This window comes from Pongo abelii, chromosome 18 (genome assembly GCF_028885655.2).
Source record: "Pongo abelii isolate AG06213 chromosome 18, NHGRI_mPonAbe1-v2.0_pri, whole genome shotgun sequence".
In the NCBI taxonomy this organism is placed as follows: Eukaryota; Metazoa; Chordata; class Mammalia; order Primates; family Hominidae; genus Pongo; species Pongo abelii.
In genome coordinates this window covers 77,154,510-77,442,867 of record NC_072003.2, presented here as the reverse complement: position 1 = coordinate 77,442,867, position 288,358 = coordinate 77,154,510, and the positions used below count along the sequence as shown (strand labels likewise).

The following is a 288,358-nucleotide window of genomic DNA, read 5'->3' as shown; positions in this document are numbered from 1 at the left end:
GTCTAAACTTTTAAATTTAATATTAAGCAACGAAGTTATTTTGTACAATGTAGTTAAACAAGCAGAATAGCACTTGGCAGAATAAAAAATTGCATAGATGTGTGCAATTTTCCAAGATAGCATTCTTTAAATTCAGTTTTCAGCTTCCAAAGATTGGTTGCCCATAATAGACTTAAATATATAATGATGGCTAAAAGAAATTAAGTATACAAAAATGTAAAAAAGGAAACGTAAGTCCACTCTCAATCTCATAAAAGGTGAGAGTAAGGATGCTAAAGCAAAATAAATGTAGGTTCTTTTTTTCTATTTCCCTTTATCATGCAATCTGCTTCTTTGATCTGCCTTAGGATTACCCATTTAAGTTAGAGGTTGTAATGCAATGATGGGAATGAAAAATTGATCAAATATACACCCTGTCATTTCCTTTCAAATTGCGGCTGGAAACTTCCAAAAAAGGGGTAGGCATGAAGAAAAAAAAAAAAATCAGAACCTCTTCAGGGATTTGTGTTCTGATATGGCAGACAAGATACAAGTCCCACCAGAAGATGGAGCAATCCAAAAAAAGGGTAATGGGCTAACAAGGTATTATTGCCAGCATGGGACAGAATGAGCAACAGGCTGAAAAGTTTTTGGATTACATAGCACCTAGAGTCTCTGATTTAGGGAATTCTTGTTAATCAAATATATGCTAAACTTCCAAGGGAAAATCTTTCAGGTAGCCTAAGCTTGCTTTTCTGGAGTGATGAGATGCATTGCTAATGCGATTTTTTGAAAACAGACTGGGTTTATACAAGTGAGAAAGACTAGAGAGAGATTTTAGTCTGTTTAGCAGAAGCCATTTTATGTGCGTGCACATGGATCAATATTTCTGATCCCCTATACCCCAGGAAGGGCAAAATCCCAAAGAAATGTATTAGCAAAATTGGCTGACGCTGTCATATTGCTATGGACATTGCCCCTGTGTTGCAATTTTTTAATAAGTAAAAATTACAATTTTTACTTGTCCTTAGAGATCATCAACCTATAAGTTATGATGAATCTTGCTTGGAGGACACATTGGAGAAAGGCCTATTGAGGGATGGTGAACTCGCATATGTACCTCTTGCTGCTGCGACAGGCCTCATCACTCCACTTGCCCTGAGCTGATTGGGAGAACAGGACACAGTTTTCCCGCTTGCCACCGTTAGGCTGTGCACGGTCCCAGTTGAGGAAGGAGATAGCGATTCCGTTGACATCAACAAACTTGCCTTCCGTGACCATGTCATTGATGCCCAGCCAAAAGTCATTGACACCTGGCAGGCTCCTTTTACCATAGTCTTGGAGGGCGTTGATTTCGTCGGAGTTCCTGGGGATAACCAGGATTCCTCCTTTGGAAATGCAGTCTTCATTGGCCTCATGGAAATGCTTCAAGCCTTCTGAAGCAAGGTAGCATTTCTTGTGAACTTTAGTGCCTCGGAGACAGACTGGGAAGATGTGAAATTTAACATATTAAGATGCATTTTGAGTGTATTATGACTAGGGCTGGACCTGGCAAATAGCAGTAAGTATTTGTGGAATGAAGTATGATAATGATGAGACAACAATTACAATTTTCTATGTGCCAGACAACATGCTACACACTTTACATAAATTAAGTCACATAATCTTGACAACTCCATGAAGTTATATTTTATTACCCCTATTTTTACATATCAGGATATTTAGGCTTAGAGAAGTTGTTGCTCGTAACACCTTAGCTTTTTTTTTTTTTTTTTTTGAGATGGAGTCTCCCTCTGTCGCCCAGGCTGGAGTGCAGTGGAGTGATCTCGGCTCACTGCAAGCTCCACCTCCTGGGTTCACGCCATTCTCCTCCCTCAGCCTCCCGAGTAGCTGGGACTACAGGTGCCCACCACCACGCCTGGCTAATTTTTTGTATTTTTAGTAGAGACAAGGTTTCACTGTGTTAGCCAGGATGGTCTCGATCTCCTGACCTCATGATCCGCCCGCCTCAGCCTCCCAAAGTGCTGGGATTACAGGCCTGAGCCACTGCGCCCAGCCACATTTTTTTAAAAGAAGTAATTTTTGCAGCATTTGACATCACAGCTACCCAAATGCAGGTCTGCCCTATCCCAAGACACGGCCTTAAACCTCATGCTGTTCTGGTATATACCTGCTTGCTACACTGTGTAGCTCCATTTATGTGCTGGATTTCTTTGGGAGTTTTGGAACTAACTGATATTTAATATTTATTTTTTTAAAAATGCTGGGCATGGTGGCTCACGCCTATAATCCCAGCACTTTGGGAGGCAGAGGCGGGCGGATCACAAGGTCAAGAGTTCAAGACCAGTCTGGCCAACATAGTGAAACCCCGTCTGTATTAAAAATACGAAAAATTAGCTGGATGTGGTGGTGTGTGCCTATAATCCCAGCTACTCAGGAGGCTGAGGCAGGAGAATCATGCGAACCTGGGAGGCAGAGGTTGCAGTGAGCTGAGGTTGCGCCATTGTACTCCAGCCTGGGTGACAGTGCGAGACTCTCTCAAAAACAAATAAATTAATTAATTAATTAAATTCTAGTTTTGCATGTGGAGAGACAGTGGTTTTCTTTTTTGTTTGTTTTTAATTTTATTATTATTATACTTTAAGTTTTAGGGTACATGTATGCAACGTGCAGGTTTGTTACGTATGTATACATGTGCCATGTTGGTGTGCTGCACCCATTAACTCGCCATTTAACATTAGGTATATTTCCTAATGCTATCCCTCTCCGCTCCCCCCACCCCACAACAGGCCCTGGTATGTGATGTTCCCCTTCCTGTGTCCACGTGTCCTCATTGTTCAATTCCCACCTATGAGTGAGAACATGTGGTGTTTGGTTTGTCCTTGCGATAGTATGCTGAGAATGATGGTTTCCAGCTTCATCCATGTCCCTACAAAGGACATGAACTCATCATTTTTTATGGCTGCATAGTATTCCATGATGTATATGTGCCACATTTTCTTAATCCAGTCTATCATTGCTGGACATTTGGGTTGGTTCCAAGTCTTTGCTATTGTGAACAGCACTGCAATAAACATATGTGTGCATGTGTCTTTATAGCAGCATGATTTATAATCCTTTGGGTATATACCCAGTAATGGGATGGCTGGGTCAAATGGTATTTCTAGCTCTAGATCCCTGAAGAATCGCCACACTGACTTCCACAATGGTTGAACTAGTTTACAGTCCCACCAACAGTGTAAAAGTGTTCCTATTTCTCCACATCCTCTCCAGCACCTGTTTCCTGACTTTCTAATGATCCCCATTCTAACTGGTGTGAGATGGTATCTCATTGTGGTTTTGATTTGCATTTCTCTAACAACCCCATCAAAAAGTGGGCGAAGGACATGAACAGACACTTCTCAAAAGAAGACATTTATGCAGCCAAAAGACAGTGGTTTTCTTAAGCAGATAACTGAGCCTTGGTAATATTGTTTACATTATTCAGGATAAACCGAACATAAAGATAGTTTTAGGCCATAGCATTGGAGAGTCAGGCCTCAGAGCCCATAGTGCCTGGGTTTAGGTCTCATCTCTGACATTTAACTAGCTGTGTATTATCTTGAACAAATTACTTACCTTCTTTGTGCCTCATTTTCCTCAGCTGTAAAATTAGGATCATAATAGCTTAAGTTGCTGGAGGATTAATGGATTTGTGTTTATAAAGAATTTCTAGTACCTGACTGTGGGTAAAGGATGAACAAAACTCACCTTCTGCATAAGCATTTGACTGTCTTTTAACTTTCTACTTCTATTCCCCTGGAAACCTGATAAAGGGAGTATATCACCCTTGTTACTAGGCAACATTGCTTGTGGTAAAAATGACCCCAGGTTGGTAACATTCATCTGGCCTGGGAGTTATATATACTTGATGGAAAGCCATAACTTCAGTCTTCTCTGAAGGCAGTAACTTGTAATGAGACAAGTCTCTTGTGAGGACCTTCAACACCCTGCTTTTGAAATTGCTACAAACGATATTAGCTCCTGGGGGGATGAGCCTTGTAAACCAGGGCTGTTCCCAAACCTGCCCAGCATGACTCACTTCCTCACCCCTTGGAGAACAGCTCTTGGGCAGTAACGCATGTGGCTGCATAACAGTGGGGAGGAACACTGGCCCTGACCTGTTGGCAAGCTGCGGTTCTAACCCATGTCTTCCATCATCTTAGGCTGGGTGTGGCCTGAGTGAGTCCTGGCGGCCTGATAGACACTTAGGTATCATCCAATAAATGCTAATCATTTTAGTCATTTCATACTTGCTTCATTCTGTTTCACTACTCTTTAGAGAATAAGTATGAACTAACTTTTCAAATGTATTCCTGAACTACTTATTTTTATTTCTATGCCACCCATATATAGGAGAATGGGGTTGTAAACGAAGCTGATTTCCTAAAACAATCATCTCCCAGCATTGGGGCCCTCTTATTGGCCACATTGTTGATTTGTCAATGTTTCTTTTAAAAAGACGTCTCCCAGAAATTGACCCAGAAATTTTCCTGTCTCCTTTGGGACAAGGCACTGAGAAGGTCTGCACCTTACCTGTCTGCAGGGCTTGCATTTCCTTCAAGGCATTGACTTCTGTCCAGAGCTTTTCAATTTGAGTCTTCAGATCTCCATCCTTGTCTGGGGAAAATTTTAGGGTGGGATGGGGTAGGTGGATGAAAAGCATTTGATTAAAATAAAATCAAGCTTTGGAATGTAGGACCCAAGGCAATAGTGGTTTTGGTGAACCTGAGCCCACTGTATACAAAAAATAATGCATGAAAATAACTTGGGGCTGGCGAAGTGGCTCACGCCTGTAATCCCAGCACTTTGGGAGGCCAAGGCGGGTGGAACACTTGAGGCCAGGAGTTCGCGACCAGCCTGGCCAACATAGCAAAACCCTGTCTCTACTAAAAATATAAAAATTGGCTGGGCATGGTGTTGAATGCCTGTAATTCCAGCTATTTGGGAAGCTGAGGCATGAGAATTGCTTCAACTTGGGAGGCAGAGGTTGCAGTGAGCAGAGATCGCGCCACTGCACTCCAGCCTTGGTGAGGGAGTGAAACTCCGTCTGAAAAAAAACCAACCAAACAAACAAAAAAACGATGAAAGAAGGAAAGGAGGAAAGAAAAAAAGAAAAAGAAAATAACTTGGACAAGAAGATTCCTAAGAGCTTCATGGCGATCATAATACTAGAAGGTCGTTCTGTGAGATGAGGCTCCTTCTATCTCTCCAGGCCCATCCTGTGACTTTAGGCTTGTTGATTTTCAGGGGGCTGAGAATGAGCTCGATCTCATCATTCCTGTGTGTTCCTTCTGCTAGGATCACTCTTGCTCCAGCTTTCCTGTATTCTTAGCAAGCTTAAATATCTCCTCTTCTGAGAAGGCTTTCCTGATTACCCTATAATTTAGTATCCCTTCTGCTAATCTTTCTTTGAAACTTATTTTTCTTCATTCTCTAGTCTCAGTTCACATTTTATTTTATTCCATATTTTATAGAGTATTCTCTATATTTTCTATTCTTTATTTTACTTTATTTCATCTGCCTTATTATTCTTGGTGCTTCTGATGTTTAACATGATGCTTGGCACCTAACAGTTGTTCATAATATTGTCTAGTGAATACACACTTTATGGTATAGAAAATTGTTTTCACTTGTTCTTCAAACACAGCTATGAAGGGAGAAAAATTGGATTCCCATTGAAGAATCCAATTCTTCATGGGACAAGTCCAATGAGAGTGTCTCGAAAGATACATGGCAGAATTCATACTCTGACTGATTTGGGTCCCCAAGTCCCCTGTCCCCAGTGTTCCTACTCAACCCATGCCTCAGGTATGGTGGCTACTAGCATGGTTAAGTGCTAAAGGCTCATATAGAAATACGTCTATATTAGGTATTAGCAACTAAAGTCTTGCATGTTCCTGGATGAGGCTAAAGGATCTTTACAGCTGTCCTTGACCAATCTTGGCTATAAGTAAGTGGCAGAAAACAAGCAATCTTGGCTAAATTGGAATTTCAGGCGTAATAAGGATTCTTTTAGAGATTGACAGCTTGTGAGGTCTTCAAAAGCAGGAATTATAAATCATAATAAAAATTATTAAAAGCCTCCACATATTGTTAGTCAGAGATCAATTCTTTCAGTAGTGTTTTGTGAGAGACACTATCATTGTCTCCATTCTGCAGAAGAAATAGAGTCCCAGAAAGCTGAATTCACCTGCTGAAGGTCACCCAGCTAGTAAAGTGCAGAATCGGAATTTAAATTTGCCCAGCTCCAGGCCTGTTGTCTTTTCATCCCTCTTACCTGCTTCTGCACAATGATTCCCTCTACCTTCTTGGTCCTGAGCACATGGCCCCAGATAGAGAAGATACTTAAAGCTTGATATGAACTGTCCCCAGCTGCTTCTTTGTGGGGATACCATGGAGGAAGTCTATGTTCCATATTGGATTTTTCAGGACAGTGTAAAATTCACAGGTGCTAATTCACTTTCCCCTTAAACATGTGCTTCATAAGTCAGGTGTTTCCTCATTTGGGTTAGGAAGCTGTCTTCTGGAATATCCAGGGGGGGCCCCTGCCTCTGTTTTACTTAATGCTACACATCAGTTCTCAAAGCATCCCACAGCTCAGCTCAGAAATACTATAACCGAAAGATTTTTATGTATGCGACCATTTAATCCAGAAAAAATGTAAGGACGCATTCAGAATGCAAATTCATCAGCTGGTCGGGGCCGAGCTTGCGAAGACTACTGAAGACTTGCTTCCAAGGTATAAGCTGTCACCTCTAAAAATGTCATCCCCCATCCCTCTAAGCTTCCTGCTCCATTCTCCTTAAATAAGTGGTCTCCACTGGGAGATTGTAAACAGTGTAATTAACATGAAGACACATGAATTGATATTAGGCTCCTGGGAGATGGTTATGAAATTCATTATCCAGGGACTGGGCTGTAGCTTCCATCCTTTGTAGCTGATGTAGATGTCTTTTGTATACAACAAACAAAGGGAATATGTGGAACAACTACTGAGCTGTGAAAGTCATATTTTATTCATGAATGCAACACATAAATTGAGACCTATGAAGCAAGTACCAGAGAGATCTTGTGTTTGAAGCTAAATTCTGAAGTTGCTATTTTGAGTCCCCCAGAAGGCTCCCTTTCATTTTATTGTTGCTCTCCAGAGGTAGACACAGTGTAGAAACACAAAAGTCATTCCCAGAAGACATGGCCAGTAAAACCATTATATGATGTTGGGTTATCGAAGTATATGAGAATGGGCACTCCCATACACAGAAGATGGGAAGACAGATTGGTGTTATCATTTGGAGGGACAATTAGAAAGTATAATTAATCTGTAATTTTACTTCTGGAAATGTCTCATAACATCCTAACATGGGGAGCAATATGTATGCAAAGCAGTTACTTGGGGCTATTGAATCAAAAAGAGATGTATTGGGAGAGATCAGATTAAGTGATGACCCATCCAAACAATGGAATATTATGCAGCTGTTAAAATGAATAAAGTATTGCTTACACTGGTAACTATCCAAGGTTTAATAGATGAAATAAATTTATTTGCCTAGGCAAATATTCTGCATAGCCAATTCTTATTTTGTTAAAAATACGTATTTTAATTGTGCATTTTAAAAATTCTGGGAATAGGCCGGGTATGATGGCTCATGCCTGCAATCCCATCACCTGAGGTCAGGAGTTTGAGACTAGCCTGGCCAACATGGTGAAACCCCATCTATACTAAAAAATATGTATATACAAAAATTAGCTGGGCGTGGTGGCGAGCACCTGTAGTCCCAGCTACTTGAGAGGCTGAGGCACTAGAATTGTTTGAACCTGGCAGGTAGAGGTTGCAGTGAGCCGAGATCACACCACTGCACTCCAGCCTGGGTGACAGAGTGAGACTCTGTCTGAAAACAAACAACCCTACAAAAAACAAAGCACAAGACTTCTGGGAATAGTATTACCTGATAGTTAATTGTGGATAATTTTGTGGTGAGGATTGGGAGAGAGAAGATGGCTTTCACTTTTGATCTCGCAAACACTGGTATTATTATATTTCAAGGTACTTAAACTATTTTAAAAGTATATGGATGGGTGGGGATATAATTGCTTGACCGGTTTAGGTTTATTGCTTCACCTACTGTAGAATCTACTTTCTTGGACCTAATGGCAAAAAGTAGCAAAAACTATACTGAGGGAATGACATTTAAGAGGTATGTAGCCAGTCAGTTTTGTTTTTGTTTTTTTTTTTAAAGCCTGTGCATGCACCTGTGGTTATGAGGGAGGGAGTGGGTAAGAAGGAGGTAAAGAAGTGGGAAAGAAGGTGGGGAGAGAGAAGAGAGTGGGAGGAGGAAGGGGAGGGAGGCCCCTGGATAACCTGGATGTGACCTAAGCTGCGATTACTTCAGAAACACCCACACAGCACCCACATGCACACGCAGTCACGTTCAGACCCTCTTCACACATTCCTACTGGGTGATCACCACTCTCACGAGGAGTGCCACTCCATCCAGGGGTGAAGAAACGCTGGCTACAGAAATGTGCCACATCACCCAGTATCTTCTCTCTCCCCTCTCCTTTTGATATCATCTTCAGCAATATGTTTCATCTACTCATGAGAAATATTTTAATCTTTCACTGAAAGAAGTATAGTATTTCGTAAGGAAAAAAGATTCCACTTAAGAAACCTTGCACTAGCCGGGCGCGGTGGCTCACGCCTATAATCCCAGCACTTTGGGAGGCTGAGGCTGATGAATCACGAGGTCAGGAGATTTAGAGCATCCTGGCTAACACGGTGAAACCTCGTCTCTACTAAAAATACAAAAAATTAGCTGAGCGTGGTGGCAGGCGCCTGTAGTCCCAGCTATTTGGGAGGCTGAGGCAGGAGAATGGCGTGAACCCAGGAGGTGGAGCTTGCAGTGAGCCAAGATTGTGCCACTGCCCTCCAGCCTGGGTGGTAGAGCGAGACTCTGTCTCAGAAAAAAAAAAAAAAGAAACCTTGCACCAGACCTAAATTTTGTAAATAAATGTCCCTGAAAAATGGTACTTTATAATCATTAAAGCACAAGATCCCTTTTTACCCACCAGCCATCTGTCATGTCAAATAGACTTTAACCTTGTTGAAATTTGTGTATGTGTGTGTTGTTACTAATGAAGTGAAAATAAGGAAATAAAGTCATAATCTGAAATATCCTGAAATGAAAATGATGCAGATGATGTGATAAAACATGACCCTGTGTCTTGTATTTTTCTTTTGCTTAGGTTTCAACATATTGCAAACACCTCGCTGTCATCATTGCTCTTTTCAATTTCTTTAACCTGTTAACCCAATTCAAGTCACTCAAAATTTGAGTTTGCCGGGAGATTCAATTTTGCATCACAATGCCTTCAAATACTAGATGACTTTGCATATTGACTTTTTTACGTTGGAGAGATTCAATGTCTCTGACATGAAAAAGTTTAAATACATGGTATAGGTTGTCCTTATGCTGCCAAGGATATGGAAATACAGCTAATGATAACTAATGACAAAACAGGAAGTCACAATTACCAAAAGCTCTATCCTCTGCTACACATTGAATAAGATTATAGTTATCTTAAAATATAACTGAATTGAGTTACTCAATATCTACTAGTGAAACAGTGTGCTCTGTTAATACATTCCTCTTGCCCCATATTAATAACACCAGATGTTCAGATATCCAGGTGAGCTTCCTCTGAAGCACATTCTATTTAAGCCTACTTAACAAAAAATATACAATACAGAATTCTTATCAAATTTTTTCCCTGTTTTTTTTTTTTTAAACCCAGCAGCCTGGTTTCTTTAAAATAAAGTATCCCAGACAATTAAAAGGTCACTAAATCCCCTGAAATGCCATATAGGGATGATGGCATGGTGCCATCACCAAAGACAGTCTCCTGGAGGAGTTTGGAAATTAACATTGTCCAGCACCTCGCCACACTGTCTAAGCCTAGAATTTTGCTTGACTGAGAAGCCCCATTACCTCTCACTCGACGTTTGCTGTGCTTCCGGGCTTTTAATCTGGACGCGTGGCTGGTGGTCTGGTCCAGGAGTAAGGTGATCACCAGGATGCAAATTACAAGTCCATTCTTTGCCATGGCTCTGGGGCAAGCCTGCTGAGCCACGTTGCCAGCCCCCCTAAAGCAGCTATGGAGAGGTAGACTACACAGCTACATCTTGCTCTGGGATGCCTGGGGCTGGCTTATAAAAGTGAGTTTCGGAGGTTGGCTGGAATCCTGCTGACGAAATGTTTGAATGCCTCTGCTGGCCACAGTATAAGGTGGCCTCTTGTTCTTGTGCCTCATGTTAGGCTTTCTATTTATTTAATTTCTGCTGCATTTCCTAGTGATTTGCCTTTTTGGAGTGTGTCAAAGTTAACTACAGGTTTTGCCTGCTTTCTTTTTTTAAATTTAAACTCTGAGAAGCTTGGGGTCTTTGTTGAAAAATTCTTTGATTTGGAACTCTGAAACTCACTAAATGTTCTGGAAAATGGATTCAATTTAGTTTTCAGGGCAAAAAAAAAATTGCAGAAAAAGGAAAGTTACTGCATGTGTGTGTGTGTGTGTGATGCCACAGCACCATTCATTTAAGCCAGCGTGTCTACTCACACTCATGTGTCTGCACAGCTCAAGTGTAGCTTGGAAGTAGTTTTCTCAGTGGGATTTATGGAAATTGCGGAAATAGATACTCGACGATAAAATATAGGGCTTTCCTCCCTTAGGATTTTGTGGACTCATCGAGAATTACTTCCTTGGGGCTGGGTATGGTGGCTCACACCTATAGTCCCAGTGGGAGGCCGAAGTGGGTGGATCCCTTGAGGTCAGGAGTTCGAGACCAGCCCGGGCAACATGGCGAAACACCGTCTCTACAAAAAATAAAAAAAATTCATCAGGCATGGTGGCACACACTTGTAGTGCCAGCTACCTGGGAGGTTGAGGTGTGAGAATCACCTGAATCCCAGGAGTTCGAGATCACTGCACTCCAGCCTGGGCAAATTACTTTCTTGGGAAAATGTACCTTAGAGTGAAAAGAAAATTTTAAAAAGTGAATTATTTCCATTAGAATAAGAATTAATGTAATATATCAATAGCTATTTTTTCAGGTCCTCACCAGCCATTTTTCCTTGAACACATTAAACAACACTTTCAAGTACATGATGTAATAACAGAGAAACCTAGTGAGAGACTTACTGGGCGTGGTGGCTCACGCCTGTAATCCCAGCACTTTGGGATGCTGAGGTGGGTGGATCACTTGAGGTCAAGAGTTTGAGACCAGCCTGGCCAATATGGTGAAACCCCATCTCTACTAAAAAACGCAAAAAAGTTAGTTGGGCACGGAGGCAGGAGTCTGTAGTTCCAGCTACTCTGGAGGCTGAGGCAGGAGAATTGCTTGAACTCAGAGGGCAGAAGTTGCAATGAGCTGGGATTTTGTCACACCACTCCAGCCTGGGTGACAGAGCCAGACTCCTTCTCAAATAAAAAATAAAAATAAAATAATGTAATGAGAAACTCAATTATTCCTACCTTTAACCATAGGCTTTAAGGGCAAGTTTTGGGGACCTGATAGGCTTTCACATCAAAAGCAATGGACTTGCATTTGCATTACAGGAATAGCCAAGAGGGAGGAATTTAGACCCAGGGAAAGGCCTTCCTGCATTCCACATGGTTATTTGGCAGACCAGGTGCAGATGGAGGGCAGTGGTTGCAGATTTGGAAGGTCTGAAGGACCAAGCTCATTTTGTCTTTGTTTTTTCTTTGAGAGAATACAGAAAGAATGAAGGAATGAGTGCTTCCTTCTGAATCTTAATGCGAAAAACAACTGTCTGTTTCATCTTCATTTCCTCCAAGTTAAAGCCATTTTGTAACTTACCAATATAGTAACACCATAGTAAGACCACCGACGTAGGAAAGTCTGACATGATTCAGCAAAGTAACTGTACAATTAAAGATTTGACCTCCAGTGTTGACTCTTTGTACTAACATGGGCAGTTTATGCGTGGGCATTTAAGAACATTGTGAAGACAGGGCTGAGCTCAGTTCACAACCTACCGCTTAGCTGTGTGATCTCAGGCAAGTCAATAAACCTCTATAAGGCTTCTTTCATCTTAACAATGGGGGCTAGGAATGCTTATTTTATAGGGCTGTTGGAAAGATTAAATGAGATAATGGCTATGAAGCACTTAGTGCAATGTCCAGTATTTAATAATAAGATCCTTACCATTAATTACAATGGTACATACAATTTATGGAATGCCATCTTTTTAGTCTTCACAGCAAGCCTGTGGAATAAGTAATAATATTATCTCCATTTTAAAGGTGATTGAGCCTCAAAAGTTAAGTGGTTTTTGTCTAACATCACTAAGATGTCAAGGAACTGAGTAGAAATTACAATCTAGTTTTGTTTAACTCCAGAAGACCTGGGCTGTGAAAATGTGCTTTGGTTTGAACAGGGGAAAAGATCAATGATTTACAACTGATCTTACAATTGATCAAAAATTTTCTTTGCCATCTTCCTAAATCCTTTAAGAAAAATTTCAAGTTATGGGCCAGGTGTGGTGGCTCGTGCCTATAATCTTAGCGCTTTGGGAGGCTGAGGCAGGAGGAGTGCTTGAGCCCAGGACTTTGAGACCAGCCTGGACAATATGATGAGATCCTATCTCTACAAAAAACAAAAAAAATTAGCTGGGTGTGGTGGCACGTGCTCATGGTCCCAGCTTGCTTAGGAGGCTGAAGTAGGAGGATGACTTGAGCCCAGGAAGTTGAGGCTACTGTAGCCTCAACTGTGGTGACCCATGTTTGCACAACTACACTCCAGCTTGGGCAACAAATTAAGACTTTGTCTCAAAACAACAAAATATCTTGAATTAATGTTGTTATATTTGTCACAACTGCTGAATGAATACTGATGTTAGTATTAACTGAAGTCCACAGGTTACATTAGGATTCATTTTGGTAGTATTCGTCCTGTGGGTTTGGACAAATGTATAATGTCGTACAGAACAGTTTCACTGAAACTATTAGCTATTAACTATTCACTGGGATATTTAACCCATGCTTTTTGTTCTAATTAAATATTTGAGAATTTACCTCTTCCTCACTTCCAGTGCCTGGTGCTCCTCAGAACTCTCCTCTGGTTGCTCTAATTCCCCTATACTCTCTCTCTAGAAGACCTTAATTCTTCTCATGGCTTCAGAGTGCTGTCTGTGGCTCCCGCATCAGCCTCCCCAACCTGGATCTCCTCTCTTCAGTCTCATATTTCTAGTTGTCCGTGTGACACTTAGAGTTCAATGTCTCAGACATTTCAAACCCATGATAGTCAAATATTGAATTCTAGCTGCTTCTCCCACTAATGACCTATGAACTTAAGTCTCATTCCTCCAGAGTCTTCCTTGTCATAGTTAATGTCTCCACCCACTCAATGGGCCAATTCAGAAACATGGGAGGCATTTATGAGGCCCCTGTCCTTGCCCTCAACACCCTTCCCCATGACCTTGTCAGCAGCGAGTGCCCCCACATACATGTTGATTCATAACCTTTGTTCTTCACTCCTGCCATCATCATCCCATTCCAAGTGAAGAGCTCTCGTCCTAACCCATCCCAACTCAGCCCCTTTCCAATTCAAATGGATGCACCATGCATCACTAATGAAATTGTCACTCACCTACTTGAAACCCTCCAAAATTTTCCACTGCATTTAAAATGAAACCCACATTGCTTATCATGATTGCTGAGGCCCTTTTACCTGGTTCTTCCTGGTAACTTGCTCCAGTTGTGAAGACCTTTTGCCATTTCTAAATCCTATCTAAGTCTCTTCCCACACCCCCACTGTGCTTTCTCTCATGGGTTTTCTGTCAGTCCACTCCATGCCTTCCCAAACTTGATATCTCGGTGTGTGCTGTTTTGTATACGGCCAACTCCACCTTGTCCTTCAGGTCTGAACTCACATGCTACCTCCACAGAGATGCCTTCTCAACGTGCATAATCTAGAAAGGTCCTGCTCTGTGGTTCTCCATCAAAGTACCCTGCTTCCTTGATAGCCTTCATCACAATTTGGTTCTCATTTAAAGACTTATCTACTTAATTGATTTACTTGCTGGATGCTGGTCTGTAAACTCCTGCAGGGCAGGGGCTATGTCAGGTTAGTTCAACCATGCATGTGATATGACACACGGCACACAGTAATTGCTCAATAATTATTTATGAATGTGTGGCTGAACAGCTTTGCTTTTGCTTCCTTCCCTTCCCACCGCCTCTCTGAGGCAACAAGGCATTTGGCCAACCAAGGAAAACAGCAACACAACCCATGGAAGAGTAAAAGGACTGAGACCCATCTGTTGTACCAACACTTGGAGTCACACTAAGAAATCATCACACTCAGCGCTGGGGAAGCTCTGCTTGTCTTGTGGATTCTTGGCCCTGAGACCAGACAGGGACGGAAGCTGTCCTTTAACTTGTCTTCCTCCTGTAGGAATTCCAACTCCAGCTTATCCCTCTTCAGGGAAAAAGCAGAGAAAATGAAATAAACTAAATGGCTGACAGGATTGGCTAGAAGAGGAAGTGGGATGAGGGTCTGTGGATAGCGATGGACCTCAGAACATTCTCAAGTGAAGGTTTTTTTCCCTGTCACAAATGCTGATGGACATCAGACATGGCCTTCCCATTTAGGTGAGCCTCTTCCCCTGATATCTTATCAGGAAATGCACATGGGATGGCAGTGACCTGAAAAAAAATCACATCAAAAAAAAAAAAGAAATCACACACATCAAAGATAACAGGGTGGGGTGACCCCTGCCCCACCTTGTCCTTGGGGAAGGCAGGTCTCACTGTTTTATTGGAGGCTGAACAATTCCTTTTTTGTACAGCAGGATGATGTCACCAGCTTGTCTCCTGGGCTGGACCTGGGCTTCTGAAAGGACTATTTAAGAAGAAACACCACATTTATAGCCAGGGATAGACACTATAAAAATATTGCTTTTAGACAAAAAGCGTTTTGATGATGATTTTAAAACTGTCACCAGGGTTTCATTTTCTTTAATAAATGGCTGTTTGCAACACATACACTGACCACCCTGTGCCATTGGTGTGTTTATTCCACTGGTTGCTATTTTAAAATTGCTCTAAGCTGTTTTCCAGAGTCTTGAATTCTAATAAACAAATCTATCCGGCCTCATGATTATTTCTCCATGAATACTCAAGACCAAGCGTGTATAAAGGTTGTGTTCAAAGGTTCCAGGGTAGCATTTAAAGGAAGCGATAGGACTGGACTTGGATATAGCACAAGCAAGGCTGAAATGCTTATAGGAAAGATCAGTTTCTGTATATGTGCAAAGCTGCCTTTGGCTTTCTACTTCCGTTTCTACTCTGGCTATTACTTGTAGCTGTGGCTGCCAAAAGTGTTAAAGAATTTACAGAAAGGGATGGTGACAGGTTTTAGGGAAGAGGATTAAGAGGCTGCTAAATTGGAGCAGTGCCGCATACAGGCCAAGAATAAGAACTCTGATAGTTTGGGATTAAAGTCTCAGATCTGTTGTTTATTGCTTTTGCCTCAGGGGTTGGACTTCCTCATGTCTCTGAACCTTGATGTTCCGATCAATTTTTGCAGACAGTTGAGGAAGCCAGAGCATGTGTCTACGAGAGAGCCGCATCTCATTACAGTAGGTGAACAATCAAAGGGTGTCTGGGTTTCCTTCACTACCATCATACAGGTACACAACCCATCATACTTGCATAAGGTTCTCAGACTTGCCACTGCCCTGGCCCCAATCTCACAGATTTGGTTCCATGTGCACCCATGTTAAACACACTTGTACTAGAGAACTTCTAAAACATGCAGTTATTTTATATTACCCCCCACCCTTAGCCAAATATTTGGCCTTAGACATGCACATTGTCTTATTCTCTTCTGATTTTCTAGGCCAGTGCTGTACAATAGAATTACTGGATGACCACATGCGGCCAGCGGCTAGCATACTTGATAGCATAGTTCTAGTGTCTAGCAAATGGACTAATGCTTAGGGGGGCATTTTGTAAATGGGTATTATATAAAATTGTTCAACCAAGAGGTTTTACAGTCAATAGATAGGTGACTTAGATTCAGTTCGTCTTATCCTAGGCACTGTGCTAGATTTTAAATGTAAATCTAGTAAGGAAGATATTAATATCCTTGTCTTATAGAAGATGAGACCTAAGCTTAGTGAATTTTCTTAGACTTCTCAACTTCTAAGAGTTGGTCAGACTTGAGTCTCCCATACTGGGGCTTGGCTGGGGGTGCAGCCCACCTGGTGGTGAAGGGATATAGGGCTTCTTGGGCTTACCTAGGAGGTCATTGTGAAATTTCTGGTAAAGCCAGGGCAGCAAGATTAGAACAACAGAATCTCAAGTTAAGGAAAGACTTGCAGTCATCAAGTTCGCATTGATACTTGCATCCCTGATGGCAACAACAGCTGGCAAGTCTCTGAACATTGCCCATGATGGAAAATTGACTACCCAGCAACAAGGCTGCTAGTTTTACTGCTAGAACATTGTGTCTTACCCAGAAGGCATTCCTCCTTCTCTTCTGCCTCCTTTACTGTCTTATTATGACCAGCCTTCTCTCTTGAAAACCTGTAAGGAAAGATACAGCCCCCAATTTAATTCACGAAGTTCCCCTGACATTGCTGTGCTTGACTTGCTCTGTTTCCACCACTTCCACAATTACTGTAAGCTCTTTGGGTTCTCGATGCTTAGGTTACAGCTGCCTCTGCCTGGTTCTCTCTGGTTCTACTCTGTGCACATGGTTGTCACCTCTCTGAGCTGGTGTCTAATGTGTGATTTCATCTTAAACCAGCTCCCTTCCCTCTTCTAGGACCCAGTGTTCTCCTGGCTCCTTCCCATCAGACATGATGCTGAGGCCACTGTACCCTTGGCTCCACACAACCAGATACCTCACTTCTATACTTCCCAAAGCAACATGTAGTCATGGAAAAATGCACAAATGACATCTCACAGACCTGGAGTTGAACTCTGGTGCTCTTGTTTGCCAGCTCTGTGATTTGGGCAAGCTCACTAACCTCTCTGAGCCTCACAGTCCTCTATATTGGGGATCATAAAGACTATTTACCAGCAACGGTAGGGAGATTAAACAGATGCCCTGAGAACAGTTAGGATAATGGCTGATATCCATTAGAGATATTTAATATGTGGAATTACTACTAATCATTATCATAGTTAAAATAATATCTTAGTTCTTACCAACTTCACCCTGAAGTCCATTCCTCTCCATGCATCCAGCCTGTCCCCATCTGGTTGTCCCCTCTACCCTGTCCTCCAGCACTCACTGCAGTGAACAGTCCATTTTTAAAGGAAGGCAAGCATTTGGTTGATCTGTTTTTCCTAGGTGTACTGACATATAAAATTTATTGTGAATTTTGCCTGATCCTGCTGCCAGATACTCCAAGAATACAAAAAAAGCCAGTATTCCTCTCCCTTTCACCAAGAGGAAGGGCAGCCCACAGTGGAAAAACCTTCCTAATTCCTCTCTGTGGCCCTCCCAAGTTTAGACTTGGTAGAAACAGTTTTTGGCCTTCAGGTGACAACAACAGGGTTCTTGTTCTTCCTCAGAATTCAGAGGCTTGCTGACTCTAACTGTGCTTGAAGCAAGATGACTGCAGGTTGCACAGTGAAACATTGGGAAAGTTTGCCTTTTTGGGGATGAACTGATTTTCCAACCCTGATGCTGGCGGAAATTGAGTGATGGAACTAAGGTCATCTGGTGCTCTCCTTGAGCTGCTTAATAAACAGTAAAGCTATTCCTTTCTATTTAATGGCATAAAAAGGGATTGATTTTTAGTCACCTTTCCAGGAAGTGCTTCCTGAACCTGAAAACCTGCATGGAGAAATTGAACAAATTGTTCTTAAAGGGTAAACCAAGGAAATTGTGTCCAAGATCCCTGTTTCTCACAAAGAATAGGAAAAGGAACCAGGTAGTTAGATGTATGGTTGGTACAAGGCATTATGTACACTTCTTTTGGTTCTGAGGTTAATAAAGACAAAGAAGAGAAAAAGGCCAGGCACGGTGGCTCATGCCTGTAATCCCAGCACTATGGGAGGCCACTTTGAGGCCAGGGGTTCAAGACCAGTCATGGCCAACATGGCAAAACCCCATCTCTATTAAAAATACAAAAATTAGCCAGCCGTGGTGGTGTGCACCTGTAATCCCAGCTCCTCAGGAAGCTGAGACACGAGAATTGCTTGCACCTGGGAGGTGGAGGTTGCAGTGAGCCGAGGTTGTGCCACTGTACTCCAGCCTGGGTGACACAGCAAGACTGCTTCCAAAAGAAAAAGGAGGGCAACAGATGGGAAGAAGGATGGAAGGATGGAAAAATTTGGTATTGCACAAGTTGATCTTAAGGATTTCATGGGACATGCAGCTGGATTCGTTTAGTTGATGATTGGAAATGTTGGGTATGTGAATGAGGTACAAAGAGTTGCATTGGGTAATCAAGTATTTGTTAATAGAGGATTAATATACTAATAGTGGCAACCTTGATCATGGATATGAAGCCAGGACACATGTGGAGAAATAAAGTAGGCTCAGAGACAAATCTCTGGGGATTCAGATATTTGAGAGGTGAGTAAAAGCAGCCAGAAAAGATTTAGTGGTCAGGAAAACTAGAGAAAAACTGCATTTCCCTCTATTGACTCAAGAAACAGTTTTTTTGAACATAAGATGAAAGTTTTTACGGTGGATAGAGGAGACGGAACTGGCAAATATATCAAAGAAATAAAATAGAAAAAAAATAAACCTTGGTTTTGGGACTTAGAAAATGCCTTCCAATAACTTCTCTAGTGCATTAGATATGAAAGCCAGATTGCACTGAGGAAAATAGCAAGTAGATATTAAAGAGTTGACTTTAAAATGATAAAGCTATGATACCGGAAAATATCTTTATGACATAGGGGTAGAGAAGACTTTGTGAAACAACCTATGAAGAGGAAAACCCATAAAAGAAAAACAGAAATTTCACCATATCAAAATTAAAATGCTTGACATGACAGAAGTTTTTATAAAGTTAAAACCAAAAAAAGAAAATCCATAGGAGAAAATATTAGCAATGTAACATAAAAGGAATTATTATTCAGACTATATAAGGAACTCTTTTTTTTTTTTTTTTTTTTTCGAGACAGAGTCTCACTCTGTCACCCAGGCTGTAGTGCAGTGGCACGATCTTGGCTCACGGCAACCTCCGCCTCCTGGGTTCACGCCATTCTCCTTCCTCAGCCTCCTGAGTAGCTGGGACTACAGGCGCCCATCACTGCGCCTGGCTAATTTTTTGTATTTTTAGTAGTGACAGGGCTTCACCGTGTTAGCCAGGATGGTCTCAGTCTCCTGACTTCATGATCTGCCTGCCTCGGCCTCCCAAAGTGCTGGGATTACAGGCGTGAGCCACTGTGCCCGGCCAGGACAGGATTTTTTTTTTTTTTTAATGGGCAAGAATATAAATAGGCAATACACAAAAGACAGTATCAAAATGCGTTTAAAAAAATCTATGGTAAGATCTTGATAACAAGCAGGAAATGTGTGTTAAAACAGTAGCTCCATAATTTTGTCTCAGTCTTATGGTGGTGATGATTGTGGTGAGTTTGATTACATTGAGTACTGAGGACATAGGACAACCATTTTCATCCATGTTAGGGCAAATGTAAATTAGTGTGGCTACTTTGAAGTCTAACAATAAAACCAAAAAATGTGTATGCTTATCCTCTACTATGTCTATCTAGGTGTCTCTGGTAGAGAAACATTTGCACATGCACACATACAAAAAGGCATGTTTAAGGGTGATTATTGCAACATGGATTAAAATATGAAGAAGCTGGAAACAACTTACATATCCATCAGTAGGGAATGGCTCAATATCCGTTGGTATTTTCCTACTGTGGAAAACTCTGACGCCATTACAAAGAAGTGGGAAGATCTAGATGTTCCAACATGACCTAGGTGGAGTGACGAGCACCTATAATCCTAGCAACCTAGGAGGCTGAGGCAGGCGGATCACTTGAAGCTAGGAGTTCAAGACCAGCTTGGGCAGCATAGCAAGACCACACCTCTCAAAAAAATATTTGTAATTAGCTGAGTAATGTGGTGAGTGTCTGTAGTCCTAACTACAGACCCAGGAGGCTGATGTTGGAGGATCACTTGAGTCTAATAGTTGGAGGCTACAGTGAGCTGTCATAGTGCCACTGTAATTCAGCCTGGGTGACAGTGAAAGCCCATCTCTAAAAATATAAAGTAAATAGATGTTCTACCATGCATAGACCTGTAAGACACACTATAGAGTAAAAATAACATCAGATAATAAAATACAATGTCTAGTATCATCCATGTAAGGCACACACAAATACTTGGTTCTTTCTGTGGATGTCTCTGTTCAGGGAGGTCTGCTTGTATTTTGGGAGCAGATGGGAAGGGTGTGTGGTGGGTAGAATTGGTGCTTTTGGAATCTCCAGCCCCAGTTCCCACCACTAACCCATTCCCTACATAATCCCATCTCCGGACTCACAATCTTGCATGTACCTCACTCTCCAAGCCGGAAATGTGCTGCCCACAGGGCCACACACATCCATGCCCACAGGCAGGCAGGCAGAAGGTGGCTCTCACCACAGGCTGTGCTGGAATCGCTGTGTGGGGTGGTAGTTAAGTTGCAGACCCTGTAGCCAGATGAGCATGGTTTGAATCCTGGCTTTCCCACTTCTCAGCTGTGTGCTGTTGCCATGCCTCCTATCTCATAGGAAGAGAGGATAGTAACTGTAACTACCTGCCAGGTAGAGATTAAATTCATGAATATACACGAAATTTCTTGGAACAATGCCTGCCCCATAAAAAGTGCTAACAATGTTCATTAAATTGTTGGGAGTGTTGAATGGTTTTCATCCTGGTTTGAAGTTTTTGTCAAGAGTGGGGATAACTGTCTATTTAGTGAGTTCTCCTAGAGGCTCTGCTGGAAACCCTGCCTCCTGATTCTCTCCTAATGTTATTGGGGTGGTAGGAAGCTGGCTGAAGGCTGACAGGAACCCTACTCTCTGGATTATACATAAGCTTTCAGTTGATGAGCAGTAGCTACAGGTTTACAACTGTTAGTCTGCTGACAATGCAGGTAATTGCACATCATTTTAATGGATGTATATTTCATGTACTTTACTTAACTTTCTCCAGTGTTTAATTCCTAATTTTTCTTCTATTGTAAATGATGAGATGAATATTGTTGTGTGTCAATATTTTTTCTATATTCTAGGTAATTTGCTTAGGACACATGATACATGAAGTAGATTAATTGAAAGGCAGCATAGTCTAATAATTAACTCAGACTGGAGCTGGATCATCTTGGATCAAATCTAGGCTCCCCATTTGCTCTTGCATCAAGTTTTCCCATCTATCAAATAGGGGCAATAGTAGGATTTAAAGTATAGGGCTATTGGGGGCTTAAATATAATGATGCTTATAAAGTACCTACTCAGAACAATGTCTAGCCCGTATCAAGCATGAGTAAGTAATAATTACTGGGCCAATAGAAGTGAATATTGCCAATTTTATGTTTGATGGGAAAGAGGAGGTCTTAGCCTGTCTCCTTCCCAAGAGGAAGGGATACTGATTGGATTAGGTCAATTTTTAGGATAGTGATTGGGCCATATGGATCAGCAGGGGGAGTCACTGGCTCTTAAAAGGGCTCTGCTGGGAACAGCCACCTCTTCCTCTTTGGGCATTCCTTCTGATCTCTCTGTTTGTCTGTGACACGCAACTGAATGGATGGTGATAAGGTCCTGAAATACAGGTTTAGACTTAGATGCAGAGGCTCCTAAATTTGGGGAGATACTCTGTTCCAGCCCAGCACACACTGCAGAGTTCTCTGCAGTGGGGTTTGGGGCACAAACTCTGTACTAGCATAGCTGGTCTGTGTGTCCATTCAGCATTGTCCCTGTGCATGGAGGAAGAGGGTTAGATGGGCCAAGGTAGGGTTTAGGGACTTTTGTGTTCCCTGATACATTTTATTATTATCGTTATTATTATTTATTTATTTATTTATTTATTTTCAAGATGGAGTCTCACTCTGTCGCCCAGGCTGGAGTGCAGTGGTGCGATCTTGGCTCATTGCAACCTCCGCCTCCAAGGTTCTAGCAATTCTCCTGCCTCAGCTTCCCGAGTAGCTGGGATTACAGGCATGTACCACCACACCCAGCTAATCTTTTTTTTTTTTAATTTTTAGTAGAGATGGGGTTTCGCCTTGTTGGCCAGGCTGGTCTCAAACTCCTGACCTCAAGTGATCTGTCCATCTCAGCTTCCCAAAATGCTGGAATTATAGGCATGAGCCACAGTGCCCAGCCTGTGCTCCCTGATATAATTGAATAATGCCCCAAATGTCACCATCATACGTAACTGTATTTTAAAAAGGGAAATGCCAATTTTCCCACCAGGAAAAAAAATGTAAGAGGTAGATTTCAATTTTATATTTCCTCTCAGATGTGTTGAGAGGTCCTTGCAGGCTAAGGAGGAAGATGGCAGGCTTAATGGAGAGTTACTGGTATCTGGAAAACATTGCTTTTTCTCAGAGGCGAGAGCTTGTAGGGGTTCAGAATATGAGACAACTTTTCTTTCCTTTCAGGAAACCACCAGCACATCCATTTTGAATGTCTGGTAAACAGCTAAGGAGTCAGTGTTTTATTAGTGTCTCGTTTTCATCTCAGGAGTTTTTTTTCAGCTTTCACTTTTCCCTGATCAGCAGAGGGACTGTCCAATTTGCACTGGATGCTGTTTTTCGCTAAAGGGTTTCTTCAAATGGAAACCAGACATGAAACACTCGCAGAGCCTGGCCAGTTAGGTGTGGAGACAGCAAGTCCAGGAGTCAGGCTGATGTCCCTGAAAGACCCACATTCACCATGCCTGGCTTCTTTATATAATTTATTTCTGCCCAAGGAGACTAGGCCACCCTCCAAAATATATACCAGATAGCTCGGATTGTTGTTGAAAAACCTAGTACTTGCCTTGAGTGTCCCTTATTGAAAATAAAGAAGCAAACACAGCCTCTGGCCTGGCTTTATTCATGGTAGTTTAGCAGGAACCAGAAAAAGAACTATTTCTTTTTTTTGAGATGGAGTCTTGCTCTTGTTGCCCAGGCTAGAGTGCAGTGGCATGATCTCAGCTCACTGCAACCTCTGCCTCCTGGGTTCAAGTGATTCTCTGTCTGAGCCTCCCAAGTAGCTGGGATTACAGGCGCCCGCCACCATGCCCGGCTAATTTTTATGTATTTTTAGTAGAGACGGGGTTTCACCATCTTGGCCAGGCTGGTGTTGAACTCTCCTGATCTCGTGATCCACCTGCCTCGGTCTCCCAAAGTGCTGGGATTACAGGCTTGAGCCACCGTGCCCAGCTCAGAAAAAGAATTATTTCTAACCAAAAATTAAGAGGGTATTACTCAAAGGGGATTAATATATTGGACTTTTAAGCCATCATTAAAATTCTGCTATAAAAGAACATTAACACAGAAAATGCCCATGGAATATTTCCAAAGGGGAAAAGCAGTTTATATAAAAGAATGCAGGGGCTGGACGTGGTGGCTCACGCCTGTAATCACAGCCCTTTGGGAGGCCAAGGTGGGTGGATCAGCTGAGGGCAGGAGTTCTTCGAGACCAGCCTGACCAATATGGTGAAACCCGGTCTCTACTAAAAACACAAAATAATTAGGTGGGTGTGGTGGCCTGTACCTGTTAGTCCCAGCTACTCTGGAAACTGAGATAGGAGAATTGCTTGAACCTGGGAGGGCAGAGGTTGCAGTGAGCTGATAGCGTGATTGCACTCCAGCCTGGGCCACAGAGCAAGACTCTGTCTCAAGAAAAAAAAAGAAAAAAAGAAAATGCAGGCGGTAGAGAGCCATGGGTAGAGATATGTGTGCACATGAGTATCTGTATAGTAGGGATAGGTCAAAATAATAGTGGTTCCTTTGAGAGGCTGAGATTGTAGGGTTTTTTTTTCTCTTTGTTTTTCTTTTCTTTTTTTTTTTTTTTTTTTTTTGAGAAGAAGTCTCACTCTGTCACCCAGGCTGGAGTGCAGTGGCGCGATCTCGGCTCACTGCAAGTTCTGCCTCCCGGGTTCACACCATTCTCCTGCCTCAGCCTCCTGATTAGCTGGGACTACAGGCACCCGCCACTACGCCTGGCTAAATTTTTTTTGCAATTTTTTAGTAGAGTCGGGGTTTCACCGTGCTAGCCAGGATGGTCTCGATCTCCTGACCTCGTGATCTGCCAGCCTCAGCCTTCCAAAGTGCTGGGATTACAGGCATGATGAGCCACCGCGCCAGGCCTTCTCTTTGTTTTTCTAAGTCTTCTGCATAAAACATATCAATGTTTTAAATAGATGTTTTATCGAAATATAAACAGAAACATTCCCAAATTGGAAGCATATCACTTTCTGATTTTTCATAACATAAATAGGAATGTGCTCTAGACCTAGCTATAAAGCAAGCCGGACACTGGCAGCACTCCAGACGTGTCTTTGTGCCTGTCCCAGCCACGACTCTACAAAGGGTAAACATCTTCAGTGGCTTTGGAAAGTGTCACTTGGCGAGGCTCAGCTGTGTCCCAGACTTCCCTGTGTGTGTCCAGTTAAGGTGAGCCACTAGCTTTCCTTGCAAGCTACCAAAGCAGGATGCTGTGAGAGGTGCCCATCTTCATGGCTGGCCCTATGGACCCCAAGTGCCAGCATTAGAGCTTCATAGATAGCAGTTTATAGACTGATTAGCCAGTATGCACAATTACACAAGGTCAAATCCCTGTAATAAACCCTTTAAAGTGTGTATGTGTGTGTGTGTGCTCGGCACACCTTCAATTCCAGCACTTTCGGAAGTCAAGGCGGGTGGATTGCCTGAGCCGAGGAGTTGGAGACCAGCCTGGGAAACATGGCAAAACCCTGTCTCTACTAAAAACATAAAAAAATTAGTCGTGGTGGTGTGCGACTGTAATCCCAGCTACTCTGGTGGCTGAGGCATGAGAATCACTTGAACTGGGGAGGCGGAGGTTGCAGGGAGCTGACCAAGATCATGCCACTGTATTCCAGTCTGGGCAACAGAGTGGGACTCTGTCTCAAAAAATAAAATGGAGTTTAAAAAATAAAGTGTGTGTGTGTGTGTATACACACATGTGTATCTCCTGATGGGCTTTGTTTCCCTGAGTCCTGTGTGACACAGCATTAGAGGGTAGGTGGTGGTGACCCACCTCCAGACGTTTCCCAATGACTGGTCCTTACTTCTTGATATTCATTCATACTTACATAGTCTCCTCTTAACAGTGAACAGGGACGACCTGTGTAATGGATAGGATATTGTGGAAATGGGAGTATGTGACCTCCAAGATAAGGTCATAAAAAGTATTGCAACTTCCGCTTGTCTCTCTTGGATTGCTTGCCCTGGGGGAAGCCAGCGGACATTCAGCCAGAACTACCCAGCTAAACCACTCCCAAATTCCTGACTCTTAGAAGACACTAAATGTTGATCATTATTTTGAGTTGCCAAAGTTGGGAATAATTTTGTTTGTTTGTTTTTTTAGAGACATGGTCTCATTCTGTTTTCCAGGCTGAAGTGTAGTGGTGCGATCATAGCTCACTGCAACCTTTAGCTGCTGGGCTCACACGATCCTCTCCTGCAGCCTCCAAAGTAGCTAGGACTACAAGTGTCCACCATCAGGCCTGGCTAATTTTTTTTTTTTTAAGTTTTTTGTTAGAACCGTGGTCTCCCTATGTTACCCAGGCTGCTCTCGATCTCTTGGCCTCAAACAATCGTTCCCCCTCAGCCTCCCAAAGCACTGGGATTACAGGTATGAGACTCCGCACTTGGCCTAGGGGTAATTGTTACATAGCATTAGACCACAAAATTGTGAACAAATTATTGTATTTTTGGCTCTGAATTTTAGGCTGGTTTGTTAACTAACAATAGATATAAAACTCATTCCTAAAATCCTGACAGTCATGCTACAAATCTGAATCGGTTAGATGTATGTACTGCTGTAAATAACAGAAAATCCAGGCCGGGGCGGTGGCTCATGCCTGTAATCCCAGCACTTTGACAAGCTGAGGTGGGTGGATCACTTGAGGTCAGGAGCTCGAGACCAGCCTGGCCAACATGGTAAAACCCTGTCTCTACTAAAAACACAAAAATTGGCCGAGCATGGTGGTGGGTACCTGTAATCCCAGCCACTCAGGAGGCTGAGGCACAAGAATTGCTTAAACCCAGGAGGCGGAGGTTGTAGTGAGCCAAGATTGCACCACTGCACTCCAGCCTGGGCGACAGAGAAAGACTCCATTTCAAAAAAAAAAAAAAAAAAAAAAAAAAATCCAGTTAACACCATGTTGAACAAATGGGGGTATATTTTTCTCATGTAAGAAGATATTTAGAGAGAGGGTAGTTCATTCTAGTGTGGGCCCAGTGGCTTTACATTTGGGTATTGAATTAGTATCTTTGCAATTCCTGTTGCTCCCCCATCAGTCACAAGATGGCTGCAGCACCTCCAAGCGTCACGTCTTCACAGCATCACTTTGAAACGAGGGAGCAGGGGGTATTACCGGATGGAAAGATGGTGCTCACCTACCTCCCTCTTATTAGAGAGGGAACTTGCTCTCAGGTGCCCCCTAGCAGATTTCCCCTTAATGTTTCATTGGTCAAAACTGGGCCACAGGGTCATTCCTAGACTGGGGCCAGGAGAACATTTTCTGAGCTCAAAAAAATACCAGATACTTGAACAAAACAGATGTTCTGGGCCCGGCGCCCATGGCTCATGCCTGTAATCCCAATACTTTGGGAAACCGAGGCAGGCAGATTACCTGAGGTCAGGAGTTCAAGACCAGCCTGGTCAACATGACGAAACACCATCTCTACTGAAAACACACAAAAAATTAGCCAGGCATGGGGGCGGGCGCCTGTAATCCCAGCTACTCGGGAGGCTGAAGCAACAGAATTGCTTGGACCCCGGAAATGGAGGTAGCAGTGAGCCAGGATCACACTGCTGCACCCCAGCCTGGGCTACAAGAGTGAAACTCCATCTCAAAAAACAAACAAACAAACAAAAACACCAAGTTTTCTGTTAACAAGAGAATCAGCAGGGGCAGCTTTTAGATAGGTAGTCAGTAAGCTTTGCCATAGAGTCTTTACCAGACAAAATCCATTAGATTTCAACCTTTTCAGGAAGGACTCTGCTGACTGTCAGAACTTTCTTATAAACTTCAGGCGGACGTGGAGTACTGGATACTTTCTCTTTGAAACACTAAGTCCTGTACTTTGTGTAATTTGTAATTTAACAGTGCCTGTATTTTTTACTAGACCACACCTTTCAGAAATGGGATCTGATATCAGAGTGGGTCTGATTCATGGCTGAGGATATGGCATCTGGCACACATGACTCCAAGTTCATTCTCCTCCTCCACTCTCCCTCTCTTGCTGTTTTTTGTTACTTCTAGTCAATAGGAACCATTGTGAGAAAGTCAAATTCTGGTTTTCCACTAATTTTTTTTTGAAACAGGATCTTGCTCTAATCCAGGTTGGAGTGCAGTGGCGCAATCATAACTCCCTGTAGCCTCAACCTCTGGCCTCAAGCAATCCTCCCACCTCAGCCTCTTGAGTAGCTGGGACTACAGGGATGTGACACCATGCCTGGCTAATCCAAAAAAAAATTTTTTTTTTTTTAATAGACATGAGGTCTCACTTTTTTGCCCAGGCTCCAAACTCCTGGCTTCAAATGACCCTTCTGTCTTGGCCTCCAAAAGTGCTGAGATTACAGGTGTGAGCCACTGAGCTCGGTGTATTTGTAAATGCGTCCTACAGATGTTGAATGGACTTGTTGAGCACAACTGTCTAATAAAGCAAGGTATTGGCTGTTTAGCAAATGAAATGTTCCACTCTGAATGGAAGTCCAAAGATGAGAATTGGGTTTCTCCTTTACTTTATAGACCTGACAATGCTTGGTTAAATATTAACCAGACACTCCTGGAGATGGGGCCTGACTATGGCGATATAATTGTGGCTCACAGTCACCATTTAGGACTCATACTGCTTCCTGCTTCCTCTGCAATAATGCCATTTCCCTCAAGGCTTGTCAAGTTGACAGTAGGTAGGTAGAGGTGACAGGAAGACACTCGATGAGACCTGGTTTGCTGGGCAATGAGTAGAGAGGACCCTGATTAGTTTTAGATTTGTTTATCTGTTAAATATCAGTTGTTTGTTTATCATTTGTTTATCTGTTAAATATCCACCCTCTTTTAGATTTGTTTATCTGTTAAATATCAGTTGGCCCCACTATGTGCCAGAAGGTGTCCTAGGTGCAAGGATACAAGAGTAAACCTGACTGACAAATATCCCTGCCCTCATAGAGCTTGTATTGTAATGTTTACTGACATCTACTCTCTTGAGAGCTATTCCATGAATTTTTAATTAATGCCCACTAGTATCTGAGATCAAATTTATTTTCACCCAAGGAAGATCATACAGCTTTTTTTCTGCCCAGCATTTTTTTCTTCCACCTAGATACAAAACCTGAGTTGTGAGAAATGCATTCTTAGTGGTTTGGGTGGAGATGAACAGCTCCTGTTCCAGTGTTCTACAGGCAGACAAGTGAACCACATATGAACACCCAGAGAAGCTTACTTATCTCTGGGCCAGAGGCTTCTCTGGGGCTTAAGCATCAGAACTATCAATAGGACTTTATTTCCTCCCTGCTGAGCTTGCTAAAGAGACAGTCACTGGTGCTGAAGGTTCATATCCTATCTCACCCCGACAGAGAGGGTGAAACAGTGTTACATCTTTCAACTTCCTGAGTTCATTGGCGCTAAAATCAAATACCTTACAGAATGGACCCACGTACTTACTGTTTTTCTGCTGCCATTTCCCTCACTTTCTACTTTCCCTCTTTCATCTCTCTCGTTTTCAGTATTTATTGAATTTTTTTTTTTAGTTTCCTATTTGTGTAACAAATGACCACAAACTCTGAGGCTTGTTTATGATATGATCATATTTATGATGAGTTTCTACAGGTCAAGAGTCTGGGCTTACCTTGTCCCCTGCTCAGTTTCGCTCAGTTGTCCAGGCTGGAGTGCAGTGGCATGATCTCAGCTCACTGGAACCTCTGCCTCCCAGAGTCAAGTGATTCTCGTGCCTCAGCCTCCCGAGTAGCTGAGACTACAGGCATGCACCACCACGCCTGGCTAATTTTTGCATTTTTAGTAGAGACGGGGTTACACCATGTTGGCCAGGCTGGCCTCGAACTCCTGGCCTCAAGCAGTCCTCCTGCTTTGGGCTCCCAAAGGGCTGGGATTACAGGAGTGACCCACTGCGCCTGGCTGAGAAAAGGATATTTTAAGCGAGTTATCAGAGTTGTTGCCGAACCCTGTGTCAGCCATACTCCCTGCCTCCAGGCCTCAGTTTCACCATTGGGAATGATTTAACTAATGCCAGCACATTCCTTTCAGGGCTATAAGAGGAAGTCGTTGTTACCTCCAGAGCCCAGCAAATTGCCTGGCAACATTACAGGAGCTGGACCAATGTCCGCTGGATCAACCAATGAGAGTGGAGTGGAGATTAAGATAAATTAGCGGTGTGTCCCGGACTGACCACTAGGTGGCAGGAGGCTGACACCAAGTCCAAGCTTGGTACCTGGTTGCTGGCTGGCTGGGAGCCTTCTGGGAGGAGCCTTGAATGTCCTTCTAGGCTGGGGCTTGTCATGGAGGCGGAAGTGGGGGAAGGGAGGGAGGCAGAAGGTGAGGAGGTCTCTTTCACAAAAGGTCTGACACTTAGACTTTCCCCTTTATCCTCAAATGAATTTATTTTCATTGTCATAGAAATTCACAGATAGGACTGAAAAAAAGCTTTTCATGCAACTGTAGATCTGTATATTTTTATAAATTTAGCATCTAATTTTTAAAAATTTATTGGAAAATCTTAGTTGCAAGCTCTTCCTCCCCTTCACATGAGCCATCCTACACTCCTGACCTACAGACCCAGGTATAGAACAGGGCCTCCCCTGTCATGGTGAGATGACACTGGGCTGTGCAGCCTCAGATCATTTCCATCACAGGAGAGGCCTGGCTCCTAACCAGCACTTTTCAAAATGCAGCAGAATCGTCTGGGGCTGCTGTACATAAAAATGCAGGTTCCTAGGCATTGGCAGTCTCCCTAGATCATAATCTCTGGGAGGGCTTTAGTCTGCAATTGTGTTGGCTTTTCACAAGTCTCCTAGGATTCTGAGGTACAATTGAAGTTTGAGAAATACTCCCTTAGGCTTTCTTGGGAGCCTTTCTGGGGCTCTCATCAGCCCTCTTGGAGGTCCAGAGATGCTCCAGCTACCTCCAGCTTCTCTCTCTGTCTCTCTCTCTCTCACACACACACACACACACACGTGCATATGTACATACACATACATACTTTTTTTTTTGTTTTCTGGATTACGAGCACAATGATGCATGTGCATTTTACAAATCCATAGATTATAAAAGCAAATAATGTAGGAAATAGAAATCCTTTATGATATTGTAGACTGGACAGAGCTGCTGTTGGTAATTGCTATTTTTACTGCCTCCAATCCTCATGCATCCCCCATTTAGGTACTAAAAATGTAGCAGATTTTTTTCTCCCAGGAAAGCTTCATAAAAGCAAAACAGGGTGCCCACCCTCATCTAACAAATAACTCATGGCTTCTTTATGACCAAATACGTTTTTTTTTCCCCTCCTGGAGAAATCAAATGTCAGTGTGGACCTGTAGCACTATGGCGTCAAATTCTCTACTCCTGAAGGTGAAGGGCAGGGCTCCTGTACTTGTTTGAGGATTTTTAAGGAGGTGCAACAGGATTTGCAATGCAGGCTCAGTGACTTAGGTATCACATTAGCATGTGTTACTGGGAAACAGTCCAGAGTCCAAGTTCAAGGATTTCTTACAACTTTTGTTTTTACTTTATAGTGAAGTTTAAAGTTTTTGAAATATGTACTTGTCACTGTAATCTTTTGAGACTTCCTTTTCTTACTGAGGTTAAAATTGTCCAGTTATGCTAATGAGTTGATGGTATGTGAGCTCTATGAGCCAAACACTAAGCTAAATGCTTTATGTATATGATCTTAATTCTCTTGATAGCCCAACAGACTGATGGCTATTATCCTCACTCTATTTATAAGGAAAGTGGTGTGGTTACATGAGGTTATGACAAGCCTGCCCGAGGACCCACAGATCGTAAATCAGCAGTAAGGCCAGAATTTATGAAATCCTTGCAGTTTGACTATAGAGCCATGTCCTTAATTGCTATCATATACTGGCCATTCAACTTTTTCCGTGACTTGGCCATGAAGAATCATGGTAAATATTTGCTGTTCTTCCTAATGGAGAATTGGCATTTTTGCTCATTCTATAGGATTTCTTATTTTATTCTCTTGACAATATTGCAAGGTGGGTTAAGCTCCTCCCATTTTGCTGTTTTACAAAATGCAAAGAAAATGAGAAAAACCTCCACTGGACTAGATGATCCTAGGTCAGGGTTCCCCAGAGTGTGTTCCCCAGAATTCTGATAAAAGCCTCCATGGGAACTGAGTATTAGAACTCATCTCAGAAGGTCACAGGGCAGCTACTAGTGAGGAAAGGCTCTAAGAAGGTCTGTCATTAAAAGAAAATATTTGGTACCATTAACAGTACTATTACCATGAACAATATCAAAGTACCATTAAAGGAACAGATACTTACAGAGTATGATAGGCAGAACTTGAAGTTGATTACCTTGCCCTCCCACCCCCTAGTATCTACATCTGTATTATTTTTCACACTGCTGATAAAGACATACCCAAGTCTTAAGAAAGAGGATTAATTGGACTTGCAGTTTCATGTGGCTGGGAAGCCTCACCATCATGGTGGGAAACAAGGAGGAGCAAGTCATATCTTACATGGATGGCAGTGTGTCCAGAGTTGGTTCCTTCTGGTGGGTTTGTGGTCTCGCTGACTTCAAAGAATGAAGCTGCAGACTTTCGCGGTGAGTGTTACAGCTCTTAAAAGTGGCGTGGACCCAAAGAGTGAGCAGCAGCAAGATTTATCCTGAAGAGTGAAAGAACAAAACTTCCATGGCGTGGAAGGGGACCTTGAGCGGGTTGCCGCTGCTGGCTAAGAGATGGCCAGCTTTTATTCCCTTATTTGTCCCCACCCATGTCCTGCTGATTGGTCCATTTTACAAACCTCTAGTTAGCTACAGAGTGCTGATTGGTGCGTTTTTACAGAGCACTGATTGGTGCATTTTACAAACCTCTAGCTAGCTACAGAGAGCTGATTGGTGTGTTTTACCATCCTAGCTACAGAGTGCTGATTGGTGCATTTTACAGTCCTCTTGTAAGACAGAAAAGTTCTCCAAGTCCCCACTCAACCCAGGATGTCCAGCTGGCTTCACCTCTCAGCAGCAAGCAAAATAAGAGAACTTGTGCAGTGGAACTCCTCTTTTTAAAACCATCAGATCTCGTGATACTCATTCCCTGTCAGGAGAACAGTGCAGGAAAGACCCGCCCCCATAATTCAATCACCTCTCACCAGGTTCGTCTTACAACATGTGGCAATTGTGGGAGTTACAATTCAAGATGAGATTTGGGTGGGGACACAGGTGAACTGTATCAACACCCTTATAGAATCTCCTTCCCTTGAGTTTGCATGGAACCTGTGATTTGCTTCAAACCAGTAAAATATGACAAGGTGAAGGGATTGATTCTGCATATACAATTAAGGTCCCAAATTTGTTGGCTTTGAGTTCACAGATGATCCTGTATGGCCCTAGCCTAATCCTGTGTGCCCTTTATAAGAGGGTCCTGACCTTCCATGAAGGGAGAAGTATGCTGCCATGCTGTGAGATGGCCTGTGAGCACGGAAGAGGACTCTGAGATTCAGCAGGGAATAGAGCCTGCTGACAAAAGGATTGCAGGATTGTGAGACCCCAGGCAAACAGCACAGCCAAGGGATGTTCAGATTGCTGACCCATGGAAACTATGAGATAGTAAATGTACGTTGTCTTAAGCCCCAAAGTTTGTGGTAACTTATTATGCAGTAATAAAAAAATCCAGAGACCTTCTGTAAATGACCCAAGGTCATTTCACACAGCTAAGCAGCAGAAACTCTACTCATAGCTCCAGAGAAATTGAGGCATATACCCAACCATGCCCATACTTAGTGATACGGGAGGGGGGCAGGGAAATGCTAGGTAGAGAAGGTCTGGGTCCCTGGTGAGGGCTCCACCCTTGGGCTTGTGTCCATGGACCTGCGTGAGAACAGGCACTCCTGTTTTTGCACCAAAATGTTGCATTTTCCAAGACCACTCTGGCCTGCCACAATCCAACCTGTGCCCATAAAAACCTGAGACCCTAGTGTGCACAGATACAAGCAGCTAAATATGAAGAGAGAGCAGAAGAACACACTGACATACAGTAGCAGACACCGGCAGACCATCGAGGCAGGACGAGATATAGAATTTAGTCGGGACAGGCCAGGCGCGGTGGCTCACGCCTGTAATCCCAGCATTTTGGGAGGCCGAGGCCGGCGGATCACAAGGTCAGGAGATCCAGACCATCCTGGCTAACACGGTGAAACCCCATCTCTACTAAAAAAAACAAAAAATTAGCCGGGCGTGGTGGCAGGCGCCTGTAGTCCCAGCTACTCAGGAGGCTGAGGCAGGAGAATGGCGTGAACTCGGGAGGCGGAGGTTGCGGTGAGCCGAGATCGTGCCACTGCACTGCAGCCTAGGCAACAAAGCAAGACTCTGTCTCAAAAAAAAAAAAAAAAAAAAAAAGAATTTAGTCAGGACAGTCAAAGGAGAGTCCAGCTGGTGGGCGGCCTGACTCCCGGGGAAGATCACCTTCCCACTCCATCCCCCTTCTGGCTGCCCACCCACTTCACTGAGAGCCACCTCCACCACTCAGTAAAATCTTGCACCCATCCTCTAAGCCCATGCATGATCCAATTTTTCTGGTACCCTTAGGGCAAGCACCCGGGATACAGAAAGGCCTCTGTATTAGTTTGTTCCTTACGGTAAGATAGAAGGTCTAATTGAGCAATTAATACAAGCTGCCTGCAGACGGCAAAACTGACAGAGTGCACTGTAATACACACCCACTGGGGCTTTGGGAGCTGTAAACATTCAACCCCAGACACTGCTGTGGGGTGGGAGCCCAAAAACACTCCTTATAACCTGCCTGTCTGTATGCTTCCCCTAGGGGTTTGAGCAGCAGGGCACCAAAGAAGTGAGCCACACCCCTGTTGCACGCCCTGCAGGAGGAATAAGGGAAAACTCCTCCCGCTTCATTAGTCTAGTGCCTGTCACGTCGCTGGAGCACAATCAAAACGTGTTGAACAAATGAAGGCAGGGTTTGAACCCAGGTCTGTCCCTTTCATCACACCATATTTTCCTCTTCTACTCTAACATCCTGGGTCATGCTCTACGCTGGAGCTGTGTGTCTGTGAAGCAAGCACACCTTACCTTTGAACTTAATCTTCAGTTCATCAACATATCTGCAAATATTTACTAAGTGTGGCTAAATTCTCTGCCTGACTTGGGAAAACACAAGAATAAGATGTAACTCTTGCCATGAAGTAGATAAGTTTTTTTGAAAAAAGAGGAGTTAAATGACCATGAAGCGGTCGTGATTACAGGAGGCAGATATATTTACGTGAGTCAGTGTCTGTGCAGACCACTTCCCCAGCTGAAGGCTGTGATGCAAGGGGCCCTCTAATCCATATGTGAATTGCAGAGATTGACTGTGAATTTGAGGAAACAGCATCTCACATGGACGTCCACCTCTAAATGGTTGTTTCATAGATACTTAGGTCAGGTGTTCTTTAGGGTGAAAGTAAGTGTAGCAATATCTGGGCCAAAGATTTTCTCTTTTTTATCAACAGACCTTCCCAGAGTAGCTGCCCTACGACATTCTGGGATGAACTCTATTATTATTATTATTTGGGGGAGGGGGGTGGTGGGTGGATGGAGTCTTGCTCTTGTCACCCAGGCTGGAGGGTAATGGCGCAATCTCGGCTCACTCCAAACTCCACCACCCGGGTTCAAATGATTCTCTTGCCTCACCTTCCTGAGTAGCTGGGTTTACAGGTGCGCACCACCAGACCCAGCTAATTTTTGTACTTTTAGTAGAGATGGGGTTTCACCATGTTCACCAGGCTGGTCTCAAACTCCTGACCTCAGGTGATTTGCCCGCCTCGACCTCACAAAGTGCTGGGATTACAGGCGTGAGCCACCATACCTGGCCATGGGATGAACTCTAATACTCAGTTCTTATGGAGGATTTTGGCAGTGAATTCTGGGGAACACATTCTGGGGACCCCTGATCTAGGATCATCTAGTTGAGTGATTTTTTTTCCCATTACCATTTTAAACTCATTATTATACTTAAAAATTAAGGGAGGCTGAGGCAGGTGGATCACTTGAGGTCTGGAGTTTGAGACCGAGCCTGGACAACATGGCGAAACCTCATCTCTACTAAAAATTCAAAAATTAACCAGGCATGGTGGCCCACACCTATAATCCCAGCTACTCGGGAGGCTGAGACACGAGAGTTGCTTGAACCTGGGAGGCAGAGGTTGCAGAGTCAAGATTGTGCCACTGCACTCCAGCCTAGGTGACAGAGTGAGATTCCATCTCAAAAATAAATAAATAAATAAATAAAAATTAAGATGTAATTCAACTATCATAAAATTAACCATTTCAAAGTGTACAAGTCAGTATTTTTTTTTTTTTTTTTAGTATCTTCATGAGTTGTGCAACAATCACTACTATCAAATTCCGGGACATTTTCATTTCCTTAAAAGGAAACTCATACCTATCAGTCACTCCTCATTCCTCCTCCCTGTATCCCGGATCTGCCCATTTTTTGTATAGACTAATTGAATCTGGATACTTCATATTAATGGAATTATAGAATATGTGAACTTCTGTCTTTGGCATCTTTCAATTAGCAACTACTTTTCGAGACTGATTGGTCCAGATGGTTTTAAACTTCAGGATACATCAGAACCTCTTGGGAATCTTATTAAAGTGCAGTTTTTCTGGCTCCTCTAAAATTGTTGGTGTGGTTTGTCTGGGGTGGGAATCAAGAATCTATCTGTTTGGGCTGGGTGCTGTGGCTCACACCTGTACTCCTAGCACTTTGGGAGGCCAAAGTGGGAGGATCACTTGAGGTCAGGAGTTCGAGACCAGCCTGGCCAAGATGGCGAAACCCTGTCTCTACTAAAAATACAAAAATTAGGTGGGTGTAGTGGCATACACCTGTAGTCCCAGCTACTTAGGAGGCTGAGGCAGGAGAATTGCTTGAACCTGGGAGGCAGAGGTTGCAGTGAGCCAAGATGGTGCCACTGCACTCCAGCCTGGGCAACCAAGAGGAACTCCATCTCAAAAAAAAAAAAAAAGACCGAATCTACCTGTTTGACAAGTTCTCTGGGTGACTCTGTTGCAGGCAGACCAGGGACCAACGTTGAGATCCTCCAGCCTAGTTCAATGCTTTCCTTTTGCATAGGAGGAGGTTGAGGCTCAAAGAGGAAAAGTGGTGTCATGGAGGTCACACAGCTGACAACACTCCATCCAGGGCTTGTCCTGGGTTTGAGATGTGAGGCTCAGGCTTCTGTCTCTCACTCTTTGGACTCAGTACTATAGTGATTTAAGAGCTAACAAGAAATTACTTAGATAGTGAGGCTATGGAAGTCTGTTAGAAACGAGCTCAGAATTGAAAGGAAAATGAGCACTCAAAGGATTTCTCAGCAAGGCAAATTTACTTCTGAAGAAGGGTGCTGCTAACACTTCTGGCAGCTGCAAGAGCACACCAAACAAAGGAGAGGAGTTTTTATCCCTAACGCAGTCCCTATCCCTGTGTCCTTCCCCTATTGGCTAGGGTTAGACTGCACAATCTAAGCTGACCCTGGCTGACTAAGACTTAAACTTTTCCAAATAGGGTAAATGCGTGATTCACAAGGGAGGGAGGGGGTAGGAGTGGTCCCTCTATTATAGCACAAAGCATGTTCAGACGTGTCCGGGCAAGTCAGGGCACAACAAGAGCCGGAGGGCTGCTCTCAGGCTAGAAACAAAGTACAAGGAGATGAGGCCTCCAAACCAAGGACAAGGACATTACACAATTAAACCCTTTGAAGAGGAATTCATCATCTCTGGCAAAGTCCTTGGTAAGGTTTTCCTTTTAATGTAAAGCAGCCCCTAAATCATTTTCCTTTCTAACAAAGAACATCCTGTAAAATCAAGCTGCAGACATAAGCAAGCTGGAAGCTTGCATGGGTGAATGCCCGCAGTTGTGCCCATAGGAATATACTACCTGGGAATAGGCATGTTCAGAATGGCAGCTCCATCTTCTTTTTTTGCCAGCCATGTGTGGAAGTAAGGAGCAGACAAGATGGCCCAGGCCAAGTGGAAAGTCCATTTGCATAATAAGATTACATTGGGGTGACCAGCCTTTTCCCCACACTATGTAAACATCACACGTGGTCAAACCGATCTGTGAGCCCTATGTAAATCAGACACTGCCTCCTCAAGCCTGCCTATAAAATCTGCTGCGGTCCACACCTTTCCCCCACTTTTTTTTCCCTAATGCCTCCCTCACAAGGAACTGCTCTCATCTCTCCTTTCTTTTGCCTGTGAAACTTTCCACTCCTTAACCTATCCACATGTGTCTGTGTCCTTAATTTTCTTGGAGTGAGATGACAAACCCTGGTTTTTACCTCAGACAACGATGCTGCTTCAGTAGGTTTTTCTCACAGATATCCCTGTTCGTTCTATATAATAATTGCTTGTGGGATTCTCTGGCATCTTGCTATAACTCATGTACCACCATCCCACCAATGCCCCAAAATTAAAAAATGACCTGATGGTTATTAGGCACGTAGACATTTGGGAAGGTTTACAGAAGACCTGGATTCCGAAGCTGTAGTTGCATCTTGTGGCCTAATAGTTTTAAGCCACATGTCTTCTGAGCTAGGGGTTGCATAGGTTTGGTTCCACCTGCTATAAGGTTTCCAGATTTAAAAATACGGGTTGGATGGATGCCCAGTTACATTGAAATTTCAGATAAACAGTAACTTTTGTGGTATAAGTATGTATCATGTTATATTTGGAACATAATTATACTAAAAAATTATTCCCCCATTGTTTGTATGAAATTCCACTATAACTGCATATTCTGTTTTTCAGTTGTCAACCCACCAGCCAGGTGCCTCTTTTACTTTCCTTGGGGCAGCCCAGCTTAGTGGTTGATAGTGGCCAAGAACATAGTTTCTGGAGGCATACAGCTTGGATCTGAATCCTGGTACCATGTAGCTGGCTGTAGAACCAGGGTGAGTTGGTTAACTTTTCTTAGCCTCAGTTTCTTCATCTATGAAGCAAAAGCACAGTCTCATGTGGTGATGTCTCCAGAAAGGGGTCCTGATCCAGACCCCAAGAGAGGGTTCTTGGACCCCATGCAAGAAAGAATTCAGGGTGAGTCCATAGTACAAAGCAAAAGCAAGCTTATTAAAAAAGTAAAGTGGTGAAAGTACAGCTACTCCATAGACAGTTTAGGGAATGCCCTACTCTAAGGAGGAACGCATCCAGCTAGGTACAATACTTACGTGTGTATGAGTATGTGTATATATATATGAGATAAGAAAAGATCGTGGGAGGCCGGGTGCGGTGGCTCACGCCTGTAATCCGAGCACTTTGGGAGGCCGAGGCGGGCAGATCACGAGGTCAGCAGATTGAGACCATCCTGGCTAATATGGTGAAAACCCGTCTCTACTAAAAATACAAAAAATTAGCCAGGTATGGTGGCGGGTGCCTGTAGTCCCAGCTACTTGGGAGACTGAGGCAGGAGAATGGCGTGAACCCAGGAGGCAGAACTTGCAGTGAGCTGAGATCTCGCCACTGCACTCCAGCCTGGGTGACAGAGCAAGACTCCTCCGTCTCAAAAAAAAAAAAGAAAAAGAAAAAAAAAAGAAAAGATCATGGGGAGATATGCTCTGCTACAATGGTTTGTGATAAAGGATTAATTTTCTTAATTACTATATTTTGCAAGAATCAATATTATCTTTCAAGCAAAATTAGGAATGCTTCTCTTCTCAAGTTATGGGGATATCAGGACCCTCCCAAGTCTGGGTCTGTTTAGTAAACACTATTAATCGGCTCCTTTAACCATAAACATCTAGAGGCTAGGAATACCTCACTTTCTGGGAATGCAGCCCAGCAAGTCTCGGCCTCATTTTCCTAGCCCTCACTCAGAACGGAGTTGCTCTGGTTCAAACTCCTCTGACAGTGAGGGGATTAAATGAAATAATCCATCAAGATTGCTTAGCAGGGATTCTTCCTGGTGGTAACAGATAAATAAATATGACTGGGGATTCCCAGTACTCTCTCAGTACCACACTAAAAATTCAATGGGGGTTGCTTTGGTAGTTGGTGGCACTGAAGCTTAGCCCTTTTAAAGTACTGGGACCATTTTGGGGGGCCATTTCAGGGAGTTCTATCTCAATTGTGGGACTGCAGATGCTTGGCAGCTGGAAATAGACTACAGGATTGGTGGGCAGATGGTTTCTCTTTCCATCTGGGTCTCCTGATGTGGGGAAAACAGAACTTCTCTCCTGATGACTCATTGTTGAAGCTGGGTTTAGCCAGCATTTAAATAGAAACGCCTGGCTGCAGACAATATTGTCACCACCCAAAAGTGAGATCTGTTTTAAAACTGTTGTGAGCAAAGTGGATTTCTAACAGGCAAAACCAGTGTATTAAATTTAACGTACTGGCACATCTTCTCAGCCAAGAGCTGTGCAAAAAAGTCAGGCTGCTCTGGCCTACTGACTTCCCTGGTTTTAGCCGCTCAATGGATCAAAGTTTCTGCAAGCCTCATTTGCTTCAGAGAAGGTTTCCCCAGGTTGAGTGCTCTTACCACGGGCGCACATACATTAAAGAGCTTTGGATCACACTGGGGGAAATGTTTTTTCTTTTCCAATGCTCTCCAAACCTTGATTATAGTATCAAGGAGGTAGTTTTTATGTTGATGTTGGTATGCCTTTTAAAATCTTTCTAAAATGTGCCTATTTCTTTTTTATTAAAAAAATGGATCTCCAGCATTAGAGACTTTGATGGGCAATAGTTTTTAACTTGCCTCTGGGAATTAAGCTCTGATTTTTTTTTTTTTCTTATCTTGCCCAAATATCTAAGGGGTCTGGGAAGTCCTGCCCTGCAAACCATAAATTATTAGATGGGTTTTATTGAACCCTATATATCATGACTTACGTTCCAATCTGACTCTGGCATAACATTATGTGACAAAGAAGAAAATCAAAATATTTTACCCCAAAACATGTTTCTTTGCCATCTCTTGAAATGGCCCTGCAATGCCGTCCTTTGTGTGGGAAAATTGACATCTGTGAAGAATCTCTTAACATAGCTACGTCTTTTTCTTTCAAGCCCTCCCAATCCCAAAGAGATTAACTGAGAGTCTAGCACCTTTTAAAGATCTTGAGTAGGAAACATTTGTCATCTATTGTCTCTAAGGGCAGCCACTATTAGACTTCAAAAGAACCTTGGTCTCCACAGTCTTTTATCTTAACTTGAACTTTTCCTTTCTATTGATTCCAGGTCTTTAGACAAACTTGACCAATTGTCAACCAGAAAATGTTTAAATTTACCTACAGCCTGAAAGCCCCCTCACTTTGTACAGCCTTTCTTGGACCAAACAAATGTATTCCTCAAATATATTTGATTGATGTCTCGTGCCTCCCTAAAATATATAAAACCAAGCTGCACCCCAACCACCTTGGACATATGGACCTCCTGACAGTTGTGTCTTGGGTCATGGTCACTCATATTTGGCTCAGATTAAATCTCTTCAAATATTTTACAAAGCGTTAGAAACAAGAGCTTGGAGTGGGAAGGAAACCAGCAGTCAAAGGATTTCTCAGCAAGCCAAATTTACTTCTGCAGAAGGGTGCTGCTTGCACTTCTGGCTGCTGGGAGAGCATACCGAACAAAGTAGGCAAGGGGTTCTTATCACTAATTTGGTTAGTCCCTCCTTCTGTGTCCTGTCCCCATGGGTTGGAGTTGGACTGCACAATCTAAACTGACCCGATTGGCTACAGTTTAAAATTGAATATGGCTAATTAGGTGGGAAGGGAGAGGCTGTCCGTTATGGTACAAGGCATGTTTGGGCATGTCAGGGCACGGCAAAGGCGGGAAGAGCTGTTTAGGCAGGAGGGGCAGTTCACAGAATCAGTAACCAGGAGCAAAGAGGACTCTTTCCAAACAAGGAAGAGATGTGAGTTACAGATTGGGACTGGCGAGAGGTGTTTACAGAGCAGGTAGCTTAGGAGAAGGGAAAAGGAAAAGTTGATCTTGAGAACAAAGAACAAGGAGGTCAAAAACTAAACCTTTGAAGCAGATCTCACTGTATCTGACAAAAGTTTGATTTTTTTCATCGACAACTCTAATAACATGTTTTGTTATATTAATTTTGTTAGTAATTTTTGGTAACTTTTTATTATGATTTCTAGCTTATTGAAAAGTTGCAAAAATTATATAAGGAATTTTTTTATCCTATATAGAGATTCACCTGACTACATTTTGCCCCATTTGTTTTATAGTCTTCATTCTGTCTCTTGATGCGTATTTATTTTGGAACCCTGAGAAAATGAATGTTGTCTTCAACATTCAACATCAGTCTCCTTTACACCTAAGTACCCAAGTGTGTGCTTCCTAAGAAGTTCTCTCATATAGACACAATGCAATCATCAAAATCAGGAAACATGATATTGATGCAACGCTACACTCTAATCTAGTGCATATTCAAATTTCATCAATTGTCCTGATAATGTTCTGTATAGTTCCTCCCCACCACTACTGCCTCAGTCCAGAATTCAGTCCAGGATCACACATTGTATTTAGCTGTCTTGTCTATTATTTGGACTCTTTAAATTTGTAACAGTTCTTTAGCCTTTTTTTGGCCCTTTTGATTTTGCCATGTTTGAAGAGTACAGGCCATTTTGGGGGATTATTTTCTTAGAATGTTCCTCAGATTGGGTTTGCCTGATATTTTTTCCCGAATAAATTTAGTTGTGCATATTTTGGCATGGATATTAAGGAAGTGATGTTGTGTCCCTCTCAGTGCATCCTATTAGGCAGCAAGTCGTGTCGGCTGGTCCACATTGGTGGTGTCGCCTTTGATCCCTTGGTTAGGATGTTGTCTGCTGGGCTTCTCAACAATAAAGTTATCAGTTTTCACTTTGTAATTAATCGGTAATTTGTGGGGAAGCATTTGAGGCAAGGAAAACCTGCTACTCATTAAACTTTCACCAACTACTTGATTTTCTAAGTCCATTTTTTTTGTATTTATTTGTTGGCATTTGACTATAATTGCACATTAGTTATTGCTGGGCTCATGGGTTTTTATTTTATTCATGGGTTATGGTCTACTATTTATTTATTTTATGCTGAAATTGACCCATATTTGACCAGTGGGACTCCCTAACCTTGCTCCATGGTATTAATGCTTATAATTGCTTTCTATTCATGGACAGTGGTATTTGTTTTCCATTTATGGTAGTAATATAATTTTAAAATACATTTATATGACTTTAAAAGTAGGTGGATTTAAAGAGAAGCATTAATGATATAATGGGGTATGTGTTGAGGGGGAGGTGTGTATATGTGTATGTGTGTATATATATCTACATATATAATATTAAAAAATATTAGTGATACCTGGTATGGCAAAAATCACAAAGTGGTACACAAAAAATTGAAATCTGGCAAATACTGCTCTTGATCCATGAATATGTTGGCTGTATTTTTTTGTACTTCAAATATTTGACCATTACGTCTTAATGAAAAATCTGGACTGTTTCAGGAATTACTATAGTTTGGCATTCATACTCTCTTATGCTGCTCTTGTCACTGATGTGCAATAAAAATCCTTTGCCAGCTATGTGTTATGTGTCCTGATCTTTTTAAAATAAACGTGCTTTTTATATGGATATAACCAGGAAGTGGAACCATCTGAGTTATAACCCTAGCACATGATTCAAGACCCAGTTCAAAGGCTGTCTTTTTATCAGATAGGGTTCTTTGGATGCATGTAACAGAAATCAGGTCTGGCTAACTTAAGCTCACAGAATCCAATTCTAAACATCTGGTCTCAGAAAAAAATAGAAACTCAAGCAGCTTTGGGGATCTGGGTATCAGGAATTCACGGAGAGTATCTTTAGGGCACTGTCTTTTTTTTTTTTTTTTTTTTTTTTGAGACAAAGTCTCACTCTTGTCCCCGAGGCTGGAGTGCAATGGTGCGATCTCAGCTCACTGCAACTCCCACCTCCCGGGTTCAAGCGATTTTCCTGCCTCAGCCTCCCAAGTAGCTGGGATTACAGGCGCCTGCCACCACACCCGGCTAATTTTTGTATTTTTAGTAGAGATGGGGTTTCACCATGTTGGCCATGCTGGTCCTAAACTCCTGACCTCAGGTAATCCATCCACCTCGGCCTCCCAAAGTGTTGGGATTACAGGTGTGAGCCACCGCGCCCGGCCAAGGGCACTGTCTTTAGAATGAATGAGCTCTATCCATTTGTCTGTGTTTGCATCTCTCTTATTAAACTTCAAATTACTAGAACATTCATTTGACCTTCCCTGGGTCATGAGCCTCATTTGAATAAACAAGGGCTAGGCACCTTGATTTACAGAAACCCCAACACAATATATAAAGGGTGGGTCTTTCCCCAAAGGAAAATCAGGGGCAATGGACAAAACACATTGCAATTACAATTGCTTATGTACCAGGCACTCACATAAGCATCTTACACCTATTGACTCATTTAACATACACCATAACCTGATAACATTTTAGTGTCATACCCTTCTACAGAGGAGCCAACAAAGGTCCAGAGATCAAATAACTTGGTCAAGGGCATCCAGCTGGTAACTATAGAGCTCGTCAGGATTCAAACCCAGCCCATCTGTCTTCAGAGTCTCTGTTTTTGACCACGGAACTATAAGCCAAATTTGGCAGGCAAAACCAAGAGTGTCCATACCACCTCCATTCCATAGAGCTTCTTTATCCTCTATCCAAACACCACCTCTTCCACTGTTGTACCCCCGAACCCCATGCATCTCTTCTCTTTATGCTTCTAGCTTTTTCCTGTGATTGATGTCCCTGTCTCACGCCATCTTCCCAACCATGGACTTTTTTTTTGAGACAGAGTCTCGCTCTGTTGCCCAGGCTGGAGTGCAGTGGCGCGATCTTGGCTCACTGCAAGCTCCACCTCCCGGGTTCATGCCATTCTCCTGCCTCAGCCTCCCAAGTAGCTGGGACTACAGGCACCCACCACCACACTCAGCTAATTTGTTTTATTTTTAGTAGAGACGGGGTTTCACCGCGTTAGCCAGGATGATCTCGATCTTCTGACCTCGTGATCTGCCCTCCTCGGCCTCGCAAAGTGCTGGGATTACAGGCGTGAGCCACCACGCCCGGCCCAACCATGGGCTTTTTGCCAGCAGTGGCCAGGCTGTGTTTAACTTCTTCACAACATGCACAACAGGGCCATGCACATAGCCAAGGCTTAGTAATATTTGTAGAACTGAATCGAGTCTCTTTCATAATATTAACATTAGGAGGGAGAGTGAGAGAGAGAATGAGAGAGAGGTCCTGAGTAACAATGGGAGTTTTAAAAATACACTCTGAATTTATCTATTTAATAATTAAATTATCTAAGTACAATTTAATGATAGACTGACTTCCTTCATTGCTAGTTGATTAATCTCAAAGGACCATTGAGATAATCAAACTTCTGCCTCCAAACAAAGACAGGCAGAACCGCTCTTAACATCCGCGGTCAGCCTGAGCAGCAGCGTGGGCTCAGTAAATTGATATTTTGTTTGTTTTAGCAAAGGGTGAAGAGACCAAATGTATTGTGATTCTTGGGGCTGGTCTGATTCCCTTTTTCCCAGCATAGTCCATTAACTCATCACTGCTGCTGGGTCCTCTCCCGTTGGCCTTGGATAGAGTTCTCCAGGATCAGGAAAACAGCAATAATCCCTTCTCACTCCCTGGGCAGGCTTTTGAAAGACTGAGAAGGGCTGGTCCCAGAAGTCAATTTAATTATGACACTAGCTTAGCTTTTGAATATTTTTTTCCAGCTTAAGCTGTAATGTATGTTTTCAGTGACTTGGACATTAGAGAGAACTTGGCTTGGTTTCTAGGCCCCAATTCTGGAAACTCAGTTGCTAGCTGTGTAGTTTTGGGCACTTTATTTTACTTTTCTGTGCTTCATTTTGTCATCAGTTAAATGGAAATAGCATCACTTACTTTATAGGGTGTTTTTGGGTGTAGTTGGCAAGTTAAGACATGTAAAATGCTTTTACTTGGGTTCCACAGTAGTACCCCTCAAGACAAGGACTTGGGTGGAAATGGTTTATTGGGAATGTGATCTCAGAAAGCAGGAGCAGGAGTGGGAGAATGACACAAGGAAGGAAGAAAAGCCAGTAAGGGGCGTGCTGTTGACTGAGTTGCCATTGTGGGAAATTTGCGTTTCATCCTGCCAAGGGGCCCTTTGAGCTACTGTGTGGAACACACCTTCAAATCATGAGACTAGAAGGTGGGAAATCTTGGCATTTATCCACTGGCTGCCATCTTCCACTGGTTGAAGCTATGCCTTGCCTCCCACCACAGTAACTCTGGGTTACCCCCATGCATTTGTCTCCTGTGATGTTGGAGGAAGCCTGCAGGCACAGAAGAAAGACCAGTGCAGGTGCTTGATGTGGAAAGCTGTCCCCATGCCAGGAACTATCTATAGCCGCAGGTGAACTCTGGTGCACCAAGACAATATGTGGTGGGTGTCAGTGGTGATTTCTTCAGGGACTTCAAACAGTGTCTGGTACACAATGAGTATTCCATATACTGTAGCTGTAGTAGACATAGGTTTAACCATACAGCATCACTTCCTATAAGGATCCTTCTGCAGCTTGACATGGTCCTGATTGGCTTATCAATCAGGTTGCTGGAACCTACAGGTGTGGGTACGTGACCCAGGCTGACCAATCAATAGCCATCCCTCTGCTTCAGTGACTGTTTTACAGGCTGGCATGTGACCAAAGATGGGCTAATCGGAGCCTTCCTGAGAGCACCTTGGTTCACACTAGAGCTAGTGAAGAGAAAGTTCTTTTTCTTTGCCAGGAGGTCATTGGAATGCCTGGCCTCCATCTTCTCCCAGCTATTAAGAGAAGTCGTTCTGTCATATGGAGCCCTGGGTTCTAGACTGGACACCTCTGCTTTCTGACTGAGTGTACATGGGCAGGCCACCTAACCTCTCTGAAATCCAGGGTCCTTATCTGTAAGTGAGGATGATGCCTGATTTTCCAGGCATTACCGCTATTCAGGGAGGGTATGTGTCAAATGCCTGGCAAGTAGCAAGTCCTCAGCAAATGTTAGTTTCATTTCCATGGTTGGTCTTGATTCAATTCCACTCTATGGACATCTGTCAGCTCTGAGCTGGGGCACATTTTTGAAAGCGATTCCAATCTTTGAGTGTCAATATTTGTGAATATGCCACATGGGTCACTTGCACTAGTTTCGACTCCCATGAATGGTGATTTACTTTCTGGGAGCTTCTACTTCTATGGAGAAGATGCCCCATATCCCCAGAAAGACAGAACAACAGCCCCTCCTTGTCTCACAACTCCTGAAATGGAGAGGAGTTCTTTTGTTCCCATTCATGCCAATTCCATGGGCACCTTATCTCATGACTACATAGACAATGGGTGGATGCTGGGAGACTGGCCAAAGAACGGTTATTTCAATATGGCACTTTCATCTGTTCCACCTCCCACAGCTGAACCAAGTGAAATAGTAAAGCTCATTCTGGGAAGACTTCCCATGGTCTTCTCTTACTTGAGACACTCTGTAGCAATCCCTTGATTCGTCCCTCAGTGAATTATTCTGCTTTTAGTACAAAATCCAAAACCTTTGAAGTTAAATCCATGAATTTCCATAATCCAGTCGTATTGACTTTCTATTTTTCCTCTTGATGTATGCAGTGGTTAAGTGGACCATTCCATGAACCTACTCTGGGCTTCCTCACTGATGTACCTAATGATAGTTACTTCTCCTAGATGGCTCTCTTTGCCTGCTCCTGATAGATATTTCTCATCAATTACAGCCTCTTTGCCACTCGGCCCACATAAATGCCCAGTACCAAGGCAGTCTCCACAAACAAATTGCCATTTGCACAATAAATAACTTATTTATTACCACATCATTAAACTGAGTTCCTGAATGGCAGGGGCTATGCACTTATTTTTGCAGCTAAGACACTAAAAATAATATGTCGGGAACGTACTAGGCATTTGATCAGTGTTTTAATGAGTGGAGAAACCTGGTTTTGGAGGCATTTGTTATCTGGCTTTTGGACTAGAATTGTGGGTCATGATTTCAGCTGGGTTACACCTACACTGTTACATTTGATCTTCTAGAATATATACAACATGATCTTCTCCATTTTAATAGGAGAAAGGTCAGACCCCAAGCAAATTCCCCAAGTTCGACCCCTGGTTTGAAAGATTCTAAGGCTTATGCTCTTGCACAGTTGTTTGTGAGTGTGCACTCCTGTGCTGTGTTGATGTTTCAGCTGCTCTTGTCTGAGTTTCTTCTTTGTATGGGTGTTTGGGTGCCAATTTGAATAACATACTTCCCAGCATTTTTGCTTGGCTGGCAATAGAAGCTCTGCTGATGGCAGAGAATACCAAAACATTTATTTTATTTTCTCCCACAAACAAATCTGGAAGCAAAATATTGAGATCTATATAGTCTCTGTTGTTTAAAAAAAAAAAAAAAGTAGAAAAAAGAAGCTAGGCCGGGCACAGTGGCTCATGCCTGTAATCCCCACACTTTGGGAGGCTGAGGTGGGCAGATCACTTGAGGTCAGCAGTTCAAGATCAGCCTGGCCAACATGGTGAAACCCTGTCTCTACTAAAAATACAAAAAAACTAGCTGGCCGTGGTGGCACACACCTGTAATCCCAGCTACTCGGAAGGCTGAGGCAGGAGAATCGCTTGAACCCGGGAGGTGGAGGTTGCAGTGAGCGGAGATCACGCCACTGCACTCTAGCCTGAGTGACATAGTGAGACGCTATCTCAAAAAAAAAAAAGAAAGAAAATTTAAAAAAAGCTACTGAGTCTTTCCCAAGCATCCCAGTCTTCCCAGCATTGACAAGTGGAGGTAGGAAAGAGAACTAATGTTTACTGAGTGCTTGCTGTGTGCCAGGCCCTATCCTGTGTGCTTTAAGTACCTTATTCTCATGGATGACATGTGCTCATCTTTCATTACTTCACTCAAGCATCACCCCTCTGTGTCTGCTTTCCTTGCCATTCCCTCCGTACTTTGCATCTTCATTATGCCTCCTCCCATTGCATCTTTAAAGCTATGTTTATATCTTACAGTTCATTCCTGCCCTTCCTCTACACCTGCCTCTCCAAAATGGTAGCCATTGGTCACAGGTGCTTCTGAACGTTTAAAGTGTGTCTAGTCAAAGTTGAGATGTGCTGTAAGCATAAAATACATACCAGGGCCAAGTGTGGTGGCTTATCCCTGTAATCTCAGCACTTTGGGTGCCTAAGGCATCACTTGAGCCCAGGAGTTTGAGGCTACAATGAGTTATGATCATGCCACTGTATTCCAGCCTGGGCAAAAGAGCGAGACCCTGTCTTTAAAATAAATGAAATACACACCAGATTTTGGAGTGTTAGTATGAAAAATGAACATAAACTATCTCAATCTTTCTGTTGATTACACGTTGAAATAACATTCTGTAAACATTGGACTAAATTATGTTAAAATCACTTGTTTCTCCTTACTCATCTAATGTGAGTACTAGAAAATTTAACTTTGTGGCTCACATTATATTTCTATTGGATAACACAGCTCTATACTGAATTTCTTGAGGCAGAATCTGTCTTACTTGCTTTCTATTTCTATGACCTGGAACAAGGTCTTGCATTTAGTAAATGCTCATTTAAAATGTGTTGAACAAACACATGGAATTGTATAATAGAGAGCCCAGATTTTTCTGGTCCCAGTGAAGAAGAGACCTACAATTTGACCGGAAGATCCTAATGAAGTAACACATCCTGATGAGATGGCAAGGCATTTTGGCTATCTCCTCTGAGCAGAAACTCTATTCTCCAAGTGAAGAGACCAGTTGACAGAACCAAATGTAAAAAAAGAAGGGGTGGTGTGAGGTAATGGGATATAGCTGGAGTGGTTACTAAGACTGAAATATAGTTTGTGGAAAGCCTCAAAATCTCCCCCATTAACTTCAGAATATAAAGTAAGTTCTTGAGACAAGTTACAGTAGGAGCTGTGGGAACTGCTTCCTTATCTCCTAGCAGTTCCCATACAGACCAAGGGCTTCGTGTGGCTTTCCGAGACCTGTGTCTGGCCACAGCAATATGCTTGGTTCATACAGGGGGCAAGATGGGAAGGGAATTAACACCCTTGTTAAGAGTAGTCCCCAACCAACAGTGCATGGGAATTTATGGGTAATCATGATTGCCTCCTTACCCTTCAATGGGACCATTCTGATCATGCCTACAGTCTCTTGTAGTGGTACCTGCTCACCAACATAGCCTGAATGGGCTTCTTTCCTCTTCTGTCCTACTTCCCCTACCTCCTGCCCTCTGTACTTCTTGGTGTCACCTCCCCAACACGACTTACATTCAAATGCTTGTTTCAGTGTCTGATTCTGGAAGACCCAAACTAAAGCAAGAGGAGTCAAGGCATCTGACATCTGGCTCCTGGCCACCTATTGGCTCTTCTTCTTTCTCCTCTCATGAAACCCAGCACCTACCCTCAGAAATCGCCTCCCAAGCTTTTACATCACACCATTCATTGCATGACTTGTTCCTTAACATTTAAGATTCCCAGCTTGGCATTCAATGGCCCCCAGACCTGGTGCTGCCTTCCCATAGTGCCTGTCTCCCGCTCCACTCCCTCCCCACAATCTTGTATTTCAGCTACACTGTTCTATTCTCTGCTCCTCAAATTTCTCTCCTCCTTGCTTATACACAAATGTTTCCTATGCCCCAAATGGCTTTTGAAATGTTAATACCCTAACCTCCTTCAAACCTTTAAAGATTAATTTGGGCTGGGCAGGGTGGCTCACATCTGTAATCCTAGCACTTTGGGAGGCTAAGGTGGGAGGATCGCTTGAGCCCAGGAGTTCCAGAGCAGCCTGGGCAATATAGTGAGACCTCATCTCCACAAAAAATTAAAGTTAGCTGGGTGTGGTGGCACACACCTGTAATCCTAGCTACTGGGGAAGCTGAGGTGGGAGGATTGCTCAAGCCTAGGAGGTGGAGGCTGCAGTGAGTGGAGATCATGCCACTGTACTCTCCCTGGGTGACAGAGCGAGACCTTGTCTCAAAAGAAAAAAAAAATTATTTCCAACTCCTAGTAGACCCCTTTCCCATTTCCAGTTACAAGTGAACATGTGGATTTAGTTTCAGTTTTTGTAGGTGAGCCATTTTTAAATGTGACAGTGCACCAACACTGGCTGGATGTAGCTATGAGATTCGTACAGAGAATGTGAGCATTAAATAAGAACATACAGCACTTTGGGAGGCTGAGGCAGGTGGATCAACTGAGGTCAGGGGTTCGAGACCAGCCTGGCCAACATGGTGAAACCCCATCTCCACTAAAAATATAAGAATTAGCTGGCCATGGTGGTGTGCACTTGTAATCCCAGCTACTCGGGAGGCTGAGTCAGGAGAATCACTTGAACCTAGGAGGCGGAGGTTGCAGTGAGCTGAGATCACGCCACTGCACTCCAGCCTGGGTGACAGTGAGATTCAGTCTCAAAAAAAAAAAAAAAAAAAAAAGTATACAACAAAGGTCAAATGCAGTGGCTCATGCCTGTAAATGCCTGTAATCCCAGCACTTTAGGAAACCAAGGCGGGAGGATCGCTTGAGCCCAGGAGTATGAGACCAGCCTGGGCAACATAGGGACACCCTTGTCTTTACAAAAAATAAAAAAGCTAGCTGGGTGTGGTGGCATGTACCTGTGGTCGCAGCTACTTGGAAGGCTGAGGTGGGAGGATTGCCTGAAGCCAGGAGGCTGAGGCTGCAGTGAGGTGTGATTGTGCCACTGCACTCCAGCTTGGGCAATGGGGCAAGACCCAGTCTCAAAAACAGACAAACAAAACAAACAAAAACCCACAAATAAAACCAGGAAACTTAGTAGTGTGTGACTTCCTAAGAATTTTGCCAACAGCATGACTTTCTGCTTTGTCAATTCTGGTTTATATATGTGATGTTTTACTGACATAGGCCTGACTGTTTTGTTGGCTTCCTGCTGAGAAAGACGGTAAAGCACAATACACCCTCCCCAGCCATGAATTCCTCTTTTGTGAAACCCTAGCTGGTGGATATTTACTTTTTAGTATCTCTTTGGTAACCCTGAGGATTTAAGATCATGAAAATGAAAGCTGTTGATGAGACATGTGAGTTTCAAAATCAGTATGTCACCAAACACTTGTATGGAAGGTAAGAAAAATAAATATGCTTCTGGACATGCATATTATTTGCTACCAAGCAAGACAAATTTACAAGCATATCCTTGAAATCAGAGAAAACCAAATCCCTAATGGGTTTCAAGTGAACAAGGGATCGCTAATTTGAAATGTGTTATATTTTACCCTTATTTAAGGTTCAAGGTAGCATGAGCAGGTGGTTAAGAGCATGAATTCTGGTGGCAAAAGTATGGCTGGAAATTGGTGAGTTGTAGCTTTCACTTAGTAGCGTGTGATCTTAGGAAAGGGCACAGGCTCCCTGTGTTTCAATCTTGTCACCTGTATGCGGACAAAATGATAGACCTTACCTCTTAGGGCTGTGGGGAAGGCATGTGAATTAATATGTGGACGGTTTTTAGCAACATATAGTAGGTTGCCTTATAAATGTTTGGCATTATCATTGTTATTCTATTCTTCTTCTTTTTTTTTTTTTTGAGACAGAGTCTCGCTCTGTCACCCGGGCTGGAATGCAGTGGCACGATCTTGGCTCACTGCAAGTTCCGCCTCCTGGGTTCACGCCATTCTCCTGCCTCAGCCTCCCCAATAGCTGGGACTACAGGCGCCTGCCACCACACCCAGCTAATTTTGTGTATTTTTAATACAGACGGGGTTTCACCGTGTTAGCTAGGATGGTCTTGATCTCCTGACCTCATGATCCGCCTGCCTTGGCCTCCCGAAGGGCTGGGATTACAGGCATGAGCCACCACGCCCGGCCTATTGTTATTCTATTATCGTTATCTGCATCATCACTGTCATCATGATCATATGATAGTTTTTTTTGGTTTTGTTTTGTTTCTGAGACTGAGTCTCGTTCTGTCACCCAGGCTGGAGTGCAGTGGGTGATCTCAACTCACTGCAACCTCTGCCTTTTGGGTTCAAATGATTCTCCTACCTCAGCCTCCTGAGTAGCTGGGATTACAGGCAAATACCACCATACCCAGCTACTTTTTGTATTTTTAGTAGAGATGAGGTTTCACCATGTTGGCCAGGTTTTCTCAAACTCCTGACCTCAAGTGATCCACAGGGTCGGCTTCCCAAAGTGCTGGGACTACAGGTGTGAGCCACCGCGCCCAGCCCATAGGATGTTATATATATATATATATTTTTTCCTAATGGTTTTACTTTCTAGTTTGAGGGAACCTGAAAGTGGTTTTAAAGGCTTTTCTCCTCTTAACCCCTATTTTCTCCATGTGGTCTTTAGTTTATCCTCTGGAGATGCTCCCATTAGGTTTTCAACCTTTCCTGTTTCAGTTCCCCATTCATTGCATATTTAATAGCGCGACTGCTTATCCAGCAATGATTTATGTGGAATAGCAGATGCCAGGTGAGGTTTTGCTATGCTGAATACTTTATTGGTATTTTTATGTAAACATAATTGGCTTTGTAGGCACAATATAACAAAAGCTCTAAAGCCACGAAGACATTGGACAATGTTTCAGTTCACTTCAATCAAGCTTAAATTACAGAGAAGCCTTCACAGTTCCTTTAAGGCAGACTGAGACATTCTTTACACTTCCTTCAGAAAAAAACAATCAAGAGACAGGAAAGAAGGTGCTTAAAATGAGAGTACGTTAAACAATTACCTTGCGTCCCCCCGTTCTTCATGGCAGAAATTGGTCTTATTGGTCAAACTCTAGTTTTCTCGTTCTGTATTCTGAAAGGGTTTTCTTTAACCATCTGGCGTAATTTCTGATTACTGGATTAACTTTGCTAGTTAAACAAAACCAAACCAAACCCAGATTTGGCAGGGGTGGTGGGGGAGAGTGCTTTTTTATGCCTCTCCTCTGGACATAACAAAGGCGATATGAATTCTGAATGTGGCTGAGTTCCCACTCCCCTGGGGAAGGAGAGCCCTAGTATGGCCAAGGGCTCTTCACTTCTTCAGCTCTGGAAAATGTCATTTCTGCCCGACTTACTAGGAATGCCACTTGGATGACAGTTCTCCCTAAGACCCCCTTTTCAGCATGGTTACGGGAGAAACAGCCAATAATATAGCACTTAGCAAAGGTAATAGGGGAATAAATGCCCCATTATCTCTCTAAATGGCCCAGAACTGGAATATTGGTGAGTCCTGGAGTAGGAAGAAAAGATGATATTGGTGTCCTCCTTTGGGATACTCTCACCCCTTGGTTCCTCAGATGAAAGCACCCTTTCTTGTGTTCATATTTTACATACACACTCACAATGAGGAGAAACTCTTCAGATAAATATTTGGCATACATAACTCATCATCATAAGCTTAGGTTAGGAAAAAAGAACACGAATGAGGTGACATTTGCTACAAAAGGACTTTGGAAATCAGGTAATTGCTAAGATGCATTCATTCCTACCACCTGCGGAAAGGGTTGGGTCCACCCTAAGGCTTTTTGGTGGAGAAACTGGGCAATGTAAAATCCCTCTGATGTTTTTCAGAACACAAAGTTGGGGTACTAATCCCATGAGCTCCTGTTATCTCCAGATTGGTTTGTGAGTGATAGTTAAGCATTTTAGCCAAAAGGACTGGAAGGACGGAGTGAGGAGCTCCCTCCCTTTCTCGAAGGTAACTGTATTCACCTCTCAAGAGCAGTCAAATTGCATGGGGGTGGGGTTCCTTAGGAGCTGAAAAATTGAACAAGGTGTGTGAGCAGGTGGCTTGTTCCTTGGTTTCCAAAGAGCAGGGCGCTGCAGATTCTACACCGGGGTTTATATATGGGAGGGGAGGAACTGTTCATCTGGCATCAGATGCTGAATATAAACCTTTTGTATCCCTAGAGTTTGTTACATGTTGGGACATGCTTTGGCAAGGAAGGAGATGCTCCTTGACTTTTCCACCTATGGTCTGCAAGGGAACTCTTCTTTGGGAAATCCATGGTCAAAGTGGTGACTTTCCACCAGGAATTGAAATTTACAGCATTGGTAATGCAGGTGGCAAGTGTGCAAACACCAGCAATGCTCAGGAATGACTTCTGAATGTGTCTCGTATGTGGTGTTTTCTTAGAATTAAAACAGATATGGAGCAGGAAGAATCCTGCTCATGAGATGTGTTTTGGAGGAGAAATCTTCACAGCAGGTCCTCAAACTCATGCTGTTGACCCATTGTCTACTGTGAAAAATCCATACCTGCCTCCCTGTGTTTATGGATAAGAACCAGTGAAAGGGTCAAACACTGAAGGGGTAGAAGAGAATGGCTCAAACTTTTGACCTTAGTTGTCTCTTAAATGGAGAGAGAAAAAGTACTACTAGGAGAGTTTCTAAATTTGTGGGCTCATGAAAACATCTGGCCTACTCTCTTTCTGCCGGCCAAATTGGCAGGTGTTCTCATCAGAGGCACGGGTGGCCAGCAGCAAAAAAGTGTCACTGGCCTGAAGAATTCTAGGAGCTGGACAGGGCTCTGTGATAACACCTTTCGATTCAAACTTGTCTTTGCCCACGTCTGGTCTCTTAGGCATTGGGCCTGGGGCTTGTATTAATTTGCAAGGCTGTTCTAGAACTGTCAAGAAGAACCCACAGATGGATGGTTTTGATACAGGGGAGAGGGGAATGTGTAATACACAGATAGGAGAGGGACATAATACTGCATGGCATGGGATTGGCACTTCAAAGAACAACAGTGATCAACAGCTTTTTAGCTCCGCTGACTGCAGACAAACACGACACGCACTGGACTACAGCATTTGTTCACTGGGGCACAGAAGAGTTTTCTCAGCCGGGTCTTCGTCTTCCAAACCATCCTTCACATTCTCCCACCTGGGTCCTGGGTTACTGGATAAAGGGCATCCGTTCCTTGTTCTCGCTGTCTCCCTCGTGGTCCTCCTCCTCTTCCCCTGCTTCACTGGTCTCTGTGCTGTCATTGGCCATCTGTAATTCAAAAGAGGATGTTATTGAGGGCTGTGCAACCCAGCCCCGTCATCTGAGCATCTGACAGAGTCCCATGGGAGGACTTCTTGGGGGCTGGGAGCTAGGGTTGCTTGTTTCCCTGGAAGGCAGTGCAGGATTAGCTGTCATATGTTGGGCACCCCGAGAGATGGTGCTGAGATAAGGATTTGAATGCCAGTATCTGGAATTTGGGAGATGATCCCAGGAAGCACTAGCAGGGGAGTGAAGAAATGAGACCAAAAAGGGGAAGAATCCAATGCAGTGTATGTTAGTAAGTTGGTTCCTGTGTGGGCAGTGGGACTTAGTTCTGCTGGGGACCTCTGAGAGACCCTGGGGGGCACATCTTAGAGCTCTCCCTTCTGAGGGAGGAGGAAGCCACGTTATGGCTAAGGGCTGCTCTCAGGGGAGGTGAGTTATCTCCCTGCACCCTACGCAGGTTCTGTGCAAAACTCAAGCATGCTCTGGTGACGAGAGTTACCTCTCAGGCACAGAGGGGAAGGTGCCTACAAGAGGAAGCCCCTGGAGTGCGGGGGACCCGAGTGCCAAGGGGAGATGGGATGGGTATTGAGAGCATCAGCTGCACAGAGCCCCCAGGATTGAAGTCTTGATGCTGTCACTTACGAAGAGCAGATACAACAACCAGAGAACAAAGGTGTATTGATCTGCTTTTTGGTCTCTGTTCCCCCACTGGAATATAGTTTCTGGGAAGACAGGGATTTTGCCTGACTCCTTTTCTTTTGTTCATCACTGGTACCTAGCATAGTTATGATTACCCCTCTGGGCCTTCATTTCCTCCATCATTATAGTGGCGATAAATCCACCTGCCTTATAAATTTGTTTTAAGAACCAGGTGAAAGAAAATGGAGTAATGTATCTAAAGAGTCTAGCAAAGGGCTGAGCACGTGACAGAGGCTCAGAACAAATTAGTTCTGTCCATTAACATCCCCCTCCATGATCTGTGACTCAGATTTTTTTTCTGTTCTTATCCCCGATCTAGATTGGGCCCCAGATCTCCCAAACTTGAGTCTCTGACTGCGTCACGGCTTATCCTGACAAACAGGAATTTGGCCCCTGAATCTCAGCTCACCCCATGTTGTCTCACCTGAAGCTGGGTTTTCCCCCTTGGCCACACCATGTGCAGTGCCTTCTTCCTGGAATGTCATTCCTCCACCCCCTCTGCCCAGTTCATCCAGTTCATACCTACGTTTCCTTTAGGGCTCATCCTGCTTCCTTAAGGAAGACTTTGCAGAATCCTCTAACTGGAACAATCTCCCTATTATGAGCTTTCATGGACCAAATACCTCTTCTTTGTAGCACTGATCAAGAGTTGCAATGTCTCACTTATATGAATGGCTCATTGGCCAATGTCCATCTGCCCCTGCCGAACCGTAGACACCACAGGAGAGGACCAGGTCTCTGCAGTTTTCTTCCCTACAACTAGGTACATACGCAACAAGTGCTTTAGGATAATGAAGAACTAACCAACTAAGCTGTCCCTTAGTAGTGTATATTATAATACATAGTCACCAATATGCCAATTGGCTCACAGACACTGGTTCTTTTAATCTTCTCTACAACTCTATGAAGTATTAACAATAGTAGTAGTTATTGTTGTTAGTTCTGTTCTACAGCAGTGGAAAGGGAGACCCTGAGGTGATGTGAACACAGAAGCTGTAAGGGCAGCAGAGGTCAGTAGCCTTCAGGAAAGGCCACCTCTGTTCTCTGGGACACTGGTCAGATGGCCAGGACTGGGGCAGGGCTGCCTGCTGGTACTGTGAGGTCTGGAGGCAGCAGTTCTGCCTCTACTCTGATCTCATGACACATCATAGGATGAGTTTCAACTTTGCTTTGGTCCAGCCTCATCAAGAGGAGGCTTTCAGCAGGAGAGACTCCACTCTTAGTGCTTCCCAGGAAATTCACTTCTGGAGCCGCCAATAGCAATTGACTTCCCCTGCCTGGGTGCTGCCCACACGCCTTACAGCCCAGACTATTCTAGAGGAGCAGTGTGTGTCCTGCAGCATGCTGGCTGGGCAGATTCGGGGCTGAGTGAGGGCTGAGAGTGGTCATGGCCGGGCGCGGTGGCTCACGCCTATAATCCCAGCACTTTGGGAGGCGAAGGCGGGCAGATCACCTGAAGTTAGGATTTCAAGACCAACCTGGCCAACATGGTGAAACCCCATCTCTACTAAAAATGCAAAAATTAGCCGGGCATGGTGTGGTGTGCACCTGCAATCCCAGCTACTCTGGAGGCTGCGGCATGAGAATCACTTGAACCCAGGAGGCGAAGGTTGCAGTGAGCTGAGATCACACCACTGCACTCCAGCCTGGGCAACAGAGCGAGACTCCATCTCAAAAACAAAAACAAAACAAAGCGAAAAATCAAACCAAAACAAAAAGGTGGTTATTCTAGTAGGAGAAAGCACCTCTGCAGGCGCCTCTGTCCCCTCCTCCAACACTTGCTGAGTGGACAGCGACACATCCTGCGGAGCCTGGAGCTTGAGTTGTTTCCTCTTCCGTCAGGTGCTAACCCTAAAATGACCTCACTGGATCCCTCCTGCATCTCCATGTCTTTTGTTTAACCTCACAACATGCTCCCTTTCCTTCAAGTCTGCTTTTCCATCTAGATAGACCGTGGCCTCTTTTCTGCCACGTGGTTGCTCCGAATACCCACTCTCTACTGTCTTTTTGTTTCTTTAGGTTCCAGGGATAAAAGCCTTCAGGAGGGCTGGGTACAGTGTCTCATGTCTATAATCCCAGCTCTTTGGGAGGCCAAGGCAGGTGGATCACTTGGGGTCAGGAGTTCAAAACCAGCCTGGCCAACATGGTGAAACCCTGTCTCTACTAAAAATTAAAAAAAAAAAAAAAAAAATTAGCTGGGTGTGGTGGCATGTGCCTGTAATTCCAGCTACTCAGGAGGCTGAGGTGGGAGGATCGCTTGAACCCAGGAGGCAGAGGTTGCAGTGAGCCGAGATCGTGCCATTGCCCTCAAGCGTGGGTGACAGAGTGAGACTGCATTTCAAAAAAGAAGCCTTCAGGAGGTTCAGAAACAAGGACAATGACATTGTGTGTGGCACAGGCAGATCCTGTGCTTTTACCCTGAAAGGTGGATTTTTCAGCATCTGCTCCGGTAAGAATCCTCACTCGGTAAGACAGGCCTTCCTATCAGCCCGGGGACTTGGCAGCAACTCATGTGTGATAGACACAGGAGCATCCTGGGGTGGGAAATTGGTGCCAACTATTTTGCTTGAAAGCCATAAGCTTCCAGGATGGGCCTAGAGCCTGTCTGCCTTCTCCAAATGGGACTGAAATAGACTTGGTCATATGTTTAAAGACTACAAAGAGGTGTACAGGAGACTCAGGATCCAAGTCACTCCCTCCCCTCCCTAACCTTGCCCTCTCATCTGCTTGGAACAGCCCTGGAACTTATAAGTATTTAATAAGCTATATCCATGTTGTATCAGTCACTTAACAAGAGGGCGTTTTACAATGTTGAAGTTGTCCTTCATTGAATGAAATGACGGTCATACCCAAATTACATTATGGTTTCAAGTCAAGGAAATACTTTTAAAAATACACACTCCTGGCCGGGTGAGGTGGCTCACGCCTATCCCAGCGCTTTGGGAGACCGAGGTGGGCGGATCACGAAGTCAGGAGATCCTGGCTAACATGGTGAAACCCCGTCTGTACTAAAAATACAAAAAAATTAGCCGAGCATGGTGGCGGCGCCTCTAGTCCCAGCTACCTGGGAGGCTAAGGAGGTAGAATGGCGTGAACCTGGGAGGTGGAGCTTGCAGTGAGCCGAGATCCTGCCACTGCACTCCAGCCTGGGCGACAGAGCGAGACCCCATCTCAAAAACAAAACAAAACAAAACAAAAAACCACTTTATAGGATAATATGCAAGAAATTTTAGTTTTTTTTTTTTTTAAAGAACTGATGCAGCTTCAAGAATCAATGTGTATGTAAACAAAGAAACAAGAAACCCTTCCCAAATATTTTCTCTATTAAAGATGACCTGGGGGCCAGGCACGGTGGCTTACGCCTGTAATCCCAACACTTTGGGAGGCTGAGGCGGGCAGATCATGAGGTCAGGAGTTTGAGACCAGCCTGACCCACAGGGTAAAACCCCATCTCTACTAAAAATACAAAAATTAACCGGGTGTGGTGGCGGGCCCCTGTAATCCCAGCTACTCGGGAGGCTGAGGCAGGAGAATCGCTTGAACCCGGGAGGCGGAGGTTGCAGTGAGCCGAGATCATGCCACTGCACTCCAGCCTGGGCGATAAAGTGAGACTCCATCTCAAAAAAAGATGACCTGGAACTTAGTACATATCAGACAATGCTTTATGAATGCTATTCTAACTGGGAACTTTTCAATCTCCACTTTACAGACAGGGGATCAAAGCTGAGTAGTCAAGTAACTTGCCCAGGTCATAAACAGGGGCTCAGGGTTTTGAATCCATGCAGTCGGATGGTCTGTGCACTGACCACACCACTACATAGTCCCTCCTCAAGAGGCCCTGGGGAGAATAGGTGGGATGTGAGTTTGACATGCTACACTCCTGGTGGTATCCCTGGGATATAAGGGTTTTGCCCTGGTAAAAGAAAAAAAAAATCACAGCTGGGTGTGGTAGCTCACACCTATAATCCCAGCACTTTCGGAGGCCGAGATAGGCAGATTGCTTGAGCTCAGGAGCTCGAGACCAGCCTAGGCAACATGGTGAGATCCTGTCTCTAAAAATAATATAAATAATATTTTAATTATATTTTTATTATTTATATTTTACATTATTATTATTTTATATTATCATTATTATTATTATTTTTGAGACAAAGTCTCACTCTAGTCCCCCAGGCTGGAGTGCAATGACGCAATCACGGCTCACTGCAATTTCTGCCTCCCAGGTTCAAGCGATTCTCCTGCCTCAGCCTCCCCAGTAGCTGGGATTACAGGCACCTGCCACCACACCCGGCTAATTTTTTTATTTTTAATAGAGACAGGGTTTCACCATCTTGGCCAGGCTGATCTCAAATTCCTGACCTCAGATGATCCACCCACCTCTGCCTCCCAAAGTGCTGGGATTACAGGCGTGAGCCACCTCACCCGGCCAATAAAATTATAATTAGCTGGGCATGGTGGTGCTCTCCTGTAGTCTCAGCTGCTCAAGAGGCTGAGGTGGGAGGATCACTTGAGTCCAGGAGGCGGGGGCTGCAGTGAGTTGAGATAGTGCTCCTGCACTCCAGCCTGGGTGACAGAGTGAGACACTCTCTCTCTGAAAGGGAAAAAAAAAAATTGGTGGAACCATCAGGGAACATCTCGGAAGCAGCTGGCATCATTCTGTTAGGAACATGAATGTGAAATTATTGAAATTTTCCAGGAATTTCTCCCAAGAGCTAGCAGCTGTAATAGACAGGTCTGCTGTTGCTATGCTTTCCTGCCTATGCCTTCAGATTGCTTTTGATGTGCTCTCACTGAAGCACTGGCCTTTCCTTTTCAGCATTCATCTCAGTTTGTCATGAATCCCTCATGTGTGAAATCATTTGATTACCCCTGGTCTCCTCCACTAGCCCACAGGCTACCTGTACTTCCTTCTACGCCACCCGTGTCTGCATCTGATTGACCCGTGGTGCTCTCTCACGTGGAACTGAACAGACTCCTCTGCTTTTCACTCACCAGTGGAGTTGGGGTCTTTTCTACATCCAGAATTAACTTGCCAATGTTCCCTCGGTCGTGAATCCGCTGCATGGCCTCCTTCACCTGCGAGAAAAGGTGAGAAACAGAGGTGCTGGTTAGGCGAGATGTTGCCCAGTTAAAAAGGGGGCCTGGAAAACTCAAACTGTCAAGTGACCACCAGAGGGCGCTGCGGCTCAAGCTTAGTGGCTAAGAGGTGGATGTTGGACGTTGGGGTGCAGCTACATTCTGGTTGTGCCATTCACACACACTGATCTTGTGCAAGCATCTTCTGAGTCGAAAAAGTGAGGGTGACAGCTCTTGAAATAAGTACATGAACATTTCTTTAAAGGGTGGGGGAAGGTTCTCTGGAGTTCTCAGAATTACATGCTGCAGGGTGGCAGGGTGCATTAGTCAGATTACATTTTGACCAATAAAGATATTTTCTGAAGGTCATCTGTGCCCTGCTTACTTCAGTGTTATTTAACTCTGACTCACAGTTGGGCTAAACTGACCCATTACTCAAGGCTGAACTGAACTCAGGAAAATTCTCACGATTCTGGTTACTGGGAGGAAATGTTGTCTCTATCTAAGTGGAGTTTGCCCTCAACACTATAGTATTCTCCCCAGGAAAGAGGGCTTCCTGTTTCTTTTCAAATGTTGGGGGCTTGCCAGGCCAACAGGTGTCTCCTGGGACCCTCTGAAACAGCAAGTTTGCAGCAGAATCCAATTTGCATTTTGAGCATTTCATTCTGTTGCCATGTGGAATTCCAACTGTTGAGGTGGGGTTGGGGAGGGAGGCATGAGAGTTAAATGAAATCCAGAAAGGGCAACATGGAGCTTGGTGCTTGGTACAGGCCCATGCTCCACATCTCAGTGAAATCTGCATGGAAATGCAACATCTCTTGATTAAGAAAAAAAATTTTAATAGATCTAGCTGAAATATTTTTCCTGAAGTCTCAAATATTTAAAATTTGTGTTCATTCGGTCCAAAAATATTCATTAAATGTTGCTTCTAGCCTAGATGCTATGGTTAAACAAAATTAAAAAGTAAGATACAGTGCCTGCCTTTGAGGAACTCACCCTGTGGCTGATTGATAGAACAGTGTTTGCTTGTATGAAAACCGAAGCCTTCTACACATTTGGATAACAACTTGACACAGCTATTAAAATGTTTGTATTCTAATTGCTTTTCTGGAACTTTATCCTAAAGACATAATTTAAATTATGGGGAAAAAAACTTATTACACAAAAGATACTTAATTACAGTATTGCTTTTTATGGCAAAACATTGAAGCAACTTATACGTCCCAGAGTTAAGGGGATGGCTAAGTAAACAATGACTCTCACATGTATCTACTGAAAGGAAATGATATGTGGCTGTTAAGATAAAGATATATACAGCTAATTACAAAGACTACACAGCAGAATTAAATGTTGTAATATTGCTAAATGAGAACTGACATGCATATTTAAAATGTTTTAATCTCTGTCTCCATAAAAACACACATATACTAAAAGAACTAGAAAGGGCTATGGATATATGATAAAACATCACGTAGAAGAAATGGATGCCTTTTAACTTCAGTGTCTGTCTGGTAACATATTATCAAATCAGTATTTAATATAACTGCATTTTTAAATGCAGTCTTTGGACAACCTGGCAGTGATCAGAGTCAGTCCATTTTTGGGGGGACAAGGTCTTGCTCTGTTGCCCTGGCTGCAGTAAAGTGGTACAATCACAGATCACTGCAGGTTTGACCTCCTGGTCTCAAGCAATCCTGCCACCTCAGCCTCCCAAGTAGCTAGGATTACAGGCAAGTGTCACCACGTGCTCAGCTAATTTTTTGCTTTTTTTGTTGTTGTTGTTGTTAGTAGAGATGTGGCTTTGCCATGTTGCCCAGGCTGCTCATGAACTCTTGGCCTCAGGTGATCCTCCCCTGTTGGCTTCCCCTAAGTGCTGAGATGACAAGCATGAGCCACTGTGCCCGGCCCTGATCTCTGACTAATAGTGTCATATGATTGTTAAATGTCTTGACCCTAATACATAATCCAGTAGATTCCTTTTATTTTTCTAGTGAGCTCTGCTTTTCAAAGGGTTTTCACATTTGTTCATTATAGCTACTACCCACCGGGAAGCTTCATATATTGTAGCAGACACCTTCTAAAATGGTTGTCAGTCATCCCCATTGCCTGGTACTCATCCCCTCCCCGTGAATGTAGGCTAGACCTAGTGACTTGCTTCTAAGCAACAGAATAGAGCAAAAGTGATGATATATCGCTTCCAAAATTAGGTAATAAAGGACCGTGACTTCCATCTTGCAGTCCCTCTTTCTCTAACTCTTGATGCTTCCTTGTTCTGATGACTCAAACTGCCATGTTGTGAGCTGCCCTATGGAGAGGTCCACATGGCAAGAAACTGAAGGCAGACCCCAGCCGACAGTCAGTGAGGAAGCAGATACCCTCAGTCCAAATGCCGGTGAAGAACTGAATCCCGCCAACAACCACAGAGAGCTTGGAAGCAGACCCTTCCCCATTTGAGACCACAGCCCCAGCTGACACCTTTGTCAGAGGCATTTGAACCAGAGCAACTCTGTCCTGAGTGATGAGGCTGGGACTTGCTGGGCTGCATCCCCAGAGAGTTAGGTATTCCTAGCTTCTAGATGCTCACGGTTAAGGGAACAGATTGATAATGTTGACTAAACAGACCCAGACTTGGGAGTGTCCTGATAACGATATCTCGATATCTTGAGAACAGAAGCATTCCTAATTTTGCTTTAAAGATAATAATATCAGGTCAGGTACAGTGGCTCACGTTTATAATCCCAGCACTTTGGGAGGCCAGGGCGGGCAGATCACTTGAGGTTAGGAGTTCAAGACCAACCTGGCCAACATGGGAAAACCCCATCTCTACTAAAAATACAAAAATTAATTGGGCGTGGTGGTGGGTGCTTGTAATCCCAGCTGCTTGGGAGGCTGAGGCAGGAGAATTGCTTGAACCCGGGAGGTGGAGGTTGCAGTGAGCTGAAATCGCGCCACTGTGCTCCTGCCTGGGCAACAGAGCGAGACTGTCTTTAAAAAAAAAAAAAAAAAAAAAAAAGAATTGATTCTTGCAAAATACAGTAATTAAGAAAATTAATCCTTTATCACAAACCCTTGTAGCAGAGCCCATCCCCTTGCTCTTTTTTTTTTTTTTTTTTTTTTGAGATGCAGTCTCACTCTGTTGCCCATGCTGGAGTGCAGTGGCATGATCTTGGCTTACTGCAAGCTCCGCCTTGTTAGCTAGGATGATCTTGATCTCCTGACTTTGTGATCTGCCTGCCTTGGCCTCCCAAAGTGCTGGGATTACAGGCGTGAGCCACCACGCCCGGCCCATGCTCTTTTTTTATCCTACATTTAAACAATCATTGTACCCAGGGTGAACGTGTTCCTCCTCTTACTTTCAGGAACGCCCTACTCTGTCTATGGCGTAGCTATTGTTTTACCACTTGACTTTCTTAAACTTGTTTTTGCTTTGCACTGTGGACTCGCCCTGAATTCTCTCCTGTGTGAGACCCAAGAGCCCTATCTTGGGATCTGGATTAGGACCCCTTTCCTGTAACACCCCGATTGCAGCCTTGTGAGAATCAAAGGACCAGCTAAGCTGTGCCCAGATTCCCCACTCACAGAAACTGGGAGATCATAAGTGCCTCTAAGTTTGTTGCGGGGGGCGGGGGGAGTTAAATGCAATAATAGATAATATATTCTTATCTCACATACATAATTATTACCTTGCAAAATTATCCCCATTTTACAGATAATGTACGCTGATGCTCAAAAATAGAAGCAATTTACCCAAAGATTACGTAGTTAATTGTGACAGAATTGTGGCTGGCACTCAGGGCTGCCAGACTTCAAAACCAGAGCTCTTTCCCAGTTCTGCCTAGTCCGTACTGCTTTGTTTGACTCTCTCTCAAAGGCAGAGGAATGAGGTAGGTAGTGTCTCACGTCATGGCTCTTCAGCATTCAGTTATTTATCACCCTGGCAAGTTATTAGCATCTGAAAACTCCTTGGAGACTAGGAACAACTTTTAAGCTGCCTCTCAGTAAGACAGAGCCCAGAGAAACTGAAAAGCTGTTTTCTCACCAGTTAAAGCTTATTGTGATGCTAGGAGAAAAAGCTCCCTGCAGGGCTGCCTCTAATCTGCATGCTTTTTGGATATTTCTTTCTGAAATGAACGGACTCCTTGAAGTCCCTTACGGAAAGGATGGATAAAGGATCAGCAGTATTTCCAAGAGGCATTTAAGTAGCCTGACCTCCTATTCACGCTGTGTGCATTTCTATCCTCTTGTTAGGCTGCTCTTGGAGCCTTTCTGATGACAATGTTGAAGGAAAGAAACGATACTGTTCTTGATTAATTCTTTCTTAGGCCACCATATGAGACCCTTTGCATAAGTTGCTTCCTTTTATCCACACACACCAAGCCTCTTAGAAGTGTCTGCATCAGTTTCACAGAGGAGAAACCCGATGATAAGCAGAGTTAAGCATCACAATGATTAGCTGAGTTAAGCACCACAGTTTCACAGATGAAAACCCCAATAATTAAAACATCCAAGGTTCTTGCCTCTGGTGCCCATCTGAAAGGTGGTGAGAACCATGGGGGATCTGAGAGGGCAGCTTCCCCTTCCTCTGTTGTCAACACCCAAACTGCTCTCAAATAACACCTTGGCAAAGCAAAGTCTGCACAAAAGAGACATTGCTCCCAAATTACCGTTTATAAGTGGAAGCACCCCGGCGGGGGTGACAGTGCCCAGAAGATAGTGGTGATGGGCTCCAGAAAGCTCAGTAGCACGTGGGAGACTTGTCTTCTCCGTTGGGACCACCAGAGGTGTTTTTTTAAATTTTTTTCTTTTAAAGTACTCTCCTGGTTAAAACCCTTCCCCATTGTATTCAAGAGAACTGTCTAGTAGACCTGCATTGCCTAGTACTATAGTCACTAGTCATTGTGGCAAGTGAGCATTTGAAATTTGGCTAGTAAAAATTGCCATGTGCTGTCAGTGTAAAATTCACACCAGACTTCACAGACTTAATCATCATAAAAAAGAATCCAAACCATTTCAGTAAGAGTTGGTGACATTTATTACATGTTGAAATAACAATTATTAAAATTTGTTTTTTGTAGTTTTGAAAATACGTCTAGAAACTAGAAAATTTAAAACTTTACATGTTGTTCACATAATTCTGCTGAACAGCACTGGACTGCACGTTTCTGGAGCTGGTAGCTGTTGCCTTTTCTGGCTTTATTGCTTTTCTTCACCTCTTATCACACCCTCATGTCTACCACTTATGATGTATCTGAAGTTTACTGGGCTCTCTGCACTGTGTCTCTGTACGTCCGGGTCCCTTCCTGGAGTGCCCTGGTCCTGAGCTACCTTGGATTTGTCTTGCTGTTGTTGACTTGGATGTGAGCTCTTCTAAGTATTTGCCCTCCACACCCAACCTCACAGTCTCACCCAAGCACTTCTCCCTTCACACCTCAGTTGGCTAGTGATGCCAACCCTACCCCAGCCTTGTAAGTTACACATCAGCCTCTCCTCTCCATTGCAAATCAATAGAACAGTGCCATCTAAAAGAAATATAAAGCGAACCACAAATGTGGCTAAAATTTTTCTAATTAACCACGTCAAGAAATGTAAAAAGAAACTGGTGAAATTAATTTTAAGATATTTTCTTTAACCAAATATATCCAACATGTTATTTCAATATATACTCAATATAATGAAGTAATAATTTACACTTTTTTGGGGGAGACTGTTTGGAATCTAGGGTGTATTTTACACTGAGAGTAAATCTCAATTCAGATGAGCCACACTTGAAGTCCTCATTGGCCTCCCATAGCTCATAGCTACCATACTGGGGATTGCAGCTCTATACGGGCAGGACAATGGTGTCTACCTCAGAGTCCATAGTGCAAAAGGACATCTGTCACACAGTAGCTTCTAGGATGAATGAATGAATGGAAAAGTGGATATGTGGAGAAAGTGAGACGTCATGTGGCTGAGCCTCACCTAGAGGTCTTTGTCCTGCCTACCCCACATCCTAGAGCCCCTGGCCTGGGCAGCTATCTCTTGGTGGCCTGCTCAGTGCAGCCTGGGTGGCCCAGCAGAGTCTGTTCATAATCAGGACCATGGTCCCACACCCAGTCTGGGACGCCACTGCCAGCTGCGTGGCTGGCCATATCTGGTCTCGACAGCTGGATTTTCCAGGGCTGGGATTCTGGATTTACTCAGGCCATCTCCAACAGAGCTGGTTTCCCATCCAGACAGTGGAGGGAGGAAATCTGAGTCATGTCATTCAAGCACCTCAAGATGCCAACATTCTAAGCTCAAAGGACATCTGGACTTTCTCTGACACTTCTGGTGTCTGGGAGGCCAATTTGACAGCATCCCAAGTGTATTGTGGCAGGAGGCAGTAGGAACATTCCAGGGCTGAATCCTGGCTCTGCTTTGAGTTGGTAACATCATTCCAACAACTGGCTTCCTCTCTCTGCATCTCATCTTATGTGAATGATAATAGCTATACTACTCATTCGTTCACTTATTCATTCATTCATTTATTCATTTGTTCAGTCATTCAACAGAACCAAAGCCCTGGGCCAGGAGCTGGCTGAAACAGATGTTCTCCGTCTGTCCTGGGGGAATCACAGTTTCCCATATAAAATAGGCTTATCATAATCATTAAAAAAATGTGGTACAGCAGGGCAGGGTGGCTCACGCCTGTAATCCCAGCACTTTGGGAGGCCCAGGTGGGCGAATCACCTGAGGTTTGGAGTTCAAGGCCAGCCTGACCAACATGGAGAAACCCTGTCTCTACTAAAAATACAAAATTAGCCAGGCGTGGTGGTGCATGCCTGTAATCCCAGCTACTCGGGAGGCTGAGGCAGAAGAAACGCTTGAACCGGGGAGGCAGAGGTTGTGGTGAGCTGAGATAACGCCATTGCACTCCAGCCTGGGCAACAAGGGCGAAACTCCATCTCAAAAAAAAAAAAAAAAAGTGCTACAAAGGGAGTGAGTAGTGTTCCATGATGGAGAATAGATGGTGAGGGGTTGGGGGAGAGTGACCTATTTAAACAAGATTCCTGGGGAAAGCAGACAGAATGACCTCACGCTCCCAAGCCATCCATTCCCTCATCTCCAGAACCTGAGGATATATTTGTTACCTGACATGGCAAATGGACTTTGTAGAAGTGACTAAGCTAAAAATCTGAGATGGGGGATTATCCTGGATTATCTGGGGGCTCCCATGGAACCACAATGATTCTTGCAAGAGGGAGGCAGGAGAGTTTGGGTCAGAGAGGAGGTGATGGGACAAGGGAAGCAGAGTGCGGAGTGATGCCCTTGCTGGAGGGACCGTGAAGCAAGAAAAACGCACATGGCCTCTGGAAGCTAAAGAAGGGAAGGAAATAAATTCTCCCCTAGAGGCTCCATGAGGAACACAGCCCTGCTGACACCTTGAGTTTTGGGCTTTCAGAACTGTAAGATAATACTTCTATGTTATTTAAGCCACTACGTTTGTGGTCATTTGAACAGCAGCTTACAGGACACTAATATAGGTGGGTTTAAGGAGGTGATGGGTGAGACCTGAAGAGCAGGAAGGAGTGAGCCATGGAAAGAGCTGAGCAATAGGGATTCAGGGAGAGGGGGAGCATATGCTTTGGCTCCAGGTGGATCTGAATCCCACATGGGATTCTCTAAGAGGAGGCCAGAGTGGTGGAGAAAAATACAAGGGCAGGTGGAGAGGAAGTCTGGAAGTGGAGAGTGTGGCAGATCTTGAAGTCCCTAACCAGCCACTATTTGCACCATGGAAGGCCCTTTTGTAAGACTTTCGGTTTTGTTCTGAAGGTCTTCATGTATTGCGAAGACTTCCTCTTTGCTAGTGAGACAGCTCGTCTCTGATTGCTTCAAATGATTTCTGTGCTGGGAAGTATCACAGAGAAGTGAACATCACCTTCCCATGGCTTCCCCAGTATTCCCGTTTACCAAATGCATACGCCTTTCCTGTGAGGACCCCAGCCTGTACTGTGGAGCCATGGAGTCTCAGGAGGGATCCAGGCTCCTGCATTCTCTGACTGTGTGACTTCGGGCAGTTCCCCCAGCCTCTGTGACACTGTGGGATTTTTCCCCCTTTATTTTCTACAAAGTGGAGGTAAGGTTTTGTATCAGTTTCCTATTATTACTGTAACAGATGACCACCAACAGTGACTTGAAGCACAAATTTATTATCTTACCGTTCTGGAGGTCAAAAGTTTGAAATGGGTTTTACAGGGTTAACATCAAGGCTCCGGCAGGGCTGCATTCCTTCCTGCATTTGTTTCCAGGGAGGAATTCATTTCCTTGACTTTCCTATCTTTAGAAGAAGCTCTTGCATTTCTTTGCTTGCATTTCCCTCCCACCCTCTTCAAAGCCCGCAGGGTAGACCTTCAAATCTCTCTGACTCTCGCCCTCATCCTGCCTCCCTCTTTGAAAGACCCAGGAGGATCTCCCCATCCCCAAATCCCTAACTTAATCTCATCTGTAAAGTCCATTTTTCCATGTGAGGTACCAGATTCACAGGTTCTGGGGATGAGGATGTGGGCATGTTTGCGTGGTATTATTCTGCTCGGCCCAGGTTCTCACCCACCTAATAGAACTGCCGTGAAGATTGAGGCCCAATGTCTGTTAAGCATCTGACACAATTACTGGCTCCAGTAGAAGCTTCTTTAGGAGAAAACTTGAGGATCTAACGCCCTCTACTGGATTTCTGAAAGTCATCTATGTCCTCCTCACCCAGAACCCTAAGATTGTTTCTTTCTTGTTTTGTTTTTGAGGCAGGATCACTATCTGTTGTCCAGACTGGAGTGCGGTGGCATGATCACAACCCACTGCAGCCTCCACCTCCTAGGCTTAAGCAATCCTGCCTCAGCCTCCCAAGTAGCTGAGAGGCACGAGCCACCATGCCTAGCTATTTTTTCTGTTTTTCTTTTTCTTTTTCTTTTTTCTTTCTTTTTTTTTTTTAAGTAGAAACAAGGTTTTGCTACGTTGGCCAGGCTGGTCTTAAACTCCTGGATTGAAGCCATCCTCCTGCCTTGGCCTCCCGATGTGCTGGGATTACAGGCATCAGCCACTACTCCCGGCCTATTTCTTTCTTTATAGGATGGTCCCGCCTACAATATACTCAAGGCCACCTAATAAAAGGTAGTATCCAACTGGGTTCTGTTTGACTCCCAAGTCCAGAGGAGAGATTCTACTCTGAGACCTGGGCCCCACTTAGAGGGGCCTACCCTGGCCTTCCTCTGCCTGCATCCCTACCTATGCCTGCACCCCTACTTATGGCTCCCTTTGGTTGGAGCCAAAGGGACAGCCATGCAAAGCAAACAGTCTCCCCCAACACATACACTTCTAGACCATGCTTTGGGTTCCTGGCCTTCCAGAATTCTATTCTCAAATGGCCCCAAGACCACATGGGGACTTTTTCCCACTATGTGGGCAGGACCCCTCCTGTTGGTGTGGGTGGGACTCTGGGGTGGAGACAGAAGGGGGCTGACCATGGGCTGGGATCCTCCATTTGCACTCTTGCCCAGGGCCCTGCAGATGTGAGGGTGGGTTTGGCTACAGGACACAGTGATTACGTGGCATGACTGGCAGGTTCTGGAAATGAAGATATGGGTATGACATAGAGACTGAGGAGAGAAAGAATTAGAGATAACTCACAGCTGACCAGGAGGACTATGATGCTCTAGACACACTAGTCAGAATGGGGCACCCAGTGAGGCATTTATCACAATGCAATGATGATAATGACAAAAATGATGACAACAATATTCATATCTGTATAGCATTCCCATCTTTCCTGAGCTTCATTTTGGAACAATAAACCTTAGGTTCGAGATGCTAAGTGTTTCACCTAAGGTGACACAGCTGATAGTGTAGGAGCTGGGAGTAAGGTCAGAAGACAGGAGGCCAAGCCCAGGCTTTCCAATTAGACCTGCTTTCCCCTCCAAGGAGAAGAGGCTGCATTCACATCTAGTGTTGTGTTTGAGAGCACTGTGTTTGAGATGTGCTGGGCATCCGGGGAAAATGGCAGGAAATGCCTGGGTACAGGGCTTAGGAGAGAGAATGAGGTTGAGGAGGCCAATCTGGGATCATCCTAAGTTGAAAAAATATGCGTGGTGCCACCTAGATGTTGTAAGTCATGGACTGATCCAGTCCCTGATGAGAAGAGGGCCACGGAAACCTTGGAGAACGCTGGTTTCTTCTCCCACCCCCACCTCTAAAATGTAAATCAGAGACTGGAACAGGCCCAGGAATCTAAGAGCCAGGAGTAAGGCAAGGTGAGGGAACAAGAAGGTGAACAGATCCAAGGGAGGAAGGAGAAAGACTGGCAGGAGGCCCTTGAACCCGGGTCATGGTGATTTAGAGAGGGCTGACTCAGTAAAGCGGAGTGGGCAGGAGCTAGATCACAGTGCACGGAGGAGAACCCCCCCTTGGTGACAGCCTGGAACTCCTGTCTCCAACTTTTTTGCTTCTCTGTGAATAGACACGCAGCCAACAAAGACTCTTGTTCCTCAAGCCCATCCTTTTTGAAAACTGCCCCATCTGCTTCCCTCAAGGTTAAAGACAGACAGCAGCACAGAAGCTGCAGTATCCTGATAGATGCTCTCAGAAAAATTTATTTAAAAATATTTCACTCTGGCCAGGCCGGTGGCTCATGCCTGTAATCCCAGCACTTTGGGAGGCCAAGGCGGGCAGATCACGAGGTCAGGAGATTGAGACCATCTTGGCTAACACGGTGAAACCCCGTCTCTACTAAAAAAATACAAAAAATTAGCCGGGCTTGGTGGCGGGCACCTATAGTCCCAGCTACTCGGGAGGCTGAGGCAGGAGAATGGCAGGAACCTGGGAGGCGGAGCTTGCAGTGAGCAGAGATCGCACCACTGCACTCCAGCCTGGGCAACGGAGTGAGACTCCATTAAAAAAAAATTTTCACTCTGTGTAGCTAGACTTATTAATGCAGAATTCCTGATTATTTAACCCCAGTGGATTGCAACCCACTGGAGTTGAACTCATGCCATCGGTTCATGCTCTCAATGAAGTCGGCTGGTGTTCAATACTCAGCGCGTGACCCATGGGGAAAATTTAATTGGCTCACCCCATGCAAGCAGAGGAGCAGTAGTCACAGTCATTTCTCGGCAGTAGTTATAGTCATTTCTGTCTGCAATGAAATTAGGAGAGATGGGGTGGCTGGAAGCCTCAATTAGGGCTGAGGAGGGCTCCTGGGCTGCAACCTTGGGGTCTTGGTTATCATTAGAGGGTTCCTCCACTCATCCATTCTCTGGCCCCTGTTCATTCCCCCATTGACTGTATCTACTGGGCTCCTTGTCCCATGGCTTCCAGTTGGCTTTGGCCAATGAGAGATCCTGGTAGATCAGAAAACAGGAGGAAGGAGAATGAAGATATTTCCCTCTTCATTCCTGCCTTGTGATGGGTCTCTGGAAGTAGCTATGCCTCTTCACAACTACAGCTCCTGCAAAGTCCTAGCTTTCTCTCCGCAATCTGGTAACGCCTTTCCTTCCTCATGCCCCTTCAGGCCCAGGATGGGTAATATCTTCCTACTGTGGCTAGTTTCTGGGCATCTCAACATCCCTGTTGAGTTGGTTTCCTTAACTCTGATACCTTTAGAACCCCAGCTAAGTGTGCTGCTTGCTTCCTGCCAGGGTACTGACTGATATATTTGGCTCTAAGCTTTTTTATTCAACAAATACACTGAGTGTGTACTAACTGTTAAGCCCTGGGAAGACAATGGCAAGCAAGCCAACCCCCTACAAGACCCCCTGAGCTGGTGAGGCTTTTACAGTCTCATGGAGCCAAGGGCTTCATCCAAGAATGACTCAAACAAATGTAACATTACCACTTGGTAAGATGGTGTTATGAGGATGTGGATGGGGATTTGACCTGGTTGGGAAGATCAGGGAATGCTTTCTCTGAAGAAGTGATAATTGAGCTAGGATTTAAAGGATGGATGGATTTAGCTGTGGCAAGAGGAGAGAGAGAAGACAATTCCAAGCAGAGGAAGTAGAATGTGACAGGAGAGACTGAAAAAAGCCAGTGGCCTTGAGGACAAAAGAGCAAAAGTCAAGGTGGGGCAAAATTCTGGAAAGTAGTTGGGGACTTTGGTTACTACATTCCAAAGAGTTTCCATGAATGTGGTTGCAAATCTAGAACCTCCTATCTCCCCTCACCTACCTGAGTGGTTAATTCCTTCACACTTGGGCCACGAGGGTTAATAATCCTCAATCTTTGTTTGGGGCTTCATTTAGTGCTTCATAATAGCCAACTTCCTTTTCAATGGTGTGAAAGGCACAAAATCATTAGGGTACAAATGACACCACTTAATAACCATAGCACTTGGCTTGTGCTATGAATGATAATAAGCATAGCCATGTAAAAAGGGGGAAAAATCAAGAGGGGCGTAATTCCATGGATCACTACGCCTGTTAGATGATAAAAGCTTTGAAAAAGAAGAAATGAGTAATACTATAATTAAGAAACACATCTACCAAAGTCATCTCTGAGATATTCCTCATATTAACAATATCTATCTTTGGGAGGGATTGATGATTATCTAAAACACAAAGTGGGTATTTAAATGTAACACATTCATTGCAAGTAGGCTTGAGATCTGGAATTTCTGGCTTCTGCCAAGTAGCTTCTGGAGTCTAAAGTGCGTGAGCCCCAAGATTCTGACCCAGATGGAAGAGTGACTGGAAAAGTAGAATGTCAGGAACCATGAATTAATCCACTGGAAGGGTAGAGAAAGGATTCAAACACTCAACTCCCTCCTTTTTAGAGCAGCTGCATATTGGGTCTTTGCAATAATGCAGGGCATAGACTAGGCTGGGACCAAGGAGGTGACTGGGGTGCAAAATTTAAGGAGGTGTCCCTTGTCTGAGTCACACAAGTGCAGGATCAGCACCTGAAAGTGAGCACTGCCTTATATTTTATACCCTAGCTGTCTCTGTTGACTAATCATTGTCTTGGTCCTGCAAGGATGGTTATTATTTTTAAAGGAATGGGAGAAACATTCAACCAGCTATTATAAGGGAAGTACCTACTTGGCAACAGGTTAACTAATGGGATTCTTCAAGAGGATTTTTAAAGGGGCTATTAGTAGGAACACTGGCTTACAAGAGGCAGAATGTTCTTCGAAGGAGAAGAAGAGAAAGCAAAAAGCAAGGCAGTGTAATCTGGATGAAGCAACTGTTCCTTTTGTCCTGCGTCCTTGGATGGTACTTATTCTCTTGATCCAATATACATCATGGTCATAAGGGGTTCATATGAATTAAACATTGAACCAAGAGCCAGAATGTTCTGCAGAAATCGAACTCATAATGAAACCAAACTATATATTCTTGTCTTATTGTGTTTTGAACTAAAGCAGAGGAAAAAAAAAATTTGGTGAATTCCCTCCAATGTTTGTGTTAGTTAACAACGCTCCACAGTGCTGGATTTGGGTGGTTGAATAGAAATGAAGTGGACACTCAGGGGATGCTGATTCCTGCATGGGAGTGAGACCTGGGGAAGAGGATAAAAGACATGTGAGGTACTTTCACTTCTGGAGATGTTCAGTCTCTCAGAAAGACCTGCGGAAAAATATCTGTTGTGCAGTGTGTAAGAGAGATGCTTGAGGTGTGATGGGCACAGAAGAGGAAGCAATTTATTTGTTATGGGAGAAGGATGAAAACCAGAGGAAGCTGCTGAGAGGAAGTAACTTGAGTAGAAGTTGGTCACTCAGCCAAATGGAGGGACATATAAATAACCCAAGAAGGCCAGGCATGGTGGCTCATGCCTGTAATCCCAGCACTTTGGGAGGCTGGGCAGGTTGATGACTTCTGCCCAGGAGTTTGAGGCCAGCCTGGCCAACACGGCAAACGCTCATCTCTACAAAAAATAAAAAAATTAGCCAGGACTGGTAGCACATGCCTGTAGTCCCAGCTACTTGGAAGGCAGAAGAAGGAGAATCACTTGAACCTGGTGGGCAGAGATTGCAGTGAGCTGAGAGCACGCCATTGTACTCCAGGCTGGGTGACAGAGCAAGCCCCTGTCTCAAAAATAAATGCATTAATAACCCAAGGAAATATTGCTCTACTAAGAGAATGAGGGGTTAAAGTAACAACCCGAGCTCCCACCACTCCTGCAATTCCACACAACAATGGTAGAACTATAATTATTTTATAATTATTATAATTATACATTTTATATTAATATAATTATAATTATAGTAATTATATATAATTATTTTATTTATTTTATTTTTTTGAGACAGAGTCTCGCTCTGTCGCCCGGCTGGACTGTAGTGGCCCAATCTCAGCTTACTGCAACCTCCGCCTCCCGGGTTCAAGTGATTCTCCTGCCTCAGCCTCCCGAGTAGCTGGGATTACAGGCACATGCCTCCACACTCAGCTAAGTTTTGTATTTTTAGTAGAGACAGGGTTTCACCATGTTGGCCCGGATGGTCTCGATCTCTTGACCTTGTGATCCACCCGCCTTGGCCACCCAAAGTGCTGGGATTATAGGCGTGAGCCACTGCTCCTGGCTAAAAAGTATATTTTAAACTTTCTTTTGGCTTTGAATCTTTCAGCAAAACCCTCAGCTCAGGGAGAAAGATGCTATATTTCTGCATGGAGGACTCTAGTTCTTTACTAATGATGTAATTGCCTTGCTTCCAGGTAACACTGGTTTTATTTACTGACAGATTGGTAGCTATGTCATTCTATAATGTCTGAAGGTTTTTACCCGGAATTGTCAAACATGAGAATTCATGGAAAAGGGCTAAAAATTTAAGGAGTCCAAAGACCCTTCAAAGCCTTAAAAGTTCTCAAGTGGGGAGCTATCTTTGAAAGGGATGACAGCCAGACCTAATAGCATTTGGGAAAGTACCATTTATTAAGTTGGTGCAAGGGAATTGTGATTTTTGCCCTTATTTTCAATGGCAAAATCCACAATTACTTTAATAGAAGTCAGAGGTGATCATTTCTTAGGCTTGGAGAAAAAGGGCTGGTTTGCAGGAATAGGTGGTGTTTTTAGTACCTAAGGAAACTGAGATACGTTGACTCTATAATCCATATATAACTGTTGTCTAGAAAAATGCTAGGGTTCCTAGGCTGCAAAATTAGAGTCAGCCAACAGAGACAGAGCCCAAGCCTGGGATAAAGAGTCTGGGGAACAGACTAAAGTATAGAGTGGAAATAAAAGAGCGATTCTATTTGCAAAAGCATTGCCAACCAAAGTGTTCTTATCAAAAGCCGGTTCTCCCCAACTTTGTCTAAAGTGAGGTATATACTGGATCCTTCCACGAGGAAGGATAGGAGGAGCAAACTGTAGGCTCTGAACCTAAGAACGTAATAATATGAGAGTCACCAGATGCCCATGGGTTGTAATGGGAGAAGATAAGTCTCAAGGAACGAGATGAACCCCAAATTGGGTAAATGTAAAGGACAAGGCAGAGGTGGTAAATCTATGGGGTGGTTAGAGGCCGTTGCGCGTGATCATTGAGGCAGCTGACATATGACAAGTGCTTACCAGGTGGTGTCACTGAGCAAAGCACCTCATATGCATGACCTCATTTCATTGCATCAACCCAATGAGGTAAGTGGGAGTTTGTCAGGCTGTCAATCAGGGGTACATAAAAATAGGCCCCCTTTTCTTCCTGAGTCTCTGTTGTTCAAGGAGGAGAGTCGAGATGAGAATGAGGTTCAGGAAGGTTAAAGGCTTGACCAAGATTATTTTTTCTTTTTAATTAAAATTTTTAAAAATTTTTAATCTTTGTGGGTACATGGTAGGTATATATATTTATGGGATGCATGAGATGTTTTGATATAGGCATGCAATACATAGTAATCACATCATGGAGAATGGGCTATCCATCCCCTCAGGCATTATCTCTTTGTGTTGCAAACAATCCAATTATACTCTTTTCGTTATTTTAAAGTGTATAATTAAATTACTGTTGACTATAGTCACCCCATTGTGCTATCAAATAGGTCTTACCCATTGTTTTTGCCTAAGGTTAAATAGTGGAATACAGAGAAACCAGGCTTAAGACCCCACTCCATACAACCACAGGCTTGATGCACTGTTGCCAGGTATGAGACAGTGGGTTGGAAGTAATGGAGAGCGAAGAAGGAAGGAAGGATGTAGGACACTGGGTATCGTAGTGCAGGACCAGGAATGGTTTATTTCCTTTGTACTTCTATATGCATCTTGATTGTCCCTGGGTCATTTCACTCATTCCATTCTCTCTCTTTTTTTTTTTTTTTTTTTTTTTTTGGTGGGGGAGATGGAGCCTCTGTCACCCAGGCTGGAGTGTAGTGGTGCGATCTCAGCTCACTGCAACCTCCACTTCCCAGATTCAAGTGATTCTCCCACCTCAGCCTCCTGAGTAGCTGGGGTTACAGACGAGTGCCATCACCCCTGGCTAATTTTTGTATTTTTAGTGGAGACAGGGTTTCATCACGTTGGCCAGGGTGGTCTTCAACACCTGATCTCAAGTCATCTTCCTGCCTTGGCCTCCCAAAGTGCTGGGATTACAGGTGTGAGCCACCACACCCGGCCCCATTCTCTGTTGAAGAGTTCCTCAATCTAGTAGCTATTGGCATTTTGGCCCAGATAACTCTTTGTTTTGGGGGCTGTCCTGGGCACCGCAGGATGTTCATCAGCATCGTTGGCCTCTGCTCACTAGATGTCAGTAGCGCTACCCCGTTGTGACAAACAAAAATGCTTCCAGGCATTGCCAGATGTCCCTTAGGGAGGCAAAAGCACCTCCAGTTGAGAATCACAGTGTTATAAAAATTTTCTCTATATTTCTACCCTCCCATTGCTCTACGGGCTCTTGAAGAGCATGCACCTGCCCCATCTCAGTATCCACATAACACCTTGCACACAGGGGATTTGGTTCTACTCTTTCCCAAGAACTAGGAAGAGTGTGTGGTACACAGCTCAATAGGTGCTCATGAACAGAACACAATATGGTCTCTGATTTCAAAACACTCAAGTGGTTACATTAGCTTTTCTTAAAAATAGAAATTAAAGACTGCCTGCATTAAAATCACGTGTGTTTCCTATCGCTGGAGTTGATCTTAAAAAAAAAATAAAAAATCGCATATGTTGCTTTTAAAAAGCGATGTATTGGCCTCACCCTAGGCCTCTTTTTCTAAGACTGGACAGGTAGTCCACTCCTGGTGATTCTGGAGCTCTGATGTTTTAGAACCTTTTAATTCAAAAGTGCTTTATTTAACAAATATTGACTGCCTACTGTGAGAAGGCATCATGCTTGGGTGACACATACAAGGAACAAGAAAGACAGGTCCCCTGCTTGGCTAAGGTGCCCCTGAGAGGGGGAGATGATGTTTGTTTGTTTGTTTATTTATTTATTTATTTATTTTTGAGACGGACTCGCTCTGTTGTCCAGGCTGGAGGGCAGTGGCACGATCTCGGCTCACTGCAACCTCTGCCTCCCGGGTTCAAGCGATTCTCCTGCCTCAGCCTCTCGAGTAGCTGGGATTACAGGCATGCGCTACCATGCCCGGCTAATTTTTATATTTTTAATAGAGACTGGGTTTCACCATGTTGGTCAGGCTGGTCTCGAACTCCTGACCTTGTGATCCGCCCGCCTGGGCTTCCCAAAGTGCTGGGATTACAGGCATGAGCCACCACGCCCGGCCTGACATTCCACTTTTTAATATCTGGATAGAGCCTAGTTTAACACTTGACTTAAATATCCTGGCATGTTGGAAAGCAGTAGAGAGCCGTGACTACAACCCTTTTCACTCCAGGGCAACAGAGAAGAAATCGGATCTCAGCGTTGGTTCTGCGCAAGTATCAAACAACTTGATTTCTGCTCCGTGCATGAAGAAACCTTCAGGATATTGTTTTTCTGTTAATTATACCTATTCATTGTCTCCATGTGGCCCCTCAAGAGACCCAGCAGCTGAGTTTCATCTGCTGATGGTTTGAGGGACAAATCTCAGTGGTGGTGGGGTCATAGGATGTGTGTGAGAAGTTAGAATCAGCAGGTTACGAGAGCAACCCACAGTTTATGGTCTAATGAGCCAGATCTTAGTGCAACATGAAAGAAAACTCAGAAGCAAAGTTGTATGCTGGAAATGCAGTAGGTGGGCTTGTTTCTTTTCAAGGAAGGAAACATCAGGATCTAGTTTGAACCAATGCCTAGTAGAGATACATGCGCTCGAATTAAGAAATGCAAATCAGGCTGGGCAAGATGGCTCACGCCTGTAATCTCAACACTTCGGGAGGTCGAGGTGGGAGGATTGCTTGAGTCCAGGAGTTCCAGACCAGCTTGGGCAACGAAAAGACAGTTGGATGTGGTGGCACCCACCTGTAATCCTAGCTACTTGGGAGTCTGAGCCCCCAGGAGTTCGAGGCTGCAGTGAGCCGTGGTTGCACCACTGCGCTCCAGCCTGGGTGACAGACTGAGACCTTTTATCAAAAAAAAGCAAAATAAAACCAAACAAAAAGAAATGTAAATAGGTGTCCTGTCAAATGAAAAAAATTCCAGAAATAAAACTGTATTGGGCTATAACTTCAACCAAGTAAACAATTGTTTGCATACAGACAAGGACTAGAAATAATGCTTTAACAAATCATACCCAGTCTTCAGCTAAACTAATCATTCTTTTCATTAAAATTAGGAACACATGGTAATGTTCGGGTAGTATATTAGTTTCCTAGGGTTGCTGTCGAAGTACCACAAACCAGGTGGCTTAAAACAACAGAAATTTATTTTCTCACAGTTCTGAGGCTCAGTCTGAAATCAAAATGTCAGCAGGATTTGTTCCTACTGGAGGTTCTGAGAATCTTTTCCATTATTTTCTCCTAGCTTCTGGTGGTTGCTGGCATCTTTGGTGGCCCTTGGCTTGGAGACACATCACTCCTGTCTCTGCCTCCATCATCATATGGCATTCTCTCTCTCTCTCTTTTTTTCCTTCTTACAAGTACAGCATATTGGATTAAGAGTCCACCCTACTCTGATATGACCTCGTGTTAAATATCTGCAATGTTGTTGCAATACATCGGCAACAACCCTATTTCCAAATAAAGTCACATTCTGAGGTTCAGGGAGAAACATGGATTTAGGGGGACATTCTCCAACACAATATAGTTAGTAACGGCTTTTTTTTTTTTTAATTAAGAAATGCAATTTAATTGGCTTATGGTTTTTTTTTTTTTGAGATGGAGTCTCTGTCGCCCAGGCTAGAATGCAGTGGTACCATCTTGGCTCACTGCAACCTCTGCCTCCCAAGTCAAACGATTCTCCTGCCTCAGCCTCCTGAGTAGCTGGGACTACAGGCATGCGCCACCACGCCTGGCTAATTTTTGTATTTTTTAGTAGATACAGGGTTTTGCCATGTTGACCAGGCTGGTCTTAAACTCCTGACCTCGGGATCTGCCTGCCTCGGCCTCCCAAAGTGCTGAGATTACAGGCGTGAGTCGCCAGGGGCTCATGGTTCTGCAGGCTTTATGGGAAGCATAGTGCTGGCGTACGCTCAGCTTCTAGGGAGGTCTCAAAGGGGGAGCAGGCATGTCACATGGCAAAAGCAGATGCAGGCGAGGGGTGGTGGTGGGGGTCACAGGGAGGAGGGGCCCCACAATTTTAAACTACCAGGTCTGGTGTGAACTCTGAGCGAGAGCCATTCATGAGGGATTTGCTCCCCTGATCCGAACACCTCCACCAGGCCCCATCTCCAACGTTGGGGATTACATTTCACAATGAGATTTGGGTTGGGACACAGATCCATACTGTATCAACAGGTTTCTTCCTGACTGTAGGTCCCTAATCCTCCCTTAGAGCATTTACTTTAGAAAACTTGATACTGTAAATTATTTTTGCTCTTTTAAGGTGTAAATCTTCTACAACCCAGGAATGTCTTTCTCAAGGACTTGGGAACCATTCCTTCAAAATGTAATCAAGAAAGATAGCATCCCTGTCTCCCAGTCTCTGGGAAGAATAAGAGCCTAACTTCCATAAGCACCAATTAGCAAACACAAATGGCCTGATGGCTTCAGCTCACCTGCCTTCTTCCTGAAACGTCCTCCAGGACTTCGCCACTATCTCCCCCTAAGTGCTCAAAAATTCTCTACCTTTTGTTTAAAAGGAATTGAGTTCAATCTCTCTGCCCTGTTGAAATAATCTTGCCTAGTAACAGCTTTCAAAGTTTGTTTTTTCGTGTTTTTTTTTTTTTAATTTTAAACTTTTAAAAATTGTAAAACATAGATACAGAAAACTACACAAAACCAATACATCAAAGTAGAACTTTGTCAGCCACCCCCAAGTCCTTTCTGTGTCCCTTGTGCTAATCTCACCTCCTTCCCCTCCCTCAAATGTCACCGGCTCAATCCTGACTTTTAGAGTAATCACTTCCTTAAATTTCCTTAATTTCACCCAATTCTGCATCCCAGGCATCATAGTTTTGTTTTGCTCATTAAAAGAATATAAATGCACTCATACTTTTAAGTCCTTATTTATTTATTTATTTTTGAGACGGAGTCTCACTCCATTGCCCTGGCTGGAGTGCAGTGGCGCAATCTTGGCTCACTGCAACCCCTACTTCCTGGGTTCAAGTGATTCTCCTGCTTCAGCCTCCCGAGTAGCTGGGATTACAGGCTCCCGCCACCACACCTGGCTAATTTTTGTATTTTTAGCAAAGACGAGGTTTCACCATATTGCCCAGCCTGGTCTCAAGCTTCTGACCTCAAGTGATCTGCCGGCCTCAGCCTCCCAAAGTGCTGGGATTACAGGTGTGAGCCACCACACCCGGCCCTTAAGTCATTTTAAAACTACAAGTTACCCTTCCATTTTGCTGCTGTTCCCTGCAAGTTGTACCGAAGAGCTCCGATTGTTGAGCTTTGTGGAGTTGCATACCGTCTGGACTTCACAGATTTTGAACAGCCAGTGCAGCCAGCGTATCTCTCCACTCTCTGTATTTCCTTAAGGTGGCTGGAAGCTTTGATCAGGTTAATATATTTTCTTTGCCAAGACCTCTGGCGCTGCTGTGTCTTTTCTCCAGAACCTATACAATGGCTGGCTGGCTCTCTTTCCAGGATACTAGCTTAATGCCTAGATCCAGTAATTTACCGGAGGATAAATACAGTCATGTTCATTTATTAGCTGCCATAATTTTATAAGGAGACATTTCCCTTCATCCATTATTTGATTACCAGTGATAAACAGTTTATATAGGAAAGGCAGGAAAAATAATGGATTCTTTCCTTATGTTTGCCAGTAGAAACAGTCTTTTAAAAGGAGAAAAATTAAAGAAATGGAATAAAGCCGTATAACATTCACTAATTTAACAGTTACTATATGTTATTCAATATTTAAAAGCAAAAAACTGGAGCAAAATGTCCATCAGGCTTAGGATGGTTAAGAGCAACACAGAACGTCCCTGAAGATCACTGCTTCCTATTTCTCATTAACATGATAAGATCATGCTGAACATACAATTTCTTATTCTGCTTATCTATGTAAAATATATATTAATGCAAATTATAGGTTGTATCAACCTCACAACCTTGGCTATATCTCAGTAATAGGGTTAGGGCTAGTTTTCATTTTCTCCATTATAATTGTGTGTGTATGTATGTGTGTGTGTGTGTGTGTGTGTTTAGATGGAATCTTGCTCTGTCGCCCAGCCTGGAGTGCACTGGCGTGATCTCAGCTCACTGCAACCTCTGCCTCGCAGGTTCAAGCGATTCTTCTGTGTCAGCCTCCTGAGTAGCTGGGATTTACAGGCACCCACCAACACACCTGGCTAATTTTTGTATTTTTAGTAGAGACAGGGTTTCTCCATGTTGGCCAGGCTGGTTTTGAACTCCTGACCTCAAGTGATCCACCTGTCTTGGCCTCCCAAAATGCTGGGATTACAGGCGTGAGCCACTGCACCCTGACCCATGTTTTTGTGTTTTAAAAAATGAACACAATGAGCACATGTTCATTGGATAATGAGTTATTAAAAGTGATTATGAGGCAACCACCAGCTCACCTTGATCACCACAGCAGTGAAACGAGGCTACAGAGCCATGGCTGAGGGAAAGCTTAAGGGTAGAGTCGTCTGGAAACTTTCATTAGAAGCTGTGTAAGTAACACCAAAATGTAACTGACAACCAGCCGTCTAGGAAGAGCCACGTGCTTCACAAAGGGCAGGACAAGCATTGCCGTGTCATAATCGGCAGCCTCACCTGCTATATTAGTCCCTTTGTGTTGCTATAAAAGAATACCTGAAGCTGGGTAATTTTGAAAGAAAAAATAGTTATTTGGTCCATGACTGTGGAGGCTGGAAGACTGAGCATCTGGTGGAAGCCCCAGGCTGTTTCTGCTCATGGCGGAAGGTGCAGGGGAGCTGGCACGTGCAGAGATCACACAGTGAGAGAGGAAGCAAGACAGAGAGGTGAGGCACTAGGCTCTTTTAAGCAACCAGCTCTGGCAGGAACTACTAGAATGAGAATTCACTCTCCATTCCTGCAGGGAAGGCATTAATCTATTCATGTGGAATCCACTCCTATGACCCAAACACCTCTCATTAGTCCCCACCTCCAACACTGGGATCAAATTTCCACATGAGGTTTGGGGAACAAACATCCAAACTCTTAGCACATTGCCTACCCTTTTTTCTCATCATAGGATGCCCTGTCAGTACCCCAGAGACCATGATCCTAGGAAGAAGAAACTCATTGTCTGCCATTGCCTCCACCTCCCTTGACTTACTCGCTTCAGGCCACCGGAACCTAGACTTGACCTTTAATTGCAGAAGGACATCTCCCTGCTGCAGCCAGTGAATCAGAGGTCTTGGCTGTAATCTCCCGGCGTGTATTGTCTCCACTCTATCACTGCGTCATTCAAGATCTCATCATCTCCCTACAGTATTCTTTTTCTAGCCTCCTATTTGTTCTCTGAAGGCCCCAGCTTCTACATGCTCCAATCTGCCCCCATCCTGCTGCCACAGACATGATTACTGATAGATACAGATTACTGATAGATCTTATGTCTTTCATGTCCCAAGGGCTTGATGCTGTGCTGTAAATTCAGTAATGATAAGTGACAGTGATTTTGATGGCTAACACTGACCCCTTAGTGCATGAGCTGAGTGCATGCTAAGTGTCAAATGCTTTTCATAGAATAGTCCCTTCACTCCTCATTATAACCCTATGAGGAATGTACCATAATTATCCTCATTTTACATATGTAGAAGATGAACATTAGGGATGTTAATTAACCTGCCTAAGCTCATAGACATAGTATGTCAAAGAGCTAGGATTTTAACTTAGAATGTTTATGAAATATTTACAGATGAAATAATATTATGTCTTGGATTTACTTTAAAATACTCCAGAAAAAATAGCAAGAAAGGGAAGGCAATGAAGGAAAAAATCAACCAATTACTAATCATTGTGGAAACTGGGTAACAGGGAAGGAGTATGGGGGCAGGGGGTGTCAGTATCCTATAATTGGGGCTTTGAAATGTTTGAAATTTTCCAAAAAGTTTACAAAATGTGAACTTTGAGCTTTCTTCCCCAAATGACAACTATAATGACAGTTCCAGCACTCAAATGCTCAACTGTGACACCATATTGCTAAGGACCCAGCATATGTTTGAGGATGGTGTTGCAAATGAGGGGTTTGGATTTCCTAGGAGTTAGGTGTTGGAGAAGTTCAATGTGTTATTCTCACTTCCCAGCTAGACAAGTGTGCCCTTTCAATCAAATGGCCTGTGTTTGTGGGGTAATAACCTCCACCTCCTATGTGCCAGGCAACATGCAGAGATGAGCACATGCAGCCTCTGCCCTTGAAGCCAGAAGAAGAGGGAAGGTGTCCATGGAGACAGTCAATTCCAACAGAGTGTGGGAAGAACTATATCCTAGCTATGAATGAAGAGGCATGTGAGTCCAGTGGAGGAAATGACTCAGTTTAGAGAAAAACTACTTTTCCACTGGGTTTTAAGAGGGAGATAGGGCCGGACGTGGTGGCTCACGCCTGTAATCCCAGCACTTCGGGAGGCCCAGGCGGGCGGATCACCTGAGGTCGGGAGTTCGAGACTAGCCTGACCAACATGGAGAAACCCCGTCTCTACTAAAAATACAAAATTAGCTGGGCGTGGTGGCGCATGCCTGTAATCCCAGCTATTTGGGAGGCTGAGGCAGAAGAATCGCTAGAACCCGGGAGGCAGAGGTTGTGGTGAGCCGAGATGGTGCCATTGCACTCTAGCCTGGGCAACAAGAGCAAAACTCCGTCTCAAAAACACAGGGAGGTAGGCATTTTTCAGGAAGAGAAACTGTGTACACTCAGGCAAGAGAACAGAGTCCTGAAAGGAATGCATTGGTCATTCAGGGGACTAAGAGTGAGTGACGGTGGCACTGGGTGTCCTGGGGATGTTGTGTGCTGGGCAAGGTCAGCTGGCCCCTCTTATGTGAGCAGGAGGGAGCTGGGCATAGTCTTCACTTGGACACAACCAGAAGTATGTTTCAGGAAGATAACCCCGAGAGTAATATTGGCCAGTGGGCCCTGGATGGGGAGAAACGGGGAGACCAATGACAACTGGGAATTAGGGAGGCTGGCGAGGTGAGACCAACAAGAATTGAGGTAGGATGCTGACGCATGCTGTTAAAACCCACTTGATCTTTACGATTGTTTCAGGTTTTTTAGAAGCCAGGTAATTCCCCAAAGGGTGAAAAGAGTCCCTAAAATGACCTATGCTTTCAGAGATTCTTCATCAAGGAGAGATGAGATCTGGGGTAATTTGATTTATCTTCATCCACTTTAATTAGCACTAGAAGCAGATGGTCTTGTGAGCCCTGGAATCCTCCTTATGTTCCCTCCATCAGTGTCAGTGTGACTTTAAAATCTAATTTTTAATTATCTCTGCCTATTTGCAGAGGCACGGAAGGGAAACAGAAAAGGGCTCACCTTTTCTTTCCTGTGTCCTTCCCACTTGCCTATCAGCTGAGTGTTTTCCTCTAAGTGGCAAGGAATATCTATCAGCTTTGAGGCTGTGTTGCCATGGTAACGAGACAAAAACAGGCTCAATAGACAGGGAATTAAAGTAAGCGGTTGAGGGAGGTGTTGTCTTCCAGCAACTTTGCATTCCTGCTCAGAGGCCAACTAGGGATGGATAGCCAGACTTCAGCCACTCTTGTTTCAGCCTGGGCTTCACTGGGATCTCAAATGGGACTGATCCCAGAGGGGTGGCTATGAACAGTAGTCAGGTCCTCTAGAGTTACAAGGAAGGGTGAATCTAAGAAGTCTGCATAACCAAGAGTTTGGTAAGTTGGGGAGGTAGCTGGCAATTCTAAGAATAAATTGAAGTCACATCCTCCCAAAGTGACGTGTTCATTTTTGTTGGTATAGCTACAACAAACATTTTAGATATAAATACTTTTTAAATAAAATTCCAATTAGAGGTTTATTTCTTTAAGATACATTCTCAGGCTGGGCGTTGTGGCTCAGGCCTGTAATCCCAGCACTTTGGGAGGCTGAGGCGGGCAGGTCACGAAGTCAGGAGATCGAGATCATCCTGGCTAACACAGTGAAACCCCGTCTCTACTTAAAATACAAAAATTAGCCAGCCGTGGTGGCGGGTGCCTGTAGTCCCAGCTACTCGGGAGGCTAAGGCAGGAGAATGGTGTGAACCTGGGAGGCGGAGCTTGCAGTGAGCTGAGATCTCGCCACTGCACTCCAGCCTGGGCAACAGAGCGAGACTCCATCTCAAAAAAAATAAAAAAAAAAGAACAAGTAACCTAGGTGTCCAGAACAGGGGAGTGGTTGAGTAAACTCTGTTAGAGCCATTTGTTAGAATATTACGCAGCCATTATAGTTTAAAATGCTTATGAGTGTACAAGAGGGAAAAAAAAGGCAGTCTACAAATTTTTTTTGTACAATGTGATAATGTCTAAAAAATGACAAGCCCTGGCCAGGCGCAGTGGCTCACGCCTGTAATCCTAGCACTTTGGGAGGCCAAGATGGGCAGATCATGAGGTCAGGAGTTCGAGACCAGCCTGACCAACATGGTGAAACCCCGTCTCTACTAAAAATACAAAAATTAGGTGGTCGTGGTGGTGCATGCCTGTAGTCCCAGCTACTCCATAGGCTGAGGCAGGAGAATCGCTTGAACCAGGAAGCAGAGGGGGGCAGTGAGTTGAGATCGCGCCACTGCACTCCAGCCTGGGCGACAGAGCGAGACTTTGTCTCAAAAAAAAAAAAAAAATAAATAAATAAATAAAGTCAAGCCATTAAAGAAAACAAAAGCAAGAACAAATCCTCCTATGTCCAAAAAGGAAATACTGAAAGAAAAGACAACTCATACACAAGGGTTATTGTTGGTAATGGGAGCATGATTTTTCTTGCTTTGAAGGGACATGGTTTTAAATGTCTCAGTTGAATATGTGCTACTTTTCTTACCAGGAAAAAAATAACAATTGAAAAAAGTTCCGGCCAGGTGTGGTGGCTAACACCTGTAATCCCAGTGCTTTAGGAGGCTGAGGAAGGAAAATCGCTTGAGGCCAGGAATTCGAGACCAGCTTTGGCAACATAGCAAGAGCCTGTCTCAAAAACTATATATATAAAAATTACATGGGCATGATGGTGAGTGCCTGTAATCGCAGTTACTCAGGAGGCTGAGGTGGTAAGATCACTTGAGCCTAGGAGTTTGAGGCTGTGGTGAGCTATGACTGCATCACTGTACTCCAGCATAAACGACAGAGTGAGACACACATTCTCTCTCTCGCAAAAAAAAAAAAGTTCTACAATCTGGAATTGGCCATTCTAAGTGAGTCAGTGGCCTCACTAAGCACAGATACCACAAGCCATGTTTTCTGTGCTCTTCTATGTGCCAGAACAGTTCTTGGGTTTGTGCAAACTATAAAACCAAATGATACAGCATCTTTGCCCCCACAGATTTGACAGACTAGGTCTGATAGCTTCTGGATGGTTCTGAAATTGAACACTCTGAATGGCCTGTGACTCAAGCTGGATAATCTGTATGAACATACAGCCAACAGGCTTTTGTACCATGGTAAGTCTATAATTAGCCTCATCATTCTTCATTACCTGGGATTCCATGCAGGCTTTAAAGAAATTATCCCATGGATGAAGACAGCTTGGAAGAGTGTTTAGTTTCTGTGTGTGTGTGGTGGGGGGTGGACTAGGAGAAACCTGCCCCATGAAGGTTCCATCTGTTTGGACTCTTTTCCTTTCTTGCTGTTCACCACTCTGCAGAGTCTTGGCATAGGGAAGAGACAGGTACTTGTGCCTCTCAGCCACCCACAACTGTTTAAGGAACGAAAATAGACCTAAAATAATAATAATGATGAAAATAGCTATTTGAGCTCTGACTACTGTAGGCAGTATAATAGCAAGAGTAATGATGATAATGATTATGTTTGTTGAGAACATAACAATATACCAGCAGTAACTGGCTAACTGGCTTACAGGCATTATCTCCTTTAATCTTCACAACAATTTTATACAAGACAGGTGCATTATTTCTGTTTTTACAGTTGAAGAAATTGAGGATCCTAGCACTTACTACGCTTATGGTCACAGAGCTAAAAAAGTGGAAGAGCTAGGATTTAATGATGGGAATCAGACTGTTAAAAATCTATTCTGTCATGCCCATTACCCTTCATTCATTTATTGCTTTAACAAGTCGGAGACATCTTTGTACCTCTGCCTGGGGAGTGTAAAATTTAGTTACAATCTTTAAGGGCTATGCTACTCCTTCTTAGAATGGTAGCCTAAGGAATTTCTATGGTATTCCAGTAGAGTAAACACATCTTTTAGAGGGACCAACCTCACTTAATCCTCAGAGCAGGGTTTTTTATTCTTGGCATGGTGATATTTGGGGCTGGATAATTCTTTGTTGCAGGGGGCTATCCTGTGTATCATGAGCTGTTTAGCACCATCCCTGGCCTCCATTCGCTAGATCGCAGTCATACTTTTCCAGTTGTGAGAATCAAAAATGTCTCCAGACATTGACAACTGCCCCTCAAAGGACAAAAATGCTCCCAGCTAAGCACAGCCTTTGATGTAGCATTAGAAATGGGAGGTTGGAGGGGAGCCAGGTCTGTAGCCAAGCAACAGGTAGGCAAAGGCAGGTGGCATCAAGCTCTAAAGATACATCATCTTTGAAGCTCTCCTTTAAACAATGCTCACGTGCCCTGGTTCTACACCTGTGGGTGTGGAGGAAAGAAATGGTGATGCTAATTGCATCCTAATAACTGCCATATGCTATGTGAGAGCCCTATGCTCTTGTGCTCCTAGAAATTTCATTGCTTAGAGGCTAAGTGACTTGCCTGAGACCACACAACTAGTGAATGCTAGGGCTACTTTAGGTATACAGGGTGGGTCGGGCGCAGTGGCTCACGCCTGTAATCCCAGCACTTTGGGAGGCCGAGACAGGAGGATCACGAGGTCAGGAGATCGAGACCATCCTGGCTAACATGGTGAAACCCCATCTCTACTAAAAATACAAAAAGAAATTAGCCGGGCATGGTGGTGGGCGCCTGTAGTCCCAGCTACTAGGGAGGCTTAGGCAGGAGAATGGCATGAACCCGGGAGGCGGAGCTTGCAGTGAGCTGAGATGGTGCTGCTGCACTCCAGCCTGGGAGACTGCAGTCCAGTCCAGCCTGGGAGACAGAGCGAGACTCTGTCTCCAAAAAAAAAAAAAAAAAAAAAAATTGGCCAAGTACAGTGGTTCATGCCTGTAATCTGTAATCCCAGCACTTTGGGAGGCTGAGGCGGGTGGATCACCTGAGGTCAGGAGCTTAAGACCAGCCTGACCAACATGATGAAACCCCATCTCTACTAAAAATACAAAAATTAGCTGGGCGTGGTGGTGAGTGCCTGTAATCCCAGCTACTCAGGAGGCTGAGGCAGGAGAATCGCTTGAACCCGGGAGGCGGAGTTTGCAGTGAGCAGAGATCGAGCCACTGCACTCCAGCCTGGGAAACAGAGGCAGACTCCATCTCAAAAAAACAAACAAACAAAAAAGAATACAGAGTGGGCTGGGCACAGTGGCTCACACCTGTAATCCCAGCACTTTGGGAGGCCGAGGCGGGCGGATCACTTGAGGTCAGGAGTTTGAAACCAGCCTGAACAACATGATGAAACCCTGTCTCTACTAAAAGTACAAAAATTAGCTGGATGTGATGGTGGGTGCCTGTAATCCCAGCTACTTGGGAGGCTGAGGTGAGATAATTGCTTGAACCCGGGAGGCGGAGGTTGCAGTGAGCTCAGATTGTGCCACTGCACTCCAGCCTGGGTGACAGAGTGAGACTCTGTCTCAAAAAAACAAAAACAAAAAACAAAAAACAACAACAACAAAAAACAGAGTGGTTACTGAATTCAAATCACTGCTCTGTCTGCACATGTAAGTGACCCTGTGGCCTCCCTCAACTCGATCCTTCTATGTTGGGAGAGTCAGTAATTGAAAAAGAGAAATGAGGCAACTATGGATGCAAGATTTCTGTTTCTCCAAAGGCAGTGTGGCAATTTCTCAAAGAGCTAAAAACAGAACTACCATTTGACCCAGTAGTCCCATTACTGTGTATATATCCAAAGAATTCTCCTCTCTTCACAGCTGTATGAGCATATGGAAAAAAAAGCTCAACATCACTGATTGATATGGTGCGGCTGTGTCCCCACCCAAATCTCATCTTGAATTGCAGTTCCCACAATTTCCATATCGTGGGAGGGAACCAGGGAGAGGTAACTAAATCATGGGGGAGGGTCTTTCATGTGCTGTTTGCGTGATAGTGAATAAGTCTCATGAGATCTGATGGTTTTATAAAGGGGAGTTTCCCTGCACAAGTTATCTCTTGCCTGCCTCCATGTAAGACATGCCTTTCATCTTCCACCATGATTGTGAGACCTCCCCCGCCACGTGGAACTGTGAGTCCATTAAACTTCTTTTTTCTTTATAAATTACCCAGTTTCAGGTATGTATTTATCAGCAGTGTGAAAATGGACTAATACACTGATCATTAGAGAAATGCACATCAAAACCACAATGAGATATCATCTCAAACCAGTCAGAATGGCTATTATTAAAAAGTAAAAAAAATAACATGCTGGCAAGGTTGCAGAGAAAAAGGAACACTTATACACTGTTGGGGGCAGTGTAAATTAGTTCAACCATTTTGCAAAGCAGTGTGGCAGGCTGGGCGTGGTGGCTCATTCCTGTAATCTGGGCACTCTGGGAGGCCGAGGCAGTTGGATCACCTGAGGTCAGGAGTTCGAGACCAGCCTGGCCAACATGGTGAAACCCTGTCTCTACCAAAAATACAAAAAAATCAGCCAGGCCTGGTGGCATGGTGCCTGTAATCCCAGCTACTCATGTAGCTGAGGCAGGAGAATAGCTTGAACCCAGGAGCTGGAGGTTGCAGTGAGCCAAGATCACGCCATTGCACTCCAGCCTGGGTGACAAGAGCAAGACTCTCAAAAAAAAAAAAAAAAAAAAAGGCAGTGTGGCAATTTCTCAAAGAGCTAAAAACAAAACTACCATTTGACCCAGCAGTCCCATTGAGAGGTGACACCGTGCTGGCAGTCCTCACAGCCCTCGCTCGCTCTTGGCGCCTCCTCTGCCTGGGCTTCCATTTTGGCGGCACTTGAGGAGGCCTTCAGCCCACCGCTGCACTGTAGGAGCCCCTTTCTGGGCTGGCCAAGGCCGGAGCCCACTCCCTCGGCTTGCAGGGAGGTGTGGAGGGAGAGGCGCGAGCAGGAACCGGGGTTGTGTGCGGCGCTTGCGGGCCAGCTGGAGTTCTGGGTGGGCGTGAGCTTGGCGGGCCCCGCACTTGGAGCAGCCGGCCGGCCCTGCCGGCCCCGGGCAATGAGGAACTTAGCACCCGGGCCAGCAGCTGTGGAGGGTATACTGGGTCCCCCAGCAGTGCCAGCCCACCGGTGCTGTGCTCGATTTCTCGCCGGGCCTTAGCTGCTTTCCCGCGGGGCAGGCCTGGGGACTGCAGCCTGCCATGCCTGAGCCTTCCCCCGCCTCCGTGGGTTCCTGTGCAGCCCGAGCCTCCCCAACGAGCGCTGCCCCCTGCTCCATGGCGCCCAGTCCCATCGACCACCCAAGGGCTGAGGAGTGCTAGCACATGGCGCAGGACTGGCAGGCAGCTCCACCTGCAGCCCCGGTGTGGGATCCACTAGGTGAAGCCAGCTGGGCTCCTGAGTCTGGTGAGGACCTGGAGAGTCTTTATATCTAGCTCAGGGATTGTAAACACACCAATCGGCACTCTGTATTTAGCTGAAGGTCTGTGAGTGCACCAGTTGACACTCTGTAGCTAGCTGCTCTGGTGGGGCCTTGGAGAACCTTTATGTCTAGCTCAGGGATTGTAAACACACCAATTGGCACTCTGTATCTAGCTCAAGGTTTGTAAACACACCAATCAGCACCCTGTGTTTAGCTCAAGGTTTGTGAGTGCACCAATCGATACTCTGTATCTAGCTGCTCTGGTGGGGCCTTGGAGAACCTGTGTGTGGAAACTCTGTAGCTAGCTAATCTGATGGGGACACGGAGAACCTTTGTATCTAGCTCAGGGATTGTAAACGCACCAATCAGCACCCTGTCAAATCAGGCCACTCAGCTCTACCAATCAGCAGGATGTGGGTGGGGCCAGATAAGAGAATAAAAGCAGGCTGCCCGAACCAGCATTGGCAACCTGCTCGGGTCCCCTTCCACACTGTGGAAGCTTTGTTCTTTCGCTCTTTGCAATAAATCTTGGTACTGCTCACTCTTTGGGTCTACGCTGCTTTTATGAGCTGTAACACTCACCGCGAAGATCTGCAGCTTCACTCCTGAACCCAGCGAGACCACGAGCCCACCAGGAGGAACGAACAACTCCAGACGCGCTGCCTTAAGAGCTGTAACACTCACCACAAAGGTCTGCAGCTTCACTCCTGAGCCAGCGAGACTACGAACCCACCAGAAGGAAGAAACTCTTAACACATCCGAACATCAGAAGGAACAAACTGCAGACGCACCACCTTAAGAGCTGTAACACTCACCGCGAGGGTCTGCGGCTTCATTCTTGAAGTCAGTGAGACCAAGAACCCACCAATTCCGGACACACCATTACTGTGTATATATCCAAATGAATATAAATCATTCTGTCATAAAGATACATGCGTGCATATGTTCATTGTCTGGTTGATAGCTTGAAATCAGCCATGGTGGGAAGATTTACACCATGGAAATTGGCAATGGATACAAGTGAGCAACTGCTGATACAAATCAGCATATGACAGCACATCATAACTTGAATCAAAATCTGTTTCAGTGAGTAGGATGAATGGCAGCAGGAGATTCTAAAGGTAGAGGGTTATTGCTAATACAACAAGCTGCCATTGGGTATTTCTGCCTCCAAAAGGCCCCACTAGCACTCCCCACAAGAAGCTGGGCCTTATCTTCTGAGAAGCAAGTGACTTTTGCTTATTCCAGCTACCTCCTTAGTACAAGAAACATATTAACTGACATACTAATAACATACTTAAAGGAAAATCCCACTCTGCATCCATAAATGGAAAAAAAAATCAGTATTTTTGCCATAGACAGCTGAACATAATAAGCAAAATGAAAAGAAACAATTCTAATACATTCTAGCTTGACACTGTTGCCAGCCTGAAGACTCTGAACTTGAAGCCTGCTCCCTCTTTGTTGAAAAGGGAGAGGGATAAGTGTTCAAGAGGTGTTAAAGCAGATTAGTACCCCACTGAGACTTTAATCTTAATATAATTGGGAAGATTGAGAGGGAGAAATGCAAAGGAAACAATGTAAGGCTATTCCATGTCCCAGCCCCCCACCAATTCATCTCACGTAAGAGTAGAACTGTCTTTGGGAAACATACATTAGGTGATGCTGGAAAATTTGAAGACAGACAGAAAACCACTATTATCTTTAAATTAATTATGGATGTATCATTGAGCTGGGTGCAAAGTTCTTATTAACTTTTGAGCTAAAGACAGTGGTGTGGGGCTGGGTGCAATGGCTCATGCCTGTAATCCCAGCACTTTGGGAGGCTGAGGCGGGTGGATCACGAGGTCAGGAGTTTAAGACCAGCATGACCAACATGGTGAAACCCCATCTCTACTAAAAAATACAAAAATTACCCAGGCATGGTAGCCTGTAATCCCAGCTACTCAGGAGGCTGAGGCAGGAGAATTGCTTGAACCTGGGAGGCAGAGGTTGCAGTGAGCCAAGATTGTGCCACTGCAATTCAGCCTGGGAGACAGAGCGAGACTCTGTCTCCCCTCCAAAAAAAAAAAAAAAAAAAAAAAAAGACCAAGTGGTGTGTTAGACCTGGCTTGTACTAGCTCATGAGAATCAATAGTTAAATTTTCAGGAATACAGTAAGTCAGTTGACAGCACATTTGTAGCTTGAAATTGGCCATGGTGGAAATCTTGATGCGATGGAAGTTGGCAAATGCTGTAAATCAGAGTTCCCCACCCCTAAGATTTGGTTGTTAAAACATTCACTAGCGTATCACTGGCCAAAGCTTTCTTGACATTTTGAGCTTGTTGAGACTCTTTAAACCATAGTCTTAGGCATCTGGAATGTCCATTTTCTTTTTCCTGCCTTGGAAAATTTCTGTGGAAAACCTTGATGCACTGAATAACTTCCTTAAGTCTGATGATCTCATTTCTATTACTGCATCTTAAAGAAGAGTGATAGAAACTACTGCTGAGAAATTTGCTGTAATTGATCATTGTATATAAAGTAGACTAACAAGCCTTCTTTCCAACCCACACTCTTTAATGAGCTATTTTAGTGCTAACCCTGCTAAATGTTTTAAATTTATAATGCCCTGGAAACTCATCAGTTTCTGAGGGTGTAATGATTATTAGGAAAAATAAACCTCAAGATATAAGACAATAAATTGAGTGCAGGAATTTTTCACCCTTTGTATTCCTTCAAGTCACTACTGTCTATTTTATTCCAAGCCTCTCTGTGTATCTTTTTGGTCTAGAATCTCAAACCCTTCGGTAGCAATAGGGTTTGAGATTTCCTTGTACCCAGGAAGCAAGAGAAGAGCCAAACCCAGGTTACTGGATTTAGGGAGAGAGCTTTGGAGTTATGTTCTTCTGGGGCTATTTCTAGCACATAACTGTTACCACTGATGTGATGGTCAATATGTAACAACAGATCTCTAGAGGGAGCCCTGATTTGTAGCACTTGCTGAGTTATCACAGTCCTCAGTGTAACTATCAGTGTAACTACTCGCACCGTCCCCACCCCGCCCGCCTCCGGCCCCCACTGGTTTGAGCTGTGATATAACACCACTGATGCCTAGCTGGAAAAAACATGCACACATTTGGCTCTTAGGAGCTCGTGCACACTGGCTCTAGCACCCCACAGAGTGATGCTCAAATATATCTCCAGTCTTTCTGGTGTTTCAAAGAATTGGTAAGTGTTTAGTCCTACAGGGAGGTATAAACAAGCATTTTTCCACAGTTAGCCTGGAGAGGTGGTCACAAATTCTATTTAGCTAGCAGAGAAAGGTTACTCCCATGCACTGTGGGTGGAGCACCTAGGAACTAGCAGGGCAACAGAGCACTCAGAGCAGGAGGCAGGTAGAAGTGGGAAGCCCAGATCTGAGCAGTCCAGGTTGATGCAGGCAGGAAAGGTTTAAAGCCTCACTCCTGGAGTAGACAGAAGATCCAGGGTCACACCAGCCAACCCACTCCTCTCTCCCATCCCCACACTCCTGTTTCCCCTTTTATCTGCCTCTTCTTTAAAAAAAGCAATGATGATCTTTTAATATAAAGTAAAAAGTGATTTGTTATATTTATTGCTTATTATTTTCCTTACTCACCTATTTTTGCTATATTAGTCTGTTCTCACACTGCTATAAAGAAATACCTGAGACTGGGTAATTTATAAAGAAAAGAGGTTTAATTGGCTCGTGGTTCCACAGCCTGTACAGGAAGCATGAGGCTGGCATCTGCTTGGCTTCTGGGGAGGCCTCAGGAAACTTACCATCATGGCGGAAGGTGAAGGGGAAGCAGGCACGTCTTTACATGGCCAGAGCAGAAGCAACAGAGAGAATAAGGGGGGAGGTGCCACACACTTTTAAACAACCAGATCTCATGAGAACTTGCTGTACAGTACCAAGGGGGGATGGTGCTAAACCATTCATGAAAACTTCATCCCCATGATCCAGCCACCTCCCACCCAGCCCCTCCTCCAACACTGGGGACTGCAATTCAACATGAGATTTGATGAGGACACATATTTAAACAATGTCACCCACACAGTAGAATGTAAGCTCTAGAAAACAGCTTTTTTTTTGACACAGCGTTCAGTTTTGTTTATAGGTATATCCCAAGTGCATAAAACACAGCCAGCTAAATAGTTGGAATTCAATAAATATCTGCTGAATCAGGATCCAGCAGGCAAGGGAGACATAAGACAAATTTAGAAGAGTGATTTCCAATTCATCTGTGCATTAGGGCCACTATGGTAGCATATTAAAACAGAAAACTCTGGGGCCCATCTCTAATAACTTCTGATTCATTAGGTCCAAAGTGGAGCTCAGGAACTGGTCCCGAGTGGTCCACATTTAGACGCAGTCTCTGCAGTCAGGAGGTATGAGCAACAGTAACCAGTCCTCATAAAAAGAAGGGTTTTGCCCTTTACGCTCTTAGAGTCATTCTTTCCAAACAGTAGCAGGAAACACGTTTTCCCAATTCTTAAAAATTCAGTGACTTAGCATATTCTTTCAGAGCACTGTGATTCTATCTTAAGTATTTGGGCAAGTTTCCTTCGGTAGTTTTCAACTCTTTAAGTCTCTTCTGAATTCCCAACTCGTGGGCTTCACTGTGAGTTTAAGGCTCAGGTTGTCTCCTCCCTTTATGTAATTCTAGGGATCCAACTCGCCTTTTCAAGGAGGTCCTTCTCCCGGTCTGAGAAGTTGTGAGACAGTCAGGTGGGAAGGGCTCCCTGGCAAAACTCCAACTGACCCATTCACTGGGAGGAGTGCATACTGGGATGTGACAGAGCAGGGGCACCATCATCTCGGACAAGCACCACCACTTTAAGTTCCAGCTCCCTTTCTAGCCTCAAGCATTACAAGGAAATCACTTCTCTTCTAACTATAAGCAGCCAGAAAGAGCAAACGGTAAAACACAAATAAAACAGCTCGGCCACAAAGGGAGGTAGGGGGGAAAGTCTCTTGGGTAACTGTCAAGCCACCCTTCGTGTTTCTCTCCTCTTTCTTTAATTCTTACATTTGGTGCCGAAACCTGGAACGGGTGTTGGGAGCACAGGCTCTCTTGCAACTCAGGAAGCAGTGGGCAACAGCGGCTCACTGTGAGTTAACCCCTGGATCCTGAACGTCTCTGGCCACCCACCCATCTTTTCTCTCACTTCATTTTCAAGCGATTTGCGTGAGGAGGACGATGAACCTGAAGGAAACTTTGAGGCTCAGGCTGGGGCTACTCCCAGGTGTGCTCTCAAAACCCTCAGGTTGGGCAGGGCACGGTGGCTCACACCTGTAATCCCTGCACTTTGGGAGGCTGACACGGGCAGATCACGAGGCCAAGAGATGGAGACCATCCTGACCAACATGGTGAAACCCCATCTCTACAGAAAATAAAAAGTTAGCCGGGCGTGGTGGTATGCACCTGTAATCCCAGCTACTTGGGAGGCTGAGGCAGGAGAATCACTTGAACCCGGTAGGTGGAGGATGCAGTGAGCCAAGAATGTGCCACTGCACTCCAGCCTGGTGGCAGAGCGAGACTCTGTCTCAAAAACAAACAAACAAAAAAACCAAACAAACCCTCAGGTCTTAGGAATCCACCCCGATCACTCGCAAGTGAGATTTTGCTCCCTAATCCTTGCTGCCTCTTCCTCTTCTTCCTCTCCTCTTTCTTCAATCCTTACAGGATGGAGCCACAGAAATTAATGCTGTTTGCAGCAGGGAGGAGCCTGGCCCCTCCTCTTCCTGTGTGGAACCTGAGCTTCAAACTGTGAGGCAGGAAGTGCACAGGTAGGAAGCACATTCTCCTGCTTCACTAAGAGTCTCTGTTTCCCCCTTTTTTCCCAATAGATCCCATTTTTCTCACCCCTCGAATCGTCTGCAAGCCTACATGTTCGTGGCCATGTGACAAGGACCCATCTTTAGTTGACTTAAGGAGAAGTCCCCCAGCATTTGGGTCGTTTTCTTTGATGTTGGCTTTCACATAAAGGTGGGCTCCAGGTTCAGTGAGACAGAAAGAGCTGCCTGTGTGGTGACTTGAGGAGACTGAGGCTCCTTTTACTCACTGTAGTAATCCTGGGCAAGTCAGAAAGCCACTCCCAGCCTCAGTTTCTTTAGCTCTAAAGTGGAAAATTGTCCCAGAGAGTTTAAGTGAGGAGGAAATATAGCTGAAGATGGACAAGTGTTTCGCAGCCTTAAGTCCCAGTATAGTAAGATAACCAGGAACGTCCAGCTTGCTATTCCAGGCCATGGCTCCCCCTGCACCTACCAGGTCTTTCCCCAGCCAGTCCTGGGAAGTTGTAAGAAAAGTCAGTGGTGCAATAGTCTCCCTACAACCTTATCATGCCTCCCCATTTCTTCCCACCTCCTTTCTTTTCTCCCCGGGTATGTATCACTGATTCTCAAAAGAGGAAGATTAAGGAGTGTCAAAAAGAGAACGACAGAGAGGCAGGATGCTCTGGAGAATGAAATGAGTATTTATTAGGCATCTACCATGTTTTAGACAATGCCAGGTACTTTAGATACATGATCACACCGGAATTCCCAATAGCCCTGCAAACAGGTATTATTTCTCCAATTTAATGAATGAAAAAAAACTGAAGCTCATAGGGTTTAGATATTTTGTCTCTGGTCACACAGGTAGTTTATGCCAGAGATGAGCTTTAAATTCTGGCCAACTTAACATTACATCCAGTGCTGGTCTACTGTGCAACCCTGCGGTCAGCAATCTCTGCAGACACGATCCAACCAGTCTGAACCTCTTTCCCACATTTTCCCCTTCTCTGTCTCTCTCTTTCTCTCTCTGTATCTCTCTCTCTTCCCCTCACTCATCCCTCTCCCTCTCTGTCCGCCTCACTCCTTTCCTCTCCTTTTCTCCCTTCCCCACCACCGCCCCCATCTCTCTCTGCCTCTTAAATTTGGAATAAGGGTAGTTGTTGGTTTTTTTTTTTTTAATAAACCATCATTGAATGGCGAGTGGAAGAAATAATGAGCACAAGGCTTGTGCTAATTGGAAGGTATTTGAAAAAAAATTCTGGTGCCCAAAGAAGCTGCTCACCTCGTATTTTCCAAAGAGTTGTAATTCTGTAGAATATGAGTTCTCTTACCCGCACTACCAATTTATTTCATTTTCTGTAATTAACAGTAATGACATTTCTTAACTGCACTCCATAAAAAAGTCTCAATTATCACTTTAAAATTGTATCATATCAGATGAGTGAAGAGATATCTCCTACAACCTAAAAGAGATTTCACTCTTCCAATGAATCTTTTACTATTTTTTTCAGAGATGCCATACATTCTGTAAATCATTTTGCTGGTTTCAATAGAAAGTCCAGACCAAGTGGAATAAAGCGCATTTTGTGGGTCAGATGTAAGACAGAAGAGACCTGCCCGAAGAAACGTTCCGTGGTACCAGAGGAAATCGAGCACCAAGAGGCCTTTTTTTCCCCCTGTACTCAAAGATGAAAACTAGACTAGGGTCCCTTTTCGAGGTAAAATGACAGGCAGGTCCATTAAGCTGCTGTGAAATTGTTCCCCATCCTGCAAATTCATCCACCAGACTGGGCCCTGCATCTTACTCATCCTCATGTCTCCATTGTCTGATATAAGACCTGGCACAAATTGGTACTTCCTGCTTGTTAGTGAAACTCAATATATCACACAATTAAGTACTTCTCCATGTTAAGGTTGAACAATAAACCTACCGTGTCTCCCTCTGTTCTCTGCTCTAACTCCTAGTTTCCTGTGGTGATCACCCTTTAGTGTCTTAACAGGATTCAAAACACTGTTCACATCCCACTAAATTAGTTCCCTCCGGTTCCTATAACAAATTACTACAGACTTAATGGCTTAAACCAACAGGGGTTAATTATGTTATAGTTCTAGAGGTCAGAAATCCAAAATGGTTTTCACTGGCCTAAAATCAAGGTGTCAGCTGGGCCGTGTTCCTTCTGGAGGCTCTAGGGAAGAATCCATTTTTTGTTTGTTTGTTTTTTGGATTCTGTTTTCATTCCTTGGCTCAAATCTCCCCAGCTCAAGCCTCTTAACTTAATCACACCTGTAAAATCCTTTTGGTCATGTAAAGTAATATATTGACAGGTCCAAGGGATTAGAACAGGGTCATCTTTGGGGGATGGGAAGCATCATTCTGTCTACCACAACCACAAAACCACAGTTCTTCAGGCCAAAAACCTAGGGGTTTTTCATGATTCTCTTCTTCCCCTCAATCTTTACATCCAATCTGCCAATAAATCTGGTTGGCTCAACATCCAGAATATATCCTGAATCTAATGACTTTTCATCTCCTCTTTTGAAGAGTCTTATCCAAGCTACCATCAATTTTTGCTTGAATGACTTCAGTAGCTCCCTAATTATTCTTCTTACTTCTATTCTTACTCCTCCCTCTACCAGAACAGTCTATTCCACAGAAATAATAATAGAAAAGGAACCTTAAGAAAAAGAACACAGGCCACGTCATTCCATCGCCCGAAGCACTCCAGTGGGTTTCTTCCCATCATGGCTAGAAAATTTCCAGATTCTTGATTGTGCCTCCCTCTCCCGGATTATGCACCATCTGCTTACTTCTCTGACCTAGGCTATGTGCCGTCTGACTACTACTCTGACCTCATTTCCTGTTGTCTCCTTCACTTCCTTGCTCCAGTTGTATTTGCCTTATCGTTGTTGTTTTTTAAATGTACCCAGCCCACTGTGACCTCAGGGCCTTTGCACTTGTTAATCCCCCTCCCTCCAGCTCTGCTTAAGACCTCTCCTCCTTTGCTTCAGCCTCTTCTCCTCAGATCACTTCTTCAGGCTTTGCCTGACTCCCCTATCCAAAATATCTGCCTTCCCCATCCCTTTTACTCCATTCCTTTAGTTTATTTTTCTTCCCGGAATTTTTCCATTGTTGAAATTATTTGGCCATTTTTCTTTTTTGTTATTTTATCCTCATACAGTTTTAAATTCTAGGAGAGCAGTGTCTGCCAAATTCTCTACATACTGACTAGTAAATGGTTCATGTATGTGTTTAATGAATATTCAAATGAATGAATGGATTTCTGATTTAATCAGTCCTCACAACAGCTGTGTAAGGTAAATACAGTTTTTGGAGTCAGGAAGATATGGGTTTGAGTCTGGCTTTTTCACTTAGTAGCTAAAGGAACCTTGGACAAGTTACTCTACCATGCTGAACTATTGTTTTCTTAGGCAACAATGGGAACTAAGATAGGGGTTTACTATAAGTCCAAATGAGAGAGAGTGATGAAACTTCAAGGAGTGATAGTTGAAGTACTCCATCACATTAATTTCTTCTGACACTGCAATGACTAAGAACTTAGGGTCTTGAGGTGGAAAGATTTGTACTTTTCCATATCTGGTTCTCCTTTTCCTAAACACTCAGGAAGACTTCACTTCCCAGCCTCCTTGGAGTCAGGTGGGGCCATGTGATCAGTGCTAGCCAATGAAATGTGTGGAGGAGAATAGTTGCTAGCCAATGAAATGTGTGGGGGAGAATTGTCCCCAAGTGCTTGGAATCATACCAATGTCCCTCTGTTTCTGTAGAGTTCTAACATGCTTGAATCCTACCATTCATTCTCCTGTGAGCTATCTCAGCACTCCTGGTAAAGAAAGACCTCCTTTGTTTTTTCCCTTTGGATTTCTGTGAATCCAGGAGGCAGGCAGGAATGCAGGTTTGTGGGCAGAACAGAGAGGAAGAGGAGCTTGGAGGTACTGTGGCCAGCACAAATGAGTGGATCTCAGGGATTGCTGAATTGGTAGGAGGTGGCATTCCTTTCACGAGACACTCTGTTTCTACTGCAGGTACCAAATCATAAAGGACTGTCCTGCTTTTCTCTCAAGTGTAAGATATTGCATTGCTACGATTTGATAATCTGATGGGATATAGGATGGGAAACCAAAATCTTGTGAAATTGAGATATAAAGAAAAGAGTTTCCACAGTCAAATAAGTAGGAAAATGCTGTATACTCTGTCAACAAGAAGTCCTGCAGGAAAGAAACCTATCTAACTTAGTTTAATCTGGCATTTAAAAAATTTACTGTATTTTGGTTGGGAGTGGTGGCTTACGCCTGTAATCCCAGCACTTTTGGAGGCCAAGGCGGGAGGATCACCAGGTCAGGAGATGGAGACCATCCTGGCTAACACAGTGAAACCCCGTCTCTACTAAAAAATACCAAAAAATTAGTGGTGGCGGGTGCCTGTAGTCCCAGCTACTTGGGAGGCTAAGGCAGGAGAATGGCCTGAACCCAGGAGGCAGAGCTTGCAATGATCCGAGATCGCACCACTGCACTCCAGCCTGGGTGACAGAGCGAGACTCCATCTCAAAAAAAAAAAAAAAAAAAAAAAAAAAAAATTACTGTATTTCAAGCTTATATAATTGTATTTCCTTCCTTGCAATGAAAGAATAAGAATCCAAACATTCCCATGAACTAAATGCTCAGGCGTGGATGGATGAATGCAAACCCAAGGCAAAATAATACATGTCTACTCCCTTAGTGGTAAAACAGGCAATCCCAAAACATAGCAGTAAAGATACAATGTTTTCACAGTACATCAAAGTTTTTCTATGAAAAATTAGCAAGTCAAAGTTCACATAGTTGCTTAGGTGATTTTCCCCTAACACTTTGAACTTAAATATAATTACTACTAACCCTACTAACTCTAGCACGTGCTAGCATTTAGTAAGATCAATATATTTTTTCCAGCTGTGTGATTTTCATATTGCCCCCTGCCTAGGGGCTTATAAGATGTCACTACATATTCAGACTTAATTATTTCCTACTAGGATTCCAGTGTACAACAATCCACATTTACATAAATAATTTTCCATTATAAAATCACTTTTTAAAAAGTATGATGAAAAGTAATCTTGCATAGAATTTCTTTATAAAATTGGGTGACGTCTTATATAGCTGGTGAATTTTACACATCAGAAAATATAGTATTTCACCCTAGAACCCTTCCTTCTCCCTTCCCTGAGCTATTTTTAATACCTCACAGACCTTACTCCTCCATGAAACACATTTTGGAATATCTGATGTAAAAGTTATTTCTATGTAGGCTGCTTTTGTTTCCCAGAGGTAAAATTTGTGATCTTGGCTGAGTTATTTCTTCGTGGGTCTCAGTTTCCTTATTTAAAAGGAGCTACTAATACAGTTAAAGCCTAGAGCCTTTCATTTCCAACATTCTGTCATTCTGAGGGTGCTGACATCATTTTATATAAAGCTAGGCTGCCTAATGCCCACCCACGTCATTCAATGAAAGGAAGTTTATTAAAACTTCTTCTGAGAGTCATAATTCTGATCTAGGAGGCAATCTAATAAGAGCATTAAGACATTGGCTCTGGAGTAGAATAACCTGGGTGTGAATTGCAAGTCCACCACTAACTGACTGGCTGTGTACTCTTGAACAAGTGATTACTTTTGAGCTAAATCTATAAAATGAGGACAGTTCCATTATCCACCTTTAGAGTTTTGAAGTTTAAATGAGATCGAATTTAAGATTCTTAGTACAGTGCCTGGAACATCCTAGCTACTCAATGAATTATGTTGAATGTTGTGTCTTAGATTAAATTAGTGTAAAGCCAGAAAGAATGCAGTGTCAAGAGAACAGCCTACTTTTCTCTACCTGCTCTTTCCAGAATGACAAACACACTGGGTAGGAGAGAGAACAGTGTTCTCTGCATGCCCCCTTGAACAACTCTGCATGTTGGAGCAGGCCAAGAGGAGATGTCCATTTCCTGGGAACAAGACTGAAGGTCTTCTTAACAGTGGGGGCTTTCAACACCCTGAGATTAGGATTATCCAAGCACCAAATGATGATCCATGCCTTGCAGAGGGTTTTATTGAGTGCTACAGAACTTACCTTGAGATGTAAGCGAGGCAAGGGCCCTGGAACCTCTCAAGAACGTTGAGTCAGGATTGAGAGTCTCTTCGAGTTTGATTCAGCGAGGGGTTATCTACATGATACCTCCTTCCGAACCAGTCTCACCTGCCACTGCAGAGAGCCATTCAAGGGACAGGGCCAGACTAAACTCCTGTGGGCCCTTCTCCCCGAGGTAAGGTATAGGATCAATGGATGGGGTAGGTGGAACTGGCCATTGTTTGGAAACAGCTGAGTCATGTCCCCCAAAGAACATCAGTAATGATAACCATGGGAGAGACCTAGTGGCTTTCACTGAGGCCATGCATGACCAGGAAAGACAGACAATACAGGCTAGGGGTGGAATTCAGTGGTTCTTCTCAAGAACAATAAGGAATATGTGTTGGGGGTGGGTGCTGGTGGTTCATTCCAAGGAAGACATGGAATATGGGCTGGAAAGAGGGGTGTGGGTGGTTTGTTTCAAGAAGGATAAGAAGTTTGGGCTGGAAGGTAGGTCTTTCTAAAAGGGATAAGGAGTACGGGCTATGGGTATTGGTTGGAGGTTCATTTGGAAATAAGATGTCTTTTCTGGAAAGGCATACAGGAAGAAAAATATATCATGTTGAAGAGGACAGTGGCTTGGAGAACTCCCTGTGTTGCCCAGGCTAGTCTCAAACTCCTCCACTCAAGTAATCCTCCTGCTGAGGCCTCCCAAAGTGCTGGGATTACACACCCAGCCAGAGGGCAGTTTTCGAGTTACTGTGCTAACTTCAAATACCAGTTCTTCCACTTATTATCTGGGTCTCCTCGGACAGTTTGCTTAACCTGCAAATGTTTCATCGAATATAAAATGGGGATAATTCCAACACCTACCACATGTCACCTTGTGAGTATTTAAGCATGTAGTGAGAGGGAGAGTGGACTTTGTTTCTTTCTGTGAGGGCTCTCTATCTCACCAAAGCATTCCCATCTGACTCCCTATCTGTCACCCTCTCCATCCTGAAAATGTTAGTGTCTTGAGATATGTTGACTATTTGGAAAAATGGGGCTCTTTTCTTCCACTTGAAATTACATTTATATTTTAAATGTTCTCTGGAATACATCCATGATTTGCTGGAGCTGAGAATTACTATTAAGGCTTTATTTATGAAGTATTAAACACTGAAGGAAATTCAGCTTCTCTTGGAACTCCTTAGGGCCTAATACAAATACACGTACTTAAAAACACATGCACAGAGGGCTCATATAACTCCTCTTTCTACCAATGTTGAGGAAATGTTGCCAGTCTTTCTCTCACTAATGATCCCTGCCTGGAAGAGAGTATCCCATTGTTCAGGCAGTACTAAGTCTAGAGACTCATTATTGAAGGAGAGGGGGAATTTCTAGAGACAAAGAAAAATGTCGCATTCCATCAATCTAGAGAATGCAGAGCTCAAATAAAAAGCATTCAAAGTACATCAGTATCACACAGCATAAAAAAGAGCGGCCGGGCGCGGTGGCTCACGCCTATAATCCTAGCACTTTGGCAGGCCAAGGGGGGTGGATCACGAGGTCAAGATATCGAGACCATCCTGGCCAACATGGTGAAACCCCATCTCTACTAAAAATACAAGAACTTTTAGCAGGGCGTGGTAGTGCGCACCTGTAGTCCCAGCTGCTCGGGAGGCTGAGGCAGGATCGCTTGAACCCAGAAAGGGGAGGTTGCAGTGAGCTGAGATTGCACCACTGCACTCCAGCCTGGTGACAGAGTGAGACTCCGTCTCAAAAACAAACAAACGAAAACAGAGCATACTGGCACACTGACCTAGAAGACTTCAACAGTCATTTAAAAAAAAAAAATTCTTACTTTCCTGACACCCCCATCAATTTAAGACATTTTGTCGAATTGTTTTTATTACTGATTTTGGTGAGTAATATGAAACATATCATTTAGGAGGGGCTTGCTTTCAAATCTTATTTCCTTGATTATAGAAATTTCTTTAAATATCACTATGGTCAGGGGGAGGGGTACAAATGCCTTATTTAAGAGGAAATGTTGGTTGTTACATCACATCCAAGATAGAGGTTTCTGAGATGACAGTTATGGAACATTCAACTATGACTTTTGTCTCTCACAGGATAGTGTTATGAAAAATCTCAATACTTGATCTTTTAAAAGATGAGTGACCATCTCCCTCCATCCCTGAATTCTGCCCCAACCATGATGGAATAATCATAAGAGAGAAATAATAGCAGTCACAATAGCAGGATTAGCAAACAGCTGAGTTTTTACAAGTGTGTTAAGCAATTATGTAATTTTTCTCATTTAGCGTTCTCCACACACACATTTGCTAGAGGGAAGCCTGGTGACCACAGAGATGTCGGCTTCCCTGGGATTTCTCAGGTCACAAATGAATCAGAGCCAGGTCTTGCTGTCCTCACATCTTTACAAAAGGAGGCCAGCTCTGGGGTCTTTGATTGAACTAAACAATATTAAAATGACTTTGTCAATAAGGTCTGCTGTGAAAATGGCCCACTTGAACCCACTAGACACTAAAGATACTGCATTGTTTTATTATTCTGATATTGTATGGAAGAGGCATCCCATCCTAATGGGAAGGATTGAATTAGAGGTCAAATGACTTTTGATTTCCATGAAGAAAGAGAGTCAGAACTGTAGATCAGGGATACTAGTGGTAAGAATTTTCAAAGGAAATTGAAAAGTTTATTTATTTATTTATTTATTTATATTTATTTATTTATTTTGAGATGGAGTCTCTGTCGCCCAGGCTGGAGTATGGTGGCGCGATCTCGGTTCACTGCAACCTCCACCTCCCGGGTTCAAGCGATTCTCCTGCCTCAGCCTCCCAAGTAGCTGGGACTACAGGCGTATGCCACCATGTCCGGCTAATTTTTTAGTAAAGACAGAGTTTCACTGTGTTAGCCAGGATGGTCTCGGACTCCTGACCTGGTGATCCGCCCACCTCAGCCTCCCAAAGTGGTGGGATTACAGGCGTGAGCCACCGCGCCCGGCCCCGACTCCTATTTTTTAATGACAGATTATCAGCAGTAAAGGATCGAATGCATACATGCCATTGATCACTCAAGGACCCAATAAAGCATCTAGGCAGCCTCATGGTCAAGGACTTTCAAAGCCAGAAGCACGGGGAGGTGGGGGGGGGAGGGGGCGGGAATTAAAGGAAGATGAAGATGAAGCTTCTGGCTTTTTATGTTGTTTGATAGATTTCTCAAAAGGCACTGTTCTGTAACCCAGCAACAACTCTGCAACCCAGCAACAACTCTGCAGGATCACCATCTATTTTATTCTTTCAATTTCCTGTAGTCTCGCTAGATTTTACGTCATCTGCAGAACCAGGGAAAAGCAAAATTGATTTTAGGAAGGGAAACTGTGAAAAACAGTTCTGGGCTAGCTAGTCTCATCTCCTGCTGAGTTCATTTTATTAAATGAAGCAGTGAAAACGCTATAACCTGGAAAGCTGAAATAATCTTTTGTTCTTATATTGACTCTGGGCAGAGAAAAGCATATTGATTGAAGCGCTATTGCATATATGGACATCTTTAATCCCCCGAAACAACCCTTTCCACTAAGGGGTATTATTAGCTTGATTTTGTAAATAGTGGGCTAAAACTCAAGCCACTTGATCGAGGTCAAATTAGTGACTATTTGGTAAAGCTGGGATCAAATTCACATTTGTCAGATTCAGATAACCAGAAAGGGTAGATGGTTTGGTCAATTCTGCAACCAGGGCCAGGACTAGGCAAGAGAAAGACCGGGGGGTGTAAAATTTAAGGAGGCCCTCACTCTCCAGGCTGCACGTGAACCTGAGAGTGAGTGCTTCCTTAAATTGTGTACACTAGGTACCTTGCTTGCCTTACTGTAGTCTGCCCTGGCAGTAACCATTGCTTGGTGGTAGGGAAGGCAAAAGCTACTAACTTTGAGGACTACCTATGAGCTGAACATTCCATGAGGAGCTTGACATAATGGACCACCCATATTCTCAAAAGCCTTGTGGGTGAGTATTCTTACCTTTAATGCACACACTATTAGACAGAGATAGTTTTACATATCTTAATTCTTATGGGAAGGGCCATGTATTTGGAAAGAAATCCTTTAGTAAAATGAAAAGGTACAGAGACTTAGCTGGCTATCTCTCTACCCAGGGCTTGGGTAATTTATTTGCTGATATTCTTCAGGGTCTTAAGAGAAAGGAAGACACTACCCTGCTAGACAGAGGGGGGAAAAATTGAAGGTCTAGAGTCTGGGTTGAGGGGATATGAAAATAAGGGTAAGTGGGCCAGGTGTGGTGGCTCACGCCTGTAATCCCAGCACTTTGGGAGGCCAAGGCAGGAGGATCACTTGCCAGGAGTTCAAGACCAGCCTGGCCAACATGGTGAAACCCCGTCTCTACTAAAAATACAAAATTAGGTGGGTGTGGTGGCATATGTATGTAATCCCAGCTACTCGGGAGGCTGAGGCAGGAGAATCGCTTGAATCTGGGAGGCAGAGGTTGCAGTGAGCCGAGATTGTGTCACTGCACTCCAGCCTGGATGACAGAGCAAGACTCTGTCTCAGGAAAAAAAAAAAAAAAAAAAAAAGGTAGGGGGGAAGGAAAAAAAAATAAGAAGTGGGTGGAAGCTTGGAGAAGCCTGGGAGTTTGTGCATTTTGATGTGCTCGTTGCCGGCTCTCATACACTAAAGCTTAAAAAGCTTGATATGTGTGCCAGGGAGGGGCATCTTATGGGACCCAGCGAAGGGGCTGAGCTTGATGCTGGGGTGGTCCTGCATGAAAAAGAGATCCTGCCTGCAGTCATGAGGAAAACCTCCAGATCATAAGCCCTAGAAAATAGCAAATACTGAAGGAAGAGTTTCAGACTTTCAAAGACCACAACATTGACTCGGGGGTGTCTGAGTCAATATAGCTTCTCCGGGAGAAAGGGGGATGCCAGCTGACATCTGTATTATGTACACATGGAGACAAGAAGGTTCAGAGATGTTGAGTCAGTTGCTCAGTGTCTCACAACCGGTAAGAAACAGTGGGGATGCAACTTTTGGTGTGTCTAGTTTCAGAGCTGCATAGATTTCCTCGTCTTTACTGGGGGAAGGGAGGGTGGGATGGCAGACCCCAAACCATGAGGGAGAAACCCAGGCTTGTGGAGAGATGGTCAGCTTGACAAATGGGTCCTGTACACACCAGTGTGCGGGCTGCTAAGCTCATATGAGCTGTCCTGGGATGGTTTTCACAGCAGCTTTTGTTTTGTTTTGTTTTTGTTTTTGTTTTCCTCTCTCCCCAGTGAAGTGAAGGCACTTTGTTTTCAAAAACTGTGTGAAACCAGCTTGGGTACAAACTTTGAGAAAGAAGCAGGCTTGGGAGAAGCCTTTGTCCATCTCCCTCGTTTTACAGATGGGGAAACTGAGGCCCGGAGGAGAAAGCTATGTGACTAGGCAGGAGGCTGGCTTCTGAAAAATGCCAAAGAAATTCTACAGAAGTCCAACAGAGAGTAGAAAAAACCTGATAGGTGAGGATGCTGGCTTAATTTTGTTAACATCAATCTTTCCAGGGACCAAGATTTCAAGACCTGATTCTGGGCCCCTGAGGTTATTCCATTCATTCATTCATTCATTCATTCATTCATTCATTCATTCATGACAGAGTTTTGCTCTGTCTCCCAGGCTAGGGTGCAGTGGCATGATCTTGGCTCACTGCAACCTCTGCCTCTAGGGTTCAAGCTATTCTCCTGCCTCAGCCTCGTGAGTAGCTGGGACTACAGGTGCGCGGCACCATGCCCAGCTAATTTTTTGTATTTTTGGTAGATACGGGGTTTCACCATGTTAGTCAGGATAGTCTCGATCTCCTGACCTCACGATCCGCCCACCTTGGCCTCTCAACATGCTGCAATTACAGGCGTGAGCCACCGCGCCCGGCCAAGGTTATTCCTTTTAACGGATGTTCAGAATTGTCCTCCAGAAGCCGAGGTTCGGGGGGTCACACAGGTTGCAGGGTCTCCTGCTGAAGGAGGAATTGAGAGCTGGGAGAACTCTCCAAAGCCCACCACTGTGGCAAGGAACTGCTGACTTTTAACAGGCTGCAAGATACAGTGGTGGCTCTCAAGATTTAGTGCTTGTAGACGTCAACCAAGATTGAACAAACAGGTCTGGGTTGAGGTCCCGGAATCTGCATTATAAAGCTCCCCAGGAATTCCGACTCAGGTGGTTCACAGTGCACACTTTGAGGGCCACTGGCACAGTGAGAGTGGCATGGGTTGGAAAGTCAGGCAAACTTAGTTTTAAATCCTGGCTCCATGGGGAAGAGGTTTCAGCCCTCTGTTCCTCACCGTTTTTATCCATCAAATGGGAAGCGTTTGGGAGCATGCAAGCTTAAAGGGAGTTTCTAAAAAGTGCCTAAAACAGTGCCAGGCACATAGCGTGGCATTCACTTTAATACCGTCCTCTCCCTTTGCCCTATTTTCGAGGCTGTTTCCCTGCTTCTCCACTGTGTAAGTCCTGTCCTTGCTGGCACATGTCACAGCACTTCTCTCTTCATCACATGCCCAGCTGTGACAAGCCGCTGGCAGCTGCCTGTCTTTTCATTGTTAAGAATTAATCTCCTTGCATTCTGAAGCCAAGGCAGGAAAAGAATGTTCCTTTGCAGCCATTAATAAGCAGCACATTTCTAACAATGGCTTAGGCTCCCTTTGTCTGTTCAGTTGAAACATGTGTGACTCTGCTGCCTTGATGGAACTGGCCTTGGTAATTGCTGTAGTTCTGTGGCTCTGAGAAGCTCAGCTTGAACACAGTACCTTTAATTCCAAGACCACATGGATGTTATACATGCATTTGTACACGCAGACATAGACACAGATACACAGAGACACATACAGACACTGCCCCTCCACCCCCGCCTGCCATCCCAGACTCACACAGGGAGAGATTCTTCATTTATGAACTAAAATATTCCACATGCTTAAATTTTCCAGATGGTAACAACTTGTCTCAGTAGGTGCTAACCTGAAAAAAAAGGTTTTTGTAAAGTATATGTGGCTAGAATGCAGTGGCTCACGCCTGAAATTCTAACAATTTGGGAAGCTGAGGCAGGAGGATTGCTTGAGCCCAGGGCTTCAAGACCAGCCTGGGCAACATAGTGAGACCCTGTCACCACAAAAAAAATTATAAAAATTACCCAGGTGTGGTGGTATGCACCTGTAGTCCCAGCTACTCGGGAGGCTGAGGTGGGAGGATTGCTTGAGCCTGGGAGGTAGAGGGTGCAATGAGCTGTGATTGTGCCACTGCACTCCAGCCTGGCCAACAGAGCGAGATCCTGTCTCAAAAAGAAAAAAAGGGTACACGTTTCCTTGATTGTTACTTATTCAAGTAGGATTTGAGGTGACTTAGAAAGTACAAGTGCCTGAAAGTCACAAATAAAGTGACCAAATTAGGACAAAAGGAAAATATTAATAGAGACATAAAATTAAGTCACGGGTAAGAGGAACAGATAAAATAGATACGAAAGGTCCTGCATAGGTTTACAGGAGAGTGCATATCAGACTTCCACAGCTGATGCAAAAAGAGGAATGTAACTAATTAAAGGATCTGTGGTCCCCAGAAGATCAGAGCAAACACATTTCTCAAGAGAAACAGTTTTCTCTCCCACTGGATGTATTTCTTCCATGCGTTCTCATAAAGGAGAGTCACTTCCGTGGATAAAGTTATCAAGCACCCCTATGAGATACACAATAGAGATTCTTCTTATTGCATCACATCTCAGTGCAAAGACAGGGAAATGTCAACATATTGTTCAGTAAAAGCAATTCCATGAGGAGTCAGAGGAATAGTCCTGATTTACAGTGTTCTTGGGCTATGCCTTATTCCAGCTGGAAAGAAAGACTGGCTTGCTTCCTTGCTCAGCCCCATGATGCTATTCCTATCAGTAATGGCCCTTCTTACCATTATGACAGGACTTGGCATCAGAGTCCTTGTGCAAACAGATTTCGAGGTAGTCCCGGTCAAGCCATTAAAACTGGCAAATGAGATAAAGCTGATTTGCTACTGCTGATCTAGTGAAATGGATATTTGTGTTAACTTCTGATGAATTCTCTACATGTATGTATATATGTATCTGTGTGTATATATGCACATACACACTACACACACATTACACACACACACACAGTCATATGTCACCTAATGATGAGGATACATTCTGAGAAATGCATGGTTAGAGGGTGTTGTTATTGTGTGAACATCATAGAGTGTACTTACACAAACCTAGAGGGTATAGCCTACCATACACCTAGGTTGTATGGTATAGTTTATTGCTCCTAGACCACAAATCTGTACAGCATGTTACTGGACTGAATCTACAAATCTGTACAGCATGTTACTGGACTGAATACTGTTAAGCAATTGTAACCCAATGGTAAGTGTGTATCTAAACACATCAACATACAAAAGGCACAGTAAAAATATGGTATTAGAATTTTATGGGATCACTGTCTTAAGCAAACGTCTGTTGACTGAAATGTCATTATACAGAGCATGACTATATACACACATTTATATATTACATACATTCATATACATATATTGACATATGAACACACATACATATTTCGATATTCAGTCTTCTAATTCATGAGGTGTTTTCAAATGCTGATGAGGTGTATGGAGTTGTTTCGTTCCTATTAAAAAGGGCAGCTATATTTTGGTGAGTCCTTGAGAGGGCATTTTAGAGGTCTAATCTGCTTCCTTCTCCTGCATTGCTGGGATACAGGCTATGGCTTCTGGCAGTTTTAAATGGACCTGCCTCTATCAGTTTCCTCCACCTTTTAAACATTCATAACTCACACCAGATCAGATTAGACACAGCCAAGATTTGCAATGGCCACACTTGCATGAAAAGCAAAAGTTCCCAGGGACTGACTAGGTCCTGCTTGAATGGATGAATGCTTGGCAGCTCTGTGCAATCCTTACAGCAATCACTTTGCCTTTCCTTCTGGAATTTTGTTTGTATCTGGATACGGTTTGATTTTTTTTTTTTTTTTTTTTTTTTTTTTTTTTTTTTTTGGACAGAGTCTTTGTAGCCCAGGCTGGAGTGCAGGGGCACCATCTCGGCTCACTGCAATCTCTGCCTCCCAGGTTCAAGCAATTCTGGTACGTCAGCCTCTCAAGAGGCTGGGATTACAGGCACCCGCCACCATACTCGGCTATTTATTTATTTAGTAGAGATGGGGTTTCACCATGTTAGCCAGGCTGGTCTCAAACTCCTGACCGCAAGTGATCTGCCCGCCTCGGCCTCCCAAAGTGCTGGGATTTCAGGTGTGAGCTACCACGCCCGGCCAAGGTTTATTTTTTAGATAAATGAGATATACTGAACCTTTGTTAATAGTAATAGGTATCTGTTGCTCTCTGAATTCTCACTTTCTGAATTCTTGCTCTGCAAACTCAGGAGCTAAGGACATTTAGAAAGCGAGGGATATTTTGTAATTTCTTTGTCTTTCTCTATCACAGTCATCTCTCCTCTATTTCACACATTGACTCGCTCATCTGCATGAGAGCCACCGATTGAAAAAATGGGATCAGAGAAGGCAGTTCAGACTCGCTCAGGAACGCTTGCAAATTCCCACATCCTATTCATCCTACCCCAGCTCTCTTAAGCTGGGAAGGGGGTGGTGTTTTTCAGTTCCATGTATCTCTACCTCTAATTAATTTTAAACAGGCTGCCTGGCAACACTGTTGCTGAACACTTCACATTCCAGCTCCAGCTTCTATTTCTGTTAATTGGAGAATGTTTTGTTTCAACTAATCAGTCCAGCATCCTTTCCAATCAAAACAGCATCCTGGTCTAGGCACAACACCTGTCAATGAAAGGCACCGGTCTGGTTTGCAAATCAGGAAGCACAAGGGGCTCTCTGTTTTCCCCTGGACACCTAGGTTGCAGAGAAAGCTCCTGAAACACACACACACACACATATGCGTGCACACACATGCACGCACACACATGCACACACACACCCCCTCAAAACTCCAGAAGGACTTTCAGCCTTTCATTAGCGGCTAGTTGGATTCAATGCCCTTCCTCTCCCTGATTGGCACAGCCTCTGCTGCAGAATGCCTCAGCACTGTTTACATAGCCACGACTCTCTTGAATAAATAAGAAGCTAGATAGGAAGGAATGATGGATAGTGCCTGCTTCCTGAGCAACTTAATTTTAACTAATAGCCATGGTAAGGTCACGAGAGAGAACTTATTCCACTGAACAAACATTTACTGGGAGCCTATCTTGGGCTGGGTATTCTGCTATGCATTCTGAACCTTGAGATGAATAAGGGAAGGCTCCTTCCTCCAGGGAGCTCAGAGTTGGAAGGAGGAGAAAAATGGACAAAGTAAGATTTAGGAATGATCAGCTTGGGAGGGCTGATGCATTCATTGCCTTCCCATATTAAACCTACAGTTTCCGGGATGGAGCTGGATATTGAGAAGCAATTGGAAGATGATATTTTTCCATCCTCCTTACAGCACAGATCAGCCAAATGCATCATGGGTCGCACACCCCCAGCAGACACTGGGGCCTGACATTCTAGTGTTGGTCACAGCGACATGAGGAGAGCAAGGGTTGAGGAAGGGGACAAGGAGGGAGGGAGACAGGTGGCCAGTGAAGGAGTCTAATGGCAGGATGATGGTGGGTGGAATTACAGCAGGCCCTGTGGAATGAAGAGAAAGGACTAGATTCAAGAGACATTTGGGGGGAAGAAGGAAAGATATATGTGTTTGAATATGTGCCTGCTGAGGAGAACTTTCTACCTTGGTTTCCTGCATGGGTGGTAGCACCATTAATTGGGATGTAACAAGAAAAATGTTTCTAAATCTTTGAATCAGTACTTAGCTTATTGGGCTCACTGTATCACCTATTGCTGGCCTCTGAGACACCACAGAATAAACAGCTTGCTGGGCCAGCTGGTGAGTGTCAGTGAGAGAAACTTCCAGTTTCTTGAGCCAGTTAGCAAGTTCCTTAATGCCTTTAATTTGCATCCCGACACCTCCCCATTCACACATTTATTGGATATGAAATTCTTCAAACTGTTTCTTTTTGATAGAAAAGATTCAGGCTGCGTCTCTGCTCTTTCTTTCCCTATTTCCCTGCCTAGTTGAGTGATGAATAATGGATGGTTTCCTAGGGTGAAGAGAAGGGGCAGCCCAGACCTAGAGAGTCTTGCATATACAGAACTTCAGTGCCTGGCTTCAACTGATTTCCATCTCTGGGGCTCCCCTAAGCAAAGACCAGGGAGGTCTGGGGATTCAGAATCCTTCCAAATCATGTATCTTCCCCTCAAAGGCAGAAGAAATCATACACTGTCCTTATTCCTCTTTAGTGTACTTTGGTAATAATCTCTCCTACATTCTCCAGAATTTACTGGAACCAGAAAGGCAAGGCAGCAGAGTGGAGGGAACCTTAGATTATTCAGATAGAATCTTAGTCTCTACTCTATCCTCTACCAGTTCTTTCGAGTCTCCGTTTTCTTATCTGTAGCCCTGTAAACTGGCTTTTAATGGCAGCTACAAACAAAACATAAAGAAACTATGGTTTATTCTCTGAGCTGAATGAAAAAGTGCTTTCTTAATTGCAATGATTTGAAGTTGAACAGGGATCATTGGGACTGAATTAGGATGAATTTAATTATCTCTGTTATATTTGCACTGAAACCTGAGTTCCTTTAGCAATTTTTATTTTTCAGTATTAAAGGTAATGTGGTTAAAGGCAGTACTTTAATAAAAGGTAATTTCCGGGAAATTATGGAGCACAGCTATGCCTTTCCACATAATGGCTACATCTTAGAGCTCAGGATGGCTTGCCCCTTCCTTTTTCGTTGCTTCCAATTTTTCTCCTCTTCTGGTCCTACCTCCTGTCTCTCATCTTACTGCTAACTGGGAAGATGAGCTTAGATTTCTTCTGACCTTTCCTTTTCTCCCCTTTTATCATCTCTCTAGATTGGTCTTCAATTAATGAAGTGAGGCTTTCATGGTGACTCTGAGAATCTAGCTTATATTTCAGAGGCACCATTAGGCCAAGGGACAAATTACTCAACAATTATCTCTTATCTAAATCCTTCAAGTGCTGGTGGATGAATAATAAACTTTGATAACCGAAGTAATACACAAAGACGAGTTTTTTAAAAGTCAAAGCAATGTCTATTAGAACTCCCAACTGGCATGGCTGTTGCTGTGAAAATGACTAATATTACCATGAGTGCAATCGCTACTAATCAGAGGGCACTCTGCCAACAACAAAGTGGGAGAATGACAGAGGTTGCTACGAAGATGTGTCTGACTTAGAAAAAAAAAAAAAAAGAGCAAAGCTCAGTGTAGCATAAGAAGGCTCCCTGTAGGAGTAGATTTAAAAAGCAACGACAAAAGACGATTCCAGCATAGATTCTTTTGAGAACCTCATTCTTTCTTTGACATTCTATAGGTGATAAAAATAACAAAATAACAATTTACAGAACACTCTTATGTATATTTTTAATACTCAGAACAACTTAATGGGAGGAAAGCACAGTGTTGCAAGCCTGTAGTCCCAGCAAACGGGGAGAATTTCTTGAGGCCAAGAGTTTGAGACCAGCCTGGTCAACATATCATGAGTCCATCTCTAAAACAACAAATAAACAAAAATTAAAAACAAAAAACCCAGTGGAGAGAGAGTAGTAATATTCCTGTTTTACAAAAGCAGAGAAGACAAGAGCTTCACAACGACACAGCTACGTAGTGGCTCAGGTAGGGCCTGAATTCTGATCTTCTGAACCTGAGCCCCTTGCGCCATACCATGTTGTAAGGACGCTGTCGCAGGGAGAGTTCTAGAGGAGGCAGCATTTCCAAGGATACTTCTTTGCTCAAGAACACACAGTGAGTCCCCACTTTTGAGTGCACGAAACCCAAACTGACTTCCAGGAATTACAGCAGATGTTGTGATTTCCCTGCCCTTGGCCCCCTTTCGTACAGACCCTACCGTGCTACTAACCCCATTTCTTTGTCTGAAGGCTTTCTCTTGCTGATGCTGCCTGCACAGCAGGCCAGAAGTGCCAGGAAATTAATGTTCTGCATTCCCAGAACAGCTCTCAATGAATGACTATTGGGAGTTGATGCTTAAGTATGCCAGCTCCTCATCCGAGCTGGGTGTTGTGCACTGCTTCTCATAGTGCCCCAGTAGGATTAGCCTCCATTTACCCACAGGAGTAGCAGGCTTGACAGTGCACCTGGCAGAAGTTGCCTTCACTTCCTTGTCTAACTTTCCCACCTCTTCCACCAGTGTGTTCTGGGGTCCCATATACACATCCTGTACATGATTCTCTGTCTCAGGGTCAGCTGCTGCTTTGTGAGACCCTCTATCTGGCTCCATCTTCTAGCCAACCTCACTTGCCATTAGTTCTCCATTGGTTCATTCATTCCCATAGGCTTGGTCTTACAATTGATGTAGTGATGGAACACCAACAACAGGGCCTCTTGCCTCTAGGCCTTTTCTTATGCGGTTTTAACCCATGCACTTCCTTCAAGGTTTTGCTCAAGTCCCACTCCTCTGGGGAAGACTTCTCAGTGACTCACACGTAGGTAGACCAACTCACAGGCCCTTTTGCACTAAACAATGTCATATACTGCCTTGTCCTCTAATTCTTATTTTATCCATACCATTTGTTTCCCCCCAAATGGACTTTAAACATCTGTGTATCAAGATCATGCTCACAGCCAGTGGTGTGCTGATAAATGTTTAATAACTGACTCTCTGAAAAAATCCATATATGCACATACATATATTTATGATCATTTTTTACTGACATACAGGATGTGTAGTACACAATTTACAAATGGTAATAAAAATATACAGTGCTCTTTACTGTAAAGTCTGTGTAGTCTATTTGTTTCCAGAGAATGCTTTTGTTGAGTTTTGCCAATCTATGGTCATGATTCAATCTTAATTTGACAAACTGAGTTGCATTCCAATCCAACAACTCTTTTTTTTTGAGACGGAATTTCACTCGTCACCCAGGCTGGAGTGCAATGGCACAATCTCGGCTCACCACAACCTCTGCCTCCCGGGTTCAAGCGATTCTCCTGCCTCAGCCTCCCAAGTAGCTGGGATTACAGGCATGTGCTACCATGCCCGGCTAATTTTGTATTTTTAGTAGAGACAGGGTTTCTCCATGTTGGTCAGGCTGGTCTCGAACTCCCGACCTCAGGTGATCTGCCCACCTTAGTCTCCCAAAGTGCTGAGATTACAGGCGTGAGCCACCATGTCCGGCCCATCAACTCTTAACCCAATCAATTTGGTGTTATTAAATCTGATATGTGACTGATATCTGATCTATGATAATACTATTTCTTACCATCATACAAATTTCATTCAATGAATTGTAACCTCTTTCAACTTCACTAACCGGCCCAACAACTCTTTACCCAATCAATTTGGTGTTATTAAATCTGACACGTGACTGATAACTGATCTATGGTAACACTCTTTCTTACATCATACAAATTTCATTCAATGAACTGTAACCTCTTTCAGCTTCAGTAATACATGTGATATATTTTCAAGTTTAATTTGCATTATTTATATTTTTTTCCGTTACTTTCTTTCATCTACACAATAAACCAAGTGATAAATCAAGCCCTGACTGTAGCGTTTGCTGATTTTTTTGGTGTGAATGCTCCCACCCACCATGGCTGATTTTCAAGTTACCAAAATGACATAAGTGAAAGTGGGGTTGGGACACAATGCATGGTAACACTATTTTATAGTACTCCACCATACAGGTACAATGAACGCATACAACCTCAAAAGCATAGGTAGTCAAATGAAAAATAACTAAAAAGTTGTAAGTTATAAATGATTATTCCATTTATTTTTAATACATATTTTAAATCATTAGTTTATATAATTTAATAACTATAATAGTTTTGTTGAATGACTGGCTCACAAAATTCTCGAATATTTAACAATTGGCTCTTGTGAGCTGGTATGAGCCAGCTCCAGCATATGCTGCATCTATTTTGTAATTCAGATTGTCTAATGTGATTCTGGGCTGCAGTAAAAGCTCTCTGAATACTTGCTGTGTGAGTGAGTGGCTTTGGTTTTCAAAAGAACAGATGACCAAAGAGCTTGAGAAAATAAGGCAGCCTTCAGGCATTTTTTCAGTCAATGTTGTTGCTGAATAAGAGCCTCTCTACCAAGAGGGAGCCCTCCATATCCTCATGAGGTTCGTAGAGTTGGTCCTGGCTCTTTCACCTCCCCTAACTTACATCCCCAAATTTATTGTATTTTTATGTCCTAATTCTATGTCTGACTAGGATCTTAAACTTACTGTTTATATCTGATGTCCAATATTGTCTTAGGCAACTCCTGGCCTTTGTTACAATACACATTTATGCATAGACTGTCTCCCTCCAACCATGTCAAAGAATAACCTGGCCCATTCCAGGTGCCAACATGTCCCAGAGTTGAGTCCCAAGGACGGAGCCCTGGGACATTGCAAGATGAAGCAGTCAAGGAGAAGATCCAACAATGGAGACTAACAAGCAAGGAAGGGTGTCCTAGAAGCCAACTGAAGGAAGCATCGTGGTAGAGGGAGGGCGTCTCTGTATCAAGATGATGAGGATCGAGAGCTGATCACTGGATTTAACTGTGTCGGGGGAGGGGGGGTCCCTGTTGACTTTGACAAGAGTGGGTTTGGTAGAATGTAGGGGCAGGAGTTCGCTTGGACTAAATTTAAATGAGAATAGAAGGAAAGAATTAGAGACAAAAAGCATAGACAACTCCAAGGGGTATAGAGTTTTAGAGTTGCAAGACAAAAACGTTACAGAGGTGTTATATAACATTGTGTATATAGTTAACACTGTGCTATACACTTAAAAATTTAAGAGAGTACGTTTATGTGTTTTTGCCACAATAAAAATATTACTTTCAAATGAAATTAAAATTAAATAATTTAATCCAAATAAAGCATAGACAACTGTTTTTAAACGTTTTGTAGCAAAGGGAATCAGAGAAACAGCAAAAGCTGCTATAGACTGAATGCCTACGACCCCACCCCCACAAATGCATATGTTGAAGCCGTAACACCTGATGTGATGGTATTAGGGGGCGAGGCCTTTGGGAGGGCGTTAAGTTTAGATAAAGTAATGAGGATGAAGCCTTCGAGATGGGATTGATGCCCTTAGAAGAAGAAGAAGAAAAACCATAACTTCCTGTCTCTGCCATATGAGGATGCAGTGAGAAGGCAGCCGTCTACAAGCCAAGAAGAGAGCCCTCACCAAGTACAAAATCTGCTAGTACCTTGATCTTGAACTTCCAAGCCTCCAGAACTGTGGGAAAGAAACATCTGCTGTTTAAGCACACCGTCTTTTTTTTTTTGTTCTAGCATCCTGAGCAGACTAAGACAATAGCTATCAGGTGGGGTGAGGTCAAGAGATACTTTACAATAGGAGAAATAGCAACATGTTTGCCTTGCCAGTGAGAATAATCCAGTTGAAATTGGATACTATGTTTAATTTTTAAAATTTCATTCTATTGTAAAAAAAAAAATTAAACATAAAGTAGACTTTGGGAGGCCAAGGAGGGAGGACCACTTGAGCCTGGGAGGTTGAGGCTGCAGTGAGCTGTGATCGTGCCACTGCACTGCAGCCTGTGTGCAGGAAAAAAACAAGGTAGACTGAAAAAAACAAGGTAGACTTGTACAATGAACCACTTTGTCCCCATTCACTCAGCCTCAACAATTATTAACATTTTGCAATTTTTGTTGTGTTTTCCATCATGTTATTTTGTTTATTGAACACATGTTATATGAAAGACTCAATCCCAGGCACTTTACTTATGTTAACTTCACCCCTACCTTGCTGGTATCTTGCAGAGGGTGATCAACCCCACTTTACTGATAAGGAAACTGATGTTGAAAACAACTAAAGAGAACTCACTTATGCTGGGAAGTGGTAGAGTCAGGACTTTAACTCAGGCTTAACTCTTTCTAGGCAGCTCATGGTAAAATGTAGGCATTCTGTAAATGTGTACTGAATGTTTGTCTTTCTACTATGTCACACTGCCTTAGAGGAACTGAAGAGGTATGGTGGGCCCACCCCTTATATTGTGGGGTCCAAGATGAGACTACAAAGAGTACAAATGTGGGCCCATGTGTCATATGTCTAAATATTCAGTGGACATAAATCAACCTAACATACCATTAGTTTGTTTTAAGTGAACTATTTCTATCCTCCTCCCTTGACAAATACACCATCATCAAGCCCAGGAGGACCAGGTTCCCATTTAGAATTCTCATCCTCCTGAGTTCCATGCCAGAGGTGGGGAGTGCAGACAGCTGACCCCACCCATGGGGAGTCCCTTTCTTCCTATCTCAGCCCCGTCCATCCCCTTGGGGTGCCTTGTGCACACTCATGTGGACCTCCAGCCTGCACGTGCAAGCTCCTTCCCCACCTCCCACAAACAGCCACTCCTCAGGCTTTGGTAAGTGCAATCTGGTGGCACATTTGACCCACAGGAGGATGGGCTAGAAAAGAAGCTTGTGAAGACACTGCAAGAGGACTCAGGGCCATTTGGTCAGGGGATGCTTAAGTCTTGGATAGGCCTATATCCTCTTGGCCTTGTAGAACAGCAAGGGTGAGGCCGAGGGAGGGTCCATATAGGGTCCTATGAAGCCCAGGGCCTTGGGCAGGGGCCTGTTTTTATGAATTTAAGGGAAGTACTGAATCCTCAGTACCATACAGGGCACTACGCCACAGGATGAGAAGGTCTGGTCTCCTCCGGGCTGATAGTGGGGGAAATGATCAAGTAATTAAAGCCACCAATCACCTCATTGTTTTGCTGCTCCCTTATCATAACCAAGGACCTTGGCTGTTTACAATGTGTATTTTCCTTTTTCTTCCCAACTGGGACACTGGGGTAACCAATGATATTGCACTTCTGAGATGGAGGTTATGTTTTTCATTGTGAATCAGCTAGGATTCTGGTTTGAACACTGGTCTTACTGGGTGGTACAGTTGGTGTACACTGGCAGGTTACTGCAAACCAGTTCCGGGTCCCTGCCTATGGGATGATAGTAAATGTTTACATATAGTGGTTACAAGCAAGGCTGCGTGGGTTCAGATCCCTGCTGTGCCACTTACTAGCAATGTGACTCTGGGAAAGTTATTTAATTTCTCTATTCTTTGGCTTCATCTATTAAAATGGGGATAGAAGTTGCATCTTACAGGGTTGTTTAAAGATGTAATATCGTAATGCTCTTAGCACAATGCCTGGCATATAGCACATATTGAACTAATGTCTAATAATAATGATGATGCACTGACAATTTTGAGAAGTAGTAGCTTGACTAATGTCAATGAGATTTCTTTAATGCAGGGCTTCTCAGAGTCTTTTAAATGTTTTGATGCCTAGTGTATTCTTTTCTTTTCTTTTTTTTTTTTTTGAGAAGGAGTCTCGCTCTGGCTCACTGCAAGCTCTACCTCCCGGGTTCACGCAATACTCCTGCCTCAGCCTCCCGAGTAGCTAGGACTACAGGCGGCCGCCACCATGCCCTGCTAATATTTTTTGTATTTTTAGTAGAGACGGGGTTTCACTGTGTTAGCCAGGATGGTCTTGATCTCCTGACCTTGTGATTCGCCTGCCTTGGCCTCCCAAAGTGCTGGGATTACAGGCGTGAGCCACCACGCCCCGCCGCCTAGTGTATTCTTAGGAAGTGATACTGTATTAATGAATTTCCAAACTACTAGGATTCATGTTTGTGAAACATACCCCGAGAGGCTTGTTTTTTACCTTTAACTGGACATCTGTGAAATGTCCCTTCATGAGAAAAAGAGCAGCTGCCATTTCCCAAGTTTTCATTTTCTCTTTTCTTAAAGCAGACATGCTATCCATGCTTACACATCAGGTTCTGGGACCCTAGCCAGAGTCTTAGGGAATCAAGTAGCACTTCAGGGATGCCTTTTTCCCTTATGAGAATAATTTGTATGTTTGCAAATAATATTCCAACTCTAACTGAATTTCACCTTAAAGGGCATTCTTGTTTTCTAAAAAGAAATGAGAAGTTTCCTAAAACTGCCCTCTCTAGCAATTTGGCTGTTGTCACATTCTTGAAAAGTGGTTTCAAACTGAATTCTTCTACAGGCCTGTGGTGTTCCCACAGGAGCCATTCTTAGGAGGCAAGAAGGGAGGGCGAGCAGGCTGGACTGGGTTGAAGGGCAGGAATGTATGCAGGCATGGAAAAATTCAGAGCCCCAGTGATGTCGGTTCAAATCCCAGGTCCTCCACTGAGCAGATATGTGATCTTGGACAAGCTCCTGAACCTCTTTGAACCCTTGCCCCCTTACCTACCAAAGTTTGATTGCTTGTGGGTGGATTGCACGAGAAGATACAGGCAGAGTGCTGAGCACTCAGTAGCTCAAGAGAAGTCTTTTTTTTTTTTTTTTTTTTGAGACAGAGTCTCCCTCTGTCACCCAGGCTGGAGTGCAGTGTTGTGAGCTCAGCTCACTGCAACCTCTGCCTCCTGGATTCAAGTGATTCTCCTGCCTCAGCCTCCCAAGTAGCTGGGATTAGAGGCACACACCACCACGCCTGGCTACTTTTTGTATTTTTAGTAGAGACAGGGTTTCACCATGTTGGCCAGGCTGGTCTCGAACTCCTGACCTCAAGGTATCTGGCTGCCTAGGCCTCCCAACATGCTGGGATTACAGGCATGAGCTACTGCACCTGCCAAGAAATCTTTACAATCCTTACTGCAGAGAGGCAAGGAAAAGAAGTGCAGAGGAGGTAAGATTTAGAAGAAATATACAGCTTATGACGAATATCATCATCTAATTTTCAAAAACTGTTTAAATATAAGTTTTTGTCTTTCATGTCTTACTCTGTGACTTCAGGCAAGCGACTTTACTCCTCTGTGCCTCATTTTCTTTTGTAATCCATAGGGATAAATAATAACATCTACAACTTATGGTTATTGTGAGGATTAAATGAAATAGTCCTTATAAAATGTTTAGGACGGTGTCCAGTACATGGTCAGTGCTCAATGTGTGTTGATTATTATCATCATTGCTGTATGTTATTGTCATATTATTATCATCCTTTGTCCACATCCTGCTGCTTCTCTCTTTCCTCCTACTCAATTCCACTCTCCTTTTCCTGTCTTTTTTTGTTTTTGTTTTTGAGATGGGGTCTTGCTCTGTTGCCCAGGCTGGAGTGCAGTGGCGCCATCTCGGCTCACTGCAAGCTCCGCCTCCCTGGTTCATGCCATTCTCCTGCCTCAGCCTCCCGAGTAGCTGGGACTACAGGCGCCCGCCACCACGCCTGGCTAATTTTTTATGTTTTTAGTAGAGATTGGTTTCACTGTGTTAGCCAGGATGGTCTCAATCTCCTGACCTCGTGATCCGCCCATCTCGGCCTCCCAAAGAGCTGGGATTACAGGCGTGAGCCACCGCGCCCGGCCTCCTTTTCCTGTCTTGAGCCACTGAGAGGTCATGGTGATCAGACAATGAGCACCTCTTCTGCAGGTTCAGGAAGTGTTCTTGGCTTTTTCTAAACTCCAACAGGGCCTATTATCTGCAATCATGAAGAGCCTTGTGATGGCTTTTTTTTTTTTTTTTTTTTTTGAGACAGAACCTCACTCTTATTCCCCAGGCTGGAGGGCAGTGGCGTTATCTCGGCTCACTGCAACCTCTGCCTCCTGAGTTCAAGCAAGATTCTCCTGCCTCAGCCTCCCAAGTAGCAGGGATTACAGGCACTCACCACTACATGTGGCTATTTTTTTTTGTAATTCTCATAGAGATGGAGTTTCACAATGTCAGTCAGGCTGGTCTTGAACTTGTTCTTTTTTTTTTGAGACGGAGTCTCTGTCTGTCGCCCAGGCTGGAGTGCAGTGGGCGCCATGTCGGCTCACTGCAAGCTCCACCTCCTGGGTTCACACCATTCTCTTGCCTCACCCTCCCGAGTAGCTGGGAGTACAGGCACCCGCCGCCACACCCAGCTGATTTTTGTATTTTTAGTAGAGACGGGGTTTCACCGTGTTAGCCAGGATGGTCTCAATCTCCTGACCTGGTGATCCACCCGCCTCGGCCTCCCAAAGTGCTGGGATTACAGGCGTGAGACCCCGTGTCCAGCCCTTGTGATGGCTTTTCTATCATTGCCTGAAGTGGATATTTCAATCTTTCACTGCTACTCTCTGCTTTTATTATGATTCTCTCTAAACAGGCACTAAAATGATGGATGGTGAGAAATATAGCTAAGGGCTTGTGCTTTTAATAGACCACAACTGCCTAGCTCAGGGGCAAATCTAGCACTTGGCACCACTCCTCGCTGAAGGATAGGGGAGGAGGAGAACTATGAAGTTTTGGGTACTGAGCTTATAAATTAACTGTTGGGGATATAAAACTGAACATGATGTCTACACCTGCTTCTAGGAAGCTTATAGCTTTATGGAAAATATGGACAATAAAAAAAAATTATATCTTTGTGTCGGAAGTAATAGAGTGCTGGGGGTACACAGGAGGGACTTGAGCTGGGCATGGGGTGTCCAAGAAGTGAGAGCAAAACAGAGACCTAAAGGATTATGCAGCAATGGACCTAAGGCAGGCCTGGTGCCTAGGGCTGCTGAAAGAGGTTCTGCCTGGGTATTGATTTCTTTATATAGCCTCACAGCAAAAATTCTGAATGTTCTGAGATTTTCCCTAGTTATCTTGTACCAGGTTGTCAAACACAGACATAGCCAGGGTTTCTGCACACAGGAGACCAGCAAAAGTGAGCTCTATGCCTGGTGGAATCTGCCCTTCAGGCCATCGTATTGTCAGCCAACTCTGTGGAACTGGAGTCCAGGGAATACGTATGGGGCACTCACTCCGAGAGCTGATTGTGCACATCTCTTCCCAATTCTGTATTCAGTGACGTCATGTTGATAACTTGTTATTGGTCAAGATGGGAGCATTTACAGCATGGAAACTGGCAAATGCTACACAGCAGGGCTTTTTTTTTTCTCCCCTAGGGCTGGTTGTTAAAATATTTACCAGCATTTCACTGTGTAGACCTCCAATTGGGAGTTTTCTCTGCTGCCCTGCAAGATGTAACCAACTTCATAGGTCCCTATATTTTATCCCATGAAAGAAATTGAATCCACTGTATCGAACACCTCTTCTACATCACTTTAAATCTTCTGGGCCCCCTTATACCCTAGCTGCTGTTGCCAGGGCCAGTTCCACAGACTTTGATCAACTTCATGCATGTGGAAGATGGCAGTTCCTTGGGCCCTGCCTTTAGCTCTGCTTCACCCTGAGGTATCTCTGATGTGAGAGAGGGCAGCCCACTCACGTGCATGCACAACCCTAAAATACTGGGAGTTGGTGCTTTGAGGCCACCCTTGACTAATGGGAAGTGACCATCAATGACAAATGCTTCCCCCCTTAGTTTTTCAGGAAGATAGTTTTGAGTTGCATTTCCTTAGTTTTCCCAGGGATTGGGATCAAACACCAGTCACTCACAGCAGTAGCTGCCTTTGATAACCCATCCTTCCTTCATTTTCCAAACGCTCTTCTCACTTTTTCTCTCTGGGATCATTTCTCAATAAGTTCCTGCACATAAGTCTGTATCCCAGGCTCTGATTTGGGGCGATTCCAAGCTAAGTGTTGATATCTGTCCATCAATCTTATGACTGTCCTGTTGTGCAAGTCACAGTGAAAAATGGTAAGTATGCTGGTGATGGAGAACCAGGTTAAGCACAACATCGTCTTTGAAGCCTTGCCTGGTTTTCCCCAGACCTGGTGATGTTTTGCTTCCAAAGGAGCTCTGAAAGCAGTCTCCACGTTGCACTGTAATTATCAAATGAGTTTAAACATCAAATCTCTCTCCCTCCAGGCTCTCAACATTAAGACAAAGGGGCTTTGCTGTCCTCACCTTACAACATCCCCTAGCACAGAGTAGGTGACAAACTTTTTGATGAGTGAATAAAGAAGGTACTTTAAAGAACTTTTAAGCACATCTGGGAAGAACCATTAATTCAACACTCATTACTGGGGGGGACAATGGTGAAATGAGTTCCTGATGTGAGCCAAGGCCTTCCAAAATTCATGAGTGATGGTGAGGGGAACCTCAAACATCAAAGAAGGTTTGGGTAAAGAAACCTAAAAAAATTAGTCAAGGAAAAGTAAAAAATTAAGTCTGCAGTAAATATAAGCCTAAACCTCCTAGATCTGATAGAACGCTTGGAATGTCAGGGAGAGATGCAGTAGCTATTGACTCTTTTTAGTGACTATTTTTTAGAACCATGTTTCTCAACACTGCAGGCCTATGATAAGCTTATAAACACTTCAGAGGACGCACAAACATAGCTGATGAAAGTTAGAGACAGTGAGTCATATTTGCAAAGCAAATAACGTATGATGCTGTAACACAACAAACCTACATTGCAGCTAATGATACAAAAAGAATAATGATGCAGGGAAGGCTGCCAACCTAGAAAATGAAACGAGGAACATCAACCTGTGAATAATGGTACAACAGAGGACACTTAAAAACAGCAGCTAGGTGGAAACCAGAAGCAGGAAAACAATCACATAAAAATGGATCTGAACAGAAAAATGATCTCAGCAGGGGTGGCAAGGCTACTCTATGTTTGCACTCAGAAGCTACCTTCAGGGAACTTCTGAAAAAACCTCCTTGTCAAATTTTTAAGTGTAAAAAGTAAGGTTGGAATCTCGACAAACAGAAAAGGTCAGCGAGAATAACTTCAGGCATCTCCTCTCAGCTATTGCTTTTCCTTTCTTGATTTTGCTTCAAATTCTTTTTTCCTCTGAAGACAATCAAGTTATGCCAACAAATTTAATATGCTTCAAATTCTTTTCTTCTTTAAGGAAAAGCCATGCCAACAAACGTAATGTTTTCATTTTTCTTTTAGCCATAGGAATTATTGTAAGATTTGGTGCATCTAAAACATTCCATTTTCTTTACAGGTTGCCAACAAGAGGCATACAAATAATGCCCAATATATTGATAGGTAGAGGATGTTTTATAAGGGTCTTTCATAACCACATTAGGCAGATTTGAATTCCTCTTACTTGACACCAGTATTTCCTAGGAATCTCTCTCCTTGTTGAGCTTGGAACACTGTATTTTAATCATTGGTTTACATTTCTCCTTTACCACCAGTTGTTTTTTTCCTTGAGGTATTTTGATTTTCTAACTCTTCAGGACCTTGTCCCAGGCTTGGTAAGTAGTAGGTGTTCAATGAAGACAATTAGGCATACAAATGAATGAAAACAATGAAGTGAAACATGTGTAAATTGAAAAAAAATTTTTCTTACATAAAAATACGGGTCAAGGAAGGAATCCATATGCTGCCCAAACAATATTTAAAGCATATTTCTTGGCCCAAAGTTCTTATATTAGTTAGAAAAGAAAGAATGCTCTAAATCTCTCCCTAGGGAATATAGGAAGTGTCATAGATTGAACGATTGTTCTCCCTAATTTCATATGTTTAAGCCCTGACCCCCAATGCAATGGTTAGAGTATTTGGAGATGGAGCCTTTGGGATGCACTTAGGGATTAGATGAGGTCATAACGGCCAGCCCCCATGATAGGATTAGTGCCCTTATAAGAAGAGACCCCACAGAGTGGGGACCATGTGAGGACACAGTGAGACGGTGGCTGTCCACAAGCCAGAGACAGCCCTTACCAGGAACCAAATTAGCTGACACCTTGATCTTGAAATTCCCAGTCTCCAAAACTAAGAAGCAAATTTCTATTGTTTAAGCCACTCAGTCTATGATATTTTGTTATGGCAGCCTGGAAAGACTAATAGAGGATGGAAATAAAGCAATAAACAAAAAATCCTGTTAAAATTAAAAGCCGTTGTAAAAAAAGCAGGATATAAATGAAACCTCAGAACAGACAAACCACATGGATACACCAATGGTGCCTTTAATGGAAAAAAAAAAAAGAAAAAAAAAGCAAATCAATAACACCAGGAATAAGATAGAGTGGTGTAAAATAATACAGAAGCGTTTCTCTTTTAATGGGGGAATATGGTTATTCCTTTTGGGTTATTAGGCTGGTGCCAAAGTCATTGCAGTTTTTGCCGTTAAAAGTAATGACAGAGGGCTGGGCGCAGTGGCTCACGCCTGTAATCCCAGAACTTTGGGTGGCCGAGGCGAGCGGATCACAAGGTCATGAGATCAAGACCATCCTTGCTAACATGGTGAAACCCTGTCTTTACTAAAAATACAAAAAATTAGCTGGGCGTGGTGGCAGGCACCTGTAGTCCCAGCTACTCGGGAGGCTGAGGCCGGAGAATGGCATGAACCTGGGAGGCGGAGCTTGCAGTGAGCCGAGATGGCGCCACTGCACTCCAGCCTGGGTGACAGAATAAGACTCTGTCTCAAAAAAAAAAAAAAAAAAAAAGTAATGAGAGAAACCGCAATTACTTTGGCACCAACCTAATAATTTTAAAATCAAGTGGCATTGAATGATTATTTCTAAAAATAGAAAACACCCAAGGCGATCTCCAAATCAGAATTTCCAAGTCTAGATAGGGTGGTTGTACCCAATTTCTCTGCAAGATATTTGGGCCTGTGATTTTTCCATTTTTGTATACCCTGGTCCAGTCCAATGCTTGGCTTAGAATAAGTCGTCAGTAACTAGTAGTGGTATTATTATTTTTAGTATCTATTATAGGTGTTATGTATATTAATTTTCACCCTCAGAAACTAAGGATCAGGAAGACTGTATTATATGTACTAACTACCTATTGCAAAGTCTATTTCCAAAATTATTTCAAGAAGCAAATGCATTTTTAAGCCTTGGACTCCAAATGAAAAAGAACAACCAAAAGCAAATCAGAGGTAGAGCTTACATAGCAGGGGGGAATATCATATTTTCTGTGTGCTTGTCATATGCTGTATCTATTGTAATTCATCCCAAATTTACAGGTGAGAAAACTCCAGTTCAGTGAGGGTAAGTTTCTTGGCGAATTCTCATTTACTAAATGAGATCTGAGACTAAACCCAGGAGATGTCTATTAAAAATAAAGATGGACTATTAAAAACAAAGATGGACTATTCTCAAGGAAATTTTTAAGAAAGGGAATGCTGCACATTAAAAGCATTATCTACTATGAGAGTATAAGGTATAATCTTTTTATTCCTTTGTTTCTTTTTTTCTTTTTTCTTTTTTTTTTTTTTTCAGACAGAGTCTCCCTCTGTCGCCCAGGCTGGAGTGCAGTGGCTCCATCTTGACTCACTGAAATCTCAGCCTCCCGGGTTCAAGTGGTTCTCCTGCCTCAGCCTCCCGAGTAGCTGGGATTACAGGAGTGGACAACCGTTCCCAGCTAGGTTTTTGTGGTATTTTTAGTAGAGATGGGGTTTCACCACGTTGGCCAGGCTAGTCTCGAACTCCTGACCTCAGGTGATCCACCCCCCCGCCCCCCCATCGACCTCCCAAAGTGCTGGGATTACAGGCATCAGCCACCATGCTCGGCCTTTTTATTTCATTGATTGACTGATTGATTGATCGATTTTCTTTTTAGCACTTCTTCTGGTAGGGGCCATCCTTGTCTTGTACAGCTTCTGAGGGTCTTACATTGTTTTACCCAATATAATATTGTTTGGCACTTAAATTCCCTTTTAAAGTATTTAAATTGGTTTTGATTTTAATTCTATTTTAAAGCATTTATTGGGTTAAGAAAAAAACTTAGTGACTGAATAAAAAATAGCTGCTGAATTTCATCAAATGCCTTGGCATCTACCAAGATAACTACTCAATGTTTTTATGGTAATGTGATAAATTATATAAAAAACCCCATTCACTATTGTCCCCTGACATATACAGGTGAGGTTAATTACTCAGAAATGAATATTACCATGCATTTCTTATTCCATCCATGGCCTTCTGCTCGTTTTTGACTGATTAGAACCAAGGATAAAGAAAGGAATAAGATGAGCTCATCAACCAGTAATGTCTAGGGCTGTGTATGCTTTTTTGTTTTCTAATAGAATTTTAGTAAATTATACATAAAGCCAAAAAGTTTAGATTTTTAAAATACAGCACATTGGAAGACCTGAAATAACTGGTGTTTATATTATGTGAAAACACTGCCACAAACAAATCAGAGTTAGGAAAATGGTGAATGACTTTGGGCTGAAAAACTGTGGCTGATAGCTTCTCTAAAATGCCTGTTAAGACAGCCACTTCCTCGGCAAACCATAAATGAGGTGAAAATTATCCTGAGAAATAGCAAGAACAAGACCACCAGTGACAGCTCTTCTTGAAATTGGTATCTCTTCTTGTTCTGCCCACTTTGGTTGTGCTGGACATTGTTTAGGTTATTTCAGGTTGGGGGTGAGGGTGACCCACAGTGGTTCATTTAATGTAACTTCTCTGATTGAGTGGGAATGGGATGTTGTGCTGAGCGAGATCTGATGCCAAGTGGGATTGATTAGCGATGTCTGCCATGGGGTGTAGAAGGAAGTGCTGATGGCCTGCAAACCTGGGAGTTAGAACCACATTGTGTCTAAAGAGAAATGTATTCCACCTGCTCTGATAGGAGAATAAGTAAGAGGCACTTGATAGGACCCAGGTAACGATTCTTTTGAATGATTCTGTGACTATGGAGGAAAACCAGCAAAAAATGCATTAAATACTAACTAAAAGGTAAACTATGGGCCGGGCGCAGTGGCTCACGCCTGTAATCCCAGCACTTTGGGAAGCCGAGGTTCTGGGCCTCGAGGTGCTTGGGAGGCTGAGGCGGGCGGATCACAAGGTCAGGAGATCAAGACCATCCTGGCTAACACGGTGAAACCCCATCTCTACTAAAAAATACAAAAAATTAGCTGGGCGTGGTGGCGGGCGCCTGTAGTCCCAGCTAGTCAGGAGGCTGAGGCAGGAGAATGGCATGAACCCAGGAGGCGGGGCTTGCAGTGAGCTGAGATAGCGCCACTGCACTCCAGCCTGGGCGACAGAGCAAGACTCCGTCTCAAAGGAAAAAAAAAAAAAAAAAAAGGTAAACTACTGGTCACACACCTACCACCATCTTGTTTGTATATCTCACCATCAGCCCCACCTCTCGGCCCTCTGGCCATCACTTGCCGTGTCTTCTCCCATTCCAGTCCTCATTTACCCTTTGAACTTGATGCTTGCCAGGCATGAACTTCCTCACCCTTGCTCTGTCAACAATGCTGACCCAAAGCAAATGCCTCTTGCATTTTGCTGTGACTCTGTGTCTCTGCTTAGAAAAGCATCATAACATGCCCTTAATTTGCTCATAAAAGCTCATGAGCAGACTTGGGCCGTTTATAATGACAACTGGTTGCAGGGGGAGTGGGGGTCAGAAAGGGAAAAGATGTATGGGAGTAAAGCCAGGAATGGGGTACAGTCTGACAATAACAATGGTTTTGTTTAGGGTGGCACAATTATGGGCAATATTTTTGCTTTTTTTTCTATTTTCTTTCTTTTTTCTTTTTTTTTTTTTTTTGAGACAGAGTCTCACTCTGCCGCTGAGGCTGGAGTGCAGTGGCACGATTTCAGCTCACTGCAACCCCTGCCTCCCGGGTTCAAGCGATTCTCGTGCCTCAGCCTCCTAAGTAGCTGGGACTACAGGCACCTACCACCGCGCCCAGCTAATTTTTGTATTTTTAGTAGAAATGGGGTTTCACCATGTTGCCCAGGCTGGTCTCAAACTGCTGACCTAAACTGATCCGCCCACCTTGGCCTCCCAAAATGCTGGGATTATAGACGTGAGCCAACTTGCCCAGCCCTTTCTTCCTATTTTCTAAATGTTGTATATTGTAGTTATATATTTATATAACTTATTTTAATTGCAAGAAAAAATTATGCTGGGAGAAAAGGGCAGAATAAGCACATAAGCAAAGCTCACAAATACACAGATATATGCAAACACACAAATACTCATATGATCTCCGGAATAAGGATGTGGCTTGGATTCCCAGCTCTACTACCTTGTGCAAATTACCTTACTCAGTCTATGTTTATAACACACACATATCTGTGTAATGAACATAACACCTGTCCTGCCTGTCTGTGTGGGTTTACTATGGGGCTTCATCCCCACAAAGGCAAGTAAATGCTGTGCAAATAGAAGGTGTAGAGTCAGGTATAACCTCTTTGAATTGTCACCTCTGCACTTCCCAGCACAGCCTTGCATATGGTGTAGCTTGGGAGGTAAACATGCTCATGTGGAGTATGTCCAACTGCCAAACAATAAAAATGCAATGAAATTGGAGCCTAACTAGTTGGTAATTTGTAGCCATTTGGGTGAGGCTGAAAGGGAGGTGGTGAGGCTCAAGTACTGGCCTTAAAGTCAAGGGAATCTGTGCTACTATTTAGTAGAGTTGTGTGTCTTGGAGAACGCATCCGCTCTCTGCATCTCAGTCTTCTTATCAACCCTGGAAAGGTTGGGTGAGCATCACGTGGTTTTCAGCTCCTGGTCATGGGAACAGAGCTCAATCACCACATCCCCATCCTCACTCAGTTGGCATCTGTTGAGCAAACTCACTGAATGATAACACGTGTGAATGTGCTAGGGAAGCTATGAAAATGACACACATTTTGGAAGGGGAGTGGAAAGGAAGAAACAAGCTCAAGTTGTATCAAGCACCCACTCTGTGGCATTTCCATACACAGCATGCAGTTTACAGCTTACACACTGCTTGCAGTAGACTTCGAAACAGGCAGGAAGAGCAAGGGTTACAGATGCAGAAAGGTTTGAGATGCAGTGTCACCTGTCTAATCACAGAAGGTAGGAACGGATGAACTAGGGTGTTCAAGCCAATCTCTCCACTGCAAATCAGGATGCCTGACGGGGCAACGAAGTTGAAGAGCTCAGGACAAAGTCATTGCCCACTCCTGGAGGGGGTTGAGGCCTTGGTGACAAGCACAGCTTCAGGAGAGAGCCAGTCTGGGAGGTGAGTTTTGGCTCCACCACTTTTTGTCTGTGTAACCTTGACCAGGTCACTTAATACTCTAAGCCTCAGTGCCCTCATCTGTAAAATGGGGGCAATAATAGTTCTTTCCCTACAGGATTGCCATGAGTCTAGATGACCTAATGCATGTAAAGTGCTCAGCACAGTGCCTGGCTCTGGGCAGATATCACACTTTAGCCATGATTGCTACTTTGTCATTTGTCCATGGCTCTGCAGGCAGCTGCTCACTTAGAGTTTATTAAATGACTAACTGGAGCGTGGCACTTTCCTGGCAGAACCTCCCAAAACAAGCTAACAGTTTAGTAATCAGAGACTAGATGGTTGGAGGGTAAGAGGAATGCAAACACCAGCATGTATTTATCATTTGTGCCGTTCAGAGCTTCTGTTCCATAAAGCAGCTCCCACAGTATTCTTTGGAAATGAGTACAAGCATGAGGAAAGGGCACTGGTAAGCCTGTTTGCACCACAGCAGTAACACATCAGGGAGGAAACCAGCTCTGGGAGGTTTGACTGCAAGGCGATGGAAAGGCAGGGCCCCAACCAACCCACCCCTTCTGATCTGGTAACAGAGGCTGGCTCGTACTGGGTGCCAGGGCATGCCTTAAGCTCTGCACGCACAGCCTCATGATGCTTTCACAGCAACTCCACAGAGGAGGCCCTGCTATCATCCTCATTTCACAGATAGCAAAAGCAAGGCTTAGGAAAGAAGTGAAGCTACTCTCCCAAGAAATCACAGCTATAACTGGAGGAGGGGGGACTTGAACTTAATCTGGAGTTTGCCCTTTTAACCCTCATGCAAAATTTTATCTCTTTAGCCCTTTATAATTTGCAAGGCATCTCCCGTTTTTGATCATATGTGACTCGCAATTTGTTATGGATATAACTGTGTCCCTCCCCTCTTTCCCAAATATTTATATGTTGAAATCCTAACTCCCAGCAACTCCACCGTAACCTTATTTAGAAATGGAGATTTTGGAGATGCAATTAGTTAAGATGAGATTATACTGAAGTAGGATGGGCCCTAATCCAATACTAGTGTTCTTGTAAAGTGGGGGAATTTTGGAGATAGATGCCCACAGAGGGAATGCCTTGTGAAGATGAAGGCAGAGATAGAGATGATGTGTCTATAAGCCAAAGAACGCCAAAGATTGCCAGACCTAAGAGAGATGCATGGAACAGGTTCCTTCGTGACCCTCAGAAGGCACGGACCCTGCAGACACTTTGATCTTTACACTTCCAGCCTCCAGAACGGTGAGACAACACACTTCTGTTGTGTAAGCCCCTTGGCTTGTGGTACTTTGTTACAACAGCCCTAGCAAACTCATACACAACTGTTTTGGGAAATAAAGTCAGCTGTTCCTATTTTATAGGGGAGGAAAAGGAGGAAGAGAAAAATGAAGTGCTACAGGACAAACTGCTAGGAAGTGGAAGGGTTAAGAAACCCAGTTTGGGCTGGGCGCAGTGGCTCACACCTGGAATCCCAGCACCTGGGGAGGCCGAGGCCGGTGGATCACCTGAGCTCAGGAGTTCGAGACCAGCCTGGCCAACATGGCGAAACCCCGTCTCTGCTAAAAAATACAAAAATTAGCTGGGCATGGTGGCTGGCGTCGCCTGAACCCCAGCTACTCGGGAGGCTGAGACAGGATCATTGCTTGAACCTGGGAGGCAGAGGTTGCAGAGAGCTGAGATTACACCATTGCACTCCAGCCTGAGTGACAAGAGTGAAACTCTGTCTCAAACACAAAACAAAACAAAAAACAAAACCAGTTTTTTGGACCAAGTATTTGCCCCATCCAATCAGAGCTGCTTCTGCACATTATAATATGCCTTGTGTCAGCAGAGTGGTTTACAGTGTACAAGAGTTCACCACATATGGACTTAACTGATTGCACAATAACCATAAATCCTATGCAGTAACAAGGAACATGGTAGTATCCCCATTTCTAATGGAGGAAACTGATGCTCAGACCAGAGTGTGGATTCCAGAGGTGGCAGTAGTGGTAATATCCACAGCATGTTTATCTGCCAGGATGTGACCTTTTACTCATGCATTATCTGATTTAAATGTATGTTCCAAGATTCATGAATCTTGGTCTGCAGCACAGTTATCTATTTAGTCTAGCAAATAAAGAATCTGTGATTAACATATCAGTACAGATATCTTGGAAAAATCCTGAAATTGGTCCTCTGTTGCCTTTCTGCAAATAAGATATATAAAGAAATTTCTCCATCAACCTCAAAGGCAAATAGAAACTTTCCAGTCTTTGGAAACAGCAGAATCCTGGTCTGTGTCTTTTAAAACACAGCCAAGGGCAGTGTGAGTTGACTCTGTCCCTGGCTCACAAGGAAATCCAGTTTTGTGAAGTATTTTCATCTGAATGACAGGCGTAAAGGCAAGGACGAGCTTTTTCTTTGTAACAGGAATGTATTCAGAGCTGAGCTCCCAGACTCCTAACAAGGAGTGCTGAGCTGTGAATAAGCCTAATTCTGCAACACGCTGGTCTCCTGGTATAGATGAAGTTGTCTGCTTAGAACCTTGATGGGAGGTGCTGCACCAGGCTGATGAAAATGCATGCCCTGAGGCCCCAGAAATCTTTTGCAGGGCATATCCTGTGTTCTTCTCCCTTGGCACCTTGCCAAAGAGTCCCTGACCTCAAATATCTCCACTCTCTTGGGGAAATGCATTTGCAATGCCCTGTAATGACAGCTAACGTTGAGCACTTACTCTCTGTCAGTCATTAAGCTAAGTACCTTTTGTACATTAGGTCATTTAATCCCTCTAAATAGAAACCGAAGGAAGGTAGCATTATTATCTCCATTTTTCACAGGAAATTGCCCATGAACATGTCAATGAGGGAGGCAAGCCCATGGGATCTAAAAGCAGTACCTCCTAACTCAGGGTTGGGATAATGGCAAGAGGGAGGAATGGTTTTGCGGAAGAGTCAACGCCAGGGCTGAGTCTTAAAAGGTGACCAGGAATTTTGCAGGAGGATAAGGATGAGGGAAGGGCATGCAGGTCAAGTTAACAACTGGAACAAAGGCAGGGAGGCCCAGAGACTCAGGTTTCTGAAAATCACAGTGGTCCAGTAAGGCCAGAGTGATGGGTATATTCTGGCAGTTGGCGGGAGTTCCTCCTATCCCGTTTCCTCTCCCCTCCATTCAAGGTCAGCCTCCCCATCACTCTGTGCTCAGCCTGATGAACCTTTTTTCTGTCCTTGAATGTGCCAACCTCCATCTCTCTCTCCAACTTCCAGGCCTTTGCCCAGGCTGTGGCACAGGCCTGGGTCTTACCCCTGCCCAGCTCTCTTCCTCCAGGCTTCATTTCCTGCTTATATAATTGTCTGTCCACTTTCACCATCCTGGCTGCCCCTGAGCATAGGCCCAGGCTTCCTCACTTGCAACTGTGTTTGCAAAGCCCGGCCCGGTGCTTGGCGTGCAGCAGGCAGGCACTCTGTAAGCATTTGTTGAGTGGCATTAGTGGTATGTATTAGTTTCCAGTTGTTGCTACAATAAATTACCTCAAATTTAGGTAAAACTACAAAAATTTATTCCCTTACAGTTCTGCAAATCAGAAGCCTGAAATTGTTTCTTTAGGGCTAACATCAATGTGTCAGCAGGGCTGGCTCCTTAATTTTTGTGCCTTTTCTGGCTTCTACAGGCTCTTCCCATTCGCAGTATCACATCACCCTTCTTCCTCTGCTTCTGCCATTGAATCTGCTCCTCTGACTCCAACCCTCCTGCCTCTCTCTTACATAGGCCCTTGTGATTGTACTAGGTCCATCTGCATGATCCAGGGTAGTCTCCTTGTCTCAGAATCTTTCATTTAGTCACACCTGCACGGTCCCTTTTGCCATATGAGGTAACATGTTCAAATATTCTAGGGATTAGGATGTGGACATCTTTAGGGGGCCATTATTCAGCCTGTCACAGATGAATACACTGAGGCAGAGCTGTGCCTTAATTTCTTTGGTCTGTTGGGCAGCTCAGAGCAGAGCTGGGTGCAAGGGCATGGCAGGGCCTGGGGGCGTGATAGTGCTGGTAAGTTTGAGCTGCAGAAAACACATGAGGCCAGCTGGGAGAATGTGCGTGGAAATTGGAAGTGTGTGTGTGTGTGTGTGTGGGCAAGTGGCTGGGGTGATTATGTTGAACTGAAAAATTTACAATTCCACTTAAGGGAAAGAAGTCACTCAGGAAGGAAAAAATGAAGGGTAGAGACCTACAGCAAACACAGCAATTGCTTCTGGAGCCCCATTTTGCTCATCTGAAAACTGGGAGAATGGACCAGGTGGGATGGTTTTCTGAGGCCACACAGCTAGGATATTAATAAGGATTGAGGCCAGGGATCCAGAGATTCTAAGGCTGTGCCTCTTCCCCATCTCCCAAGTTCCCCTGATCCCAGCATTAAACAGCCCTTCAATCTCTCCCTCTCTCATGTGTAATATACGTGTATACTAGCATATCTATGATATCTCTATATTGGCTTTATATATAATTCATATGCCATACAATTCACCCACTTAAAATATATGATTCCATTTTGTTAGCATATTCAGAGTTGTGAAATTATCACTATCATTAATTTTAGAACATTTTTATCTCTCCAAAAAGAAATGCCATGCCCATCAGCAGTTCCTCTCCATTCTCTCCAAGTCCCCCAGACCTAGGCAACCACAAGTTGGCTTTCTAAATAGCCCTCCTCTGACCTCTGTTCCTCCTGGCTGGGTTCCGGGCATTTGTCCTGTTCAGCGCCAGGTGGGAGGCTTGTGCCGGCTGTTGGCCTGTCCTCCCTGCACCTTCCCTTCAACAACCTCTGCATTCAGACATCTGCCCCCATCTTTCTACTGACACTGCTTTCTGAAAGGTCAACAATGAGCCTGGGCCAAACCCAAAGGCTGTTTCTCTATGGACTTCTTGGCTTGTCAGCAGCAGCCGACACTAATGACCTGTCAGATGGCCGTGGTGGTTCCTTTACTGCTGCCTTTCTGTGGATGCCTCATCCTCTGCCCAAGGATGAAGGATTCACAGACACGCAGGAATAAAGCAGGGGTGGTAGGGTTCTGGTCTTTCCCACCATAGTGGAGACGCTAATGTCCGTAGCAGGGACTCGAGAGCCAAACTGCCTAGGTCTCAAAGCTGGTTTTGCCATGTATTGGCCGTGTGACCTTGGGCAACGTATTCCTCTCTGTATGCCTTCATTCCCTCATTTGTATCATAATGCGAGTAACAATTATCACCACTGGGGGTAATCATGAGGATTTAATGAGTTAATAAATGCAAGGTACTTGGCACATATAAACGTGCTATGCTAAGCATTTCCTAGTAGAATTATTTTGCTCATTCTTTTGTTCAATGAGTTTATTCATTATCCCTTTCCAAAAACTTCTATACATCAGACTTTCCTGGGGTTCAAATTTCGATCAAATTCAATGGTAAGCACGGATTATGGGTAAGTATAATCTCTCTAGAGCCTCATTTTTGCGATCTGTAAGATGGGGATAATAATACCTGGATACTATTGTGATGTTGGGAAGTTTAGATCAGTTAATACATAAAGCACTTAGAACAATGCCTAGTACTTAGCGAATCCTCTAGAAATGTTGTACTGTAGTAGCAGCAGTAGTAATAGTAGTAGCAGTCGTAGTAGTAATTATCCAGTCTTCTCTCACCTGAATGTGGTTGAGGATTTGACTTGTCTGTGGACAGCTCCACCTTCATGTCCTACTATGACTTTAAACCAAACTCACATCTAAGCTCATCAACTTTTTCACACCAGTGTCTATCCCTGCTAACTTTTAAAATGCCATTGCTGGCTTCCCTGTTCCTGACCTCCCAGCTTAAAAGACCCTTGGTCATTTCTGACTCTTGCTTCCTCTTTGTCCTTTATTTCTGATTTCCTTTCTGTCAATGGCTGAGATGGGTTTATTCTCTCCCATCCCACACCTCCACTTTGGTTGGTGGCTTACGTATATTCATGCCCCCAAAATTGCCATGGCCTCCCAGCCAGACCAGCTGCCACTAGTTCACCCTCCAAACCACTGTGTACCTGACACAACACACACAGCCTGCTTTTGGGAGAGGCTTTTTGTTGTTGTTGTTATTTAGTTTTTATTTCATAATCATAAACTTCACTCTGCAATCCAGCCAGGCATGGAAGGGAACAAGGAAAACATGGAACCCAAAGGGAACTGCAGTGAGGGCACAAAGATGATAGGATACTGCGAGCAAATGGGATGGAGGGTACTCTCCTGAGCTACAGATAGAATGGTCTGGAGGTTAAGATAAAACACAAGTCAAACTAATTAGAGTTGTCAGCAGTCAGCAATGATGACCTGCTTGCTGGTCTTGCCATTCCTGGACCCAAAGCACTCCATGGCCTCCAGAATATTCATGCCTTCTTTCACCTTGTCAAAGACCACGTGCTTGCCATCCAACCACTCAGTCTCGGCAGTGCAGATGAAAAACTGGAAACCATTTGTGTTGGGTCCAGCATTTGCCATGGAAAAGATGCCAGGACCTATGTGCTTTAGGATGAAGTTCTCATCATCTAATTTCTCTCCATAGATGGAGTTGCCACCAGTGCCATTATGGTGTGTGAAGTCACCACCTTGACACATAAACCCTGGAATAATTCTGTGAAAGCATGAACCCTTATAACCAAATCCTTTCTCTCCAGTGCTTAGAGCACGAAATGTTTCTGCTGTCTTTGGAAACTTGTCTGCAAACAGCTCAAAGGAGACACGGCCCAAGGGCCAACCATCAACCGCACTGTCAACCCCAACATAGTGGGATTGACCATGGTGCAGCAGCAGTGTCTGCAAAGCCAGGAGATATTTTAAATCCTCGCCTCACACTGTGCTCAGTGCCTCAGAAGGAGCTCCTAAATCTTTAAAGAGGGTCCATGCCAGCTAGTTGAAATCTGCCATAGTTAAGTTGGACTTTCCACAATTTCTCCTTGAGTCTTTGCCTCCTAGTTTGGGGTGTGGTATCTGTTTTGGATGCTTGGCCTCATTTATCCTCTCTGTCCCCTTCCCAGTCTGGTGCTGGAGTTGAAGTTTCTTCAGAACTGACAATCACATCGCTGCACAGCCTTGACTCGGGCCATTCCACCCTCTCTGTCCTTGGTGTCTCACATTAATCTTTTTTCTTTGAGACGGAGTCTCATTCTGTCACCCAGGCTGGAGTGCAGTGGCGCGATCTCAGCTCACTCCAACCTCCGCCTCCCGGGTTCAAGCGATTCTCCTGCCTCAGCCTCCCGAGTAGCTAGGACTACAGGTACGTGCCACCATGCCAGGCTAATTTTTTGTATTCTGAGTGGAGATAGGGTTTCACTGTGTTAGCCAGGGTGGTCTCGATCTCCTGACCTCGTGATCCACCCGCCTCGCCCTCCCAAAGTGCTGGGATTATAGGCGTGAGCCACCGCGCCAAGCCTAATCATTTTATCAAGTTACCCTGTTGTCCTCGGACAGATAAAGGTCCCTATCAAGCTCAGCATCACATTTTCTTCCTTCATTTATTCTTTCGGGCCAGTCTATCTCTGTACAGGTTTAGTGACAGCTTAGAATGAAAAACACAAATCTAATTAAACCATAGTCATTAACATGGAGGTAAAAATGCAGAAGACTCAGCGAGACTGAGGACACTTACATCCAATAAATGACTGCATTTGGGCAGCAATCTTCACTACAGCCAAAGTGAGGAAGACAAAGTTTTTCCTACCTCCCAAAAAAAGGATGATACCGTCTCATAGACTAGCTTCAAAAGAATTTTCTGCAGCGATGGAACTGTTCTCCTACAGCTGTGCTGCTCTGGGCACTTGAAATGTGCATAGGTGAAATGAGGAACAGAATTTTTTTTTTTTAAATGGAGTCTTGCTCTGTCGCCCAGGCTGGAGTGCAGTGGTGCGATCTCGGCTCACTGCAAGCTCCGCCTCCCGGGTTCACACCATTCTCCTGCCTCAGCCTCCCGAGTAGCTGGGACTACAGGCGCCTGCCATCATGCCCGGCTAATTTTTTGTATTTTTAGTAGAGATGGGGTTTCACCGTGTTAGCCAGGATGGTCTCGATCTCCTGACCTCGTGATCCGCCCGCCTCGGCCTCCCAAAGTGCTGGGATTACAGGCATGAGCCACCGCGCCCAGCCGAGGAACTGAATTTTTAATTTGACCTAATTTAAATTAGCTTAAATTTAAATACCCATATGTGACCAGTGGTACCATACTGGAGAGTGTAGCCATAGACTTTTATATAAATCATGTAAAATAGTAAAGATAATGTCTTATTTTTTTTTTTGACAGGGTCTTCCTGTGTCACCCAGGCTGGAGTGCAGTAGTACGATCTCAGCTCACTGCAACCTCCACCCCCAAGACTCAAGTCATCCTCCCACCTCAGCCTCCTGAGTACCTGGGACCACAGGTGTGTGCCACCACGCCTGGCTAATATTTTGTAGTTTTAGTAGAGATGGGGTCTCACCATGTTGCTCAGGCTGGTCTCGAACTCCTGGGCTCAAGCCATCTGCCCACCTTGGCCTCCCAAAGTGCTGGGATAACAGGTGTGAGCCACCATGCCTGGCCCAGATCATGTCTTCAATAGAACATTTAAAAAATTGTTGAGATCTCTGTTCAGCCATCTGTGTACTATGAAGTGGCAGATAGGGGAAGGCAATTTTAATCAGAGACCACAGCTGTATCTAAGTGTGAATCTTTACAGTGATCATACTTGAGGCCAGGGTGGGCCTTAGGGAAAGGAGAAGATGAAATGATGTCATGCTTCTTAGGCCCCATACTCTCCAACAGCAATCCCCCTACCCAGGATGTAAGCTCAAACTCCTCTGCCTGGCAGCAAAGGGGACCATGATTTGACTCCATTGACCAAACAAATCTTACTTCCTCTCCTCTGCAGCCAGCAACCTCCGCTTTGTTTAGCCCAGACTTTTCTCTCTACCCCACCCACTCCATACTCACTCCGACTTCTGTGATGTTGTTCACGCTGTCCCTCCTGCTTGTCACATCTATTTTTGGTAACTCCAGTATCATCCAAATCATTCCTATCCTTTCCTATCCTTCCTATACCAAGCAAACCCCACCTCATCTGTAAAATCCATCTCTCAACATTCTCTCTCTCTCTCCTTTTTTTTTTTTTTTTTGGTGAAACAGAGTCTCGCTCTGTTGCCCATGCTGGAGTGCAGTGGCACGATCTTGGCACGCTACAACCTCCACCTCCCAGGTTCAAGCGATTCTCCTGCCTCAGCCTCCCAAGTAGCTGGGACTACAGGCGTTGCCACCATGCCTGGCTAATTTTTTGTATTTTTAGTACAGATGGGGTTTCACCCTGTTGGCCAGGCTGGTCTCGAACTCCCGACCTCAAGCGAACTGCTTGCCTCAGCCTCCCAAAGTGCTGGGATTACAGGCGTAAGCCACTGTGCCTGGCTAACATTCACTCTTAACATTGTTCTCTCTTGTTTTCAAATCCAGTTGGAGTTGAAATTAATACTGTGTGATTGCATACTAAATTATTGTCTAATTGTTTTATAGATTTTATTTTTGTCTCAGACATTAAATTATAAACTCAAGGGCAGGAAACACGTTGTCTATGACTTCTGTAGATTTTACTTTCTAAAACAGGATTGTCATATAGCACATAGTAGGTGCTCAGCAATGTTACTGCTGCTTGGTTGACAAATGCAAGTATTAACATGTTGTCTATGACTTCTGTAGACTCGATATCCTAAAAGAGTATTAGCACACAGCACACAGTAGGCTCTCGACACTATTGCTGCTGCTTGGTTGAAAAATGCAAGTATTTTTTATTTCTTTTCCATCTCTAAACTGTTTGGTGAGATTAACTTTCTTCCAACTTAATGTACAGCTGCACATTTAGTATCTGGAAGCAAACCCGAGGCTGCAGTAGACCCACTCTGCTTTGTGAATTAAATTTACAATAAAGTCAAAGACAGATGGCTAAGAGGAAACTTTAATCGTCTCTGATATTATTAAATCTTCTAGTCTGAGGCTCAGAGAGCCCAAGAAAATTTTCTTTGAATCCCTGTGGGCTTTATATTCCATAGATGAAGTTATAGGGCTGGCTTGAGAAGCAATTTTGTGCATTTACCAAACGGGAGGGGAAAAATCGTTACAGTCCTTCAGAGGTTTGCAAGTAATAAGCATGTTACACTCTCCTCAAGCCCAGAAGAGCTGTGTGGGCTTGATAAATAGCCACGTTTGGTCCGACTGCAGCTCCAAACAGATGTCTGTAAATATTGCAGAAAGCCAGCAGAAAGGTGGTGGGTGTTCTTGATGAGTGGCTGTGGGTGCTGTTGTTGGCAAACAGGCTACAGCTGTCTCTCTCCTTTCTATGGAGGACTATCTTGCTACAGGAACCTAGAATTCCTTTATCTTGCTGGTGACTGTCTTTGCCATCATGGCTTCTTTTAAAAGCAGTGTTTCTCAAGTAGGAGTGGTTTTGCCCCTACTCTTGTTCCACCCAGGAGACATTTGGCAATGTCTGGGAACATTTTCTACTGCCACCGCTGGCGGTACGGGAGTAGAGGCCTGAGATGCTGCTCACCATTCTACAGTGCGCAGGGCAGTCCCTCCCTACCCAGCAAAAAAATTATTCAGCCCAAAATCTCAATCATGCCCAGGCTGAGAAACCCTGTCTTTTATTTATGTATTTACTTATTTTGAGAAACCTTGTCTTAACATAATCTTTTAAAATTATACCGTGTTCATTCATTCATTCATTCATTCATTCATTCATCTATTCATTAATTCACTCAATCAATACATATTTATTGTTAAACATAGAAAATGTCCAACTAGTCCTCTTTCTCTGTATTGGTGGATTGTTCCGTTCACACAGTAAGTATGTATTGAGCACCTATTCCATGCCAGGCACTGGGGTCTGGAATAATATAGTCTAGGTCTTCCCTCATGTAGGGTTTAAATTCTAGTGGAAGGGAGGCAAGAGTCTAAACAAGTTGACAAATAAAAGAACAGGATCATTTCAACTGGCAGTAAATACAATGGAGAGTATCAAATGGAGTAAAGGGAGAGAGAATGGCCTGGCCTGCAGTGGCTGTGCAAGGGGCTACTTTCAAGAGTGGGGCTGGGGAAGGCTTCTCTGTACGGGTCATACTGAGGCTGAGACCTGAAGGAAGCAGACTCAAAAATTGGGAAGAGGAGTGTTCAAAATAGAAGGAGCAACACGTTCAAAGGCTCAAGACAGGGAAGGCCTGGGTGGGCTCAAGGACTAGAAACATGAATGCTGCTGAAGCTTGGGTGGAGGAGGTGAGGTTGAAGGAGGAGGAGGTAAGGGTAATAGATGGGCAGGAGTCAGACAGTGCAGGGCCTTACAGACCTCAACGAGGAATTTAGACTGCATTTCAGGTATAGCAGGAAGCCATGGAAGGATTTGAAGCAAGGTTGGACATGATCTGGTTTAGGTATTTCTTGAGTCCACCCAGCTTAGACGACAGTGCTAAGAATAAAGATGGAAGAAGTATGTTCAAGGTAAAGTCCCAGACTTGCCTGCATATGATCCATGACTCAGTCAAGCAAGCTGCCAGCCTTGGCTTTCTCATCTCTCATTAGTGCTGGTCCTGAGTACCTTTGCTCTGCGTCCTTAGTGGACTCAGTCTTTGAGCTAGTGCTGACAACCCCAGCACGCATGGAGCACCGTTTCCCCCAGCACTGAGGGTTGGAGATGAGCCTTGCTGCCTCACGTGCACCATCTGTGCCTGGTCAGACCCTCCTTACTGCTAGCTGAGCTTCTCCATTGGGAGGCTTCCTGGTCTGTAGTTAGCATGCTTTTCCTATTCCTTAGCTGGATTGAGATCTTCCTTGCATATCAGACTTCTGTAGTTGCCTAGTTGCCCAGGATCCTGCCTGGCAATTTCAGCTTCTGTCCTGATGGATAACACCCTTGGAACCAGGATGTGGCACCTCCTGACTCTGAACCTATAGCAGCCCCCATGCTGCTTAGAGTAAAACCCAAATTTCCATCCAGTCCTTGCTAACCTACTCAGAGTCTGCTTGTACCATTCCCTCCTTGGCTCACAATAATCCCCCTTTGGGATTTACCAAAATCTTTTGTTCCTCACCCCTTTGTTTTTAGGGATCTCCTTTTGTTGAATTCTCTCCCTTTAGTTTCTTGCCTCTTTCATGTTCCAGCTCAGATGATACCTATTCAGAGAAACCTTCCCTCTTCAAAGTTTCTCTACAGCATGCATTCTCAATAAGCATGATATCACCCCAGTGGGATGAACATTGGCTCTTGGAAGATAAAATAAAGTTACTCTTTTAATATATAAAATACAGATATACATACAGGACATAAACACACACGTATGTGTACATACACATACATGTATGGTAGTAAAACTTCACGAGTTTATTAGGCAAAATAGTATCTAGAAAGTCTCTTTAGAGGAGCAACAATGAAAAATAAGTTAGGCAACATCGCTCTATGGAAATTAAGTCTCCCCCCTCCACTCACCAACATATATCCAAATTTATCTCTTTCCAAGAACTTATTACGACAGGCAACTACCTTGCTTATTATTGTTTATTTCAGTATTTTCTATCTCCTCCTACTCCTCTGAATGAAAACTCCATGAAGTCTTGGGATCTTGGCCATTTGTTCATCATTGTAGCTCCAGCATTTGCCCAGTACTGGGCACAAAGTAGTTGTTCAATAAATGGTGATTCAATTACCATTGTAACCAAGGGGTGATTTCAAATACTAGAACAAGAACCCACCGGACCAAGTGGACTCCTCTTGGATTTCATTTCTCACTTAAATGCTACCAGATTTGTTGGGTCCTTTTGGGCACTGAGTTCAAGTGTAAGTCACCTTCTCTGGCCCACGGACAAGTATATCTCTTAGCTTTTTTCTTGATGATTCCCAGTTTTCTCTCCTTCCTGACCATTGAGAACCCAGTAACCAGGTAGCCCAGCCCTTTCCCTGTTCCAATGAGATACGATAGTGAATACCATATGGGTGTCTGACTCACTGAATTAAAAACATTTAAAGAAAATTATAGCAATAGGCTAGCTGTTCTCTGGCCCACAGACAAGTATATCTCTTAGCTTTTTTCTTGATGATTCCGTTTTCTCTCCTTCCTGACCATTGAGAACCCAGTAACCAGGTAGCCCAGCCCTTTCCCTGTTCCAATGAGATACGATAGTGAATACCATATGGGTGTCTGACTCACTGAATTAAAAACATTTAAAGAAAATTATAGCAATAGGCTAGCTGTACTGGCAATTACACAGCAGAAGGCATGCACAATTATCTGATATGATTTAGCACTAAATTGAATCACGGTGAGCATCTGCAATAGAAAAAAGACTGGAAGGAAGCAAACCGAAATGTTAACAATGTTATCCTTCTCTGGAATGTGGACTTGCAGTTTATTTTCTCCTTATGTTTTTGGTTAATTTAGGAATTTCTGTAATGAGTATTTATTTTGTCATAAGAAACAAAGTTTTTGGTGGCTAAAGGTTTTAAGCCCATCCATGACACTGCAGTATTAGAGAGAGATAAAGGCACATTCCTGCTCCATTGATCTAGGACGAGTTGTATTTGAATATACAGTGACCCCCAAAGAGCCTTTCTAGTGGTATTTCTGTGCTTAGAGAAGCCATTGGATTTGGGCCAATGTAATCGTTCAGGCAAACAGACACAGCCTTCTTGCCAGAAGCACACCCACTAGAACTTTTGTACTTGTTATTTTTTTAAAAAGTATTTGTGACTTGCAAAAGTACAACAAAGTACTTGTACCATAAGGCACTTCCCTCATGCAAAATGCAAAACAATTAAAAAAAAAAAAAACATTCTCACATATTTTAAAATATTTTTCAGGGGCGTCATGGCTCCCTGAAGCCAAGGTTAAAAAATCTTGACTTAGGTTTCTTAGTAAAACACCTCTTAAAATCCAGGCCACATCTCTTCATTTCTTCTACAAGTAGCTACCATTAACTGACTTCCCAAATGCCCAAACCTTCCCCTTACTTGAAGGATTTTCTAGACCCTGCCTTCTCCTAGCAAGGGCCATGTGAACCAATACAACCAGTTCATGCTTCAGTATCCTTCAAGGCTCCATTAGGGGTTTTTAATGTTCTTGTGATCAAGGAATGCTTCCAAATACTATAACTTTTGGAAGATCAACTAACAAAAAGACTCAATCCAACATTAGACCCAACAATTCAGCAGTAATTCCAAAGTCCATCGTGATAGCTAATGTCTCATCGGAGCTCAAGGCATCCAGCTGAGCACACAAATCATTTTAGCTCAGAGCCACTGTCTGCTCTGACACTGATCTCTTATATACTCACAAGGTGACAATATACATGATGCCTCAACAATGTACACACGCTCTTGTAACCACAACGAATTGTAGACATCGATCAAAATTTGGTGGCCTTACCTGGGAAGGGTTTACGGCACAAATGGTGTGATGATGAACGTGGTTTGCAAATCACCAAAGAGCTTAAAGTATTTCTTATATCCAAAGTGCTATTCTATGGTTCAGGTGACTTTTAGGACCCTCATTTAAAACAAACCCATCTGGGAAAAAAATCATTTAGTAGAAGACTGTATTTGGCTGCCCAAACCTTCCTGAGTTAAAAAGAGGAGTTTATTTGCAGAGGAAAAGCACCATTCTTACCTCCTCCAGAGCCCACAAGGAGTCCACCACAGGCTTAATCTTCTTCTGGTTGTAGAGCCCTATGAGTTTTTCCACCACTCCCCGAATGAGGCCCGCCCGGCCTTGTTTGAAGAGCAGATTTAAAAGGGAAAACCCCGCGATGACTTTGTTCTCCTCATACAGCTTGATGGGGTTCACCTTCTCCACCTGCCACCACTGCAAAGAGAGGCAGTGTCAGGTTATAGGAACTCAATACCCGGGTTAAGCCTACATTTGCAGCATCGCTGATGTCATCAGCTACTACAGGGGGAGCATGGGGCTGCAGCTCAGCAGATTCCAGCTGGCCAAGAGGTTGCTCTTGGTGGTGTATTTTTTTATTTTTATTTTTTGAGATGGAGTCTCGCTCTGTAGCCCAGGCTGGAGTGCAGTGGCATGATCTCAGCTTACTGCAACCTCTGCCTCCCGGATTCAAGCAATTCTCTGCCTCAGCCTCCTGAGTAGCTGAGATTACAGGCACCCACCACCATGCCCAGCTAATTTTTGTATTTTTAGTACAGATGGGGTTTCACCATCTTGACCAGGCTGGTGATGAACTCCTGACCTCATGATCCACCCGCCTTGGACAGTGGTGTATTTTTTTAAAGCATCTATTTTGCTAGGCACTGTTGCAAGTGCATGGGAAGAAATAGATAGTGATGCTTATGAGACGCTCAGGTCTAAGTGGGAGAGAGAGCCCAAAAGTAACTACAAGGCCTCATGTAGTTGAAACATTAAGTACATGGTCAGGATCATCAGCTCTGGAGTTGAATCGTGGCTCTACAATGTTCTCTGTTATTAAGTGTAAAGCACTTGGCTCAGTGAATGGTGGTGGTGATGATGGGGTTGTTAAAGGAAGTAGGATGGCAGAGAAGTTTACACAATGTGGTGGGGAACATGATGGAGGTGGCCACTCTGACTGCAGAAGCAGCTTTCCTGGGGGAGTGGTTATGATAAGGCTAAATCTGGGGAGGTGGGTAGGGATCCATCGGATGAAGAAGAGGGAGGAGGGTTGATTTAGGAAGAAGGGACAGCATGAAGAAATGATGAGGCCAAATTGTTGGGACTGAATCAGTGGTTCTGAACTGGGGGTAGTTTTGTCCCCCAGAGGGCATTTGATATTGTTTGGGGATTTTTGTTTGTTTGTGATGACTGAAGCAGGAGGCGGTGCTACTGGCATCTAGTGGGTGGAAGCCAGGGATGCAGCTAAACATCCCACAGTGCTCAGGACAAAGAATATTCACAGCAAAGAATAATCCACAACAAAGAATTACCCAGCCCCAAATATCCATAGCATTAAAGCCAAGATGCCCTGGACTAAACTTCTGGGTGAAATACCTACAAACTATTGAATGTGGCCATCTCTTTTCCAGTCTGTCATTTCCTCCCTTCATATCAAAATAAGTAAATAATCCACTAGAAACCTAGAGAAATGGGGATCCAACTGCTTTGTTGTGATTTAATTGCTTTTCCTTTGGTGCTGGTTATAGGTTAGAAATCCAAACGTCCAGTTTCTGGAGGATTCTAGGAGATAAGATGTTCAATATCATTTCAATACAGGATGCAAAGAGGAACGTGATGGGCATTTGGAAACATTGATAACATTTGTGTTATCATTGAGCTCATTTATATCCTCTTTCCAAAAAGAATTAAGGAGACTAACTAAAGTGAAAATTTTTTATTTTTTTAAATGGGGAAGCTCGTGTCACTAGGAGAATAAGCATGGAAAAGACAGGTTGAAAACAATGATGAGGTTCATATACAAAATTATTTACAAAAGCACATTCAGAGAGGGCCGGGGGACCAATAAGAGCCACGCATTTGACCTTAGGTTTCTTGGCTTCCAGTTTTGATGGTCTTACCTGGCAAAGGTTCATGGCACAGATGGTGTGGTGAGGCAAGTGGTTTGGAAACCACTAAATAACTTAAAGTATTCCTTACATCCAAAATACTATTCTATGGGACAGTGATTTTTAGGACCCTCATTTAAAACAAACCAACTTGGGAAATACAGCAAATATAGAGAAATAATAACTTGATTCACAGTGTATCTGCAATGCCTCAGTGAATGTTTGTGGAATGAATGCTTGCTGCAAATGTACAATTGCTGCACAGTTGCGGTTAAGGTTATAGAGCTGAATGTCTAGTTTTGAATCTCAGCTTTGTCACTTACTAGCTGTGTGACTTTAGGCAAATCTCTTAACTTCTCTGTGCTCAGTTTCCTCACTGTTCCTCATGGGGTGGTTATGAGGAGTAAATGTGTTAATGCATATCAAGTGCTTAGCAGAGTGTCTGCCACGTATGAGGTGCTCTATAAACATACACCACTTTTATTATCTTAATTTGAACAAGATGTTTTTGGTTTAGTGAATAAGAGCTCCAAATCTGGAGTCAGATTGCTCTGTAAATGTTAACTTCCTCTATTAGTATCATCATCGTTATGGTGTGAAAGAAAATGGCATGCTTGACAAATAGTGAGGCACAAACTCTGCAGCGATTTTAAGATGCAACATCATTAAGATAACTGAGTGGGAAATTCCTGTATAATTCCAGTCGACCTTTAATTTCTAAGCCTCTCTTGAATACATTGAAAATTTTTTTTTCTAGAACTTTTCAGAGCAAAGTTCCACCTCTTCATAGGCCCTCTCTTCAGTTTTCTTCCAAAAGACCCTCAGTGTTTGAGCAGGCCTCTGAAAGAAAACATCCTCATTCTTGACCTCCAGGTACAAAGCGTCGTGGTAATAGGAACCCCTGCTTTGGGCAGAGGAATCTCCATCTCCATCCTGGCTGTGCATTTATGCATGCCTTCATTGAGCATGGGCACGCTGCAATTATTTCATTAACACTGTGTGTTGGGATTGTGCATTTAGAGGAGAAAGGGAAAACACTTCTTACAATGGTATGTAATTTGGGACCAGTGTGGTTACCCACAGCAGTCTGTCAACATCATGTTAATTACAGCCACAGCAACATAGCAGCTGTGCATGGCACAAAGCCTGTCTTCAGGGGACACACTCCAGACAGCATCCTTCATTACACTCTATTCTTGCTCCTCCTGTAGGTTCTGTAGTCAGGATGATCCTTGACCCATATTTTAAAGCCCAAATGCAAAGAGAGGACCTTTGATTTGAATCTCACAAGTGCAGGGAGTATTATCCATTCCAGAATGTTTGGGGCTGATGTTTCTGGCAGCCGATGTTGGCACTTTGAGGGCATATAAATACCACATAGTGCCATACTTAGAATGAATTCCAAACTCCTTACCATACTTTTCCCAGACCACTTTGTTTTAATTGCCTCCACCCACCCTGCTATTTTCTATTTTAGCACTCGATTTTTATCCCCTTCAGAGGTTTAATAGCCATTTATAATCATGTTATTAACATATCTTGCTTATTTTGGGTTTGTCTCCCTCATTAGTATACAAGAACCAAAAAGGCCCGAAGTGCACCTATCTTATTTACTGTGATAGCCCGGTGCTTGGCACAATACCACAAACAGCAGGTGCTCAGAAAATGCTTGTCAAGTGAGTTGATCAATTGATGCTGCACTGGCACATAGAAGTCCAAAAGTAGAGGGGGCAAAAATAAATCCTGTGAAAAGCAGCAATCCCCTGTTGGGGAGGGGTAAAAATAAAAGTTCCTACCATTTGACCCAGCAGTCTCATTACTGGGTATATATCCAAAAGAAAGTAAATCGTTCTATCAAAAGGACACATGCTCTCGTATGTTCATTGCCATTCTATTCACAGTAGCAAACACATGGAATCTACCTAGGGGTGCCCATCAATGGTGGACTGAATAAATAAAATGTGAGACATATACACCATGGAATACTATGCAGTCATAAAAAAGAATGGAATCATGTCCTTTGCAGCAACATGGATGCAGCTGGAGCTCATTTTCCTAATCAAATTAATGCAGAAACATAAAAACAAATACTGCATGTTCTCTCGTAAGTGGGAGCTGGGTACTCATGGACATAAATATGGAAACAGTTAACACTGCAGACCACTGAAGGGGACTGGGAGGGGGACCGGGGTTGAAAAACTAACTATTGGGTACTATGCTCAGTATCTGAATGAGAGGATCATTTGTACCTCAAACTTCAGCATCATACAATATACCCGGGCAAAAAACCTGCACATGTACCTCCTGAATCTAAAAAGTTGAAATTACTAAAAAAAAAAAAAAAAAAAAAAAATACCCTGGAACGTGCAAAGAAAAAAAAAAAAAGCAATATGGGCTGGTGCTGGTGTACTGGTGGTTCATTTCAAAGAAGAGAAGGAATTTGGGCTGGGGAAGGGGTGTTGAAATGATATTTAAAAAACTAAGTTTGGCCGGGTACGATGGCTCACACCTGTAATCCCAGCACTTTGGGAGGCTGAGGCAAGCAGATTGCTTGAGCCCAGGAATTCAAAACCAGCCTGGGTAACAGGGTGAAACCTTGTCTCTACCAAAATAAATACATAAATTAGCCGGGTATGGTGGCACGCACCTGTAATCCCAGCTACTTGGGAGGCTGAAGCAGGAGGGTTGCTAGAGCCCAGGAGGTGGAGGTTGCAGTGAGCCGAGATCATGCCACAGCACTCCAACCTGGATGACAGAGCTAGACTCTGTCTCAAAAAAGTTCAAGCCAACATCCGTATAATTCTAGCAAGTATAGCTCCAGATAGGAAGATAGATCAGAGTCAATTTGTAGTGAGGTGAATGCCCAGGGATGTCGCTTTGCAATGGCTGACAAACTAACCACCATATTTAAAGCATGATCACCCCAGAGAGTGGTTTATGAGCTTGTCTGAGTCTACAAGTCACCTCAGAATCTTGTTGAGGTCGTAGGGTCCTCATTTCTATCGCCAATTCAAGAGGATGGGGACACAGAGAAATCTCAAGTGCCCCCAGAGACCTGGTCAGAAAATAGCAAAGTGAAAGGCTGGCCACTCTATGGAGCAAAGAAAATGCACTAATGCTAAGTTCATTTTTGACCAATGATTAAAGACACCAACACTTAAGCAATTTTGACTGAAATAAAGCTGTAGCTTTCTTGAGTTTCACTGACACTCCCACCTCTCTGTTTTATTTAGACAAAAGTAGTCTAAATTCTGGTCCTGTCCATTTGCAGGGAACAGGGCAGGAGTGCAGGTTTTATGGGAAATGAATGAGGAAAATGAAAGACAAGATTAAGTCAATGCTTTATGATAGAAGAGCTCACAGCTGGGTGTGGTGGCTCACGCCTGTAATCCCAGCACTTTGGGAGGTTGAAGTGGGCAGATCACGAGGTCAGATTGAGACCAGCCTGGCCAACATGGTGAAACCCCGTCTCTACTACAAATACAAAAATTAGCTGGGTGTGGTGGCGCATGCCTGTAATCCTAGCTACTAGAGAGGCTGAGGCAGGAGAATTGCTTGAACCAGGGAGTTGGAGGTTGCCGTGAGCCGAGATCGTGCCATTGCACTCCAGCCTGGTGACAGGATGAGATTCCATCTCAAAACAAACAAAAAAACAAACAAAAACAAAGCTCACAACATGTGAATCAACATGCCACCACAGTACATCAGATGTGCCTGGATACTTACTGATTTTGCAAAGCTGAAGAAGCTCTTAGTCTCTCCAGTTACCATGTTGGATGAGCCTGAAAATGAAAGATTCCCACATTAAGCAATTGCTAATGAAAATTGACATCTCTTGTTATGCATGAAAAAAATGGCAATTGTTTGGTCCGGAACTGGAAAAATCTTGAAAACAAATCTAATTAAGCCTTGGCAAAGTGAGGGGAATGAGAATGAAGCATCAAGTTGGCTATTTTAGCTGAGTGTCCCTGATCAAAGAGAAAGTGACATTTCTCATGGTGACCGTTTCATTACTTTGAAAAATTGGGCATGTAGCAAAAATATGATGTAGGCCAACATTTGAATAAGATGATGAGTTGCTGAAATGTCTTTTTTTAGGTCTGTTCTTTGAGACTGAGAAGGGAACTCCTTAGTGAATCTACTTTGTGATTCTGAATTTGATTCCCCAGCAAGTGAGGGGCTTGGGGCTCTGACCTGGGCTGGGTACCTAACTGGTGGGAGAGGTGGAGCAGTGTTAGACTATAGATGGATTGGAAAAAATGGGTATAGAAGCTCACAGGTGAGAATGAAAAGAGGCCCAGGGACCAAAGAAATGGTGTGACCCATGTGTCAGCTCCAAAGAGGTCTGAGACAAGTGGTATGAGAAACTGAGTTTTGCCAATTGGACAAGCAATATTCAGAGGGCAGATAGGGGGTGGAGTTGGGAAAGATTCCCTAAGATTCTCATATGGAGAGAAAAGACCCTTTACAGGGTTTGTGGGCAGAGGAGGGGGCAGTGAGAGAGCTCTTAACAGTATGGGGAACATTCAAATACCATACAGGTGCTTTTTCAACGACTTTCCTGCCTTGTCTCCAAAGATTTGGGAGTAAGTTCTTCTCAGAGAGGAGTTACTTAATAAAATAATCATGTGTATTTTAAACTATTTAGCCTGGGTAAACTAGTAGCCAGTTAATAAGTTGGTGCAAAAGTAACTGTGGTTTTTGTCATTACTTCTAATGCCAAAGACCGCAATTATCCTTCCACCAGCATAATAGTGAACCATTGCTTCTGTTTTTATGGGGTGAGTATCATGGGCATCACAGTACTAGACCAAGTGATCAATGTAATGAATTAGATAATTGTGAACTACTCACATTGAATAATTAAGTTGAATTTCACCAAAATGACATCAAGAAACTGGGACAAAAATAGAATTATTGGTAAATGATAAGTAAAGATGACTACATCGTCCATCTGCATTTGACTCACATGTTAGTCATATCCAATATCCTTGCAATGTGCAGGGACTCTCATTGATAATAATAAACTACACGTCCACTTCAAAGGAAATACATGGCCGTGATTGAAATTACTGGAACACTCCAGCAATGGGATGTTTACCTGCCTCTGGTGAGTTCAGCCTTCTTTCTGTTACAATGGTCTGAAGATGACAAAAAGATGCTTGCATATTTATACCTCTCAAATATTTATTTTATAAGCTCTTCAGGAAATAGCAGGGAAATAAGTGTTTTTTTTTCTGAGTTACCCAGAATTAAGACTCAGTTTTCTATTGTACCTACAGGGGACAAAGGTACCAGGAATCTTAAACATTGGATAAACCCATTATTATTTTGCTTCAGCGTATGCCATCTAGCTTCAAATACTCCTCTATTTTAGCTTGTGGAGAGTAATGTTTAAATTAGTTTGCATGCCTATGACAGAAAAGAAGAACAAAGGAAGCCCTGGAGCCTCATTTTGCTGGAGAAAATCTTCTCCCAGTTGTTTTTCATACATCTCTTCCACTCCTAAGAGCATAGAAGTGAACGTAGAAAGAGATGGAAACAGACATCAGCTCCATCTATCCAGAGCTTCTGTCTTGAGTGGGATGCTCAGGAGTAGTTTAGGGGAAGAAGAGTGTGTACTTCACAACTTCCTCTCGAACAGTGAAGATCCTCCCTTAAAACCCGCATATCCTAGTCACTCTTCCCCATCCTACTGTGGGTCCTTCATGCCTTCTTTATTTCTGAACTTCCTTTGAAGTCATTCATTTTTTCCACCTGTGCTACCTTCTATGGGCGATGTCCCTTAATGGTTCTACTCATATCAATGACCACATTGGCTTGGTCTTGCTTCATCCCATTTGAAATAATAGGATATAGGACAGTAGGCACATGTTATCTGATCATTGAAAATAACTCACAGTAATAGAAACATTATAGGAAACACTAAAACATGAAACACCCCCATCCCACTACCCCAACATATCAGCACAATTCACTTTTCAGAGCCTTTGCAGGCACATATGCAGAGGTACCTATTGCTGACCACGTCCCTGCTGCTGTTTTGCACTCACCATATAAAATGTAGGTTCCCAAGGGTTTGAGAAGACTGAGACCTTTTCCAGTGTTGTCACCACAGAGGCAGTCCAAAACAATGTCCACACCTTCAGCAGAGATTCTAAATGGTGAGAAGGCAAAGCAGAATTCTGTGACCTGTCAGGAGCCAGACTGTCAATCCCTTTCCTTTCCTGTGTTATATTGTTTGACTCCCAGAATAAGGAACCCTGAAAGCTCCAGGAGTAGCAATAAATAGGGCAGAAGCCCAGGAAGTGGATTTATCTTCCCAGATCCAGTGATAAAAATTTCACAAAACTGGAGGCAGCTAAGAGTCTGGCTGGTAGCTGGCACTGGGACCCAGCCTGGGCTGGAGGAATGAACTTGGGGTCATTGGGTCTGAGTTTGTATCTAGCTCCTTTACTCAAATTCTCTAGCTTCAGCTTTCTCCTTTGTAAAGTGGAGCTAGTATGTTTCTTTGTGGTAAGAATGAAATGAGGTGACAAAAGGGGAGGCTCAGGCAACTCCTATGTGTAGAGCAAGGGTTAGTTGCCTGGCTCTGTTCAAGGTGCTGGAGACGGAGTGAACCAAACCAGTATGCTCCTTGTCTTCATGGGGCTGCTTCTCTGGCAGGGACTGGCCTTCCTCCCTCCTAACCTCCCTTTACAGTGAAAACATAAAGCACATTAATCTAACTTGTAAACTTCTCTTCCTGCAATGTCCAGGTCCAACCTAAAACTGACTCTAAGAGGAAGAGGGTTAAATACAGATGAACTTCCTCCAGCAATGGGAGGTTGCGGAGTAGAAAGAAGCCATATTTGTATTGCATTAGACAAAGCATTTGTTGATCTCTTCTTCTATTCATTTCTTTATACATTCATTGATTCACTCACTCACTCATTAATGCATGTAAGCAACTTTTACTCGGCTCCCACTGTTAGAAGATATACAGGAGGGGGCTATAGAACAGGAAGGCTCTGGAGATTGTGGGGAAGATGTTCATGCCCACAGAGATCCCTATTCTGGCAGATCCCTGCTCTGTTCAGACAAGAATGGCGTTCCTTGTATTTGCAAGTTTGCAGGATTAACTTGTCTTAGCAAATATCTCAATTTTTCTACCCCCAAGTTCACCCTAGCAAAATTTAGGCATTGCAGCATGTGTTAACAGCTGGGTCCTGTGTCCGTAGTGTCACTAACTAGGAAACTGCATGTACATCTCCTGAGTGCAGAGACTAAGTCAGCTTCCCTATGCAGCTGAGTCTTTATGTGACTATGCCCTTCAAAAGCCCTCAAATCATGTCCAAAATCCAGCCCACTACCAAGGCTCATCCAAAATGATCAGCTTAGTTTCCTGCCTAATAGAGCTCTTATCTGCACAGGGGTGTCCTCTTAAGTCTCACCTGAAAGTTCAAAACAAAGTAATTAGGACAGTGGATCTCAAACCTAAGTGTGCATTGTAATAACCTGCAGCGTTTATTAAAACAAAGATTGCAATCCTTCCTTTCTTTGATCTTGTAGGTCTGTGATGGGGATTTGCATTTCTAACGTTTCCAGGTGCTGCTGCTGCTGCTAATTCCAGCTCCACGCTCTGAGAATTACTGATCTAAACCAGTTACTTAGGAGCCAAACTGGCATTTTTTTTTTAACAAATGAATTTGTTCATTAAATATTCAGCACTGGGCACTGTACTAGGCACTGGAGGATGTAGTGTATTGCTTTCTCCTCTTTTTGGAGCGTATAAGAGGCAGATATTCACCAATAATTACACAAATAAATGTTAAGTTGAAATGTGGTCTCATGCCACTAAGGGGCTATAGAATTGTGTAAATGGAGAATTTTCCCAATCAGGGCTATCAGAGAGGCATCCCTGGGGAAGGGAAGGAGTTAAGTAGGTAAAGAGTGAAGGGAGTAGTGTCTTAGGCCGCAGGAATAGCATGTGCAAAGGCCCTGTGGTTGAGGAAGACTGGGAAGCCGCCAATGTGGCTGGAGTATGAAAACAAAGGAGTGCTTGCTTCGAGGTTGGGCTGGAGAGGCAGGCGGGAGTTGGACCTCATGGACTTTTGGTTGGTGGGCTTCAGGTTGGTGGTCAGGTCTTCACCTTGCATTATGGGCTGGGTAATTGTGCTCCTGTCTCCCTCACTTCTGCCCAGTCTGTTTTCTGCTAAGTTTGCTCACTCTTGCGAGAGTGGGGTCCTGGTCTGCTTTTACTAGCCCGCCCTCCTGAGCCACCAAGTCATCTCAGTGAACTGCACTTCTCCAAGACCTCTCCCCTTGCCTGCAGGATGCCCACCTGTGGTCAGAAGCAGCCTCACCAATATTAGGCCATGCATACCTCCTGCTGTACCCATGATGGGTCTGCCCAGCCTTGAATTTTTGTCCTCTGATGCCCCTCACATCTGCATTCTACGTGGCGGGCCACATTCTCTCCCACAAACTGCCAGTCATATCTCCTTATATTAGTCTCACCTTGACCTGTTGCTCTGTCCGCTGGACTCTGGTTCTGCAGAAAAGCAGGGCATGTCCATAGCCAACAGTGGCCTATAAACTCTTGTGCACTTCCCCATTTTCACCTCCCACCCACAGCTCAAGGCATTTGGCCTTTTGATTGTCCCTAGAACTTTCTGACCTCAGGGCCTTTGCATGTGCTGTCATCTCTGCCTGGACAGCCTATCCCCTGCTCTCCTTAGAGCTGGCTCCTTCTCATCCTTCAGACCTCACTCACATACAATCTTTCCAGAGGAGCTGTAACTAATCACTCCACCTAAAACAGATCTCCATTTTAGTTTCCTTTATGCTTTAATGTCTACACTGGAGATACTTTTTAGTACCTATCATAGGTTATAATTATTTATTGACTTTCTCTTCCACCAAAATTTAAGCCCCTTGGACCATGTTTGTGCTGCTTATGATAATATCTATGGCCCTTCTCTTCCTGTTGGATATAGTGTTGCTTCTCAAGAAATAGTGATTGACCAGAGGAATGCACAAGTGTTTCAATGAATGGGTAACTGAATGAATGAAAGATGATGAAGAAAACAGTTTAAGACTGCTATTCTGTGTCTCTATATGTGTGCTTCCTCGGAAAGGAAACTCGTATTTCAGAGCTCTCCTATATAACAGCTATTTCATAATTAACCCTCACAAAAAGCCTATGAGGCAGGCATTTTAACTCCACTTTAAAAAAAATGAAATCGAGGCTTACAGATGCAGCAATCTTGCCCAAGCTTACGTAACTAGCACAGCTGAAATTCAATTCTAGGTCTAGTTTAACTCCAAAGATGATGGCCTTTTCACCAGTCTGAGTTTAAGACTTAATAAATGTTCAAGCCAGTATTAAGTATGGAAGCATCACTTTAGCAAGCAGCTCTGAGAAGCAGCCAATTTAATTTAGTCTTTGAAGAATTCAGGCTTAAATTTTGTCTTGAAATAAAAATACATACATTCAGAGTCTGATTACATTTGACCAAAGTTTGGCCTAGGTCAAACATCTAGACAAAAAGATTTCTGTTTTTAAGCTGGTTTCCCCCCAGAGTTTATAGGAAAGACCCAGGTTCAGAGTCCCACAAATTTACCCTTAATTTCCAGCCACTGGATAACCATTTGGTGAGTGTTTACTACATGCTAGGCACTGTGCATGCTGAGTTGGGAATACACAGAGAAGGTGGAAGTTTGCCCTGACCATCCAGGAGCTCATGGTCTACAAGGACAGACATCTATAAATGAACCAAACACAGAGTGATCAATGCTCCAACAGAGCAACTTACGAGCATTGGAAGATGACCCTCTGTTGAGGGTTGGCTGCAGAGGGAACCAGAGGGAACAGGATGTGCAAAGGCCCTATGGTGGGAGGAAGACTGGGAAACAGCCAGTGTGGCTGGAGTATGAAAACAAAGGGCCCCTTGCTTTGAGGTTGGGCTGGAGAGGCAGGCGGGAGTTGGACCTCATGGACTCTTGGTTGGTGGACTTCAGGTTTGTGGTCAGGTCTTCACCTTGCATTATGGGCTGGGTAATTGTGTTCCTGTCTCCCTCACTTCTGCCCAGGTCTGTTTTCACAGTAGAAACTGGCCAGGTGAAAAAGGGAAGGCACTTCTCAGAGAATAGTATAACAACTTGACCTAGGACAGTGAGAAGGCTTTGGGACACCAACCATGGCAATCAGGAGGCCTGGCCACTGACTCCTTGTAGAAGGACCCTAGGAATGGCTATCACAATCAACAGCTAACATGGAGGTGGGTAGGCAGGGGAGAGGGGTGGCTCAAGGGCAACACAGTACTGGGCTTAGGAATATATATTTTATTTCAGTGTTAAGCATTCAGTTCTGCTGCTTACATGCTGTGTGACCTAAGGTGAGTTACTTAGCAGCTCTGTGCCTCAGTTTCCCCCCAACTGTGGAAGGGGATGATGGTGCTAACACCTACATTTTCTTTATGAAGCTTGAATGAATTGATGCAAATGGAACACAGAGCCCAGTTCATGGTAAGCTCTGGGTCCATGGTAGCTTTGATTGATTACCATTTTTCAAAATGCCCCAACTTCAAGTCTTTTGGTTGGGAAAAGGGCATGAAAAGAAAAGAGTATGCAAAACCTCTCCAACTCAACCTTCAGGGTGGGTGGAGACACCAGCCCAGAAATTACTGGAGCTGAGGCTTTGTGCTCTTGACCTTCCAAAGAGAGTGTGTCACACTCTTGAGCAATTACTATGTCCCAAGTAGAATGCTAAGAACTTCGTAAGTGTTTAATCATTGTGACTGGGTCTTGCTCTGTTGCCCAGGCTACATTTATGCCTCATGCCAATCCTCTGACTCTGGGGCCATCATTATCCCCATTTGATGGACAAGGAAAATAAGGCTCAGTGAGGTCAGGTGACTCACCCCGGGGCCTACTGCATAGAATGGGAAGACCTTAGTTTGTTCCATCACATCTAGAAACCAGGCAAGGGCATCACAGGCGAAGTAGGGTTTCGTAGGGTAAGTAGCGGCCAACCCCGAGGCGACCACCACTGTCACTTCTATGCCATGCAGGTACCTAGCAGGGATGAGAAAAGCTGGGGGGTGCTTCCTTGGGCTTAACACTAGAAGGAGACACTTGTGGGTCTCCTTCACATTCAGGCCACCTGCATCCGTCCATGCCTCTCTCTCGGCATTCCTACAGTTGAATAACATGCATGTCTGGGGGTCAACAGAACCACAAATCCTCTCCTTCCTGCCGTCATTGCATCCTTTTGAAGGTCAGTGGTTGGGTGCAGGGTGGAGAAGTTGGGCAGAGGCAGATATCATTCTCAGCACCTGAGGGTGAGGATGCTTTTGCTCTTTCTGTCAAACCATTCCAGCAGCTATTGCTCAGTGAGTCACCTGACCTCACTGAGCCTTATTTTCCTTGTCCATCAAGGGCAGAAATGTTCCTTCAGGTAAGAATTTCAAAATTGAAAAGTGCTCCATCTCTGTTGAGTCATGACAAACCCCATAAAAGGATTGTACTGAACTGGCCTCAGTTGGGTCTATTTAGAATGTTCCTGGTCCCATAAGCAGCCTTGGGACTGGGCCTGTCTCAATTACACTCACATTGAAAAGCGCTGCAGTAGCCCTTTTAATGAAATAATCATGAAAATCACAAGTGGAGCTGGAAGGCTCATCAGAGGAACAAGGACCATCCTCATCATTTCTGTGCCCCCCGACTCCGGTTTCTGGGGGTGTTCACCACTACCTGCATATGTATGATTATTACATGAAAGCAAAGAAGCTGTGGCAGAAGGCCAAATGCAGCAATTCCTTTGTGTGCTTTTTCCTGCTGCCATAAATCTCTGCGGATTTAAAAAGCAAACACAAATAGCCCCAGCTTGGGGATTATATGAGCCAAATTCAGCGGTAAGATATTTCAGAGTTGCTGATCCAAGACCTTCATGTCTGTCCTTCCTGTGTCCCCAGCCCCGGCCCCTGGATGGTGAATGCTGCCTCTTTCCTTCTTGCCCACACAGATCAGGGAAGAATTTCCCTTGAGTGGCGGTAGGTTCCAACAGAGCCGGTACTGGGAGAGAAACCCTTTGACCTTGCCAAGGAAAGAATTCCCCTTTATGGTGACTTTGCTCTCCAGCTGGGTCTTTGGCTCTCCACTCTGTTTTCTCTTTCTGAATCCCTTTTTTTGAGAACTCATCTGTGCCACAGCTTTAACCATCACAGGATGAGACTATTTCCGAGTGTCTGGCATTTAGTAGGCTTTGCACAGGGTGCCAAGCACCGTGCCTGGTACACAACAGGCTTCTTATAGAGGACTGGACACAATGCCTACTCCACCGTAGGCTTCTTACAGAGTGCCAAGCACAGCACCCAGCACGTGACAGGTTTCTCACAGGGGGCCAAGCCCAGTGCTGATGTGTGGTAGGCTTCTCGGTAAGTGTTTACTATTAGTAGTTCCCATATGTACTTAGCAATACTACCTCCAGGAATGCCTTCTAGATCCCTTTGTCCCTATTCTTTCCAGGTGATTAGACTCTTATTAATTTCCACCAGTTTTAAAATAAGCTCCTATTATGTGCCAGGCATTACTCTAGAAGTGCAGGAGTTCGGTCTGATCTCTGCCTTTTCTGAGCTTATACCCCTTGGCTTCACGTATGACTGGAATCTGCAAGATTCAAGTCATTTGAACAATTAGCTGCTCCCCCTCGATCGGGAGTTTGATTCCTTCTTTCCTTCTTCTGTGGGCTTTGTGCTCCTTTGGCTAGAGATTGTGCTTTATCTCAGTTTCCTAACTTCCAGAGCCAGCTCATGTCAGTCACTTGGAAAATGCTCGAAGTGGGTGGTTTTTTTAAATCATTGAGACTGGGTCTTGTTCTGTTGCCCAGGCTGCAGTGCAGTGGCATGCTCACAGCTCACTGCAGCCTCAAACTCCTAGGCTCAAGAGATCCTCCTGTCTCAGCCTCCCAAGTAGCTGGGACTACAGGTGTACACCACCCAGCTAATTGTTTTTTAGAGATGAGAGTCTCATTATGTTGCCCAGGTTAGTCTCAAACTCCTGGCCTCAAGCTATCCTCCTGCCTTGGCCTCCTAAAGTACAGGGATTATAGGTGTGAATTACCACATCCAGCCTAAGGGAGTGGCTTTGTACTCAATGGAGCTCCAGTCCCACTTTCCCTGGCCTGTTATGCAGGCCCCCTGGAGTTCTCACTCTCACACTGTATTTATCTTGTCTAAAGGAAGTCATTACAGCTTCCATTGTTCATTGTCTAACAACAACAAAAAGGAAAAGAAGTCTTGGTCTCATCTTGCAGTATTTTCCCTAGTCATAGGTCATTCTGTCTTGTTCTCCTTCAAAATCTCTATAGGCACTGCCTCTCCCTTCCCCCTTCTGCTACTCATTCTCCTGACTTTGGAGATCTCTTCTCTCACCATTCCTGTACATGGCAGCCAGATCAGTTTTTTTTTTTTTTGTAGATTCGCCTTCCAAAACAGTGCTTAACTGCTTCAAATCTGCAAAGAACTCTACATTTCTGACATAATGCAATGTTTACTCCATTTAAGAGCTTTCAAGAGCCTCATCAATCTAGCCCAGTTCTCCACCAGGGTCTGGAGTCGTTTCATATTTTCATGACTTGAAGGGCAGGGGGGTGCTACTGGCATCTAATGGGTAAAGACCAGGGATGCTGCTCAACATCTACAATGCACAAGGCAGTGCCCCCCAATAGCAGAATGATCCCGCCCCAAATGTCCACAGTGCTGAGGTTGGAAGCTCTGATCTAACCCCATCCTACCATCCAAGCACCTCACAAAACCACATACTTTAATACAGGCAATCTGGCTTCCTCCCTGGCTGAGGAACAAGCCACCCTCACTTCCTTTGTGAGAGTGAGTGTGGGTGCTAGAAAGATCACAAGCTCTGGAACTACAGACACCTGGAACTGAGTCCCGTCACATCTATTTGTGTGACATTTACTTAACCAGGCTTGCCTTGCCTCCCTCTGAAAAATAAGCACAGTATTTACTTCATAAGATGTGTAAGACCCAAAAGAGAGCTCCCACATGTTCTTCAGGCTTCCATTTAGGCATTGCTCACCTGTGCCCCCACAGTGCTCTGTACTTCCCTATCAGCTGCCAACCCCATTGTCTTGCATGGGGATTTGCTTGTTTTACTCACCATTGTATCTTCATAGTCTGTTTGTAGGCCTCACTAATATAGATGGTACTCCATTTACAATGGTCTCACTTTATAATTTTTCAACTTTGAGATGTACCCATACAACTGTTCAGTTTCTCACTTTCAGTACGGTATTTAGTAAGCATTAAGAATCCTGAGTTGTGTATACCTGACTGCACACAACTCGAGGTTTTCAACACTTTATTGTAAAATATGCTTTGTGTTAGGTTATTTTGCCCAACTGTAGGCTAACGTAAATTTAGGGTAGGCTAAGATAAGCTATGACATTCAGTAGGTTAGGTGTATTAAATACATTTTTGACTCATGATATTTTAAACTTATGATGAGTTTACAAGGATGTAACTCCACTGTAAGTTGAGAAGCATCTGTACAGGAATAAATGAAAAAACAAAAGGTCTGAAATAATATTGTGTACCCATTTCCCATCCAATGAAGTTTTGAAATGTTGTGTTTTGTGGGTTTTCTTTCTTTTTTTTTTTTTTTTAAAGATAGTCTTGCTCTGTCGCCCAGGCTGGAGTGCAATGGCCTAATCTCGGCTCACTGCAACCTCCACCTCCTGGGTTCAAGCAATTCTCCTGCCTCAGCCACCTGAGTAGCTGGGATTACAGGTGTGCACCACCTCATCTGGCTAAGTTTTGTATTTTTAGTAGAGATGGGGTTTCACCATGTTGGCCAGGCTGGTCTTGAACTCCTGACCTCAAATGATCCTCCTGCCTCGGCCTCCCTAAAGTCCTGGATTTACAGGCATGAGCCACCAAAGCCTGGCCTTAAATATATTTTTGACTCATGATATTTTAAGCTTCTGATGGGTTTACAGGGATGTAACTCCATTGTAAGTTGAGAAGCATCTCTACATGAATGAATGAATGAATGAATGAATGAATGAACAAACAAAAGGTCTGAAATGATATTGTGTACCCCTTTCCACCCAATGAAGTTTTAAAATGTTGTTTGATTTTTTTAAAGGCAGGTTTTTTAAATAGCTTTATTGAGATATAACTGACAGTAAACTGTACATATTTAAAGTGTACAATTTGGTGAGAGATTAAATATGTTCACACCTGTGAAACCCTCACCATCATCCACGTAATGAACATATCCTTCACGCCTAAAAGTTTCCTCGAGTCCTCTTGTAAACCAAGAGGAGTTTTGCAGAATAGAAAGCTGACAGACACACACACTTCCAAGGCCAAATCTGTTCCTACCTCTCAATTTCCTTATCTGTAAAATGAGGAATGTTCACCTTGCAGGATTGTCTCAGGTGCACATAAAATGGTCTAATTGAACTTGTAGCAGGATGGCAGGAGATCAACAAAGCGTGGCTATTATTATCTGCCCTATTCTGTCCAAGATTCCCTTGTGTGGATTCTCTCACACTTCCCTCCACCTACTGAAATTGATCGCAACCTTCAAGTGCACCTGAGGGGCTGTCCATCTTGACGGGCTCTCTCTGATCTTTCTCTTTTCCTTATTTCTAAAGCCCTTGCAGTTAGGTACACACAACTCAAGGTTTCTAATGCTTTGGCTTGGTTTCACTCATAATCATCTCTCTCCTCCTAAAGACAGAGAAAGTAACTGATGTAAAGGTTAGGTCTGTGTCATAAATATGTTTTTTTTCCTATTCCCTTTACAACACCTGCCTCAAGGCTGAGAATGTGTTCAAAGGAGGCTTCCCGATTGACTGGCTTATAAAAGAGTTTTCATCTCAAGAAATTTAATCTTTTTATTTTTTTCTGGTTCATTGTACACATAATAGTGTAACAATATCTGTGATCAAAAAATAAAGAGAAATCACTCTGCATTCCACTCCTATTGCATGTTAGAGGTTTGATATTTTCCCTTTCCTTTCATTTTATGTCTACATGCACCAAGAATTTGTACAAAGCTGTGATCACAGAGTAGATGGAATTTGGCATTCTGCTTTTTTCACTCAATGTGCTACCATGGGCGTTTTTTTCATTTTGTGGCTGTCTTCATAATTATCATTTTTTAAGGGACTGCACAATACTCAAGTATGTGGGTGTAGCATAATCGACTGAACTGTTTCCCTTCTGTTGATGGTAGGGGCTGGTTCTGACTTTTCACTATTGCAGACAATGCTATAATTCACTCTGTCAACATGTGCTGAGCACTTACAATGAAGCAGAAGCAGTGTTTGGCTCTGCAACAGGCAGCCTTGTTCCTGTAGCTTTGCTCTTCTTATTTCCTGAGGGTAGGTTTGCTGGGATGGAGGGTCATGTAAACGTATCTGTAACTTCCTGGGCATTCTGAGTGTAATCCCAAGGTCTCTATTTAAAAACACAATGAACTGTGGGAAGTCACCTTTGAAGGAAGGTGAGGGTGAGGTGGGTCTCAAATGTCTTCTGTTCTTCTGACATCAGCAGACACCAGTGATTTGGGGGCTAAGAGAGTAGATCTAGGGTAGTGGGAAGATGAGAGGATGGGAAGGATGCTGAGGAAATGGGGCAGGCAGGAGTTCTCTGGTTATGGGCTATTACTTTTTCAGAAGAGATGCCATCTCCCTTCTTTTCCCACTCCCCACATCCTGCCAGCTGCACTGGCCTCCTTTCAGGTTCATAAGTTCAGCAAACTTTTCCCGACGTGGGATCCTAGCCCATGGCATCCCTGCTAGTCAGAAATGCTCTTCCTTTGGCCAACTTCTCATCCCTCAACTCTCAGCCAAAATCCCACTCTGTGATTGACAGTGTTTCTGATTTCTCCATCAGTAAGTATTGGATAGCATCTTGCATTTCACTACCAGAGCACATGTCGAAAATGTGAATCAGTTATTTCTCTTTATAGTTTCATTTTTTGTCCCCTCTCCCTCCGTTAAGACTCTATATTCCACAAGGACAGTGACTCTCAAGATGGCATTGCTGGATCTCTGGCCCTGGCACAGTCTCCACGCCATCACAGACACAAAGCACAGATGTATTAAGCAATTGTATTCATGCATACATGAAAGAATGCTTGCAAAAATACACGTAAGGAAGTCAAAGAAAAAATGACTGAAGGGACAATGATAGTTCATTTTCCAGACCACGGCTTAAGAGACTCAAGTTAAAGATAGGAAGAACTGACCGGGGGCAGTCACACCTGTAATCCCAGTACTTTGGGAGGCCGAGACGGGCGGATCATGAGGTCAGGAGATCAAGACCATCCTGGCTAACATGGTGAAACCCCGTCTCTACTAAAAATACAAAAAATTAGCTGGGCATGGTGGCGGGCGCCTGTAGTCCCAGCTGCTGGGGAGGCTGAGGCAGAAGAATGGCGTGAACCCGGGAGGCAGAGCTTGCAGTGAGCCGAGATCGCGCCACTGCACTCCAGCCTGGGCAACAGAGCGAGACTCCGTCTCAAAAAAAAAAAAAAAAAAAAAAGGATAAGAAGAATTACCTGAGAGCTATGGAACTGGGCAAATGGATGTCCTCAAAATTAGCCTGCAGCCTCTAGACATCTGAGAGACATCTGAGAAACAGAGGGTCAACTTCTAACATCTAGCTTTAAACTTTCCTTTCCCATCCTGCTGGAACTATTGGGACAACCTTAAATTATATGCAATGCTCTGCATTCAAAATTTAAAAATAAATCTGAAAACTCAGACCATCAGAACCCCCTCCTTTTCAAGAAACTTCCTAAGTTTCACCAAATCTGTTCTAAAACTATCACCTCAAATAACCAGCTCTCCCATCCACTTGTCCTTCAGTTTTCCCATCTTAATCTGTGATTTGAAGAAAATTGTTTCCCTTTTGAGACAGGCTCTTGCTGTCTGTCACCCATGCTGGAGTGCAGTGGCATGATCTCAGCTCACTGCAACCTCTACCTCCCGGGATCAAGCGATCCACCCACCTCAGCCTTCTGAATAGCTGAGACTACAGGCATGCATCACCATCCTCAGCTACGTTTTGTATTTTTGGTGGGGGGTGTGCAGGTAGAGATGGAGCTTCACTGTGTTGGCCAGGGTGGTCTCAAACTCCTGGGCTCAAGTGATCTGCCCTCCTTGGCCTCCCACAGTGCTGGAATTATAGGCATGAACCACTGTGCCCAGCCTTGTTTCTTTATTATGATTCTATCTGGACAACATAATACCTTTGTATGTAACAATTTTGTGTTGGAAAATGAGAATGCTGAAACAATGGCTCTGGCTGAAATCTGAATCCTCTCAGAAGCTGTGAGTGGCATGGACCCGGACAACAAGCCTGGAGCTCAGAGCAATAGCCAGAGTGAGACACACAAAATCACCTGAAACCATGATGGCAGCTGGGTTTCCATCTGCTTCCCTGTGTTGACACACATGTGGCCATGATCAATAACTTCAGAATCACAGGTTATAAACCATCATTCCCCCAGGTGACTGCAACAGCCAGCAAATGATCTTGCGGCCCCAGCCTCCCTCCTCCCATCCATCCCCTCTGCACCACCAGTGATTGTTCAAAACTCAAATCAATCATAGCCCCATTTTAGTCTGTCACTGGCTCTTGGTCACACCCAGGTTGGAGTCCACATTTGCTGGATTGGTGTACGTGGTCTTTATGTGCATCTGATACCCGTCTCCTTGCTCAGCCTCACCTCATGCCCTTTCTTCCCTTTCCCCCCAGGTGTCCCTTTGCCAATACCTATAATTAGATGAGATAACAAGACATCCCTGGACTTGCACCCCAGTAAGCCTTCTTGTAGTTCTCCCAGCCTCTGAGGCTCTTGCTTTCCTCAGTATGCATGCACAAGACTTTCCTTTCCCAGCGCAGCCCCCTCCCTGCCCCTTTCTTCCTATGGATAATTCTGGCTCATGCTTCACTGTTCAGAGAGGTGCTATCTGTACAGGAAAATCACGGGTACCAAAGTTGAAATGCCTGGCTTGACTCCAGGCTCCACCCTTTACTGCCAGTGCCAGGCCTTTCTGGGTGCACACAATGACAAGGTTTCTCAGTTTGCTTTCAGTAAGGCGTAGCCAACGACCTGAGCAGTAGTGCTAGACTATGAGAAGGGTGTGTGTTCTTTCTGGGACTGGCCCATAAAACCTCCTATTCACGACCCTTTGGTGCTCTCTGCCTATCTGTTGGCTAGAAGCAAAGGACCTTAAGACCCAAGACAATAGTGGAACCATAAGATGAAAAGAGCTTGGGTCTCCGAATGCTCTTACAGAAGATCATCCACCAAATATCCACCTTAAGCTGTCATGTGAATGAATGAGAAATAAACTTCTATGTGTTAAGATGGTCAAATAGGAGCTAGCATAACTTTAATACATTAACTTTCCAAGTTAGCCGATTCGTTCCTTGGTGATAATAGTGGGGTTAAGAGGATTAAATGAACTAATGCATGTGAAGTATTTGGCACAGAGCTAATAATACTAAGCCCCCAATATATGTTTGCTACATATTATTATTATCCCTCCTTTAAATAAGTGCTACTGCTCTTTGAGAGCAGAGCAAGGGCCAGCCTGGTGCTTTTTCAAAAGCAAACATCTTACCTTTTAACTTCTTGCACGTAGTCTGCATTTCTGTCAAAGAGGTGGGTCACAGAGTCTTTGATTGCTTCATGCTTGAAAGTAGAGGCTGTTCCAAAGACAGTCACGTTGGGGACAGTGGAACACAGCTGAGCCACAGCTTGACCCTGGAAGGAAAAGACAATAGCTATGTCACACATAGGACCCACCAGATCATAGCCAGTCTTGCTGGGTGTAGAGCAAGATTTCTCCATCGGCACTATTGACTTTTTTTTTTTTTTTTTTTTTTTTAAGAGATGGAGTCTCACTCTGTCACTCAGGCTGGAGTGCAGTGTGCAGTGGTACGATCTTGCCTCACTGCAACCTCTACCTCCCGGGTTCTAGTGATTCTCCTGCCTCAGCCTCCCAGGTAGCTGGGACTACAGGTGCATGCTGCCATGCCCAGCTAATTTTTTGTATTTTTCATAGAGATGGGGTTTCACCGTGTTGCCCAGGCTGGTCTCGAACTCCTGAGCTCAGGAAATCCACCCGCCTCAGCCTCTCAAAGTGCTAGGATTACAGGAGCGAGCCACCGTGCCCAAGGGGCCTTTTTAAGGTTGGATTAGTCTTTGTGGTAGGAGACTGTACTATGCGTTGTCAGATGGTTAGCTCTCCTGGCCTCTACCTACTACATGCCAGTAGCATCCTCTCAGTTGTGACAACCACAAATGTATCCAGACATTGCAAAGTGTCGCCTGGGTGGAATGAGAAAATGTTCCGTGGTTAAGAATCACTGGCATAAAGAAAAGTCAATGGGAATCGGACGAATCCAAGCACCAAGACTTAAAAACTGATATCTTACAATGCCATCTACTTCACAGGGCTCTTGCAGATGTCTTAGTTTGGGTACCCCAGAAGCCGACCCTGACATAACGATTTGGATGTAGGTATTTTTACCTGGGCAATGATCTCAGGAAGTAATAAGGTATTAAGACAGTAAAAGAAGGCAGCCAATAAAAGATGTGTTATCAAGGCCATATCTACCATGTATAACTGGAGCTCAATCCCTCTGGGGAACCCTGTGAGCAAGTGTAGAATACGCCTCTGAGTTATCCCAACCATGAGCAAGGAAGCTGGAGTATTTATCCAGCACATTTCCATCTGATACTTGTTGAGGGCTGCTTCTGCAATAGTAATTCTTGTGCCTATCTGGCTTGTTCTGGTCAAGTGGGCTCCCACAGCAGACAGAAGTCCTAAGCAACCTTCGGCATGTTAAGTGCAGAAAAGATAGGATGTGGCTGACAGCATCTTCTACAGGGAAGTGTAAATAAGGTATTTTGCAACACAGGTCAAAGACCTGGCACAAAATGTGACACTTAGATAATAAATCCTAATTACCTTTCCCCCTTAGGGGCTTATTATATCCATTGCCGAGATGTCCAGGCATGTAGAGAAAAGGTCAACACAAGTTTTAAATATTAAGTGGTCCAGGGGAAATCTCAAATGCAGTTAGGAGCAGGTTTACTTTTCCATATCATTTTTCAATATGGTCAAAATGGAAGTCATTGGACAAAATATTGTGGTCATGTACATTCAGACATTTTCTAGTAAAACCAGGTTTTCTGGTAACTAAGGTACATTCTAAAGTCAAGTGTTGTCTCTTTCTGGTGTTTCATCTGCCATTTTAAGGAGGGAAACTATTCTACCAGCGTCATCTGTGATGTTAATTTCTGCCTATCATCTTATTTTCATATCTTCGTGCTGGTGGACTAAATCAGGTTGGCAGGTCAATTTATGGAAATGTCATCTTATCACCCATTGCAATTAAAGGCAACATTGAGAGAATCACAGAATGTCAGAGTTGGAAGATCATCCAATTACCCCCTCCCCATGACTGCTCTATAGATAAAGGAAAAGACATTCAGAAAGGTTAAGGTTACCCACTTTTTCAGAGGCAAATCTGGGATTCAAAGTAAAGTCTCCTGGTTTCCAATTATTACCACTTTCCATTGTTATGCTGTCTACTTATTCTGACATTTTAAGCTAAGCAGGCTTTAAAGTTGCTGCCTAAAATAGACATGTTGCTGGCACACTCCCTTGGAGGTCAACATTTCAGAATATGGGCATGAACCTGAGACTCTGGACAGGCTATAGTTTTCTGTCCTAAGAATACCACTGATACTTGTTTAATTCTCCTGCCTTCTAGATTTTATAAAACAAACAGAGGACTATCTTTTCTAGGGAGGGTAAATATCAGTAACCAATGCAGCAATTCTCTAAAATTTGCTGGCCTCAGATATGTCATAGTTATAGCTCCTTATGGACAAGGCTTGAGATAACCTTCTTACTACTGGGATGGAAAATTACAATTAGTTCCAGTCTCCCTGTATTCCCTTCTGCCCTCTGTCCTTAGGCAAATAGGACATTCATTTATTCATTCAACTATTTTTCAAATTTCTATTCTGTACTGCTTGCACTGTGCTATGGATGCCAGAGTGTCCAAAATGATTGGCATGTGTTAATCTCCAGTCCCAAGCTGCCCACTGAGTCCTGGACTTGCATCTCTATCGTTTTGGCATTTGTCTCCACCTGGCTGTCCCAAAAGCAACATATCACACTCAGCTGATCCAAAACCTAACTCGTGGCCATCTCTGAATGAGTTACTCCCTAAGTCAGTTTCCTAGTGCTGCTGTAACAAAGTTCTACAGACCCAGTGGCTTAAACATCAGAAATTCCTTTTCTCACGGTTCTGGAGCCTCAAAGTCTAAAATCAAGGTGTTGGCAGGGTTGGTTCCTTCTTTTTTTTTTTTTTTTTTCTTTTATTATTATTATTATTATACTTTAGGTTTTATGGTACATGTGCACAATGTGCAGGTAAGTTACATATGTATACATGTGCCATGCTGGTGCGCTGCACCCACCAACTCGTCATCTAGCATTAGGTATATCTCCCAATGCTATCCCTCCCCCCTCCCCCCACCCCACAACAGTCCCCAGAGTGTGATGTTCCCCTTCCTGTGTCCATGTGTTCTCATTGTTCAATTCCCACCTATGAGTGAGAATATGCGGTGTTTGGTTTTTTGTTCTTGCGATAGTTTACTGAGAATGATGATTTCCAATTTCATCCATGTCCCTACAAAGGACGTGAACTCATCATTTTTTATGGCTGCATAGTATTCCATGGTGTATATGTGCCACATTTTCTTAATCCAGTCTATCATTGTTGGACATTTGGGTTGGTTCCAAGTCTTTGCTATTGTGAATAATGCGGCAATAAACATACGTGTGCATGTGTCTTTATAGCAGCATGATTTATAGTCCTTTGGGTATATACCCAGTAATGGGATGGCTGGGTCGAATGGAATTTCTAGTTCTAGATCCCTGAGGAATCGCCACACTGACTTCCACAAGGGTTGAACTAGTTTACAGTCCCACCAACAGTGTAAAAGTGTTCCTATTTCTCCACCTCCTCTCCAGCACCTGTTGTTTCCTGACTTTTTAATGATTGCCATTCTAACTGGTGTGAGATGGTATCTCATTGTGGTTTTGATTTGCATTTCTCTGATAGCCAGTGATGGTGAGCATTTTTTCATGTGTTTTTTGGCTGCATCAATGTCTTCTTTTGAGAAGTGTCTGTTCATGTCCTTTGCCCACTTTTTGATGGGGTTGTTTGTTTTTTTCTTGTAAATTTGTTGGAGTTCATTGTAGATTCTGGATATTAGCCCTTTGTCAGATGAGTAGGTTGCGAAAATTTTCTCCCATTTTGTAGGTTGCCTGTTCACTCTGATGGTAGTTTCTTTTGCTGTGCAGAAGCTCTTGAGTTTAATTAGATCCCATTTGTCAATTTTGGCTTTTGTTGCCATTGCTTTTGGTGTTTTAGACATGAAGTCCTTGCCCATGCCTATGTCCTGAATGGTAATGCCTAGGTTTTCTTCTAGGGTTTTTATGGTTTTAGGTCTAACATTTAAGTCTTTAATCCATCTTGAATTGATTTTTGTATAAGGTGTAAGGAAGGGATCCAGTTTCAGCTTTCTACATATGGCTAGCCAGTTTTCCCAGCACCATTTATTAAATAGGGAATCCTTTCCCCATTTCTTGTTTTTGTCAGGTTTGTCAAAGATCAGATACTTGTAGATATGTGGCATTATTTCTGACGGCTCTGTTCTGTTCCATTGATCTATATCTCTGTTTTGGTACCAGTACCATGCTGTTTTGGTTACTGTAGCCTTGTAGTATAGTTTGAAGTCAGGTAGTGTGATGCCTCCAGCTTTGTTCTTTTGGCTTAGGATTGACTTGGCGATGCGGGCTCTTTTTTGGTTCCATATGAACTTTAAAGTAGTTTTTTCCAATTCTGTGAAGAAAGTCATTGGTAGTTTGATGGGGATGGCATTGAATCTGTAAATTACCTTGGGAAGGATGGCCATTTTCATGATATTGATTCTTCCTACCCATGAGCATGGAATGTTCTTCCATTTGTTTGTATCCTCTTTTATTTCCTTGAGCAGTGGTTTGTAGTTCTCCTTGAAGAGGTCCTTCACATCCCTTGTAAGTTGGATTCCTAGGTATTTTATTCTCTTTGAAGCAATTGTGAATGGGAGTTCACTCATGATTTGGCTCTCTGTTTGTCTGTTATTGATGTATAAGAACGCTTGTGATTTTTGCACATTGATTTTGTATCCTGAGACTTTGCTGAAGTTGCTTATCAGCTTAAGGAGATTTTGGGCTGAGACAATGGGGTTTTCTAGATATACTATCATGTCATCTGCAAACAGGGACAATTTGACTTCCTCTTTTCCTAATTGAATACCCTTGATTTCCTTCTCCTGCCTAATTGCCCTGGCCAGAACTTCCAACACTATGTTGAATAGAAGTGGTGAGAGAGGGCATCCCTGTCTTGTGCCAGTTTTCAAAGGGAATGCTTCCAGTTTTTGCCCATTCAGTATGATATTGGCTGTGGGTTTGTCATAAATAGCTCTTATTATTTTGAGATACGTCCCATCAATTCCTAATTTATTGAGAGTTTTTAGCATGAAGGGTTGTTGAATTTTGTCAAAGGCCTTTTCTGCATCTATTGAGATAATCATGTGGTTTTTGTCTTTCGTTCTGTTTATATGCTGGATTACATTTATTGATTTGCGTATATTGAACCAGCCTTGCATCCCAGGGATGAAGCCCACTTGATCATGGTGGATAAGCTTTTTGATGTGCTGCTGGATTCGATTTGCCAGTATTTTATTGAGGATTTTTGCATCAATGTTCATCAAGGATATTGGTCTAAAATTCTCTTTTTTTGTTGTGTCTTTGCCAGGCTTTGGTATCAGGATGATGCTGGCCTCATAAAATGAGTTAGGGAGGATTCCCTCTTTTTCTATTGATTGGAATAGTTTCAGAAGGAATGGTACCAGCTCCTCCTTGTACCTCTGGTAGAATTCGGCTGTGAATCCATCTGGACCTGGACTTTTTTTGGTTGGTAAGCTATTGATTATTGCCCCAATTTCAGCTCCTGTTATTGGTCTATTCAGAGATTCAACTTCTTCCTGGTTTAGTCTTGGGAGGGTGTATGTGTTGAGGAATTTATCCATTTCTTCTAGATTTTCTAGTTTATTTGCATAGAGGTGTTTGTAATATTCTCTGATGGTAGTTTGTATTTCTGTGGGATCGGTGGTGATATCCCCTTTATCATTTTTTATTGCATCTATTTGATTCTTCTCTCTTTTTTTCTTTATTAATCTTGCTAGCGGTCTATCAATTTTGTTGATCCTTTCAAAAAACCAGCTCCTGGATTCATTTATTTTTTGAAGGGTTTTTTGTGTCTCTATTTCCTTCAGTTCTGCTCTGATTTTAGTTATTTCTTGCCTTCTGCTAGCTTTTGAATGTGTTTGCTCTTGCTTTTCTAGTTCTTTTAATTGTGATGTTAGGGTGTCAATTTTGGATCTTTCCTGCTTTCTCTTGTGGGCATTTAGTGCTATAAATTTCCCTCTACACACTGCTTTGAATGCATCCCAGAGATTCTGGTATGTTGTGTCTTTGTTCTCGTTGGTTTCAAATAACATCTTTATTTCTGCCTTCATTTCGTTATGTACCCAGTAGTCATTCAGGAGCAGGTTGTTCAGTTTCCACGTAGTTGAGCGGTTTTGAGTGAGATTCTTAATCCTGAGTTCTAGCTTGATTGCACTGTGATCGGAGAGACAGTTTGTTACAATTTCTGTTCTTTTACATTTATTGAGGAGAGCTTTACTTCCAAGTATATGGTCAATTTTGGAATAGGTGTGGTGTGGTGCTGAAAAAAATGTATATTCTGTTGATTTGGGGTGGAGAGTTCTGTAGATGTCTATTAGGTCTGCTTGGTGCAGAGCTGAGTTCAATTCCTGGGTATCCTTGTTGACTTTCTGTCTCGTTGATCTGTCTAATGTTGATAGTGGGGTGTTAAAGTCTCCCATTATTAATGTGTGGGAGTCTAAGTCTCTTTGTAGGTCACTCAGGACTTGCTTTATGAATCTGGGTGCTCCTGTATTGGGTGCATATATATTTAGGATAGTTAGCTCTTCTTGTTGAATTAATCCCTTTACCATTATGTAATGGCCTTCTTTGTCTCTTTTGATCTTTGTTGGTTTAAAGTCTGTTTTATCAGAGACTAGGATTGCAACCCCTGCCTTTTTTTGTTTTCCATTTGCTTGGTAGATCTTCCTCCATCCTTTTATTTTGAGCCTATGTGTGTCTCTGCACGTGAGATGGGTTTCCTGAATACAGCACACTGATGGGTCTTGAGTCTTTATCCAGTTTGCCAGTCTGTGTCTTTTAATTGGAGCATTTAGTCCATTTACATTTAAAGTTAATATTGTTATGTGTGAATTTGATCCTGTCATTATGATGTTAGCTGGATATTTTTCTCGTTAGTTGATGCAGTCTCTTCCTAGTCTCGATGTTCTTTACATTTCGGTATGATTTTGCAGTGGCTGGTACCGGTTGTGCCTTTCCATGTTTAGCGCTTCCTTCAGGAGCTCTTTTAGGGCAGGCCTGGTGGTGACAAAATCTCTCAGCATTTGCTTGTCTGTAAAGTATTTTATTTCTCCTTCACTTATGAAGCTTAGTTTGGCAGGATATGAAATTCTGGGTTGAAAATTCTTTTCTTTAAGAATGTTGAATATTGGCCCCCACTCTCTTCTGGCTTGTAGGGTTTCTGCCGAGAGATCCGCTGTTAGTCTGATGGGCTTCCCTTTGATGGTAACCCGACCTTTCTCTCTGGCTGCCCTTAACATTTTTTCCTTCATTTCAACTTTGGTGAATCTGACAATTATGTGTCTTGGAGTTGCTCTTCTCGAGGAGTATCTTTGTGGCGTTCTCTGTATTTCCTGAATCTGAATGTTGGCCTGCCTTGCTAGATTGGGGAAGTTCTCCTGGATAATATCCTGCAGAGTGTTTTCCAACTTGGTTCCATTCTCCCCGTCACTTTCAGGTACACCAATCAGACGTAGATTTGGTCTTTTCACATAGTCCCACATTTCTTGGAGGCTTTGCTCATTTCTTTTTATTCTTTTTTCTCTAAACTTCCCTTCTCGCTTCATTTCATTCATTTCATCTTCCAGGGCTGATACCCTTTCTTCCATTTGATCGCATCGGCTCCTGAGGCTTCTGCATTCTTCACGTAGTTCTCGAGCCTTGGTTTTCAGCTCCATCAGCTCCTTTAAGCACTTCTCTGTATTGGTTATTCTAGTTATACATTCTTCTAAATTTTTTTCAAAGTTTTCAACTTCTTTGCCTTTGGTTTGAATATCCTCCCGTAGCTCGGAGTAATTTGATCGTCTGAAGCCTTCTTCTCTCAGCTCGTCAAAGTCATTCTCCGTCCAGCTTTGTTCCGTTGCTGGTGAGGAACTGCGTTCCTTTGGAGGAGGAGAGGTACTCTGGTTTTTAGAGTTTCCAGTTTTTCTGCTCTGTTTTTTCCCCATCTTTGTGGGTTTATCTACTTTTGGTCGTTGATGATGGTGATGTACAGATGGGTTTTTGGTGTGGATGTCCTTTCTGTTAGTTTTCCTTCTAACAGACAGAACCCTCAGCTGCAGGTCTGTTGGAGTACCTGTCCGGCCGTGTGAGGTGTCAGTCTGCCCCTGCTGGGGGGTGCCTCCCAGTTAGGCTGCTCGGGGGTCAGGGGTCAGGGACCCACTTGAGGAGGCAGTCAGCCCGTTCTCAGATCTCCAGCTGCGTGCTGGGAGAACCACTGCTCTCCTCACAGCTGTCAGACAGGGACATTTAAGTCTGCAGAGGTTACTGCTGTCTTTTTGTTTGTCTGTGTCCTGCCCCCAGAGGTGGAGCCTACAGAGGCAGGCAGGCCTCCTTGAGCTGTGGTGGGCTCCACCCAGTTCAAGCTTCCAGGCTGCTTTGTTTACCTAAGCGAGCCTGGGCAATGGCGGGCGCCCCTCCCCCAGCCTCGCTGCCGACTTGCTGTTTGATCTCAGACTGCTGTGCTAGCAATCAGCGAGACTCCGTGGGCGTAGGACCCTCTGAGCCAGGTGAGGGCTATACTCTCCTGGGGCACCATTTCCTAAGCCCGTCGGAAAAGCACAGTATTCGGGTGGGGGTGGCCCGATTTTCCAGGTGCCGTCTGTCACCCCTGGAAGGGGAACTCCCTGACCCCTTGCGCTTCCCGAGTGAGGCAATGCCTCGCCCCTGCTTCGGCTGGCGCACGGTGCGCTCACCCACTGACCTGCGCCCACTGTCTGGCACTCCCTAGTGAGATGAACACGGTACCTCAGATGGAAATGCAGAAATCACCCGTCTTCTGCGTCGCTCGCGCTGGGAGCTGTAGACCGGAGCTGTTCCTATTCGGCCATCTTGGCTCCTCCGCCCGGGTTGGTTCCTTCTGAGGGATGTGAGTGAAAGATCTATTCCAGGCCTTTTTCCTCGGCTTGTAGATGTGCCTCTTCTCCCTGCGTCTCTCCACGCCGTCTTCCCTCTATGACACTCTGTGTCTGAATTTCCCCTTCTCATAAGGACACCAACCATATTGGATGAGGGCCCATTCCAGTGACCTCGGTTTAACTCGATTGCCTTTGTAAAGACCCTATCTCCAAATAAAGTGACGTTCTGAGGTACTGGGGGTTAGGGCTTCAACATATGAATTTGGAGTGGTGGGGGTGGGATGCAATTTAACACTCCTCTTACTGTGTTTCCTGCTTCAGTGGATGGACTGCACCATTCCCCAGCACTAAAGCCAGGAATCTGGGCAGCATCTTGGCCTCCTCTTCCTCCCTCACCCCCACATCCCTATATTCAGCAACTGCGTTATCTCTTTGTCCTTGACAGCTCTTATAACTGTCTCTTCTTAGTCTAGATCATTACATTTCTCATCCTGGACTATGACAACACTCCTCCACCTGACCTCGCTGTTTCCAAAAGTCCTTCTGTGGTGAAAGTGACATTTCTCAAACACAACACTGAACATGTCACTATTTATTTTGGACTTCCCAATGTCCATCACAGCTTTCAGAATAAAATGCACACCACCTAGTTTATCACACAAGACTGGCCCCTATTATCTGACCCAGTCTCCCTCATTCACTTATTTCCTCCACTTTTCCAATCTCTACTCCCTAACACACACAGAACTTCAGCCACCACGATTAGCATTTGCCACGAGCATGGCATTATGCAGCCCTCAACCCTGGCATTCTCAGAATGACCTTTCATCTTACTTTTGTTTGTTATTAGAGACAGGGTCTCACTCTGTCACCCAAGTTGGAGTGTAGTGGCTCAATCATGGCTCACTACAACCTTGAACTCCTAGGCTCAAGTGATCCTCCTGCGTCAGTCTCCCCGGTAGCTGGGACTACAGGTACATGCCACCACACCCAAATAGTTTTTTTTTTTAGACGGAATTTCGCTCTTGTTGCCCAGGCTGGAGTGCAGTGGCTCGATCTAGGCTCACTGCAACCTCCGCCTCCTGGGTTCAAGCGATTCTTCTGCCTCAGGCTCCAGAGTAGCTGGGATTACAGGCATGTGCCACTATGCCTGGCTAATTTTGTATTTTTAGTAGAGACGGGGTTTCTCCATGTTGGTCAGGCTGGTCTCGAACTCCTGACCTCAGGTGACCCGCCCGCCTCGGCCTCCCAAAGTGCTGGGATTACCGGTGTGAGCCACTGCGCCCAGCCTTTTAAAAAATTTTTTTTGTAAAGATGGGGTCTCACTATGTTACCCAGGCTGGTCTAGAATTCCTGGCCTCAAGTAATCCATCTATCTTGGCTTCCGAAAGCACTAGGATTACAGGCATGAGCCACTGTGCCCAGCCTCACCTTATTTTACGGAGGAAGAAGCTGAGGTTTACAGAGGTTACGTGTCTGCTCCAGCACCACTAGAGTAACAGCTTGATCTGCTTCACTCCTGGCTGCCACACATACCAGCTGAGCAACGTATTGGCACCTCTGTTCACTCGTCTAAAATATTTGGATAGCAATACTCTACACAGTCTAGGTTTACTGTGAGATTACGTGATATAATGCATCAAAGTGCCTAGAACAATCAATGCTCAATACATACTTGCTATCACTACTCCTAAGTCCTCTCTTACTACTTTTCTTGGTCTTATTACATTCGCAGTAGCGGCATATCCACTATCCTGCCATCAGATCCTGCATGACTATGCTATTTTGGCATCAACGGCAGTTTCCCCACATGCTTTCCCCCTTCTCATTATGCCCTCCCTTCCTCTTTATTCTTCCAATCAGGGCTATTCCCACTCAGGCATCTCCATCCCCAGGAATCCTTTCCAGCATCCCAGATAGAGTTGGTTGCCCCCTTTTGTGCCCCTTTGACTTGCGGTTCTTTTCTCCCGAAGTGTGGCCACCACGGCCTCTGTGGCTTCTGCCTGCCCCATCTGAGAGCTCTGTGGGGGAAGGGACTGTGTCTCCACCGGCCCTCTACTCCTGTGCCCAGTGCAGAACCTGGCACATAGTAAATGTCTGGTAAAACTTGGTGGACGGATGCATGAGAAACTGGAAGAGTTGAGTGTATGGGGGCAGCCCTTCCCAATCATTTTGCAGCCTTCATGTCCTTTAGTGTTGTAGAGTTGGAATAAAGCGTGGATTTAATTAACCTATGTAGGTTCTGACTGAAGCAGAACTTCACTATTTCTATTTTAAAGAAAAACATGCACATGGTAAAAAAAAAAAAAAAAAAAAGAGAGAGATAATATAGGTAATCCAGATCACTTATGTACTTATATTACTATATAACATATAATATGTGAGTATTAGATAATAGATAAATATATAATATGACTTATAACTAGAATAATGTACAATTAATATATATAGCCATGATGTGTGTATGTATAATTATATATACATAATATATACTATCTGTTTAGTAAGTAATATAGAAATGGAATTACTAATAACACAATTAAGATTAGCATGCTATATAAGTATTATGTATAATATATAATAATCTATACTATTATATAAAGATTAATGGATGGAAAACACAAATTCATCACATATCCACTTGCAGCCTTTCTGTTCCCCATCACCTGTCTTAGGCAATGAGAGGCCCTGATAACATCTTCAATAAATTTTAAATAATGCTCAGCATTCTGTATTTAAGCAGAAAAGTGCCTTCCCACACATTTATAGAAAATCCGCATTCTCCCTTCTCCAACTCCTGAGGTGAATGCAGGATCAGCAGCTCATTTATCCTCATTTCTCCTACGTGCCTAGTAAATAGCATGGACTCAATAAACATTTGTGGAAGACAGAATGAACTTTCAATAAAAAGGACCTTGCAGTTTACCTCCAGAACCAGAACATAGAATGAACATGACAATGTATTCTCCTAGTCACTGCAGTAAATGACGATTTGCATGCGCTTGTTTTTAATGGATTTTCCTTCCTTCTTTTGAACGTAAGAATTCTCCACCACATCTGCCCTTCTCTTCCCTTTGGCTAACAATACAGCATTAATAGCAGCTGCGGCTTCTTTTGTCCCACCATGAGGCAGATACTGTACTAAAGTGCTTCGTTAAATCCTTAAACCACCTTTAGTGTAAGTATTTTTGTCTTCTTTTCATACCTAAACATGGGGATTCAGAGAGAAAAAGAAAGTTCCCAAAGTTACCTGGCATGTGAATGATAAAGCTGGAAGTCAAATCCAGGTATCCCTGACTCCAAGGCCACTCTGCTATTAATCTTTTCATCTGTGCAGCTAAGCCCTCGAGTTGCCATCTTAGAGACAACCGCGGGTCTTTGCCATCAATTACTCTTTGGATGGCTTTGTCTCAGGTTCATATGGGCAAAGAGATTTTCAACCAGATGTTAATCAACTCAATCCTTATTGCAGAGCTGCTGGAGTCTCCTTAATCAGAGCACAGGCAGCAGGGAATCCAGGGACTGTGGTAACAAGGGAGCTGATTTAGGTCCCTGAAATATATGACCCTGATCGACAGACTGGCAGTTTAAAGCAAGATCATATTCCAGCATGTAAACGAATGATTAGAGGAGTGAATTCATCTCTTTAAAGGCTTACTACACTGCCTGGTACATATTAAGTACTGAGTAAGGAGCAGTTTTTAGCTATAACAGTTTTGAGATTGGGATGGGGCCCAGTTGAAATTCTTTTTACCCATTAAGTGGGAATTTAGGCTAGATGATCCTACCAGTGCACTGAGATTCAGGATTTAGCATCAGAAACTCAACTAAGTAAGGACAGAGAATGGATGGCTTAGGAAAATCTCTATAATGTAAATACTGTCTACTCCTCCAGCCTTGTTCTTCACCGTATTCCAGAACTCTACCTTAACCACAAGGAAAAATAGTCAGTTCTTCCTAAGTGCCACCCTCTCTTTCACTGTAGGATCTTTGCACATACAATCCCCACTGCTTGGAATCCTCTTTCCTGTCTTTTCTCCCAGTTTATTCCTTGTATCCTTTGAATCTCAGCCTCTCTGTTACTTCATTGAGTTGTTCATTCCATCACTACATTGTTTTTTTTTTTTTTGACGGAGTCTTCCTCTGTTGCCAGGCTGGAGAGCAGTGGCTTGATCAGCTCACTGAAACCTCCACCTCCCGGGTTCAAGCAATTCTCCTGCCTCAACCTCCCGAGCAGCTGGGACTACAGGTGCCCGCCACCATGCCCGGCTAATTTTTGTATTTTTATTAGAGATGGGGTTTCACCATGTTGGCCAGGATGGTCTCAATTTCTTGACCTCGTGATCCACCTGCCTTGGCTTCCCAAAGTGCTGGGATTACAGGAGTGACTACAGTGCTATTTAATGAGCATCTCTACTGGATCAAACATTATCAGAGATGCCAGAAATATAAACAAGTTATTTATATATATGGTCCCTGTCTTAGAACTTGCATTGTAATGAAGATGACAGAGATTAATAAAATAAATAAACCATTAAAGTACAATTATATACCTAAACCGTGAGAATGAGAGCACCAATTCCACTGAACCACTAGCAAAAGACTGCATTGGTGCACTATGTTTTTGGACATATGCAGACAATGAAGGGCATGCATTAAAGTGGAGTGTGTGGGCATGTCGGGGAAGATAGATAAGGAAAAAGAAAGGACTCACCTGTGGTCAAGTTTCTCAAATGGGTTGTGTGACTAGGGGCAAGCTCATGTCTCTGTGCCTTGATTTCAGTTTGTTTTTTCTGAGACGGAGTCTCGCTTTGTTGCCCAGGCTGGAGTGCAGTGGCACGATCTCGGCTCACTGTAACCTCTGCTTCCCAGGTTCGAGCAATTCTCCTGCCTCAGCCTCCTGAGTAGCTGGGACTGCAGGCACGCGGCACCATGCCCAGCTAATTTTTGTATTTTTAGTAGAGACAGAGTTTCACCATATTGGCCAGGCTGATCTCAAACTCCTGACCTCGTGATCTGCCTGTTTCGGCCTCCCAAAGTGCTGGGATTACAGGCGTGAGACAGCACACCCAGCCGGTTTCACATTTTTAAAATGGGAACTTGAACTTAACGATCTCTGTGGTCCCTTCAGTTCTAAGATTTCTTGATCACATTGACTAGTTATTTAGCTGGGCCAAAAACAGCGTATTTGGAGAAATCTCCCAAAAAGTATGAAAGTTGAGTCCGTATCCCAAGTTTGATGAAAATGGAACTTTCTATTACTAACTTGACCATTTTCAAGATCATCTTACAAAAAGCATTTTGTATATCTCTTCTAAAAGTTGTTTTCACTGTTAAACAGCTCGTGAAAACCACAGATCATTAATGTAGTCAAAGAATGGAAATGAATTAGCAGAATGAGCTTGTGAATGTTTGGAGAAGAGACCTGGAGGAGATGGTGGGGTAAGATTTTCTTCTTCCAAAGATTGTCAGTTTATTTTTGCATCTTCATCGAAGCACAGAGGTACTTAGATGAGCAAAAATAACTGAAAATTGTCACAAAATCAAGTACATTGGATGCATGAGCCATACTTACGTTTTTCTTACGACAATACAAGCTCCCACATTGAGGTTTGGACACAGTGTCAGAAACATTTTTTTCAGATCACGCTGTCATTTGTCTGCTCAACAATTCAGTGACTCAGTTGTTGTAAGAAGAGGAAATTCAAACTCCACTGTGTGGGCTGATCCATGTGACCTGCCACCAAAGGCAGCAAAGACTATTCTATGTTCTCACCTACAATGCTTCAAGCATCAGTCAGTTTTTCTTTTTCTTTGTTTGTCACTGCAAAGCTGTTGACCTACATGTGACATGCGCTGTGACACACAGGCGCTGAGAATTTCAATGGCAGGAAGTTACAGGGGTGCACGGCTGAGATAGGAGACAGGGAAGAAAAATGGAAAAGAGTGGGACAGGCATTTTTCAATTGCTCAAAATATAAGTATGGACAATTTTTTTTTTTTTTTTTTTTTTTTTTTTTGAGACAGAGTCTCACTCTGTTGCCCAGGCTGGAGTGCAGGGGTGTGATCTTGGCTCACTGCAACCTCCACCTCCCGGGTTCAAGAGATTTTCCTGCCTCAGCTGCTCAAGTAGCTGGGACTACAGGTGTGTGCCACCACGCCTGGCTAATTTTTGTATTTTTAGTAAAGATGGGGTTTCACCATGCTGGCCAGGCTGGCCTCGAAATCCTGAACTCATGATCTGCCCTCCTTGGCCTCCCAAAGTGCTAGGATTACAGGTATGAGTCACGGCGCCTGGCCTAATTTTTTTTTAATCCCCAAAAGAAGTAGACATGTTCTTTAGGAAGACTTGGTGGACAGTGTCTTGTTTTTTTCTCTTTTATTCATTGTATGGATCCGTGCTTCTCAGTGTGTGGTGGCAGAGAAAGCAGCCTCAACATCACCTGGGGACTTGCTGTAATGCAGATTCCCAGGCTCCACCCCAGACTTATGGAATCAGAAACTCCCAGGATGGGGCCCTGCAGCCTGAGTTTGAACAGGCCCTCTAGGGGATTCTGATGCAGCTCAAGCTGAGAACCACTGACGTAAATCATCATGGTAAATCACTGGCACATTCCGTGTGATTTAGAGGAGAAAGGCCCCATGATGCTCAGAATATCTGATAATCAGATATTTTATTTAAAACCTGGATGTGGCCTGACTATTCGTATATAATTATACATTCTCTGGAGAATTCTAATGTGCTGACGGCGCTGAGATCCACTGCTCTATAAAGGCATCCTTCTTCTAATTTGCTCAATTATGGCATTGTAACAATCCACTTCCTCTTTTCCTACTTGAGGCTGACATCAGAGTCCATGGGTTTAGTGTGTGGGATCCTGTAGATCAGGGCATGACCAACACAGTCTTCTGTGATCAGAGAAGCCGGAAGAGAAAGTAAGCCCCCATCCCCATTAGCAGGGTCTGAGGCTCTTGCTTGGCCATGGTGCACTGGGTTTTCCTAGCCTGTCACAGCTCTGCTCTAGCAAGTGACTGGGTAGATGAAATTTAAACCTTTTCTTCTACTTAGACTGCTCTGAGCTCATTGCAAAGGTCCTGGATTAAGAAGCAAGTGAGGCAAAGTGGTGAAGCATAAAGGTTGATTCATTCAACTCCAGCTGCACAGAGCTTACTGTGTACCTGGCAGGGCTCAACATACCCTATAAATAATAGCTCATTTGATCCTCATCACAACCTTTATGAGGTAGGTACTAGTTCATCCTCATTTCCCAGATAGAAGAACTGAAGCACAAAGAAGTTAGGTAACAGCCTAAAGTCACACAGCAATACCAGGGAGAAGATCTGAATCCAAGTAGTCTGGCTCCAGCTTCCACAATTTAACCACTGCCTTATGCTACAGGACAGTTGTGGGTCTTTAGGCCAAAAGGAGAGAAGGAAGGGGAACCACCTCTTTCTGGTAAGTTACTCTTTGTCAAGCACTATGCTGGGTACTTTACACACATCTCGTTCTATCCACCCAACATCATATTGTCATCTGGAAGAAAGGCTTAGAAAGAGTAAGGGAACTTACTCAGAGTAATCTTGCCAGAATCATTGGAAACTGAGGCTCAGAAAGTCTAAGTGCTAGCAACTGGAAGTGGTGAGGTTTAAATGCAAGCTTCCTTATTGCTAAGCCTAAGTTCTTTGTGCTTTGTTACCGACATCCAAGGCAATGAAACAGAAAATGCGACGATGCAGAGGTTGCACAATGAGGTAAAGCTCCTGGCTCTCATACCTGAGTCAGTCCTGGGCTCTCACTACCTGGTCGATCTCAGGCAAAATGAGCCTGAGATCGACCAGGTAGATTCCTCCTCTTTAGATCGAGGATGATAATGGCTACTCCACAAGGCTAGGTGTGGGTCAAGGTGGGTAACACATGTGATGTGTTCACCCAGGGATGGTCCAGAGCAGTTTGCTCAATAAGCTGGTTTCATCCCCTTTGTCCTCCAATACCATCTCTTCTGGGAAGCTTTCCCAGAGTTCCCCAGAAGAGTTAATCTCTTTCTGCTTTGCCCCAGACTCACTCATGTCACCACCCAACCAACCTTTGCTCTGTACCCTGATTCTCCTCTCCTGCTTGCTTCTCTTCTCTAGTTTTTTTTTTTGCCCTCTCCTCTCCTCCCTTTCTTCTCTTCCTTTCTCTTCTCTGTCTCTCTCTTCTTTAAAAATTTCTTTTTTATCTCCCATTAGGCTGTAAACTCCCTGTATTAGTCTGTTCTCATGCTCCTAATAAAGACATACCCAAGACTGGGTAATTTATAAAGGAAAGAGGTTTAATTGACTCACAGTTCTACATGGCTGGGGAGGTCTCACAATCATGGCGGAAGGCGAAGGAGGAGCAAAGGCACATCTTACATGGCAGCAGGCAAGACAGTGTGGGCAGGGGACCTCCCTTATATAAAACCATCAGCTCTCGTGAGACTTATTCACTATCACGAGAACAGTGTGGGAAAGACCCACCCCCATGATTCAATTACTTCCCACTGGGTCCCTCCCATGACACGTGGGGATTATGGGAGCTACAATTCAAGATGAGATTTGGGTGTGTACACAGCCAAACCATTACTCCTTCAGGAAAGGACCGCATTTTACTGACTTTATATCCACAGCATTTGGCTACTGCATAGGTCTCAGTAAGTGCAGGAGAATGGAGGAAACAACAGAAGAGTCAGAAGTTTGAGCAAAGGCAAAGGCAATCAAAAGGACCCACAATGTAGGTCAGAGGGCAACTGAGGGCTGGGGTGGAGGATGTGTGTCCTTTCTTGGAAAGTGGAGGCTTGGAAGGAAGGTTCCGTGGCTGCACGGTCGCCTCCCTTCCTTTATCCCTTGGTTGGAGGTGGACGAGGTCTGCCCACTGAGATACAACCTGTTGGTAGCACGGTTACAACTTTACATCAGTGGTGGGGGAAATTTATGTGCCTGCCAAGGGCAAGTATTTTGTTATTTTCTTTTCAACCACGCACATGGAGTGGGGAGAAGGGCAAGATGAGGGTGACAATGGAGGGAGAAACATAGGAAGAATGTTAGGATAAAACAGATATGCATGTACAAATACATTCCACAAAGAGCCACCAGAGCTGAATTGTAGCACTGGCTCTCCCTAGGGCAGTTTGCAGATGCTTCCTAAGCTGGACTGAGTGAACCTGGACCTGTCCCTCCCTTTGCTGCTCCCACCCCATGCCCAGCTGCAAGCGGAAGCCTGCTTCCAAGGTCACCTGTGGGGACAGGACATGTTCATGAAGGGATTTGGCAACAATGACGCCCACTCCCCACATAAACTCAGCTGCCAGCCAGTGCCCGAGACGCCTGATCGGATCCCCCTCAGCTGGGTTTCCTGACACCCCATCCTCACGGAGCACAGCAGGCAGCTTCAGGATCAAGGGTGGGAGGGAGGTGACTTTTGCTTTCCCAAAGCTTCTCCTAGGAGGTGGGTCCATGAGCCCGGGCCTATGGGATGACACACCAGTGACAGCCCCTCCTCTGCTCTAGTCGAGAGAGAGAGGTCAGTCCACTTTCACCTCGTGGTGTGTTTGAGGGTCAAGGCAGCACCGAATTTTGTTGTTTGAGCAACAAGAACGGGCAGCCCCGAGATAGGGAGTGGGAGAGGAGCACTATCATGGCCCTGGAGGGAAGAGACTGTGGGAGATCCCCGCTTTCAGAACAAGACCCAAAGCAAGCTAGCTCTGAAGGGAGCCTTGAACACGCAGGAGCAGAAAACCTGAGTTCTGATCCTGCTTTTGCCATTTCAGGGCTTTGTAGCTTACGCCCCTCAAATGTACAGGAAGGACAGGAGCAGAGTCTCCGAGGGTTCTATGTGATGGTAGCTCAGCACTGGGGAAACAGGACAACATGGACTTTGGAGTCAGGCAAACCCGAGTTTGCAACCTAGCTATGGCACTGACAGGCTGTGTTACTCTGGAAAGCTACTTTGTCTCTCTGAGCCTCAGCAAACTCACATGCAAACAGGTTAGCATACTTAGTACAGTGCCAAGCATAGCGGATGCTTGGAAGATTTTAGGGCCCTGCGCTCTCTCTCTATTATTATTATTTTTTAAATACAGGTTTTCAATCTGTTGCCCAGGCTGATGTACAGTGGCATGATCATAGCTCGCAGTAAACTCAAACTCTTGGTCTCAAGCAGTCCTCCCACCTCAGCCTCTCATATAGCTGGGACTACAGGCACTTGCCACCATGTCTGGGTAATTTAAAACAATTTTTTTTTTTTTTTTTTTTTTTGTAGAGACAGGGTCTCACTATGTTGCCCAGGCTGGTCTCGAGCTCCTGGCTTCAAGCAATCCTTTCACCTCGGCTTTCCAAAGCACTGGGATTACAGACATAAGCCACCGTGCCTGGCCAGCTCTGCTCTTCTTACTCTAAAGACTGTATCATTCCGTGTTACGGTCTTCGGTCTACTAATTCCAGGTTAAATAGCTTTTTTCAGGCCCTCTGGGATTTCTGATTGTCAATGGCAGGGCAGGGTTGGAAAGTTTCAATCTGTAACCACAGCTGCCCCTGCTCTACCCTACCACAGTTTTGTGTGAATTAGAAAGACAGGCTAGTATCTGTTGCCAGGCAGACCTGTGAGCCCTAGCAACTAGAGTGTGGCCATCTCTTGCTTCCCCACAGTTTGGTGCTTCTGTGCAGTGTACAGCCTGTCCAACTGCACATGGTAACTCTGCTAATCAACCCTTGTAGAGACCATAGCAAGGCTTGTGTCTGTCATCAGCAGTACTATCCAAGTGAGGGGCACCATGCATGGCCACAGGACAACCCATAGCCCACAGACTGACACACTGCTTGAGAGTTGGACTCCAGCAACCGTGGAGCAGTCCAGTCCACCAGATGGCAAAGTCCCCTTCACAGGGCTCTAAATCAAGGAGTGCAGGAGTATTAGAGTCACTTCCAGGCTGGCTGCCTTCCATGTAGTGCATTTGGATACATTTCCTGGATGATTGTATTTGCATGGTGGGATGCCGGATTCTCATTTCCAGCCAAATTACAATTTGCACCCACAGTTTGAAGTTGTTTTGATAAATGCATCTCTTTCAACCAAAACAAAACAAAAACAAACAAACAAAAAACCAAACGACTCAAACTACTATTGTGCAGGGTGACCATATAATTTATTATCTAAATTGGGACTCTTTTTGAGAATGAAAGGGGATGCTATTATTAATTCCCCTTGATCAACAGGCATAAACTGTGTCTTAGGCAAATTGGGTCATATAGTCATCCTAATATTAAGTCAAGGAAAATAATTAATAGGGTGGCCAGGAGAGAAGGGCAGAGGGGCAGCATCAGTGGGACTCGGATTCTGATCCTTGGATCTACTGCTAAGCACTTGAGGGAACTTGACCTGGTTACTCTGAACTGATAGCCTTAGCTATAAAGTTGGGATGATATTACCTACCTCACCAGGTTACCATGAGTGTATAACAGACAAGTGTGCATACAGCCTTGCACGGAATCAAACACAAAGTGGGGACTTAGTAAGCTCATGTCCCCTACTCCTGTCTTTACCCATCTCCTACAATGCCTGTACCCTACACACAGGGATTTGTACGCCAGCATGCAGCAGTGCCTGGCAGAAAGCAAATGTGTTTACTTGGGACGATCGTTTTCACAGCTCAGCCGCCTGCCTTCCTGCCTGGCACGGGTGTCCATGTTTGCTGAAGGTACCTCATTAACAAGGCCTCTCAACAGGAACGGGAGCCTGACCTTGGTTTCAGAACCTTCTGATGTGATCAACAATTCCATTTCAAAGTACCTGCCCTGAACATGAATGACTCAAATGCTCAAATCATTGCTCCGTTTCTGCCAGTCCTCAGAGATCAGACATCGGGACTCTTTCTGTGACTTCAGATCCTGCGGCTGAGGTTCTGTTCCGGGCGGGACAGGACCCATCACAGCTGGAAGGTGACATCGGAGGCTTCTGGATCAGAGTACGTTTTAACTGTCAGTCTTGTAGGGAACTGGAATGCAGTGGCCAGGTCTCCAGATAGAAATTCCTACTGGGATGTTTAGTTCTATTCATTTCACCTTTGCCACCTTTCCATTCTCAGACCTGCCTTCTTTGTAGGACAGGACCCTTTTCAAAGCTCTATATCCTGCTGTTTCCCATCAATGACAAACTTTCAAAGTTAACTGGCTTTCTTTGGGAGTGTAGTAAGAGTAAAATTATTTCACTGTTAATATTGTTTACCAAGCCATCCCCCTTGCTCAAAGACTGGCATCACCAGGACCACTGCTGTCGTCAGTCACCTCTTATCTGGAGCCCCTGGTACACAGCTAGGCACGTAGAATTTGTTCATAAAAACATGGAGATGAATGAATGAATGGATGACCGAATGATGATTTCTTCACATTTTCCCCTCCTTTGACATCTTAGTAATGCAACGCCCTGTTCCTTTCATGGTATGCTCTCCGTCTCATAAATTTTGCATGTTTGTTTCTTGTTTCATTCAGTGGACATTTATGTGCCATGTACCTAAGTGCCATGCACTGTGCACCTACTTTTTTTTGTTATTATATTTTAAGTTCTGGGATACATGTGCAGAATGTGCAGGTTTGTTACATAGGCATACACATGCCATGGTGGTTTGCTGCAGCCATCAACCCGTCATCTACATTAGGTATTTCTCCTAATGCTATCCCTCCCCTAGTCCGCCACCCCCTGACAGGCCCTGGTGTGTGATGTTCCCCTCCCTGTATCCATGTGTTCTCATTGTTCACCACCCACTTATGAGTGAGAACATGTGGTGTTGGGTTTTCTGTTCCTGTGTTAGTTTGCTGAGAATGATGGTTTCCAGCTTCATCCATGTCCCTGCAAAGGACATGAACTCATCCTTTTTTATAGCTGCATGGTATTCCATGGCATATATGTGCCACATTTTATTTATCCAGTCTATCATTGATGGGCATTTGGGTGGGTTCCAAGTCTTTGCTACTGTGAACAGTGCCCTATACTGGGTAGGTTCTGGGAACACGAGGTGGCATGTTCTAGAGGCAGACCACCTGCGGAAGTACCCCAATCACATTTACTAGATAGCTGGCACTGGGCAAATCACGTAAACATTCAGAACTTGTTTTTGTTGTTTTTGCCCCTGTGCATGGTAATGGTGTCTCCTGAAGCTGGGTGTAAGGAGTAAAGGAGATGACCCCAGTAAGGGCTTAACACCCTGCCTGGTACCAGCTAATATTAATGGTAAAGACTTCAGCTCCTTACCTGTCTCTCCAGCAAGATCATGGACCAGGCATAGTCCCACATTGGGCAATCCCACATGGGGGGCCAAGACAGAGGCAACATGAAGAGCATTGAAAACACAGCTCTGGAGACTCTTAGGACCTAAAATGTCCTTGAGTCATCCACTCCAACCTCCTACCTGGTGCAGGAGGAGCTTCCTGACTCAGCTTCCTCCTATAATATTTCCAGGATGAAAACTAATGAGGTGGAAATGGAGCACTAATTGCCTCTCTAGTCAGCCTGTTCTATTTTGAGGCACCTCTAATTGTTAGAAGATCTTATTTATAATATGCTATCTACAGCCTTCCTGTAAATTTTGCTCTTAGGAAGCATGACACACAAAACTATAGGTTTGCATGTCTCATATCCCTTCTTACTCCCTGTTGATATTTCCACAATGCTCCTGCATCGTGGATCTTCTCTTTTCCAATCTGAGCATGTTTAATCCCTTTAACTCTTCTCTTTGGCAAATGGCACTACATCTGGGGGACGGTGGCCTGGAAGGTGATAACCCTCTTAAACGTGGCACAGCAGAACCATCTCCTTCCACTTGAACATCAGCAGTTCTTGATATTTCTTTGTTGACAGCCTACTTTTGTATAACACAATTTTGGGTAGCACACTTGACTGATAAAAATTCAAATAACACTAAAAATGTAGGCGAGATTACATTGCCATTCACAACCACAGCATAACAACATCTCACAGTCTCTACAATGACACTTACTGTCACTGACACTTAGTTCTGCCATTTCACTTTAGAACTTCTTAATGGTCTGACCTGGCTCTTTTGATGCATGTGCACAAGACGAATTTCTTACATGGTCCAGTAAAAGGGTGATCTTCCTCGGGCAACAGCCTCAATTTAGTACTCACAGCAAGTGGTATTATATGTCACACTGCATCTTTGAGCTCTATCATGTCCACACTCTGATGGACAGGCAGGACGTGCATACTCAGTTGTGCCAAAAATGAAATGTACCAATGGGTTAAAATATGGTGGTCCACTTTGCCGAAGTTTTGAAGTGCACAGCTAGTACAGGATGAGGGCAACACGTTTCCACGACCACAGGTTTATACGTCAGAAGCACGGGAAGACTGGGGGAGAGGTGATTGGTTTGGTTTCTGTCTCCCTTCCTCCTCTCATACACCTACTGCTTTTGGCCACTATTTAGTGGTTGCAGGTCACAATCAACAAAAGAAGTAAAAGCACATCAGTCACAGTTTAAGAGTTTTTTATAGTAAATGATTAACTAAATTATGGGACTACCTCTAACTAAAGATATATGCTGCTATTAAAACACTATTTTTCCAATAATAATAATAATAATAAAAAGAAAAAAAAACAAAAAAAACACTATTTTTCCGTAAAATTGTTAACATGGGAAAATGTTCATGACATGTTAATTTTGTTTTAAAAAGCCAACTGTGTATTCATTACAATCTCAATTACATAAAATACATACAATTACAAATATATGTGTATGTAAAGGACTACAGATTGTAGAAAACACAATAAAATATTAACTTTAAAAAAAAAAAAGAGTTTTTTTTCTCCCTGCTTTCTCTTTCCCAAAAAGCTCTTGGCATGACTGAAAGCAATTACTTCTCCAAGAGCAGCAAAAACTCTGAACATTTTAGTAAGTTCTCCTGGTACACTTAAACATCAGAGAATGAAATGCTGCATTTTGCAGAAGGACCTATTCTCACCTCTACTAAGCTCTTTATAAAAAGTATTATTATGAAAGCAACATGTTTATGCCATTGTAAATCACGAAATCTGGAAAATACAGAAAACTATAAAAATGTCAACTACAATGCCGTATCTCAGAGATACTCTAAATAATTTGGCTTATTCTGTTACAGTAGTTTTCTAATATGTATTATCAATAATTTTTTTTAATCCACAGAATTGGAATCACACTGAATACACCACTAGGTACCCTGGTAATCTTTTTCTTTCTAAGTTTACATTGTGAGCATTATTGTGGGTCATGACACATTACGTTAACACCCCATTTTGAATGGCTATGGACTATTCTATTATATAGATATACCATAATTCCTTTTAACCAACTATCTTACAAGAAATTTTGGTGTTATACTATTATAAACTGTATTTCAGTGAACATTTTTGTATTAGTATCTTTGATTCTAAGTTTCAGAAGACAGGGTCTAAGCCCATCTTACCTGTGACTGTATACTTTGCGTCTAGCTCATTGTTGGAAGGACTGCTGATGCTCAGTGTTTGCATAGAGACTGGCTGGCTGTTTGACTAACTCTCTGGTTATATCTTTAGAAGATATTGACGGTAGTGAAGGTTGCATCCTGGCTGTTTGACTAACTCTCTGGTTATCTCTTTAGAAGATACTGCCAGTAGTGAAGGTTGCATCCTGTCTTTTATTAGCAGACGGCAGACCTACCAGTATGAAATCGTGAGGTCAAAGCGTTCAGTAAAATTCTAAAGAAAATATTTGGGGCAGCAAAGCAAGAATTTCTGTCATTGTGGTTCATGGAGGGATCAAGCGGAACCTGCTGGGGGCTGTTTCTGCTTTGGTATTGGGAAATCAAACACAGTCACTGGCATAATGGCTTACAAGCTGTTTTCAGTAATGAAACTGTGTCTACATGTAGCTCACATGTTGATGATAATGTACTCACTTATTAATTCTACATACTAATGTATCCTCTGCCTGTGTAATTAAGAACCTCATTATCATTACATAGGATAGGTAAAGTTCATCCATTTAATTTGATCCAACACTTGCCAAGCACCCACTCCATTCCAGACCCTGTGATATGTGGTGGAAGCACAGAGATGCTAAGGCCCATTCTGATTTCAAGAAGACCCCTCTAGCACAGGAAGACCTGGGATAATTGCACACATTAGTGCCTGGGATATAGAGGCAGTTAATGCATAGCTGCTGGATGGATGGACAGACAGATGGACGAATGGACAGATGGATGGATGCACAGATAGATGAATCTAATAAGGGTAATATTAGAAAGATAATGTAGAGGGCATAGAGGCAGAAGAGCGGGAGGGGCTTCCAAGAGGAAGTGACGTTTAAATGGTGAATAGAAACTTGCCAGGCAGAGGAACAAGGGGAGCTAGCCTGGCTCTCAGGGTAGAAGGTTGGACAGTGCAGAATTACATGGAGAGGATGAGCGGACAGGCTGGGCTGGAGAGAAAGCGACTGGGGAAGGGGGTGATGAGGAGAGGTGTTTGTGTTCATCTTGGCTGATCATCAAAGACTTGTTTAAAGGATTTGAATTTCCCCAAAAGTGGACCCTAGGGTACAAATGTGGGTGCATGTAGTTTAGTTGGAATGGGTCTCAGGAAGTAAGATGAACGAGTTAGGGTGGTGAGGCAGGGAAGGGAGGAAAGCCTACAAAGTGGCTTACCCCTGGGAACAACAAAGCTCTATTCTAGTGCGGCCCCTCTGAGAGGTGACATAGAACACAACTCCTAACTCTCCCATGGAGGGGGAGCATGCTCAGGAATGTATCGCCACACTCTTATCCCGCACCTGCTGAGGGATGCTCCTGCGGCATTAACTCAGGGCTCTTGCCACTTGCCTGAGCATGGGCCAAACTGCAAACCAGGAAACAACCTCAGGCAGAGCTGCGGGCATCTGCCTGTGTGAATGGGGACTGTCAACGCCGACCTCAGGGATGGGGATATGGCTGTGTCTGCTACACAGCCCAATGGCCAGCAGGCTAGATCTTAGCAAGCAAGCTCTGTGACTAGGAAGAAAATCCTCTTCCAATGACTTAATCTTGATGGCAAGTCCTGCCTGGGATGTTTGCAATTTCCAAAAGCTTTGCAAAGTGCTTTCTTCCTGCTTTTCACATAACTGCCTCCTTATCTCTGCTTAAATGTCACCCACTCAGTGAAGACATCTTTGATGATTTAATGTGCAGTAGGTCTCTCTGCCTGATATTCTCTATGATAGCATCTTGATCCTTTCATATATATATATACACACGCACACACACACATACTTACCGTGTGTGTATATGTATATATGTTTGTGTGTATATATAGCCATCCCCAGTATCCTCGTGCGATTGGTTCCAGGAGCCCTCTGTAGATACCAAATCTCCAGGTGTTCAAGTCTCTCATATAAACTGGTAGTGCAGATGTGGTGGCTCACGCCTGTAATCCCAGCACTTTCAGAGGCTAAGACGGCTGGATCACCTGAGGTCAGGAGTTCGAGACCAGCCTGGCCAACACGGGGAAACCTCGTTTCTAATAAAAATACAAAAAGTAGCCAGAGGTGGTGGTGGGCACTTGTAGTCCCAGCTACTCGGGAGGCTAAGGTGGGGGAATCACTTGAACCTGGGAGGTGGAGGTTGCAGGAAGCTGGGATAGCGCCACTGCACTCCAGTCTGGGCGACAGAGCAAGACTCCATCTCAGAAAAAATAAAAAAAATAAAAAATAAACTGGTGTAATATTTACATATAACCTATGCACATCTTCCTGTATACTTTAAATCATCTCTAGATTACTTATAATACTTGGCACAATGTAAATGCTATGTACACAAGCTGTTATACTATATTGTTTAGGGAATAATGACAAGGAAAAAGTCTGTACCTGTTTAGTACAGATGCAACTATCCATTTTCAAAAAATATTTTCAACCTGTGGTTAGTTGTATCCACAGATACGAAACCCATGATATAAGCGCTGGCTTTATCTTATTTACACACACATACTATGTGTATAATATGTATGTGTGTGTGTGTGTATATATTTGTCTGCTGTATAGCTATGTGCCTTTCTCCCTTACAGATGGTCCTTGAGGACAGTGACTATTTTGTTTGCCATCGCATTCCAGATACCTAGCATGCCACCTGGCACATAGTACATGCTCAATAAAGATCTGCTGGGTGATCCAATAAGGTCCACCACCTGTCTCCTGCTCTCCCTGGCAGAGGAAGGCAGAGGCAGGTTGGTCTCTCTGCTGGTCCTCCTCCACAAGCCCAGACCTCTGGGTCTAATTGTCTCCCCATGCTGTGGGGTCGCATGGCTGGGGAGGGACCCTGAGTGAGCATAGGTTGTATGCAAATATTAGACCAGTTTTTATCAGGGACCGGTTTATATCAGGGACAGGGAGTAGACTGGCCTCTGTTTGGCCCTGTGAAGGGGGGTCCAGGTCCACACTGAATACAGCCTTTTTCTCATTGTGGGGATGGGCTCTAGAGAACAGGGCTCCTTTTAGCTGCTGCTCTTGAGGCTTAAAATATTTCCTGTTCTTAATGCATTCCTGACTGGACGTGTCTCCTAATCAACTCAAATCCTGGATTTCAGCCTCACTGGTGTAATTAATTCCCTGGAATGTTTAGAACTTTCTGTAGGAGAACTCAGGGGTTCCTGGGAAGTAAGGTTTGCCAGATAAAATTTGTATTTGCTAAATCCAGCATCTCTCCTGGGGGGTCAACCTTCTGTTGGGGCTCTAGAGATCTGGGAGTAATGTGGCCACCTCTTTAAGCTGGGTCGTCTTGGTGCATCCTCACCACCCTGCCAGCACCATGAGCTTCACTTCTGCCCTCCCACTGCCCAGCTGGCTTCTCAGAGGCCAACATGACCCTATAAACTATTGAAAAAGACAGCCCATATAGCAAGGTCACCTTGATGCTCCCACAATAGTTGAGTGGGCAGAGGCAATGAGCAGATGGGTAGACCCGTACCTGCTGTCTCCTTTCTCATTTCCTGACCTATCTTTGTGGCTTAAAACACAGGATTTGAGAAGGACCTATTTGAGTGAGAATTGTACCTCTGTCTTTGCCAATCATGTGACTTTGGGTGACTGGCTTTATTTCAGTAAGTTCTGAGTTCTTAAATCTCAAAATGAGTTGATGAGAATACGCTATACCTCACAGAGTTGTGAGAAGAAATAAAATAACGAATACAAGGCACTGAGTAGCATGCTTGTCAAAAATGGAATGGGGAAAAATACATTTCCTTGCTTCATTTTACATATATATTATGCATACAAATTTACATGGTAAAATTTGAAAAATTGCTAGTTGGTATTATCTTGGAATTCACTCATCCATCAATTTATCCATCCAAGGAGTTATGAATAAAACTCAATTAGTGGGGCTGGGAGTAGAGAGAGTAGAGGTTTTCTAGGAAACCTGCCCGGCCGTGTTGTTGCCTATTCTTAAAACACTGTATTCTTTCCCCCTTCATTCCCTTCACCTCTCATTCCCTCCCCCTCCTTCAGACATCAGTCCTCAGTTTAGTCCCTGAGCACAGTAATCTTGGGTCCTCTAGACCAGGCGCTTACGTCCTCATGTTCTGCGGCAGCTTTTACTCCTCCCTCTACTACCAATTACCACTGCCATCGATGACTAATGTGCCTCTTTGTAAGTCTATATCATATCCGCAGGATTGCAGGCTTTAGGAATATGGGATGAGACCTGAGTTTGCTCACTATGGAATACCCAGAGACCAACACAGTTACCCCCAGGGCTTGTACTTGACAGATGCTGAAAGAAAGAGATGGGGGTGGGGGGTGGAGAGAAAGAATAAAGGGAAGAAAGAGAACGAGGAAGGGAGGAAGGAGAGAAAGAGAGAAGGAAAAGAAGAAGGAAAGAAATAAGAGAGAGAAAAAGAAGAAAGGAAGGAAGGAGAGAAGGAAACGGAAAAGAGAGGAAGGGAGACAGGAAAAGAGTGAAAAAAAAAGGGAGAGAGAGATGGAAATGGACAGAAAGACAAAGGAACAGAGAGGCAGGGATGGAAAGGAGGAGGGAAAGGGAAGGAGACAGGAAGTATAGATCAGTTTGTTGGGGTGGGGTGGGGAGAGGGACATAGCTTGTGGAAAGGGCAGCAGGGAGTGCTCAAATTTCATCTCTCTATCCTGTCCCGGAGTCATGGAGTCGGACGCCCAGGCATGTTGAGAGCAGGGGGGTGAGTGCAAGGAAAAGGGAAACCGCCAAATTTGCCATGACATGAGCTGCAAAATGAACACAATCAGAGTGACCAGTGGCCAGCTTGGGTGATGGGGGCCACGACAGCCTGATGGGTGTCGGTGAGAACAGAGACCATGCGCCTCAAAGGCAATGAGGCTGCTTCTTGCTACACACCTCCCTTTCCCAACTGAACTGATTTTTCTTCTTAATAAAGGCAATAATAATCTGAAAAGCAACTGTGGCCTTTTGGGTATGTCACTGGGAAAGTGGATAGGTCCCCAGAGTCATATAAACCCAGCCAAGAGTAGTCCCTGTGTTTGGAGTTCTCAGCATGTATCCAAGGGGCCAGAACTATAGAGCTAAATTTTCCCTAAAGTCTAATTATTTCATACGTGGTCAACGAAAGCGATGTTTGGAAAGGGGCTTGAGACAGTCTCTCCAGTTCATGAAAGCATGGAGCAGCAGCTGTCAGGGAAGATAGACCAAGGGAGCTGAGATCGGCTTTCTTTGCCCCTCACTCTAGGTTTCAACCGTCAACGTAACCTGTTTGCTTCTGGCTGTAAATGCCAAAGTATCGCTGGGTAATATTGTCTAATGAGACAATGATAATAATGATATAATAGGAATAATAGCAGCTAACATTTGAATTTTCTATGTGCCAGGGAGCATCTAAGTCCATTACAAGACCCCCTTTTTAAAATGCCATATAATAAGGATACAATACGTATTAGACGTGTTCTTTACAGATGAAGAAACAAAGTCCAAGGAAGTTAAAGTACTTGCTCAAGCTCTCTTACCTGGAAACCAGAGAAGCTGGCATGAAAACCAGCTCTGACTCCAGAATCTGGACCCTTAAGTTTCATACCATTTTTATAATGTCCATACTGCTGGTTTTGGCCCTTTTCTGTCTTCTTTCCCTTGATTCTTTCATTTCTTCTACAAATATTTCTGAAGCAGCACCAATGTGCTGGGTACTGAGATCAGTGGTTGGGATACAGGGGATGAAGGGTTCACACCATCCCTGCCTTCACGAACACAACAGCCTGAGGTTTAATTTCATGGACACAGGAGCCTGAGGTTTAATTTCATAGATGCAGCAGCCTGAGGTTTAATTTATGGACACAGCAGCCTGAGATTTAATTTCATGGACACAGGAGCCTGAGGTTTAATTTCATAGATGCAGCACCTTGAAGTTTAATTTATGGACACAGCAGCCTGAGGTTTAATTTACGAACATGGGAGCCTGGGGTTTAATTTCAGCAAGATAGTTAACACCAAGGTAGCTCCAAGCACCAAATCTGCCTGACCCCTTGAGAAATCAGCTGTGTCAACTAAAGATCCTCCCCTCTTCCTCACCTCCTGGGAAACCCCAGGTGATCCTCAACTCATGGAGGGAAAGTCCACAAACAAAACCAGTGGAGTGAAATCCATTCCATCTCACTCTAGGCAGAGGCACGGCTTCTTTCAGCACTGCCTACCTGTCAGCCCAGCCTAGCACTTAAACACATGGGCTCTGTATTCAAAGAGAGTGCACATGCCAGCTCTTCCTCTCTATAGCTGTGTGACCTGGAATAAGTTACTTAACCTCTCTGTGTCTCAGTTTCCTCTGTTAAAATGAGGTGTGATAGTATCTTATAGACAATGTATGGATATTATTGAGCTCAATCTACTTTAGCTCTTCTGTCTTCCTGAGGTTATATACTTATTCAACTAATATTGCATAAATAAATCTGTCACAGAGGCCAAATTCACCTATACAATATCTATAATAAAGTTAGTTCATTTGAGTCAATCATGATTTATGGTCAAGGAGATAAAAACAATTAAAATAAAGAATGAGTGATGCTTTTTCAGCAATAGACATGGATTGGAAGAGGTGTTTTTAGAGCTGTATATTTATATATTTTTAACCTAAGGCATTTTGCTGCTATGAGGAATCCAGTCATGTGCTGTTGGCATTAGAGATTTCTGGGAGCAGGGAGGTGGGGCCCTCGTTCCACAACATATCTCAGAAATGTCTCTGACATTTTGGAAGGCAAAGGCCTGTTTCCCAGGGTCAGCAGTTAGGGAAAGAGGATCTTAATCATTCCACTGAGTCCCCAGCCATAGCCCTTCCTGCTGATGTGCAGATGCAGTTAATCCTCATTGCTTTGATTATTCATGAAAGACATGATAAAGCCATTTAGTTCTCTTTAAATTTTCAGGGGTTCCGTTTCCCATTATTGCAGTACCCTGGGGACCAGGTATCTGGCTATAGTGAAATCTCCCTTATCCTGGGACTCACGGTGGGACAGGCAGAAGAAATGAGGGAGGTGCAGGTGTTTCTGAGGCCACTGTGTGGTGTAGTGTCAAGAGCACTGAATCGGGAGTCTCTAGCTCTCCATATTTGAGTTCAAATTGGATCCTCTGACTAATGAACATTATAGCCTAGAAAATAACACTGAAAATCTTAATCTCTGAAATCAGTGGGTGTTTATCCATGTGCCAAACACTGCCCCAAGTTCGTAAGTAATACCTAAGGCTGGCACTAATATCATCCCCACTGTATAGATGAAGAAACAGTCTTAGTGTGGTTAAGAAGATGGAGCTGAGACTAAACCCAAGGAGTCTGACTTTAGAGCTCATACTCCATTCTCTTCTCTGTCACATACTATTCAACAGGGAGGATTTTAGGAGCATTTTTTTTTTCTTGAGACAGAGTTTTGCTCTTGTTGCCCAGGCTGGAGTGCAATGGCACGATCTTGACTCACTGCGACCTCCGCCTCCCGGGTTCAAGTGATTCTCCTGCCTCAGCCTCTCGAGTAGCTGGGATTACCGGCATCCACCAGCATGCCCGGCTAATTTTTGTATTTTTAGTAAAGAGAGGGTTTCACCATGTTGGCCAGGCTGGTTTTGAACTCTTGACCTCAGGTGATCTGCCTGCCTTGGCCCCCTAAAGTGTTGGGATTACAGGTGTGAGCCACCACCCCCCACCATGAACAGCATGTTTGAAGAGCCTAGTACATAGTACTTGACTGACAAAAGTGAGTGTATGTCTTAACTCCCTTCCAGCTCTGGGATCCCATGCATTACCTGCTAGTTGGGGCCTTGAAGAAAATGGACTCAGCACAGCTGGACCATGGGATGATGTATGGAGTGATGCTGGGACAGCCACAGGGGCCATGAAAAGGGGACCTCATTTAATGAATATTACATACCAGAGGCAGCCAAAAAATCTGGAAAGAATATTCAGACTGTTGGATAGCTTGAGAAAGAACCCCAAAAGCTGCTTAATAGATTTAAATTTACAAGATCACTGGGAATGATTTTTCCTCCCCCTGGGATTAACTCAGTTGGCAGGGCTCTCCTTAGTTCAGCAAATAACTCTTCTAGAATATAGAAAAAAATGGCTTGTGACAGCTTTTTGATTCACAAGTATTTACTGCATTTACTACGTGGCAGGAACCAGACACAAAAAGAGTAAGAACCAGTTGCTTTGATGGAGGGGCTTATAGGTTTGGGGGAATGAAATTAAAAAAAAAAAAAAGCAAATCAACACTTAATAGGAATAACAGTAACAATAATAATGATAGCTAACACTTACTTTATGCCTGGTCCTATGTTTAGTGTCTCCCAAGCATCAGCTCATTTAACATACATAGAGACCCTCTGAGGAATAAATGCATTGTTATTATTCCCATGACGTGAATGAGGAAACTGAAAAGTATTTTGCCCAAGGTGGTAAGCTTTCGACATAGACTGTCTCCAGGGCCCAGGCCATTAATCTTAGGAAAATGGAGGGATGAGGAGGATGCAGTCTGGGATGCAGAAAAGCCTAATAAATGGTAGGTGATGTCAAGGTCCTGGAATCTTAGTGGTTTAAGATAACAGAAGCTTCTTTTTTTTTTCTCCCTTGCTCACATACAGCTCAAATGCAGGGACTGGATAGAGACGGGGGATAGGAGAAGAGAGTGGAGTTATTCAGGGTCCCAGGCTGATGAAGGTTCTGTAATCTTTAACACGGGCTTCCCAGGGTGACTTCAACACCTACCAGAAAACTGAGGAGAAAGAAAGAGATCATGGAGGATCTCACAGGACGGGGCAGGCCTGGAAGTGATGTGCATCGCATACCTCTGTCCATGTTTCGTTGGTCCAAACTCAGATGCATGGGCCCTGCTAGGTACTAGGGCAGGGGGCAGGGAGGGTGGTTTGAAAATGCAGTCTCTGGCTGGGCAGCTGCTTACAAGCAGCAATTCCGTCCATAGAAGCAGATTACAAAGCTTCTATAGAAAAGGCAAGGGCCATTCACCTTACAGAGGCTGCAAGTCCTTTGGTATTACTGAAGTAAGGAGAAACAGAGGGAAAGTGGACAGAGAGAGAGAGAAAGAGAAAGGAAGGCAAGGGCCTAGATAATGAGAGCTGTGTGTGTCCAGAAGCTAAGGGGACTGAACTTGTCCTGAGAACAATGGGAGCCACTGTGGATTAGCAACAGGAAGTGACAAGAACAGATTGGTATGTGTGGAGAACCATTCTGGCTGCAAGTAAGGAGTGAAAAGAATAAGGAGAGGAAACTAACGAGGAAGCCTGTTGAATAGCTGCTGCAGTCACCTGGGGAGAGATACTGGGGCCAGAAGTAAAACAGCAGTGGATGGAAGAGAGAGAGTTAGGTGATGTAAGAAACGCCCTACTGTCTGGAGTTCTTTGTATGAAGGCCTACCCCCATTCTACGTCTCATGAAAGCCCAGCCCACCACCACTTCTAACGAAGCCCCCCTCACCTCTCATGAATGCCTATTCCCACTTTCACTTTTCTTTTTTTTTCTTTTTCTTTTTTTTGAGACGGAGTCTTACTCTGTCACCACGCTGGAGTGCAATGGTGTGATCTCGGCTCACTGCAACCTCCGACTCCCTGGTTCAAGCAATTCTCCTGCCTCAGCCTCCCTAGTAGCTGGGATTACAGGCACATGCCACCACGCCTAGCTAATTTTTGTATTTATAGTAGAGACAGGGTTTCATCGTGTTGACCAGGATGGTCTCGAACTCCTGATCTCGTGATCTGCCCGCCTTGGCCTCCCAAAGTGTTGGGATTACAGGCGTGAGCCACTGCACCCGGCCCACTACCTCTTTTCATGAAGACCCTCCTCCTCCACCCTTGTTCAGTTTATCTGCTTATCATCCACAGATTAGAGTTAAATGCCACTTCCTTGGGGATGTCTTCCCTGATTCCACCCCTCACCTCCTCTGGTGCAGGTCAGATCTCTGTTCTCAATACTCATATCACCTTATATCTACCTGGTATAGCACTTGGCAAAGTTATCCATGTGACTATTTGATTTATACGCTCATCAATGTATAGGGCTTCTCATTGAAAGAAGAGAATCTGTCTTATTCCCTACTGAGTTCCTAGCGCCTAATTCAATGTCTTGAACAGAGTAGGCCCTCACTGCATATGTGTTGAATGAGTGAATAAGTAAATGAATGAATCACAGGATTTGGAAACTTGTAGCATGTTGAAGAAGAGCAAACCATGATTCTTGGGTTGCTGACTTGAGTAAATGGGTAGATAGATATTGGTGTCTTTTAGAGTCAATGATGGTTTTCTTTTCAACAAAATATACTCCTGTGGTGATGCTGTAGATGGTTTTGTCTTTTCTGCTAAAACTGTATGACTGTATCCTGCATGTCCAAACCCTTCAGCCACTGAAGATCCTTACTTGCTCCATGCTCTTGTGGTTTAATGATACGATGATGTTCGTTCAGGGAGGACCACAAGTGCTCAGGCACATAGATGGTGTGGAAAGGCCTCATAATGCCCCCTTTATAGATTCTTCCCCTCCCTTATGTGGTTTATCCTTTTAAATAGTTTGAATGACACTGGGAAATGCCTCATCCATAATGAATAGAATTTAATCATTGAGTGGTTACCAAATTTAACTCCATCTGAAAGTTAAGCTCTGCTTTCCTTTCCAAGGTCTATGGTCCAACCCAGGCTGTGGTGATCAGAGAAGCTTCTCTCAGCCTGCTTAGTGTTTTCCCCAAATGTCTTAGCTGGATGCCTGTTGAGAAAACCTCATCTGAGACCGGTAGAGATCCAGGGATGCTTCTTCCAGCCCTTCCTGTGACTTGCAACTGGGACCAGACTAGAGGAAGTTACAGCTGTCTTTAGGTTGTCTCTAAACTGTCCTCATGGTAGGGAAAGCTAAGACCACATCATGGTGGAGCTGAAGAATATGCCTAGAGGTGAAAGAATTTGAAAACTCATTTGCCTTTGTGGAATTCTTTGGGTAAAATAGTCTGTTTCTCCATGTTTCTCTCCAACTCTTTATCTTGGAATAACTTCAGTTTTACTGAGAGGTTGAAAAGACAATACAGAGATTTCCAAGATACCCTTTGCCCATACTTCCTTAACGCCAACACCTGACATTGCTACGGTACACATCAAAACTAAAGAAACAACATGAGCTGGGCACGGTGGCTCACACCTGTAATCCTAGCACTTTGAGAAGCCGAGGTGGGTGGATTGCCCGAGCTCAGGAGTTCGAGACCAGCCTGGGCAACAAGGTGAATCCCTGTCTCTACTAAAATACAAAAAAAAAAAAAAAAAAATTAGCCGGGCATGGTGGTGGGCGCCTGTAGTCCCAGCTACTCGGGAGGCTAAGGCAGGAGAATCGACTGAACCTGGGAGGCAGAAGTTGCAGTGAGCCGAGATCAAGCCACTGCACTCCAGCCTGGGTGACAGAGCGAGACTCCATCTCCAAAAAAAAGAAAAACAAAAAACAAACAAACAAAAAACACAAAACAAAGCACTGGTACCAAACGGTTAACTAAACTGCAGACTTTATTTTGATTCCATCAGTTTTTCCATTAATGGCCCTTTTCAGTCCAGGAAACAACATTTTGCGTGTATTTCTCATAGCTCCTTTGTCTCTTCTCCTCTGCGATGGTTTCTCAGTCTCTTCCTATGGTTTTCATTACCGTAACAGGTTTGAGGAGTGCTGGTCAGGTATTTTATAGACTTTCCCTCAATTTGGGCTTGTACTATGTTTTATCATGATTAAACTGGGGCTATGGGTTTGGGGAAAGAATATCAGAAAGGTAAAATGTCATTCTCATCATCTCAGGGAGTATGACACATACATGGAAGCAGCACCTTTTCTGCATCAAATATTTGGCCAGGAGTAATTCAATAAACATTTATTCAGCCACTGATAGGTGCCCAGTACTATGAATATAAAGAAACCTCTCCCTCCCTTCTGCTCTCTTTCTTCTCTGCCTCATCCCCTCTCTTCTTACCATTTATAGACTATATGTCAAGTATTCTGCTAAGCCCTTTGTTTCTCCCTTAATCCTTACGTGTGGTAAATGTTACCATTTTCATTTTACAGAAACTCAGTTCTTTGCCTAGTGTCCCCCCACCACCTATTAAATGACAGAGCTGAAGACTGGATTCAGGTTTGCCTGTCTTCTTCTTACCAAACAACCCAGCCTTCAGTAGATGATAACTCTGCCCATGAAATGTTGCTGGGAGGATGAACCATGTATTATTCTGTTCTCACACTGCTAATAAAGAAATACACAACACTGGGTAACTTATAAAGAATAAGAGGTTTGGCCGGGTGTGGTGGCTCACACCTGTAATCCCAGCACTTTGGGAGACCGAGGTGGGTGGATCACCTGAGATCAGGAGTTCGAGAACAGCCTCGCCAACGTGGTGAAACCCCGTCTCTACTAAAAATACAAAAATTAGCTGGGCATGGTGGCTTGGGCCTGTAATCCCAGCTATTCAGGAGGCTGAGGCATGAGAATCCCTTTAACCTGGGAGGCGGAGGCTGCAGTGAGCTGAGATTGTGCCACAGCACTCCAGCCTGAGAGACAGAGTGAGACTCCGTCTCAACCACAACAAAAAAGAATAAGAGGTTTAATGGACTCACAGTTCCACATGGCTGGGGAGGCCTCATAATCATGGTGGAAGGCAAAGGAGGAGCAAAGTCATGTCTTACATGGTGGCAGGGAAGAGAGCTTGTGCAGGGGAAGTCCCCTTTATAAAACCATCAGATCTTGTGAGACTTACTCAGTATCACAAGAACAGCATGGGAAAGACTCCTCCCACTGGGTCCCTCCCACAACATGTGGGAATTATGGGAGCCATAATTCAAGATGAGATTTGGGTGGGGACACAGCCAAACTGTATCAAACCATAAACAAACAAAAGGCTGTAAGGATTCTCCTACAGATTTTATTAAAGGGTTAAGGCTACCCAGACAAGAGAGGACAGTATGGCTTCCCAGAGGAGCTGACATCTGAATTAGGAAAGAATACCATTTTGGAAAGAAAAACACAGCATATGAAAAGGCACAGAGGTTCAGAGCTTCAAATTTTGCTTACTTTGATGCTATTAGATTACATTAGGAGTACACCATAAGATAAAGAGTGTTCTGAGTAGAGTGAGAAGGTCAGGGTGGCTGGAGGGGAGAGTGCTGATCTTGCCTTATCTTCCCTGAGACAGTTTCTGAAAAGGCACAGAATAGAGGCGCATCTCATGTCCCTCGAGGGGCTGGCTAGGGGTGGTGGAGCAGTGACAGCATTAAATGGTGTCAGGAAGCCAGGGCACATGCTGGCCCCTAGGTTCACTTCATCTTCTCTAACCATCAGCTTCCACTTCTGTAAAATGGGAATGACGCTTGCTCACTGCCTATAGTAATCTCTGCTCAGATGATATGATGATAAAGGTAAGAGGACTCTGAAAACTACAAAGCATCAGATATCAGACATAAATGCAAATAACCTCACAGGAACAGTAATGCCACTCTCCAGAAACCGAACACACCTGGATCAAGAGGCTCAGAGTCATAGCAGCTTCATCAACAAGGCTCATTAAACGGGACTGGCAACAAAAACCTTGAGGTCCCAACATGAGTCTCATTCTGTTACTTATTTTGTTACTTTTTCTTTAAAGGATTGTGGCCCAATTTTCAACCAGTTTCTAAAGATCTTACTAAGAGCACTGCCATTTGGGGCCATCTTGTCATGCTATTGTCAGAGGAAAACAATGTCCTCAAAGATATGACAGAGCATGGAGGCAGTGGGCAATTCCAATGAGAGTGTATCCTGCTCCGGATTGAATTACTTTTCCATGCTGTATTCAGGTTACCTTAAAACCATAGCTAAGTTTGGTATTCCTCACATGCTGTCTGCAAATTCCCCATCTCAGCCTTTGATGAAACTCGGACAGAAGTCTTCGTGCCGTTAGGGTTACACACTTTACATAACCATATTTGGGAAACTTTGCCCCAGCTATTGCTAGGTTTAATCTTCTTTGTCATCTCATCGACATCAAGTTAGGAAATATGTACCTGGGCCCGTCTTTTGCATCTTGAAAACATCTATGCTGAGCACTGGGTAGAGGTTGAACAAGTATTTGTTAAATGAAGGACTGAAGAATCTGGGCTGGCTCTCCCAACATTTTGGGCTGTTGAATGGGAAGAGAAGAGGTTTTGGAATCAGCCAAATTGAGGTACGAATCCTAGTTCTGCAATTCGCTACTTTGATTTTCTTCAGGCCTCTGCTGGCCGGCCATAATGAAAAGGGAGGGAGAGAGGCAGTCCCAGGAAAGTGGTAGTATCAGTTTCCCATAAGTGGTAACAAATTAACACAAACTTAGTGGCTCAAAACACAGATTTAGGATGTTAAAGTGCTAGAGGTCTGAAGGGCAAAATGGGTTTCACTGGGCTAAAATGAAGGTCTTATCAGGGTTGTGTTCCTTCTGAAAGCTCCAGAGGTGAATCCGTTTCCTGCCTCTTCCAGCACCTAGAGGCCCCTGCTTCCTTGGTTCACAGCCTCCTCACATCCATTAGAGCCAGCAGTGCAGCTTCTCTCAATCTCTCTCTGCTTCTTCTACTTCCCACTCCCACCTTTTTTATTTTTTAGTTTTTTATTTTTTGAGATGGAGTTTTGCTCTTGTTGTCCAGGCTGGAGTGCAATGGCACGATCTCAGCTCACTGCAACCTCTGCCTCCCGGGTTCAAGTGGTTCTCCTGCCTCAGCCTCCTAAGTAGCTGGGATTACAGGCATGCGCCACCATGCCCAGCTAATTTTGTATTTTTATAGAGATGGGGGTTTCTCCATGTTGGCCAGGCTGGTCTCGAACTCCCGACCTCAGGTGATCTGCCCGCGTCGGCCTCCCAAAGTGCTGGGATTATAGGCGTGAGCCACCGCGCCCGGCCCCCACTCCCACCTTTAAGGACTCTTGTGATGACACTGGGTCATCCTGAATAATGCAGGATAACCTCCCTATCTCAGCGTCCTTACTTTAGTCATACCTGTAAAGTTCCTTTCGCCGGGTAAGGTAACATACAGGTACCAGGGACTCACTGGTCTCTCCCTGCAGGGGAGTGTGATGGTGTGGGCTCTCTGCAGGACTCCTTAGATTTTGTAAGACAGTGCCCAACTCATCCCAGCTCAGCGGAGTGTTCACATATGTGGATCTGCACTTGGCCAAAAATCTCTTCTCTGACGGTAACCTTTAATTGCCACATACCACCTATCAAATGTTGGTTGAGAGAAACGCTATTCAAAGAGAACAGCCCACCTGAGAGATGGGTGTAGCTGCGCTTTTCAGCTCTGTCTGAAGATTAAACCAGACCACATCCTTTTGGCTCCAGAATATATGCTCTCACTAAATTTTGCTTTACTTTGATGCTGTTAGATTACATTAGGAGTGCACCATAAGAAAAAACTTCATGGAAATAGTTGCATTTACTATAACAGCTTTGTTGAGGATGTTTATTGCATTTCAGCATACATTTCTTATGAGAAACCACAGAGAAAGAAATAGTCCTCTGGTCCCCAAAACCAGTGTTAGTTATGGTTACCCCTAGTAACTGCTTTATTTCAATCAAATGAACACTAGTTCACGTGGATGACCATTTCCCCCTATTTTCACTCACTATTAGAAAGCTAAGAGACAAAACTGTTCATCTTCAGCAAAGTTTTAGGACACCATAGCCTGTGCTATGTGCATTGACTTATTTTCCAACCCTCATTGTCCACTTTCCCCAGTTCCTTCACCTGTTTTATACTTTAGTTAGTATTGCTGGTAGCATCTGTAAGCCCAGAATAGAGCATGATAAAAACTTTTTTTATTTTCCAAGATTATTTTCTCTTTTGTAAGACACATGCCCCTGACACATTCTTCTTTGCTCCAAGAACAAAACAATAAAAATAAAAACATGAAATGAAATATCACAGGTGTCAATGTATAAACACTAATTCTCAGCAGAACTGAGTCCAGCATCATTGTAAAGACTGAAGCTTATGCTGATAGTGTGAAAACAAGTCTCTAATGCTTTGTATGCAGAGCACACTAAGATCATAAATGCCAGCATTCTAAATGGCTTGCTTGCTGTTAACAGATTCACTGGAACTGAAAGCCATTTCTTTCCTACGGGATGCTTAGCTTTTATTATGTCTTTATTCATGGTCGAAAGGTATCAGCAAATTTGCTAAAGTGATTGAAGATATTTTTCTTAAGGCATTCCTAAAGTTTCCTCTCTTTGCCTTCATGGTTCTGGATGTGAGCTTGTTTTCTTAGGTAAAAACAACAGAAATGTGCTCTACACTATAGAGAGTTTTGATAGTTATAGAAAGCCAAGTTTTTCTTTTTTTTAAATCAATGGTATGCTAGCAAAACCTCCAGTGAAATATCTCTGAGATATACCAAATCCTAAGAGTTTATTTCTGAGTTCATCAAACTACAGAATCAGTGACTCTGAGAACCTCTCAAAGCCTCTAAGATAGGGGATTAATCTCTACATTCACAGAGTCTAGAACATGCTATGTGTTTAATTAATATGTTTTGGACTAGTGGGTAGTACCTTCCACTCTCAGAAACACTAACGTTCCACCCAGACCCCAGTAGACCAATGACAGACATAGTGCTTGCCATGAGCGGGCATGCGATATACACTGAATGACTGGCACTGAGACACAGACAAACCATGGGAGAAGTTTCTGCCATCCCTGAAATCCAGAGCAGAAATTTTGATTTCCACCATTCTCCCCCTTGGCAGAGACACACCTGACAGCTGACGTTGACATGCGCAACCACTTTCATGAATGTACTTAGGTTTTTGTATGATTTCTAGTGTGCTGGTACAATCTCTGCCCACCTTTCTCCCACTCAAGAAAATATAGCAGAATACAAATTAGTAAGAATGTCATTAATATGGGAACCATTTCAAGTCCTCTGCAATTTATTGAAAAAACTAAATCACTGACAAAATGACCATTTTGTCATTTCAAATAATAGCAGTAGTAGATGACTTGTGAGACATCTTACAATGATTGACACAACTTTTCATCATGATACCAAGACTGTTGAGAATGCTTCTCAACAGGAACCATCTCTGAAAGCCACTGTGTCCTCACAGGCCATTTTGGCGACCTTCCAAAACTCCAGAGAAACCATCTCTCAGGCTTATCCTATCCGCAATGCAATCATCTATATGGGCTCTGCTCTCCATGTGAACTCTACCAGAACCACAGTGATGATTCCTACTAAGGGACATAGCTCACATAAGACCTCAGGGAGATGTCACTCCACTTCCACATCATGACCTTAAAGAAGAGAAGTTACAAACAGCTGACTTACCACGCCACCACCAGCTGAGTGCACGAGCACAGACATCCCTTCCCGGAGGTTGGCAACTTCAAACAGCATCACGTAGGCTGTGACGAAGTTCATGGGGAATGCAGCAGCCTCGGAGAAGCTCATGTCATCCGGGATCTTGTAGACAAACTCCACTGGTGTGCAGACCACCTCTGCCCAGGCATTGTAATTGACAAATGCCATGACACGGTCTCCAATCTGGGCATGGGGAAACACAGAGTTAGTGGAGGCTACCTCATGACAGAGGCTCAAAGAGAGAACAGAATTACTGGGAGCTGGCCAGGCACTGTGGCTCATGCCTATAATCCCAGCACTTTGGGAGGCTGAGGCGGGTGAATCACTCGAGGTCAGGAGTTCAAGACCAGCCTGGCTGACATGGTGAAACCCCATCTCTACTAAAAATACAAAAATTCACCAGGCGTCATGGCGCATGCCTGTAGTCCCAGCTATTCAGGAGGCTGAGGCAGGAGAACTGCTTGAACCCAGGAGGCGGAGGTTGCAGTGAGCTGAGATCACGCCATTGCACTCCAGCCTGGGCAACAAAGCAAGACTCTGTCTCCAAAGGAAAAAAAAAACAAAAAGCATTATTGGGAACTATCCATGGTACAAACACATGGTTTCTCCTGACTCATACACTTGAGAACTCTATCCAAATTTTTGAGTATCACAATCATTTTTTTTTTTTTTTTTGAGATGGAGTCTCGCTCTGTCGCCCAGGCTGGAGTGCAGTAGCGTGATCTCGGCTCACTGCAAGCTCTGCCTCCCGGGTTCACGCCATTCTTCTGCCTCAGCCTCTCGAGTAGCTGGGATGATAGGCGCCCGCCACCACGCCCAGCTAATTTTTTTGTATTATTAGTAGAGACGGGGTTTCACCATGTTAGCCAGGATGGTCTCGATCTCCTGACCCCATGATCCGCCTGTCTCGGCTTCCCAAAGTGCTGGGATTACAGGTGTGAGCCACCGTGCCTGGCCCACAATCATTTTTTAATACTTTGATGAAATGAATAACTTTAAAAATACATTTGCAGTGCAAAAAGCTAATACATACATTTCACAAGTAATAGAACTGATTTAATGAACCATTGACAGCTCTATGTTTCTTGTCCACCTATCTTCAGCCACTACCCTCTCCTTTCCAGAACCAGCTAAGTTGGTTAGTTGAGAACCCATTCCTTGAAACTCTGAACATTGTTTAGGTGGTAGCGAAAGTCCTGGGAAGTGTCAGTGCATCTAAGGAAGGTAGCAAAACAATGCAGAGCCCTCCTTCATTCTTCTGAAACCACCTTTCACCTGGCAAACTTCTGTCCTTCCTTTAGGACTTCTCAAAATTGTAGTCCCCATAGCCAAGCATGAGGAACTTACAGCCTGGTTGGAGAATGGATTCCTCCTCATGCGAGGTTTTTCTTTTTTTTTCTTTTTTTTTTTCTGAGATGGAGTTTCGCTCTTGTTTCCCAGGCTGGAGTGCAATGGCACGATCTCAGCTCACTGCAACCTCCGCCTCCCAGGTACAAGCGATTGTCCTGTCTCAGCCTCCCAAGTAGCTCGGATTACAGGCACGCATCACGATGCCTGGTTATTTATTTATTTATTTTTGTATTTAGTAGAGACGGGGTTTCACCATGTTAGGCTGGTTTTGAACTCCTGACCTCAGTGATCCACCCGCCTTGGCCTCCCAAAATGCTGGGGATTACAGGTGTGAGCCACTGTGCCTGGCCGAGAGGTTTTTCTATATGTACATTTGATCACTATAAAATCTATGATTTGCTAAACAATCATAATGTACTGGACTGTAATATTCATTTTGTCAGTTATTTAATCTACATGAAAGCTTAATAGGATATTATTCTTATTATAATTTTGAAGACACTGAGACTAAGAATGGTTGAGTATCTTGCCTAATAACATACAGAGTGAAGCCTGTCTAATTGCAAATATTTTTCCATGACATCACAATGAGCACCCGCCATGTTTGCATATGAAGCCCCTTCTTGATCTTAGGTTCTAGGCACTGGAGATATAACTGTAAATGAGGTACAGCTCATGCTTTCAAATTATTCATATTCCCTGATATTTTCATATGACAAGTGCTATGAGTGATAGGGTTTAGAGGCAAATCTACTTGGAAGGGATAATATTTCAGCAGAGAATGCAGTCTTAAGCCAAAAGCATGAAACTATGATGGCGATGTTTCAGATATTTGTCCAAAGATAATAGAGTTCATTTTTTGGGTGTGGGAATGGTGGGTGGGGTCAAGGGATGTCAGAATAGCCTGGAGGTGAGCGCTCTCAAAACTCTGGGGATTTTCCAGGTTGGCCAGTTCTGCGTATTTTGGAATAGAGCTGCTTCAGCCTCAGTTTGTGTCTGGAACGGGATCCAGAGGACTTGATTGTCCATTTGGCTACAGGATGATATAGTATAAAGACAACAGACTGATCTTGGCACCATTCAGACCTGGGTAATGAGGAGTTCAGGTGAATGAGACAGTTGGGGACAGCATCAACAATGTTCTAAGTGAGTCTGGCCACCTCTGCTCCAGCTGCCAGGGCGGCTCTGTCAGGGGCAGGGATTTGGGTTACCTAATTCAGGAAAGACACCTGAACCACAGAATCAAATTGCTCTGCCCCAGTGTGTCTTCTGGGGCTCTCGTGACAGCAACAAGAGCAAGGCAAAGTCTAGTCTGCTCGCTTTGAGAAAAGAGGCAAGTAATTAATCAATGTGATGATCCGACAGTTGGGCAAGGAGGACATTCTCACTGCCTCCTTGCATCTCCTTTCCTTATCCTTGGGTAGCCTGGCATAAACCTAAGCAGGTCTTCCCCTCTTTGAATCCTCCCAGGACTGCTGGAGAGGGAGAGGTCCTTGCCTAGACTTATCTATGTTATCTGTGGCTCAGCCCCCACATGCCTTCTTCTCTCCCCTCCCCCAAACCCCTAAATGACCCTAGATTTCTTGGATACTGGAAGGGGGTGGCTCTCCACACTGGTGGTGACAGCAGTCTGTCCCAGAGAGGGTACAATTAAGAATAAAACATCAGCCAGGCCAGGCGCGGTGGCTCACGCCTGTAATCCCAGCACTTTGGGAGGCTGAGGTCTCGGGAGTTCGAGACCAGCCTGACCAATATGGAGAAACCCCGTCTGTACTAAAAATACAAAATTAGCCAGGCGTGGTGGTGCATGTCTGTAATCACAGCTACTCGGGAGGCTGAGGCATGAGAATCACTTGAACCTGGGAGGCAGAGGTTGCAGTGAGCCAGGATCGTGCCATTGCACTCCAGCCTGGGCAACAAGAGCAAAACTCCATCTCAAAATAAATAAATAAATAAATAAATAAATAAATAAATAAATAAATAAATATAAAACATCAGCTAACAATAAAAAGTGGCAGCAGTGGGTGGGAGCTCAGACAATGGGAGCAAAGGAGAAGGGAAGGATCAGCCCCTGTGCCTGTTCAGTATTGACGCCTGTGTCTCCCTTATGACCATGCTGGAAAAGCAGCAGGAAACATGGGAAAGTGCATGTTTACACCCTTATGCTTTTATATCTGCTATTTCTGCACTTGGTGCTCTCTTTCTCTCAGGAAAATATTTCATTTGCCTTTAAAGCTCAGCTCAAATGTTCTTTTCTCCAAAACTTTCCCTGACGACCAACCTTCCCCTACAAAAGCAGAACTGACATCTCTTCTTATTGCTGTTAGTATCTGTGTTTATTGAGTGCTGCTTGTGTGCTGGCACTGAGTAGACAGCAAATTAAATTACTGCATTTAATTCTTATGACAACTCCTTATGGTAGCTTTTATTATTGTTCCCATTTTATAGACTGGGACCTAAAGCTCAGAGCAGTTAAATAACTTGCCCAAGACCACACAGTTGTAAGTGGTAAAGACAAGATTTCAGGCTGGGCACAGTGGCTCACGCCTGTAATCCCAGAACTTTAGGAGGCTGAGGAACATAGATTACTTGAGGTCAGGGGTTTGAGATCAGCTTGGCCAACATGGCGAAACTCCTTCTCTACTAAAAATACAAAAAAATTAGCCAGGTGTGGCTGTAATCTCAGCTACTTGGGAGGCTGAGGCAGGCTAATCGCTTGAACCTGTGAGATGGAGGTTGTGGTGAGCTGAGATCATGCCAGTGCACTTCAGCCTGGGCAACAGAGTGAGACTCCTGACTCAAAAAAAAAAAAAAAAAGACAAGATTTCAACAAAAGTCCACCTAATTCCTTATATAATCCTTCATAATTATGCAGATCCCATTATATTGGCTTATCCTTTTACATGACTAGCTCCCTCTCTAAATGGGGAGAGCTCAGAGGGCAGAGGCTGGGTCTTATTGATTTATGGATTCTCAATGCATGACCCAATGCTTGGTGCATAGTGAGTGATGGGTTGATGGATAATTGCAAGTAACTGAACTTTGTCTAACTTCTCCATGGGTGGGAAATGGGAGAGAATAAGGGAAGAAATTCAATCCTGGAGAAGCTTTCAGTAGTCTCATAGGAAACATCTCTAGGTCTAAAGGGGAAAACTAGTGTCTGCAATTGACTAGAATGCACTGCTAGGGCAGGGACTGCTGGGGCAGGGAAACTCTGCTGGGGAAGGGGCTGCTAGGAGCTATTGTTACTGATAATAATAAATGGCATTTACCAAAACAAAAACTAATATGTTCCTGAATCTGTACTAAGTGCCTTTATTTACGTGACCTTATATAATTCCCACAAGAACACCATGTAGTTCTTGAAGTTCATGACTAATAATGAACCATTACTGTGCCCTTTACATAGATTAGAAAATTGAGGCTGGAAGGTGAAGGAGCCTTTGAAGAGCAGAAGCAGAAAGCTTCCAGTTCAGATCTGTCTCTGCAGAGCTCTCTCTTGTTCTAGCCAGTTTCCATCTTCTTCGTGTTGCTAAGACAAGCTGTTACTAAGAGGAGGCTATCCTGACTGACGGCTCATGCTGGTTTTTGAGGGTCCTTCTCTTATTCTGCAGGAAAAGATACAGAAACAATGGGAAACACCCCTACAGAGCTCGAGCTTGAGGATGTGAGCACCGATGAGCTTTCCTTTTCTTGGCAAGGGGTTTGGTCTTCAGCTAAATGTGTGTTTTTGCTGATTTTAGGGGGATTCTAAAGCAGCACTGGTTCATCTAGCTGGAAGTAGCCTCAGCCAAGGCCATGGTAAGTTTTCTTAGTGCTAATATTTTTGTAGAGGGAGAATCACAGAAACCCTGGGAGTCACCATGACTATTGTCATCTCCTCCTAGTGTTAGGTAAAAGTTCAGTCTGACCAGGTGTGGGAGTCTACCTCAATCCTCTTGAAACCATGAAAGAAATGGCCTCAGATAGTCTGATTCCAGATACAAATAATTAATTCATTACACTTGAGAAAAGTGCTCCAAAGGAAACATAAAGTTATGTAAGGGTGCATAACAGAGGAACCTACAAAGTGCAGAAATATTAGTTGAACTTTTCAGAGCTCAGTTTCCTCAGCTCATAATGGATATAAGTAAAGGGTCCTTATGAAAACTAAATGGCATAATACACACACAATGCACTTAACATGGTGCATGGAAAATGAGGAAAGAGCAATACATGTTTGCTCTTTAAAAGAACAGATTGGTTCCTGACCTGATGGAATTCACAGTTTAGCAATCAGCAGTTAAATACTGACTCATTGTATTTCGGAAGGCAGGAGGAACAGCTGTCTAAGCAGGAAACTGAGGGGAAAGAGAGGCTGTCCCACTGTCAGTGAGTGTCCCAATCCCCGGAAGGGGTGAAGACCAATTAATGCACGTGAAGAATATCATCTTCAGGCTGGGCATGGTGGCTCATGCCTGTAATCCCAGCACTTTGGGAGGTTGAGGCGGGTGGATCACCCAAGGTCAGGAGTTAGACCAGCCTGGCCAACATGGTGAAACCCCGTCTCTACTAAAAATATAAAAAATTAGCCAGGTGTGGTGGCGGGCACCTGTAATCCCAGCTACTCAGGAGGCTGAGGTAGGAGAATCACTTGAACCCGGGAGGCAGAGATTGCAGTGAGCTGAGATTGTGGCATTGCACTCTAGCCTAGGTGACAGAGTGAGACTCCATCTAAAAAGAAAAAAAAAAAAAGAAAAGAATATCATCTTCAGTGCATCAGAAAATAACTAGGGTCTAATACTAGCATCCTGTTCTTCACAGAATCACGAAAACCCAAAGACACAGCCTCAGTCCCACAGAGTAGCTGATGGCCTCCAGGGTCAGCACAGAGTATAATGAACAGAATATTTCAACGACCTTGGCAGTGGTGCTTATGTCCATCACTGCAGGGCTGGCTGCTCCCACATCTCTCCTTTGACTTTGCTCCATCACTTCCATTTCATTATCAAAAATAGAAAATATGTCCAAGCCATAGGTTCAGCTCCAGCCTCAGAGTCCAGAGGCAGGCACATTTAAAACATATCCACTTCATCTCATTATTTGATTCTGCTAAGAAAAAAAATCAGTCCTGGCCAAAATGCACCCAAGTTACTCCTTTATTACCCAGCCTCCAGTGACAGCTTTTCATCATCCCTTGCGATCTATCAAACCAAGAGAGCTATTCAGTGTGCTGCTGCAAGAAATTCCATCTTCAATATGACTGAAGATCTTAAGTTAAAATTACAGACGGAATATTAGTGTCAGTTTTCTCCCATGTCACACCCTAACTGGAAACGAGTAGGTGACTTATTTTTTTTGTGCAGCCACAAGTCATTGGAAGGGAGAGAGTTTGAAGGGGGGGCTTGATAGTAAACAAGCCAGGGCAAATTAGCAAAAGATAAGTCATATTGAAAGGAAAAATATACATCATCAAGCATAGTAAGTTCTCCATCTAAACCAAGTCGCACAATGTCCCTGTTTCCTGTTATATTCTAAAATAATTGGTTATTTATTCAATGCTCGGGGTTAACGGAGTGAGCTGCATGATCTTTTCTTTGGGGACCATGTGGAGGATTGAAGAGAAGATAATATTTCTTATGTGCAGCACTTCCAGGGTGAGATAGTGTGCCTCTGGTTACATTGCTTACCTGGGGACAAAAAAAATGTAAATTCTTATAAAAGAAAAGAAAAGGCTCATTTACCGCCTCTTTCTCAACATTTATCTGCTGTCTTATCTGAAAACCATTGGCAAAAATACGGATAAGTGGGATGAGATTTCCAGACATTTTTCATAATGAATTTGGAGCATATTGATATTTTCACAGGATACTGAGGCTCAGACACGCTGAGACTGAGAAGCAGGCTCAAATTCAATTTCAAGGGCGTTTTGGCACTGCGTTTTATAGGATTCTTCTTTAGTTCTCCTGTCCCGCATTTATTATTGCAGTATTTGGGGGCTGGGAGTAGGGAATGAAGATCATGAGACTGTAGGAAGGATAAACAAGCTCTGGTGATTTGAGTCCGGGTTCTACTGGTACTCACTACATTTCTGACCTCACAGAAAATTACTGAACCCTCCTGAACCTCATCTGCAAGGGGATAACAATCTTTGCTTTGCAGGGCTATGGTGGAGGCTTAAAAAAGATAACTTCTCCATGATTCTGATTATAGCGGGTTCTCAAATGTTCATTCCTCCCTAGGGGAGCACTTAGTTATGAGTAAGAGCCCTTGTACCTGATTTGCATTGGTTTTTCTGACTCCAAACTACTGCAATTTTGTGCAATTGACTTGTGCACAGGTTTTCAGTTTTTATAGACTGGTTTCTATTTGATTTGTGTTATAATAGTAGGAAGGGTCATATATCTCTTTACAAATTAAAAAAGGTTTTATTATGGAGAATTTTGAACATGTACAGAAGTAGTCAGCCATAATATAATAAACCTTTTTGCCCATTTCCCTACTTCCAAAGCCATCAATCCATGGCCAATTCTGTTCTACTTATCAGGTACCTCTACTCTTTGACTTTAACATCTTCATCCAAAATGCTACCTCACCAATTCCTGAAATAGTTAGGGATTTATAAATGATCACTTAAATGTCCAGTTAAGTGACTATTTGAAGGAGCCAGGTTATAAAATAGAGAGTCCATTTCCTCTAAACTTCTGTGTTTTGTAGTTGCATTTTGAGCTGAAGATGATCAGAAAATGAGAGTTCCAGATATGGGAAGGGGCTACGCACACTTAGTTAATCCAAATGCCAAATACTTTTGTTGAATAGCTGCATGACATGAATAAAGGGGGAGACAAGATTTATCCTGCCCCCTGCACCAGAATGCTGCCAGGAGCAACCAAGATAGTCCATAAAAAAGGCATGAGACCTTAATGACTATAAACATTGTCAACAGTCCAAATAAGAAGACAATGATAATAATGCACGCCATAGGTTATTTCAAACATTTCTTTCTGCATCATCTTTTGTTGTCTCAATGGATTCCAAGTGAATATTACTCTTCAAATGACAGCCAAACATTACCTCATATCCTTTCACGCTGTCCCCCAGAGCTTCAACAATCCCAGAACACTCAAATCCTGGCACCAGGGGAGTCTTGGGAGGGTTGTCAATATTCCCTTGTCGCACCATCAAGTCAATGAAGTTTAATCCACTGTGAAGAGCAAATGTGAAAGGAGAGAAATTCAAAATGAGATCCAAAAGAAAGCACCTACCTGGTTTTCTTTTCTTCCTTTTCTTTTCCTCCTTTCCTCCCTCCCTTCTTCACTCCTTCCTGTCTTTTTTTTTTTCTTTTTGGCAAAGTATCCCTAATAGTAATGCCACTTAGCTAGATGTCACCAATAATGCAAAATTCAATTATCTCTATGCAGATAAGCAATACATTTGTGGCAATGAAAACAGTAGTTGCAGAGTTTACACTGATTCGAGAGATGGCCCCTTTGCCTTCTCTCAGAGCCTGTTTATGCTTACTCTAAAAACATATTGACTAGCCTGGCTATTAGAGTTCCTAGTACTTAATCAAAGGTAAAAAATTTACCAGGAAGTGCTTATAAACAGACACATGGAAAGCAGCCAGACCTAATGGCCACCAGACAGTGCCTGAGAAAGAGAAAGAAGACCTAAGGTCTCAAAACAACCAACCACCTCTCCTCAATCATCACACACACATGTTTACACCAGCACTATGCATAAACATCTCCCACAATGGTGAATATAAGCCATCAGGAGAATACATTATGTTCCACTGGAGGAGAGGGGACTCAAAGAGAGATCAAATGAATGCCCCAATAGATATGGGAATACGGGAGTGTTTCAAAAATCTAAGTTATTTCCAGATGACAGATATTCTTAGATATTTTTGATTAACACATTACTTTTGGAATAAGAAAGTTATTAAAATATATCAAAGTCATCATAATGGAAAACCATACACTTGATTCCAATGACGCTATTAGCAATGCTCCTGGACTCTTTTTATTTTATCAGAACTACTCTTGGGAATTCCATTTAACACCCATTTGCTAATCACATGGGAAAACACATCCCATTAAACATGCATTTTTTCCCAACAGATGTGGTTCTAATGTACTTTTTTTTTTTTTTTTTTTTTTTTTTTTGAGACAGAGTTTTGCTCTTGTTGCCCAGGCTGGAGTGTAATGGCTCAATCTCAGCTCACTGCAACCTCCACCTCCCAGGTTCAAGCAATTCTCCTACCTCAGCCTCCTGAGTAGCTGGTGCCTGCCGCCACGCCTGGCTATTTTTTGTATTTTTAATAGAGACGGGGTTTCACCATGTTGGCCTGGCTGGTCTTGAACTCCTGACCTCAGGTGATCCGCCCACCTCGGCCTCCCAAAGTGCTGGGATTACAGGTGTGAGCTACTGTACCCAGCCTGTACTTTCTATTTTTAGAAGCCACCATCTAAGAAAAGACTCAGACTATAGAAAGTACACTCTTCAGTCTGACCCAACATCCATTAGCATCCAATCACAGCTTCTTTTCCAAGCTAGATGACTTGAACTAGTTCTTTTTTTTTTTTTTTTTTTTTTTAAGATGTAGTTTTGCTTCACTCTTATCACCCAGCTGGAGTACAATGGTGCAATCTCAGCTCACTGCAACCTCCACCTCCCAGGTTCAAGCGATTCTCCTGCCTCAGCCTCCCAAGTAGCTGGGATTACAGGTGCACACCAACTCGCCTGGCTAATTTTTGTATTTTTAGTAGAGATGGGGTTTCGCCATGTTGGCCAGGCTGATCTCAAACTCCTAACTCAGGTGATCCGCCCACCTTGGTCTCCCAAATTGTTGGGATTACAGGCGTGAGCCACTGTGCCCAGCCAACTTGAACTAGTTCTAAAGCACATCTTGCTTATTTCTTCCCTGGTCTCTTTGGACCCAAGGAAGCATCTAACTCCACCTATGCCCACTGGTCTCACTTATGAGTCTCAGACACAGGGACTGAATAAAGGTGAGTAAGATGACTGCCTTGAAGTGTGAGCTCAAAACTCACCACCTTCTCAAAGTTTTCCCAACCACAAATTAGAGAAGTTTCACATACTGAACCCGGCTGGTGTTTCTCTAAAGTGCACCCTCCTTGAAGGCATCTGTATGCCTCATATTTCTCTGCTTCCAGTGTGCCTGGCATGCATCGGACCCAAAGTAATATAGCAGGGACTCAAGTAACATCTGCTGAATGAAGGAATAGTCATGGATATTCAAAAATATGTGCTGCCAGTTTGAGTGCTAATTCCTTTTAAAAAGCAGTCAAAGAATTTGGAATAATGGATACATTTCTGAATGATATGTGTAGACTCCCAAAGATCCTACTTTAATGGTTAGTGGTTATCCAGGTCATTTATTAACTGAAATGTTATCCAATAACATGGCCATTTCCTTAAGAGCTTGGGGAGACTGGGGTACAAATCCCAATTCTACCACTTCATCTCTATAACCTGGGAAAAGTTACTTAACTTCTCCATGCCTCAGTTTCCACATCTGTAAAGTGGGAGTTATGATAGTACCTACTTCACAGGGCTGTCATTAAAAATTAATGCACATAAAGCACTGACATGTGGTGCCAGGTACGTAGTCAGTATTCAATACATGTTAGCCTTGAAATTTGCATCTTCCGTTAAGAAGGAGAAGTATGTGATATATTTTAGGAAGGCACTCGTAAAAAAAGGGTTAAAAACAGTTTCACAGCTGACATGGAAAAGCTTCAGCTATCTCTGAACTTCACTTGTATAAAATGGCCGATTTTCTGACACAACCAAATAAATAACGCATCACTGTATAACAGTCAATGAAATTTCTACATCCTGAATCAAGCACTCCATCTCATTTCATGTACATTTTAGTTCACTGTGTTTCTCTTTGTGTGAAAACCAATGATTTCCCAAGACCCTGCTGGAAAAATCCTAGAAGAAATTAGTTGCCGTTTCTGCAAACATGGCAGCCCCCTGGAGAAGGCCTCATCTTCGACACTTATTACACTGCTCAGCTGGGCTGCCTGCATTCACCATCCAGCATGAACTGGGCCCAGTGATGGTAAACTGAGAGCCAGCTACTTAAATTCCAGTGAGAAGAGGCTAACACTGACTTTTCAAAAGCCCGTAGCACCCTGTTTCCTCAGTGAGGCATTAGGCGATTCTGTAAGGTCATGGAGAATGCCCCCTATTTTTAGGACGCAGGTGTATTTTGGAGACGGAGACTAGGACAGGTCAGTATTGTTTATCTCCACACAAAGGGGATGTAAATAATTGTTAACAGAGTACTCCCGAGTGTTGGATCAGACCTGTTTCTCCTGATATGGATATAGCTAGCTTTTGCTGAGGGTTTAGTTTGTGTCAAGAACTGTGCTAAGTGCTTGACTTTTGTTAGTTAAGACTCATCAATACTCCTCCTATGAGGTATGAACTATCATACCAATTTTTCAGATCAGACAATTGAGACCCAGAGAGCTTAAGTAACTTGCTTGCCATCACATCTTTTCAAAGTGTCAAAGTCAGGATTTGAATTCACGCAAAGCCTAGAACCTGACCCCTTAGGCAACACACTCTACCTCTTTATGGGGAACTTCTCTATGCCCCGCCCTTGCACATACAAGAGCCATGTTTATAGCTCTTTATATCTTCCCCCTTGCAGAGATCCGATTGCACCAATGTGGGCCCAATATTGGAGGAGTGGCCATTCATAATCTAGACAGGAACCCATTCCTTAAACTGAATAAATGAGCTGCTCCAAGAACTGGGTGTTCTCTGTAAAACTATGAATTGGGAAACACACATCAAGAGAATGACTTAGCAACAGAAAGGATGTCAAAAGACAGAAGTGAGTGAGAGAGACCTAGTTGACCTCAGCTTTGGGGAAGCATATGTGGAAAAGCCAATAGATGGAAGAATTAAAAGAAAAAACACGAAGAGCAACAGAGTCAACCCAACTCTCTGCACCAGGATGTGGCTTTGTAGACTTCCATTGCTGAGTTCCCTAGAATGAGCAGAGGTCCAGTCTCTGGGCTTGGGGAGGTCCAGCTCCATCACACCTCCTGCTCTCTGATTTCCATGAATTCCTTCATTACTTCACACATGTGTTTATAGCAGAAGCTCTTTGCTTGGATTACCTGTGTGGTCCCTGTCACATGAAACCAAAAGATACAAACTCAAACGAATACCATAATCAATCACTCCCAATCACCCATTGGGACAGACATTGTTGACTCTACTTTTTTTCTTCAGACAAAAATAACTTTGTTTCTTTAGAGATAATAAGTTATTTACCCAAGGCCACATAGATAGTAAATAGTGAAATCTATGAACTTAAAAACTTGAGTCTAATCATTTTCTTTTTCTACCACAACAGAAAAAAACATTAAAAAAAAAAAAACAGGGACATGTCAATGCCCCTGTTTTGCACAATTACAGTTTCCAGTATTCTCTAAGGTAATATGATTCTTAGTTAGAATGTTTTGGGGGGTGGCAATGACTATGCCTGATGACTCAGGCCCACAAATGGAGAAAAATTTTATACAGCTCTTAAACATTTCAGATCATTGCAAAAAAAGAAATAGTGTTGGAAAGTGCCTGACATAAAGTTCTGCCAGGTAATCCTATTTTTCTCAAAGATTGGTATAATTTTAATAAATAATATAAGACTGTCTCAGTTTTCTTCCCATACTAAATTATTAGTCAGAGGCTAGGTTTAAAGAGTTATCATTGAGACATGGCATCCTGAAGGAATGAAGATTTGAATGAAGGAATGAAGAGGTTTGAAAAAGAGACCCTGAAAAGCTCAAAACTTAGAATGAGGGATCTGAAGACATGTTAGTGAAGATACAGGAAAATTGGGGGACAGTTTCTTAAAATAATAACACTTTCTTATATTTGTAGAGTACAGCACAGTTTACCATGTGCTTTCATACACATCTCATTAAACTTTGTAACAAGATGAGAAAAGCAAGAAGTGCAGATACCATTAATCCCATTAAATAGATGTGAACATTGAGCCTCAGATAAGAAAACTGACTTGTTAAAGGCAGCACAACAACACTGACAGTACATGACAGTGACAGAGCCGAGACTTGAGTACAGGTCTTCCAACTCCTTGCTTATTGTGTATCCCGTAACACCATGAAATCTCAAGTAAATCAAATGTTACTAAAATCAAGAATTTTAAGATTCAGGAATAGTGGGGCATGGTGGCTCACGGCTGTAATCCCAGCACTTTGGGAGGCCGAGACAGGTGGATTACCTGAAGTCAGGAGTTCGAGACCAGCCTGGCCAACACGGTGAAACCCTATCTCTACTAAAAATACAAAAATTAGCCAGGCGTGGTGGCGCATGCCTATAGTCTCAGCTACTCAGGAGACTGAGGCAGGAGAATCACTTAAACTTGGAAGGCAGTGAGCCAAGATCACTCCACTGCACTCCAGCCTGGGTGGCAGAGCGAGACTCTGTCAAAAAAAAAAAAAAAAAAAAAAAAAAAAAGATTCAGGGACAAGAAGACTGAAAGGAAACAGTGAAAGGAAACAGATGCAGGTGCTTGGGTTTTAATCCCTGTGCTGTCATCAATTAGCTGTGGAGTTTGGCTGAGTCTCTGAAGCCTTCCCCAGCTCTCATCGTCTGTTTGTTTGATGGTCCTTTATCCTGTGGGCTCTGTTTCAAACATTATCAAAATCAAAGCTTAGGGAGAGAGGGAGAGACGCTTGGTGGTCTTGAGAAAAAGACATTGACTTGTATGCTAAGACTTTATATAGGAGTTAAAAGCTAGCCTTGGCCTCTACACTTTCTTTTCTGTTACCTAGTAAGTGAGGAATATCACCCCGTAAAGTCTCCTGAGAGATGTTTAGCTGCCTTTATTTTTGTCCTGCCAAAGTCAATAAACATTGCTCCCATGATGATACTGCTACATGTTAGGTATTAAGGGATGGAGTGTTTCAATCTCCATTTTGTGCAAAAGGGAGGTGAGACTAAGAGAGAATAAAGTACCTTGTCCGAGGTTATATAGTTCGTACCAGAACTGGGAATATAAGCCCTTTTTATATGACTGCCAAGCTTGAGTTCTGACCACCAGGCTGTCATTGTGTGATCTATAAACCATGGTAGGCCGCTATGTCTTCTTGTCCCCAAAGCTTATCGTATGGAATTTTTTTTGGATATGCTAACAATATCAAATAAGGACACATTTGATTTCTTAAAAGACATCACTAAGTGGATGACAAAAGAATCAGCCCAGCTATAGTTTATTAATTTTCCAATTTGAGGTTAAAAGTGACTCAAAAGAAGGAGTTTAGCAAAGAAGATACAGGTAGCATGGCGATGCTCCCTCGTCTTCTACTCTCCTGGTGAAAAGGAGGCAGGGGTTGCTCATATGAAAAGATCTTAGGCCTCTTGCTATCCTTTTCTTTCCTCAGGTTGTCAGTATCCTCAGCATCAATCATGAAAATCCAAACAGTGTCAGATCATTAAACAAATCTCCCTCTTCTGAAACCTACTTCTCTATTGATGCAGATTATAGAGCCCCATCCTATATTTTCCTATTATACTCCATAGAAATCCCAAGTCTTGTTCTGTCATTAGTTCAATTAAGAGACAGACTGCCAAAGAATCTTCAGAAATCCATTGTTTTATTAGGTTGGTGCAAAAGTAATTGTGGTTTGTGCCATTACTTTTAATACTTACTGTAGGGATTTTGTTAAGTACATAATTTGTTACAATATATATTCACGACTTTATGAAGACAGTACTTTTTCCTCAAATCTCAGCACAAGGATTGGCTTTATGGATCTTATAGGCTCAGTACAGTATATACATTGGTTATGTTTATTTCTTTGCATTGGCTGTTAGGAAGCTCTGAGCCAAATTTGTCACATTCATTCTCTATATCATTTTTGTTGTTGTTTTTGAGATAGAGTCTAGCTCTGTCACCCAGGCTGGAGTGCAGTGGCACGAACACGGCTCACTGCAGTCTTGACCTCCTGGGCTCAGGTGATCCTCCCACTTTGGCTTCCCAAAGTGCTGGGAAGTGTGGGAAGTGCTGGGCCACCGTGCCCGGCCTCTGTATCATCTTAATACTCAACTTCATCTTAACCTCTGAGTACTTCGGAGATTCCATGTTTTAAATCCTTACACTCCATTACCAGTATTAGTAGTATTGTGAATGGTTCTCAAACTTTATTATTCATCAGAATTTCCAGGAGGGCTGGTTAAAACACAGATTGTTGGGCCCCACCTCTGAGTTCTGGACTCAAGTAGGTCTGGGGCGAGGTCTTAAGTTTTTCATTTCTAAGTTTCTAAGTAATGCTGATGCTGCTGATCTGGGAACCACACTTAGAGAATCACTGATCTTGTTTTATTTTTTAAAGCTAATTCAAGTCTTTTTCTAAATGAGACAGAGTACAAATTAAATGGTTAAATAGAAAGTAAATGAAAAGTTCTCATTGTCCTCTAGGGCAGTTGAATTTTTGATCTCAGTCCAGAGGATTATAGTTATCCTTGCTAGATTTGGTGTTATTAGATTAAGTTCATCATTCTCATTTGTCTCTCTCTTTCTTGAATTCTAATTCTTTCATCAAAAAAAAATTAATTCTCCCTCCTGTGAAAATGTGGTTATCATGACACGAGCTTCTACATCCAAGTTGCTCATAAAAATATCAGACAGGCTGCCCTGTTCCTGGTTACTAAGGATGTTTGTGAAGACCATGAAGGATGTCATGGAGGAAATTTAAAACACAAGACTAGCTGACATCCTTTCTTCAAATCTGGAGCTCTCATGATTCTGTGAAATAGTTCCAAGACATCTTGAAGTCATGTGTAGTAAACTCGATAAAGACTATGAACCTTCTCTCTTTGTGGGCAATGGCAGTAGATCCCCTCCCTCCACCCATAGCAGCAATTGCTGAGAAGAGGGGGTGAGCCTTGAGTACAATCACTTTTTTTAATGCAAGTCAGGATCATCATGACATTTATTTTTTCTGAAAGTGCACATCCTGGCCCCAGTTCTGAGAGTCTCTTTAGTGAAAGCACACACTCTCATGTGCTGTTAGGGTTGCAAACGACCACTTGAGTAGCCCAGTGTCAGCTGTTCCCATGGAAAAAAAAAATGATCAAAAAAGAATGGACTCTTTCTGAGAGGGCTCTCCTACAGGGCTTTGTGACTGTTGGAGGCATCCTCAAGAAGCTAACAGAAATCTGGCCATTCTAATTTCTCTGATGATGGAGGATGGGAAGGAAAAGAATTGATTTGTGGCTAGCAATTGTAATAGGTAACTTTTATGGGGTGCTTGCTATGTATCAGGCATGGTGTTGAGTGTCATTTCAGTTTTACAACAACCATAAACAATGCTAAGAGATCAACAATATTACCCCCATTTTACAAAGAACAAAACCAAGGCACATTAAGGTTTACAAAATGTTGGTTTTACCTGGCTTACATTGCTTGTGAAAGCAAGTGACGTAAATCCAGGGCCTGTGCTCTTGACTAATGTACTTTGCTCTCCTAGAGAAAGATCATGGCTCAGTTTTCCCAGTTACAAAGACGAGACCTCTCCACCCAACTAGCACATTGAGCACTCACTGTATACTATGCCATATAATAGGTAGTGATGCCCAAAGTTAACAAGGGGTTCCACATTCTCACGGGGAAACAGAATCATAAAAACTGATCACAGCCGGGCGCGTTGGCTCACGCCTGTAATTGCAGCACTTTGGGAGGCTGAGGCGGGTGGATCATCTGAGGTCGGGAGTTGAAGACCAGCCTGACCAACATGGGAAAACATCAACTCTACTAAAAATACAAAAAATTAGCCGGGTGTGGTGGTACATGCCTGTAATCCTAGCTACGTGGGAGGCTGAGGCAGGAGAATTGCTTGAACCCGGTAGGTGGAGGTTGTGGTGAGCTAAGATTGCACCATTGCACTCCAGCCTGGGCAACAAGAATGAAACTCTGATTCAAAAACAAAAACAAAAACAAAAACAAAAACAAAACTGATCACAATACGATGACGAGTGGTCTTCTAGAGCAATGGTCCCAAACCTTTTTGGCACCAGGGACCAGTTTAATGGAAGACATTTCTTTCCCATGGAGCAGGGGTGGGAGGATGGTTTTGGGATGGTTCAAGCACGTGACATTTACTGTGCATTGTATTTCTATTATTATTACATTGTAATATATAATGAAATAATTATACAACTCGGCATAATGTAGAATCAAGTGGGAGCCCTGAGGTTGTTTTCCTACAACTTGATGGTCCAATCTGGGGGTGACAGGAGATAGTGACAGATCATCAGGCATTAGATTTTCATAAGAAGTACACAACCTAGATCCCTCACATGTGCAGCTCACAATAGGGTTCATGCTCCCATGAGAACCTAATGCTGCCGCTGATCTGACAGGATGGCAGAGTGCAGGGGGTAATGCGAGTGACGGGGAGTGGCTCTAAATAGAGACGAAGCTTCACTTCCTTGCCTACCAATTACCTCCTGCTTGGTGGCCCATTTCCTAACAGGCCACAGACCAGTACTGGTCTGTGGCCCAGGGACCCCTGTTCTGGAGTGTAGGCAAAGTGCTCATATAGCCACCATGGCACATGCTAATGTACAATATAACCATGAAGTCAAAACATCAACCTCCAGAAAGTTCTCCCCAAAGAATTATTCCAAGTAGTCCTCTGCAATCACCAAAGCTAAATTTGGATCTTTAGCTTTAGCTTTCTGGCTCCTCCTCAAGTGGGTTGCTTGACCTTGGGCCTTAGTTTTTCCATCTCAACAATGGGATAGTAACACACCCACCTTATGGGGTGTTGTGTGGATTGCATGTGACAGTATATGTAAAACAGAGTACCTCGTACACAGTAAATGCTCAACAAATATAAGCTGCTGTCCGCATCACTGTCATCACTATGACACAAAGAAAATGCCATAGGGCAGGTTCCCTGGGAAACAGACTCCAAGACTGAGATTTGCAGCAAGAGGTCTGATAGGGAGTGTTCTAGAAGACAACTCTTGGATGGGCAGGAGGGAAGCTGGACTGGGGATGGGGAGAAGTTGAACTCTGATACACCAGTAAAGAGGTCTCAGTTCATCCTTGCAAAGTTCCAGACATAGCATGGTTCCCTGAGTAATTCTGAATCAAGACATGGGGACTGGGCCTTTGCACCCCTGCATCAACCAGTCAGGAATGAGGGCTGCCCCCAGGTGCAGCCTTGGGGAAGGAGACTTTCTTTGGCTGAGAACAATTCCTCAGGAGAAACCAGCTGTGAGCTGTCAGCTGCCGTCATTCCTGATAGCTGGGGGAGTGAGCACTGAGATTCTAAAAGGATGCTTTGGGGTGGTGCACACTAGCACCCACTACAAGAAAAGTAGTTTGATCTCCCCTTTCAGGGTTTATTCCTGTGTGATCACAGAGCGGCTGTCACTGATGGTGAATTTTTATGAGGCTCCTTTGCACGGCAGTCCCTGAGGAGGAAAGATCTAGTGGTTCTCATAACAAACGGTGCAAAGGCAGGAAAGAGAATGAGATCTTTAAATAAAAACCTGAAAGAATGAGAGGAAGGGGAAAGAACCTGCTGGGATCAGGTGCTTCTCACAGAAAGTATCCCTTAGGAATGGGCGTGCCTCTTGCTCCCATTCTCTCAGCCTCTCTGGCCTCACCCCACCTTTCCATGGAAGGGACAAGACAGCACAGAGTGGCCATGTCTTGATTTCTCCCTGGAGCCACCAAGGACCAGCATCCCCACGGAGAAACAGTGCATTTTTGCTATGATATGACAGCTGTTTCCTAAGATATGGCTGCTGATAAAAATAATGTTTAGTAAAAACAGTTGTTTCCATAGAAAAAAAGGAAGTGAAGATGAGAAAAATAAAGAGATCAGGCCGGGCGCGGTGGCTCACGCCTGTAATCCCAACACTTTGGGAGGCCAAGGCGGGCGGATCACGAGATCAGGAAATCGAGACCATGCTGGCCAACATGGTGAAACCCTGTCTCTACTAAAAATACAAAAAACTTGGCCAGGCGTGGTGGCGGGCTCCTGTAGTCTCAGCTACTTGGGAGGCTGAGGCAGGAGAATGGCGTCAACCTGGGAGGCGGAGCTTGCAGGGAGCCGAGATCTTGCCACTGCACTCCAGCCTGGGTGACAGAGCGAGACTCCATCTCAAAATAAATAAATAAATAAATAAATAAATAAATAAACAAACAAATAAATAGAAAGAAAAAGAAAAATAAAGAGATCAAGGAATTTAAAAAGGGGGCAGAGGCTGAGTGCGGTGGCTCAGGCCTGTAACCCCAGCACTTTGGGAGGCCAAGGCAGCCAGATCACCTGAGGTCAGGAGTTCAAGACCAGCTTGACCAACATGGTGAAATCCCGACTCTACTAAAAATACAAAAATTTGCTGGGCGTGGTGGCAGGTGCCTGTAATCCCAGTTGCTCAGGAGGCTGAGGCAGGAGAATTGCTTGAACCCGGGAGGTGGCGGTTGCAGTGAGCTGAGATCTCACCATTGCACTCCAGCCTGGGCCACAGGGCAAGACTCTGTCTCAAAAAAAAAAAAAAAAAAAAAAAAAAGGCAGAGACTAAGGAAAAAATAACACAAAAAGTAACAAGCAGATAAATACATGCAGGATTGGTAAACTGCTTGGGGAAAATCTATGAAAAATCACACTTCAGGGCTTTCTATGTGTCTGTGGGAAGTCGGAGATCACGACGCTGGCGGAGAGGCAGACATCAGGGAAAACACCATCAAATTCTCAATAGGAAGCTTTACTAGCCCTCTGCCTGGGAACTTTAACCAGCCCTGCATTCGTGGCAGCCTTTGCCAGCTCTGGGCAGAGCCAAGCAGACCTCGTGCGAGGCTTTGTGCCAAGCAGATGCAGTAAGGGAAGGTGCGCTCTTTGCTTATTCTGCTCTCGTCTTGCTGATAATATGTTCATCAAAGCACTTAACTCCCAATCCATGCGGGGTCAAAGAAGCAGATGTTTGATTAATTTTCTCATTGCCCCAGAACTGAAGCTTTTGTTTTTGTTTCTTAATCTCAATTGAAAACTTGAAAATGCTTAGGAAAATAGGCATTGATCTCAGAAAATCTTGGGCATAAATCTTCTTTTTTCTTTTTTGATTTGCTCAAGTGCCAGTTTTGTTATCTCAAAACTGTGAGAACAGACTGACATAAATTTGCTAGGGAAGAAAAAGCTCACAGTGACCAAAGCAAGGACACTGTTTATGCAAATCTCAGATGGCAGCTCTTATTTGAGAACAGCCAGAATTGTCTCGGAGAGGTCTTAGGATTCACTTGAAAAATCCACCTGTGTCCAATCAGAGGCTGGAAAGGGTATGTTGGGATGCTCAGATTCCCCTCCCACACTGCTGGCCCGTGGCTCTTGACACCGGTCCCCTTGGTGACCAGTTCCACATAACCCTGTCCACCCTCTCTAACCACTATTTTAAGATAAACAAGTGCTCTCGCTGTCTCTCTCCCTCCCCCTCCCCCTCCCCTTTTTGGTCTCCCTCTGTTGCCGAAGCTGGACTGTACTGCCGTGATCTCGGCTCGCTGCAACCTCCCTGCCTCGGGCTCCTGTGACTCTCCTGCCTCGGCCTGCCAAGTGCCTGGGATTGCAGGCGCGCGCCGCCACGCCTGAATGGTTTTTGTGTTTTTGGTGGAGACGGGGTTTCGCCGTGTTGACCGGGCTGGTCTCCAGCTCCTGGCCTCGAGTGATCTGCCTGCCTCGGCCTCCCGAGGTGCTGGGATTGCAGACGGAGTCTCGCTCACTCAATGCTCAATGGTGCTCAGGCTGGAGTGCAGTGGCGTGATCTCGGCTCGCTACAACCTCCACCTACCAGCCTCCTGCCTTGGCCTCTTAAAGTGCTAAGATTACAGCCTCTGCCCCGCCGCCACCCAGTCTAGGAAGTGAGGAGCATCTCTGCCTGGCCGCCCATCGTCTGGGATGTGAGGAGCCCCTCTGCCCAGCCGCCCCATCTGGGAAGTGAGGAGCGCCTCTGCCCGGCCGCCATCCTGTATAGGAAGTGAGGAGCGTCTCTGCCTGGCCGCCCATCGTCTGGGATGTGAGGAGCGCCTCTGCCCGGCTGCCCCGTCTGGGAAGTGAGGAACACCTCTGCCCAGTCGCCCAACGTCTGGGAAGTGAGGAGAGCCTCTGCCCGGCCGCCCCGTCTGGGAGGTGAGGAGCGCCTCTGCCCGGCCGCCCCGTCTGGGAAGTGAGGAGCGCCTCTGCCCGGCCTCCCCGTCTGGGAGGTGAGGAGCGCCTCTGCCCGGCCGCCACCCCATATGAGAAGTGAGGAGCGCCTCTGCCCGGCCTCCCTGTCTGGGAGGTGAGGAGCACCTCTGCCCGACTGCCCTGTCTGGGAGATGAGGAGCGCCTCTACCCGGCCGCCCCGTCTGGGAGGTGAGGAGCGCCTCTGCCCGGCCGCCCCGTCTGGGAAGTGAGGAGCGCCTCTGCCCGGCCGCCACCCCGTCTGGGAGGAAGTGAGGAGCACCTCTGCCCGGCCGCCCCGTCTGGGAGGTGAGGAGCGCCTCTGCCCGGCTGCCACCCCGTCTGGGAGGAAGTGAGGAGCGCCTCTGCCCGGCTGCCCCGTCTGGGAGATGAGGAGCACCTCTGCCTGGCCGCCACCCCGTCTGGGAGGAAATGAGGAGCGTCTCTGCCCGGCCGCCCCGTCTGGGAGGTGAGGAGCGCCTCTGCCCGGCCGCCCTGTCTGGGAGGTGAGGAGCGCCTCTGCCCGGCGGCCCCGTCTGGGAGGTGAGGAGCGCCTCTGCCCGGCCGCCTTGTCTGGGAGGTGAGGAGCGCCTCTGCCCGGCCGCCCTGTCTGGGAGGTGTACCCAACAGCTCCGAAGAGACAGCGACCATCGGGAGCGGGCCATGAGGACGATGGCGGTTTTGTTGAAAAGAAGGGGGGGGAAGTGTGGGGAAAGGAAGGAGAGATCAGATTGTTGCTGTGTCTGTGTAGAAAGAGGTGGGCATAGGAGACTCCATTTTGTTCTGACTAGGAGAAATTCTTCTGCCTTGGGATGCTGTTGATCTATGGCCTTTCCCCCAGCCCCGTGCTCTCTGAAACATGTGCTGTGTCAACTCAGGGTTAAATGGATTAAGGGCGGTGCAAGATGTGCTTTGTTAAACAGATGCTTGAAGGCAGCATGCTCTTTAAGAGTCATCACCACTCCCTAATCTCAAGTACCCAGGGGCACAAACACTGCAGAAGGCCGCAGGGACCTCTGCCTAGGAAAACCAGAGACCTTTGTTCATGTGTTTATCTCCTGACCTTCTCTCCACTATTATCCTATGACCCTCCCATATCCCCCTCTCCGAGAAACACCCAAGAATCATCAATAAATACTTCATAAATAAAAATAATAATATAATAATAATAATAATAATAATGAAAACAACAATAATCTTTGGAATAATCACGGTTGGTATACAGTAGGTGCTCAGTAAATGTTGATTGACAAAATACAGGCTCACGGCCTCTAAGAAAAAAATAAAATAAATAAAAATAATAAAAATAAAAATAAAAGCCAAGCCCAGCCATGGGTTTGTACTATCAAAAAAAAAAGACCCGTTTTTACCGTTTTTCTTGACCCATAAAATACTCTCAGATGACTCCATTGTCTACCTGCCTCTGTAAAACCCTTTTCTTTGGGATGCTGTTCCTTTTCTTCAAGATATGCCTTATAATAAACATTCTCCCTATTAAAAAAAAAAAAAAAGATAAACAAGCCACTGCAGCCACGGGAGACATACGGAGTTTTCTGACCCATCTGATTTTATTCATAATCTACCACTTTACATTAGTAGTGCTGTCGTTGCCCCACTGAGATCCCTTTCTCCATAACATATGCTGGGAGGAAACTGGGAGAAAAAAAGTTCTCTTTGCAGTGGGACTTGCTAAGTTTGTAAACGGCTGCTGGAGCTAAAGACCACCACCTTTTCCAGCCTCAAGAAGGAAGCTCATCGTAGTGGGAGCACAAGATGCCAACTCATGAGGAGAGAGAGGAAAAAAGATGGAAGGGGAAGGAGAGGGGAAAGCGTAGAATCCCAGGGACAAACTCATTGTCGTGGCCAGCATGGCTGAAATAAGGACAGAGAGGAGGGAGGAAGTTACTTGGCAGTGATGATGAGGGTAATATAGCTTGGGATACAGTTGTACAAGTTCTTTGTTTCTACTGTGTCTGGGAAAAGAAATACATTCAGATCATATGTCCAAATTAGTATTCAAAACACACCTCAGTAGTATTTCCAACACAGAACAAAACGGCCAGGAGACATATTGAGAATCTAAATGTCTAGAGCCAGTTTTCAGCAGAAACAGAAAAGCCAGGTCCAAAAGGGTCCAAAACAAGCGCTCCTAGATGCTGAGACTAACTCTTTTGACTTTGAGACCTGGAGTTATTTACTCTCAGCCCCTCCTCGGGACACAGCAGGAGGTATTTATTCCTAAGGTTCCTGTAAAGGTTAACATCTTTATGCTCCATGTTTGATGTTGACTGAGGCATTCACTTCAAACAGGTACTCGGCAGTGACTGGTTGCATAGAACATTTAATGTCATCCAATTTAAATTCACCAGACCCCTCTGTGTTTTGGGGCTTGGCTAGGCACTAATGTCACAACAGTGACAATGACATCTCTGCCTTCCAGGACTTGGAGATCAACAAAGGAATGACTATACAGCATGACAGTTCCATAAGAGGAGGCTGTACAAGAGTCACAGCTAACATAGAGAGGATAGTTCTTAAATCACGTGACTGGGATCAGGTTCTTCTCACAGAAAGTATTACTGAATGGGCGTGCCCCTTGCTCTTGTTCTCTCAGCCTCTCCAGCCCCATCTCCTCTCTCCACGGAGGGGAGAAGATAGAGTAATGATGGTTTGATTTCTCCTCGGAGCCAAAGACGGACAGGGTCCCCATGGAGAAATAGTCCATTTTTCCTACAACATGACAGCTATTTCCTAAGACATTACTGCTGATAAAAAGAATGTGTAGCCAGGCACGGTGGCTCACGCCTGTAATCCCAGCTCTTTGGGAGGCCGAGGCAGGAGGATCACGAGGTCAGGAGATCGAGACCATCCTGGCTAACACAGTGAAACCCTGTCTCTACTAAAAATACAAAAAATTAGCCAGGCGTGGTGGAGGGCGCCTGTAGTCCCAGCTACTCGGGAGACTAGGCAGGAGAATGGCCTGAACTCAGGAGGCGGAGCTTGCAGTGAGCCGAGATCGCACCACTGCACTCCAGCCTGGGCCACAGAGCAAGACTCTGTCTCAAAAAAAAAAAAAAAAAAAAAAGTCTAGTAAAATGGTTGTTTCAATAGGAACAAAAGGTGAAGACTTGAACAGACATGTCCAATAGAACCTTCTGGAATGATGGAAATGTTCTGTCCCTGCTGCTCTCCAATATGGTAGCCACTTGGCCACATGTGGTATTGAACACGTGAAATGTAACTAGTGTGACTAAAGAACTGAACTTTTAGTTAAGTAATATTTAAGTCAAATGGATCCTAAGGAGGAGACAGTAGTAGCATCTCTACCCTATTATCTTCCTTCCCCGTAGACTATGAGCAACTTTAGGGCACAGGGCTTGTCTTAAAATCCACCTTTCAATGTTCAGTGCTTAGCACAGGGCACATTAAAGGCTGGCAAACAATAATTTCTCCACTGAAGGTGTAAGTAGGAAAATACCTAGGAATGATTTGAGCCCTCTTCTTTCTTCTCGTGAAAGAAATCATTGCTTGGCTGCCGGCCCTGCTGTGTCCGCTGCTGTGATGGTGAGAAGGAAACTGAGAAGATCAAAGGCCTGCTTGATTGATGCGCCTCAAAAAAAAGCAAGGATTTACTCCTGGAAGATTAAAGACTAGATATGAAGGGTGAATAAAGATTGCCAAGAAACGGCAAGAGCAAGGTTTCAAAGTCTGGAAGAGTTTGAACAGAGCAGGGGAGAGTTTGGAGGGAGCAGCGGCACTTATGGGATGTACACAGGAAAAGAAAACGTTTGAGAAGTTTTGTCCATGCCATGAATGGATGCAACTTTAGTGTGTGAGTGTGTGTGTGTGTGCGTGTGTGTGTGTGTGTGTGTGTGTGTTTGAGATGGGGTCTTGTTCTGTTGCCCAGACTGGAGTGCAGTGGCGCAATCTTGGCTCACTGCAACCTCTGCCTCCCGGGTTCAAGCAATTCCCTGCCTCAGCCTCCCAAGTAGCTGGGATTACAGGCACTCATCACCACGCCTGGCTAATTTTTGTATTTTTAGTAGAGATGGGGTTTTACCATCTTGGCCAGGCTGGTCTTGAACTCCTGACCTCTGCTCCACCCCCCTCGGCCTCCCAAAGTGCTGGGATTACAGGCGTGGGCCACTGTGCGCAGGCAACTTTAGTGTTTTCTAAGGGACTCAAGACTTTCACAGTGCTTTTCAATTATTTCGGAAGCTGAGGTCTCCATTCAAGAGCAAACAGGCCCGGCTATCTTAAGGATACAAAAGGAAAAAAGATGACTAGGAAAAGGAAAGAAAACTGCTAAAAATGCAAAAGGAAGATGTGGAGTCTCCCACATGTGCTGCTGGCTGAGGACAGAGATGCTGAGGCTCAAAGCGGTGGGAGGGTGAAAATTTTCTTTGCTATTCATTTCCTATGAAGTAGTAGTCCCAGAGACATGGACTGTCTGTCTCTCCTCCGGGGTCAGACAGAGAAGGCCTTCAAATCTGAAAGGACTGTTTCAGGAAGGTGGGGGCATCAATGGCTGCATCATGCATCCTCGATTCCGGCTACAAAACGTTGAGTCAGAGTTTATTACGAGGTCCCCAGTCAGAACAATTTTAGTGAGTTTAACTGAGCGGATAAAGGGAAACCAATTAGAAAATTATTCAGACCAATCATAGGTATGGTAGGTTTAATAGCTCCCCATTAGCTGATTGAACTAGGTGTAGCATAGATAAATGAAAGGCATTTCTTTCTGATCCTAGATGAGGGATGCTTTTTTTTTAAAAAAATGAAAGTGTGTACTTTGATGGATAGTCTGCTCAAAGATACAAGTGTGCCTGTGTTGGGAGGAGGGGTAGGAGTATGAAGAGTGCAGTTTGAAAGTCTCATCAGAGCTCCCTTGAATCATATGGCTCAGACTATCTGGGCCAGTGGGGCTGCCCCACAATGTGTTCATTTGCATGAAGGGCAGCTATGTATTCTGGGAACAATAATAAACCTCATCCTAAGGGAAAAGTGAGTTGGAGAATGTAGGCCTGGATGAAGCCGCACAACCAAGCAAATAAGAGCTGGAGTTTAAGTGTTGTTGTTTTCTGTCAGTGATGATCCTGTTCAACTCCGGGGGCTCCTGTCTAGGATAGAGTGACAGGTTACAGGCAGGGAAGAATGGAAGGTGTGAGTTCTGGAAGAAAACAAATCTGGGTTTGAGATGAAAAACAAAGTTTTTTTGTAGCTTATTTGTATAATGGCTAGCAAGTTCCTTCACCTCCTTGATCCTGCTTTTTTATGGATAAGATGCTTGGTATTAAAGAGATCACCATAAAACGCTTAGCATAGAGCTTGTGGTGCATGAGAAGTACCCAATAAAGGCTATTATGGAGTCAGGGGTAGTGGTTCACACCTGTAACCCCAGCAATTTGGTAGGTCAAGGTGGGCAGATCAGTTCAGGAGTTTAAGATCAGCCTGGCCAATGTGGCAAGACCCCATCTCTACTAAAAGCACAAAAATTAGTCAGGTGTGGTGGCACATGCCTGTAATTCCAGCTACTCGGGAGGCTAAGGCAGGAGAATCGCTTGAACCTAGGAAGCAGAGCTTGCAGTGAACAGAGATCGCACCACTGTGCTCCAGCCTGCGCAACAGAGTGAGACCGTCTCACAAAGAAACGAAAACAAAAGGCTATTATGATAATAGTGAAATATAATTAATGTATCTTTCCTATTAACTCCAATGGGAGCGTTAAATATACAAGGTAGCATGTGCTGCTTTGTAACCTGCACTGGGGGGAAAATGTGCCACAGCGTGAGCAGGGAGCCTGACTCTCTATTTGGAACAGGGAGAAAATCGGGACATATTCTGGGTGGCTTTAGTGTATGGCAGTGGGAAAAGAACAAGGCAATAGGAAAGGTTCAGGATCATTTGGGGAACCAGGAGAACTGTGTTTCTGAGCACCTATGCAACACCTCCTAGGCAACCCTTGAAACTCTCTGTGGGTATTCAAGGGTGCAGTTTGGGGGGGCCTGATACCTACAAAGGGTAGGGACGGAGTCATGGAAATAGGGTTTATGATTTTAACATCCAGGTTGGTCGGCCTTAGAGTCCCCAGGTATACATGACAATCCCATGTCTTGCAGGGATGCTTGAGCGATTGCTCATGGAATAACAGTCATTGGGCCTGCATGGCAGGTTCTCTCTAAGAGCTTTGGTCTGCGGCACTCGATGGAGCCAGATGTCAACAAGGAGAAAATTACAGAGCGTCTTGAGAAGTCAGAGACCCACATTTCCCAGGCTAGGGAAAGTAGTTATTCATTTCTGCTTCCAAGAGAATAGACTGTGTTAAGAAGTAAAACTCCTGAAAATATAGTCCTATGAAAGCATAGTTTGGTATTCTTCCAAGTTCTCACTCGAAGATCTGCATGTGAGAGGCCTTAGGAGAGATTTAGGTTCTTGTAGGAGAAAGCTGAGATGAGGAAGGGAAGCTTGAGCCCCACTCACCAGGAATGGCCACTGTTTATATTAGGAAGGTCATGTTTACTAGAAAGTCAGTAATATATTTACTCACTCTCCAGACTTATTGAGTGCCTACTGTGAACCAAGCACCATGCTTGGCATCGTGTTAACTGATCACAGAGAAAATTCCTAGAATTTCCAAAATTACCAAAAAGATTTACAAGACGATGGGCCTAAAAAGTTGAAAATATGTTATTTAATGTGACTTAATAACTGTGCTGAGAAAGGTACAATCACAGGAGAGGGAATGGACCTGACTTCTCCAGTTCCCCTCAGATTCTTCACTTTTTACTGGATGAAGAGTCTCACATCCAGTCATGATGGCTACCATTTGAATTAGTGCCATGTGCTTCTTATCCCCCACTTTCTGGTAATTGCTCTCCCTTCCTTTTGGAGTATTTACCCTCTCCTTTTCCCCCAAGACGCACGCACGCATGCACGCACGCACACACACACACACACACACACACACACTGTATTCCAGTGGGGCTGTCAGACATGATGCTCACATTCTTTTAGACCAAGAGCGCATGAGGCACAGGTGTGGTCAATCACAGCTCCTCATTTTCTTAAGCCAGAGAGAAAGAGGAGAGAGAGAGGGGCAGTGGAGAGGGAAAGAGATGGAGAAAGTGGGAGGGAGAAAGGGGGAAAGATGGAGGGAAAAGAAGGTAGGGAGATAGACAGAGAAAGAGAAGAAGGAGGGAGGGGGAGGGAGGGAAAGACAGAGGGTGAGACAAGGAGAGGAGGAGGAAGACCGGGAGAGGAACAGAGGGAGAGAGATCTCCAGGGGCTGGTATGTCATTTGCAAAGGATCAATCAAATTCCTTCCTTAATACATGAAACTGGGAGAAAAAAAGTTCTCTTTGCACTGGGGCTTGCTAAATTTTTACCCGGCAGCTGCAGCTAATGACCACCACCTTTTCCAGCCTCGGGAAGGAAGCTCATTGCAGCAGGAGCACATGAAGCTAACTTATGAGCAAAGAGGATAAAAGATGGAAGGGGAAGGAGAGGAGAAGGCCTAGAATCCCAGGAACAAATTCATCATGATGGCCAGCAGGGCTGAAATAACGAGAGAGGGGAGGGAGTAAGGGGGTGGCCTTCCTGCCCTCTAAAGATCTCTAAGCTTGGTCCAGTTTCTAGCACACAGTAGGAGCACAGTGTATTTTGGTTCCATTTCCTCACTTGTCCCTTCAGGAATTCATCTTGATCTTCTTGTATATGTCCTGACACACTGGCACATCCCGCTTGAGCTACTTTTGATGTCAGGGTTTTGTGGTCTTCGGGGGATACAGGTGGAGTCTGAATGAGGGACTCCATTCAGAAAACTTTGTGAAGCATGAAGGGGCTTTTTAATGTCCTATTTCTTTGTACCTCCTCCCCACCATTAATATCTATCAAACACATCTTATGTGACACACACACTTCATTTGTTCATTCATTCAACAAATATGAAATGTATCAACATCCTTGCTAGGCACTTTAGCTGCATTATCTTTTTCTTTCCCCACACAAAAACTTTTACCCCCCCCATACATGCTATCATTATATCCATATTACAGATGAGCAAACTGAGGTTTCAAAAGACTTAATCATTTTTCCAAGGTTATACAGGTTGCTAAAATTGTTAGAGCCAGGATTTGAATTCAAGCTTGTTTTACTTCACACATTAACTATTTTACAACCAAGAAGCCTACTGCCTCTCATCCGGCTTGGGTGTATGGCCAGTGCCGGATTAAGAAAGGAATCATTGTCATCCCTTGCTCAGAAGATAATTATCCTGCATTAGGCTCTGGGGACCACAGTTATTTAGAGAAGTTAGGAGTGAGAGGACCCAATGCTTTGGCTTCGGGTTCTGTTTGGTGAAACATTGTTTAATTTAGCATGTCCCTGGCTCCAGGAAAATTCTGGGGATGAGACCTCAGGGGTCATTGACAGGAGACTGAGGACAGATGCTGACTGCATGCTCTCATCAAGAAAATCTCATGTTCAAAGATAAAACATCTTCTTTCACTGGAACATCTATTTTGTCTCCTGGGCCTTCAGACATAAAATTCACTCATTTTCATACCATGGCTCCAACCAATTTTCTGTATGAGATCACACACAGAGGAATCAAACTAATTTGAGATTACATGCTTGCCGCCCTTTCCTGTGAAGAGTCTCTTCTTCCTTCTAATTACACTTTTTCTTCTGTGACAAATGCCAAGATGTCCAAAAGGCTCTCTCTTAGGAAAAGGAAGTCCCAGGAGCTTGGGGGTCATTGGGGCACTATTTCTTTATGCCTGAGTGAGTTCTGCTGTCAGTGTTGAGTGTCAGTGATGTGTCCAAAGCGTGGGATTTGACTCCTTTGAATGAGAGTGAACCAAGCTCCAGAGGCTGGATTGTCTATATACACTCAGCTAGCAAAGAAATCCCTGCAGCAACCCATGGGTGGGGATGCAGGGGGCTGGTGGGAGGGCAGCAACAGATCAGTCCAAATCCATTCCCAACCCTGGAAGTTGGGTGGCTTTGAAAGCCAGCATCCTAAAAAAAGAAAAAAAAAAGAAAAATTGCTGGGCGCTGTAGCTCATGCCTTTAATCCCAGCACTTTGGGAGGCTGAGGCAGGTGGATCACCTGAGGTCAAGAGTTTGAGACCAGCCTGGCCAACATGGTGAAATCTGTCTCTGCTAAAAATACAAAAATTAGCTGGGTATGGTGGTGCATGCCTGTAATCCCAGCTACTCAGGAGGCTGAGGCAGGAGAATCACTTGAACCTGGGAGGCGCAGGTTACAGTGAGCCAAGATAGCGCCACTGCACTCCAGCCTGGGTGACAGAGCGAGACTCCATCTCAAAAAACAAACAAACAAAAATAGATTTAAGGGTACAAGTGCAGTTTTGTTACGTGGATATACTGTGTAATGGTGAAATCCAGGCCTTTAGTGCACCCACTGCTCCAATAGTGACCACTGTACCATTAGGCAATTTTTAACCCTCATCTTCCTCCCACCCTCACACCTTTTAGAGCCTCCAATGTCTATTAGTCTACTCAGTGTGTACCATGTCCATGGGTACCCACTACTAAGTGAGAACGTGCCAGACTGGACTTTCTGTTTCTGAGTTATTTCTCTTTGGATAACAGCCTTCATCTCCGTCTATGTTGCTGCAAAAGACATGATTTCATTCCGTTTTGTAGAAAAGCCAGCATCCTACTCCGTGCTGGCAATGTAGTTTAGTGTGAGAACCGCTAGGCAAGAAAACGAGATGGCAATTCATGTCCCAGTTCTGTATGTAAAAGCCAAGTCATTTAGGAAGAAACACAACCTTTATTGAGTACCCACCATGTGCAAGGCACCATCAAGACTTCTACAGACACTCAGCTAGTCTTTGTAACAATAAGTAAAAGTGTGTACCATTAACAAAGTGAGGAAGTAGATAAGTTGAAAGTGCTATTTGCTTAACATCACACAGCCACGGTGAGGTAGAGTTAGGATCTGAACCCAAATCGATTGTAGCTTCTCACTATTTCCACTCCATCCCTGAGTCCCAGCTTCCTCTCCTAGAAAACATGGATGATAATTTCAGTGACACCTAACCCATGGGGTGGTGAAGATCAGATGAAAAGCTGAGGTACATAGTAGGCTTTGTCACTGCAAAGATGATGCAGATGGATGGTAGGGTGGGTGCAATAATCAGTCCCCATTCCCTTTGCCCATCATCAGCCACCTATTGGTTTCTCACTAGTCCCTATATAGTTGAGAACTGGCTGCTGTTCATGGAAACCTAGTATACGTCGGATGTTCTATAAGGTTCTATCTCCATTTTGTAAGTAAACCAAATAAGACTTAGAGAGCTAAGCAACTGGCCAGGTGTGGTGCCTCATGCCTGTAAATCCCAGCACTTTGGGAGGCCAAGGCGGATGGATCACCTGAGGTCAGGAATTCGAGACCAGCCTGGCCAACATGGCGAAACCGTCCCTACTAAAAATATAAAAATTAGCTGGGTGTGGTGGCAGGCACCTGTAATCCCAGCTACTTGGGAGGCTGAGGCAGGAGAATTGCTTGAACTTGGTAGGCGGAGACTGCAGTGAGCCGAAATTGCGCCACTGTTCTCCAGCCTGGGCGACAGTGCAAAACTCTGTCTCAAATAAAAAAAAAAAAAAAAAGAGAAAAAAGGGAGCTAAGCGACTTGCTGAAACACAAATGGTTAATAAAGGGCAAAGCAAAATTTTAACCCATGTCTGCCTGAAACCAGAGCCCCAGCACTTTCCAAAGGATAGGCAGCTTCCTCCCCATCTGCACTGATTCCCTACCAATGCTAGTTGACTAACTTGGTGGAATGAATGAATCTTTTCTGAATGGACCCATCCACCTTCATTCCTGCTCTTCCTTCAGGCAGGTTCAAATCAAAATCTTCCTTTTGATCCCAGGTTGTTTTTAATTCCATACTTTCGACCCCCCATAAGGTTTAATCCTGAGGAAATACCTACTACAAACAAGTCATCAGAATTATGACAACAGTGTTGATTTTTAGCAAATTAAAATGTTCTAAATGGCACATTTTAGCTATTTGTTATTAAGCTGTTAATAAGTTGTTAAGCTATTTGCCATTTACTTCACTTTTATTTTCTGAAATTATTTCTACTTGGATGAATCCTATTTCATGTAAAATATTATTGTAACAAATCTTAATTTCTCAATCTTTTTCCCCCCCACTGTAAATTCTACCAATTATTGCTTCCATTAGTGAGGTTATTCTTTGGTGGCTATTATTTTTTTAGCAGCAGAATGGAAAAATGGGAAGACAGAAGTATGTGAAGATACAGATTGAGGGAGAGGGGACACAAAATGGAGAGAAAAGACAAAGGCTTCTCTATTGATAGATCAAAATATTTTCAGGGGGCAAGATGCTAAGTATAAACAATGGGTTCAAATGATGGGGTCAAAACATATTTCTTTGTTCTCACGAGATAGAAGAATCACTGATTCTAGGTTTCCTTTCCTCTTCAAATCGCCAGAAAAGCAAGAAGCCCATTTCATTATTGGATAAAGAGCGGATATTGTCACCATCCCCAGTCCTCATCAGCAAGGACTCAGTTGATGAGAGAATGCAAATTTCATTAAATAAAAATGACCCCTGAGCTAGCACTTCCATGTTCTCATCATCAAATGAGGCTTAAATATGACTCAGCATGGAGTCATCCTTTCCTGTCAAATCCTGACACTTCCATCCAATACAGAGTGATTCAGGACACATTATTCCAATCTCCATGTCAGAGTGGCTCCTGGCTTGGCATTAGAAATCCTCTGAGCAACATCTTAGTTTTACAAACATCTTAACCTCATGGACGCCACTTGTTTATTTTGAATAAACACAGGGAATATCATGTTGGCCACCTTTCATTGCATCAACCTTACGAGTGACAGTTTAATGCTCTGTTGTTTGGGAATAATTTATACTTAGTTTGCCAATGTAGCAATGGCCTGATCAAGGTAAAGGAGGCAGAGGGAGGAACTCCAATGTCTTGAGTGGTTCAAGGAGTGGTGATTGTGATTGTGTTTAATCAGCAGGGGTGTTCTGGGTCAACAGTCATAGTAACTCCATCTAGATGGATCCCCCAAAGCATCCCACATACTGTATGTCACAAGTGTAGACGAAATGGATGTGGTGCATAAACATAACGGCAGTTTTGGGGTGGGAGGCAGGATAGTACTGTGCAATTTTGAATCTTAGCAGTTGTATTTCAAACCAGTCAAATACATTCATGGCTCTTTCTCTGTATTCCTGTCTCTGTGCCTGTCTGCCTCTCTGTGTCTCTTGATCTCTCATGATTTGAGTGTGTCTCTCTCTGTCTCTTTCTCTTTTATGTCTTTGTCACTGTGTCTCTCTGATTCTCCAAAATGTAAAGAGCCATTTGGGTTTTAGGCACACTTGGGTTTTCACATGGCTCTTCCACTTAGCAGTCTGTGATCCTGATGTGTCTGTGAATGTCAGTTTCCTCATCTTTAATTGGAGATGGCAATACTGATTTTGTTGAGTTGTCAATGGGATGAAATGAAACAAAGAATGTATCGCAGCCAACTCAGTTCCTGGCTCATAACAACTGGTCAATACATGTTTGTTCCTTCCCTATCTCCAATTTACTATACCCTCGTGACATATTAGAATTCCACCAATCTGGTAGCTTTCTTCTGATGTGGCCTGCCCTCAGCCCATTTTCAGATCAGCCAATGGAACCATGCCTGGTTGGAACCATTTTTCATCCACTTGGTCTCTTTCCAGCAGTTTCATGTAGCCTCTTGCTGTAAATCACTCTGGGAAAATAAATGTCCCTAATCCATTACTGCCCTTCTACTGCAAGCCAATTTGAACCACAAACCAGACAAGGTTTGTTAATGGCCACTTAAATACATTCCTGCAGCCCAACCTGGAGACCCTCTGCCAGCCTAAAATCCTAGCAGCCCCTGTCTAAGAGACACTCAACTGTGACACGACTGATAGCAGCAAAGGCACTGTTCTGACTCGTATCAGTTAGGGGTGAACCATACACCTTGGTTTGCCTCAGACAGTTCCAGTTTATGACTGTAGCTTCTCCTATGTAGGAGTAATTATAAATAGTGCCCCTTTTGCTTTCAGAAGAGGTTCAGTTTGTTTGAAACCAGCCTGAGCAACATAGTGAGACTCTGTCTCAACAAAAAGAAATTAAAAAAAAAATTAGCTGGGCACGGTGGCACATGCCTGTGGTCCCAGCTATGCAGGAAGCCAAGGCAGGAGGATCACTTGGGCCAGGGAGATCAAGGTGGCAGTGAACCATGATCACACCACTGCACTTCAGCTTGGGTGACAGAGCAAGACCCTGTCTCAAAATATAAGAGTTCCAGTTTGAATAATAAACTATATAAGTATCTATGGTATGGTAACCAAAAGTAAAAGTTTAGATAATAATGGCTACCATTTTTTGACTACTTGCTATGCCTGTCTCAAAATACAAGAGTTCCAGTTTGAATAATAAACTATATAAAGTATATACGGCAACCAAAAGTAAAAGTTTAGATAATAATGATTATCATTTTTTGACTACTTGCTAAGCACCAGGCATCCTTATAAAGGTCTTTGTATATGGCATGTCATTTAAGCTTCATTACAACACTATGAAGGGGGATGCTATTACAAAATGGATGCTCCATTTTATAGTCCAGGAAACAGAAGTTTGTTAACATGTTTTTAACAACAACATGGCCAAGGCCAACCAGAAGGTGTGGTTTGTACCTCACCCAGATCCTGTCTATGGGCAGGTGCCCCAAACTGCTGAAGTGTTGGATGCTCAAGCCTCAGAGTCATCCCTTTCCCTAGAGAATTTTGCTCAGTCAAATAGAAGCCACTTCTGCTTGAGAGGCTCAATGTCCCCACTTAGGAAGTAGCCCACAGCCAATGACACACAAGGCTCCCTTTGTTCCTTGCTTCAAGGTGGGACTGACCCTGCAGTGGGATCCAGCTAAGACCACATCCTTGCTTAACTCCTTCCTCTTCCCTACTCTGCTTCCCTTGCTCCCATAGTTCTAAAAGCACACTTTCAATAAACCACCTGAAAAAGGATCCCTGTGTCAGGCTCTGCGTCCAAGTAGCCAGACCTAAGACATCCAGTTTGCAAGTATCAGAGCTGGGACTCAGGTCTAGGAAGCTCTCTTAATCACTAAGCAGATGTGACATGATATTGCCTATATTATCTACATGATTAAAATGATGGCCTCCAAGTTGTAGGTCACCAAGCAGCATGTATCACATTGGTTTAGATATGGCAACAACGACAGTCACAATGAATCCTACTTATTGAATGCTGACAACACACCAGTGTCTTTCTTGCATCTGATCCTCTCAACAATACCATGAGGTTCATTTTATTATCCCCACTTTACAGATAATGTATGGGAAGTTTGGAGACATTGAGACACATCCCCCAGGGGCATGTGGATAGGAAGAGATGAGGCTTAAGCTTATATTCAAGTCCCTCTCTCTTCAAGGACCACATGCTTTTTCCACCTGGTCACTTAAACCTCTTGTTGCATAAAGTATTCCATGAATAATTGGTGAAATCGATCTGCCATCAAAACTGACATTTTAAAAAACAATTTAGAAGACTCTGCTATCACTCCAACCCTGACCCCAGCAACAGTTCTTTTTGAGCTGCATTTGACCAAAATGTCTCTACTTTCTGGAGAAAGCCATACTACTTTGGGAATAGCTAGAGAATATTCTCTTAAGCCAGACACAAAAAGAGCAAAGGAACCATCTTCAGTGGAGAAAGGAAAGTGAGACTACATGCTAAGAGGGGAATCACATGTGCTAAGGCTTTTCCACCAAGGGAGACAAAATGGAATAAAAAGAAAACAGCAAAAATTTAAGGAGAAGCAGATTCAAATCCTAACTCTACTACTGTGTGATGTTTTTGGCAAATTACTCAATGTTTCCAAGCCTCAATTTGCTCTTCTGTTCTGTAGGAAATATACTCATCTCATTGGCCCATTAATGAAAAAGGGTCAATGATATAAAATAGATATTTCTTCCTGCCTCATTTCTTCCATTTTCATAAAATTCATAGCCAACTTCGAACGTCATTCCAGGTCTAACTAATACTGTTTCAAATGGACTATGCTTTATTCCAAGCAAAAAGCATATCCTATTATGACAAAAAGGTTTCTATTAAAAATAGAGAGCAGATAAAAGGGAGACCATCATCCAGGAAGCCATCGGCTGATTCATAAAAATACAGAATGAGTCATCCTGGATCCCAAGGCTAAAACTTATAATCAATGGTCATGTCTGGCCAGCCAATCCCAGCCCAGAGGAGAAGGAGCTGCCCAGTGGGCCATCTTTATAAGCCTATTACAATCCTTCCTTGTAAAACCATTAACTCTGCTTCCAGCTTGGTGAAAGGAAAATCAATCTGGGCTGTTTGCAACACTGTCTTCCAAATGTACCTGCAGCCTGGTTGGCTTTCTGAACAACTGGGGTGGGGGAAGTGCAGTGATTTCTGTGTCTCTGTGTGTGTGTGTGTGTGTGTGTGTGTGTAAGCTCTACTGAAGAACAGGCTTTCACATCTGGCTTTGAAAATCAATCTCTTGGCCTTCATCTTGACATTTATTATTTCAAAATGCTTCAGTTCCTATCAGCAATTATGCAGTTAGCATAAGACTGGAAAACACAGAACTATGTGTACTGCAGATGATGCTCTTTCCTTTAAAAAGTAGTTTTATCATTTTCACTCTCTGAATATGTACTCTAGAATCCTAGAATCCCATCCTCAATTTGGATGAAGGGTCATAAATTACATACACATACACATGCAACTGTATATATAATTGTATATATGTATATGCACATATATCCATAGGTGTGCGTATACAGGTAATTTTTTTTTTTGATGAAGTGGTTAAGGAAGGAGAATTCTAAATGCATGGTTTTAATTGTACTAAGCAAAAGCTCTTCCACCAGTAAGTAAAGAAAAATAATGACCCAACACAATCCTCTTCCGAGCTCTTTCCTCAATCCATTCACTCAGCGATAACTTATTTAGGATGTGCAGTGTGCCAAACAGTGTGGGGTGGGGGAGTGGGCTGGTCTTTGGGGATTTAGCTGCGAAAGGGCAGATATAAGCTCTCCTTCTGGGATCAAACAACTTGGTTCAATAAGAGTTCATTGTACAGGATCCCCCGGTTTGCAAAAGGCTCTTCCCTTGCCCTGAATTCCCCACAGAGACCCAAGAGTCGTGTTCAGAGTCAAACCTGACCAGCTGCATATATGAGCAGCAAGGCAGGGATCAGCGGCTGCTTCTCCCACTAGCTGCTTTCTAATCTGGCCGATGAAACCTGCGTCTGTTCTCAAGGTGGTGAATGGAAGGGGACTCTCCTTTGCATTTCTCGTGCCTCTAGATGAGGTCCAGATATTGGGTTTCTGATCTAACATAGGAGCTCGTGAGCTGGCTGCTGCTTTGGAGAGCAGTATGTACTGGGGGGCTCTAAAAAACAGATGGGAAAGAATAGGCTCGTCTCACCGTGATAATAGCAAGCTCCCCTTACAAGTTTAACATGCAAACCTAGTGTTGGGTCCAGTCCGCCTCTGCTGGGTAAGCCCTTTCCAGAACTTCAGGGAAATTACAGTGCCCGCACACAGAGAGGCTTCAACTCTCCCCGTGAATCTCAGCTAAGCGTGAGGGCCTGGAGAAGTTCCCCCAGGAGGAATGGGGAATAGAGGGCAGCTTAGAGAGCTGAGCTCCTTCTGAGATGGGAGCAGGAATTCCGGGGAGACTGATCAGGGTTTTTTCCCCTCTCGGAGAAACAGAGGATGGAGAGGGGCATGGAGGGAGTTGCGCTGCAGCCCTGCTCTCCACCCTCACCAAGCTTGGGTGCAAGGTAGACCCTCTTCCTTCCTAGTTCCTTTCCCCATCAGGCTACGGGGAAGAAAGTGTGCAGGAGGCGGGATCCAGCCCTGCACCCTGTCCCAGGCCCTTCAGGACAACAGCATAGAGGTGAAAAAAAGATCATGTATCAAATTCCCGGCCAAGCCGCTTAGTGGCAGCTGACTGATCTTGGGCAAATCACTCATTCTCTCTGAGCGGCGGCTTTCTTACCTGTAAAGGGATCATGATGGCACCTGAGTCATTAGGTCCCAGGAAGTATTAAATAAGATCGCACGTGTAAAACTACCAACGGCGGCTGGCACACAGTGGGCTTGAGGTTCTTAATACATATATTTTTAATTCTGTTAAGCATCAACCCCCCTGTGCGGAAGCTGAGTTGTCCTCTCAGACGGAGAACTCCCGTAGCGCAATCTTCCAGACCCGGGGTGCTTGGGCGCCAGCATTCTCCCCGCGCCCAGGAGCTCACATTCTCCTCCCGTCACCCCTAGATCTGGCTTGGGGAGGCCACCCCTCTGCATCCGTGCCAGCTTTGGCCCGGGGAGGCACTGAGACCCCGGTGAGGGCGCGGAGGGGGTGCGCGCGGCGGTTCTACCCGGGCAGCATCCCAGCCGCAGCTTTCCCACCCCCTCCCCAGCGCCCAGCGCGCAAAAAGAGAGAAAGCGAGAAAGGCGCGGATACTGGACCAGGCTTTGACGCGGATCTTGAGCTCGCTGTCCTGAGGCTCGGGCATGGCCTTCCTGGAGAGCCGCAGCTTGTTGAGCCCCCCGAAGCCGGCCAGCACCACCGCGCGCATCTCCTGGGCGTCCCCGAGGCGGTGCGAGCCGTCGCCGCCGCCGCCCTCCGCCGGCTCCTTGCCTGCCTCCTTCTCGATCATTTGCTCCGTCTCCTCCGCCTTCTCCACGCCTTCCTTGGCCATGGCGCTCGAGGGCGCGGGGCGCACGGGCTGCGGTGGCTGCGGCGCTGGGGGATTGGGGCTCCTCTCCCGCGGGTTCCTCCTGTTGAATGTGGGATGCTCGGCTGTGCAATGGCTGCAGCCTCTGCGAGCGCCGCCGCGGTCCACAGCCTCCGCCGTAATCCTCACAAGAGCCGTGCCCCTAAGCGCTCCACCCCCGCCCCACCCTTCTTTCCTGTCCCAACGAGGCCTCAACTCCAGTTCCTGAAATAGTCCCAAATTAGACTCGGGATCGCGGCCCCAAACCCAGATTTGCCGAAGATCTGTGACTAAAACGAGCCTAGAGAGACCACCTTGTCATCCCCCTTCCCTTGGGCCCAGTACTTGGTTATATACGGCACAGGCTCGGGTGCCTTGAAATGGACCGAGACGAATGTCTGGGCCTGGAGGATGCCTTCCCGCGACACGGTTGCCCTCTCTCCCTCCCATCTGCGAGGCTGGGCGGGATACTCGGGAAATTGGGTCGTTTCTCAAACAGCCAGTTTTGGGTGGAAGGGCGGAGAGGTTTGGGAAGGAGGGAACTAGCGGAGAGGTTTGGGAAGGAGGGAACTAGAGATCCCGCTCACTGCCCTGAAGAGTCCAGTCCGGAGTCTTTTCACTCCAGACCTGCAGGGTTGGCTGGGATGCTCTTTGCTGGGTATCACCAGGGGCTTCCTTACGACGGCGAATTCTCACCACCCACACCATTTCGGGCTATTAAAGAGGCTTCAGACAAGAATCCTGTACCAGAAAGGATCCTGTTTGTGTTCTGATCCCCGGAAGACCAATGTGTACCCGCTCCCCAACATGCATGCACATAACACAGAGTAGTAACTGGCGTTTTGTTTTGTTATCAGGCTCTTTGAGAAAAAGAGCTCATAGAAAAACTTGGATTTTCTGAAAAAAAAAAAATGATGAGGAAGGAGGTGGTTTTCCTAGGGGCAGTTTAAGGAAAGAGATGCAGTTGAGGAAGTAGGTCTGTATTCTATTATAGTTGCTATGCCATTGCCAGCCTTGAGATCTTGGGCAACTCATTCAACCTTCCTGAGCCTCAACACCCTCATCTGTAAATTGGGTACACCGATTTTTTTTGTGTGTGTATTGTGTGAAGTGCTGGGGTGGATATGATTTCAGTGAGACATGGTCCTTATATTGGAAAAGGTCAATTTCAGAGCATAAGGCAGGAAGGGCACAGTCAACAAATGTGGTACAATGAATGATGTAAGTGCTGCCTCTTCTCTCCCCCCATTCTTCCTGCGCCTCACTGCTTTAAATGCCCTGGTCTTCTATTCCTTAAAAAAAAAAAGAAAAAAAAAAGATGATTGCCTTTTTCCCTCCTTCCACAGGGTTCTGTACCTGCTGTCCCCTTGGCCTGGGGTATGTGTTCCATCTCCTTTATCTGGTGTTAACTCATACTTCATTCTCACCTCAAGGATCCATTCCTTTTGGGAGATACTCCAACCTCCAGATTGGTATCCTCCCTGACTATAGACACTTATGTCCCTTTGTAGCTAACTTTTATATGTTTACCTGATGATATCTGTTTCCTTTATCCAACTGTGAACTTCATGTGAGCAGCAGCTATTTCTACTTTTATCCAGCATGGTTTTCCCAGGGCTTAATATGTGATTGGTACATAGTAGAATATGCACAGAGGCAGTCTGTTGAAAAACTGGTCCAGAGAGTTGGAGAAGTTCTCATGGAGGAGGGAACATTTGAGCTAGACCTTGAAGGATGAGGCAGGTTCTTCTGGCATAAAAGGTCACAAGCTCATTCAAATATACAGAAAGGTAACAGGTAAAAGGGCTTTTGAGATGCTGGTTTGTTTTATGTAGGCAGAACATTGGCTGTATTTAGCAATCATTGGTGATGAGGCTGAAGGGTTGATTGGGACCAGCTTTTGAAAGTTCTCACCTACCAGGTTATAAAATGTAAGACATAATCACAGAGGCAATTGGTGCCATGAAGGCTTAAAAAACAAAAACATGGGAAGAGCATTACCAGAACTGCATTTTAGGATAATAACTTTGACAGTAAGTGGGTGATGGATTAGATGATAGAGTTACTGGAAGCATCGAGATCAGTTAGAGACTAAGTGCAGGCAAAAAAGAAAAATCCTCAAAAAGAAAGAAAATAAATGAGAATGGTCCCAACTGAGGCAATGGCCATGGGATGGAAGGAAGAGGGCTAAAAGAAGCCTGAATAGGGCTTGGTTAGTGAATTGAACATTTTATTGTGAATCCAATTGTCCAAATTGTCTTGTTTACATTGTGAGATACAGTGTTTAGGCTGGATTCTATCCTGAAACAAGAATTTGAACACCCATGGTTTATTTTGGAAGTAATCCCAGGAAGCTCTGGCTGGGAAGTAGGAAAGTGAGACAGAAAATTGATAGTACCCAATATGAGATGTATTAATAAGCAGATTACCACAGTGGACAATTGGAGCTCAAACCCGCAGGGGACATTTGAGAGACAGTGTAGAACAAGTCTCAGAGTTGTCTCACCCAAGGAGTGAGGAGATAGGTATTTATTCACTAAAGTCTATGCTTGATTGGCCAAGAACTGTTCCTGGAATTGTTAACTCCTTGACATTTCCATCCTGTCCCATGTACTGGGGCTGAGAGAATCCCCAGGCAGAGAATTGTAGATGCTCTTTGCAGGAAGCTATCATTTTATACATGGAATGATGAATTCCAAGGAGACATAGCTTTGGCACCAATAATATCTGCAATATATGTTATTGTTTTGGAGGTGTCTACTATTCTAGACACTGTAGGTATATTTCTTAATTTGATTCTGAAAATAATCTCATGAGTAAGAATTCCTATTCCCACTTTATGGAGAGAAAAATGAAAATGAATCTTAACATGATGAATTATTGTGCTCAAAGGAACATGCTAGTTATAATTGGATAGAAGACCAACTCCAAATCTGTGCTCTTAACATCTCATCATGCAAGTTTATACGGACAGGCCAAACCAGTTCTGCCCCTGATTGACAATACTCCATGGCATTTTTTGATGTTCCCTGCCCTTTTTTTCACCACCTACTATCTCTGTACCACCAAGGTCCCTTGCCTTGGTTTGAGTGTTTGTTCTCCTTTGGCATTAGTAAAGTAAATCTACTTTGTAGTCAGCACACAGCATGTTTAAGAGAAAGTGTTTGTCTTACAGCGTGTTAAAGTGAATATAATTACTCCCTCCAAGGGAATCTTCTGGCTATTTACAAACCCCAGATTATAATCGGTAGGCAGCTGATTATCACAACAACCCAGAGAGAACCCACCACAGTCTGTGCTGCTTGTTGGGGGGGAGATACCCTCTTCTGAGTCCTACATACTACTATTGTTAAGTATTCCCAACTCTGGTCCTCCCTGGTGGAACTTGGAAAGAGCCACAGTGCATGGCATATCTCCAAATAAACACAATAAATCAATTTTTAATTTGTAAAATTGATTCCTTGGACATTCACTCAGAGCCTCCGTTGTGGAATTTCTTACATTATTGTAGAACAATGTCAAACAGTGGCCACTGATGGTAAAACATAGTATTACAGCTCAGCTCTGTTAACTTGCAAATGGTCTGGGGCAGGGTATGTGCACGTGGGGGTGTGTGTGGGGGGGTGGGGAGAATGTAGAAGGTCAGATGTAGGAACCCCTAATAGAGGTAAAGTTTTTGAGTAAGAAAATATGGGAAACAATCTTAGTACTGAGAGGTGACACTGTGCTGGCAGCCCTCACAGTCCTCGCTCACTCTCGGCGCCTCCTTGGCCTTGGCGCCCACTCTGGCCGTGCTTGAGGAGCCCTTCAGCTTCCCGCTGCACTGTGGGAGCCCCTTCCTGGGCTGGCCGAGGCCGGAGCCGGCTCCCTCAGCTTGCAGGGAGGTGAGGAAGGAGGCGCGCCAGAGGCAACCAGGGCTGCGTGCGGCACTTGTGGGCCAGCTGGAGTTCCAGGTGGGCGTGGGCTTGGCGGGCCCCACACTCGGATCGGCCGGCCGGCCCTGCTGGCCCCTGGCAATGAGGAGCTTAGCATCCGGGCCAGCGGCTGTGGAGGGTGTGCTGGGTCCCCCAGCAGTGCCGGCCCACCAGCGCTGCACTGGCAGGGCCTTAGCTGCCTTCCCGCGGGGCAGGGCTCGGGACCTGCAGCCCGCCATGCCTGAGCCTCCCCCTGCCGCTCCATGGGCTCCTGTGCAGCCCGAGCCACCCCAACGAGCGCTGCCCCCTGTTCCATGGTGCCCAGTCCCATCGACCACCCAAGGGCTGAGAAGTGCAGGCCCATGGCGTGGGACTGGCAGGCAGCTCCACCTGCCGCCCTTGTGCGGGATCCACTGGGTGAAGCCAACTGGGCTCTTGAGTCTGGTGGGGACTTGGAGAACCTTTATGTCTAGCTCAGGGATTGTAAATACACCAATCAGCACTCTGTAGCTAGCTCAGGGTTTGTAAACACACCAATCAGCACCCTGTGTCTAGCTCAGGGTTTGTGAATGCACCAATGGACACTCTGTATCTAGCTAATCTAGTGGGGAGGTGGAGAACCTTTGTGTCTAGCTCAGGGATTGTAAACACACCAATCAGCGCCCTGTCTAAACAGACCACTCGCTCTACCAATCAGCAGGATGTGGGTGGGGCCAGATAAGACAATAAAAGCAGGCTGCCCGAGCCAGCAGTGGCAATGTGAGGGGGTCCGTTTCCACACTGTGGTAGCTTTGTTCTTTCGCTCTTTGCAAGAAATCCTGCTGCTCTTTGGGTCTACATTGCCTTTATGAGCTGTAATAGTGCAAAGGTCTGCAGTTTCACTCCTGAAGCCAGCAAGACCACGAACCCACCGGGAGGAACGAACAACTGCAGACGCGCTGTCTTAAGAGCTGTAACACTCACCGCGAAAGTCCACAGCTTCACCCCTGAGCCAGCGAGACCACGAACCCACCAGAAGGAAGAAACTCTGAACACATCCGAACATCAGGAGGAAGAAACTCCAGACGCGCCACCTTAAGAGCTGTAACACTCACTGGGAGGCTCTGCGGCTTCATTCTTGAAGTCAGTGAGACCAAGATACCTCCAATTCTGGATACAGTACAATTTTAGAAATTGTTTTCTAAATTATTTGGAATTTCAGGAACTTCCCAGAAAAGTGTTATTTAAGGAAGATGGTCAATGTCTTCAACTATATGCTTTAATAATATTTGTTGCATTATATTCTCTTCAATACAATTAGAATAATTTGTTGTACATATTTCATCTTTAAAATAATTCTATGCTATAGCACTATTATCCCTACTTTACAGAGGAGAACATTTATATAAACTGAGTAACTTTCCCAAGATTGCCTACTAAACAAATTGTAGAGTTGAGATTTGAAATGGGAGCTATTTGACTTTGAAATGCATGTTCTTCACCACCACACTTCAATGCTTATGGTTTTATTTGCTGCTCTTTTATTCACAAGAATGCCATCAAACAGGTCAAGAAAAAGAAGACAAATTTAGGAGGTCAATAATGGAGAGAGGTAGAAGATTCTGGCCATTGAAATATCCTAACAAAATCCAGGGAATTATATTAGAGGTTTTGTGCCATAATTTCTTATAGTTTGTGTTTAATTGCCAATGAGCACAACATTATTTTTCAGAGAAGTACTAGAGAAGTGTGCAGCCCATCCTGATGGTGGCAGGATACACTTCCTGTCTACACTTTGTAGGACCGGTCTTACATGGTAAACTCTAGTTGTGTCTGAGGGGAAAAAAAGTGCACTGATACTTATCACCTTTTGAGTGGTGACCTTGTGCTATTGCTAAATGCTGGAGATAACATGGTGAATAAGCCAATATATTCTCAGTCCTAATGGAGTTAGCCCTGTTGAGGAGGTATATATTGGTTTAGATTGGGTTGCCCAGAAGCAAACCTTTCTTAATTTGAAGATTTGCATAGAAATGGCTTGAGAAGTGATCCCAGGAAGCACTGGAAGAGGTCTGTGAAGGTGAGACAGGGTAGAAAAGAAGCCAATATGAGGTGTATTACTTAGCAGGTTATCACTGCTATAACTCAGATTAAATCCTGCTGGGGAACTCTAGGAGACAGTGTAGAGCACACCTCAGATGTATCCCCATCAAGAGGCAAAGAAAATGGAGAATCCACCAACTCCTGTTAGTCCTTAGTTGAGGACTGTTTCTGTGGGGCACTAACCGTATGCCACTTGTAGCCTGCCATGCACATGGGCTGTTTGGGAATAGGCAGCCAGAGAAAGCTGTCCTGAAAGAGTTGCAGGTGTTTGTACTTGGAAGCCATCGGGTCGTTGTGCGTGGCAATGATGAGATCCAAGAGTGGGTAGGTTGGGCACTGACCATCTCTGCTACATATATTAAACCAAAAAAAAATCATGTAAGTAATTAGTCATTTACCAGTTCAATAAGTGCTGTAAAGGGGAAATACAAGGGGCTATCTGCATGGTCAGTAAAACTTCTCTATGAAAGCGATGGTAATGTATTAGGTTCAGCTACAGACAACGAAATATAATAATAAAATAAAAATTGGCTTAAAGAATATAAAATACATTAGGATGGGATGGTGGCTGTACATTATCAAGGATCAATGTTCCTTCCTGCTCTGTACTCCAGGTCATGAATCACTGGACTCCATTCTCATAGTTTAAGATATAGCAATCACATTTATGTGCTGGGTGACAGGACAGAGATGCGTGAGAGGGGAAGAAAGACCCAGAGCTTTCATCTTAAGGACACTTCAGGACACCATCATAATACATGTACTTGACTCATATTAGCCAGAGCCTAGTCACATGGCCACAACCCACTGCAAAGGATGCTGGGAAAGCTAGTTTTTTCTTAGCTAAGTAACAATGTCCAAGTAAAAGCTAAGGTTCTACAATTAATGAGGAAAGGGACAGATAATATTGGGAGGTGTAGCAGTATCTTCCACAGATGCCACTCAAGGGCTTTAAATAAATGAATGATAGACTGTGTGGAGTATTGAGGAGTCCCCATGGCCTTCCTACAACGAAACATTACCCAAGGATCCCAGTCCCTGGGATTCAATGCTTCCCTCTCACAACTCCTCTGTAAGATACATTTTCACCCTGTTGGAGTTTTCTCTCCATAGGGATCCAGCTGCAATTTTATAATGGATGTTAACAGGAAAACCCTAACCAAAAGTGCTACTCATAAGACCTTGAACACCATTTTAGCTCTCTATTAATCTGCTCATGTATGAATAGAATTAGAAACATTTCACCTGCTGTTACTCATCTCCATAAGCAGCTGTTATCCATGTGGAGATGATCTTATCAATTGTTTAATATCATTTGGTAAACATGGTTGGTCAGGTAAAGAGGAAAATATACCACATAGGACTAAGGAATTTAAATCATGTAGTTTGTTTTTGAAATCTCACTCACGCTGAAAGATAATTTCTGAGTGATTTCTTTTACCCCTCCCCTTGAATATTATCTAGGGTCCTCCCCCTAGTGTGATGTTGTATGATTTTTTTCTCTTCCTCTTCTTTTCTTCCTTTTCATTCCTCCTCCTCCTCCTTCTTCTTCTTCTTCTTGTCCCCCTCCCCCTCCCCGTCCTCCTCCGTCTTCTTTTTGAGATGGAGTCTGGCTCTGTCACCCCAGGCTGCAGTGCAGTGGCAGAATCTTGACTCACTGCAGCCTCCACTTCCCAGGTTCAAGTGATTCTCCTAAATCAGCCTCCTGAGTAGCTGGGACTACAGGCGTGCACCACCACACCTGGCTAATTTTTGTATTTTTAGTGGAAACGTGGTTTCACCATGTTGGCCAGGTTCGTGTCGAACTCCTGACTTCAGGTGATCCGCCCACCTTGGCCTCCCAAAGTGCTGGGATTACAGGCGTGAGCCACTGTGTCCGGCCCCTGTGTGTTTTCTTGTATGAATCACCACACAATAATGCTGCCTGCTTCCAAGCACTGCAGAGAGCTGTGTTTTCCCTGAAGTACTTTGCTATAGATCATGATGAGTAATGGTAATGGGATGGGGACGTAAAATTCAGGTTCAGAAATAAACAAAGCATTTACTCCTCAAATAGGGTCCAACAGAAACCAGAAAGGGGGCGAATTCCTCCTCTGCACCGTTTTTCCCACCTTACAAGCTGAGATCATCATACTATAAATCAGGATGAACTAGCCCTCCAGCTAATTCACTCTCTTGTTTCCCTGATGTCTCTGGTTGAGGCTAAGAGCTGACGTCCCTGAAAGTTTTGTTCCTTTTATTGTTGGATTGACCTGTATCCAGTTGGTTGGGGCTTCCTTGGAGTAATGACTGTGAAGCTACAAGACCTCAATGTAACTGAAAATGCACACTATGAAAAGGGCACATTTTGCCTTTCCTGTTCTGAGGGTAGCAGGCTTAAATCCCGGGAAATGGGGAAATGTTCTTCAGAAATCCTGTCCTATTCCTTTTAGTATGCACCTTCTCTTCACAGAGCCTAATGGGGTGCTTTCCACAAAGCAAATGGGAAGAAGTCCATCCATCACCCAGTTGTCCAATCATCCATCTGTCCACTCATTCATCCAATTCTACATTCTTTTTTGTTGTTGTTGTTTTGTTTTGTTTTTGTTTGTTTGTTTTTTGAGACAGAGTCTTGCTTTGTCGCCCAGGCTGGAGTTCAGTGGCAAGATCTCAGCTCGCTGCAACCTCCGCCTCCCAAGTTCAAGTGATTCCCCTGCCTCAGCCTCTTGAGTAGCTGGGATTACCGGCACCTGCCACCATGCCTAGCTGATTTTTGTATTTTTAGTAGAGACAGTGTTTCATCATGTTGGTCAGGCTGGTATCGAACTCCTAACTTCAGGTGATCTGCCCACCTTGGCCTCCCAAAGTCCTGGGATTACAGGCGTGAGCCACCATGCCTGGCCCAATTTTACATTCTTGATATGCGCTAAGGAAGGTAGAAGGAACACATACCTTGTTTCCAGGACTTGATCAGAACCCAGTTTTCCCATTTCCTGCCTATGTGAATTTTAGGCTCTGAAAGGTTAAGAGAATTGCCCAATAAATGAGTATTAGACTATCTAATTCTGCATGAAATACCATGCCAAACTCTTCCAAGTATTATTTCCCATGCATAACAGTTGATCAATGGACAATAATTTCCTGTCTGCTTCCTTCATGAATAAGGCCTGGCACCTGTCTTGAGGGGGGAGGCAGACACATAGAGAACATGGTGCAACATTTCAGGGAGGCAAGAAAATGTAAATAGAGGCTACGTGCATATGCCTTGGGATCGGACAGGCTTTGTTCCTGGCTTGACCTTTTCCTTGCTATGTAACCATGAACAAGCTCCTTAATCTTTCTGTTGCTTCATTTTTTTTTTCTTGAGACGGAATCTTTCTCTGTCGCTCAGGCTGGAGTGCCGTGGTGAGATATTGGTTCACTGCAACCTCCACCTCCCGAGTTCAGGCAATTTTCCCACCTCAGCCTCCCGAGTAGCTGGGATTACAGGCACCTGTCACCACACCTGGCTAATTTTTGTATTTCATCATCTTGGCCAGGCTGATCTCGAACTCCTGACCTTGTGATCCACCCTCCTCAGCCCCCCAAAGTATTGGGATTATGGATGTGAGCCACCGGGCCCGGCCTGTTGCTTCATTTTCTAATCTGTGAGGTGTAGACATTGATCACATTGTCTTCACAAATGTGTGGGGAAATTTAAAAGAGCCGATTGAAATAAATGTCTATGCTTAGACAAAAACTCTTTACGTGTTAGTACTTTGTAACTGCCTTTGTCATAGCGCTTAATATTAAACACCTGTGTCTAACTTGAAATGGTTAGAGTTTAGTTAAGTGTTTTCCAAAGTCTGTTCAACAGAACAGTGGTTTCCTAAATGTTGATGGATGCCAGGGTAAAAGGAGCGTCTGTGGTCAAATTAGCCTGAGACACTCTGGGTCAAATACAGTTAAGCAGCTTTGTTTAATGTAGATTTAGAGTCTTAGCATAACTCTTGAATCTCTACATAGGGATGCAGAATACATCTTTACCGAAACTTATTTGACTTCCAGCCCTTTGCCCTTAAAGTTAACAAGATTAGCATTCTGCAGGATATCTTTTGGGGAAAACTGCTATAGATGAATAAATGGATAACTATTTCTAAGTGTCTGCTCAAGGTTAGGCACTGTAGAAGGAACAAAAGAAAAAAATAACATGACTCTGACCTCAAGGAACTGAGGGGCTTACTTAAGATAAAATATACCACAAATTGTTTTAAGAAAACTTTAAATCCAGGCCCGAGAACATTATGAAGCAAATGAAGTGGGCCTGTTGTGGGACATAACAGAGAGTGGTGGGGACTGTGACAAACCAGAGTGCAGAGGGCATTCTAAAAGGGATAGTGACTGGGCACGGTGGCTTAAGCCTGTAATCCCAGCACTTTGGGAGGCCAAGACAGGTGGATCACTTGAGCCCAGGTGTTTGAGATCAGCCTGGGCAACATAGTGAGATACTGTCTCTACAAAAAAATGCAAACATTAGCTGGGCATGGTGGCATGTGCCTGTAGTCCCAGCTACTCAGGAGGGGAGGCTGCAGAAGGAGAATTGCTTGAACCTGGGACATTGAGGCTATGGTGAACCGTGATCACGCTACTGTACTCCAGCCTGGGTGACAGAGCAAGACTCTCTCAAAAAACAAACAAACAAAAAACTCAACTTTGATCCATCATTGTAATGTGAAAATGTGAGCTCAGGGTTGCTGGGGCTTCCGGGTGTTTCTGAGAGGCCAGAAGTGTGAATTATTACATGAAATATACCAAATTTATAAAATTTTGACAAGTATTACATAGGCTAAACAAAACATGTCTGTGAGCCAAATTTAGCCCATATGGCTCCAATGTGCAATGTTTTCTCTAAGTCAGAGGTGATTTTACGCCTTGGGGGACATTGGCAGTGCCTAAGGATTACAGGCATGAGCCACCGTGCCCGGCCTTTTTTTAAAATTTATTTTATTTTTTTATTTTTATTTATTTATTTTTTTGAGATGGAGTCTTGCTCTGTTGCCCAGGCTGGAGTGCAGTGGCGTGGTCTCTGCTCATTGCAACCTCCACCTTCTGGGCTCAAGAATTCTCCTGCCTCATTTTCCCAAGTAGCTGGGATTACAGGCGTCCACCACCACGCCTGGCTAATTTTTGTATTTTTAGTAGAGACGGGGTTTCACCATGTTGGCCAGGCCGGTTTCAAACTCCTGACCTGAAATGATCCACCCGCCTCAGCCTCCCAAAGAGCTGGGATTACAGGCATGAGCCACTGCACCCGGCCTGAACCACCCTGTTCTAAGCTATGGATCCTTAGCTTCTGGGAGCAAGGTAGCCTGTGGTTTTGACTTGCTGCCTGTGTGACTTTGGAAATGTCCTTGTTTTGGTTGGTAAAAGAAGGTCCTTGGACTAATTGATGCTCAAGGGACTTTCCAGCCCAGAGGCTGAGGTCACATTAGTCCTCTCTATTGGCAGTGGCCTGGCACACAAGGGCTCTCTTTGCAGAAACGACATTGATCGGAAATGATAGCTATTGATGTGACAATACACACCAGGGGAATGTTCCCAACCGGGAATACTGTTTGTCCTTTGGATGAGCTCAGAGGTCTGTTTCATGCAGTTCTCATTGCAGACACTTGAATACATTTGAAGCTGATGTTAGAAGGCTACTAAATCATTCTGGGCAATTTTGTTTTAGAGACTGTCATATTTTATTGAGGGAAAAATCAAAGGACACACTTTAATTTAATACACCTCTCCTTTTCCAAATAGAGACAGTCTCCCAGATATTGATTTTGAGTTTTGGCATTGCCTGTGCCTGTTTATCTAGTTGGTCATTGTGAGCAAAGTTTATTTTTTATCTTATGGATTTAACTCAATCATTTCCACAGTGGAACTGAGCAGGCAGGAAGATGAGGTGCATGGGGGGATGGAGTGACACTTGGATCAGGAGAATCAGTGATGGGGGGGACACAGACTACCTGTACATGCAGGTACTAAAGACTGGAGTCTCCAATACATACACCCAGGACGTTACTGCTAATGCCCATCCCCAGGCAGTGTGAGTCACCCAGGCTGCCCGCTCACTCCGTGTGGGCTGCTATCACAAAACACCATGAACAGAGTGGCTTATGAACAACAGAGATTTATTTCTCACAGTTCTGGAGGCTGAAGCCCAAGATCCAGGTACCAGCAGTTTTGATGTCTGGTGAGGATCTGTTACCTGGTTCATAGAATGGTGCCTTCCAGCTGTGTCCTTACATGGTGGAAGAGGCAAGGGGGTCTCCCTCAGGCCTCTTTTATTTATTTATTTATTTTAGTTTATTTTTTTGAGACGGAGTATCACTCTGTCGCCCAGGTTGGAGTGCAGTGGCGCGATCTAGGCTCAGTGAAACCTCTGCCTCCGGGATTGAAGCGATGCTCCTGCCTCAGCGTCCTGAGTAGCTGGGATTACAGGTGCATGACACCACGCCCAGCTAATTTTTGTATTTTTAGTAGAGATGGGTTTTCACCATGTTGGCCAGGCTGGTCTCGAACTCCCAACCTCAGATGATCCGTCTGCCTTGGCCTCCCAGAGTGCTGAGATTATAGGCATGAGCCACCACGCCCGGCCTTCAGGTCTCTTTTATAAGGGCACTAATCCCACTCAAGAGAGCTCTGCCCTCTTGACCTAATCATCTCCCAAAGGCACCACCTCCTGATACCATCACCTTGGGGATGAAGATTTCATATAAATTTGGAGAGGGGGACACAACATCTAGTCTATTGCACTTCCCTCACATGGTATCATTGCTTCTTTCCTCAACACACTGCAGAGCTTCTCAAGCAGGTACATTTCTAGGGTGAAAGGGCTTGCTTTCTGTGATCCTGGAGAGGCAGAGACAGAAGTGTTGTTTAGTGATTTTTGGGTGCTGACCCTATCCTCCTAGCCCTCTCCAAGAGGAGGTATGGCCTTTAATGATGCGGCATGTCATTCAACAACCACCAAATAAAGTGTTTGCAACATTTACTTTAATAGCAGCGTGTCAATTGTTAGGGTAAGTTCTTCTGGGATGGTGATACAAGCTTGAGGATATAACAGCTGCAGAAAAATGAAACCCTATGTGGAGAGTGCCATCTGCATCTATGCTCCTGTTAGGGGCTTTGGGTCCCAGAGGAACTGCACCAAACCATGCTATATCCGCCCTTTTCTGGGTAGCAATTGCTCTTATACCGTTAGTTTATTAGGCTGGGAAATCAATTCACTTGTATGGTAGGTGTAAGAGCAAATTCAGGCAATTCTGCCAATCCCCTAACACACTTGCAATGCAACATGTAAAGATTCACTTTACCAGTGAAGGTGCAATGGTGCCTGATGTGCAGGTGTCTTAGTTTAGGATAAACCAAATTTAGGAGCCTTGCAACTCAGATTTGAGGCCAAGTAGGAGAGGATCCCAGGAGGCACTGGTAGTGGAGTAAAAAAGTTGGACAAGGAATGAAAAGAAACAGGAAAAGGGTGCATTTTCAAGCAGGTAGGCATCTGGGGCTCATCCCCACTGGGGAATTCTGGAAGATGGTGTGAAAATATGTATTTTGAGTTATTCTACATAGCCACTGGTGAAGCTGGGATATTTATGCACCAATAATTCCCCTTCTATCATGGGTTGAGGGCTGCTTTCATGGGAATTAACTTTTCTGAACCTCTGGCTTGCTCTACTTTCAGGCCAACCAGGCTCCCATAGCAAAAGCCCTCAGCCAAGAAGTAGCAGATATTCACAGTGAACATCTTTAGCAGTAGAGAGTTGAGAGACGGGGCTATGGGTGGAGAAGTGATGGCACCTGCTGTTTGTAACGCATTGATTTAAATTGTAATTATCATCATACAACTTGTATGAGTGTAAGCCAGCTGTAATATCCTCATGCTTATGACTCTTATAAATAACTCTAAAAAGCAAGGCGTGCTTACACATTACATTTGTAAAGCAGTAAAAAGCAATACAGGTGAAAATAACAACAATAACGCAATGTGAGGCATGGTGGTGTTTGGTCAAACAAAATCAAGGTTTGCAACACAAGTATGGTACCAACTACTGGGGGCAGGTTCTTTAGAATCTACCGTGCCTATAATATTCTGTGATAACTACACTCCCTCCCACTTTTCTATCTTTCAGCTGCTGCAAAAAGTGAATCCTGGAGCTCGTTTAGTCTTCACTTGACATAAGTGCTTCCTTTGGTATTAATTTTTTTTTTTGTACCAGTGAAGGTTCTTACTTGAAACTGATTTAACATGTTAAGGAAAGGGATCAATTGAAAGAATGTTGGGTAGCTCACAGATGACTGGGAAGTCTGCTTTGGATGCCTGTTGGAACAATGGAGGTTGAGAAACAGCTAGGACCCCAGCTGAAATCAGGCCTGTCTGGTAAGGACGTTGCTTTCACCATTTCTGCTAACAGGAGACACTTTTGTTTGTGCAACCACCACCACCACCAAACATGGGGTACTATTGCTGCTTCATTGCCACGTTGCTACTAAAATCTCAACCATGAAGTTGGGTGTGAATCTGTAGTAGAACTTGAACCATAAGCCTGTATCCAAACTTGGGAGAGGCTGGCAAAGCCAATGCTTCATTTCATCCATATTAGAATGGGATGTGGGCCTTCCTACCTCTGGGACTCAAGGTGTGGCATACCCCAGACATAGTAAAGAGGTTCCGTTGCTAGGCAGCCAAAAAATGTGACTAATGTCTACTAAAGTGTCTTTGTTGTTAGTGTACACAATTAAAGAGGCAAAGGAAAAGCTTGGTGGACAGGTCCTAAAAGATTACTGAAATGTTCAAATAAAAAAATTTTAACAGTTCAAATATAGGGAAATGAGAAGTGCTAAGTACATAAGGACAGTAGAATCTTGTCTCTGTGTGCCTGTGACCATGTCTTGTCCTAGAAGGCAGAAGTTATGTCTATACATTTTTTTTTTCTTTAGAGACAGGGTCTTGCTCTGTCACCTAGGATGGAGTGCAGTGGTGTGATCTTAGCTCACTGGAGCCTGGATCTCCCAGGCTCAAGTAATCCTCCCACTTCAGCCTCCTGAGGAGCTAGGACTACAGGCATACACAACCACACCTGGCTAATTAAAAAAAAAAAAAAATTGGCCAGGCGCAGTGGCTCAAGCCTGTAATCCCAGCGCTTTGGGAGGTCGAGGCAGGCGAATCACAAGGTCAGGAGATCGAGACCATCCTGGCTGACATGGTGAAACTCTGTCTCTACTAAAAATACAAAAAAAAAAAAAAAAAAAAGAACATGAACTCATCATTTTTTATGGCTGCATAGTATTCCATGGTGTATATGTGCCACATTTTCTTAATCCAGTCTATCATTGTTGGACATTTGGGTTGGTTCCGAGTCTTTGCTATTGTGAGTAGTGCTGCGATAAACATACATGTGCGTGGTTGTGCACATGTACCCTAGAATTTACAGTATAATAAAAAATATATATATATTAAAAAAATAATAGCCAGGTGTGGTGGTGGGCGCCTGTAGTCCCAGCTGCTTAGGAGGCTGAGGCAGGAGAATGGTGTGAACCCGTGAGGTGGAGCTTGCAGTGAGCCGAGATTGTGCCACTGCACTCCAGCCTGGGCGACAGAGCGACTCCCTCTCAAAAAAAAAAAAAAAAAAATGTAGAGATAGGATCTCACCGTGTTGCCCAGGCTGGTCTCAAGCAATCCTCCCTCTCTGGCCTCTCAAAGTGCTGGGATTACAGGCGTGAGCACCTTGCCCAGCCTATGCCTACACATTTCTTAATGGATAAGAATAGGTCTTGAATGTGTATGTGTAAAGAAGGGGAATGAGCTAGCAAGAAAGGGAAGGAAACAGTTTATATTGAGTCTTCAACTCCCAAACATGAATAGATTGGGGGCATTGAGTTAATAGGAACCAGAAGAGAAGGCAATTTTTGGAATAGAACAGAGAATAATTCTACTTGGTAGGAGAAAGGAAATCAATAAAAGGTATATTGAAGCCCTGGGAACTTCTGCTATGAAGAAAGAACACATGGGTATAAAACTAAGAAAGACCAAGGTATTTAAAAGAATACCAAAGATTGTACAGAAGAAAAGGTACTAAAGGAATATTCAAAGACAATCTGGTTTTCTACAACACTTGCTCTGGAAATAAAACTCAAAGGAAGTTAACCACGACCTCCTGAGGAGCTGCTCTTCCTGACCTTGGTTAACACACTAGAGCTTCTTGGGGGGAGATGAAGATTTTATTATTTTTAATAAAAAACTGTGGGGTCCCAGGTAAATTTATCGTACCAACTTTTCTCTAATTATATAAAAAATGAAATTATTACCATAAGAATAATATTGGAACAGATGGGCTGCATAATCTATTTGAAATTTTTTCCCATCTGTATTTTTGGGCATCTGAGTATTAACTTGGGATTTCATGGGAAGGCATACGCTCAGAAGCGAAAGTCATTTTGAGATAGACACAGCTCAGTTGAGAAGACCATCATCATTCCTAGAAAAGGCCCAAGACAGGGCAGCAATTTAAGAATGTTCCAGTTGGTGACCAAGAAGTGTCTGAAAAAATAAACTTCAATAAATGAAACTTTAAGTGCTGACCTTTCTGCTGTTGCCAGCAGATTGCAAAATTGTGTGAGAGTGTGTTTGTGTGTCTTTGAATACTACAATTCAGTTTGGTTCTGCCTATGGGGTAAAGGACCTGCGTGGAGTATTCTTGGAAGTGTAAAGTGGTACAAACATGTGAGAGAGTGATTTGGGTATATGAGACAAAAGCCTTAACAAGATAAAACTTTGGACCCTTTTTAGTAAAGCTATTCTTAGTAAACAATTAAATATATGTGCAAATAGTTCAGCTCTAAGTATTTCCATTGCAGCAGTAATTAAAATACTCCAAACCTGGAAATCTAAACTTCTGATAACGGGAGTCAAGATGACAGATTTATTTTTTTATCCATACAATTGAAAACTGTGGGATCTTTGAAAATATTATTCATGGAAGCCTATTTTGATCAGGTTTAAAAAGCACCCCAAATAATATGATAAAAATAATATAAGTAAAATAATATATCTTACCTTTGAGGTGTGTACATATGCATATGTATTGAGTATTAAGATTTGGAAAGATCAGCGTCTTCATGGTGATTATCTCTGGTTGATGTTTTTATGGGTGTCCTGAAATTTTTATTTTTTTTTGGCATTGCTGTACTTTCTAATTTTTCTACAGTTAACATGCATTGCTTTTATAATCAGACATTTTTTAATGACCATGTTTTAAGGGGAAAAAAGTCCAGCATAGTTCTTCCTTTCCAGCTTTATCGATGAGAGAAGCAAGACATAATTTTTAATAAGTGAATAGCTGTGTGGTTTGCGGTGTTTAATATACATCTCATGAATGGACACAATATCCTATGAAGTACAAAATCCTTTTATCTTAATTTTACTCTTATTTATAAGAAGCTGAGAGGTAAAGAGATTATATACTGCTTGAGAATAGAAAAGCTGAATTCAACCCAGGTGGGCTGGTTCCAAAACCCATATTATTTTCACCACACCAGCTGTCACCCAGTTCCCAAATGATCTTCCAGAGAACCCCCTTTACCCCTGCTTTTGATTTCCCAGAGTTCTTGCCTCAAATTGGCTTTGAGAGGCCAAGGCTGCCTTTTAGGGGCAAAAACCCACAAGAGTTTATAGTCTATCTTATTTTAAATACCCAACAAATATTAACCTTTGGAGAAGGATTATTTCTGCCCTTGCTCCTCTTCCTAGAACAGAGAGTGTACTGAGCCTAGGATAATAGTATCTAGTAATAGGACACAGGGTGAAGAAAGAGGCAGGCTCTTCTGGGACAGCACAGAGGGAGCGTTATACTTGGCACTGGAGAATCCGGCCGCCTTGTAAATGCTTCACTGGCAGGGTCCAAGGTGAACCTGCATCCCCATTCCCAGTGGCCCACCCAGAAGAAATTCAATGAATTAACAAATAAATGAGAAGTGGGTCAACCTTCCTCCAAAAGTGGGGTAATCTAAAGAATTAAAGGTACCAAGGGCAGTGGAGGAGGGAGTAGAGAGAATGTCCAAAGGGAGAAAATAGCTTTTACCTTTCTAACTGCAAAATAGGCAATGCTAAGGCATAACGTTAAACACTTAGATGAAAGGGCGTATCTCTATTCAGTTGCTGGGAGAGACTAAAGAAATAGGGGAGCCATTGGCTCTGGGCTTGGTCTGAGTTGGAATGTACAACTCAAACCCAAAGTATAGGATTGTTCGACACATGTCAAGTCTTGTTTCACATTGATCCCCAGTGTGTAAGCGACTGACTGATGCTAAGTTACCAATAGATTTTACCACTCATCTCTTCTCATCCTGGTTTATTTTATTTTATTTTCTGACCAGGTGGAGCATTAACATGCTTCCAGAAGTCAAAACTATATAAAGGATATACTCTGAGAAGTATTCCTCCCTTCTGTACCCACTCCATCTTTTTCCTCCTAGCCAGCTCTTGAAGGTAGCCAACTTCATAGTTTTCTAGCTTTTCCTTTGTGTTTCTTTTTGGAAAGATGAGTGCATGTATATGCATTTTGTCTTTTTTTCCTCTTCTAACACAAAAGGTAGATTCTATATATTCCTTTTTGCACGTTGTTTTATTTTTAACCTATCTCCTAGAAATCACTCTATACTTCCTTCTTTCTTTCTTTTTTCCTTTTTCTTTTCTTTCTTTTTTTTTTTTTTTCTTTTTAGACAGAGTCTTGCTCTTGTCACCCAGGCTGGAGTGCAATGGCGCGATTTTGGCTCATTCCAACCTCCGCCTCCTGGGTTCAAGTGATTCTCCTACCTCAGCTTCCCACGTGGCTGGGATTACAGGCACCCACCACCACACCCAGTTAAGTTTTGTATTTTTAGTAGAGACGGGGTTTCACCATGTTGGCCAGGCTGGTCTCAAACCCCTGACCTCAGGTGATCCACGTGCCTCGGCCTTTCAAAGTGCTGGGACTACAGGCGTGAGCCACCGCACCTGGCCAAATCTTCCTTATTTCTTTAACAGCCGCCTAGTAATCCATTGTGTGTATGTACTCAAGTTTATTTCCACCCAGTTTTTAACTCTTGACAACTATTAAAAATTGTTTTTAAAAAATAGAATAAAACACATCGATGGCCTGTGAGATTGTCATCGCCAGCCTGCACATTTGCATAGAGTTGAACATGTCCCCAAGGGAAGGAGAGGGCTCTGGGGTTGGGATGTTGGGATGTAGAAGCAACCAGTTCCTGGTTGGGTGTTGAGAACATTTCCCAAGACTGAGAAAGGGTCATGGGTACATGAATGGTTGGGACACACTTCTCACTCTTTCACAGTGCACCAGGGAGGAGACAGATACCAGAGGAAAGTGGCTGTGGGGAGGACACTCATAAGGAGGCAGAGCCCCAGGTACCAGGACCCTCAGCCTCACAAAGCACCTGCACTCAAGCTGTGCATGGAAGCAACAGAGAAATCCTCCTTCAAGGAGCACATCAGTAAGAACCAAGAGCCTCCTGAACAAAAGTTCTGCTCTTGGGAAGACCTCTAGTGCCTTCACAAGTTGGATGGAGATCCATTATTGTATTTCCTGCCATCCCAATGGAATTGGGAAGATCAGTATAGACTATTCCTTTATATATTTGTGTATTTGTTCATAGCTGAGATGCAGAAGACAGCAGATTAAATTTTATTCAGGGAAACAAATGCGACATTTCTTGTATCCTGTGTATTGAAGTTAGATTCATTCCTCCTTCCTATGTACTATCTTATTTGATTCTTACAGAACTACTGCTGAGAAGATATTATTCCAACTTTATAAATTTTAACTCTTAGATCCTCAGAGACTAAGCTTCTTGTCCAAGACCACACAGCATATAAGTGGCAGCACTGGAGTTTGTACCCTATGTCCAACTCCAAACTCCCCAGTTCATCTTTTCCAAAGAGTAGCACTTCTCAAAGTAACAGAACCCGTAATGAGTTCATGGTCACAGAAATCACACTCCTTCAGAGTGTTAAAAAATATACTCTGGCGTGTTTTGTTCCTTCCATTCAAACTCAGGAAACTCAGGAAGTACACAGAAGTACAAAGTATTATGTGCTTTAAAGTCTATATAAGGAAATCTGCAAGTGTCCAGGAGTATTTTTGAACAATCGGATGAAGCAGTCATGGATATTTATTTGTCATGTTTTGTGAATGACACAATTCAATTTCACTTTTTGCTTGGTAGAGGGGGAAATTCACTCTAAATAGGAGAAGCAGCAATGAGAACTTCAACAAGAGATATAAAGTGAATCAATTCAATTGACTATCAAAGTAGCTTTTTCTTTCTTTCTTTCTTTCTTTTTTTTTGTTTTGAGACAGTCTGTCTCTCTCACTCAGGCTGGAGTGCAGTGGCAGGATCTCAGCTCACTGCAACCTCCGCCTCCTGGGTTCAAGCAATTCTCTTGCATCACCCTCCTGAGTAGCTGGGATTACAGGCACCCACCAACACACCTGGCTAATTTTTGTATTTTTGTATTTTTAGTGGAGATGGGTTTCATCATGTTGGCCAGGCTGGTCTTGAACTCTTCACCTCAAGTAATCTATGCGCCTCGGCCTCCCAAAGTTCTGGGATTACAGGCATGAGCCACTGTGCCCAACCTCTTTTTTATTACTGTCTTTGATTAAAAGTAAAAGAAAACCTTTCACAATGAGCTTAAGGGAAAAGTGAGGTGATGTTTGGAAGGAAGCCAAGGGCAGACAGGAGAGCAGAACAGGGAAGACGTCTGAAACGCAGACTGCCATTTTTTCAGTCTCTCTGGGACAATGTAGTGTTTTGTCTTTGCTTGTCTCTGAAAATTTGCTTTTCTCTTCCCTTTTTTCTTTGCTTCTCTGTACATATGTTGGAAAAGTATTGTTTTGGCCTTCTGCATGTCTCCTCTTGGCTTCTTTCATGGACAAGAAAGGAAATAAGTCAACCATCGTGAATGAGAGCAAATGAGCTTACTAGAAAATGAAGAATCTAAAGGAGACTTTCTCCTCCCAAGTTCTAAATGACCTTTCAGTGGGTGCAGAGCTGGCTTTTCAATGGAGGGGAGTTCAGGAGGCAGTGGGGGCAGATAGAGGCCTGCAAGTTCAGGGAGGGTACATTTGCAAATTGCCCAAGGTCGTGCTCTTCTAGGAAGCAGAAACAGGGTTTGAACCCAGCTGTCTCTGACTTAAAACCATTACGCTAGATGCAATCATTTCGTGGTTGGGTGTTGAGAACATTTCCCAAGACTGAGAAAGGGTCACGGGTACATGAATGGTTGGGACACACTAGGACTGTATGACAGGTGTTACTTTCCTATTCCTGACTCCCTCATGTGTTGTTGGGAACTTCAAATGAGGTAAATAACTGCTAATAATATCTTGGGAATTAAGGCGTACACACCATATGTGACAAGTTTGTTAGTGACAAACCCACCAAGCGCCAGACACACCTACAGCAGCAGAACCCAGATTCAGAAGACAAGTGAGGCTGAGTTGTGCAATGCAGGGATGGGGCCTATCTTGACTGAAAATATTTATATTTCATTTATCATGGATTTTTTGCATCAATTTTCATTTTTTAGAAATAACACATTTAGACCATTACTTATCTTGATTACTAAGGTTTTTGATGCCCCCGGAAATTTTGCATCTGAGGTGAGTGCCTCACTCTCCTGACCCTACTCTTGCCCCTTGAGCCTTTTATCTTAGCAGGTTTCCAAAAGTGTGGGACACATACAATTAGAAGTTCACACATAATTTTAGGTGCTACCGTGTCATGATGTTACATAACACGGGGCACTTCATGAGAAAGTTATTTTTCCTTTTTCTTTCCCCATTCTTTTTCACCTTCACACGAAGTGAAAAAGTCTCAAGTTGAGTGCTAGCGAATATTCTGACACTTTTCTGACATTTGCTAATCTACTCTTTGAACAGTAAGAGATCGGACTTCAGGCTCAAATCCCCAGGAGGCGTCCTAGGTATCTTTCTGTTTGCCTTCTAGATCCATGCTCTTCCTTTTTCCACGCCCTCCTCAATGCCCTGGAAGACCTATCTCCATGGAAACCATTGGAGCAGGTCAACAGGCTGATCTGGCCTCTAGTTTCTGGATTGTCCTAATAATCAGACATACCAGCAGACAATTGGAAGACAGGAAGAGGAGAGCAAGCTCAGAATCCTTATTTCTCCAGCTCATTCCCTGTCCCATTTGGCTTTGTTCCTGTAAGGCAGGTTGTAACTCCCACTAGGCCGCCCTTCCTTTCCAAATATCCCCGACCCTGTGTGTTCCAATAACCACCCTCATTCTTATACTCTCATGCCTAGGGTAGTGTTGCCAGAAAAATACAGAACATCCGGTAAAATTTGAATTTTAGATCAATGACAAATCACTTTTAGTATAAATAGGTACCATACATTGCAAGAGACATAATTATACTAAAAAAATTCTTGATTGTTTTCTGAAATTCAAATGTCAGTGGACATCCTGTGTCTTTATTTACTAAATCTGGCAAACCTGGCCTCGTGGATAATTGCCCTCTAATGTTACCAGCTCTTTTTTTTTTTTTATTTTCCTTAACTTTGCCCACATCATTGTTAATAGTTTCTCCATTAAACTCTCCTCCAATTCCCCATTTGACGATGTCATCTATTTTCTGATGTGCCCCAGGCTCATCACACTTCTATTAGTAGGGCATCAATACTGTATCTGGCTAGAATTTTCTAACGTTGTTTTGTTTTTCATTTTTAGTTTACCTTCTCTTTATGGCAAGTGATATTTGTTTTCCTTTCATGGTAGTGAAATATATTTTCTTTTAAAAATAATTGGCTGGGCATGGTGACTCATGCCTATAATCCCAGCACTTTGGGAGGCCGAGGCAGGTGGATCACTTGAGGCCAGGAGTTTGAGACCAGGCTGGTCAATATGGCGGAACACTGTCTCTACTAAAAATACAAAAAAAAAAATTAGCTGGGCATGGTGGTGTGAGCCTGTAATCCCAGCTACTCAGGAGGCTGAGGCAGGAGAATTGCTTGAGCCCAGGAGGCAGAGGCTGCAGTGAGCAGAGATTGTAACACTGCACTTCAGGCTGGATGACAGAGCAAGACTCCCTCTTAAAAAAAAAAAAAAAGTTTGAAAATAACAGTAGAGATAGAACATAACTATCGCAGAATTCATAGAGAAGGTTTACACGTGGACTTGCTTTTGAGAAATACTCAGAGACAAAAACCGTGACCTCTAGAGGCCGACTGACACTGGTTCAAATCCCAGCTCCATCACATAGGGCTGTTGCAAAGATGGAAGGAGATCCTGAATGCAAGGCCCTCAGTAGGGTGTTGGGACTGGGATCATAGCAGGGCCTTATTTAAGTAAATACTTGCACACACACACACACACACACACACACACACATACCATCACCAACCCCCAACAGTAGAGTGTTTCACCCAAGGACACACAGCAAATGTGAGGACTGAGGCTGGAGTGCAGGAACTTGGCCCTGAGCCCAGTGTTTTTCCATAAGACTATAGGCCTCATTGCCTGGTGTGCCAGTGAACTTCCACGTCAGCTGGCCCTGCTCCTTGCCCTGCAGCCTGTCTGGAGAGAGTGGTCAGTCCCCATGACGTGGTGTTTTGGGAGGCTAGAGTCAAGACATTTGAGTCTTGCCAAGTTGGTGTTTCAGAGGGAGTTGTTGAAGACAAAAATTTTTCATTGGGCTTAGTAAGCTCAGAGAAGAAAAGAAGAGGTCTTGCTTCACTAGTGAATGAATGAATGAATGAATGGATAAATAAATAAATTCAGAGAGATGTGAGGTAAATCTCAACCTGCCAAACCCTGGCTGCAGTGCCCTATCCCCATGCCTCCTGTATACTCCCCACCAGCTGCAAGTTGACTTCGTGTGGCATCTTCTCCCCTTCTGGGAGAAATTTCCCACTTCAGGAAATTAGGTCTGGCCTGGGCCCCTCAGCTCTCTGGAATGTTGGTTAACCTGCTTCTGAAGTGGTGTTCTGACCTGACCTAAGAATCTACTATGTGCAAAGCACAGAGATGGTGCCCAAGAATGAGCAAGAAGGATTGAGGATCCATAAATGTGATCTCTAGTCAAGGAGAGGAATCACATTTATGGAGCCACTCATGCTGCCATGGACAGTCCTAGAAACCTCACACACAGTCTTTCCCTCAGTCCTCACGACAGTCTTGAGATGGGGAAACTGCACCTCGGATACCAGTGGTGTTACCATCCAGTGTGCCCATCCTGTTAACTCACTCATCCTTACAGCTGCTCCTGAAATAAGACACTGTTATTATTATTATTATTATTTTGAGATGGAGTCTCGCTCTGTCCCCCAGGCTGGAGTGCAGTGGCACAATCTTGGCTCACTGAAAGTTCTGCCTCCCAGGTTCACACCATTCTCCTGCCTCAGCCTCCCGAGTAGCTGGGACTGCAGGGGCCTGTCACCACGCTTGGCTAAATTTTTTTGTAATTTTTTTTTTTTTAGTGGAGACGGGGTTTCACCACGTTAGCCAGGATGGTCTCGATCTCCTGACCTCGTGATCCGCCCGCCTCAGCCTCCCAAAGTCCTGGGATTACAGGCGTGAGCCACTGCGCCCGGCCAGAAGACACTGTTATTGCCTCAACTTACAGGTATGGATGTGGAGGCTTAGAGAGGTTAGTGACTTGTCCAAAATCACACAGATGCTACGTGTTAGAGCCAGGATTAAAACCTAGCACTGCAGCCCCAAATCCCAGCCTCTTCATATCAGATTCTGCATGGCATGTGGTTAGGGAATTTGCTCACACAGCTGGTGAGAAGCAAAGCAGGATTTGAGTCCATGCACTTTCCTCTGTATAATCATGCATCTCAAGGGATTTATTGTGTTGTAATCTTGGAATCCACATTTCTATTGAATTGGGTTGAAGTACCATAAAAGTGCTGTGGGATCAAAATTGGGGTAGGAGAGGGAAGGAGGAAGGAAAAAGAAAGATGGCAGGTTGGCATCATAGGAGTGTATACAGAAGGCAGCATTGAAGGATGGCCTGGATTTGATGAGATGGTCATATGGGCTGGACATTAACTAGGAAGGGACAGTGTGAATAAAGATTGGAGGTAAGGACAATGTGGGGACACAACTGAAGAAGTAGATTGTCTGCGTCTTTGGTGCATGCCCGTATTGGCTGTCTCTGTAGGTAAAGTTTCTGATGTGTGTTCGCTGGGGTCCATTCTGTAGAGGTCTTCCTTCTGATATTGGACTCCAGACTTCTCACTCATAGGCACCAACCACATGAATCTTCTGCCATTTTGTCCTTAAGTTTTCATGAGCCAAGGGTTTGCCAGGAAAGCTAAGAGCAGGCAGAACTGGCATGAAGAGAGACTCAAACTTTCTCAGCCAAGAGCATTTTATATCAAACATCCCTGTCTTTCCTGGGTAGGTGGTTGTAGTAATGGGCTTCTCAGGCTTGGCACTGATGTCTCAAGTGTCTCTAGAGGGGACAAACCTCTGCTTAAAGATGCATGTCTCTTAGGTGGCCAGACAGCTACATACATTGGCTTCTTTGGAAAGAAATAAGTTAGTTTCTTTGTTTTTTGGCACAAAGCCTTGTTGTGTCAGGTCCTTTTTTCTGAAGCAAGGAACATGATGACTTTCGTATTTGCCTTCTTTGATGAAAGAACAAAGCTGAGAGCTTTGCATTTTTCCAACCTCTTTGCAAAGTGTGCCTTTCCAGAATTGTAAACAAGTAAGTAACTGATATCTGTCCAGTTTGCAAAGGGCTTTAGCACTTTTGATCCTTAATATAACTATTAGGAAAAACGGGTGTTAGTGTCCAAAGAGTCATTGATCTCTACAGACAGTTGACTAAATTGAGGCTGGAATTGGTTTGTGGAAATCAGGGATAAGAATCCAGCAAATGCAAAACTTCAGTGCTTGGTTCAGTACATGTGTCATTGTGGGATGGTATCTCTCAGGTGCTATTTCTCCATCATTTAAATTTGGTAGCACATTACACTTCCACTTAGCACATTTCAAATGTAATAAGGGTTTAAAAAGTGTTAGCTACACAAGACAACAAGTGTTGACAAGGATATGGAGAAATCGGAGCCCTTGTACAATACTGGTCGAAATGAAAAATGGTGAAGCCACTGTGGAAAAGAATATGGAGGTTACTCATAAATTTAAAAATAGATCTACTAGGCTGGGCGCGGTGGCCCTCGCCTGTAATCCCATCACTTTGGGAGGCCCAGGCAGGCGGATCATGAGGTCAGGAGTTTGAGACCAGCCTGGCCAACATAGTGAAACCCTATCTCTACTAAAAATACAAAAAATTAGCTGAGTGTGGTGGCACATGCCTGTAATCCCAGCTACTCGGGAGGCTGAAGCAAAAGAATCGCTTGAACCTGGTAGGCGGAGGTTGCAGTGAGCCAAGATAGTGCCATTGCACTCCAGCCTGGGTAACAAGAGTGACATTTCATCTCAAAAAAAAAAAAAAAAATAGAACTCCCCCAAATGATCCAGCAATTCTACTTTGAGGTATTTACCCAAAAGAATTGGAATCAACATCTCGAAGAGATATTAGTATCCTCATGTTAATTGCAGCATTATTCACAATGGCCAAGAGGTGAAAACAACCAAGACCAACACAAACCTGAATCTGAGAAACACCGAGCAGGCAGCAGGCTGAGCTTATCTTGAAGGAATCCAGGTGCCTTCCAGGCCTGCTGCGCTAAGAGCTCTCTTGCCACTTAATACCTGGTGTCCCCTCTCTAGTTAAAAAGGATTGAAACAGCAACTGGCATGTTGGTTACCACCAAACAGCTGCACCCCCAGCTCAGATCAGAGAGGCATCTGCTTGGAACAGAACATTTTGTTCTTCTGGGTGCCTTTTTCTCCAGCAGTTCAAGCGTGATGGTGCATATGAGAGATATCGAGCAGATATTTATTCAAACACCTACCATAAACTAAAACGTTAATTTAATTGCTCTGAGCTTTTGAAATAGCCTCCATACTGTTACCAAAATGACCTTTCTTCAACGTAGCTCTGACCTTGTCAGTGACCTGATTTTAACCCTTTAATGATAGCCTCCTATCTACAAGATGAACATTAGTGTCCTTGGTGAGTCATTCAAAGCATTTCCTAATGTGATTCTTACTGACTTTTTTGCTTTATCTTCTGATGTCTCTGGCTTCATACATACACTCTAGTTTACCTAATCGCTACAGCTCCCTGGATGGGCTTTGCTGTTTCATGTCTTCTTTTATGCACTTGCAAATGCTGTTTCTGCTGTTTGGAATGTCTCTTCCTGTCTTGGTCACCTGCTGCATTTCTAATCATTTTTCAGGACTTAGCTCACCACTTTTGTAAAGCCTTCAAGTTTAACTACTTCCTGCCATTGGAAACACATAAACCTAAGGGATACATTCATTCATACTGGATTACGATAGGTTATAGTCAATTTATTTACTTGCCTTTCTCCATGAAGGCATCTCCAGGTGAGCATATACTAATTGTGACAGCCACTAAATGAATACAAATTTCAACTTTTATTAAAGACCTACTAAGTGCCAAATTAGAGACCCAGGTATAACAGGCTGTATAATAGCCCCCCAAAACACCCACATTCTAACCCCTAGAACCTGTGAATGTTTCCTTAAAAGGAACATTGCAGATGTGATTAAGTTAAGGATCTTCAGATAGGAAGATTATCTTGGAATATGCAGGTGGGCCCTAAGTGTAATCACAACTGTCCTTTTAATGGATGGTAGGAGGAGGGACCACATGGCAGTGTGAATACTGAAGCAAGATGCTGTACTGCTGGCTTGGAGATGGGGAAAGGAGGCATGAGCCAAGAAATGAAGCACTAGAAGCTGGAAGGCAGAGGAACAAATTCTCCCCCAGAGCCTCCAGAGGGAGCATGGTCCTGCCAACACTTTGGGTTCAGCCCAAGAAACTGATTTCAGATTTCTGGTTGCCAGAAGTTCAAGAGAATACATTTGTATTGTTTTAAGCTGCTAAGTTTACAGAAATCTGTTACAGCAGCAATAGGAGCCTAATACATCAGATAACAGATATAATAGGACAGGAATGACAGATGGTAATTATAGAGGAAGTGTGAAATAGAGCAGCGCTTCTCGAACTTCAGTATGCACAGGAATCACTGGGGATCTGGTGAAAGTCAGATGCTGAGTCACTACGTCCAGGGAAGAATATGAAGCTCCGCATTTCCTTGCAAGCTCCCAGGTGAGGACGTTGCTACTTGTCCAGGGACATCACTTTGAGTAGCAATAAAATAACAATGGCCAAATATACATGAGACAGATCAAAACAAAGAGTTTTGGAGAAGCAGCTGTGATTCTTGATATAATTTCTGTTTGTTTGTTTTTTTAAATTTGTACACACTTGTTTTGTGGCCTAAGATATGGTCTATTCTAGAGAATGTTCCATGTACAGGTGAAAAGAATGTGTCTTCTGCAGCAGTTGAGTAAAATGCTCCGTAAATGTCAGTTAGGCCTAACAGATGGAATGTGTAGTTTAACTCTACTGTTTTCTTTGTTGATTTTCAGTGTGCACAGAGTTTTAAAGACACAAATCAGATGGGCATGAGTGATGTGCCCAGGATGGACCTATGTTCTTACCACCGATGACTCAGTGCCCCTCCTGGTCAGGTGTCCAGAGGCCTCTCACTTTTATTATGTCCATTATTCCCAGCAACCCTGCAGAGGAGGCATCCTAATGCTTGTTTGACAGATAAGGACATGGAGGCCTAGAGGATTAATGGCTTTGGCCACACCCACATGGGACTAGAATTGTGTAAATCTAACATATGTGGGTTACTTTTTTTTTTTTTTAACTTTACTACCTTTTCTAAATCATGGATAATATACATGTGCTATGGGGCTTTGCAGAAAGATTAGTGATCCCAGCTAAATGGAGATTTTCATCCTCCAATGAAACATGCTCAGATTACCAAGGACAGAAATTGGACTTGCCAAACCTAGGCTGAGAAGGAACCAGAGTTTTTGTCAGGGCATCTTCTTAGGGAAAGTGACAGCCCAAATGCTCAGAAGGCAGAGTGAACCCTGCGCAGACATGAAGGCTGAGAGGGTGGAGAAGGAAAAGGCCTTGCCTCCCTGTTGGTGGTAGAGAGGATGTAGAGGAAGGCACATGAGAATGAATCAGCCCTGTAAGAGTCCCCACGGGGTCAGATCAGAGAAGCTAAGGGCTGTCAGCAAATCCAAGGAGCAAGGAAAAGGCAAAAATAGGAGGAGAAATTAAGACTAGTTTCAGATCCAGGACTAGATCCAAAACCAGAGACTAGATCCAACACCAGGACTAGATCCAAATCCAGGACTGGATCCAGAACGGGAACTAGATCCAGAATGGGGACTAGATCCAGATCCTGAGACTAGATCCAGATCCAGGACTAGATTTGGATCCAGAGACTAGATCCGGATCCAGAGACTAGATCCAGACCAGGACTAGATCCAGAACCAGGACTAGGTCCAGATCCAGCACTAGATTCAGAACCAGGACTAGACTGAGAACCAGGACTAGATCGAAATCCAGGACTAGATCTAGATCCAGAGACTAGATCCAGAACCAGGACTAGATCCAGATCCAGGACTAGATCCAGAACCAGGACTAGATCTAGAAGCAAGACTAGATCCAGATCCAGAGACTAGATCCAGAACTAGGACTACATTCAGATCCAGAGACTAGATCCAAATCCAGGACTAGATCTAGATCCAGAGACTAGATACAGATCTATAACTACAGAGGGACAGCAATGGTATCAAGAGCCAAACATCAGCCACAAAGGGAGCCACATCCTTTATCCATCGCCAGCTCTGCAGCCTTGGCAGGTCTCTTCATCTGCTGCCTGGGAATGGTTACACTGATGCTGAGTGGCGGTGAAGAATGGAACGAATCTACATAAAGCTCCTGTCATTCTAAGCTATGATGAAAATGACCAATTCTCTTAGAACCACAGTGTCTGCTATTGTTCTTTATGAGTTAGTGGACTTATGGTCCCAGATGGAACAAGGTGACCTGACATACGAGTTTGCCACAGAGTTCCTGCAGCTTCTGAATGAACAAGCCCTGTATTAGCAAGCTTTTTCTTGGTATTGTTTGCGTTATACTTTTATGGCATAGAAGATATAGAGAAATCTTTGCATTTTTTCTAAATTATTTAAGATCATCAGAGGTTAGGAGGACAAAGGAAAAGTAAACTTTGGGTAGCAAGTTTTAATCTTTTTTTTTTTTTTTTTGAGACAGAATCTCACTCTGTCGCCCAGGCTGGAGTGCAGTGGTGCGGTCTCGGCTCACTGCAACCTCCAACTCCCGGGTTCATGTCATTCTCCTGCCTCAGCCTCCCGGGTAGCTGGGACTACAGGCACCCGCCACCACGCCCAGCTAATTTTTTGTATTTTCAGTAGAGACGGGGTTTCACCATGTTAGCCAGGATGGTCTTGATCTCCTGACCTTGTGATCCACCCGCCTCAGCCTCCCAAAGTGCTGGGATTACAGGCATGAGCCACCGCGCCCGGCTGGAGGATTGTTTTTATGGAAGTGCTGGTAGGGATGGGATGGATTCTTTCCTTTGGACTTTAAACTTGTGAACAGAATTCTATAATCCAAGTGTTTTGGGTATTGTTTCTAAAAATAAATTGGTCCCTTAATGATTTAATTTTTATTGATCAACTTTAGGGTAATGGAGGATAATCCAATAAATTAATAACATATTGCAAGGTTCATTTCTCATTAGCTCATCCAAGATCAACTGCAGAGGAGGAGGAGGGAAATTTTATAGAGGAACAATTATCTGAAAAATGTGAGTAGCTCAAGATAATCTGTTTACTTTTAGCTAACCCTGAGGTCTAAATACTTACAGCCAAGAGAATTTATCTGATGAGTTTAGTCCAAGAAACACAACTTTATTTTCCCACTACTAGCTGAACATAAGTGCCAGTTTAACAGTGCTACATGCCCTACAAACATCGATGGCCTCATGTTCCAAATGAAAAAGTTCATTAGTGAGCTTCTCTCCTGATGTGTTATTAACTGGAAGCTGAAATTAATGAATTTTGTCGGATTGCCTCGAGTAGTGATAGGGAACGATAGAATTCTTCAGCAGTCGATTTCTATTCTGTCATCTGCTTAGTTTTTTTTTTTTTTTTTTTTTTTTTGAGGAGTCTTGCTCTGTTGCCCAGGCTCCGGAGTGCAGTGGTGCAATCTCGGCTCACTGCAAGCTCTGCCTCCTGGGTTCACGCCATTCTCCTGCCTCAGCCTCCCGAGTAGCTGGGACTACAGGCGCCCGCCACCATGCCTGGCTAATTTTTTGTATTGTTAGTAGAGACAGGGTTTCGCCGTGTTAGCCAGGATGGTCTGGACTCCTGACCTCGTGATCCGTCCGCTCGGCCTCCCAAAGTGCTGGGATTACAGGCGTGAGCCACCGTGCCCGGCCTGTTTTTTTTTTTTTTATTTTTTTAAATAAATGTTACTCATAGGGGTCTTCTGAACTTAGTATGGCCTGGAAATCTCAGAGCACAATGGCCAAATTGCATTATATTTCTCCAGTGCTGTAAATGTATTTGATACTGGGGTTCCTTTGGTTGCAAGAGACAGAGATCCACTTCAGACATGCTTAACAAATCATGTTATCCACACACATAACTGGGAAATTCACTGATGATCAATAGCCAAAGGCAATATGAAAACATGCTGTATAGATGAAAAACACAGCTACCACCAAGCCCTTAAAATAACGCATCTGATTTCTCTTCTTTCGGTCTTTCATGGGAAATGTAACATTGGTGGGGCTGGAATACAGGTTCTGTAATAGCAGTCCTCACTTAAGTAGCCTTGTGTTCTTGGGCAAGCATTGAAATTTGCCAAATCTCCTTTCACTGTACAACAGAGCTTGCCATTCTAGTCTTGCACATAGGATTATAAGGACAAGTAAACAAGAAGCCAAGTGACAGAACTCTGTGAATATACGTAATTGTCCATTTCATTTGTTCTTTGGGTCCTTTTAGACCCAACTGTTTCTAGTAGAAGTGGGTGGAAGAGGAAGCCATGGAGACGTAGTTGCCTACTCAATGTAGGCAGAGAATGAAGGTTTTCAAAATCGACAAGTCCCATGAAACGACGCACTCTTAGTGTTGTACTGAAAATCTGCAGAATGAGAGACACGTGTCTTCTGGATATGATGGCTCAGACTATTTCTTAGTTATAATATTTTCCCAAATAATTTCTCATATTTGGCTGTAATTTAAATCCGTATTTTCAGGTCAGGATGCTTGTGATCGTTCAGTGGACTTGAAATTTTGCACAATGATGAACGATGTTTTTCCTGTCTTGCTAAGCAAGTCATAGGGGATGGTCTGGGGAGATACATCAAAATTGTTTAATACAGGTGTGTGGTAAGAACCTCAGAGCCCTACAGAGGCTTCCTACATTTATCTCTATGAAGATATCTGTTTTCTCCCCTGAGGCTGCACATAGGAACTGCTAAAGCGGTACAAGAAATACCAGCCACCGTAGTCTATCTTATATCATGATTTCCCTTTCAGTCTCAGGTTCTTCTGCCCAGACTCAGCTTGTTATCCCAGGCTTTATTCCTTTCAGGTTGATTTTACCCAAGGGGACTTGTGCTTCTGCCATCTTGTTTATAGCGGGATACCCTACAAAGCTCCAACATGCCTGCGCATGGCTGGACTCCAATGCTGGCAAGTTGCAATGTTCTTCCTGGGACATGGCTCAGCCCCCATGTGAATCGGTTAATGAACATAGATACCCAAGAGAGGGAGCAGCCACAGCCTCACATATCTTCCTTACATTTAGAAAACTTTCTCAGACTTCTCAGAGTGTTTTATATGTGGCCATTTTTTACTGCAGGTGTGAATATAACAAACTGGGGTTAGGGGGTGATGTTATGGCACACGCAAGCAATGGACTTGGAGGGAGAATGAAAGGGAAGGAAGATGGTCTCACAGCCATGAATATTCTACTAAAGCGTGGCCTGGGCAGCTAAAGTGATGTATGCCAAAGATGTGCCGATGATGGCCTCCCTCTGATCACCTTAGCTGAATTCAGTCACTGAAAATTCTAGTTTCAGAATTTGAATTTTTGCTTTCTATCTTTTTTAATTTAGGGATTAGATTTTTTGTTTTGAAGGGATTTTGTGTTTTTAAGTTAAAAAAAAAAAAACTCCTCATACAAAGACATTCCAAGTCCTTATATTTTATATCCTTTCAAAACTTTGTTTTTAAAATTACTTTTATGGATTATTAAAGCAGTGTGTACACATTGTAGAAAAATTAGGAAAAAAGCCCCCCAAAAACAAAAACTACCAAAAAACAAAGAATGTAAGTGATAATTATAATCCCAACCTCCTCCCTGAGAAGACAATTTTTAACACCTCTATGAATATCCTTACAAATAGAGAAGTATGGATAAAACTGACAAAAATGAAATCATATATATCTTTCTATAATTTACCATAATTTATTCAAACCATTCACAACTTGTTTGGTGTCTAGGTTGCCTTCAATTTTTCCTAATGTATACAAACATAAAGCTGGACTAATTAGCTGAGAATAAATTAGACAATCTTTAAAAGAGAAAAAAATGGATAATTCTAAAACAATTAAATATGCATGAATAGTACTAAAATTAGCCCACGATGAAACAAATTATCAGTATTAAAAATTAATACAAATTAAAGTAGCAGTGCTTGGGAATTTTATTTTTACCTAATCATTACTGTGATTTCATTCTTGTATTGACCTACTTCTTGGCAATAAAATGACCTTCACCGTCTAGTTTTCAGCCAAATTAATTCATTTGTCCATTCAGTACTTATTTATTGAATTCCTAATGGAAAATAAAATATAATTTAAAGTCCCCACACTCACAGAGCTTGTGTTCTAGTGTGAGAGATAGATAGGAAAAAAAAAACCAAGTATGTACACAAAAAATACCAGATATGGAAGTAGAGTAAAATATGGGTGCATGAGAGAGAATGACATCAGGGTTAGGCTCTTCCAGGAAAGAACAGGTGAACTGATGATAAAACAAGTGCCATCCATGCAAAAACCAGGGTGAAGACAATTGCTGGGAGGGGGGCGTCTAGTGCAAGAGCACTATGATGGGGGCAAGCATAGCATTTCCAACAGGAGAAAGAAGGACAAGCTGAAGGAAGTTCAGTGGCCAAGATCAAGAAGGGTCAGAAGTAGGCAGAGTCCACAATGTGCCAGTTTTGTCAGCCAAAGACAAAGGTCGAACTTTATTACAGGTACAGGTGGGTGGGCGCACTAGCCCACGCCTGCAATCCCAGCACTTTGGGAGCCAGAGGAGAGAGGAACATTTGAGGGCAGCCTGGGCAACATAGCAAGACCTTGTCTCTACCAGAAATGAAAAATAAAGACAGAAAAAAGTAAAGTGAGGCACAATTGGACAACACTAGAAGGTTTTAGGCCAAGAAATAGCACGACTTTTTTCATGGCTTCAAAAGATCACTCTGGATGTTGGGTGAAGAAGAGCATGTAAATAGCAAGAATAGGTGCAGGGGAGGTAAGGGGTTGAGGGGGATGATGAGGCTGGGACTAGGTGCCACAGGAGTAAAGGGGACAGGATGCATTTGGGGCATGAATCAGAAGCAGAATGAACAAACTTGCTGATGAAGTGCAGGGAGCAAAGAGGGAGAAAAACAAACTGAAGCATAACGCCTCTGGGACTGCTAAGAATAATTACTTTGTCTGGTGAGTGTTTTTGGACAAATAGCATAACATGTTTGGGCACCTATTATAATATAAAGCATAGTATAAAAATTGTTTCTGATAATAATAACTGTACTTTCCATTTATTAAGTACATACTATGTACTTAATGCTGATCTCTTTTTTTCTTACTGTATGTAGAGGGGATAAAAATATGTATGTTGAATTAAATACTATTCCTCTCATTTCACTTATTAAATTACCAAATAACCCATGTTTTCCATATGGCCTTTGCCCGTTTGAGGATTGCATTGCCAAGGAAACAGATTGTTAAGCACAGGCTCTGCGGCTAAATCCTATTAAATATGTCATAATTCAAACAAAATGCACAAAGCCAACTAGTACTTGGGTTTGGAATATTAGCTTCCAAATGTCCCCCTCCTAAGGCCAAACTATATACTTAATAAGGTTCAACATTTAGATGCCTGTCTAATTCTACCCAGAGCCCCGGACTTGTACATTCCTGCCCCAAATCCCTGATCTGAATGTCAGAATTTTTAATTAACCTTCCCAAATGGCATTTTCACATAATAAACTCTATGCATGCTGCTAGCTTCGAACAGTAGACAAAAAGTGATTCTTTGCTTTTCCTCAGTCAGATTTTTCCTTTGTAAAACATTAAGCAGAATGGCTTCAATACCTGGATATGAGGCTGGAGAAAACCCAGAATTGGAGTTTTCAAAAGCAAAAGGAATTAGAGATTAACTAGTTCCAATCCGCTTTACCCATAAGGAACCTGAGGTTCAGCCAGATTGTAATTTATGTCTGCAAGGTTACAGAGCATATTTATGGACAGCACTAGGGGCAATACCTACCTCCCCTGGTTGGTGATGTCTTCCTTTGTCTTAGGGTTCTTCCTTTCACCACCCTCCTCCTAAAAGTCATCCTCACTGTTCATTCAGTATAAATTCTTCATTTCCTTCTCCCTCACCTACATCCTTTGCTCCCCAGTCGTCCCTTCTGGCCCTCATGGCCTTAGCTCTACCTTTCTTCTGCTCGTTTCCTAAATGCAGCTTATTCCTCCAAATCCCACTCCTGATCTTATCATTCACCCCCTTCACTGCAGCTCAGGCTCAGGCTCATCGAGCTCGTTACAGGATCAATGAATTCACCCACCAAATGTGTTTTGCACAGCATGTTTTTTTTCAATTCAGTGCCCATGGCTTTTGCTAGAAGGCTGTCCTCATTTGACCCTTGTCATTTCATTAAAAAATATCCAGTGGAGTGAGAAAAAAGTGTAATTGAAACCAATGTACCACAAATAAACTCTTCTTGTTTAGGAAAATTCACTGCTAAGCTTATTGAATGTGGAAGGTGGGTCCTAGTGGGCATGAGCTGCATGGAGCCAAGTAGACACCATCCTCTGAAAAGGAAATGAATGCCACTTTGGCGGTGGGAGCAAATAGAAAAGCGAAAGGGAAGAACAAGCATATGGAGGAATACAGCATCAGCCTGATACCCAACATGGTAGAATGGACAGGACTTTTAAAGAACAGGAAAAACATAATATTCAAATTTAAGTTTGGCTCTCTTATGTTGCAGTCAAAGTTTACCTGGCCGATATCCCTATGTCTCCAACTAAAGCCACTCAATGATTTACATACAAGTTACTTTAGGAAAAACAAGGAGAAGCAGTCTCTGTCCTGGATTTGGGTTAGCACTAAGGGAAAAGACCTCAAGATGCAGAATGCAGAACTAACATTCACTGAAGCTGGAAATTGAACCTAAGATGACTAGAAGAAAGGTACTCTCTGAATTATTTGAATAAATCTTGGAGAGAATATCGAGCTTTGCACTGGAATTACAGTGGGGATTTAAGGCAAGTTTTTGGAGATATGGACGGGCATGGGTCCTAAACATATGGCTAGCATTGAGGCTAGAAGGGCACAGGCCTTGTAAGAGCCATCCATCTTTTTCATAAAAAACAATGGGAAGCAATTTGAGTGCCTCAAGAAAATATAATGATATTTATATTGAAAAATAACTGTGGCTATAGAAGAGAGATGGTTCAGGGTAATAGTTACCAGATAGATGCAAAAGTTTTCAGACGTTTATGACAGCTTTAACTAAGTTG

General features: G+C 43.9%; 2 protein-coding genes and 1 pseudogene across 2 annotated transcripts in view; all 3 read right to left on the bottom strand.

The window, feature by feature from the left end:
• Window positions 1-11,044, bottom strand: part of CLEC3A (C-type lectin domain family 3 member A) — an 11,248-nt gene extending 204 nt beyond the window's left edge. The window contains exons 1-4 of the mRNA XM_024233793.2: window positions 10,975-11,044; window positions 10,008-10,889; window positions 4,555-4,638; window positions 1-1,463 (exon numbers count right to left, since the gene is read on the bottom strand). The exon at window positions 1-1,463 is cut by the window's left edge and continues 204 nt beyond it. Coding sequence (XP_024089561.1) covers window positions 1,069-1,463; window positions 4,555-4,638; window positions 10,008-10,122 — 594 coding nt within the window. The 5' untranslated portion in view covers window positions 10,123-10,889; window positions 10,975-11,044 and the 3' untranslated portion in view covers window positions 1-1,068. The remainder of the gene's footprint in view (window positions 1,464-4,554; window positions 4,639-10,007; window positions 10,890-10,974) is intronic.
• A 41,908-nt stretch (window positions 11,045-52,952) lies between these two features.
• VAT1L (vesicle amine transport 1 like) lies at window positions 52,953-251,625 on the bottom strand. The gene is given in 9 exon segments (NM_001133540.2): window positions 52,953-55,459; window positions 61,148-61,231; window positions 148,924-149,118; window positions 154,515-154,570; window positions 156,842-156,945; window positions 170,437-170,579; window positions 212,079-212,294; window positions 220,515-220,644; window positions 251,254-251,625. Coding segments are annotated over 9 exon segments (1,260 nt in total). The 5' UTR covers window positions 251,487-251,625; the 3' UTR covers window positions 52,953-55,360.
• Window positions 132,327-141,056, bottom strand: LOC103892714 (peptidyl-prolyl cis-trans isomerase A-like; annotated as a pseudogene).
• Window positions 251,626-288,358: the final 36,733 nt, after the last annotated feature.